General features: G+C 40.0%; 2 protein-coding genes and 1 long non-coding RNA gene across 15 annotated transcripts; 1 reads left to right on the forward strand and 2 right to left on the reverse strand.

Annotated features, from left to right (window-relative positions):
* The first annotated feature begins 62,902 nt into the window (after positions 1–62,902).
* Positions 62,903–188,376, forward strand: CAST (calpastatin). Of its 13 annotated transcripts, XM_082650622.1 has the most exons (33): positions 64,575–64,591; positions 64,874–64,971; positions 79,626–79,688; positions 98,127–98,198; positions 127,123–127,182; positions 141,943–142,008; positions 142,753–142,794; positions 144,196–144,252; positions 144,638–144,751; positions 145,751–145,834; positions 150,137–150,205; positions 151,326–151,424; positions 152,944–153,024; positions 153,675–153,713; positions 154,204–154,296; positions 154,442–154,531; positions 155,481–155,582; positions 158,871–158,954; positions 160,277–160,324; positions 161,489–161,584; positions 163,263–163,358; positions 166,910–167,011; positions 167,486–167,569; positions 169,843–169,893; positions 170,063–170,134; positions 171,253–171,351; positions 173,244–173,351; positions 174,736–174,828; positions 176,508–176,552; positions 176,982–177,074; positions 178,394–178,465; positions 187,318–187,383; positions 188,285–188,376. In XM_082650622.1, exons 2-32 carry the CDS (start codon positions 64,897–64,899, stop codon positions 187,366–187,368), a joined length of 2,400 nt encoding a protein of 799 aa, XP_082506748.1. In that variant the 5' UTR covers positions 64,575–64,591; positions 64,874–64,896; the 3' UTR covers positions 187,369–187,383; positions 188,285–188,376. The 13 variants fall into 13 exon arrangements, with proteins under 13 accessions (XP_082506744.1, XP_082506746.1, XP_082506748.1 ...); XM_082650618.1 differs by lacking the exons at positions 64,575–64,591; positions 64,874–64,971 and adding an exon at positions 62,903–63,003; XM_082650620.1 differs by lacking the exon at positions 64,874–64,971 and having other exon boundaries at positions 64,542–64,591.
* LOC309820115 lies at positions 174,275–180,178 on the reverse strand. The gene is made up of 3 exons (XR_014296485.1): positions 179,969–180,178; positions 176,650–176,756; positions 174,275–174,340 (listed from the first exon to the last, which is right to left on the reverse strand). It is a non-coding gene; the product is annotated as an uncharacterized lncRNA (long non-coding RNA).
* Positions 188,377–188,522: 146 nt separating the features above from the next.
* Positions 188,523–224,085, reverse strand: ERAP1 (endoplasmic reticulum aminopeptidase 1). Its single transcript, XM_082650616.1, has 19 exons — positions 223,937–224,085; positions 217,846–218,386; positions 215,675–215,813; positions 212,207–212,341; positions 211,015–211,135; positions 209,792–209,946; positions 209,321–209,434; positions 207,998–208,129; positions 204,434–204,565; positions 204,215–204,286; positions 202,777–202,931; positions 201,217–201,296; positions 200,465–200,648; positions 198,930–199,086; positions 198,051–198,235; positions 197,192–197,353; positions 196,563–196,703; positions 195,937–196,018; positions 188,523–191,936 (listed from the first exon to the last, which is right to left on the reverse strand). Exons 2-19 carry the CDS (start codon positions 218,370–218,372, stop codon positions 191,781–191,783), a joined length of 2,829 nt encoding a protein of 942 aa, XP_082506742.1. The 5' UTR covers positions 218,373–218,386; positions 223,937–224,085; the 3' UTR covers positions 188,523–191,780.
* Positions 224,086–288,358: the final 64,273 nt, after the last annotated feature.

The raw sequence follows: 288,358 nt of genomic DNA on the forward strand, positions 1-288,358 counted from the left end.
TCATGAGGCACCTACTGTGTTAAGCAGTCACTCTGTTAAGCACTCTCTATATGTTACATTTACCATGTAAACCTCAAATGAACACCCTAAGGTACTTTTATCTCCATATTACAGAACACGCTCAAGATCGCCGAGGTAGGAAAACTGGCTTCAAGCCCAGATTTATTAGAGTTTAAAGCCTATGATCTTTTTACTGTATCAAGCTGCTTCAGCTATTACTGAACATAGAGTGTTATTTGTTTCTATAATTGGTCTGGTTATTTAAGCAATAGAGTTTTGTTTTCAGAAAATAAGACCCTCATTGTCAATTCACCACATCAGCTAGTAAAGCAGCTCTTTGTATAAAAAGCAAAATTAACTTATATTTAACAGCAACCCATTACAGCTGCCAGAGCCATTGTCTCTGTAGCTCAGAAGGTCTATTGCAGGTGCCTAGAGTTTGCAAATCCTATACAACAGCGTAATAATGCATTCTGTCTTTCAAAGGGTAAAGACCTAGGATTGAAAGTGGTTCACTGGGGAGACTGATGAAGACTTCTTGACTAGAGGAAGGATTGTCATGCTGGTAAGTATAAGAAGAAACCATTAGAAATATTATTTCTTGATTGGTTGCTACTCATGTAAGTTGGTAAATATTTTGAGTTTCCTCTTTGTGAGGAGAGAATAGTTGGGGCACAGAACAAGACGGCTGTTTCTTTGATTTGTTAAATGCATCTGTGTCTTGAGCAGAAAGATGGGTAGAAAATGTGTAACTAATAAGAATGTTGAGCATAATGAATCATGATAAATTGTAAATCTACTGACAATTTCAGCTCTGTGCACATGTTCAAAGAGGTTTTATCTTCAAGAAATAGTCAGTGATATTCAAGCTAAGAGGATACTGCTGATTGAGAAACACTGAAGATAAATTCCTGATACTACTAAGGTGAGAGTATTCTTTACTTGTGTTCTAATTGTGTATGGTATTTAAATAAGAAATATTCTGGAAGCTTTGCTTAGCTGTTTCAGAAAAGGTTCAATTCTTATGAAAAGCAGTCTTTCTTACATATAATCTTTCTTGTAATATTATATGTGCAAAGTATGTAGCACAGTGCTTGTCACAGGTGTATGTAGTTCAGCTTTCTTTTCCTTATTGAAACTCTAGCTGTTCAGACTTTTGTTCCATGATCCAGACACCACCTGGGTGTAATTACCTAAACTGTAATCACCTCAGGGGAAACAATAGCTTCTAGAATGCTGTTATTTCTTTCATTAACCAAAACCTATACATGCAACTAAAGTAGATGTTCTAACCCATGTTAAATTTATATTTTCTTCATTAAAATAAGATGGAAGTTCAACAGGTTTTGCCATTTTATACCTGCAGTGGTCTAAGTCTAATTATTTCAGTGCAGATAAGAAAAAAAGGTGCTCTTACCAACTGGATGAAATTACAGTAAAATGACCAGAAAAATGATGTATATTTAGATCCCAAGAGAGTAATCAATTTACACTCTGAAGCATGAAATCTGATTGCCCTTTTCTCTAATGCGAAACACCATGTACAACAATTTATTGACCATAAAATTACTCATCCATTTGGTGCCATGATTTCTCTGTGCGATTTTCAAAGAAAGGATTGGTATGAAATTGATCACCTAGTTGCTTCAGATGGAGAAAGCCCAACCACATTTTTTAGCTCTGCTTAGAAGGAGGACCTCCGTAAAATGGTAATGGGATTCTGCATTTCACTTTCATAATTTATGTCCAAATAAAAGTAGTAATTTTTTAGGCCTCCAGAATCACTAAGTTATCTTCTCCCATATTCTTTTTTCTTCCCTGTATTGTAAAGACAGACGTTTTCCTTCCAGCCTTTCAAGCTTATTATTGCAACTGCCCTTCCTTCCAAAGACCTTTGGATTCTGGAAACAATGAGCTCAGTTATATTACTTTAAAGATAGTAGGTTTCTAAATAATGTCAAATTCATTCCCTATGGATCAATTTATATTCAACTAATGCTCATATTACAAAAATTGATGGACGAAATGTTCAGTAAACTTTTCAAAGAGGTTGAAGTAAGGTGTTTGGGTCATATACGAATAAACATTTTTGTAAAAACTCCCAAATTTTCCATAATTTGAATTTGAATAGAGGTATTTTTCACTTTCAGTCACATAGCATGTCAATGCTTTGTGTTATTCAAAAACTGGTATGTATAAAATAAGAAGTTTAAGTTTCAAAATGTTTTGAAACTTGGGAATTCATTTCCTCTTTCAAAAAAATTATAAAGCCATTGAGTTTATCTTAAGTGCCATTTTCCACTTTATCTGAAAGTCATTTTTACATTTGCCTTTAAATTTATTTCCATTTGAAAATGGAACATATCACCTGAGTCTGCAGTCACTGACAGTTGGAAAGAAACAATAACTGTTTCTAGAGCAAAAAGTTTTAGTCACAGTCTGAGGAGGAAAGGATATTTTGTTTAATGTCAAGGGATTCTTTTAATGACAGAACTTCTCTAAATCAAGGACCATGAGAATATAATAATTTTTAATTTTAATAATTTAATTTTAATAATTATGAGTTTCTTTGAGTATGTTCAACCTAGCACAAAAGCCTTGCTAAATAATCAGCTCTCACCTCTCTTTTACAAGGATCTTTCTTTGATTATACAAAAGCCAAATTTAGTAGTTCTCTGCACTCCAGATAATTTTTCCTTATAATAGGAACTGTCAATTATAATCACTTTACATAGGTTTTAGTGTGTCACCAAGAACGATAGTATGAAGCTTCTAATTAGATGTGTAAATGGAAAAAAGGCAGGTTTAGTCAAATAAGAGTGTTGGACTTTACCTACAATTTGAAAGAGGCTGTTTTATACTGTTTCTAGTGTTCTGGTAACTAATAGTAAAAATCAAGAAATTTTATGAGTCTTATAATTTTTCAAAATTAATTTTTCAAAATGTTATAATGTTTCCAGAGCAAGTTGTATTAATGAGCTATCCAGTTCCTTGTTACACAAAGTATGGTCCATGAACCCCTCTGGTGTTATCTGGGGGTTTGTTAGAAATGCAGAATCTCAGATCTGTTGAATCAGAATATGCATCTTTAATGAGTCTCCCAGGTGTTGCATAAGCATATTAACATTTGAGAAGCAGCAAACTAGTTAACAATGATACTCAGAAGGGCTAAAAACTGTTTATTACAGAGTTTCCCAGTTTATGTGCTGAGGCAGGCTGCTGTGCGGCAAATAGTTTGCAGGTGCACTGAAGTAACAACTCCCTTGGCCCTCAGAGCAGGTGGGTGGGGACTGACGCAGCCAGAACCCCCCAGAGCAGCCCCTACAGTTGCAGGTGACCTTGTCCATTAACCCCAGTGTGTCATACAGATATCATCATTTGCTGTGTGCGCTGCTACATGAAAAAAGTAACAGAATGCTGCTCTGATTAATTAGATTTAATGGGGGAATATTTTATAGGAAGGATTAGAGGTGGAAAGTATAGAGAAGTAGGAAATCAATGCTCTTGGGCACAGACAAATCAAAAGCGAGGAAGCCAGGATGGACTGGAGATTTGCGTCAGTTCTCCACCTCCTTGCATTGTTAAATAAGCAGAACTTATACAACAGCCAAATGATGTTGGAAGCATAGCTCCTGCCTGGCAGATTTTTTTTCATAGTTCTTGCTTTAAGGTAAACCAGCATAGTCAAAAACATGCATAGGGCCTTCCCTGGTGGCACAGTGGTTGAGAGGCCGCCTGCCGATGCAGGGGACATGGGTTCGTGCCCTGGTCTGGGAAGATCCCACATGCCGCGGAGCGGCTGGGCCCGTGAGCTATGGCCGCTGAGCCTGCGCATCCGGAGCCTGTGCTCTGCAGCGGGAGAGGCTACAACAGTGAGAGGCCCGCGTACCGCAAAAAAAAAAAAAAAAAGCATAAAATTGTTCACCAGTAAACCCTTGGCAATGGCAACGGAAGGACCACAAAATAATAATAGAATATAGGCCAAATTAGAAAAACATTTCTCTAAGCCATATTTGTCAAGTGCTTTGAAGAGAGTAGCTTAGAAGTTGATATAAGAACCCAACTCCATAGCGATTGTTATTGCTATGGCATTGTGCTTTAGTGAATTTTTCAGTTAATATTTTAACTCTCATTCCTTAATATGGGTCTGCATTTTTCAATTAATGGATTTATTTTTAAGTTTAATGGGACAAAACTAAAGAACTCCACAGTCTTAGCTTCTCTCTTGGGGCAAAGCAATGGCTTCCAATTGCCTTCTCTTGCTATAGTTTCCCTCTTTCAAACCCATCATCCACATTAACATCAGAGAGAATGTTTGAGAATACAAATCCTTTAATGTCACTTTTCTGCTTACACAGCTCCAATAGTGTGGCATCACTTTCTGGAGAGTTCAAATTCTTTCTTTTAACACTCACGTTCCTTTAGGACTTCTTAAGTCTCAGCTTCCTTTGCTATCCCACGCCCATCAGCATTCCAGCCACATCAAGCAGCTGTAGTTCCCCAAACATGCGGTGCTTTATAACGCCTTGTGTCTTTGCACCTGCTGACTCTCCGACTGTAATGCTGTCCTCCTCCTTTGTTCGCTTGGCTAAGCCTTTCTCATCCTTGAGGCTTCAGCTCCAGTGCCACCTCCCCACCTTGGAAAGTCCTCTTCTCTTCTTCCCTTCTAGTGAGTTGTTCCCATGGAACCCTGTGTATGTCTTGATCATGGAATTTCTCACGGGACTTTTTCATCCAGACCAGCCTTGTGTGTGTACAGCTGTATGGTTACACACAACCCTGCTCTCTGGAGGGCCCTGTACTTTACCTAATGTTCTGGTACGGCCATTTTGAAATTCCTAATAATTTCACCTGTGAATTTGTGTTTCGAAGTGAAGTCTCATGGGACAATGGAACATACCCCTGAGCAGAGGAGAACGATGCAGTATCTGTGTCAGCCATTCCTTAAACTGCCCCATTCACATAAAACATTTGCAATGCTTTACATCTACTACTGAGTAAGCAGTGGTATCTACAAGCCCAAGAGGGCGTGCTTTCTAGAACTCGCTTTGAAGACAGAAAAAAGGCAGTGATGTTCTAAGAAAGAAGAATGAGCAAGGAATCCTATCATCCTTTCCCACGCTTATCAATTCCCTGTGTTAGCCACCCACTTATAATGAAAATGATAGCATGGGAGAAAGGGAAAGGCAGGGCAACCCATAGTTCCTTCACTTTCAGCCCTTCCTTATTCACCAGGAAGCTAAAGTTAGAGAGCACATGCATATCAAGAAGCTTTACATTTTAGTGCTGATGGTACTTTTATGCTGATTTTTGAATAAGAGGTTTCATACTTTCATTTTTCAGTTGACCCTGCAAATCATATAGCTGACCCAATTATAATCTCTGCTTTCCTTGTCTGTGTACCATATTAGATTAGGGGTTTCTTGAAGGCAGGGAAAATGTTTTTCACCTTGGTATCCTTAGTGCTTACATAAAGCTGCCTCTCAAAAAATGAATTTCAAAAGGCAACTGCAGCTAATTTTAATGTTTCCAGAAAGGGGAGACAACATAAGCAGCTCTTTTTCCTGCTTAGAATGTGCACCTAACAAAGTATATTTTGTCTTGAATGTGCCAATATGGAGTAGGGAGAATAAAACCAAATCCCCAATCAGTTGGTGCTGGTTTTGAGCACCTGCTCTGTCTGTGTTAAGTGTGTTAGGGAGAGTCACATATCTAGGAGTCATTTGTGAGGTCTGGCTGCTTATGCCCAGAAACGGATAAATGGTGCAGGTGGCTAATGCTCACAGGAGACATGTACATTGTGGCATCAGAGGGGCTGGGAGATATGCCTCAGATGCCACGCCAAAGTGGATGTTTATATAGATAAATAAAAGTACTATTCCTACATGGGCAACTCAAGGTGAGGTAGAAGGGTCCTAATACATGGACTGAGCTCAGCCGCAAGGCCAGGCTGTGGCCTGGGTCCCTAGATTCCTATCAAACAGGTATCGTCTGGAGAGTTTGTGTGCATGGACCTGCGCCCTAGTCACTAGAGAAACTGGGAATCAGCAGCAGAATTCCAAGCCCCAGGGAAGGACAACTCAAAGGACAAGGCAGGACCCCAGTCTTGGAAGGCCGTGGAGTCAAGGAAGGTTCCCAGAACAAGACCTCAGAACGGACCAGAGCAGGAGACTGACCCACAACCAAGGCCAAGGATGGAATGGGTAACCAACAAACAGGGACCCTGGTGGGTTCAGACACTTCGTTGGGGAGTGACACAGAACCTGTGGGCATCGGTGAGTCCAGCTAAGAAGGTGACCGAGAGGCCAAAGAAATTATTTCAAGGAATGGAGAGGAAGACTGCAGGGAAGATGCACAAAACTTAGATAGGAAACGTATAATTTTGTTGAAGAAATAAGACAAATACGTTGGAAACAAAATAGAATTGAACTCAGCATAACACATTAAAGCCCAATAATGGAGCTCACTTTTTAAGTAGTATGGAAGTCAAAGTAGGTTGGAGAAGTGAGTGAAGGCTTCCTGGAGGAGGTGGCATGAGATTTGAATATTCAAGGAGGAGAGACTCAGTCCAGGCAGGAAGACTATAATGAACCCACAGAAAGCTGCAAATGGAAGTGATCTCCATAAAGGGTCTGTGCCTGGGAGTACGGAATACAGGGGAGCGTAGTATGTAGGCTGTGTGATGCTCCCCCGTATAAGGCCATGTCCTAAGCCTCAGAACCTGTGAATGTTAACTTATATGGCAAAGGGAACAGCAGATGAGATCAAATTATGAGGTGGTGCGATTATCTGTGTGAGCTGAGGGCAATCATAGCGTCCCTTATAAGAGGGACGCAGGCCAAGTCAGCGTCAGAAGAGACAGAAGCAGAGATTGGAGTGATGTGCTTTGAAGATGGAGGAAGCAACTTCAAACCAAGGAATACAGCTGGCCACTAAAAGCTGAAAAGGGCAAGGAAACAGATTTCCCCCTCAGAGCCTCCGGAGGGAACCCACCCGTCCCCGGCGGCACCATGTTGACTTTAGCACAGTCAGACTGAGTTTTTACTTCTGACCTCCAAACTGTAAGAGAATATATTTGTTGTTTTAATCCACTAAGAGTGCAGTAATCTGTTACAGCAGCAACTGGAAGCTCATAGAGGCACTAAGGATCGTGGACTAAGCTGCAGAGCGCTTTGTGATTGCAGCGGCTGTGCCAGTAAAAACCAAAGGCAGCCAAGTGCATGTGATGGAACTTTGCTGAGAACTGCTTCCCTCCTCAGTGCTCTGCACAGATCACAGCGGGGGCTTCAACCTCAGCCCAGTCAGCCCACAGCATGGCAGCTGGAGCCCGCAGGTGCCAACAGGTTTGGGATCGGTCGGGGTGCCAGCAGGTTGGTTCAGGGTAAGCTCTCTCTTCCCGGCTTGCAGACAGCTGCCTTGTCACTGTGGCCTCACGTGGCTTTTCCTCTTTGTGTGCGTGGAGAGAGACGTCTCTGGCATCTCTTCTTTATGGACACCAGTCCTATCAGATCCAGACCCCACCCTTATGATCTCACTGAGCTTTAATCCTCCTTAAAAAGGCTGTCTCCAAATATAGGCACATTGGGGGGTTAGAGCTTCAACAGATGAATTTGGGGGGAGGGGGGCACACAATTCAGTCCACCTCAGATAGTGACAATCAGGGTAGCACCATCTTTTACTTTGAGGGTCTGGGACCTCATATCTGTTATTGTGATGAAGACCATATCAGGAAGCATTATGAAAAATACTTTGAGAACACCTTTTAATATTCATGCATTCTTTCCTAATGCCACATTCTGCCCAAGAATTCACCCATCTGGCCTAAGAAAGAGAAAGAGACCACAATGCATCCTGTCACCTTTTCCTCATCACCTTTGTGAAATGCTAATTACAGCAAGTACAATAGGAGAAATATTATCTTTTTGTAAAAACCATACAGCTGAGGGCCGGCTGTCAGGATATAATTATACAAACAGGAATTGGTCTCAAGCAGGACGTGATGGTTACCATCCCAGCTACATAAAGTGCCGAGGGAGCTCCTCTAATTACCACCGACTGGAGGTTTAGTCTTATATCTCTTTCCAATAACGTCAGCAGCAGCAGTGACAGGCTGCACCTTCCAACATCACACTCCTTCATTAGTTTGCTCTGACTCACCCTCCTCACATCCTACCACCCAATAAACCTTGCATCGAGTGATTTATCTTTCCAAGTACTGGATAGCACTTAAGCCACTGCCTTTTTCTTTCCTTATTTCCTACCCAATAATTATCAAGTGTCTCCTCTGTGCAAGGACATTCATGTGTGCTATTTTATTCAGCCTCACTGTAACCCGACTAAGTAGACATCATCCCTCTATAAATGAGTAAAGTGGGCATCCAGAGGGATGGAAGGGGAAGGGAAGAGGGAGAGAGGGCTGGAGGAAGGAGGAGAGGGGAGAAATCTGTAGGAGGGGTAGCAGCAGCACAGTCAGCTGAGCTTCATCTCTGCCATCCCTCAGAGTCAACATGGTCCTTGACATTCCCCAGAGATGTTAAGCCCAGAGACTGATTTTGTGGGAATGAATTGTAATAGGAACTTATACAACCTGCTTGATGAGAAATGGTTAGACTAGCTGTCCAGACACAGCAACACTGTAGAGCAATTCTATAAATAAGCTCTGGCTTCTATGCCTAATGAGAGCTTACAGTCGGCCTAAAGGAAAATGTACACTGTCTTTGCTGTAGATTTCCTTTGTCCCAAATGCATGAGAAGAGACCTTTTTTTTTTTTTTTTTTTTTTTTTTTGCCTTTCTCCTATACACTTCTCTCCATCCAAGTTGAGAAAGGTCTTTAAATCTGTCCACAGGCCAGCCAGTTCCCTATACCCAGCCTCCACCATGTTCAGGACCAAAAAGGACAGTCATGTCCCATCCATGCCACCACGGGGGGAAACAAGCCCCTCCCCCAGCTGCCCTTTCTCTAGGACTACAGCCTTGATCTTTCGGAAGACAGGCCATGGCCTGGCTCTACTTACTTTCTTTCTCTCTGTGTCCTCTGAGCTGGGCCACGTGGGCTTGGTGCCACAGAACAAGCCAATAAATACTGTCCCGCTTCTATTTTTCTATGAGAAAAAGTGATGGTGATCATTGTTATGGACTGAATGTTTCTGTCCTCCCAAAACTCGTATGTTGAAAACCTACCCTGTGATGGTATCAGGAGGTGATGGTATTCGGAGGTGGGGCTTTGGGAAGGTAATTAGGGTTAGATGAGGTCATGAGGGTGTAGTATCATGAATGGGGTTAGTGTCCCTATATGAGTTATGAGAGAGCTGCTTTCCCTCTCTGTTCTGTGCCACGTGAGGACACAATGATAAGTTGACTGTCTGTAACCCAGAAGAGGGCTCTTAACCAGAGCCTGACCATGCTGGCAGCCTGGTCTTGGACTTCTAGCCTATAGTACTGTGGGAAATAAATGTCTAGTGTTTACAAGCTACCTAATCTATGGTGTTTTTGCTATAGCATCCTGAGAAGACTAAGCAATCACTGATACACAACTTTTGTGAGACTTTTAGAGGTATGGTTGTGTTTATAGAAGATTTTTAAGTCATCAGACAAGTATCCGGTGTAAAAAAAATGATTTGACCAGGGCCTATCTTAATTTAGGGCATTGAAGACAAGGGGAATCTGGTGGTTAGGGTCCCAATCTGTCCTCAGGCTGATTGCGTTTATTCTTGTCTCCAGTGCTCAAAAAAGTGCAAGTGGTATGATTTCCAGTCTCTAAACTCAGGGATTAAAAAATACCTATTTCTATTCATTTATTTTCTATAAATCAAATGAACTATAAATTTAAGCAAACACCTAACCAAACTGTCAGGAAATTCACCTCAGGTAATATTGGGACTGGCTCCCTCTTCAGGTCTGATAAGAATCTGGAAGCTTACCGGGTCTCCAGAAAACATCTCTATTTTCTATCTGCCTTTCTGGGGTCTTCATTCTTCAAACCATCATGGATGCCATGACATCTACATTGCTTAAACCCACAGTGGTCCCTCCAAGTCCTAAAACTTGAAGTCAGGTCACATGGGAGGTCCAGAAATGTTTGCAGAGGCTGGAAATCCCCCCTCCCAAGGTGCCCCATCATCATCTCTGATGTGTTGCCACCACTTGGGCACAGAGGTGGGTGCAGGTATACCCCCTGCCCTCAGACCTCTCTCCCTTTCTCACCAGAGAGAAATCTCTTTTCTTTCCTTTCTCGTTCTCTCCTTTCTCTCAAAGAGCTTATTCAATTCCTGTATTTCCCCTTCCCGTCTACCCCAAACATTCTGCATTATTGCTTCATTGGGCTTAGGTCTAAAAGAAACTCAAAGGTCATTGACTTCAGACTACAAGTTTGAAGTGATTCACGTTATATCGTCTGGATGTAGTGGCTAAACAGCTCTGGGCTTGTGAGTGTGCCTGGAGAGGTTTAATTAGGTTTAATACAACATAGGCATTATTGAAGCCATAGCTTCTCTCCCCAACCCTGTCAAGAAACTAATGATGTGCCTGATGGGCAAGGGTGGAATGCACTGGTCCTATCAACCGATGTGCCTTTCGGTTTTATTCCCTCCCTTTCTGGATACCTGCCATATACACTACCTAATACAGAAAGGTCTCTCACATACATGTTTTACCCCGTGGTCCTCCTACCCTGAGGAGACTGATATGAGCCATGAGTGGAACCTAACCCAAGGCCAGCCAGTCTCTGATATGGCCTCAGGAAAGTGCTCTGACCAGTAAGGGCACCCTGAATGGATGATGGGCGACCAGGCATAGATCCTCTGCCTTACCAAATCTGAGTTCAGAGACAGAGAGAAAATCGTTGAGAATGGGGAGAATGGCAGAAGAAGAGCTGGAAGGCGATGTGACAGGAATGGAGAAAGAACAGTAGATCTGTGGTGCTGGCCTAGTGACAGGACACCTGGGGGCTAGAACTGTGCTCTCACCTAAAAGATCTTCCAGCTCCTCTTTTTCTGAACAGCCAGGCTACACGTGGTTCCTGTTTTCCTTCCTTCTCCGCATATCCCTTCCACACACTCTGACCCTCTGACTAAACCCGAGCTTCTCTCTGGTCCTTGCAACCTAAGAGAGGCTCACTCACATTTATTTAAAGTAAAACTCCCAAGGCTTAAGTATTAGGGCAGTCAAAGCGCAGTAAACAATGAGTCACTGATGAATAACCATCTCAAAGGGCAGCAAATAACAGGTGATTTTTATTCTGAAGTTTGAAGATTAAGAAGCCCTCTCTAGGGCTTCCCTGGTGGCGCAGTGGTTGAGAGTCCTCCTGCCGATGCAGGGGACATGGGTTCTTGCCCCGGTCTGGAAGATCCCACATGCCACGGAGCGGCTGGGCGCGCGAGCCATGGCCGCTGAGCCTGTGCGTCGGGAGCCCGTGCTCCGAAAAAAGAGATTTTAAAAGGCTATAAAAAGGATATTAAAAGTTCTAGAGAAATAGTCGCTGATGAAAACATCTCAAAACCTATTAAACCTCTCCCCCTGCTCCTACTCCTCTGGAGTTTTCCTCTTTCTCTCTCTGTGTTCCTCTGCTTTCCTTATATTTTCTTTCCCTGCTTCCTGTCCCCCTTCTACCGTTTATCTTCCTTTGTGTGACTCCCTTGGTTTCTCTCTGCCTCTTCCCATTCCTTTCCTCTCTGGTCTCTCCCTTCTGTGTGCATGTCTCTCCCCTACCCGCTTTAATACCTCTCATTCCCTTACTCTTCCTTTTACCCTCTTCCCTCTCTGGTTGCCTTTCCCCCCCTCACTTTCCTCACTACCACTCTTTAAAGACTGCAAGTGGAAAGGAAATATATTTATCGGGATTTCTTGTGCTTATTGCATTTTGTGTTCTGTTATCTTTATTTACTTGCAGATGATTTGAGCATTTTATTTTTGATTAATGAAAAGAAATACCGGAACAATCTACTTTTGCATGTGTCCCTCAGACTGTTTTCTCCAGTATTGTGTGGCCTTGGCAGAAAAGAAAGGCTCTCCAAACCCGGGACTTTGCATAGAAGTTTACCAGGGAAATGATAGATTCTCTGATCAGTTTCTATTTGAAAGACTTAAAAAACAACAACAACGACAACAACAGCTCCCTGGTGTTCAAGTTGAAAAGAGAAGAGAAAGAGGCAATCAATTTTACTAAATTAGATTATTAATCCAGAAGGTACAGAACTCTTAGTACAGTGAAAATAGCAACTTTAGCTTTATTATATAGACATGAACTCTCTTGGTGTTACCCTGGAGCTGATATTCATCTTCCTACTAGATTAGTCTTTTAATCTTTCCATGTTGCACATTTCCTTTGTGAATCTGAAAGTTGCAGAGTACATCCTACTCTTCATAGGCTCAGGCCAAAGCCCTAATCATAATTCTTACCATCCTGTCAAATGATGATGATTCCTGGTGACATTAATGTCACCAGAGAAAGTTATCCAGTGTTTGTTAAGCATGATGTTAATTGCTCTTGTTTGTATCCAAGAGCATCGTCACCTGCCACCTAGTGTCTTAATAAAAAACTGCAGTATATGATGCATTCAGCCAAGGTTCTCCCTGAACTCCCCGTTGGACTCCCCAGGGTTTAGCTTCAAACGCTTCTGGATGGCAGGCAGCTCACTCTATGAGAGGCTACTAGACCTGACTTCTCCACTCTGAACAGCAGAAGCCCACCTGTCACAGTCGGGTAGGGTCCCTGTGGGCTATATGTGAGAATATTCAAAGGCGTGTTCTGACTCAGAACTTCATGGGAGAGTCGGGGATGGCTGAGAATGGCTGAAACATACCATGGCATGAAAAGTATTCAAAGTACATACAGTTCATGTAATAGTGTTACTGCAACAATAATTGTATGTAACCATTACAACGATATTTTACTTTAACATTTCACAAATATTTAAGCGTTTACTACAAGCTGGGCACTGGGAACAAGGCAGGGAGTGTCAGACAAGGATCCTGCCCTTGTAAAGCTTATGTTCTATGGAGGAAGATGGGTAACAAACAACCAAGATAAGTCCATATTAGGATATATATATAAGGGAAATAAACAGGGTCACCAATTAAACTTACTGGACAGCTTTGTTTAAGGTGGTCAGGGAAAACCTACCCCAGAAAGTGGCATTTGAATGAGGCTCACATACTGAGAATATGCCAAGTGTAAAAGTGGCTGGGGAAAGTCGTTCCAGGCAGAGGGAACAGCAAGTACAAAGGCCTGGAAGAAGAAAGGGGCCTGGCGTGTCCAAGGGCCAGAGAAAAGGACAACATAGATGAAGTGTGATGAATGAAGTAGAGTGATGTTTGCTCTCTAAACATTGCCAATTCAGGACAGGAAAAGAAGTAAAGTTGCCCTCTGAGATTTAAATTTTGAAATCAGTACATGATGGATTATATATTTATTGGTACACTTTTTGTTTCCAAGAGACAGAAATCTGAATCAAACCAAATTAAGAGAAAACAAAGTGGGTGGGGGAGGGTTTTACTGGTTTATGTAATCAGAAAGGACACAGGTGAAAGGGGGTGCTGGAACCATTGATTCTCTGTCACCAGCTTCTCTTTCTCTACTTCTATTTGCATGTTGGTTTCAGTCTCTCCTACCACTAGGCTAGAACCATGGATGCTGACAGCTCTGAGCTCACATACAGCGTCCTAATCAAGCAACAAACATTGCTTCTTTCCTCCCAACTCAATTTGAAAAACTCAGGGAAGGACTCTGATTACCCTGACTTTCTACTCACTCCTTGAACCAATCCCTGTAGCTAGGGAAGTGAGGAACTATGGCCCAGATAGCCAGTGTCCTGTGCCCGTCCCTGTGGCCAGTTACTACAAATGGAGAGGGAGTCTGTGGTAACACGGGTATAGCCCCTGGGATATCAATATCACTCTAATTTGTCTATCAGAAATGAGAAAAAAGATATGCTACATCATATTAAGGCTGGAATGTCAGTAAGGTATTTCTTTAGGTTAAATAGTAAAAGGAAGACAAAGAGGTATTGAGTGACATTAATACTACCCAAAGAAAGAATGTGTTCTTCTGAGTCTTGTTTAGCCATTAAAATACAGAAGAAAAAAAAAAAAAGTCCTGGAGGTGAAACCTGGCAGTTCTCACCTAAATGATGTCTGGGGGAAGAGAGTCCTGGCCAATGGCCCCTATGGTGTGGTATATTGTTGAATCAGCCACTGTCTCTGAGCTAGTCCCTCTGTGGCCCATCCCCTTTTAATTCAACATGATCACTGAGTTTCTGATATTAATTTGAAGTACATCCTCACTGAAGAACTTAAGAACATTTAACATAGCCAGGAATACTCTTAGTTCTTTTCCCCATGAGATTTTTTCTTCTTTCATGATCCAGGTTCTGTTGATGTGCCTGTGTCCCACACCAGCTCAGTTGGGATTTTGCTTCCTTTTAATATCCTTAACAAGCATATCTAAGTCTCTGCATCAACTGCTGCTGTTAGCTCGCATAGAATTTGGTATCCTTTTTGCTAAAAAGACTTTACTTCTCTCTAAAGCGTTCTACAAAATGCTCTCCGGCTAGCTACTGGTTATGGGAAAATATCTTCTCCTTTGATTTGTATGACACTGCAGTTCAGGGGTGTGTGTGTGTGTGTGTGTGTGTGTGTGTGTGTGTGTGTCCCTCTGGCTACCTGCCTTGTCTTCGGCATGATCAGCAGGGAGTGTCAGACAACCCACTTTTTGGAGAAAGTTCTATATTCCATTGTTTTTGACATAAAAAGTAACGTTTAACCACTGGAAATAGGTCCAATCTTGGACAAAATTATGAATGACAAAGATTGAATGAAAAATATTAAACACCATTCTAGACTGCATAGTGTTTCTTTTATTTTCCCTGTGTATTCACTCACTGACTAATGTTTATTGAGCATTTTTTGGGGGGGGAGTGCATTGGGTCTTTGTTGCTGTGCACGGGCTTTCTCTAGTTGTGGCGAGCGGGGGCTACTCTTTGTTGCGGTGCGCGGGCTTCTCATTTGCAGTGGCTTCTCTTGCTGTGTAGCACAGGCTCTAGGTGTGTGGGCTTCAGCAGTTGTGGTGTTCAGGCTCAGTAGTTGTGGCTCGCGGCTGTAGAGCGCAGGCTCAGTAGTTGTGGTGCACGGGCCTAGTTGCTCCACGACATGTGGGATCTTCCCGTATCGGGACTCGAATCCCTGTCCCCTGCATTGGCAGGCGGATTCTTAACCACTGCACCACCAGGGAAGCCCCAGGGCAGTATCATTTTACAAACTATATATATATATGCATGTATATGTGTTTGTATATGTCTGTAACGATCTGTAATGGAGTCACACAGATACCCATAAAGCAGTGGTTCTCAATCCTGACAGCACATCTGAATCATCTGGGGAGCTTTTAAAAAACCATACCACCCTTGACCCCACCTGAGATTCTGATTTAATGGATCTGGGGCCCCAGCATCAGTATGATCCTAATAGGCAACCAACTGCCCCAAGGAGAGTGGTACAGAGAATTGAGGAAGAGCTCTGGAGTTAGATAAACCTGAATTTGAACCCTATTTCACTATCTATTGGCTTCGTCATTTTTGGTCTATTATTTAACTTCTCTGTGTTTTAGTTTTTCGTCTGTACAATAAGAATAACACCTATTTCGTGGAGTTATCCTTAGGATTAGGGATAAGATGTGCCCAGTGCCCTGTGCAATAAATGTTGATGGAATGGCTGAGAGCCAGGATGAGGGGCTAAGACAGAAGGAAGGGGCTGGAGGAAGAGAGAAGCCAGAGCAGAGAAGAGAGGCAGGAAAGGGCCCTACAGAGCAAACTGAGACCTGCCTCCACCTTTTAAAGATGTGTTTCCTGCTTCTCACATTTTTCTTGAAATCCAGCTAACAGCAAGAGGTTGGCTCAAAAAAAGTGTGAAATTTCACCCTGATGAAGCCCTACAGTGTGGAAAACCTTGATACTCCCAATCACCCTTCTCTTTTGTTTGACTTTGACTTGGGAATGCTTACAGCACCTGTGCACAACTTGAAACCTGGTTCTTGGGGTTTGATGCCAACATCACACCACCCTAGTGGTCCTCAAGATGCCAGCCCCGTAGCATCAGTATCATGTGGAAATTTATTAGAAATGTGAAACTTTGGGGCCCTTCCCCAGACCTACTGAATCAGAGAATGGGGAAGGGGCCCGGCAAACTCTTTTACAAGCTCCCCAGATGATTTCGATGCTAAAATTTGAGACCCACTGTACTGAAGTATTATGACAGGTGCCCTCAGCAATAAAAACAGTTAGCAGTAAGTCAAAGCCACAGCACTTTTCATTTCATCCACTATTGTGTCATGTTAAATAAACTCCTAAGTCTTGTCTTCTTGGCTCAGTAAATTTAATAAATGAGGGGATATCCAAATAATTTAATTTTCCTTCAGAAAGAAATACAAAATCATCTTCTAGACTTCAGTTGCTAAAGCCCTCAGACAACACTTAAAATTACAAATTTCTAGTATATTTACTGTGTATGAATGTGTGTTCTTTCATATATTTAAATATGTATTTAATTATTTATTCACCTTTGCAAAGAGTTCCTTTCACAATCACTTTTCTAGATGTCACAGGTTACTCTGCTGCTCTTCCCAATTAGGTGTGTTCTTCCAGTCAGGTTGGTCTGTCACTGGTGAGCCTGATTTCCAGCCACAATGCCCTTCACAGCACAAGGAGAGACCCCCAGTACAGGATGTAAAAGTTTGGATTCTGGAATCAGCCAGGCATAGGTGTGATTATGTGTATATTATCAGAGACATTAAACTTGTATTTTGGAGTAAATTACTTATCTCTGAGACCCTTATTTCCTTATCAATTGAAATGGGGTCAATAATCCTACCTGTGCCTACCTTATGGGGTTTTTGCAGAACATGTTAAATACTCAGTAAATGCTACCTGTTGGTATTGTGACTTCCAGAAGTCTCTTAATGATGATGTGAAGTACTTGTCGATTTTTGAAGTAAGGAGACACAAGTGAATAATAGGATTTTTGTGGGATTTGTGATAAAGCATTCAAAGCAGTGCTTTTTGAAGCTTAGCATATGTATGAATCACCCAAGGTTCTGTTTAAAATGCAGACATTGGTTGATCCAGTATGTCTGAGGTGGGGTCTGACATCCTGCATTTCCAACAAGCTCCCAGGGGACACCGATGCTACTTGTCCCAGTTTAAAGCACTGGGCTTATGCCCTGGAACGTGTTGAATACTCAGTAAACATTAGCTATTGGTACTGGGACTTCCAGAAGGCTTGTGCTTTTAATAACAATTTGAAATACTTGCAGGGACTTCCCTGGCAGTCCAGTGGTTAAGACTCCGCTCTTCCACTGCAGGGGGCACGGGTTTGATCCCTGGTTGAGGAACTAAGATCCCATATGTCAGGTGGCGTAGCCAAAAAAAAAAAAAATGTATGAAGTACTTGCAGAATTTTGAAGTAGGTAGACATTATGTAAAATCTGTATCTTTCAAAACTAGGAGATTACAAGATCTGGCTGTTCTTAATTGCTTTATTTTGGTAAAAAAAAAAAAAAAAGAAAAGAAAGTGAGGTGAGGAGAATATTTTTCCTCTTTATAATGAGCTGCTTCCCACCCCAATCAGAGGACTTTTCCTCAGGTGCTTCCTCTTCCCCTCTACCTGAAATGCCCTCCCTTCTCTTTTTTCCCACTCAAATCCTAACCTGATCTCAACCTCCAGCTCTTAGGAGAAATCAAGCTCTCAGCACATGAATGTTTTACTGTACAACTTTGCGTGGTGTGATTCCAAAATAATAATATTGGGTTGGCCAAAAAATGCCTTCGGTTTTTAAGTAAAAATCAAAGACACATTTTTCATTTTCTCCAAGAACTTTATTGAACAATGTATTCACCCTTTTGTTCCACTACCTTCTGCCATTTTTCAGGCAACGTCATAATTCCATCTTTCCAAAACTTTTTATCTTTTTGAGCAAAGAACTGTTCAAGGTGCCTTTTACAGTCTTCCAGGGAATTGAAATTTTTTCCGTTAAGAGAATTTTATAAAGACCAAAATAAATGGAAATCCGAAGGTGCAGTGTCTGGTGAATACGGCAAATGAATCAGAACTTCCCAGCCAAGCTGTAACAGTTTTTGCCTGGTCATCAAAGAAACATGCGGTCTTGTGTTATCCTCATGGGAGATTACACGTTTTCTGTTGACTAATTCTGGATGCTTTTCGTAGAGTGTTGCTTTCAGTTGGTCTAATTGGGAGCAGTAATTGTTGGAATTAATGGTTTGGTTTTCCGGAAGGAGCTCATAATAGAGGACTCCCAATCCCACCATGTACACAACATCACCTTCTTTGGATGAAGACCGGCTTTTGGTGTGGTCGGTGGTGGTTCATTTCGCCTGCCCCATTATCTCTTCTGTTCCCCGTTATTGTACAATATCCACTTTTCATCGCCCGTCAAAATTTGTTTTAAAAACAGAACGTTTTCGTTACGTTTAAATAGAGAATCACATGAGAAATTTGATCAAGAAGGTTTTTTCCACCTAATATACGTGGAACCCAAACATCAAAGCGGTGAACATAACCAAACTGGTGCAAATGACTTTCAATGCTTGATTTCAATATTTTGAGTATGTCAGCTGTCTCCCGCGTGGTATAACGTTGATTGCTCTCAATGAATGTCTCGATTTGATCACTATCAACTTCAACTGGTCTGCCCAGCCGTGGAGCATCATCCAGCAAGATATCTCCAGCATGAAACTTTGCCAACAACTTTTGACACATTCAATCAGTAACAGCACCTTCTCTATACACTGCACAGATCGTTTTTTGTGTTTTGGTTGCATTTTTACCTTTCTTGAAATAATAAAGCATATATACTGAACATGTTGCTTTTTTCTTCCATCTTCAATATTAAAATGGCTACAAAAATTTACCAATTTTGATGTCTTTCTTTTTTTTTTTTTTTAATGTTACGCGGGCCTCTCACTGTTGTGGCCTCTCCCGTTGCAGAGCACAGGCTCCGGACACGCAGGCTTAGTGGCCACGGCTCACGGGCCCAGTCGCTTCGCGGCATGTGGGATCCTCCTGGCCTGGGGCATGAACCCGTGTCCCCTGCATCGGCAGGCGGACTCTCAACCACTGCGCCACCAGGGAAGCCCCTGATGTCTTTTTTAGAATGCATGCTGATATGACAGCTGTCATATATAATCTAATAAAATTGTTTCAAATGAAGTTAAAGACAACTAAGTGCTACTAGAGCCATCTTACGGAAAAAACCGAATGAACCTTTTGGCCAACCCAATATCACATTTTAAGTAAAACCACAAGCACCAATATACTTGACAATCAATGCTGCCATTCTTACCATTGAAAGAGACTATGGGTTTATGATGATGCTGACATCGCTTAGAACAGTTTTGGAACTTGTTTTATTTTTTTCGAATTGTCTCTATTAGTATGCGCTAGGCTGTGTTACATGGCAAAAATATTCTAATATCTCATTAACTTAATACTATAAAAGTTTATTTCTCAGTCAAACCATAGCCCAAAGCAGGTCTGGGGCCTTCCCTGGAGACTTTCTGCTCCAAATACTGATTTAGGAGTTAAGGCTCCTTCCATGGTGAGTTTCTGGCGCCTTAGAATGCTTGGCTACAGGCTGAGGGAGAGGAACATGGGACAGTTGCACAGGAGATCTATGATCAGGACCAGAAGGGCTCCCACAGTCCACTGGTCAAAACCCAATCAGGTGGCCCCCAGCTAACTGCACGCAGGATCTCCCAAATCTCTGTGCCCAGATAAAGGAAACGGTATGGGTGAGTGTCTGCCAGGTTCTGCCACATAGCCAGTGTCATTTTACAAGCTGGGCTGGACGATCAGCTGCACTGTGTTAAAGAGCTTTCCAGCCAGTGTCTGAGACACAGGCACATGCAGTGATTAGTTATAGGTGTGTGGAGATACCGTACACTTCAGGTCTCAGGGTGGCTGCACAGAGATTGTGGCAGCAGAGGGAGCTCCCAAGATCTCCACATCTGGTCATAAACAGCCTCATCCATTTTATCTAGGGTGCCATGCAAATAGCATTTCGTAGTTTGGGGGGAAAAAAGGCACTACTATTTGGTCATACCTAGTTATTGACCAAAAGCCATTTTATCTGACTTAGCCACTCTTTTGGCTCTTCTCCAGAATCAAATTTATCTCCCAGATATCTTCCCAATTAGAGAAACTCAAGCTAGAGTGCTATATACCCTGAAAGTAGTTCTAAGAGGAGTTCAAAAAATATTTTAATTACTAGTGAAATCACCAGGATAAATGTCCAAGTCATGAGGGGGCTACTTTGAATGGGATAGCCTTCATTTTTATGTATGAAGTAGTGTGTTTGCTAAAATAGCAGTGTGCAAGTTGACTCCATCCTGCCTGGGATATTTCTCCTCCTCTCCCTCCCCTCCCCCTTTCCCTCCCCCCCCTTCTCCTCTCCCCCGCTTTCTTTCTTTTTTTTTTCTTCTTTATTTCAGGTGTGTTACAGGCCAGCTGTTCTTCCCCTTGTAGCCTCCCGCTAGTAAACAGCTTGCTGCTAGACCCCTGATAGGTGCCCAGAGAAAAGTTATTGGTTGATTAATTTGCTCTGTAGACATGTTCATAAAACAAAGTAGGCTTAAGAGATCTTTTAAGGTGAAAAGTTTTTTAAATTCCCTCCCAGATATAATTATTTAATCTCAGAATCATTTATTTGGAAGGATTTCAATCCTCTTTAATGATCATAGCCATATTTTAATATATGTCATTCATTTTATGTACATTATCTTTCTTTCTAAACTGTTTCAAACATAAAAATTCCAGAAAATATTATTTTAAAAGTATCACTAACCTTAAATTATTAAATGATACAGATCTTATTGAATTATTAAATGTTACAGATCCTATTCCAGTAAGGATACAGTATCCTTACTGGAATGCCATCATCTCTCCCTCACCAGACACAGCTACTATTCTAAATTTGGTGATTATTATTCACATACCTATATTATTTCTTAGTGCATATGTACATATACAGAAATAATTTTAATAATATTTTACAGGTTAGAACATTTTATAAATGGTATTATTTTCTTCCTGTATCTGACAACTGCCAATTTTTTTTTTTTTGTGCCTAACATTATGCTTCTGAGATATGTCGGTTTTTTATTTTTGGCTGTGTTGGGTCTTCATTGCTGCGTGTGGGCTTTCTCTAGTTGTGGTGAGTGGGGGCTACTCTTCGTTGCGGCGTGAGGGCTTCTCATTGCAGTGGCTTCTCTTTTTGCGGAACATAGGCTCTAGGCACACAGGCTTCAGTAGTTGTGGCGTGTGGGCTCAGTAGTTGTGGCGTGTGGGGTCAGTAGTTGTGGCTCACGGGCTATAGAGTGCAGTCTCAGTAGTTGTGGCACACAACTGCTCTGCAGCATGTGGGATCTTCCTGGGCCAGGGATTGAACCAGTGTCCCCTGCATTGGCAGGCAGATTCTTAACCGCTGTGCCACCAGGAAAGTCCCGGTATGTGTTGTTATGTGCATCTCTAATCCATTTGTCTTAACTGCCGTATAGTATTCAATACCACACGAAAATGTATTCATCTATTCTACTGTGTTAGTGTATTTCTAGGTTCTTCCCAATATTTTTGTTTTTACAAGAAAAGCTTTTGTTTTTACAAGAAAAGCTCCTTGTAAATGCCTCCTTGGGTGTGTTTCCAGAACAAACCCATAGGAGTGGGATTGATGGCTTTACAAGGTTTTGCTGTTAACTTTACAAGGTCATGCCAAATTGTCTTCCAGGCGTGCTGGGCTAGTTTTCACCCCATAGTCAAAGAGAATGCTCCTTCACTGGGTATCATCAGACTCAAGCTGGTGGTTGTAAGATAATTTTTTAAATTTGCATTTTGCTGTTAAGTGCCAAGGCTGAGCACTTTGTCATATGTCTAACATATGTAGTATTTTTGTGTGTGTGAAGGGCACATTCATGACTTTTGTCCATTTTTCCATTGGGTTATCTGTCTTTATTTTCTTCATTTATAGGAGTACTTTATGTATTCTGATATGAATCCTTTGTCAATTATCTATTAAAATATCTTCCCCCAATCTGGGCTGGTCTTTTCACTTTGTTCATGGTGTCTTTTCTTGCACAGAATTTTAAAATTTTAACGTAATCAAATGTATCAAAATCTTTATAGTTTTGGCTTACGTGATTTTCTTTAATATTTTCTTCCCTACATTGAGATCATGAATATTCTCCAAGATTCTTAGTTTTGCTTTATACATTTAGATCTTTAATCAATCTGGAAACAATTTAACTTTGTATATGGTATAAAGAGATCAAATTTTGTGTGTATGTATAATTTTTCCATATGAATAACCAATTATTGTAGGACCATTTATCAATTAGCGTATGCATTTTCCATTGATTTGTAATGCCACCACTGTCATATATCAAATTCCCAAATATGTGTAGGCCTCTTTCTGACTCTCTATTCTGTTCCACTGGTCACTATGTCCTTCAATGTGTCACGCCACACTGCCTTAACTATTATAGTTTTATAGTAAGTTTTGATGTCTGGTAGAGTGACTATTCCATCTGGTCTTCTCTTTCAAAGTTGTTTAAGCTATTCCTAGCCCTTTACTTTTATGCAAACTTTAGAATCAGCTTGTCAAGTTCAACAAAAATCCCAGTTGAGGTTGTCATTTGAATTGCTTTAGAAGAGATGAATTGGAAGAGGACTGACAGCTTTACAATATTGAGTCTTTCTATCCTTGAACCTGGTTTCCTCTCTCCCTTTATTTAAGTCTTTTCAAATGTCTTTCAATGAAATTTCATACTTTTTTTTTTTACAATTGAACATCTTTTGTTAGTTTTAATAGTAGGCACCTTATATTTTAAATTATGTTAATTACATTTTCTGTTTAAATCCTCACAGTGCTATGAGTTAGATATTTTCTTTTCTATTTTATAACTAAGAAAAGTAAGGTTCAGAAAGATTAAGCAACTCATCACATGTCATTGGTGGCAAGTGACAGGAATGGGATACAAAATAAGTGCTGTCTGACCCCCTATCCAGTGCTCTTCGCCTCCAGTCCATACTGTCTTGTGATGAGTGTCTTCAATGATAACATTTTTTAATTAAAAACTTTGTTTTCAAAAGCACAAAGTAGCAATAATAAAATCATTTATCTCTCTGGGGAAAACATCAAGAACAGTGCTTCTCAAACTTCAATGTCTACACAGATAACCTTGAAATCCTGTTAAATGTACCTCTCGATCTAGTAGGTCTAGAGTAGAGTCTGAGAGTCTTCTTTTCCAAGGAGCTCCTTTATTTAGGCATCCACAAATATCTTTCAATGAAATGTTATACCTTTCTTCGTAATTACCAATTTTTTGTTAGGTTTAATACTAAGCTCTTTACATCTTTTATTATTACTGCTCGTGTTATCTACATTTTCTGTTTAAATCCTCATAATGCTATGAGTTAGACATTTTATAACTAAGAAAACTAAGCCTGAAAAGATTAAGTAACTCGCCAGTTGTCATAGGTAGTAAATGACCAGTAACACCCAAGGAGCTCACTTTGAGAACCACGGCTCTATAGTTTTCTCTGGAAAGTGACCCTCTAATTAACAATGATTAAAGGTGGTAATTCCACCAGATGGCAGCAGAAGTTCATTATTTTACCAGGACTGACTTTCCACTTCCCTCTTGATTGTTATTGGCAGATGCCTGACTTGTTAGATTGTTTCAAGGAGAGGAATCAGGTTCCCTTCACCCTGTGGTTCTGTGATATCCTACCTACCATAGCGCTTCGCTGTGGACAGTGGAGTTTCAGCAAGAGCACCCAGCTGGGCTAGGGTATCACGACCACAGCTTCTCCCGAAAAGCTTATTTCAAGGGACTTATACATGAGAATGAAAAATGGTTTTCTATCAGTTGCTTTTCCATCATAGGAAGTTCAACTTAAACACTTAACCAAGAATGAGAGGCATGATTTGAAATGTTTGGCAGGATGTGAGAGGAGGAAATGATTCATTCGTTATGGCGGAAGGGAAAACTGTTCAGGCAGATAAACCTGAAGTAGAGTCCAAAGATTCAGGGAAAATCCAAGGACCATTAGCTTCATGACAGAGCCCAGGCCTAGCTTGTACTGAGGGTCCTCAGGCCATTCCTCTTACTCAGTTCTTTTTCTCTTCTTCTTCTGAAAAAAAAAAATTTTTTTTTTTTTAAATCATGGAATGGAATCCTAATGTTCCCACCCTGAGCTTGGTAAGGTGAAAACAGCCTCATTAAGAAGGAGAATGGACTCCTGACTTGTAGCTGCTCACGAGAATAAGCCTGTGCACTGGGGAGGCCCCAGTGTCAGCCTCAGTGTACCCTGAGCAGGCTCAAGTATGTGGTGGTTTAGGTCAGTCCCATCTCCTCATCTCTCCTTGTTCTACAGTTACCACCTCTCCCACCGATGCAGTCAGCACGCATCTTTCAGAGCACACTGCCCCCGTCTTTCAGATTGCTTCATCAGCGGGGCAAATGGGCACTGCAGAGAATGAAGCAAACAGAAAAGGGTAGTTTGAGGCTGTGCTTGGCCGAGATTAGCACTGACTGAGAAAGTAACCTGCTCCACTGCTCCAGAAGCTAGGCAGGCCAGGGAGCCTAAGAGGATCGTGGTTACGAGATTTTCAGTGACCCTATTAGTTAAGGGTTGCTGCTTCAAGGTTTTGCTGGGACAGAGAGCTCAGAGAACAGGTTTCATGCCACTGGGGCCCAGAAAATGGAAGCTCAGAGAGGTCAGGGCCACTGCTCCAGAGTCATATGGCTACAAAGTGTGGAGCTGTGCTATGAACCCAGGACTCCAATGAGTGGGCTCTCAGACACTGGGCTATAACACCCGATAGTTGTTTATTGAATTCATTTATTTATAAGAGAAGCTGTACTTTGTAAAACAAACAAACAAAAATACAAAACACCAGAAATAAGAAACCAATCATCTAGAGATAGGTTAGAGACAAAGAGAATAAGAAAGTCTTAGGCAATCAGCTCTGAACCCCATGGCTTTCCTCTGGGTCTGAGGACCCCGGTTCTGTCACTGTGGGGCGTGGTGCCCCAGGCACTGGAGCTTTCAGCCACATTTCCCTGCTGCTACCGTGACCACATCTTCCTTATGGCTCTCTGCCTTCTTCCTTTGATGTATCAAGGCCATAGCCTGAATCACAGGTTAATACGCTGGGGTCAGTTGCTACAGTGAATCATTTCATAAAACAAAGATGTCTTTTCTAAAAAAATTAAAAGTCATCTAAGTTAATTCTTGCTATTTCACCAGGGCTTCTCAGCTCTCTTTTGGTCACAGATTCTCCTGAGAATGTAGTGAAAAGCTATGGACCTTCTACCCTATAAACACACACACACACACACCAGGGAACACAACTTCAGGGAGGTTCATGTCCCCCCTGAATCCAGAAACCTCAAGCTAGGAACCCCTGTCTTAGATGGTTGTTATTTGAGTTATTTAAATTAAGACACACTCACAAAATGCCATTGACACCCTTTAGTAAGGGATACGCTAAAATAGGAAGGGATAGGATTTGGAAGTTATTCATCTTAAATTTGTACCTTTTACAACTTTAGGTGGACGTGAATAATAGTGCTTTTAAAACTCTGGAAAAAGCATTTTCATAGGAAAAATTTAAAGGTATTTTAATAGTTTGAAGTGGTTGCATCTGGTAAAAAATGAGGGAGAAAGATTTGGAGGACATTTCCCAGTGGGACAAGGACCTGGGTTCTGCCCCACGGAGCGCTAGGGTCTGCTCCCTGCACAGTACAGGGCTCTCACTTGCTGTTAGCTACTGGGTGCGTGGAGCTGGGGACAGGGGGTCCTAGTTTGGACTGGGAAGACAGACCAGAGGAGACTTTAGTTCCATCACACAGTCCTGCTAAGTCTACTCCACAGTCTACCTCTAGAGAGGGGAGCAGATTCCCAGGCTGAAGGTAAAAGTCGAGCATCTTAGGAAGCTAGAGCCAGCTCTTTAAGGAACTCTGTCTGGACTCTGTGCTTCTTGGGGCTTGAAGATGGTATAACAGAGCTTTGCTATCAGACGGCTAGAGTGACCAACCATCTTGGTTTGCTTGGTGCTCTCCTGAAAGAGCACCTGCATCTCAGGAAACCCTTCAGTCTTGGGCACACCAAGATAGTTGGTCACGCAAATTGAGCTCTGGATTAAGTGATGCTTAATCTCTCTGCGCTGCAGTTTTCACGTCTGTAAGGTAAGGCTATCAACCCTGTGTTTCAGAGTTTGCGAAGATTAGATGGGGATAATGTATGTACAGGTTTTCCTCAACTTACAATAGGGTTACGTCTCAGTAACTCCATCGTACGTTGAAAATATCATAAGCACAACAGAAAATGCACTTAATACCCCTTAGCTACTGAACAGCGTAGCTTAGCCTAGCCCACCTCAAACGTGCTCAGAAAGCTTACATTAGCCTACAGTTGGGCAAAATCATTTAACACAAAGTCTATTTTATAATAACGGGTTGGCTATCTCACGTAATTTATCGACTACTATACTGAAGGTGAGAAATGGAATGGCTGTGAGTGTATCAATCGCTTACTCTCATGATCACGTGGCTGACTGGGAGCCATAGCTCTGTTGCTGCTGCCCAGCAACTCCAGAGAGCATCTACCGTGTATCGCTAGCCCAGGCAGAGATCGAAATTCAAAACTTGAAGTATGGTTTCTACTGAATATGCTCATTGCTTCCTCACCACCATAAAGTCGAAAAATCAAAGGTCAGCCACCGTAAATCAGGGACCACCTGTGTAGTACCCCCAGGATTTAGCAGGCAGTCAGCAAGCAGAGGAGCAGTCTTTCAGTGATGCTGTTGTTGTTATTGTTGCTGCTGCCTTTGTTGCCAGGAAGGCCAGGCTTTCTGGGCTGCCTCGGGGCTACTAAAACACCTGCAGTTCCCTCCTCCAAGTCCCCTAGGGCCTCTAGGGCAGGTTTGAAGCCTTCAATCCATGGGAGTCAGGAGGACATGCCCAAGATTAAAATGTGATAGCGGCAAAGCCAACCTTTAACTCCCTTTCCAAATCCTTGTTTCTCTTCCTCCCACACCTTCTTCCTCTTGAAACTCCCCACAGGCACCTCAAACACCCTGCCTCCCCCCTCAAAATCTGCCCTCAGGAAAGGGAGTTGCTAGCAGTCATCTGTAGTTCAAGTGATTTAAAAGATACTCCTAGGGACTTCCCTGGTGGCAGAGTGGTTAAGAATCTGCCTGCTAATGCAGGAGACACGGGTTTGATCCCTGCTCCAGGAAGATCCCACATGATGCAGAGCAACTAAGCCCATGAGCCACAACTACTGAAACCCGCGCACCTAGAGCCCGTGCTCCACAACGAGAAGCCTGTGCACCACAACAAAGAGTAGCCCCCACTCACCGCAACTAGAGAAAGCCTGAGTGCAGTAATGAAGACCCAATGCAGCCCAAAATTAAATAAATTAATAAATTTATTTTTAAGAAAAGTAAAGAAACTCCTAAAAGTGTTGGCATTTTAAATCTGTCTTGTAAAATAAAAGTCTTTGTCTCCCAGTAAAGGAAATTCTCACACCGGAGAGTCTGACGCTTTGATGGCTCCATCAGTTCCGTGAGGTTCAGCTGCCCATAGGAGAAAACATAAGATTATAGCAGTTAAGCAAGATGGAGGTTGATTTCTGCGCCCTCATGAAAGGTCTGGTTTGGCAGTTTTACAGCCGTCATGGACCAAAGCATCTTCAGGCTTTCTCTCCCTCCCTCTCAGAGCTGGCTTCCATCCTAAAAGTCACTTTCTGATCCCAGAGGGCTGCTGGAGCTCCAATCATTACAGGCCATTTAACGCATAAGAAAGAGGAAAGGTAAAAGTGTACAGAGTCTGACTGCTGAGTCAGTCTCATTTGAGCAGCTTTCCCAGAAGTCCAGGCAACACTTATGTTGACGTCTCATTGGTCAGGCTTAATTACATGATTACCACCAGCTGCAAAAGATATTGGGAAATATACTGTTTTCTGGGTAAGCTTCAGCCTTACATAAAATCAGGGGTTCAGATACTAAGGAAGAAAGGGGAAAATGCACCTAGAAAATGTACCAAGTGGGGAGCCCATACTTAGTGACAGTTTTGTTGTTTTCCCTGGCGGCTGGCTGTTAGAATCACGGTAGCTTCAGGTCTCTCTGTCCCCCAGTGCTGGTGACCAGCCCAAATGTAGTCACCCCTCAGTGATCAATAAAAGAAAGAATGAAGGGAATTATACTATTGGGTATACTAATCATTGGGTCAGATTTCCAAAGGATGTTTGGTCTCAGGATTTTAAAAACCTACAGTATAGACTTTTCATTTATCTGGGGGCTTAAGGATTGTTGTGTTCTCCTAGGTTCTATATATAGCTTCCCGATTGTTCCTCATCTCTGTAATGAAATTAACTTCTGAAAGCAGCCAGGAACGCTTAAGAACAGAGACTATTTCTTCTCTAACATTTATTGATCATGACTCACATAGGAAATATAAAATGACCAATGAACCTTCAGCTCATGACTTAGAATTGGTAATATAGTGGTGGCTGATTGCCACAGAAAAAGAAATCTTTTGAGACAATTTCTAGCCTGTCCAAGGAGTAAATCATTTCAGCTTCGTTGCTATGTGCAAACTGGAGCTAACATTGCTAAAGACATCAGCTGGGTACAATGCACATAGTACTTAGCCTGATGCTAAAGAAATTCTTCTGATTCTTTTCCTAAGGACACAGGATTCTCTCTAATATTCAGGTTTAATCTCAGAAGTACAGGCAATAAACCAAATCAACCTTTGAGCTAAAATTAGTGATGAGAAGTAAGTGCTAGAGTTGGCTGCACAAATATGACAGCTATGACCAATGACGGAAGCGTCACTAGATATGTGAATTAAGTGCCTATCTAGGGAAAACACTGAAAACAAAGTCAACCAGGAGTTATCTTCATTTCAAACTGAAAAACAGGAACGGGCAGGCCTTTTTCTCAAGGAAGAAAAAGCAAGATTTGAAATGTACAAGCAGTTGCCATTTGCTGACTCATTCTTTGTGGAACCCTCTAGAAGGAGATGATACATTGCCAGGAGCAACTACAGTACGTAAGCCCTGATGGAGAAAGGGCACTTAGTGCTGTTTTCTGAGTTCAGAGCAGTCATGTCCAATTGTGTCTCTTAGTGAAATGCCTCATTGCATGAGAAATATAAATTGGTTTTCCTCCACGAATAGATTTTATCTCTGGTATTTCATAGGTAGCATCATATCCAATGTGCCTCAGTAATTTTTATAACCTGATTCTCTTAACTGTCCTCTTCTGTGCTTGTGTCTAGGTGACAGGTCACAGGATCTAAAATAGCACTTGTTTTCATCAGTTCCAAAGCAATCAGTAAAGAGAACATTAAAGCTAACTGACACTGCTAAATCCGTAGTATAATACACGGGGTTGAGCATGGAGCCCTTGGGTTAATTCTTCCAAAAGTCAGTACTAGCAATAATAACAGCTAAGTGGAGAACCCACTCTACATACAGCTTTACATTCATAGTCTCATTTAATTCTCTCAGCAGTGCTCTAAGGGAGTATTTATGTCCCCATTTTTCAGAATAGGAAAGAAAGTCTCAAGGTCTTGTTGAGATCAAGTGGCACTGTTATTTAAATCTGGGCCTGTCTGAATCCAAACCCATGCTACCTTTTCCTACATTTGATTGCGTCATGAAGGTTCAAATTCCTTTCTCCTCTGACATTATTTTAGCATACCTTCTTGGAAGAAAAGGAGAGAGATGTTAGGGCTTTTTTTTGGATCACAGTAATTTTATTAATTTTTCGATGAAATTTAAGCCACACTATTTTAGTCAGATCTAAGTTGCTCCCAAAGCTTTCTGTATCTTTTTCTAGATTATTATTGGACCTAGCATTTATCCATGTGCTCTACCAGCACTCTCCACAAATGTTTATAGGTATAATGAGGAAATAACCACTACTATTTCAAGAGGAAGTGTTCTGATACCCACCCTGTGCGTGTATTTTCTAGGCACACCTTTCTGTGGGAAAGGCAACGGAGCACTTCTACCCACTGATGCAGTGTATATCATTGAACAAGTTTAGAACTGTCTGGGAAAATAGTATAGTGAGATTCCAATCTTGTGAATACACACACATGTCTAGTTTGTTTTATAATATATGCATGTAATCTGGCAAGAATTATACCAGAATTATAACAATAGTTACCTCTGAATGGTAGGATTCCAAGTGTTTTTTTCTTTTTGGGTTTTCCAAATTTCCTAAAATAAATGGGTATCGCTAATATAATGTACCCCAAAGTGATATTTTTAATGTTCCCAAAGCATGGAATAAGTGGCTAGAGGCACAGCCGTATAGCATGAAGCCTCATAGTATTACACTGTCTCTTGTTTATGAACATGATCATTAATAATAAAGATCTTTGATATTGACTTTGACACTTTTCATAAGCTGGAAAGAGAAACTGGTCTCAAAAAGAAAAAAAATGGCAAAGCCAAAGGGTTTACCATGGGGTTAATCACTACGAACCAGCATCATTTAGTGAGCAAATATTCTCATCCCTTCATATGGCTTTGTGTTTGTATTCTCTTTGTACAAGGATTGCTTCTAGAGATAGGAAATCATGGTATCATCTTGGTTATCTATTTCCATGTCAATACATAGATTCAGGGAAGAGCTCTTGTGCCTTTGCTATTTAATGTGTGCAATTTTTATGGACACATGGTCCTTCTAAGTTAGTAAGGTTAATTTCCTGTGAGACTGTCTCATTTGTTGTAAATATTTGAAGCAGAAGTGAGATACAATTTTGGTTCTCAGAATTTACATTTATGTCAGCAATTCTGAGCAGCAGTGCAGAGCACTAGTACTCTGAAAAATATCTCATTTTTCATGAAAGTTCTCTCTTAAGATCTCAAAACAAAATTTTTTTAGGATTACTAGTTAGTGCAGAGTGTGACAATGATGGTGTTTCTAGTTTTCTAGTTAAGGTTCTATATTCTCTCTTTGCATCTCTCTCTCATATATACACACACACACACTGTAGAAAGTAGAATATGAATTCTCCCTTAATCTTTACTGAAATAGGATAGACCAAAATTTTGTCCAAAATTCTCTCCTTGTACTGTTTTCCTGGTAAATGCTTGAAACTAGCAACAAAATTGTATAGAACACTGGGAGGCAGAATTCTGATCTTATTTTACCACAATCTCTGTGATCGTGGACAATTTCCCTAATGTCTCTGTGCTTTCAATTTCTCATCAGTAAAATCATCTAAGCTAATAAAAGTAAGGCAACCTAGTTTGAAAGAAGAGTGATAAAGCAGAAAATAGAAAAGTAGGATTGTCTCTATTCCCCACTCCAACACAACTTCTGTTCCCTTTTCCTCCATAAGTGCAGGGTTCACAGAAAGAAAGAAAAAAATGAAAGAGGTCGCCTTGCTGCTGGCCAAGTACGCATATGAACCCCCGAAGAATTTTCAGGTTATCGTTCACTTCGGGTTCAAGCAATGTATTCACAGGCCCCCAAAATCCATACAGTTGGGGGAGATACAAGCTGGTTTATCTAATGGTACATTAAATTTATACCCACCCAATTTATCCCGACACTCAGGGATGTAGGTCTAGATTTTCAGAATAAACAACAACCCTCTCTCTCTTATTTTGTTACTCTCCCTAGTATTTTTTTAAGAAGAAAGGGAATTTGTTAAAGGATACTAGGGAGTTCATAGGCTTTCCAAGAGGGCCAGTCTCTGAAGAGCAGTATCTAATTACATCTGTCTCTCTGGGGTCTGCAAAGCCAGGGAGAAATAACCGACACAAATGGCATTCTGCTGGCTCAGCGAACTGGACCCTGGCTATAATCTGGGAAATCCAGGAAAGACACAGAGTGACCCGGTCTTGGGGAGGTCACTCTAATCTGCAGGTGAGCCAAGAAGAGGCACCTGAACCAATGAAACTTTACCTACTCCTTGGCCCTCCACTAAAACTCCAGGCCCTCTGGGCAAGCTGACTGCATATCGCTCATCTAGGGCTTTCAGGTATTATTAAAATGTCCCCCCATGCTTTCCCGGCTGGTGAGCCGCGAAACCAGCATTCCAGCCCAGGATCTAGGTCTCTGACCCTCCAAGTGTGGTTTGTGGACGAGCTGTGTCAGCATCACCAGAGCTTGTTAACCTCACAATCTCAGCCCATGTTCTTGACAGGTAAGAGGAGAGTCGTACACGCTTCGCCTACTTTAGAGGCTGGTTGTGAAAGTCATTGACGAAAATTTTACTCCTCTGCAGAGAGAGAGAAAATTCAGGGTAGTGTAGCGAATTTTCCAAAAGGTCAATTTTAGGCGGCTTCAAGGACTCTTTATATGAAATGACCTCCTTGCTCCTTTGCTATGGTGATTGTATAGGATAATTTTTTCTCTCTTAAATATCTTATCTGACAAAATACAAGTTGGACACTCTGTTGATACTTTTTTTTCTTTTTATAATTTTACTAGTCGTGAAACCCAAAAATTCTGCAATCCACCATGTGAAAATGCTTGGATAGCTACAAAAGTGTAAAAAAAAAAAAATGAGGTGTTAATATTTTCTTATTTAAGCACAAAATACTTTCTGAGAAAACTCCTGTTTGAAGGGAAGAAGGTTGTGTTCAGTGGCCAGAAATGTAAATGTCCTTACTGTCTCCTGGATTGATTGTGATTGCAGGGTTTTTGGGAAGGAAGAGAAGGGCCAACAAGGTGATTAGTTCCTTGTGCCCCTAGGATACCACCAGAAGGTGTTAGGACCCTCTTCAAGTCCCACGCCTCAGGCACCCTGTTTCCTGGTCATAAAGCGAATGTTGAAGGTGAAAGTTAGCCTTTTGCCATTCTTTCCTTTTCATTTCACTGGGCATGTGCCTCATCCTACAAGGTGAAGAGGAAAGATTTGTTGGTCCATTGATTGCTATTGGTGATTCTATCGTAGGAGCCCAATATCTGTTTTAAGTGAAAATAAATGTTACCTTTTCTTCTACAGACATTGAGAAGAGAAGTAAATCCTTTTAAACATTGTTGATTTTTGAAGCATCCTTTTAAAGTGACCATTTCAGTGCACAAAAACTTTTCTCTGCTTAATTATCCATTTATCATTCACCACACAAAGGCCCCATTTGTAATGATATGCACTAAATAGTTTTGGCAATTTACCTAAACTTGTTTAAAAATGCTCTATAGAAAAGAAAGTTAATGAATAAATTATGTTAGCAGATCAGATACTCCCCCATGGCTAAAATGTTTGAATTTTAAAAGGTGTCACTCAATTACATGCTGCTCAGAAGAGTTGCTTGCCCCCAAAGATGGCAAGAATCAGTTTTAACCCTTCTATAAATACATAGCATTAAAATTGCGCATGTGAACTGAATAAGGTTTCTATTTGCGTGTGATATGTATGCCCTGACAGCACACGAAACATTAACAATGGAAGGAAATATATCAATAGAAATCATCCAATCAACCTGTTTTAAGAATCTGGGAGACTGACTGATGTAGTTGAAAGTATGTTGGTTTAGAGCCAGGCAGGCAGATCTGCCCAGGCTTGGCTCTGCCATTTGTCACCTGTGAGGCCTTAGGACATCATGCATCACTCACACCCCAGCTTCCTTATCTGTGAAGTGAGGATAATAATACTCTGAGATAACCTAAGTCACAGAAACCTGGGATGTTAAGTGGCTTTCCCAAAGTTACCCAGTTTAACCTTCAGAGCCCAGATTAGAAAGCAAGAATGCGATGCTGTTTCCCTGCACTATTAGAACACAAACGATTAAGAAAGACCTTGTCACTGAAGGAAGGGGTCATACGATTACACAAACTGCTTTTTATCTATGCTGGCCCTTCTTGGTTCCTGCGGGGTCTGCACTGCATATCTCATCCGGAAGTACTTAGAATTTAGCATCTGGAACAAATAAGACCTTGATTTCACAGGCATAAGAGGGAGCATCTTGATTCCTGACATTCAGTGACCTATCTGTGAAAGAATTCCTCCTAATTAAACGACACATAATATAGAAAGAGCCTGGCACTGGGACTTCAATGAAGTTCATTTCCTCCCTGCCTTTCTTTTCTCTTTTCTTGAAGATAGTAACATTAAAGGTAGAATTAAAGAGCTTCCACTCGAGCAGCTTGGGCTTGCTTACTTCCTGTTTTTCAAATCCACTGCTCTGCTGCCTTAGAGAAATGCCCTCCCCACCCCTTTCTGCCCAACTGTGACTTACCCAGGCTGAGCCGTGTGTCACAGCCCTTATCCGGTGATGACTTTGGTAGAGATGAACTTCTTTTGCTATCAAGTGCTATAAATTTTGCAAACACAAAATTAAACTACAGCCGAGCCCTAGACCAGCTAAGCCCAGGATATCATGGACGAGGCTCAAGAGTATTGGTTTCAGTCAAGGCAATGCCAGGCCGCTCGGGGCCTGACCTGGAGGAGGCTGGATCTCCTGATCACAGCTCTCTGCCTTTACAGTTAGGCATTCATTCAACTAATTTGTATGGAGCACTGTCCTAGGCACCTGGGACATATCACTGACTAACACAATTATGTTCCCTGACCTCAGAGCTTACTATTGGATTAGAGATAAAAACCCAATAAACAAACAAATAAACATAATTGCCTGTGCAGAATACTAACAGAATGCAGTGATGGAGAACAAAGGTGAGAAGTGGGAATCTACTCATGGTGGGGTCGGGGAAGGCCTCTCTAGAAAAAGACATTTAAGTTGAGCTCAAAAGATAGGAAGTCGTGAGCCACGGAGAGTCAGGGGAAGAGCATTCCAGGCAGAGGGATTATACCCAGACATCCTTCATTTATTGATCAGTTAAGTTACTTCTAAGCTGAAGACCAAAATACAAGAGGAAAGAAAACCATCTTTTAATCATTCAAGAAAATGACATGAAAGTCACCATTTTAAAGTGTATACTCTAGTGGGTTTTAGTATATTCACTATGTCTTACAGCCATCACCACTACCTGATTCTAGAATATTTTCATCACCCCAAAAAGAACTCTAGTACCTATTAGCAGTTAGTCCCAATTCCCCTTTACCCCCTTAGCAGCCACTGATCTACTTTCTTTCTCTATGGATTTGCATATTCTGGGTATTTCATATAATTGGGATCATACAATATGTGGCTTATTGTGTCTGGCTTCTTTCATTTAGCATGATGGTTTCAAGGTTCATGGAATGGATTAGTACTTTATTTCTCTCTGTGGCTAAATAATATACCAGTGTGTAGATATACCAAATTTTGTTTATCCACTCATCAGCTGATAGATATTTGGGGTATTTCTACTTTTTGACTATGGTGAATAATGCTGCTTTGAACATTTACATACAAGTTTTTCTGTGAACACCTGTTTTCTCTCTCAGGTATATTTAGGAGTGGAATTGCTGGGTCATATGGTAATTCTATGATTAACATTTTGAGGAGCCACCAAGCTGTTTTCCACAGAGGCTGCATCATTTTGCATTCCCACCAGCAATGTATGACTATTTCATTTTCTCCACATCCTTGCCAATGATTGCTATTGTCTTTTTTTAAAGTATTATTACAGACATCTTAGTGGTTATAAAGTAATATTTCATTATGACCCAAAGAGGGCTTGCATTTCCCTAATGACTAATAATGTTGACCATTTTTCATGTATATCTTCTTTGGGGAAATGTCTCCTCAAGCCCTTTGCCTGAATTTAAATTGGGCTGTTTATCTTTTTGTTGTTGAGTTGTAAGAGTTCTTTATATATTCTGGATACTAGACCCTTATCAGATGTGTGATTTGCAAATATTTTCTCCCATTCTGTGGGTGGCCTTTTCATTCCTTAACGGTGTACTCTGACACACACAAGCTTTTCATTTTGATAAAGCCCAATTTATTTATTATTTTAAATTGCTTATGTTTTGGGTGTCATTTCTAAAACACCATCGCCTAATACCATGTCTTGCAGATATTCACCTATGTTTCCGCCGAGAGTTTTATAGTTTTAGCTCTTATACTAGGTCTTTGATACATTTTGAGTTAGCTTTCATATATCGTGTGAGAAAGGAATGCACATTCATTCTTTTACATGTGGATATTCGGTTGTTCCAGACCATTCGTAAAAAAGACTATTATTCCCCCCATTGAATGTTCTTGATACTCTTGTCAAAAATCAATTCACCATAAATGTGTGAGTTTATTTCTGGATTCTCAATTCTCTTCCATTTGGTCTGTATTACCATCTGTATGCCAGTACCACATTTTCTTGACCACTTAGACTTGTAGTAAGTTTTGAAACCAGGAAGCGCATGTCCTCCAACTTTGCTCTTCTTTTTCAAGATTGTTTTGGCTATCCTGTGTCCCTTGCAGTTGGAAATTTAATAAGGATTGCATTGAATCTGTAGATTAATTTTAATAGTATTGCCATATTAACAACAGTAAGTCTTCGATCCATTTTTTCAGATCCTCTTTAATTTTTTTAAACAATGTTTTGTAGTTTTCAGTATATACGCCTTGTTCTTTGGTTAAATCTTTTCTTAAGTGTTTTTTTTTTCTTTTGGTACAATTGTAAATGGAATTGTTTTCTTGGTTTTCAGATTAAGCATCTTCTCATGTAAAACTTTCCGTGACCTTTACTCCCCCAAGTGAGAAGAAATAACTCTCCACTCAGTGTTCTCTCTTTACCTGGCATATATCCACATTATAATACCCACCGCAATATACCAAAAGGTCCAAATCTGTGTAATGTGCATTTCCCTTACTTGTGGGCAGAGACCATGTTCTGTTCACCTTTTTTGTCCCAAAGACTTACTTAGGGGCAGTCATACAATAGGAACCCAGTAAATGTTTATGGAAAATATAAAAGAGGAAAGAATTGCCACCACTGAGGCTTTTGAATAAGACTGAGCAGGTCAATTAGGAGTGCTAGGGAGAGGGAGGAATGGGGAATGAGTCTGGAGATGAAGATAGGACAGAGGCTGGAGCTGGTCTTTCACTCTCCACACAAAGGGGAGTAGCGACATGAGGATGATTCTACCAGTGTTTGAAGAAGATTGATAGGTGGTTTGTATTAGGGGAATGTCAGCCTGGAGAGTTCCTGCCAGGAACTTGCTCAAGTATGGTTGTATGGAGGTGAGTTTGGTGTATGTTAATATGTGTAGAAATGGGAAAGAAGGAAGGGATGGGAGAAGTGTTAGGAATTAAGAATTCTTGGGACTTGGTGGCTGGTTAAATCTGAAGAAGAGGAGGAAATCAATGATTATAATGTTTTGATTATGAGAGGCCAAGAAGACGGACAGAAATAGCAAAGTCTTGGTATGAAGCTAGGCCTGTCTCCTTGGTAATTTTAGCAAAAGCCTCAGCTTTACTCAGAAACACAGTCTACACTGGTCATTCTGGGAGATAGCATCTCAGATCTTCCCTTTCTTAAAATCTATTCCTCTCCTTTTAATCACAGCCAGTGTGTATCTCTTCTCTAACTTTCCAACCAATTAGAACAACTCATGACTCAACCTAATTCCCCCAGTTTAAAAAAGGAGAGAAATTATGTTTTTATTCCCTTAGTGTTTCTGAGTTCGGGCTAGCCTGGTAGTATAAGTTCCTTGAGCAAACCAAATATTATACTATGTACACTATGGTCGTGTTCTCTGACTACATAATGAACTTATCATCTGTAAGGGCACAAAGCAATGTTTCGATTTTGGAAGAATGTGCACAATTTTTTTTAGCAGAGTGTGCATGTTCCATTTAGCTTTTTACTGTGCTTTTAAATCAGTTTAACTTTTATAATCGAATCAGAAAGAATAAAAGTGGTTCAAATCTTTGTTCTTTTATTCATTGACCTATGCCCATTATCTAAGTTTCATGAAAGTCAGTTTCTACAATGCACAGTTGTTGTAATGATTATCTGAAACTATGTATATAAAGCCCCTTGCAAATAGATGCTTAATGTATGTTAGTTTCTTCTCCCTTTCCTTCTTTTTCAAAATATGGCATGCTTTCCACACTTAAACTTCAGATAAAGTGAGTCAAGCAGAATGGACTCTTATCTTGAAATAGGGGACCAGAGAGCTGGGATTGGAGAGGATAGAAGCAGCCTCATTTCCTGAACATTAAGGGCATCTCCATTCTGAACCCCATTAGTAAAACACCATCAGTAGTGCTCCCTCTGAAATGAGATGTGTTGTACCCAACATAGTTTACATTTTTGACCAATTTCTGGTATTCTACCAGGACTGTAATTTTTTTTACTCTTTTTGAGCTTTTAAGCTCATTAAACCTCAAGGATGAAAATAAACCTACAAAATTTTGTGTGATTAAAAACAAATATTTTCATTCTGACTGCTCAACAATTTGGGGGATACAGAAAAGCACTGGGCAAGGTTTCTTTACTTAAGGAACTCACAATCTATTTGGAAGTATAGGTATTGTATCACAGTGTAATTCAGCAGTAAACTTTGTGATTCAGACTTCAGGTATCATAGAAATTCTGAGAAGAGGATGATCTTCAAAGGCTTTATGACTAGAATGAGACCTTGAACACTGAGTAGAATATGACACATTAGGTGGGTAGATTGCCTATGAGAAAGAATGCCTCAAGTGCTGGAAGAGCCATGTGAGCAGAGACATTGTACCCGGAAATGGGTCTTGATGTTCAGCAGGGTGAGGAGATTTAAAACATGTTGACCTGGGCTTCCCTGGTGGCGCAGTGGTTGAGAGTCCGCCTGCCGCTGCAGGGGACACGGGTTCGTGCCCTGGTCCGGGAGGATCCCACATGCCGCAGAGCAACTAAGCCCGTGAGCCATGGCCACTGAGCCTGCACGTCCGGAGCCTGTGCTCCGCAATGGGAGAGGCCACAACAGTGAGAGGCCCACTTACCGCAAAAAATAAAAAAAAAACACCTTGACCTAAGGTAGGCTTTTGTGATGGGACGTTACGGGGAAATAATAGTAGGTGGAATCAAATTATATAGCCTTCCCTATTCTCTTTTTTTTTGTTTTTGAGTGGGCGAGATGAGAGTCTAGAAGGAACAAATATTACTAGGCACACATTGAAAGAAAACTTAGATACAGTCACCCTCTGAGTTGATTGGGAACTGTGGACTATTTATAAAATCAAGAGGTTGCATGGGATCTTGAATGCATGGACTCCATCTCTCTGGGCTGAGGCAGGGTAAGGTAAAAGTCGTCCTAGGCTGATTTAGAGCTGTATATTAAAGTTTCTAGATACAGAGAATACGATCTCCTTGGTAACTTTACAGTTCCAAATCAACCTCCACATCAGAAAATCATTTCTTTAGTACACTGAAGTATCTCTTGTTGTGACCTAAGCCCCACGCATCTGTTTCCGTCCGAGTGGATATCAGGAAGAGAGGCTCACCACCCATTCCGCTAGCTATTCCAAGACTGGGTTACTGCCATTCAGTTGCCTCTTTGAAATAGTAAATTACCTTCATCTGTGCTGAGTTAGAAAATTGCTTCTGCTTCAGGTTGAAGATTCTTCAACTCGGCCCATAAGAGATAATCTTGAATGGCATAATTTCCTCTGCTTTTTCCTATCATCATCTCATCCTCCCTCCTGCTTCCTAAGACCCTGGTTTTTCTCAATAACTAATATTTAATCTTGGAAGTGTCAAATTCCGTTTGGTCCAGGTACACAGCCACGTGTAAGAAGCAGGATTTTGAAAGTCAAAAACACTTAAATTCCCAACTTGATCTCTCTATGACTCAAGTTTTCTTATCTGTAAAAGGATAATAATAATAGTACTATCCTCATTTCTTACCTAAAATCTTAAACTTCAAGAAATTGAGATTTTCCATGATTTCATCAAAGCCTATGTTTAAAACTACCACCAAAATTGGGGAGAGTAAGGATCATCTCTTGACCAATGAGGTATACTTTATAGTATTTATTTTAAAAATGTGCAGTATATTTACAAATTTAAGATTCAAAAAAGGTAAAATGATATACAGTAAAAACTCTTCCTCTCACCCTGTCCTCCAGCTAACCTGTTCCTCCTCTAATAGACAATTAATATGAGTGGTTTCCTGTGCATCTTCCATAGATACTCAATACATATTCAAGCACATACATATCTTTTTTCTTTTTTCTCCCCTTTTAGCCAAATAGCTGCATCTTTTTCATATTGCTCTGCACTTTGCTTTTTACACCTTGGAGACCATTCCATAGTAATACAATAAGAGCTTCCTCATTCTTTTTTATGGTTGTATGCACCATAATTTATTTAATGAATACCCTATTGATAGAAATTTAGGTTGTTTCCAAAATGTTATTAAAAGCAGTACTTCAATTAAAAACTCCTAGAACCATTTTGTATATGTGCAAATATGTCTATAATATGCATTTCTAGAAGTTCTATGGGTCAAAAGTTAGATACACTTGAATTTTGATAGATATCGGTAATTATTTGATATCCTGTTTCTCTATGTTCTTACCAATACACCGTTATTGAAATTGGCTACGTTTGCCAGTTCTGAGAGTAGAAAAAATGGTAATGAGGTATAATTTTAATTTTATTTTGTCTTATTATGAGTTAAAATGAGCATCTTTTCATATGTTAAGAGCTGCTTATGTTTTTTAATAAAATTTCAATTAATTTTTTAAACTAATTTTTATTGGAGTATCGTTGCTTTACAATGTTGTGTTAGCTTCTACTGCACAGCAAAATGAATCAGCCATTCATATCCATATATTAATGAGCCTCAAAATATAAAATCCTGTAAAAACAGGATTATATCACAATTTAATGATGTAAATAAATACCCTTTCTCTCTGAGCAGCCTTCCTATGCAGATAACACGGTTTTATAGGAGTAACCAAAGAGTAATCTTTAAAAGAAGCTGAATGGTTGGCCAATTATGTCTTAGGTCAGCACAACAGCAGTTGTACTAATACTAATGTAGTTTTACTACTATGTTTACTATGTGCTGAGTGCAATCCTAAACACTTTACATTTCTTTTCTCAGTTAATTTTCATAGCAACCATATAAGATAAGTTCCATTTCACAAATGAGAAACTAAGGCACGCGGAGGCCAGGTAGCTTACCCAAGTCTACTCAGCTAGAACATTCACACAGCTACTCAGAGATTTTTAACTCATGAGTGTCTCATATAACCAAAAATTTCTGGAATGTGGCTTTCTAGCATTCCATTATTCCATTTTAACTAATCCTAGTCCAGGAGTAAATGAACTCAGCTTCTTGGGACACATCTTGCAAGTAACTTCCCCTGGTGAACTGTTGTAGGATCAGTAACCAAAGGAATTTCAGGACCATAAAGTAACATTAAGCAGATAAAGACTGGCCTGGCTTCATGAACCTTTGAGAGTTAGGGTAAAGATATCTCCCCAAAAGAATAACATCAAAATAAGCCCAATAAAAGAGCTCATTTTTCTCATCTAAATACAGATTATTATTTTTTATTAATAACTAGTTGACATTCTATTTGATAAAACAATCTTACAATATAAATAAATTTTACTGTTTAAGCAAATTATGATAATGTAATATTCTGTCCACCTAAGTAAGTTTAAAAAGTTAAAGGCTAAACTTATATACAGGGTTCATAGTGTGAAGAGAAATGTGAGTGGGCCTTGGAGAAAGATGATTGGACCCCTGGGTCACCACTGTGTTTTGTAAAGCTTTAATGCAGATCTGAGACAGCCTTCTCCTCTGGGTGGACCAGCTGGAAAAGTCACCTTCCCTGAGTAGATGGAGTATCAGGCAGAGCACAGGGTTGGCAAGGGAGAGTTAGGGCCCCTCTCTGGAGTGTTCTTATGCACATACGAGATGCACAGCTGTAAGTGATGGCCTTACCAGGCCCTACACCTCAATTGCTTCTCTTCCTTTGGAAAAAAGCCTTTTACATCCTTCAGAGGATCCCAGAGACTGCCCCAAAGACCTTGGGTATTTTGTGCCGGAGAGTGTCAGGTTGGGGTAATACAAGGCAGCTGAAACTTCCTCCTTTCTTTATCATCTGATCATTGGTCTCAGACCCTCTGTCCTGGGGTAGCCAGAAAGAACACTATAAAAAGCCCAACTTGTACATCCCCCCACAGTGAACCTATTCACGGCCATTATCAACACCAAGGAAACTTTCACTTTCCATGAGTCTCTTAAACTCACAGGTCTCAATATTTTATATCCGCTCCATCTAATTCCAAGGGTTTCTTCCTGAAAAAAGCATACATATGCTGCAGAGGAACATTTCACTACCACGCATTTCTCTATCCCTTCTCAGTTTCCTCTCCTTCTCTCTCCTACAGCCCCCAGGGAGATTATTACCAAAAAGGGCCAGCCTGCCGCTGAGGACTTCTTCCCTTCTCTAGACCCACTGGGCCTGGTATGTGGCTCCTGTATTCTTCTTGAGAACTATTTCATCTTTTGTTTTTCAATTCATGTGTTGGCTCTTGGTCCTGCTCCATGTCCAGCATCAATAAATCATCCACCAACATTATACAACTCTTATTTTTAGACCTATTCATCCTATGCATCTGGGAAAGATGAAATTGCTGTAAACCAATGAAGGTGTACAGAAGGAGAGAGATTTCCCAGGAAGCTCATAAAGCTTGAACTGCAGGGACCCACACCTGTGATCAAGGTGTTTAAGAACTACGATCTATCCCTAGAGTTATGGAGGCCACAGTTAGCTCTTCTATGCTCTGTGGAATAGAAATGTGAAGTCTCAGCCAAACACTCATCTGTGTTTTTAATGACATACAAAATCATGTCCGAGGAAAAAATAAGTTGGCTTTTCTTGGAGTTTCCTCTGTAGTCTTCCTCTTTGAGCTAGTGGATTGTCCTCAGCTGTGGGCAAGCATGTACTATCAGGAGCCAAAATGTTTATAGAGGAATGTGATACTTGGTGCATGACATTGGGTATCTATAACTGGGGATTTCTTTTTGGTCAACAAAGCAGGATAGTTGCCCTTACAGCATTCTCTAGAGAGATTAGTCTTGATGTAATTGCTATTCAGGTCCTATTAATAGAGATGAGGGCGGTTTCACATCTAGACAACTTAACGGACCTAAGTTCTACTGTTACAGGTAGTTAGCTCACCAGACAGAAATGTGTTGGAAGTATTTTAGATCCACTTAAATGTACTAGAATTATTTTCTATGCCCTTGGCTTTTATCAAGTTTCAATTTAAAAATTGGTTACAGAATCATTTCTAAATCTTCTGCATAACCACTGCTGACTACAATGCTCCTTTGATAACTTACATAAACATAGAGAGATATACATATATGGAGAGAGTTCCATGTAGAGAGATACCTGTATTGATGTATATATCCATAGAGACAGAGGAGGAAAGAGGGACAGAACCAAATGTTAATAGTAGTTAATATAAGATAATGAAATATTCTTTAAACGTTGCTCTATTTTCCAAACATTCAACAATAAAACTATATTGTTTTCATAATAAGAGAATAATTTTTTAAAAGAACTAGGTAACTTTGGAAAGCACTGTTTTTCTTTTTTAACATCTTTATTGGAGTATAATTGCTTTACAATGGTGTGTTAGTTTCTGCTTTATAACAAAGTGAATCAGTTATACATATACATATGTTCCCATATCTCTTCCCTCTTGCGTCTCCCTCCCTCCCACCCTCCCTATCCCACCCCTCCAGGTGGTCACAAAGCACCGAGCTGATCTCCCTGTGCTATGCAGCTGCTTCCCACTAGCTATCTATTTTACGTTTGGTAGTGTATATATGTCCATGCCACTCTCTCACTTTGTCACAGCTTACCCTTCCCCCTCCCTGTGTCCTCAAGTCTATTCTCTATGTTTGCATCTTTATTCCTGTCCTGCCCCTAGGTTCTTCATGACCTTTTTTTTCTTTTTCTTAGATTCCATATATATGTGTTAGTCTACGGTATTCTTTCTGACTTACTTCACTCTGTATGACAGACTTTAGGTCCATCCATCTCACTACAAATAACTCAATTTCATTTCTTTTTGTGGCTGAGTAATATTCCATTGTATATATGTGCCACATCTTCTTTATCCATTCAACTGTAGATGGACACTTAGGTTGCTTCCATGTCCTGGCCATGCACATATGGTCACCTTATCTTTGATAAAGGAGGCAAGAATATACAGTGGGGAAAAGACAGCCTCTTCAATAAGTGATGCTGGGAAAACTGGACAGGTACATGTAAAAGTATGAAATTAGAACACTCCCTAACACCACACACAAAAATAAACTCAAAATGGATTAAAGACCTAAATGTAAGGCCAGACACTATCCAACTCTTAGAGGAAAACATAGGCAGAACACTCTATGACATAAATCACAGCAAGATCCTTTTTGACCCACCTCCTAGAGAAATGGAAATAAAAACAAAAATAAACAAATGGGACCTAATGAAACTTAGAAGCTTTTGCACAGCAAAGGAAACCATAAACAAGACCAAAAGACAACCTTCAGAATGGGAGAAAATATTTGCAAATGAAGCAGCTGACAAAGGATTAATCTCCAAAATTTACAAGCAGCTCATGCAGCTCAATAACAAAAAAACAAACAACCCAATCCAAAAATGGGCAGAAGACCTAAATAGACATTTCTCCAAAGAATATATACAGATTGCCAACAAACACATGAAAGAATGCTCAACATCATTAATCATTAGAGAAATGCAAATCAAAACTACAATGAGATATCATCTCACACCAGTCAGAATGGCCATCATCAAAAAATCTAGAAACAATAAATGCTGGAGAGGGTGTGGAGAAAAGGGAACCCTCTTGCACTGTTGGTGGGAATGTAAATTGATACAGCCACTATGGAGAACAGTATGGAGGTTCCTTAAAAAACTGCAAATAGAACTACCATATGACCCAGCAATCCCACTACTGGGCATATACCCTGAGAAAACCATAATTCAAAAAGAGTCATGTACCAAAATGTTCATTGCAGCTCTATTTACAATAGCCAGGACATGGAAGGAACCTAAGTGTCCATCAACTGATGAATGGATAAAGAAGATGTGGCACATACATACAATGGAAAGCACTGTTTTAACTAAAGACAAAGGGGACTTCACATAAATGCTGTACTATAGTAGATAAAGCTGTTCCTTATGGGAATAAAGATCAGGAATTCTGGAAGCACTGTACGTGTAAGCTGGGATTGAACAAATAAGTAAATAGTGGCAGACGATGAGATCCAATTTTCTCACTTTTGGGGCTGAAAGTTACAGATAAGCAAAAGAGAAGGCTAGAATGGACCCTGTAGAATGGATTAGAGTTGGATATATCAGTATGAACTCATGTTAAGCTTAATATACAGTAATAATTAAAGATCTGTATGTAAACATTGGTTAGTATACATACGCATATTTCCTAGCTCTATCCTAGAAGCTATGACACCTCAGTAGCAATGATCACACACACCCCAACCCCCAGAACTTTGTTTCTAATACCATTTTCCAATAAGAAGAATCAGGACTCCTTGAAGAAATGGCTAATTTCTAGTGCTGCAGCAGGTTATACATAAGATGAACCTGAAGCATCTTGTAGTGCCGGACAGTAAGGGAGTGTTCAAAAGCAAAACGAAACAAAGGGAAACATAGGCTGACCTGAAAGAGCTCCCAATGGCCAAATCTAGAACAATTTGAGCAACAAAAGAAATAGTGTAGTGTTAGATATAATCCAAAGTATAAAGTAAATATCTATGAGTTCACACTGATATAAATAAATAATTGAATAAATAAATAAGTAGGAGAGAAGAGACAAATATCCCATACAGGAGAACTCCAGCTACTTTATGTCGATACTCCCTCCTCAAGGAAGTTGAGCATAACTCTCCACCCCTTGAGTGTGGGCTGTGTCTCATCGCTTGCTTCCAAAGAGTATAGAAAAGTGTAAAATGTAACTTTACAGTGGAGGAACCTGACAAACACCGCAACATCCAGGCAATGAAGATCAACGTAATCAATGATAAATCATGTTGATAGTGAGTACTCCTGATATGATGTTATAAGAATGACCCCTCACTTCTATGGAACTTCCTCCCCCAAATTCATAATCCCAGACTAAAAAAAAAACATCATCAGACAAATCCAAAGTGAGGGACATTCTTCAAATACCTAAGCAATATTCCACAAAAGTGTCAAGTTCATCAAAACACAAGGGAAGTCTGAGAAGCTTTTATAGCACAGAGGAGCCTAATGAGATGTAATGACTAAATGTAGTGTGGTGTCCTGGATGGGATTCTGGAACAGAAAAAGGACATCAGGGGAAAACTAAGGAAATTAGAATAAAGTATGGTTTAGTTAATAGTAATGTACCAATGTTGGTTCGTTGGGTGTGACAAATGTACCGTGGTAACATGCAATTGTAGCAATAGGGGAAATTGGATGCAGGCTATATAAGAACTCTCTATACTATCTCTGCAACTTTTCCATGCATCTGAAACTATTCTGAAGTTAAAAATATATATTAAAAATAATTAGAAATAGATTTTCATACAAATATATACTGACTCAGAATTTCTATAGAGAAGTAAAGAACAGAGCCAAGTAAACACCAAGGTGAACGTCAGTTCCATTTGCTGGAGGCCATCATGTTTTGGCAAGACAGCAAAGTGCACGAAACACAAGAGCTTTAGCTTCACACAGCTGTGTTCAAATCCCAGCTCTGCCATTTACTGATTGCATAACCTTGAGCAAGTTACTTAATCACTCTAAGTCTCAGTTTCCTTATCTGTTTCCTGTGGATAATAAAACATAATACCTACTTCCTAGGGTTATTCTGATAATTGAGTGAGGTGACATATAAAAGCACTTAGCTTAGTGCCTTGTGTATGATAATTGTGCAAATAAATGCTGGCTGCAATTATTACATTGCATATATCATCATTATTAATTGAAAAATTTTAAACCATAGAGTATCTTTTGGACAATTGACAAACCAATTTTGGCTGGATCCCAAGTCAGAAGCAATGTCCTGTCCAGTTGATGAATGTTTTAGATCTGTCCCCATTCAGCCAGCATTCTGGACATTCTCTAGACCATAGGATGATCCACAGCTGAGTAGTACTCTAGGAAAGCTCTAATCCAGACTCACGTATCTGACTGAACTGGCAGGCAGAATTCGCCCTGACGTGTTCATGCCTGAAAATGGGTGCTTTTCCATTTCCTCAGGAAATATGAACTTGATGGAGATATTTGTTTCATTTGTGTTTGTGCTGATAGAATGCCCGGTTATTTGAAATAGCTCCAGTATTTGCTAGGCAACAGGGAAACAAGTTTGGGATGATGTGTTCATGGTCATGGATACCCCAAACCCTAAGTCCTGTAGTTCCCATCCTGGGATAGTACCATGTTCATTATGACCCCTCAGGCCTGGAGGCAACACAGGGATCAGTCATGCAATTAAATATTCTGGCTGGCAAGTGGATCTCTGGAAATTAAGTTATATTCTTGAAACCTGGCTGCTTCCCTCTAACTTCCATTTTTCTTCACTCACAAACACCATTTTTATTAAGTTAATTTTCTAGATAGAAATTTTAGCAGCCCAATTCTCTCAACAGCAAACAGCTTGCCTCAGATTCTTAACAAAGCCAGATTAATCCTTTAATGTGTTGTTTCTGTCTGGAATTTACCAAGACAAAGTTGTTCATAGGAATCAACTTTTATGTATGAATTATTATATTCTTGTGATACAGAAGTTTTCAAAGCAATTTTCTTATCCTTTCTATATGTCTTAATCTACCCTTCCCACTCAAAAAATAGTCATCTCATTTCCTCTCTCAGCATGTCTTTTACCCATTAAGAACTGTTGCTTGAAGCATGTGCAGAAAGTATTTAGACCGGGCTGATACACTGAGCAAACCATAATTCTTCACTATAGAGAAAAAGAACACAATTGGTCATCAACGTGACTCACCCAGGCTTCTACCACCACACCCAAACCATACGACACTGCAAATACTTTGGTTAGATTTAACCAAGAAAATAAAGCCATCATGCAGGGCAAGATTTTGTGTACCATTGTATGCCTAATATGACCTCTCTCTGGAGTTTATAATAGTCTTGGTCTTTCTTGTTGCAGATCACTTTACATTACATAGTTAATGGTGATTTTTATTTTTTCCCTACATTTCTGTTGTTTCAGGCTCATATTGTCACATGTGGGCAATGTGCCCTTTTTAAGAGGTTTTTCAATGACCTGCAAGCTCATCAGAGTTCCATATTTCCTTTTGTTGAGAAAAAGTCTTTCTTTGGTTATAATACTCAAAGTCGTTTTGGGCACTTGCATAATCTTTATTTTTTAACCCAATACATAAGAGATCCCCTAATTTCTGGAGCAGAAAGAGTTGAGAGCATGCACCAGGGACCATATGGAGTGTCCTCTCAGCCCAATCCAGTTCCTCCTTCTCTGGGGTGGAATCCCAGAGCCCATTAGGATTGCATTACTCTACCCCATTCCTTCCAACCCACAGTTGATTGGACCAAGGGTAGAGCTGACTTAAACTGACCTAAATGGGTTTGCTTCCCTCATTGGGAGGTAGGGACTGGATAAAGAAATGAAGGAGACAGAGAGGAAAACTTTCTAAGTGGCAAGAACTGTGACATGAAGCACATGTACCTGAGATTTGCTGTGGGAACTGACAACTCAGCAAGCCAGCCTGCAGAGAAAGGACATGGCAGGACCGTCAGGAGAGCAGAGATGAACGACAGTAGCAGAGGAGGCCGGCGTCCTTGCAGCCTACCAGCTATGAGTTCTGGTCCCAAGTGAGGCCTTGTTGCATTCCAGCTCTTTCGTTCTGGCGGACCCTTAAATCCTTGGAACAAATCTGCCCTCCTTTTTGTTTTAGTACAGTTGGCTTTTTCGGTTACTTAGCAACAAGGGTCTTAACAAATTCAGAGCATCACTTGAAAATCCTTCCTCTCACTCCTGCACATCACATTCACCATTCTCTTTCTGAGCTACCATTCAAACCCATTCCTCCCTGTTTGGTTCCTGGAGAAGATAAAGAAAAGTTGTCCTAAACCTTCCCTTTGCCTGGGTTCCTGCTTCCCCCAGTCATACTCACCCTTCTCTGCAGGAAGTCAGCTGTCTCCCACTGGGAGGTCTCCTCACTGGGCCGCGAACCCTGCTCCTTTCCCCTTCTCTGCAGTTTTCCATTTTGTTGCCCTGCCTGGAGAGTCTCACCCCCTGATTACCTAAGCCTTGCACATTCTTCAGGGCCCAGCAGAAGCCCACCTACCGTGAGGCCTGACCAATCACTGCCCCACATTTTTTCCTTTTCTGATCTCCTTGAAGTTTCTGCCACATATTTACTGACACTGAAAAAATTCAGGATCCTGTGTTAGGTGAAGAACGCATTTACAAAATAGCATATACCTTCCAGAGCTTTAAAGATTAAAGCTATGCATCAATAATTTAACTGTGCAATAAGATTTGGGGGTAATTTTATTTCAGTCTTATTTTCCCAGTTCATGTTTTCTTAGTTATTTTTACATTAAACATATAAGGTACAATAAAAATAATAAAAGGAAAAATCTATGTTCCTTGATCTGTCTTTTAAGGACTTCCATAATTTGAGTGGTCTCAAAATTTAGAACAAACCTACATGGTCTTTAATTGTTTTCTTCTCATATATTCAGGTTGGCTTCCACTTCCAAATGTATTGCAATTTTCAGATTATACTTTCTTCTGTTCGCCTCATCCTGATGAGTTATTAATTGATTAACTTATTCTTGATAACATCTGAGTAAAGTTATATAAGAGCTCATACTATGTATAAGTGTGTGCACTCCCTCTGAAGGATGCGGTAGTCAGACTTTCATTACTGGGGTCCCTATGGCTGCCATTTCTGTCACCAGCTTTTTTTGGGGGATACTTCAAGTAGCACATCTTATATTTTGCATTGCATTGTTTTAATACAGACAAGATGATCACGTATCCAAATATATATGTCAAGCTGTGAATTTTAAAATAAACAAATCGTATACAACTCATTCCTTGAGTGGGTTTGGCTGAATGCTATATGTCAGGAGGCTCTATGACATAGGGCGTTTAAGTGGAGGCGTCACAGAGGACTTGCCCAAATATGTTTTCCTCTTTGTGTGTAGCAACGAGCTGATTGTATCTGTAGCTAAATGTATAATTGGGTACTGTGGATTACTCAGTGGACTTTTCTGCTTTTTTTCCCCTTCCCTATGGTTTTAATTGAGTACTAATTAATGCTTCAGCTATAATGATATAAATCAATTATCTTTGCTTAAAAAGTTCCCTGTGGGGCCTTCCCTGGTGGCGCAGTGGTTGAGAGTCCGCCTGCCGATGCAGGGGACACGGGTTCGTGCCCCGGTCCGGGAAGATCCCACATGCCGTGGAGAGGTTGGGCCCATGAGCCATGGCCGCTGGGCCTGCGCGTCCGGAGCCTGTGCCCCGCAATGGGAGAGGCCGCAACAGTGAGAGACCCGCGTACCGCAAAAAAAAAAAAAAAAAAAAAAGTTCCCTGTGACCCATTTGCTTTGATTATCAAAAAAACAAAGGCAAATATCACAGCCAGAGTTGGAAGAGGCCTTAGGGTTGTCTAGACCTTGCATTACCTGAATCATGTCTTCTTAGGACCATCCCCACCAGAGGTCATCTGACCTCTGCCCAGGTGACTACTGCAGGTAGGATTCTGTACTGGTGAAGGGTGTGGGCTTTGGACTCAGTTAAATATAGGTCTGAGTCACAGCTCTGGTGCTTAGCTGTGAGCTTTTAGGCAATTTACTGAATCTCACTGAGACTCAGTATCTTTATCTGTAAAACAAGCCTACTATTCCATACCTTACAGGGCTGTTATTTTTTAAAACGTGTTACAGGGAACTTCTGACCAAATGCACAGATTGAACATGTGTCTTGATCCCTCCTCTCCCCTGAAGCCCCACTAAAAGGAGAGTAAATGAATTTAAAACAAATAGGAAAGTTATAAGCCCACAAGGATAAAGAGAATAGAACAGGAGACAATTACAGACAGGAGAAAACAACACATTCCCGGAAAATGGACAGTGAGAGTGGAGTAGTGGAAACTGATTTAGAGAATGGAGAAAGTGACAACCCGACCACCTATAGAGAAGCTACTGACAGGAGTGAGCCAGGCTGAATGCCAGGTTGAAGTTCAGAATTTGGGGGTGGGACATGGGCTGAATCAATCGAGATGGGTGGGCATCTACAGATTGCGGTTAGCACCTCAGGCCCTTTCTTCCATCCCACACAGCAAGATAACTACCCCTTTCCAACCTCAAATGAGATAGAAGGCTCACAAAGAAAAGGACCAGACCACGGAGAGGATGAGAAAATTAGAGATCAACTCAAGACATGCAATAGAGAGGAGGATATAATCAAATAGTGCCATTTTTAAAAACCCAGAAGAACTGACCAAAAGTAGTTTACACAGACACACACACACACACACACACACGAGAATCAGGTAGATAGGAAGTAGGTAGACAAATAGGTACATGGAAAATATATCTTGGGCTGATGGGTAGAGAAAGTGGAGGAGAGAACTTTGAACATTGCATAAAGTAACTTTTTTTTTTTTTTTTTTTTTTTTTTTTTTTTTTTTTTTGCGGTACGCGGGCCTCTCACCGTTGTGGCCTCTCCCATTGCGGGGCACAGGCTCCGGACGCGCAGGCTCAGCGGCCTTGGCTCACGGGCCCAGCCGCTCTGCGGCATGTGGAGTCTTCCCAGACCGGGGTGCGAACCCGTGTCCCCTTCATCAGCAGGCGGACTCTCAATCACTGCACCACAAGGGAAGCCCTGCATAAAGCAACTTTGCAAAGAAGTTTTTGAGGAGGAGGCATGTTGGAGGAGGATTGTCTGATTATTAACATTGAGTGTCTTTCAACATGCAAAGAAAAAATACTAATATATTTACTTCAAGAAGCAGTATATTAGTCAGGATAGGATAGGCTATAATGCAATAACCAACAAATCTGAAACTTCAGTGGCCAATCAAATAGAAGAGCATTTCTTTCTTAGGCAAAGTTCACTGCAGGTCCATCGGCTCCCCAAGGCAGCTTGCTTTCAAGTTATCCATGCTGTTTTTGACTTATAATGTCATCATTTCAACTTGAGGCCTAGGCAGGGGAATGGAGAATGTATGGAAAGTTCATAACCAGTCTTCTTTTTTTATTGAAGTATAGTAGTTGATTTACAATGCTGTATTGGTTTCTGGTGTACAGCAAAGTGATTCAGTTATACATATATATGTTCTTTTTCATATTCTTTTCCATTATGGTATATTATAGGATGTTGAATATAGTTCCCTGTGCTTTACAGTAGGTCCTTGTGGTTTATCTATTTTATATATAGTAGTGTGTATATGTTAATCCCCAACTCCTAATTTATCCCTCCCCCACCCCCTTTCCCCTTTGGTAACCATAAGTTTGTTTTCTATGTCCGTGAGTCTGTTTTTGTTTCATAAATAAGTTCATTTGTGTCATATTTTAGATTCCACATATAAGGATATCATATGATATTTGTCTTTCTCTTTCTGACTTACTTCACTTAGTATGATAATCTCTAGGTTCATCCATGTTGCTGCAAATGATATTATTTCATTCTTTTTTATGGCTGAGTAATATTCCAATGTATATATGGACCGCATCTTCTTTATCCATTCCTGGGTTGATGGACATTTAGGTTGCTTCCATGTCTCAGCTATTATAAATAGTGCTGCTATGAATATCGGTGTGCACATATATTTTCAAATTACAGTTTTCTTCAGAAAAATGCCCAGGAGTGGAATTGCTGGATCATATGTTAGCTCTAGTTTTAGTTTTTTAAGGAACCTCTATACTGTTCTCCATAGTGGCTGCACCAATTTACATTCCCATCAACAGTGTAGGAGGTACAACCACTCTTTTATGCTTCAAACTGGTTAACCTACATCACTGCACTTCCAGTCAAGTGGCCAGAACTACTCACAAGGCCAATATAATTACAAGGGAGTCTGGGAAATGAGGGGGTTCACATGGATATTTGGTGAGCGTTAAATGTCTCAACCACAGGCTGAAAGTGTGGATACGATGCCTGGCTCTGCCATGTACTGTGTGATTTACTTAACCTCTCTGTAACTCAGTTTCTTTAACTGTAAGATAGAGATAGTAACATCCAACTTATGGTGTTGTTATAAGGATTATATGAGAATATTCAAGTAAAGCATCTAGAGCAGTGTCTGTCACAGAGAAAATTCTCAGTGACTGTTAGCTATTATATCCCCATCATTATTATCTAGCTTGCTGTATCTACCAGGGTTTAGCTAATCTTCGTTACCTCTACTAACTTGAGGTTTAGGTGCAGTGCTAAGGAAACATATTACATATGCATAGCATTTTATAGTTTAAATACCCATAATAAATCTGTGAATCATGCATGATGAACATAATTCCCATTTAGTTAATTAAGAAAGATAAGAAACTGCTCAGTTGGGTCAAGGTCTCATCGCTGGTTCTGGGAAGAAGACTAGAATCCAGTTCTCATGACTCTTTGGATAGACTTGTCCACTGGCCCCAGACTGTCTTATCAAGGCAGAAACCAAGGTGGCAAAGGCTGACTGATCTGGGCCACAGAACAGATCAGTGGAGGAGAAAGAGAAATCTGGTCCCTTGACTTCAAATATTTAAGAGAAGGTGGTCAACAATGGATCCTGGGAGAAGCGACATTCCCAATCCCAGGCACCAGCGGTCTTTCATGGGGGAAGAACTTTAACCATGCCTATTGAAACAAAATGTCTGAATGTGAGAGAGCCGCTAAGGTCAGGAACACACAATGACAGAAACACAATAATGAACTGTCCTTGTCAGAAACCAGGGGTGCAATGGGAGTCAGAGCTCATGGATATGGGGGAAAAGTCTTAAAACAAATCAAGCAGCAAGATACTGAACCTTCTTTTAGCTTAAATCCATTTAGCAATTGTATAAGGTTAAATTGTATGAAGTTGTCATCTCTGTAGGTCAAACATTTTGAATATAGGCAGTTTTAGATGGTTCAACCTCATAATTGCCGTAGAGAGTTTTCTTCCCTTATGATGCCTCTTTCCTACAGCATAGTAATACCCATACAGAGCTACAAACACCTCCTGCAACACAAATATGAATAGTGCACCTACCCTGTGCTGCCACTCTTAGGAAAGATTAGTGCCCTATTAGTCAGACTTGGCTTAGCAGGCCGTCTTTACTGAATGTGATTCCCAGAGTCAGGGCTTCAGAGTCCATCCAACCTGTGATGATTCCTGGCTCTGTGTGACCATGAACAAGTGTCTATATCTATATATATCTATATAGTGTCTCTATATATATAGTCTATATAGATGTATATATCACATCCAACTTGTGACGATTCCTGGCTCTATGTGATCATGAACAAGTGTCCATATATACGTTCATAGTACAGAGGTACTGAATAAATATTCTATAAATTGTAACCGTTAGATTTATGAGCAATTTGTTGAAAGATCCTTTCTTCAAAGATTTTGCCATTTAAAGAAAAACAATATCCCAAAATACTAACTTAAGTGCTGAAACTTCAACCCAAAGAGAGAAATGAACAGGTTTGTGAGGGCAGGAATGTGAAGGTGACACCATAGAGCAGAGGGGTGTCGCTGACTGGCCCTGTTCTGAGAGGCTTGAGAGCGCCAAGACCAGCAAGGCAGTGAGCTTCAGACAAGTTGTGAAAGAGAGTGTTGAAAGAACGGAAGAAGAAAACTTGAGTAAGAAGATCCAGGGCTTCCCTGGTGGCGCAGTGGTTGAGAGTCCGCCTGCCGATGCAGGGACACGGGTTCGTACCCCGGTCCGGGGCGATCCCACATGCCGCGGAGTGGCTGGGCCCGTGGGCCATGGCCACTGAGCCTGCGCGTCCAGAGCCTGTGCTCCACAACGGAAGAGGCCACAACAGTGAGAGGCCTGCGTACCACAAAAAAAAAAAAAAAAAAAAAAAAAAGATCCAAAGCCTCATAGTAAATGTAACTTAAAAGGTGGATTCATCCACACAGAGAGAAGTGACATCGTAGCCCTTCTTCCTAAGAATGTTGTAGAAACAGAACCCCAGTTGAAGAGGTAGTTACTCTTTCTAGACTAAATGCTCAAATCAGAATTCAAATTCACGAGAGGCATTTCCTGGTACAGGAAAAAACTGGAGAAGGTCTGAGTCATTTTGAGCTGGGATCTTTATACTTGTGTCCCGCATTCCCCATCCTGAGTGTATTAGTTAGCTAAGGCTGTCATAACAACAGCTAGGGCTGGCTTAGAACAATAGAAATGTATTCTGTCATAGTTCTGGAGACTGAAGCCCAAAAGCAGTATGTCCGCAGGGCCACGCTCCTTCTGAAGGTGCCGGGGAGGATCTGTCTCAGGTCTCTCTCCAGCTTCTGGTAGTTCCTGGGCTTACGGCAGTATAACTCCAGACTGCACATGGCATCCTCCCTGTGTGTGCACCTATGCCCCAATTTCTCCTTTTTATGACACCCATCATACTGGATTAGGGCCCATATAATGACCTCATTTTAATTTGGTAATCTCTGCAAAACCCAATCTCCAAATAAGGGCAGATTCTGTAGTACGGGGTTAAGACTCCAACATACCATTTTTGGAGGGACACAGAAACACAGAAAAACACAGAAAAAGGAAACTGATCTACTCATAAAAGTGCTATTGGCTTGAATAGTACCAAGTGATACCTCTTGGAAAATAATCCAAGATTCATATAAGTAAAAATCCTATTGCAGCAAAAGAGTATTACAAAGCAATGAAGCTTCTTTGCCAGAAGGCTATTTTTACCACAGAACTATGCTATGTTGATTTGAAAAACAAGTCATGCTTAAAGTATGATCTTCTGTAACCAGTGCCTTTAGACTCTGAACTGGATCTAATTAACAAACACAATATAATGAAACCAAAAGGGTACTTTTGACTCCGCAGGTAAGGAGAACTGGGCTGATAACAGAGTAGTTTTTCCTTCACAGTTCTCTGTACGTCACTAGGCAGCAACAAACCACCCAAGTACCCTTCACCTAATCCCATCATAAACATGACAATTATACCAGCAGAAAAGCCAAGCCACTCATAGAAACAAAAGTAACCCAAGTCTCAAAATTATTCCAGAAGAAGATGGCAAGACAGGGGATGTATGTTCATTATAACTTTTCAATTGCTAGTTCGTAGCAGAGAGGCTGGGCCTCAGTTAAACTTCACCCTCTCAGTCAATTGTAATCACCTTTGTAAGTCTTATAAAATATTTCAAAAAATAAGAATAATTTTCACATTTAAAAATAATTTGAGGGCTTCCCTGGTGGCGCAGTGGTTGAGAGTCCGCCTGCTGATGCAGGGGACACGGGTTCGTGCCCCGGTCCGGGAGGGTCCCACATGCCGCGGAGCGGCTGGGCCCGTGAGCCATGGCCGCTGAGCCTGCGCGTCCGGAGCCTGTGCTCCGCAACGGGAGAGGCCACAACAGTGAGAGGCCCGCGTACGGCCAAAAAAAAAAAAAATTTGAGTGTGAGCTGGACTTAATGACTTGCTTCCAAAGAATAGAGTATAAGAAGGGAGAGATTATACTTTTCAGTGGAGAAACCCAGCAAACACCACCTTACTCAAGTGACTGAGGTTACTATCACTAGTGATAAATCCCATGGATATCAGGTACCCCCAATACAACGTGATGATAAGCCACTTACCACTGTGGTATTCTTCCCCCAAACCCACAGCCCCAGCCTAATCATGAGAAAAACATCTGATAATCTCAAACTGAGGGACATTCTACAAAACATCTGACCAGTACCCCTGAAATCTGTCAAGGTCATGAAAGCCTGTCAAGGAAAGACTAAAGAACTGTCACAGACCACAGAGGAGTCTAAGAAGATGTGACCATAGTGCGGCGGGCAATATCCTGGATTAGAACCTCAAACAGAGAAAGGACATTGATGAGATAACTGGTGAAATCCAAATAAAGTCTGGAGTTCGGCGAATAATAGTATGCCAGTGTTGGTTTCTTAGTTTTGATGAATATATCACGGTAATATAAGATGGTAACTGGGGAAACTGAAACTGGGAACTCTGTACTATCTTTGCAGCTTTTCTGTAAGTCTAAAATTATTCCAAAATAAAATTTTAATAGAAAAATAATTTTATGTTTAACAAGAATTTTCTGAGAATAAACACCCCTAAAATGTTTGAAATAAATTTTTATTCATAATAACCATTTTTAAAGGTTTAAAGATAATCTTCCAGCAGCACATTCATTGCTTAAGTGGCTAACCAACATGCAACCTGAATCTGCCAAGTAGAAAAGTGCTCCTGTTGTGAGTATCTTTCCAAAACCCTTGGAGGAGCAGCAAATGTAAGTGGGTAAACAGAAGTTTAAGTGAAAGACTTGTACTACAGAAGGATCTTTTTTTTTTTTTTTTTTGCGGTACACGGGCCTCTCACTGCTGTGGCCTCTCCCGTTGCGGAGCACAGGCTCCAGACGCCCAGGCTCAGCGGCCATGGCTCACGGGCCCAGCCGCTCCGCAGCATGTGGGATCTTCCCAGACCGGGGCACGAACCCATGGCCCCTGCATCGGCAGGCAGACTCACAACCACTGCACCACCAGGGAAGCCCAACAGAAGGATCTTAAAGTGTTCTTTTGAAATTCATAGATAGCTATCATGTTGAAGACAGATTTATAAGGAAGTATTTTTTAAATAACAGCTTAATTGAAATATCATTCACATACTACACAATTCACCCAATTTAACTATGCAATTCAGTGGTTTTTAATATATTCACAAACATGTAAATCACCAGTCAATTCTAGAATATTTTTTATCACCTCAAAAAGAAACCCCAAGCCCTTTAGCTATCTCCCTCCTGTCCTTACAACCTCCTCGCTCCACCAGCCCTAAACAGCTGCTAATCTACTGTCTGTCTCTACAGATTTGCCTATTCTGAACATTTCATATAAATGGAATCATATAATATATGACCTTTGGTGACTGGCTAGGTGTATTATTTTTATCATCTCCAGATACACTCTGAAGACCAGATAGTTAAAGTACCTTAGAAAAATTTACTTTTATCATTGCAGATATTAAATTACTAATTTAGAAATATAATCTCAATCTCCACCCGCAAGGTGTCATGCAGCCCATCCACATCCCCAGTCCATTATCAATGTTTGTACACAGCAAAGAGTAATCTTAGAGCAGTGGTTAGGAGCACACACTAGAGAGCTAGCCCACCAGATTCAAATGCTAATGCTGTCACTTCGCAGCTCTGCAACCCAGGGCAAATTATTCAACTTCCCTGGGCCTTAGTTTCCTTACCTATAACATGGGGCAAATAACAGTTCCTACCTCACAAGGGTGAAGTGAGCAAATACATGCAAAGTCCTTTAAAAATTCCTAGTACATAGTAAGTACTATACGTGTTTGATTTACTTACAGTCATTATTGACTGTGAGAGCCATTCAATACAAATAGTATCACGAAGTGTTTAGACAGTTCTTCTGACCTCCTGATCTTATGTGATCAGAGACCATTTCAATTATAAGTGTCTTTTTAAATTACCCAGTCTACTCCTTTCATCTTTTAAGAAGGAAGGTTAGCCTGGAAAGACCCAGCAATGTGTTCTTATTCATTCCACAGATATTTATTGAGGACATATTCTGTGCCAGGCAGAGTCTCACGTTCTGTGAATAAGATTGAAATGATCTTTTTGGCCATGGAGTCTAATGGAGGATATAGACAAGCAGTTATGAGGCAGATAAAAGAACATTAATATTCACAATGATTTTATCTCCTTCGGACCCTTTAGGAGGAATTGCGTCATTGCAGAAGGAAACAAGAAGGGGGAATAGAACAAGAGAGCATCTTCTGGTTGATTTTCGGAATGTTTATAGAAGAAGTTTCTCAGCATGGGGGGAGACAGTGGGAGTGAGATAGAGAGAGGATTTTTAAGATGTTTTGCTGAGTGTTCAGATTGTGTGCCCATTCAGGCACTTTCAATTGCAGTAAAGGGATTGCAGTGAAGATTGAATGATTTTAGTTACTTTTGGAACACTGGGCCCCTGTTTCTTTAAATATAAGCCGAATTTAGTATTGAGCCATGAGGATCCTGGGCTTTATATGGGCTTAGACAGTTACAATATAATGCAGTGTTGGGGAAAGTTAAAGCTTTGGGAATGGGAAGGGAGGAGTATTTCAGGAGAAGGAAAATGAGCAAAGGCAGGAACTCTGGGAAGAGCCCGGTGTGTTCTGGCATCTGAAAGCAGGAAGGCATGGCTGGAACACAGTGGCATGAAGGCACAAAGCTGCAGACAAGGCTGCCCAGGACACAACCTGCAGGCCCTGGGAGGCCATGTTAAGGGATCAGAATGCCATCCTGCTGGCATTGAGGAGCCATCAGGAACTGCGAACCAGGAGAGGGATAATCTACACATCTCTAGTTAGTTGTTGACACCGCAGAGCATAGCGTGCTAACTGTGCAAGCTGAGCTCTTTTCGTGAACCCACAGCCACAGGACAGAAGGTTGCAAACCTAAGGGAAATCATCAAGGAAATCAGAAGAAGCTGAAGGCTTAGAGCTTCCTGGCAAGCAGAGAGTGTCACACCTACCTCCTCACCAGCTGCCAGACCTCCAGAGCAATCTCTTTTGTTTTGTTTTAATACCACTAGACAAAATTAGAAAATAAAAAGCTTATTTTATCTTTATACCCATTCTCAGCAATAAAAGTGGTAAAGTTGTTGTTTCTGTATATCTGGATAGTAGTATTGACTCTATGGAGGCTGGCTGCTCTGTGAAACAAAGTATTCTTCACTATTGCCTTCTTGAAGACAAATGCCTTTGTAAAAGGGGGGGAAATTTAATAAAATGGGTAATGTTTTCAAACCTAATGTTCTGTTATACAGCAATATGACAGCATACTTTTGCAATATTGATTCTCTCCTCCATTCTTTTTCCAAAGTTTTATGATGTTACATAGCCTTGGGGAGTGTAGCAGGTGTGATCAGCTACCTGAATCCCCTTTGGGGATAAAAAGGCCCTACTCCAGCTCCTGGAGTGCCACCAGCTGACAACACTCATCAGCCACTTGGGGGTTGCCACAGCTTAAGGGAGATGCTTCCCTTCCTTAAAGCCATGCTGCCTCCCTCTTCAACCATATCCAAAGACTGGTTGATGCAGGCTTATAAGGGCTCAGCTCTCTCTTGCCAACCCTGGACATCTCTGAAGGGCATCACATCTTCGTCGTTCCCTGAAGGACCATGTGAGGCTTCTACTGGATCTGTATCCCAGCTGAACTTCTCCCTTTGCCCATCTTTCCTTTGCTTCGACAGGTATTGATCCCAAGAGCACTCCCTAGTACAGCCCTGGAAAGCAGTTGTGACTCAGCCCTCTGTGTTCCACACAGACAAGAAGCAGAAAATTGTGTCACGTTAAAGAACAAGGCCTGAAGGTATATGCAGGTGTTTCACTATCTGGAGGGACGTGAAGAATGAGAAGTAAAACCTGAGGTCCCACCTATAGGTATGTGTATGACTCAAGTTCTTGTTTGGTAGTGGTGAAAACTAAAAACTACTTCATCTCCTGTTGGTTCTCTTTCTTGTCTTCTTCCCCTGTCCCTCCAACCTTCCATCTCCATTCTTTCCCCCTTCCCCTACCTCATCTGCCATCCATACACAAGCCCAGTGAACTGAGAAGCAAGGTGTCTTAGCCCATTCAGGCAGCTATAACAAAATGCCACAGGCTGGAGGGCTTAGAAACAACAGAAATGTTTTTCTCACAGTTCTGGCGGCCAGAGGTCTGAAATCAGGGTGCCAGCATGGTAGGGTGAGGGCTTCTTCCAAGTGGTAGACGTCTTCTTGCAGCCTCATAAGGTGGAAGGGGCAAGAGAGCTCTCTCAGGGATCTTTTATAAGGACATTAATTTTATTCATGAGGGTTCTGCCCTCATGACCTAATCACTTCCAAAGGTCCCACCTACTAATGCCACCAACTTGGGCATTACCATTCCAATGTAGGAATTCGGGAGAACACAAACATTCAGACCACTGCACACGGCAAGGCTCCTATGGTCTAAACATTGTCTCCTACTGGCCAGCCCACCTTCACCTCTTTACACACAGAACTTCACCACTGAAGCCATTCTTCTGGATAATTCAGGTCAGAAACATGAAGCTCCTACTCAGATACATGCCTGTTAAAAGGGAAAGGAGACTCTGAGAGCCTTTGCCTATTTTGCTAATTAGTCTTTGCCTGTTTACAAGGATTTTTTTTTTTTCTGGTTTACTTAGGAAAACATTACTATGGAGTGGAGCAAACTTGGCTGAGAATCTTGAGATGGCAGATAGGACGGATGAGTTTCAGCAGGATCAGAGGGCACTTGGATGTCAGCCAGAAGGTCCAGGTTTTCTGGGGGTAACTTCCCCTCCAAGAGTGTAGAAAGAAACACCATCCAAAGTGAAGGGCACTGTCCAAACTGTGGGTACCTTGGAAAAATGCCCTGCCTCCTTCTCAATTTTACCCCCTGGCTGGTTTATCAAAAACCTCTCAGCTGTCAGAGCAAATGGACACTCCCTGCATTGTCTGACCCAACCTTTGAGTGACGTTTCATACTGTGGGCCAGCCCTTCCTTTCAGAGGGCCTCCTCCCTGGACCTTAGCGCCCACTTTTCCACTATCTTCCTTCTGCAGCACCTTCTCAGGCTCCCCTGGCTCCTTCTCTGGACACCATCCTGCCTTTATTTTCCTCATTTATACATTTCCCAATGAGAAGTGATGAGTTCCTGCACAACTACAGCAGTAATGGGGACAGGGGGAGAGGAGATACAATGTGGAGATTATTCAGAGGAGGTTTCAACTAACTCAAGTCAAAGATGTGGGGAGGAAGCAGCCCTGGGCTCCCCCCTCTCCCCAGCCTGCCCACCCTTCAGTCAGAATGAGAAGCCCCTCCAGGGATCCAACAGCACTCTTGGAATACATCTGCCGGCCACTGCCCTCATCACATGGTCATTGTGGATTTATTTGTCTGTGTTTCCTACTAGACTGTAAGGTCCTTGAGTGCAGAAGGTCCCTGTTACCTCCACAGAACCTGTCACATAGCAGGCATCCTGTTACTGAGTAAATAAAGAAATAAAATACAGGCATCCCCTCAGGTTTTATTGCACCTCACTTCATTGTGCTTTGCAAAGATTGCATGTTTTACAAATTGAAGGTTTGTGGCAACCTGACATCGATCAAGTCTATAGGTGCTATTTTTCCAACAACATTTGCTTAGGTCATATCTCTGTGTCACATTTTGGTAAATCCTGCAATATCTCAAACTTTTTCATTGTTATTATACTTGTTATGGTGATCTATAATCAGTGATCTTTGATGTTACCATGGTAATTGGTTTTGTTTTCGTATTTTTAAACTAAGGTATGTACATTACTTTTTTAGACTTGCTATTGCACACTTAATAGATTACAGTACAGTGTAAACGTAACTCTTGTATTCACTGGGAAACAAAATATTCATGTGACTCAGTTTATTGTGATATTTGCTTCACTGCAGTGGTCTGGAACCAAACCTGCAATATCTCAGAGGTATGCCTCTACTTAGAATATGTGCAAATAAAAATGTAGCAAAAGGTGTCATACATATTTAAAACGAGCTTCCCCAAGATGCTCAAATGCTGGTCATGGTATCAAAGTTCCAAATTCCTCACTGACTGCCAGAGAAAGTGAAAACATCATCCTCTTCTTCAACTTCTTTGAAATTCTTCTTTACTTACAATCATTAATGTGTTGTTTAGCCTGTAATTGTTCTGCTTATATGAGTTCTGACTCTTGAGCAAAGCCTGAAGGCTGAAGTCATTCATTCTCTTACAGATTTTGGTATCAACTGTATCAGAAGCATAGTGTGGCTGCTTAATAAATAAGTTAATACATGGATTGATTACTCCGGACCTTGGACCAGAGGCTCCAGCCAGGTGGGTGGGCTCCATTTTATTTCCTGATCTGTCCCCACCCTTTCTTCTTCTGACCACATCCCACCAGCCAGCCAGCCCTTTCAAGCCTCCCTTCCCTTCCTATGATCCCCCAAACCCACAGAACCCCAAATTCCCAAAGCACATTTGTACTTATTCACACACTGTATGTCTTTCAGTGCCACCCAAATGATCATGTGTTACAAATGCCATATGACTTCAGCTAAACTCTAAGTTCCTGGAGGGCAGGAAATATGTATTTTAACTTTTATATCGCTCTCTCTATAGTTCCTTTCACTGTGCTTTACATGGAAGCCTTTCAAAATATAAAACCAACTGGTTTAAGTTCAATTTTAAATACTCTGTTAGAAAATACCTCAACTTTAATGGGAACCGTTCTTCCAGAGTCAGAATAATGTACTCGGGGGATCCTGAATCTAGGCCCTCTAGGATCCTGAGTTAGATGCTTCCAGGTCCTGGGCCTGGAGGTGGGTCTATTATCTCACCCCGTTAGTTCTGTGTTTGCTTAAATTACTGTAGGTGTTTGGTCACAATCATAAAAGCATTTTTCATGCTTATGACATATTTTCCTTAATTATAAATGTAGTTGAGGCCACCAATCAATTTTTCTTGAATGGACAATCATAGGCCCCATATCCAAGTTGATTCATTTCTACGTATAAATTCCTGTCCTACCGCCTGTTTGTTGGAAATATCAGATACATAGATCGTAAGTGGAACCCTTTAAGAGGAATTGCGTTTAAATCATTCCTCCCTGCTGCCCCCATCAAGAATGAGGCTAGCCAGTCCCTTGAATAAACGGAAGTTAGAATCCCTAAAAATGAGAAGGGGGAAGAAAACAAGAATTAGATTCTGCCAAATGCCATGCACCATTGACCAATCTTTCCTTACAACCTGCCCCCTCTCTCTCCAACGGTCTAAAACACAACATGGAAGGCAGCAGTGACCCTGAGTCCCAAACTGTCAATGTCATTGCAGGGTAACAAGTTTTCTTCTGTCAGATCTGATCACAAACGGGCAGCAACTACAGGCAGACCATCGCTGCAGAGGAGCGTTTTCTAGCCAGGCTTGTTATATTTCACTTCAGGCTTGTTACATGTCACGGCCCCAAACCAGGAAGTGCTGTTTAAAATGAGCCAAAGACAAAAGCAATCCAGCCTCCAAAACAAAATTCGGCAGTCTCCAGAAAGCCTATAGGGGCTTAAACTTGGGACTGTTCTTCGGACACACACACACACACACACGCACGCACGCACGCACGCACGCACACACACACACACACACGCACACGCACACACACACACCACACACACACACACACACCCCAATTTGGTTGTTAATCCGCTTCCTAATCCAGACGGTCCAGGCTTGGGCCCGATTTCAGTTGGTAAATTCTTCTCCTAGCTAAACCAGGGCAGATTGCAGAAAAGGTGTCTAATTCTTGAAATTCTTAGGGTGGAGTATTGAGGCGTAGACGGGCCACGCCCGGGTCCCGCTCGCCCGTTGCAACTGCAAGCCAAGTCTGGGCAAGTCGAAGGAGGAACCCCGCGACCTCCAGCCTCTCCTCTCTGTGAGCCACGGGGGACCCAGCAGTGCTAGGGTGGAGGTGGGGGCATCACTGGGAGAAGATTCGGGGCCGAGGGTGTTAAGTTGCAGGCCGGGAGCCCCGGACCGCTACAGCCCGGGCACAGCCAGCGGCGGGCAGGAAGGGGAGGGCCCAGCGGGGTGAGACAGAGCCCCGGCGCGGGTTCGGGGCTGGGTCGGAAAAGCTGCCTCACGGGGCGCGCCCGCCAGCCCTTCCACTCCCTCCCTCCCTCGCTCCCAACGCTCCCCGCCCGGGCCTCCCTTCCAGTCTGCGCTCCCCACGGCCTCGCCATGTCCCAACCGGGCCAGAAGCCCGCCGCCTCCCCCCGGCCCCGGCGCGCTGCGGCGGCCCGCCACACTCAGGAGGTGAGTGGCACTTGTGCCGGAGCCGCAGGGCTGAGCGCGGGGAGGACCCCGGCCCCGGAGCCGTGGGCCGCCTCCTTGCGGAAGCCTGCCTGGCCTGCTGCCCCGTGCGCCCCCTCCCGAGCCTGAGAAGGACTCAGAACTCAGAACCTGCCTCTGGGCAGGTGACGGGAGGTGGCTGGGTACTGCCGGGCCTGGGCCAAGTGTATTGGGCGTGGAGCAAGCCAGATTGGAGTTCGCCTGCGTTGGGAAAAGTTGATTGATGAGACCGGGGTGAAAGGCGGTTGAGGATAAAAGGGTAATACATTTCATTCGGGACCCCGAACTGGGTGGGGTAGTTCAACTAAAAGTCGGGTCTTCCGCGTAAAGTCCGGGCTGCAGGGCGTGGCTGCCTGGAAAAATAACACTTCTGCCCTAACCAGCCTTGCGCCAAATTGGGCGGGGCGGGGTCAACCCGGCAGGGCAGGGCCGATGTAGGCCCCGCCCAGGTGCCTCCCCAGCTGACAGCTGTGGGGCTTGAAAAGCTCAGCGCCAGCCAGGTCCGGGGCTGGTGGAGTGCGATCCTGCCCCTGCTGCGCTGCACCCCGTGTCCTCGCCGGGTTCTCCGCTGCGCGACTCAGAGCAAATCGGTTGTCGCCATGGCATTCGCAAGCTGGTGGTACATGACGGTAAACTGGAGCGATCGTGCCTGGGCAGGACCGGAAACGGAGTGGGCTTTGCTTTTCTGGGCGTGCAGGAGAGGTTATTGTGCAGGGTTTGGCGGGGAAGGGGTGGGGACCAGGTGCGACGTCCTCTCAGACCTTCAGTTTAGGCTCCGGGAGAGGCTGAGACCTACCCTGTGGTGGTATGTGCGAGCGAGCCCCGACGTGCAAGTCGGTGTGAGCAGACGCACCAGACTCAGCTCACGCTCATGAGTTGAATGGAGCAGGAATTGTTGCTGGAGGAATTCCGCCCTTGGACGCGGATTCCTGGATGAACTCAGACTCAGATCGAAAGAGCGCAGATCGAAAGAGCTCAGATCTAGTATTTGTTTTTAAGTCATAAGTAAATCTCAAAACTTTTAGAGGCATGTTGTTGGACGTGCATTCTCCAGCGCAAAGAAGAGGCAGCTGGGATTGGGTTCAAGGAGAAAATCCAAAACTCCAAGGAGCAGAAGCAACCGAGATCAAGACCCTTGTTGAGAATGAGAAAGAGGGAGAGAGAGACAGCGAGAGAGAGAGAGAGAGCCCACTGCTCTGTAGTTTATTACTTGGATGAGGGACAGAGATGTTCCGTTTGTTTAGTGCATTGAATGCTTGTCCAACCAACTAGGTGTGATATCCAGTCAAGCTGGTACTTGTAATGTTTTGAACCTCCAGGAAGCATGATTTAACATTACGATGCTTTCCAAAAAAAAATACACAAATTTTGTTGACAGAAAGAATAAAAATATTTATATCCCATTGATTTATGGTGAGAACTTAAAAAAATAGTTAAAGTACACCTCTCTCGGCATGTGGTATTGGGAAAAGCAAGGGTGTTGTAATAAGACAGTATTTAGAGAGAAACATCGTGTTGGAATCAGACAGTATTTAGAGAGAAACGTTGTGTTGGAATCAGTAAAATGTCCCTTTTCAGCCAATGGCCATTCACTGAGCACCTACCAAGTGGCAGACCCAGTAGTAGCCTCGAAGTGGAAAACAAGACAGAGTTCTTGTTCTCAAAGGGCAATGAGTCAACCTTTTTGAACCTGTTTCCACATCTATAAAATGTGGGTGATAATAGGTACCACATAAGGGTTGGTGAAGACTATTTACATTCATGAATCAAAGTACCATACCCATATACCTTTTTTTTGAATTTTATTTATTTTTTTATACAGCAGGTTCTTATTAGTCATCAATTTTATACACATCAGTGTATACATGTCAATCCCAATCACCCAATTCATCACACCACCATTGCCACTCCCCCGTGGCTTTCCCCGCTTGGTGTCCATACGTTTGTTCTCTACAGCTGTGTCTCAACTTCCACCCTGCAAACCGGTTCATCTGTACCATTTTTCTAGGTTCCACATACATGCGTTAATATACGATATTTGTTTTTCTCTATCTGACTTACTTCACTCTGTATGACAGTCTCTAGATCCATCCACATCTCAACAAATGACCCAATTTCGTTCCTTTTTATGGCAGAGTAATATTCCATTGTATATATGTACCACATCTTCTTTATCCATTCATCTGTCAATGGGCATTTAGGTTGCTTCCATGACCTGGCTATTGTAAATAGTGCTGCAATGAACATTGGGGTGCATGCGTCTTTTTGAATTATGGTTTTCTCTGGGTATATGCCCAGTAGTGGGATTGCTGGATCATATGATAATTCTATTTTTAGTTTTTTAAGGAACCTCCATACTGTTCTCCATAGTGGCTGTATCAATTTACATTCCCACCAACAGTGCCCCATATACCTTTAATGATTGGAAATTCCAGTTTCCCTTGAGATGTTTCTTCATGAATGCTTCCTACTACATTTTCTGGGTTTTTTAAATGTAGCATCTTATTGGTGTGCTAAAAGCAAAAGTTTGCTTTGAGTCATTATTGTTCTAAGGTTCTTATCAAAATGCATCACATGAATTATCTGCAAATATGGATGGCAGTTAATATGGATGGTTTAGAGTTAACATCAGTCTTCTTCCAAATTCATGATTCTCTAAAGGAAATTATGCTGGAATATCTGGATGAAAATAGTTTAAATCTATGTTTTTAACCCTGTTATGTTTAGGCATAGTCTGACATTTTTTGCTAAAACCTCTCTTATAATCCAATGTTGGAACTATTCTAATTTTTTTTTTTCTGCTAGTAGGAACCTCCTAGAATCAGCAACCTGCCTGTGATCAAGCTTTGACTTTTCCCAAACCAGTGCTGTACAATATAAATATAGTGTGAGCCACATATGTAATTTTAAATTTTCTAGTAGTCACATTAGCTGACAGGTGAAATTCATGCTAATAGCATATTTTATTTAACCCACTATATCCCAAATGTTATTATTTCACATGCAATCAATGTGCAAATCATTGGGATATGTACAGTTTCTTTTTCATGTTGATTCTTCAAAATCCAGTGTGTATTTTATACTTAGAGTGCATCTCAGTTCACACTTGACACGTTTCAAGTGCTCAATAGGCGTTGAGTGGCTAATGGCTACAGTATTAGGACAGTATAGCTCTAGACATCGGTTTCTAACCATTTTCGTTTGATGGCTGTGAGGGGATGACCACAGCCCATTTTGAGAATTAAATGAAAGTTTGTGCACCATTTTCCCACAACAAAATATACATATACACACACAAAAGCCCATCCATAATCCCCTAGAGATATATGGAGCCAATTTATAACATATATATATATATAATTTATAGTATTATACACTATTATATATAATATTTATACAATTTATTAATACAAAAGTTTTATACAAAAACACACTATATATAATATATGTATGTATGTATTATATATATTACATATGTCATGCTTTTGGTAAATCCTGTTATTAAAATATTTTTACTGGGATCCTTTACTGAAAAAGATTATGAATGCAATGACCTAACTTTAAAAATTTAGGCAGAATAAGATAAAATAATTGAAAGATGTATCTATGATGTGTTTTGTTTAAGGGACTGCCACCTATAAAGCCAGTCAATGAAACATTACAATGTACATTTCCCCATTGAATACCATCAATATTATTGATCTTATCTTTTGAAGAAATATGTGGTTTTAGTAAAAAAAAAAAAAACTTACAAAGCTAGATTTCAAGAACATCTGATGAGCTTGGTAATGATGAAGCATGAAAGAGGGTAAATTTGGTTGGCTGACACCTGTTATCACATTCCTGGGTCAAAAGTTGACTCTAGTAGTCCATGTTAATTAAAGGTGTTTCTTAGCCTAATTAGACCTGTCGGTCCAGTGGCAGCGTGATCAAGGAGCTCAAGTCATTTGGGAGGCCCCATCATTGTGGCCAGCCTGGGAAGATTGTCACAAGCCTTCCCTGCAGGACAGACCACTTGACTGCAGTGACTTTTAGGAGTAAGGAATGCAAATTACATATTCTGCAAAAAGGGCACAGGCTTTAGGGTACTGGGAGAATGGAGGTCACACAACTGTCCTCTTTTGTTTTTTGGGTTTTTTTTTTTTGCAGTACGCGGGCCTCTCACTGTTGTGGCCTCTCCCGATGCGGAGCACAGGCTCCGGACACGCAGGCTCAGCGGCCATGGCTCACGGGCCCAGCCGCTCCGCGGCATGCGGGATCCTCCCGGACCGGGGCATGAAAACGTGTCCCCTGCATCGGCAGGCGGACTCTCAACCACTGCACCACCAGGGAAGCCCCAACTGTCCTCTTTTGTTTCACAGTTTCTGAATTGGTTTGCTTCCCATTGCAAATAAGACTTAAATTAAGAGTATACCTTGACATTATTCTTTAATCAATTTTGATACTTCCCAGAAAGTTAATTATATTCTACAGGTACTTTTTAAAGAATGATGTAGCTTGCTGGTGGTGGAAACAGTGGGTGGCTAGTTGATATTCCAAGGTGAACTGGTGGGAAATTAGTTCTGAGTAGGCTGTCTCACTGGCATACTAGATTTCTCTAAGCAACACATCTTTATTCTATTTTTTCCTTGATGTTTTTAAAAATTTTTATTGTGGTAAAATACACATAACTTAAAATTTACCATCTTAACCATTTGTGAGTGTAAAGTTCTGTGGAATTAAATACATTCATAATTCTTGTACAACCATCACTACCATCTAGCTCCAGAACTATTTTAATCTTGCAAAACTGAAACTCTATACCCATTAAACAATAAATTTTCATTCAATTTACATATTTACATTTGAATACATAGGACTGTATTCAAGTATCTGTGTTCCTTATCATTTTTTTATTGTATTGTAAGAACACTTAACATGAGATCTACCTCTTAACCACTTTTTAAGTTTATGGTACATTGTTGTTGACTATAGGTACAATATTGTACAGCAGATGCCCTCAAGATTCATCCATGTTAAAGCATATGTCAAAATTTTCATCCTTTTAAAATGGCTGAAATATATATATATTTGCTTATCCATTCATCTTTCAAGGCACACTCAGGTTGCTTCCTGGTATAGCTATTTTTTGAGGAACCACCTTACTGTTTTCCACAGTAGTTGTACCATTTTACCTTCCTATCCTCAGTACACAAGGGTTCCAATTTCTTCATATACTTGCCAACACTTGTCCCACTGCCTTCTGACCTCCAACATCTCTGGTGAGAAATCTGTTTACAACCTTGCTGAGTATCCCTTATATGTGATAAATCATTTTTTATTGCTACTTTCAAGATTCTCTCTTTGTCTTCCAATAGTTTGATTGTAACTTGTCTCCATGTGAACTTTGAGTTCATCCTACTTGGAGTTTGTTGAGTTTCTTGGTTTATGTTTTTCATCAAATTTGGAAAGTTTTAGGTCATTATTTCTTAAAAAAAATCTTTTTCTCTCTCTTCATTTCTTTGGAACTCTCTCAATGTGTAGGTTAGTCTACTTGATGGTATCCCTCAGGTCCTGTAGGCTCTATATACTTTTCTTTAATCATTTTCCTTTCTGTTCCTCAGACTCAATAATTTCAATTGTCCTATCTTTAAGTTCACTGATTCTTTCTTCAGCCTGCTCAAATCTGCCTTTGAATCCCTCTAGTGAATTTTTCATTTCAGTTATTGTACTTCTCTGCTCTAGAATTTTTTTTTTTTTTTGGTTTCTTTTTAGGTTATTTATCTTTTTATTGATATCTCTATTTTGTTTTTACATTGTTTTCTTGACTTTCTCCACACTTCCTTTAATTCTTTGAGCATCTTTAAGACAGTTGTTTTAAAGTTTTTATCTAGTACATCTGCCATCTGCTCTTTCTCAAGGACAGTTTCTGTTTTTTGTTTGTTTGTTTTTCCCATTGAATGGGCAATAATTCTCTGTTTCTTTGCATGCCTTGTGATATTTTAGGTTTAAAACTGGACATTTGAATCTAATAATATGAAAGCTTTGGGAATCAAATTCTCCTCCTTCCCCGGGGTTTGCTGTTTTGTTTTGCTTTGTTTTGTTTTTGATTGTCATAGGCTGTTTTTTTGTGCTGTTTTTTTCAGCCACAAGTGTACACTTAAGAGCTTCTCAGGTCTTTTCTGATCCTGCACTTTCCCTGGGCATGAGCAATCGGTGATCAGAATACAGATCCCCAGTATTTGGAGGACAGAGTCCTTTTTGCCTTTCTGGTTCCAAGCTGCATGCTCTAATGCACAACTGCTTGCTGTGAGTTGGGAACGGGAAATGGGCAGCTGCTGCTGAGCTGAGCCGAAATTGATGGAAATTAACCAAAACTTACCATTTAAATCTTCCCCTGGAAGTTGCAAGTCTTTGATAGACTCCAGAATTTCAAAATAGTTATATCAGACACATTCTGCCAGGGAGATTTTTGTCTTGATGGGAAGATGGATTCCTGGTGCCTCCTACTGCACCATCATCCCAGAATCCTCTCTTTAAATTGTTTTAAGGATTGAAATCCTATTAATGTGATTCTAAAGCTCTGTTCTTCAAGTTATCTCATAAAAACTTACCCAGAAAGCTTTGCAGCTACCATAAAGGGAAAAAAATCAAGTGTCTTTCAGTTAAGAAAAATGTACAATAACTCCATCCAATGAGTACCTTTTATGTAAGTGCCTCCTCAGATGGGAGAGTCATTTAACCCAAGAAGAAAAAGGGTCTATGGTTAGAGTTTTCGTAAAATTTATGGAATTCATTCTGACTGTGGGGAACTTATAGAACACAGAAATGATTTGGTAAAGGCCAACGATGTTCACAGTTGCTTATCGTCCACCTACTATGTGTCAGGTTTCATACTGTGTGCCGTGGACACAAAAATAGTGCTGATAGTACATTTCTGGTTTTTTCTTGCATTTTTCATAGATAAAAATCACAAGCACATCCTAATGACTACTATAAAAGCAGCAAAGTAACTATTGAAATTCTCATGGCATCATCTTTGACTTACAGGAAGTTCAGAAAGCCTTACTGAATGTGGACCCCCTAAGCTAAACATGGCAGAAAGGCAGTCAACGCTTCTTCTGAAAACTGGACAAAAAGAGGGTGTGCCCTTACCCTGCCACCTGGGCATATCCACCAGAATGTTGAAATATTAGAGAAAAGTGTATGGAGTTCAGGTGAAATATGGGGATTTCAGAATTATAGTTATGCAGTTAATCCTTAATATGTGTCTTCTTTTATGAGAAGCCCAAAGAAGGTTATCCTATATTTCTATGGTTTGATAACAAATGTTTCTAGAGAAGAAGAAAGATATCATGTATCACACCTTTCATTTACTTACTTTTAAAAAATAATTATTCTCCCCACAACACCTAGCCCACAGTGGCTACTCACTGATTATTTTTTTAGTAAATGAACTCTTCCTCTGACACTAGCCTTCTCCATTAGTTTGGGGTTTTCAGTATTAAAAACAAGTAAAATGGCTAGGATATTCCCTTTGTGTGACTCCAGGGAGGTACATACTCTTGAGATAAGACTCAAAAATTTTTTAAACTTTTTATCACAGAAGAGAGAATAATATAATGTACTCCTCATGTACCCATCACCTTCTATAATTATTAACATTGTAACATTGTGCCTATCTTGCTTTATCTATCCAACTCCCAGACCCACCAACACACACATATGCACACACACATGCACCACACCCTGACGAAGTATTTTATAGTATAGGAATTGCACATTAAACGTTATCCCTGTGACCAGCTTGGTATATGTTGTTTGAAAAATGAATTATCTATTCCCTGTGTACTTTGTTTCCTTATTTGTAATATGGAAATATGAGACTAATATAATACAGTGTCCTGAGACAGGCAAAGTACTAAACATAAAGTTATCAGATGAATCTGGTTCCTCTGTACTTATGAAAAGTAAAACACTAACTTCTCTGCTGTATTATTTACAGCCTTAGAAAATGAAACCTTAAACCTTTGCTTACTTCTCATATTCATTTTATTGTCTCATAATTAACCACAATCAGATTGATGCCAGAGAAGAAGAAGGGAGTGGAATAACTTTTATTGTATTCTTGAAATGAAGGAGGCAATGGGCCAGGCTCCTCATTAATATCAGCTTGTTTCATAAGTAAGCCAGCCCCTGGGGTAGACACCATTACCTCCATTTTACAAGAAGAAAACGGAAAGTTTATATTATTTGCTGAAGGTCACATAGCCTTTCAGACCCACATTCCTTCTGTCTTATTAGAGTTTGTCAGGGAATGGAATGCAGGGAGTTGGTTACCCAGGTAACAGAGAGGCTGGGAAGCCAGCTGGGGTGGATGAGGCAAAACAGAGATTAGAAATCTCAGGAAGCTGCTACCATTCCAAGACTGGAAAGAAAGAGGGAGAAGCAGGATCACCCTGCAGAAGCTGAAAGCACTACTGGCCCATCCTGCAGGAGACCCTACTGGAGGGAGCCAGTACACATCCCTGCTACACCAACTGACCAGGGTCAGGGCAAGGAATCCACCTCAGGGCAAACAGGTCCACATCTACACCAGGGAGACTGTCTTAAAGCAAAATCAGCTTTACAACTTGGGCCTCTGTTTGTTTGCTGAACAGTCTTGTTTCAGAAAGCAGAATACATACAAAAATAGATTTTAAGGGATTTTGCAGGAAATATCAATTTGCACATTGTCTCTTAATTTTTTAAGCTATTTTTTTCAACTTTTAAAATCTTTTATCTTGTTTACTAACCTGAAAAGAACGAATGTACTTCTCAGGGAACTTTTAGAGGTTTGTGGAAATGCAGTCATTCAATTATGAATTATTTGTCACATCCCCACCACAGGACTAGAAAAAAAAAATAATATAGTTTACCATCTGGGGACTTCCCTGGTGGCGCAGTGGTTAAGACTCCACGCTCCCAATGCAGGGGGCAACTAAGAGTTCGCATGCCACAACGAAGGAGCCTGACTACCGCAACTAAGGAGCCAGCGAGCTGCAACTAAGGAGCCCACCTGCCACAACTAAGACCCAGCTCAACCAAATAAATAAATAATAAAATAAATAAATATTTTTTAAAAATTTACCATCTGGTTGAAAAGGCAAAATATATGTTTATGAAGTAATCAGTAAGCAGGAGCGTATACAATAAAGTGCTAACTTGTTTGCTTTACTAAGAAGCTAGAGACTAATATGCAATATGAAGGTGTGGTGTGCCATTAATAGGGCTAGTCAGGAAATGTTGGGTTGAACACAGGAGAGTGGGTTCCTGCATTGAGCAATCGGTTTACCCAGGAGGCCCCGAGCTGCGCTGGCCTGCCTGACCTGGGGAAGCTCCCATGGGTGCCGACTCAGTGGGGTGATTGGAGGAGCAGAAACCTCCACTTCCTGTTGTGGTGCCCACAGATCTCCTCTCCAAACAGTGGTTTCCAATCCTAGCTGCATATTAGAATCAACTGGGGAAGTTTAGGAAAATATATCTGTGCCCACGCTCCCCCTGAACAAACTAAATCTAAATCCCCGGACTCTGGTTTGAGTGTTTCCAAAAGTGCTCTGGGCGCTTGTGACCTGCACTGAAAGATTAGACCCGTAGCTAAATGAAGGCTTTCTGATCCTTAGGAAGCAACCCACCCACACCCTTCCCTTGACAAGCCTTTATCTCTGTGTGCAGCGGTGGAGCAGTGAGGGAGCTGAGCTGTGTGCACTAGAGTCCAGAGGGCACCAAGATTTCATTGCTTCGTGATTTTGCCACAGCTATCACTGGACATGCAAATATTGACCTCTATTGGCATTCTCCAAGTTGCAGAAGGAAAATCTTCAAGCTGTTTTCAAATAACCTTTCCTGTTTTCTTAAACAGCTTTATTCAGACATAATTCATAAAATATCCATTAAAACATACAATTCAGTATTTTTTAGTATATTCACAGGGTGGTCCAAACATCACCTCAATTTAATTTTACAATGTTTTTGTCACCCCCTAAAAGAAACTCAGTACCTTTTTTGAAAAAAATTAAGCAGAGGCATTTCAGAAGCACACTAGCTTTTGGTGCTCTTTCATAGCTGAGCTTGGATTTGCAGAAGCTCGTTTTTTGTCTGTCTTCTTTCTTATTTAATATGTGTAGAAGTTTGATTTTTATCTTATCCTGTGATGTATACCCTTGTCTGTGCATGTATCAGGGTGTATCTAGGTAACGATGGGGAGGGTGCCCCAAATGCTCCAGAGTGGAAGACTGGCGCTGGCACAAATCCTTAGCTGGGTGAGAGCAAAGCTCCAAGCTTTACTGCTCCTTGCTCCTGTTGATTTCCTGACAGGTTTATGCGTTTGCTATGGCAGAAAATTTTATGCATATTAATGCTATCTTCTAGAACGAGGACAAAGGACAGCTGTACTTACCAAATATGTAGTGATGCCAGGAGGTGGAAACAGTTTGGAAAATTATTCCTTTTTAGGCAAGATAGCAAAACTTTTATCTGATATCTTCCCTTCCTCTGAACTCCTGTCACTCCATTCCTTCATCTATCTTCATCTTGGCTCCAGTGTTTCCTGTCTTCTGGGGCCTTATCCTCCCAATGAAATGTTTCCTGCCTTAGGGCTGGTATCTTGCACTTCCTGTCTTTGCCTCCTCTCCAGCTTCTAATACAGAATGAAACTTATAAGCCTTGTGTGTCTGATTAATTTTATAAAAACAAACCAGTTTTAGAATAGGAAGGTTTTGTTGATTTGGGGCGTTGTTTTCTCTTTTATAGCATTGGATTGAGACTTTCTTGATGGGCATCAAAAGTTTTTAGCTAGCTTTTGGGGCTTCCCTGGTGGCGCAGAGGTTGAGAGTCCGCCTGCTGATGCAGGGGACGCGGGTTCGTGCTCCGGTCCGGGAAGATCCCACATGTTGCGGAGCGGCTGGGCCCGTGAGCCGTGGCCGCTGAGCCTGCGCGTCCGGAGCCTGTGCTCCGCAACGTGAGAGGCCACAACAGGGAGAGGCCCGCATACCGCAAAAAAAAAAAAAAAAAAAAAAGTTTTTAGCTAGCTTTTAACTAGCCTGGTCTCTGGCCCACAGACTTATAATCCTGATACATAATGTGACTGAGGAGGATCTTACCTTTCAGATCCTTATTTCTTTACCCATAAAACGAGCTGCCAGTGTGTCCCTAGAATTTCTGTGGCAGTAAAGGAGACCACATAGGGGAAATGCCCAGCACTGGGCTTAGCACAAAGGAGATGCTTAGAACATGTTAGTTTCTTTCCCCTCTTACAGAAAAGTCCTTCCCAAATTTTTCAGGTTTGGGGTTCAGTTCCCAACCTATCACTCCTTCCCTTCTCCATGTTTCTCTCACCTCTTCCCAACCCACCAGCTATGTGTAGTAGTAGTAGACGAAGTTTTCTGTCTTCACTCTTTGAAAGACTTGCTGCAGGTTCCTATGCTGGATCAAATTTGACATATATCATTCCCAAACATTTCATTTCACCAGCAGAATGGAAAGTATGTGGAAAGTACTCAGTTATTCCATGAATTTAAAAATCAGTCACCTTGAATTTCAGTGAAAAGCTATAACTGATTTTATATCATTAATAGACTCCTGAATATTGAGTAAGCCCCAAGAAATGGTCAGGGCAATGATTCATTTATAAAGTCGCTATTTACTGGATATTGAATGGTATTAGGTGATTCTTATTAATTCTGTTAGAGTTTTGTTGGAGTGATGATGTATTGTAGCTTTATGTAGGAAAAAGTCCTCAAATTAAGGAGATGCTTGATGAAATGTTTAGGGGTAAAGTTTCAGGATATCTGCAATTTACTTTCAAATGCAGGTACATATACAAATATAGATAGATCTTTGTCCGTAATATAAGCAGATATGGCAATATACGGCAACAATAGTTAATAGCTGTTGAATCTAAGTGATGGGACTATTGACATTCATTGTATTATTCTTTCAACTTTTCTGTATCTTAGAAATTTTTTATAATAAAAAAGCCAGATTAAAAAAACTGGGAAAATATGATCCATACAGTTCCTAAAAAATGTTGCCCTTTCATTGTGTGATTTTTATGTCATTATATCATTATGCTTACTCTATTGAGAGCAAATATATCTTTTGAAATTACAAAATACCAATTCTTATAATATATAATTTTTATGTTGTCATTATATCTCAACATTTTAAAAAGCATTTGCTATATATATATATCACTCTCAAACTATTATTTGGAAACTGCATAATTGTGAGGGATTTGAGCATTTCAGTGGAAGCAAATAACTGATGATGTTGGTTAACCTGGAGGACTGCAATTTTGAAACACCACCGGGAAACAACTTTATAAATGTTTTTAAGTAAAACATCTATCTACCTGTATTTTAGAGAGAAAAGGCTGTCTGCATGTTTACTTTAAGGTAATAAATCATAATATATGTTTGCCAACGAGCAGGAAGCGGAGTGGGACCTTGCGGAGAGCATGGAGCCTTGCTCTAGACGAGAGCCAGTTGCCTCTTTAAGTTTTCTCATTTGTAAAATGGAATAATCATATTTCCTACAAGTAAATGAGGCACTCAAAACAGTATGCTCAGTGGATATTGTTGTTATTAGGTATTACCTATATCTAATCTGAAAAAGGTATAGAATTGGTGATAAGAAATGAATGTGATATCAGTTCTAAATTTACCAGCTCTGGAAGGAGACAGATTGGGTAAATCTGCGTCATTGTAGACCCATCCCTCTCAAATTCTCCCTCCAAATGTTGAATAATTCTTCTGCCTACTCCAGCCTTTAAGAATCTTTTGCTTACCAATTATTCTAAAACTTATCAATTACCATCTAGCTCTGATATATATATATGTGGGCTTTTAAATGCCTCCTGTTTTTTCAAGATCCATTAATTACTCAATACCGATTGCTCTCAACTGTGCACAAACTCTTGACTAGGACATCTGGGTTAAACGAGCCCTGCAGAGAGCTTCATTCACCAAGCTGATGTAGTCTGCCTGCTTTTCTGTGGGGTCTACCCACTAATCCATGAGAGGCTTTTGTCTGGGGAAGAATTTTCCATTCATGAAAGTGATTTCTTTCTAGTTTTTTATGCAAAGAACTACTGAAAGATTTCACCCACATGTCTAATATTGCTTGGCCTTTTTCTTTTTTTTTACAAAAATATCTGTTGATATGATCAAAGGGAATATTATCTTATTTCATTTATCATAGTATAGTGACAAACAATAGATTTGAAGTCAGAAAACATGCTCTGCAAACTTCTCATTTACTAGGTGTATGTCCTCACTGAAAGCACATCACATGACTTTTATTCTTAGTTTTCTTAATCTATGAAATCACACGAGCCTCTTTTTTTGTATCAGATAAAAGTGTATATGAAAGAGCCTTGTAAATAATAAAGAATGATAAAAATTATTACTATTATTGCCATTCTTTTTAATTCGAATAACTTAAAGTGTCCTACATATTCAGGTTGTGATTCAGCTCTAGAGAACATAATGGGATTTTATGTTTTGATTTAACTAAAGGTGATTGGGGTCGAACCCAATGGTGAGCTTTTTATTTTCTTATATTTAGATTTCTTTTCCCACTTTCTTGCACATCCCACATGTGCAAGAAATGAAATAATTCTTTTTTATTTTTTTATTTTTTTTGCGGTGCGCGAGCCTCTCACTGCTGTGGCCTCTGCCGCTGCGGAGCACAGGCTCTGGACGCACAGGCTCAGCGGCCATGGCTCACGGGCCCAGACGCTCCGCGGCACGTGGGATCCTCCCGGAACGGGGCACGAACCCGCGTCCCCACCATCGGCAGGCGGACTCCCAACCACTGCTACACCAGGGAAGCCCTGAAGTAATTCTCTGTACCCCCTTTTCAGGAACATACGATTTTTTTTTATTTCTCAAAAAAATTCAATAATCTTCATGGCTTCTTTTATCTTATCAAAACAAATGAACATGTGAGCTATTTGAAGCTTTCACGTACCACGTAAAAATATTTCCTTTAATCACCAGTGTTCTAGTGAGAAAAATAATTCTGTTTCAGAACATAATGAAATTCTAAAGCCATAGTTAATGAAAGTTGCAGGTATGGTCTTTCCAGTGCAGGATTTATCTTTCTGTGTTGGTAAATACTCAGACAGAAAGAACTCCAGAGAATTTCCAAGAGCCATTGAAAGTGATGGTTGATAAGGGGTGGCCCTCCCTTGAGTTCAAGCCTCAGTTCACTGAGGCTTAAGTAATGGCGTAGGCTCAGCATGGTCCTCAGACATCTCATCTCCATGAGGAGCCAGGTGTCTCTTATGCTGGCAATTTGGGCTTTAAAATTCCATGAGACATTTTGTAGGAGACGAGATGCCACCTTAGCATCACCATCAGATCTGTCTGGTTAATTACAGACTGATTTTCTGCATCCCAAATGAATGTCTGTAGCTTCCCTTAATTTTTGAAGGCCACCTACGTTGGTATCGAATTATCAACAATTCTCAGGAGGAAGATGAAAGGGGTCCTTGTTTTTACAGTCTATATATTTAGCCCTTTGGGATTAAAGTCACTATTATATTATCTTGTATCACCTCCCTCTATTAAACATTATCTTTTTAAATACTTTTATAGCATGCCGATGGAAAAACCAGTGGATCGCCTTCAAAGTCAGGAGAAAAGAAAGGATCAGATGAGGTAATTTCCACAATACTGGGTTTTCATTTTCTCTTGTTTTTAAATTGTGAATTCTGTCTTGAAGTAAATAATGAGGTAGCAAATATCTCCTACTGGAATATTGGTAAATTTAATTTTAACTACGATTTGATTTAACACTATAAGTGGAAATCATTAAAAATAAATTAAAAAAATAAAGTTCCTTGGAGAGGAACATCTAGAAGTTGTTTCCGTTCAGGAATAGAACTCAGTTATTTAGGGTGTTTTCCCTGTAGGAATTGGTGAATCTTAACTGTTTTTTGTTTGTTTTGGTGAACGAAACATGTAGGAGGGGAAACCAAATGCTATAGTTGAAAAGGAAATCTTTTTTTGTTGTTTTGTTTTTTTGTTTTTTTTTTTTTTGCGGTGCACGGGCCCCTCACTGCTGTGGCCTCCCCCGCTGCGGAGCACAGGCTCCGGACGCGCAGGCCCAGCGGCCATGGGCTACGGGCCCTGCCGCTCCGCGGCACGCGGGATCCTCCCGGACCGGGGCACGAACCCGTGTGCCCTGCATCGGCAGGCGGACTCTCAACCACTGCGCCACCAGGGAAGCCCCAGGAAATCTTTTTTTATGAGAGTCACTGTGAAAGGAGGGCAGTGATAACCTAGATCAAACCAGTTATTCAGGTTCATAAACAAAAGGGAGAGAAAAGGACTATTTTTACTTGGATCCATTCTGTGGAAATACTAGTAAAACCAAACCTCCTCACTTTGAGATGTGTTTTCTTTGAGCCTGTGAATTTCTTCTTTCACTGAATGATGCCTCATTATGTGCACTGTTAACATGGCCTGCTCTCCATGGAAGAGTCATGTGAAAGTTCTATCCTCCAAAAGGGTACTGGGCTTGCCTTCCTTTTGCTGCTTTTCACATTTTAATTCTCAATGGAACATTCATCTTCATTCAGTAGAAATTGTTATCATTTCCAGTTTGTAAAAGAGCCAGGTCCTGAAAGGTAGCTGGAAATTTAGAAAGCAAAAAGTGATCATTTTATTTTTCTCTATATTATTAACGTGTTTCCAGAAACCTAGAATCTAGCTCCTCTTTCTGCTTATTTGCTGCAGTTTTGAAATATTCAATATATTCAGTATGAAGGCCATTATGACTAGAACTTGCTATGAATTCTGCACTAAGGTTTTGTCCACAGCTGTCTATTATTGTTTCCATTACCAACACCCATGAAAATATATTTTAGATTATTTCTTACCACGCAAATTTGCAGTAAGGTTTTGTACCCATGGAAGGCAAGATTTCTTTACAAAGTAAAAATAAACTTTTATTAAGATTTTATCCTGCTTCTTGGTTATATTATTTAAAAATTTTTTCCATGGGAAGAATACCACATTTTTCCCCTTTTACTAGCATGAAAATCTATATAATATCACTCAGTTCCCCATCAACCCTACTCTTTAAATATATTCCCAGATATCTATCAAACTATCAAATAGTTTCCTGTTTGAAAACTATAGTGTCTCTTTTTTCTCCAGACTAGGAAATAATGTTTTTAGATGTTATTCTCTATTAATATTTATCAAGTTTAAACTATTTGCACAAAAAAGGAAATCTTCTTTTCCAGTACAATCAAGTGGATAGTGACCTAGTTCTTATAGGATTATTCTCAACAATTATGTTATTATGTGGAAGCTTAAATATTATGCCTTGAATGTACAGGCATTGTTGGTTTAGGCAACAACTGCTTGCCCAGTGATAGGTCTTTTATATATCCAGACTATAAAGTGCCTTATTTTCATATTTATAAAGGGCCTGGGAAAACTGATAAGTAGTCCTGTTATCAATGCAGCCAGGGGAGAATTTGAAACTTCTGTGTCAGTATGATGACTGTACTTTCAGTTTTTCGAAACTGAAAGGCTGAACTTCCACCTTGAGAGAAGAAAGAAAGAATTTTTCTTTTCTTTATCAGCAATTCAGGCAAGTCTGACATTGTTTCATAACACTTCTGAGAAATTCAGATTTACAACTCTTGCACTTGTGCCAGAGCCTGGTCATGTTGGTCTGTTCTGCTCCGTCCCAGCTGGCAGAAGAGAGGAGATAGAGGCTTTGCCCTGCTATCAGGGCATAAATCACTGCAGAGATTCAGATAGTCTGAGACTGAAGATTGTTTATTATCTCACCAAATTCTGCCCAGATCTATTTGATAGGGTGGACAGATGTGTGGGTATGATAACTTGGTAGTCGAGTTATATTTCCGATATGGTCTGTCTCTAAAGGATCTCTGATTCTTTATGTCATGTGCAGTTAAGTCATTGATGACATACTATGGCCCTGGAGACAATTCAAGGAAACCATCCTACATTAGACGTTATTTTAGCCTTTATGTTCATGATTATAAAACCATGTGCAATCTGGACTTGTAATCTGCCTATCCTACCACCCACAGTTGGCTGCCATCCTCTTAAGATTACCAGAGAAAGGTTTCCCAAAACTGATTCTTTCTCCCAAATATTTTCTCATCTACTGCTCTGTTGAACAAGAAGTAAGATTAAGAAGCTTAGTTTGGGTTTTTGGTAATCCATTTTCAAACTAGCATGTGCCTCCAAAGGGTGAATAATTTGTTGTCCCCAAGCATATGCAAACATACTGGTTAGGCTTCCAAGGACAAACTCAGGCCTTTGAAACAAAGTCAGTTTGAAAATGTACTTTCTATGCTCAAGGGTACTTCTCAGTGTTTTTTCCTTCTCCCTTTATTGTTCTGCTGCATTTCATTTGGAGATGCAAGAAAAAAGGTATAGAGGAGGGCTTCAGGAAGATTTAACCCAGAGTAAAAATGATTAGGGTTAGGCAAGAACCATTATTATATTGTCATATGTAAAAATATCTGGGGATGAATGCAGCTGTGTGAATTTCAGAGCTCTTTTTCTCCTGCTACCATAAATAGCTCTTACTTGTCTTGAGTATGACCCCTATAGAACCACTAAGTGATCCTAGGAGGTCTGCAGCAATTTCAGTAGACTCTTGCAACTAAAATATCATTTGTCATATTGCATTTGCAATATAAATGCTTGAGGATGGAGTTGAGTGTCTATGAGAATTTTTTTTTTTTTTTTTTGCGGTACACGGGCCTCTCACTGTTGTGGCCTCTCCCGTTGCGGAGCACAGGCTCCGGACTCACAGGCTCAGCGGCCATGGCTCACGGGCCTAGCCTAGCTGCTCCGCGGCATGTGGGATCTTCCCGGACCGGGGCACGAACCCGTGTCCCCTGCATCGGCAGGCAGACTCTCAACCACTGCGCCACCAGGGAAGCCCAGCAAATGTTATTTTAAGGGGTGATAGGTTATTACAATCTCTTGTCTGTTTTAACTGTGGGGAGTTGATTGTGGCTGGACAAGTTCATGTCCCAGTGCCAAGAAGGAGGCAAAGCTGAACAGGTGCCCCAAGGGCAGTCCCACCTGGCTTACCTAGAGATCCAGAATCCCCTGGGTGTCTGATCTGGAAGGCTAAACTCACTAAAGGAAGTTCCAAAATCCTTTTCAACTGTAGTTTCCCCATTGTTTAGTTCTAAATTTTGATTTATTTCTTCATTGACTAGAATATTTTTAAGATAATTTTTTTCTGCGAAGGAACACAGATGGTGATTTTCTGTGTCTGTGTGGATCCTAAGCATGTTTTTCTGCTGGCTTCACACAAGAAATTGGTATAAAATTGTACATTTTTGGGTAACAGTTCTGTTCCCTTGAAGTTCAGTACCTGTTGCTCCATGGTCTTCTGACTTTTTGTGCTATAGAGAAGATGTCTGGGGAAGCCTTATATTTATTTTTAGAAAGCTTGTTTTTCCTGCTTCGGTGCATGTGCGGTTTCTTTTTCTTTTATTCTTACAATTTAGAATTTAGTATTTTCTTATGTGGAGCCTACCAAATGGGTCTACAAGAGCAATCCATGAATTTAAGTTCAAAACCTACAGTTAAAATACCAGACATTATGTAGACATTCAAATAGCCTATTTATCCTAAGACATGTATTCAGGTTGAATTCTGAGAAAAATGCGGGTAGTTTATAAAATTCAGGAGAAAAATGCTTTGCCATTCTGAGACCACAGTGAGAGCATCTTCTTTCTCACGTGCTGTGGAAGCTTTGAAGAGCCACACTCCTAATCCAGTTAGCCTGCCACCCAGTCCATGGTTCCCATGGAGGCAGCACATTGTAGTGGCTGCGTGCAGACTCTATAGAGTCCCACTGCATGGACTTGCTCCCAGCTCTGCCACTTCCTAGCTGTGTGTTCTTGGGCCAATTACTTTGCTTCACTAAGGGTACCTTCCTCATGTGTAACATGGAGATAACAATAGCCTCTGCATAAGTTAATGTGAAGATCAATGAGACCAAGCATATGAAGTGTCCAGGACAGTGCCTGGGACACACGAAGTGCCATATAGATGCGAGCTGCTATTATTGTTATTATTATTACTACTATTATTATTGTTGTGGCCTTATTATTAGTACTATTACTAGGCAATGAAGAGAACTTTGTTTAGCAATAAAAGTGAGCCCCTTATTGATTTCTAACCAGGACTCAAATTCTTTTGTTGACTACATATTGCCAAGCCTTTCCCATTAAAAAAGGAAGGAAGTTTGGTAGTTCATTAAGCTTAGTAGTCCTTTTGTTTCAAAACAACTCTGTGTAACACCCAGAAACATATGCCAATTGCTAGAAAGTACAGTCCCTCTTTAACAAAGAATATGAAAATAATGTGCTTTTAGATTAAGAATCTGTGATATATAAAATGTTATATAAGTAGTAGGGAGTAGCTAATAAAAATAGTTAAGCATTTTGCCTCTATAAAAGAACATATAAATATATGAACATTATATCATGCAGCAATAAAATACCCTTCGTTCTTGCACTTTGGAGTAATGAGCCTAATTGCCCAAGATCGTAGGTCCCACCAAAATTGTCTCTGAAGAGTGTACCTTATAGCATAGGAAATTGGAATCAAAGTTAACAAAATATCAAAGGAATTGAATAGGAGTTAAATTTATTGACTTTAGAATAGGTCATAAGTCCTGGAAACCTGATGGACAAGTCAATTAAATATGAGTCCTGAAATATCCTGTTTTAAAGTTTTTATTTTTTCAGTCTTACCTCTAGACTTTATTAGCTTCTCAAAGATACAGGAATGACTGATTCAAGAGGGATGAAAGGGATGATAACCTGAAATTGTGCCCATAGCAAGATACCTGTGTCATCTAAGGACTGAATATGTATGATTTCTGTCATAAAGTCAATAATATTTTATCATATACCAAATGTACATAATAGCTTGTTGGCCTTCCAAAAACAGTTCATTCGTGAAGTCAAAATCTCTCAGCAAGTTGCCGTCATAAAGTCTTTTATGTTTCAATCAGCATTATTACAGAATGCTTGGTGAATGTGTAGAGCACTGATTTAGTGTCATAAAAAATTATTAAAAACTCTCTATCCCTCACCTTCTAGGACATTATGTGAGATGATGCGGTGATTCTCAAGTTTTAACATGCCTAAGAATCACCTGGAGATAGGATGAAAATTTCAGACTCCTGGACCCCATCTCCAGACATTCTGATTTATCAGATCCAAGATGGGATCAGGGAATCAGTATTTTTACCAGTCACCCCAGGTGACTCATATCTTCTGATGGTGGTCTTCTGAGCACATTTTGAGTAACACACATAATTCTTATGGCGTGCATAACACAGTTCCTGGTACACATGAACTTTTCTCCCTTTTTTCCTCTTCTCATTTCCTTTTTCCTTTATTTTTAAAATGCCCCCCACCAACCCCATCCCTTAGCCAACTCTGCTTTACCGTGTCCTGGGGACAGGGTGGCTCTGAAGCACATCAAGGGTGCTGCAGTTTCAAGGGATCATTGAACCACATGGGAGGCTTTGGTTGCAGGGAGCTGGTACTAACCCTATTTCTTCCCACTTCTCCTAGGACCTTGTTCCTTCAACTATTCCCTCATTCGTTTTACTCTTTATTTAATGACTCCTCTTTAGACTACTTATCGGTTTAGTCTTCCTCATCGTAAACCATTTAAAAATATTTCTTTTGAAACTGCTCAAGCTCCCATTCCGTCTTCCTTTCTAACCCTCACTGCCAAAATTCTTGGTTGAAATTATCGAAGAAAAGAGTGTAGAGAGAGAAGAGAGAAACTAAAAGCAAACGTTGATAAATGCCAGCATGGAGGATGTAGGAAGGAGAAACCAGTGAACAAGTGAAAGAAGAAGCAGCTAAAGGGGTGGGGGAACCTGGATGTTGCAGTGCCATCTGTGGGGAGGCTGGAAGAAGGGTCTAGGCTGATAATAGTTCTAGAATTGTGAGGGCTGAGGAAAGTTTCTTGTTTGGAGACTGGGGTATTGTAGGTTCCCTTGGGAGCTGTTCCTGTTATGATTAAGTGGATTGAGTAAGTGGGTGCTGAGTAAGTGGAGATTCTGCATAGATGACTGTTCTCTTCCAATGTACATGCATTTATATAGCAAACATCAGATAAAGCAAAAAAAAAAAAAAGTTGAAATCAGTGTTCATTTACGCAAAAAGAGATAAGTGTGACCAAGATGGCATCACACGGTACAGATTTCTTGGATTGTTTGCCAGATGTTCACAGGTAAATTGATTCATTTATCACAATATCAAATAAGAAAGACATTATTTGGAAAGCACTCTGGAGTGAATTCTAAACATATGTGTATCTTAATCATTAAGAATGTAGACTTCCTGGTTAGTTTTTCACAGTAAGGTTGGCACCCCTGTTCTCTTTCTTTTGCAGATCAAGCCTCTTACTCCTAAGTGGTCTAATTTGAGCTCAAGATGCAGAATATTTGGACTTTAGTACATTGCAGAAATATATCACTCTGAAATCTGCAAATACAGTCTCAAAGAAAACACTTTACTTACAGGAAACTGAGAGCTAAAGTGATCTCATATTCACATTCCAATTTTGGTTTCACTTAGTGCTTGGGATAAAAATTACTTCTCTGAATACAATTTTGTTACTTTTTTCTCAGCTTACTTTCTTAAAACACTGAGTAGACTCAGTAAAGTCTGAAACCATACATCTATTTCACTGAAAAGTGAAAGCCGAGTAGAAAGCTGAATGGCTAAATTTTTAAATAATGCATTTAAAAAATAATGAGGGGGTGCTTCCCTGGTGGCGCAGTGGTTGAGAGTCTGCCTGCCGATGCAGGGAACACGGGTTCGTGCTCCGGTCTGGGAGGATCCCACACGCCGCGGAGCGGCTGGGCCTGTGAGCCATGGCCGCTGAGCCTGCGCGTCCGGAGCCTGTGCTCCGCAACGGGAGAGGCCACAACAGTGAGAGGCCCGCGCACTGAAAAAAAACAAAAAAAAACAAAAATGAGGGTTCTTACTACCAGCTATGCGATGAGACGTTGCTGAATTGCTTGTTATATAGATCTGGTAATAGCTGTCTTACTTTAAACATACACTTCAGGGGACACCCAGTGGTTAAAAGGAGGAAATTTCTTGTACAGTGTTCAGTTGGAATAAAATATTTCTTGCCTCAGCAGTGATAATACCTTGCCGACTTTGTTTTTCTGAATGAGCATATGTTAGGAGTGTGTGTGTGTGTGTGTGTGTTTTAAGAAGAAAGGGCTTTGATTTTGACTTTTATATAAAGTTCTTCAAATATTTGAAAACTTAAAAATTATAAGATTAGAAATGTTAAAAATATGATTAAACTTTTCCTTTAATGAAGACATAAATGGTATTTAGAAATGAGAAATAAGTGACTGAGAGTCATGAATAAGAAAAAAAATTTAATCTTTTTGACCAAGAAATTCCAATTCTAGGAATTTGTTTCAAGTACATAATCAGAGGTGTACTCGATAGCTATGTACAAAGATATTCTCCATAGCTTTATTTATAATAATAACAAACTAGGGGAGAAACAAGTGTACAGCCATAATGAATTGGTGAAATTACAGCACAAACATAGTGACTAAGGCATCTTTAACACCATGCTTTGCAGAACATGTAGCAGTGGAGGAACGTGTTTATGTTATAGGTAAAGAAAACTGATGAAAGACCAGCAATTCCATGTATTTAACAGATTGTGCATATTTATGTATTTGCATAAAAATAGAGAAATAACTGAAAGTAGTTGTCTTGATTGGTAAGATTTGGAGTAATTTACGTTTTCTTCTTACTACTTTTCTCTTTATTCTAAATGTATTTTCTTTTAATCAGAGGAAAAAGAATAATAAACAGCATAGATAGTAAAAGAATAATGGAAGAGAGTGTTTTAACAATGATCAAAACTAAATCTATGCATCTGTCTGCTTAGACCTTAAAGGGAGAAGTGTTTTACATGTGCATCTTTTTCCTTTGGAACCTTCCAGAGTAAGGCGGCTGCCGCCACCGTGTGTGTGTGGGGGCGCGTGTGCATGTGTTTGACTAGAAGTGCATCTCTTAGATATGGACAGAGAATTAGGATTTAAGCACTAAGGCAGCTTAGAGGGCAAGGATTTTTTTTTTTTTTTTTTTTTTTTTTGACTGCGTTGGGTCTTTGTTGCTGTGCACGGGCTTTCTATAGTTGCAGCGAGCAGGGGCTACTCTTCCTTGTGGTGCTTGGGCTTCTGATTGCGGTGGCTTCTCTTGTTGCAGAGCATGGGCTCTAGGCGCGCGGGCTTCAGTAGTTGTGGCATGCGGGCTCAGTAGTTATGGCTCGCGGGCTCTAGAGCACAGGCTCAGTAGTTGTGGCGCACGGGCTTAGTTGTTCCGCAACATGTGGTATCTTCCCGGACCAGGGCTGGAACCCATGTCCCCTGCATTGGCAGGTGGATTCTTAACCACTGCGCCACCAGGGAAGTCCCAAGGATTATTAATTATTTTTAGCTTATGGTCCCTTCAAAATCCGATGAAAACTGATCTTTTTCTCTGAAAAGGACATACATATGTGAATACAAGAATGCAAAAAAAAAAAATGTGACATACAACTTAAAGAGGTTTAGAGATACACACCATCCCCACCCCTGAGGTGGGGGCAGTCTTGTCGAGTAGATATATTCAGGAGGCATCATCTAATATTTTCCCAGTTGGCTTGTTGTTGATGGCTGAAATTCCACCGTTAGCAACTTCCTTAAACTTTGAGTTAAGCATTGCCTTCCCTTGGGTCCTCTTTTAAATTGTGGATGTTCCTAGGAGGGATAATATGTTAATTATTAACACTTTGGTGAGAAGTAGTTTAATAAGAGGGAAAATGAATTATGTAAGAACTACTTTTATAGATTTGTTAAAGGTAGTAGAGAACTATCGATCATTTGATATTGATAGCTAACACATATGTAGGCATTACACACACACACATACACGCGCGCGCGCACACACACACACACACACACACACACACACCTTACAAGCACCCCATTCTCCTGATGAGAAAATTGAGGCACAACTTGATTAAATGACCTGTCCAGGGTCACACAGTTATATAATAGTGGAGCCAGGATGGAACATATTTTCCAGAGTCCATACTTTCAACTAGTATCCAAAACTGTTCATAAAATTATCTATTTTCAGAATTCTACTTAAAGCTAACGCCATAGACTTTCTTACCACTGTTGTCAATTTTTGTAACTCACTTCTCTAACTTTTCACTGCCTTCTTTCTTCCTTGTATTATACCCTCTTTTTACTCAGGAAGATCATAAAACAAGGTTAAATCATTCCCATTCCTTTGGATCTAAAATGTAAGTGTAGGTACAGCTGCTCCCTCCTTACGGATAGTAAATGAGGCAGGGAAGGAAGCTAAGTCACAGCAGAGGTAGAGCCAGGAGAAAGATAGCGTTCTCCTGACTCCCAGTCAATGCAGCCATCTCGAGAGTAGAAAGACATGAGATAGACCACTTCAAGGACTTCCAGTTGGAGATAATGAATGGCACTGAGTAATCAGGAAAAAAAATTCAGTGCTGGCCACCATAACGTGTGTTATTAAGGGCTTTGTGGAGGCGACGTTTCATTCACTGAGTAAATTTCTATGTTAGGTTGTGAGTTAATAATAAGACATCATTATGACCTATTTATCAGTGTTTCCCAGGGGACTAACATATCCTATTTACCAAATTGCATTGGGGGTAGCACCCATTTATACTTCCTTCTGTAGTCATAGCGACTTGTACTTGTTTGTAGACTACTTAGAACCATGGTGTAAACGAACATTTGCGAATAAGAGTCACAGCCTTGTGATTGCTAGTGTTGGGGTACCTGACCTCCCTTTGAAAGATGTCTTTTCCTAGATACTATTTTCCAATAAAGCATGTGTTTTCATGTGGAAACACAATATTTCTTTTCATTCTAGGGGGTGACTATTAACTAATGGAACTGATTTGTCAACAAATGTGTCAAAACATATATTTTAATGAGAATTCTTATCCTGAAAAATACTACATTTCATCAAGCCTAGGACACCACTGATCTAAAAATGCACTGATTAGAAAATGCTAAGAAAGAAAAAAACTGTCAGCTAAAAATAATGTTGAAGCTTCTGAAGACCATTCAACAAACAGGATTTTAAAAATGGCTTGAGCAATTATTTGAATGTGTTAGCTACCAAGTTGAACCCTTGAGGATTTCGATGTTCATTTAATGCAAACATTCTTGTGTATTTGTGTGCTCACAAATTCTGTCAAATATAACATCTAATCTGTTACGTAACGGATTATCTCAAACTGGAGAATCCCTAGCCTGCTTTCTCTTGAGGGCTATTACTTTGGTGGAAATGTGGACCAGCTCCCTTTCTCACACTTCGGGGTGGAGAAGAGAATCGCTGGATTGGAACCTTCAGGAACTCTTTGACACCTTCATGGCAGGGAAGGGCACTGTGTCTTAGCTGGGGCAGAAGAACTCTCACCCACAGGTTGACTTCATTATCACTGGAATCTTTGGGGGATGGGAATCTAAAACCCAACTTGACCCTTTCTTCATACCCAGCTCCTCACTCTTAAAAGGTATTTGTTGAGCTTCTTGGATTGGTGAGTTTATAGTTTTGATCAAATTTGGAAATGTTTTGACCATTATTTCTTCAAATATTTTGTTTTGTCTCCTCATCTCTCTCTTCTTTGGAGGCTGCGGTTGTATATGTATGGGCTGCTTGGAGTTGCCCCACAGCTCACTGATGCTCTGTTCCCTGTCCTCTAGCCCTTCACTCTCTGTTTCATTTTGGATAGTTTCCATTGCCAGATCTCCAAATTCACTAATCTTTTCTTCTGCAATGTCTCATCAGTTCTTAATCCCAATGTATTTTTTATCTCAGACATTTTTATCTTTAGAAGTTTGATTTGGGTGGTTTTTAAAAAAATATTTGCGGGTGGTTTTTAAAAAAATATTTGCTATGTCTCTCCTGAACATACTTTTAAAAAACTTTTTCTTTTGAAATAATTATAGATTACCAGAAAGTTGCAAAGATAGTGTGGCTGGTGCCGTGTATCCTTCACCCAGCTTCCCCATTGGTTACATCTCCTGCAACTATAGTACAATAGCAAAACTAGGAAACTGCCATTGGTACACGTATATATAGTTCTATGCCATTTTGTTACATGTGTAGATTCACGTAGTCAGCCCTGCAATCAAGATACTACGCTTTTTTGGGCTTCCCTCGTGACGCAGTGGTTGAGAGTCCGCCTGCCGATGCAGGGGACGCAGGTTCATGCCCCGGTCCGGGAAGATCCCACATGCCGCGGAGCAGCTGGGCCCGTGAGCCATGGCCGCTGAGCCTGCGCGTCCGGAGCCTGTGCTCCGCAATGGGAGAGGCCCCAACAGTGAGAGGCTCGCGTACTGCAAAAAAAAAAAAAAAAAGATACTATGCTTTTTGAACATTATATTTTCCTGTGTTTGGAAAACAAAGTTGTATTTTTCTGCTTCTATGCATGCCTTGTAATTTTTGATTAGATGATAAACAGATATGAATTTTATATTGCATTGAGTGTTTTTTATTATTGTTGCTTTAAGTTTTCCTGAGCTTTGTTCTGGGACACAGTTAAGTTACCTGGAAACACTTTGATCCTTTGGGGTTTGCTTTTAACCTTTGTTTGGCTAGAACAGAGCAACCTTTAGAGGAGGCCTACATTTTCTTGTTTTTTTTTTCTTCTTCTTATTCAATTGAACCTGTGCCCCCTGCAGTGGAAGCGTGGAGTCTTAACCACTGGACCACCAGGGAAATTCCAGTCCTACTTTTTCTTCTGCATTCTCTACCCAGTGATTCTGACTGCTGGAAACATGTCCTATTCCTGGTCCCTGGGAGCCCCTGTGATTATGCCTCTGCTCCTTATGGGTGGTCTTTCCCCAGACTCAGGCTCTCCTCACAGGCAGGCACATGCAGATTTCTGGAGCTCACTTTTGTAGCTCTCCTCTCTGGCGCCCTCTCTTTGAGCCCCTCGAGTGCCCTTGACCCTCAAACTCCCAGCTCCATCTCCTCAACCCAGAGAGACAGACAGCCGTTGCATGATCCGGCAGCTGGAAACTCTGCAGGCAGTAAGCTGTGGCGATCACAGGGCGCCCCTGGTTTGTTGCCCTCGCAGGGAATACTGTCCTTGCTGCCTGGTGTCCAGCCTCTGAAAACCACTGTTGCATATAATTGTCGAGGGTTTTCTTGAGTTATTTAAGGCAGAAACACTCCTTACTTTTTAATCCAAATTTTCTTACATAAGAACATCATTAATGTAAAAAGGAAACAAAGCTGTATTTGAAAGGAGGCTGTGGCCCAGCTTACAGACTGAAGTACCTTCCTTGACTATGAAGTTGAGTTAAATTTTTCTCATTTATAAGCCGAGTCACCGACTTCCTTCTTTGTTCATTTACTAATGAGTTTTAGTGTTCTCCAGATATTTTACTAATATATGTGCCACCCAGGCTGTTGAAATCACCTGTTCCATATCCTGTCCTGACACCCTGTAGTACCTCAGCAGGGTCCTTGCCACTCTCAGGAAACATATTGAGGTCATGTCTATTCCTGCAGATCTTGTTGACCCTAAATCACACCCCCCCACACACACGCCCACACTCACACACCGTGTGACAGTGACGACACCTATGGGACCTATCAGAGCAAGGTCCAGAGGGGCCGTCATCTTTGACAGCTGATGCACGAATATCAGGACCTGCTGATCTGGCTCTGGTCGGCCTAACTCATTAGGTAGGCCTTTCAGCATCAACCCTGGAAGTGGTCCCGGGTTTCCCTTAGCTAGCATTTATTGAGTCATCATAGTATCTCTGACTGTGGGCTTAGATGCATTGCATTTATACTTTCATGTAATCTCCAGACCTCACACAAGGCCAGGAACAGGACATGTTCTCACCAGTCGGAATCACTGGGTAGAGTACTCAGAAGGGTATCATTGCTGTATTGAAAACAAATTACTTCTATCTGAAGGCTGCTCTTGTCCAACCTAGCAGCGCTTAAAAGCAAACCTCAAAAGGATCAAACTGTTTCCAAGTAACTGCATCCATTAATAGAATCATGGCTAGTCCTAAAGAAAAATCACTTTCTATCCAATGAAGAAACAATTCTTTTTCTATTATATAAATAACAAAAGCTCATAGAAAGTTCTCAACAGCCACTAAGACCCCTCATGAGTTGAAATTAGATGCACTGGGGTTGCCCTGGAGAGATGAGTCTGTCCCATTGCTACCTGTTCAAGGCCTTGGGCCTCTCTCTTCAGAGCGGGGTTTTCCAACATGTGGGCCACAGAATTCAGGCCATACCTCATCTCATTTAATCCTCTCAGTCTCTCTCTGGGGTACAAGTAGGGTTATTCTCATTTTTCAGGTGAGAAAATTCGTGTTTAGAAATGCTCATAAACTTGCCTGAGGTCTCACAGCTGGCATTGGGTACAGCCAGGATTCCTGCCACATGTGTCAAAAAGTAGGACCATTGTTCTAGAGAATTCGGCACTTTTCTTTACAGATTCACTAGGTCTCAGGATGACATGAAGCCTCACTTGAGGGGCCTTTCCTGAGATTTTAGGAGATAATGACACAGCTTTGCCTGGCTCTTGGAATTTCACTGTTACTTGAAAACAGTTTTTAAGACTTGAGTTCTGATTCATTCAATAAAACCTTTTATTATGAACCACAGCAAACATACAAGAAAGGCACGCCATTAATTCTATTCATGTCTTCCTACAGCAGCATATAGGATGGATCTAATCTGTGCGTTCTTTATCGATCTTGTCTGTGCAAGCAGAGGTGCCTGTTTTACCAGTCTTGTGGCTGGCAGAGTCTGAACCTCTTTTGAGATGGGGGAGGCTGCTTCCAGTAGAAGGTGTGGATTCATAGTCCATGGGAACAGGACCTGTGTATACTCAGGAGTCTGCACCCAAGCAGGAGAAATCACACAAGTTCTCTGTAAATGGACGGGACTTGATGTCCTGGGGTTAGAGTCCAGGAGAGGTAAATCTGGTGTGGACGATTACACTTCTGCCCCTGTCAATCATCAGGACTGAGGCCCTGTGACAGGCTGTCCTGCAAGGAACGAATGACTCAGCCAGGCCTGCGACCTGATATAGAGGAATGAGGGCAAGCTGTTGCTGACCATTTCCTTTCTATAAAACTTAAGTTAAACAAAGAAGCGCTCATAAATAATAGAGGGAATGTGATTGAATGGCAAGGGAAAATCTGCTCAGTAACCTTTAGTCTATGGGTTTATGGAAATGAAGAAAAATAGTTTAACTCAAAATTTGAATTATCCTAGGATTGGTGTTCTCATTTAACATCTTAATCTTTTAGAGACCACAGCATACCTGTGTGTTAGGACAAATGCAGAATCATGTATGAGTGAGCTTGTTTTGAGTTTTCACTTACTTTGAGTAAATGAATTCTGTTCTATCTGAGGGTAGATCCAGCCCTATCACAGTTGTGAATATGCAGACCTAGCTGGGTGAGAAATGTGTCCAGGCCACAGTGGGATTTCTAAGGACCGATGCTGATGGTGAGGGTGAGCGGGAGTGAGGGTGAGGAAGACACTGCAAAACTAAGTACAAGGTGATGTGAAGCCAAAGGACTTTGAGAACTTTTCACATGGAGGCAAAGGAGGACTCACAAGGACTAGATGGTACTCAGAGAAGGTCAGGAAGCAAGCCAAGGCCTGGAAGAAACTGATGATCCCAAACACACCCGACTGCGGGGCCATAATGAACCCACCTCACTTCAGACCAAATATCTTGATCCAGCATCCTGTATCATCTCATACCATGTATGCCTGTGCCCATCTTGCTTCAGCTGCAGGAACATATTTCTGTTCCTCCAACTTGCCAAACCCATCCCATCCTACCTCAGGGCCTTTGCATGTGCTACTCTATCCACCTAGAATGCCTCCCTTCCCCCATGCGATATTAACATGATTGGTTTATTTATAGTCAGGTCTCAGTCAAATGTCTTTCTTTGTCTGTCCTGTCTGAAGGAACCCTCAGCCAGCCACTCTCTGTTACATGACCCTGTTTTATTGACTTTATAGCACTCATCACTCTCTGAAATCATCTTGGCTTTTGTTGACTTATTTAGAGTCTGAGTCCTCCTACTGGAATGTAAGCACTACGAGAGTAAGACCTTTTTTTGTTTGTTTGTTTAATTGGTCATTATATCCCCACTGCCTAGAACAGGACCAGGCTCCTGGCCAGGGTTCAATAAATGTCTGTCCAATAAGCAGAGGGATGCATGAAGTCAAACACAATTGAAGAGAGAACCACGTCATATATCAGCCAAAACAATCTGTATGGTTACTAATCTGAGAATAAGGGGTCTGTGCTCTGGTATGTATGTGCATTTCTAAGCTTTTGTGTTGTGTTTTAAGTGCCTGACATTATTAAGCCCTTTATAAATATTAGATAATAGAGGATCATTTTTACAAATTCTACTCTTGTTTCAGCTAAACTAAATTGGTCCTTTGTAGACTAAGTAATTCAGGCAGCTCAGAGGGCAAGGCAAACTTCAATAGGTCATACCCACAGGGAATCTGAGATATCCTCAGTTGAGTTTAAAAATATTGAATTTATTAATAAATTATTTTTCAGAGTAAATCTTAAGTTTATATACAGTTAAAATTAAAATCAGCATGTGTGCTGAGTTTATATAAACAATCAGCATGTGTATTAAGTTAAAATAGTTATTTTTAACTTAATAGTATCATAACTCAGCCGAAGAGCAAGTTTTTTTAATTCTCACGGGCAAATCTTAGCTAATGTGTTGTAGTGGAATTCTTCTACAGATAAATCAGAGTCTGGTATGTGCATTTTGATTGTGAGAATTGAAGCTGTAGTTAGTGCAGGATTTAAATGGGACCTTCCTTGATTATAGCTGAGACCACAGGCTAATAGCTAGAGTGTGGGACAGCTATGGAACAGTGTACACTGACCTGACCTTTCTGGGCTTCAGTCTCCTCACTGGAAAATGAGGAGGTTGAATTGGAGAATGAGATTAAAATGAATAACCCCAATGCTGTATTCTTGTCTTCATTTCTTATATCCAACCCCTTACACGGAATCCATGTATACATTATGGTTATCAGAAGCTATTTGTTAAGACACCTTGTATTTTGAAAAGAGACTTGTGATATGGATAAAACTTAGGCCATCCCCTCCTTTTACCATCTCCCATATCACACTCAAATTACTAACTTTTTAGCAGCCTCCTTTATTTCTATCCCATTTATCTAGGATTTTTTCTTCCTTTGGTTGATGGTAGTGCATGAATGCTTAGGATAGACTATTTGGTCTACAGGTAATACCTGGCTTCTGCAAAGGCCTCTCAAGGCCCTCAGATACCCATCTTATTAAAATGTGTCCACCCTGTTGTTTCGGGGATCTTCCTGAAGTGCTCTGAGAATGGTCAACCCGTGGACACATAAAGATTGTACTCTGAGGACAGCAAGCTAAGTTCTGTCTTTTCTTCCTGCTAAGGTAGTATTTGCCCTGAAGGAAGAGAAGGCTTCAGCTCAAGCTTCCGTGGCAGGCATTTTTCACAAAGTTAAGCAACATAAATTTTGCTAAATATCTTCTAAATGTTAAAGAATTCAACCAAATTGTTCTCAATTATATATTTTTCAAAAATTTTCAGAAATTGTATGTATGTGGACATACAATTCTTCACTGTGTTATATATCACCTAATTAGCATGATCATCCCTCCTGTATTCAATTCTTACAGTACATTCTTCACATTTTATAGATGTTGGATCATACTGTCACCATTTTACATTATAAAACTTTATACGCTTGCTTCTTTGAAATATAGATATTCATAAGTAAAAGATAGAAGATATCAAGTCCTTGTTGAGAAAGCAACTGTGTATTTTACCTTCCCCCCCCCTCGTTTATTGTCCTTTCAACAGTTAAGTAGTTATAGTTATATAAGAAATTACAAAAAAAGCACAATGAAGCACTCTTAACCCCACTATCAGAAGATAACCCCGTATGAACTTGAGACCATATCATTCATGTTATTTTATAATATGACATTTCTTTATGTGAAATATTAATAATATACTTGCATTTAATGGAATCTTCTTCTAAACCTGATCATTAAATAACCATATGATATTTCATCCTGTAACTGTTCATAACATAACCCCTTATGTGGGAGGCAGTGTAGGTAGGTAAGAGAATAGGGACTGAAACAGACATGCTACTTTTGACTAGCTGTGACCATGACCAAGTTGTGTACTCATCCCATTCCTCCATCTCCTTACCCATAAAATTGGCATAACAGCTTTATTTTGGGTAATTTGAAGATTAAATAAGTTGTAACACATGGTACTTAAACAGAGCACTGACAATAGTGCTGTACTATACTCTATTATTAGAGCATTATTATTCTATTATTACCTATAATTTTATTATTCTAGTAGAATAATTAAACACATGGTAAGACACATGGTAAGAACTCAATAAACATTCATTATTACCTATATTGTTTTTAGCTTTTTGATGTTAGAATACTATGATGAATATATTTGAAGAAAAAAGGCTTTTGCTCTTGTCATATTATTTCCCTAAGATAAGTTTTTAGATGTATTGCCATCTTTGATACTTGCTGCTAAGTCACCCTCTGTGGAGGCTGTACTAACATCTGCTCTCCGTAGCACTCAGGGTAAGAGAGAAAGCACGTACTTTCTCACGGTGAGCGATGATGTTCTGGGAGTGCACTGTGGTGGAAAATGACAACTCCCATGTGAGGATTTCTGTAGTGCTCCAAACCACTGAATATTGAACAACTGGGGACTATTCAATGTACAATACTCTTTGTTTTTAATATTTATATAGTCTTCTGGCGAAGACATGAAAAAATAAAAACATGTTCTTTTTTTGCGTACTTAGTATATTAGTCTGAATTTTGCCTGAAAAGATATTTGTATTGATAGGAAAATGTACACTTGACTACATTGTGAAGATGTCTTCTCCTATAGAAACTAATATTTCCTATTTTCAGAAAAAAGCGACAAAGCTTAGAAGCAGTCAACCCTCCAGAACTCAGGCTGGTGGAACAGCTCCCGTCACCAAGGTCAGTCATTTCCTGAGCAAGAAAAGACCCCTACTCTACAGGTGTACCATTAGTGGGTGGGACTTGTAGGGAAGGTAAACAGTGTCCATATATCACTGAAAGTTTTTGAAAAAAGTACCAATTCTGTGCTGGTGGGGGTAATGTGAGGCAGGAGGTATGTAATTTCTTACTAATGATTTGAATGATTTAAAACTTCGCAAAGCCATTTATGTTATTATTCTTACTGGCATATAATAATGTGTCCAAAAATATGCATTATTACCACAAATATCTATAAATAATATTTGACTTTTGCACACACCAGATTTTCTTCATGAGTATTAACCACACCAGGCTCTTTGCTAAGTGTGCTGTATAATTATCTTAGGTAATCCCGTCACAACCTTATAATTATTATTCCTTTATACCTGAGGAAACCTGGGCTCAGAGAGGTTAAGTAACCTCGACAAGATCACAAAGCCAGTAAGATGGAGGTAGGGTTCAAAGCCAGGTTTCCAGTTCACACAAGGTCCTGGACCTTATAAACTCTGATTGAGCCTTCTTTGGTAATATGACACTACAAAGCTTCGCAACTTATAAAAAATCACTGAAATTTCATCTTACAAGATAAGATGTAACTACCATTTTAGCTAGTAGTTTTCAATATATAAAATAGTTTTGTTCCTCCCATTTCAGCTTGTGATCTTCCAGTGTGTCCAAGATTATCAAAAACCTTAACCTATGTCAGGATTGCCTATACAACTATTGTAAATAAGCATTTTTCCTTTAAAACTGGTAGCTCTCCTATGGAGGGCTGTGGACTTTCTCATGGATGTTACTTGCTTGGTGAAGAGTTCGTATTTTAGTGCCTTCTGGAGTCTCAGCTGCTCTCCTAGCCCCTAAAATGTACCCAAAGTAAAACTCAACTGAGAAATGAGAAGAGGCTGGGCAAATGTATCTCTGCTGTGGTTGCCCTTGGTAGTCCTCATCTTCTATTGTTTGGAGGTCTCCAACTAAAAAAGATTTTCTGGATACTTCCTATCTTTTGCAGTATTAGGACCTGTATTTAACTTATGCTTAATAATTTAAAATGAGAAGTCTCATTAGCAAAACCCCAACCTCATGAGGTTTAGTGAATCATTTGTAAATGGTTTCTAGAATTATCATTACCTAAACTCCTAGAGGGTCGGTACCTTGTGGAAAATCGTGCTTAGTTTTTGTTTTTGTTTTTCCCTTGAATTTCGTGGTAAGAAGCAGTCCCTTTCCCATCATTTTTCCACACAGGCCTATCATCCAATCATTTCAAGGTGGAATGCTTACAAAGAATTTGGCCATCCTCCCCAAACCCTGCTAGGTCTTAGGAAGCTGTGGGAGGGAGTGTAACTGGGAGGTGGACACATTTGGCCACATAGTTATTGTTTTAGTTTACTAGCAAACTTGTAATTCTTTCCTTGGCTTCTGACACTGCCTTCTCCTATCTCTCCTTGGCTTCTGACACTGCCTTCTCCTATCTCCATTCTTCTCTTGATTATTCTTTTTCACTGTGGTTTCCTGACTCAATTTCCTTCACCAGTTTCCTGAATATTAGTTTTTCCAGGATTTAATTCTTCATTCCTTCCTTTCTATATCTTTAACTCTTATAGAGTATTAGAAGAAAAAAATACATATGCTTTCTTGTTTTTCTTATTTTGTCTTTTGATGCCAGATTGAAAGGGCTTGGTATCATCATCACCTAAAAATGATCATTCCCATGCATCATTCAGAAAAGCTGGGGGTAATAGCATTTGTGATCCCTTGAAGCATTTTATTACACAATTAATTATCATAACACACACAGGCAAATAATATTCTCCCAACACATGACATGACAAAATAGTAAATACAATTGGCAGTGAGAATTAGGCCTGGTTTTCTTGATTCTGGACACATTCAACTCGAAAGTTAAAGTGACAATTTCACAATTATTAAGAAAATCATAGTCTGTATTAAGGATTCAGTATTTAATGATAGAATGGTTAGTTACCATGTATTGCAGAACTGTTTTATGAGACTTCTTACAAAATCAGTAATTATGTGCACAAATAATACCACTTCTGCCATGCAGTCCTGGGCTTGGAGGATCCAGAGCACTTAAATGGCATAGATATCTCTATTGAATAACTCAAAATAATTATTATAAGATGTTTAGTGATTAAAATTAAATTTTTGATAAATTAATAATGAGGCTATAGTAATTAGACTCTTGACCCAGGTTCTTTGGTGGGGCTAATGGAGGACTCTCGGAGGGCTCACGCAAAGGAGTACTTCCCAGGACTTCTGTTGCCAGTGTCCTTGTCCTCACGGTGAGAGATAGCCACCCCTGCCTCTGCAGGAGACCCTCCAACGCCAGCAGGAACCAGAACTTGATGAAGAAATGCAGATTCCAGAATCTTGGACAGAACATTTACAAGCCGTGTGGATGAAAGGCTCTTGGTGCTGCAGCCAGGAGTCAGTGCTGTGCCTCTGAGGTGGGAGAGCCAACTTCAGGACACTGGTCCACAAGAGACCTCCCAGTTCCACGTAATATGAAATGGCGAAAATCTCCCAGAGATCTCCATCTCAACACCCACACCCAGCTTCACTCAACGACCAGCAAGCTACAGTGCTGGACACCCTATGCCAAACAACTAGCAAGACAGGAACACACCCCACCCATTAGCAGAGAGGCTGCCTAAAATCATAATAAGTCCACAGACACCCCAAAACACACCACCAGACGTGGACCTGCCCACCAGAAAGACAAGATCCAGCCTCATCCACCAGAACACAGGCACTGGTCCCCTCCACCAGGAAGCCCACACAACCCACTGAACCAACCTTAGCCACTGGGGACAGACACCAAAAACAACGGGAACTACGAACCTGCAGCCTGCCAAAAGGAGACCCCAAACACAGTAAGATAAGCAAAATGAGAAGACAGAAAAACACAGCACATGAAGGAGGAAGGTAAAAACCCACCAGACCTAACAAATAAAGAGGAAATAGGCAGTCTGCCTGAAAAAGAATTCAGAATAATGATAGTAAAGATGATCCAAAATCTTGGAAATAGAATAGAGAAAATGCAAGAAACATTTAACAAGGACCTAGGAGAACTAAAGAGGAAACAAGCAACAATGAACAACACAATAAATGAAATTTAAAATACTCTAGAAGGGATCAATAGCAGAATAACTGAGACAGAAGAACGGATAAATGACCTAGAAGATAAAGTAGTGGAAATAACTACTGCAGAACAGAATAAAGAAAAAAGAATGAAAAGAACTGAGGACAGTCTCAGAGACCTCTAGGAAAACATTACATGCACCAACATTCGAATTATAGGGGTTCCAGAAGAAGAAGAGAAAAAGAAAGGGACTGAGAAAATATTTGAAGAAATTATAGTTGAAAACTTCCCTAATATGGGAAAGGAAATAGTTAATCAAGTCCAGGAAGCACAGAGAGTCCCATACAGGATAAATCCAAGGAGAAACATGCCAAGACACATATTAATCAAACTGTCAAAAATTAAATACAAAGAAAACATATTAAAAGCAGCAAGGGAAAAACAACAAATAACACACAAGGGAATCCTCATGAGGTTAACAGCTGATCTTTCAGCAGAAACTCTGCAAGCCAGAAGGGGCTGGCAGGACATATCTAAAGTGATGAAATGGAAAAACCTACAAACAACATTACTATACCCAGCAAGGATCTCATTCAGATTTGATAGAGAAATTAAACCTTTTATAGACAAGCAAAAGCTGAGAGAGTTCAGCACCACCAAACCAACTTTACAACAAATGCTTAAGGATCTTCTCTAGGCAAGAAACACAAGAGAAGGAAAAGACCTACGATAACAAACCCAAAAAATTAAGGAAATGGGAATAGGAACATACATATCGATAATTACCTTAAATGTAAATGGATTAAATGCTCCAACCAAAAGACACAGACTGGCTGAAAGGATACAAAAACAAGACCCATATATATGCTGTCTACAGGAGACCCACTTCAGACCTAGAGACACATACAGACTGAAAGTGAGGGGTTGGAAAAAGTTATTCCATGCAAATGGAAACCAAAAGAAAACTGGAGTAACAATTCTCATCAGACAAAATAGACTTTAAAATAAAGACTATTAGAAGAGACATAGAAGGACACTACATAATGATCAAGGGATCGATCCAATAAGAAGAGAGAACAATTGTAAATATTTATGCACCCAACATAGGAGCACCTCAATACATAAGGCAAATACTAACAGCCATAAAAGGGGAAATTGACAGTAACACATTCATAGTAGGGGACTTTAACACCCCACTTTCACCAATGCACAGATCATCCAAAATGAAAAAGGGGAACACAAGCTTTAAATGATACATTAAACAAGATGGACTTAATTGATATTTATAGGACATTCCATCCAAAAACAACAGAATACACATTTTTCTCAAGTGCTCATGGAACATTCTCCGGGATAGATCATATCTTGGGTCACAAATCAAGCCTTGGTAAATTTAAGAAAATTGAAATTGTATCAAGTATCTTTTCCGACCACAACGCTATGAGACTCGATATCAATCACAGGAGAAGATCTGTAAAAAATACAAACACATGGAGGCTAAACAATACACTACTTAATAACCAAGTGATCACTGAAGAAATCAAAGAGGAAATCAAAAAATACCTAGAAACAAATGACAATGGAGACTTGACGACCCAAAACCTATGGGATGCAGCAAAAGCAGTTCTAAGAGGGAAGTTTATAGCAATAAAATCCTACCTTAAGAAACAGGAAACATCTTGAATAAACAACCTAATCTTGCACCTGAAGCAATTAGAGAAAGAAGAACAAAAAAACCCCAAATTTAGCAGAAGGAAAGAAATCATAAAGGTCAGATCAGAAATAAATGAAAAAGAAATGAAGGAAACGATAGCAAAGCTCAGTGAAACTAAAAGCTGGTTCTTTGAGAAGATAAACAAAATTGATAAACCATTAGCCAGACTCATCAAGAGAAAAAGGGAGAAGACTCAAATCAATAAAATTAGAAATGAAAAAGGAGAAGTAACAACTGACACTGCAGAAATACAAAAGATCATGAGAGATTACTACAAGCAACTCTATGCCAATAAAATGGACAACCTGGAAGAAATGGACAAATTCTTAGAAAGGCACAACCTGCCAAGACTGAATCAGGAAGAAATAGAAAATATGAACAGACCAATCACAAGCACTGTAATTGAAGCAGTGATTAAAAATCTTCCAACAAACAAAAGCCCAGGACCAGATGGCTTCACAGGTGAATTCCATCAAACATTTAGAGAAGAGCTAACACCTATCCTTCTCAAACTCTTCCAAAATATAGCAGAGGGAGGAACACTCCCAAATTCATTCTATGAGGCCACCATCACCCTGATACCAAAACCAGACAAGGATGTCACAAAGAAAGAAAACTACAGGCCAATATCACTGATGAACATAGATGCAAAAATCCTCAACAAAATACTAGCAAACAGAATCCAACAGCACATTAAAAGGATCATACACCATGATCAAGTGGGATTTATTCCAGGAATGCAAGATTTCTTCAATATACGCAAATCAATCGATGTGATAAACCATATTAACAAATTGAAGGAGAAAAACCATATGATCATCTCAATAGATGCAGAGAAAGCTTTTGACAAAATTCAGCACCCATTTATGATAAAAACCCTGCAGAAAGTAGGCATAGAGGGAACTTTCCTCAACATAATAAAGGCCATATATGACAAACCCACAGCCAACATCGTCCTCAATGGTGAAAAACTGAAAGAATTTCCACTAAGATCAGGAATAAGACAAGGTTGCCCACTCTCACCACTATTATTCAACATAGTTTTGCAAGTTTTAGCCACAGCAATCAGAGAAGAAAAGGAAATAAAAGGAATCCAAATCGGAAAAGAAGAAGTAAAGCTGTCACTGTTTGCAGATTACGATACTATACATAGAGAATCCTAAAGATGCTACCAGAAAACTACTAGAGCTAATCAATGAATTTGGTAAAGTAGCAGGATACAAAATTAATGCACAGAAATCTCTGGCATTCCTATACACTAATGATGAAAAATCTGAAAGTGAAATCAAGAAAACACTCCCATTTACCATTGCAACAAAATGTATAAAATATGTAAGAATAAACCTACCTAAGGAGACAAAAGACCTGTATGCAGAAAATTATAAGACACTGTTGAAAGAAATTGAAGATGATACTAATAGATGGCGAGATATACCATGTTCTTGGATTGGAAGAATCAACATTGTGAAAATGACTCTACTACCCAAAGCAATCTACAGATTCAATGCAATCCCTATCAAACTACCACTGGCATTTGTCACAGAACTAGAACAAAAAATTCCACAATTTGTATGGAAACACAAAAGACCCCGAATAGCCAAAGCAATCCTGAGAAAGAAAAGCGGAGCTGGAGGAATCAGGCTCCCTGACTTCAGACTATACTACAAAGCTACAGTAATCAAGACAGTATGGTACTGGCACAAAAACAGAAAGATAGATCAATGGGACAGGATAGAAAGCCCAGAGATATACCCATGCACATATGGTCACCTTATCTTTGATAAAGGAGGCAGGAATATACAGTGGAGAAAGGACAGCCTCTTCAATAAGTGGTGCTGGGAAAACTGGACAGGTACATGTAAAAGTATGAGATTAGATCACTCCCTAACACCATACACAAAAATAAGCTCAAAATGGATTAAACACCTAAATGTAAGGCCAGACACTATCCAACTCTTAGAGGAAAACATAGGCAGAACACTCTATGACATAAATCACAGCAAGATCCTTTTTGACCCACCTCCTAGAGAAATGGAAATAAAAACAAAAATAAACAAATGGGACCTAATGAAACTTCAAAGCTTTTGCACAGCAAAGGAAACCCTAACCAAGACCAAAAGACAACCCTCAGAATGGGAGAAAATATTTGCAAATGAAGCAACTGACAAAGGATTAATCTCCAAAATTTACAAGCAGCTCATGCAGCTCAGTAACAGAAAAACAAACAACCCAATCCAAAAATGGGCAGAAGACCTAAATAGACATTTCTCCAAAGAAGATATACACACTGCCGACAAACACATGAAAGAATGCTCAGCATCATTAATCATTAGAGAAATGCAAATCAAAACTACATTGAGATATCATCTCACACCGGTCAGAACTGCCATCATCAGAAAATCTAGAAACAATATATGCTGGAGAGGGTGTGGAGAAAAGGGAACACTTTTGCACTGCTGGTGGGAATGTGAATTGGTACATCCACTATGGAGAACAGTATGGAGGTTCCTTAAAAAACTGCAAATAGAACTACCATATGACCCAGCAATCCCACTACTGGGCATATATCCTGAGAAAACCATAATTCAAAAAGAGTCATGTAACAAAATGTTCATTGCAGCTCTATTTACAATAGCCAGAAGATGGAAACAACCTAAGTGTCCATCATCGGATGAATGGATACAGAAGAAGTGGCACATATATACAATGGAATATTACTCAGCCATAAAAAGAAACGAATTTGAGCTATTTGTAATGAGGTGGATGGACCTAGAGTCTGTCATACAGAGTGAAGTAAGTCAGAAAGAGAATGACAAATACCGTATGCTAACACATATATATGGAATTTAAGAAAAAAAAATGTCATGAAGAACCTAGGGGTAAGACAGGAATAAGGACACAGACCTACTAGAGAATAGGCTTGAGGATTTGGGGAGGGGGAAGGATAAGCTGTGACAAAGTGAGAGAGTGGCATGGACATATATACACTACCAAACGTAAAATAGATAGCTAGTGGGAAGCAGCTGCATAGCACAGGGAGATCAGCTCGGTGCTTTGTGACCATCTAGAGGGGTGGGATAGGGAGGGTGGGAGGGAGGGAGACGCAAGTGGGAAGAGATATGGGAACATATGTATATGTATAACTGATTCACTTTGTTATACAGCAGAAACTAACACAACGTTGTCAAGCAATTATACTCCAATAAAGATGTTAAAAAAAAAGAATTATGAGGACAGGGTCTTCTCAGGGAATTATAATAAAATATTAGAGTTGGAAGGGCTCTTACTTCGCCACCTTTATTTAGCAGAAGTAAAGGAACACTGATAATAGACAAGGTGGTTGTGAGGAACACCTAGCATGAGAAGTCAGGGCGACCCCACGTGCTTTGACTGCCGGGAGCAGGCGGGTGCGCCGCTGCGCGCTGTGCCGCTGAGCTCTCCGCCTTCGGAATGCCGTCACCTCTGGCTTGGAGGCTGAAGGACTGGCTGCTGAGTTGTCACTAGCTATCGGCCTGAGGCCTCGGGTCCTCAGCCCCCCGCCACCGCAGCCTCCTCCACTCATACCCCAAGCTCACTGTCCAGAGCCTTCACTGTGATTGCTTTATGGCTTTGGGAAAAGTTGGCTTCCCATATTTCCTTTAAATTTTGGAACTCTTCTGTCTAACCCCATCACTTACATTTATTAGTTGGCATTCTTCTATAAGGGAGAGCATTTCCTTCTCCCCTATATACTTATTCATTCATTTATTTATTTATAGCAATATGAATTCATGAATTCTTATTCTGTGGCTTAAAATCCCTTCTTAGTTATTTTGAAATGTTTAGTCATAATGTACCACGTCCAGTAATTCAGTAGAATTCTAGTTCTGTTCAACTGCTCTTTAAAAAAAAAAATCCGTTATACAATGTGAATTGTTAAGTTACTTTATAGCTTCAAAAGTAATATTTGGGGGCGTGTGTTTGCAAAGAGCCCACTTTGGGCCTTTGGCGACATCCTAGGAGTGGTAGACCTCTGCCATCGGCCGGTGGCCTGCATCACAGGCTGCGCTGTTTAGTCTGCCAGCCTCCGGGATGCCAGCCCCGCGATGAGTCGGCGGCGGCGGGCACCTCCCTCCTGGAACCGCGCTGGGGGCGGGCGAAGGGGGCGGGGAGCGGCCAGCGTCGCGTCCTGGGGCCGCCCCGCCGCCTCCCTCTCTGCGGGCTGGGCTTGAGGCTCCAAACGGAAACAGAGAGGGCCGAGCCCAACCGGGAATGCAAACATCCCCCAAACCCCGCTGAAGTCTCTGGGCCCGGAAGCCGGACGCGGAGTGAGTACTGATTTCGTCTGCTTCCCAGGCGGGCAGCCCGCGCTGCCTTCGCGCCGGCCCTGCGCGTCCCAGGCTCGGACCCTGCCACGGCTCCCAGACTTGGACGTGCGCTCTTACCCGTCTATTGCCCTTGAGAATCCATTTCCTTCCAAACGGATTCTAAGTTCACTTGTGTTACTAGTCAACCCCTCCTCCCTGTCGGCGCCACTGTTGCTGGCTTCTGGGCTGGGAATGTGTCTGGTGATCGTACACGGTAGGGTTGCAAAACCAGGAGTTTGTGTGATCCGGAGAAAATGCTGAAAGAAGGAAAGCAGGAGCTCTGTCGATTTGGTTTGGCACTTTTATCTCTAGGGTTAGACCCAATCTTCTCCCCGAGCCCTGCCCCCTCCACTGTGATGACCTCCGTTTTAGAGAATGCCGCCTCACTGTGTATAACCTCTCCGTTTACCTGATACATGCTGGGTGTGGTGTGGCAAATGTGACATGTTTTGGTTCTATTTCCTTGAACACAGCCTGAGACTGTGGTCGGATGACATCACTGAGGGGTACTTTGTACCTGTATTTCAAGAATGGAAATGTTTTCATGGAGATTTGACGATCTTTTATGTATTGTTAGGGTCCTAGCATTCCTCAGTTATAAACGGGTAAGAGGCAAGTTCTTTATACCCATTTTACAGCTGAGAAAACGAGTCAGAGTTTAAGAAGCTTCCTTAAAGGGCTGGACCTTAGGGCCTCTGACGAGCCCTCTAGGAACCCACCTATACCTACATCAGAGGAAGGGAAGTGCTTAATCAGCAGCTCTGGAAAGTTCCTGATATATGAGATGTTTCTAGAGAGAAAACCTCTGCATTGCAGCGAAGCTCAATAAGGAGTGGCATCTAGTTCAAAAGGGTAAAGTTTATTTTCTAATGAGTAATTTAAAGAGTGCCTCTTCCTGACATTTTGTTTGTGGGCACTGAATTTAACTTTTGCACACTGATTTTTCAGTATCTAAAGGATATTTGTCGCTGGGAATGCTGCCTGGCTTCTAGGAGACAGTATAAGATTAAAACAAAGTAGTGACATTTAGCAAAATCATGCCGAACTAGCAAAGGCCGTATCTGCTGACTGATGGAGAAGGGCTAGGTGGCCAATAGCAATGACGATGGAGTGGGAATCCTGGTGCATGCAGCAAGGACCCTTGGTGACTATTACAAAAAAGTGAGCTTCACAGACTGCATGACAGTGTTTATGAAGCAGTGCATTCAAGTGTAAATGTTGGTTATGGTTCAGTTCACATGCTTTGAGAGAGGATTCCCACTGCAGAGAGGAGTTGATTATAGTACAGTATTAGTGGTAGGTTCAGTTTCTTGATGGTTCCATGAATTGGCTGAGTATAATTCTTCTCTCACAATGAAAATTTAAAAGGTATCATGTGAAATAGCAGTTTGAAAGAATGAAACAAACAAAATTAAGAAAACATGAGGAATTAATTTGAACTAACTTTTTAAAATCAGTCAAATATTTGTGTTCCTATTCATTGTTTATAATAACAATTATATCTTTAATGCATCACCAATTCTTAGGTAGGACTATTTACTTTTCCCAAAATATGAACCATCTAATTGTTTAGTCCTGTTTAAATAAAAAGCCCACAGCCTATGTTCTCCTGTATACATAGATGTCTTTGTATCTTTTCTTTCATTATACCTCAGAGTGCCCTCATTTTGAAGACTATAGGAATCTGGAATATGTGTTTTAGCATCAATGTGTCTGGCCTCATAAAGAGGAACATATTTTATCCTATAATTTTTGATACATTGAATTAATAATCTGCATACTGGGAAAGTACAATGGGTCTTCAAAAACAATTGTGTTTTATTTTTTTCTCTGTGAATAGCTTTTAACTTAAAAATGTCAGCTACCCAGTGTTTCTCAACAGAGTTCTAATGGCATTTGGGTTGATGATTCTTAGTTGGGCAGGGCTGTCTTGTTCCCACTGAATGCCAGAGCATGACAAAAACACTGTCTCTCACACGTCTTAAAATACCCTTTAGTTGGGTGCTACTTCCCCTTAAGAACAATTGGTACACTATTTTTATGGTAAGCCATATAAATAATTACTCAGTCCCATTATTTCCAATTTTTAAGGCACTTTACAGTATCCCTTAAGACATGTTGACTTCTGAGCAACATGACTTCCGTATATTGACTTCCGTTGACTTCTGTATATTTGGACGTTGGAGATTTGGGTGGAGTCTATGTGTAATCCTATTGCTAGTAAAGTGTCACTCTTACCCTTGTGCCCTTCTGTCCACATTAGGCAATAATAATAAATTATTAGCAAGTGACTTTAATAGGTTTCAGAAAAAAGAACAGATCAGTACAATCTGTATTAGATCTGAGTATTAATAGTTATAGCTACATTTACTGATGATTACTGGGTTCTAGGCATATGTTGAACACTTTACATGATGTGATGATGATGCAGTGATGAAGTAGATACCCTTATTATGCCCATTTTTCAGATTAAGAGCCTGATCTCTTAACCATTGCACTGTATTGTTTCTCAGGACATGTTGAACAACTCTCCATAAAATACTTTCCAAAAAATGAGTTTTAGTGGGTGAAGTTAACACACACTAAAGTCTCGTTTGGTTACATAGTCTCATTTGGCTACCTTTGGTTACCTCTGATTACCTTTGTTCTTAGAATACCAGCTTTTCACTATACTGGGAGCCCTTTGAAGACAGAATCCACATCTTTGGACCCCCATCGCATCTACCATGGTGCCTTCCACATAGTAATTTCTCAATAAATATTTATTGAATTGAAAAAGAATATTGGTTTTATCTTAATATGAACAGAGCCTTAAGATACCACTGCACTAGTTTAGAAATTTTTCCTAGGTAGGCAGAAAAAGTAAAATAATATTCATTTTTGTTCTCTAGAATTTATAAGTAGAGTTTTTAGAACTTAACATCTGTTTGTCCTTTAGCTAAAGATTAAGGAGTAGATAATCAAATTATCAGTAATGAACTCTTTTCTTATTAACTTCTACAATGGCCAGACATGGTGCTAGGAATACAGAAGTGAAGTATGGTCCATATAACAAATATAAAGACACAGTGTAAAAAGTGCTAAAAATCATTGCTATCAAGGTGCTATGAAAGCACAGTGGAAGGTTGAGGGAAGGGGGCTGAGGTTAAGCTTGGCCCTGTTTTTCTGGGAATAAACATTAGGAATGTTAACATTATAAACATTAGGAATATGAGTCCCTTAAAGCAGACCTGCAACCAGTCAGTTGGATGCAGGACTCTTCAGAGGTCTGAACACATCCAACTTCCCAAGCGTTGGCTCTCCTCCTTCAGTATTTTCTTAATCCCAGCTTTCCAGACTTGCCCTTAACTACGAGTACCATGGTCTCCCCCAGTACCATGGTCTCCCCCTGTATACTTTTCTGTGTGCTGTTATGTAGGACAGAGAGTTCTGATTCATTCTAGGGCTCTCTTATGAGATGTTCTTGACAACTGTCCCTTGTAGACAGACTGGATTTCCATCCGCTGTCAACTATACCTGAGGTTTCCATTTGTCCTGCACTCTACACAGTTGAACTGGAGACCCCACAGCTGACTGAGTCTGTGTTGTCCGTCTTCCAAGCCAGCTTTGAGGGTGACAAGTTTCCGCTGCTCATCTTCCTGTTTCTTTCTTCACCACCCAACCTAAGGTGCAGGGGAGGACAGACAAGCGCGTCAACAGAATAACCTGCCCCTGGATTCCAGACACTTAGCTCTAAGGACACATTGTCTCAATTTAGTTTCTTATTTCGCATTTGGCATCTGCCTCGCCGTGGGTACATATCCTTAGCGAGACAAGGAGAACCTCAGATGCCTATCTACTCACCTATTATCTTTTTTACTGACTCCTTCCCCAGGAATAATTGGCATACATTAGTTACAAAGGTACTGCTTGGCCCGTTTTGTTGGTAGTGTTTATTTCTTTTCCCACAGATCCCTTTGCAACACTTAAAAAAAAAAAACAACTAACACTAGTTGTTTTAGTTTTATTTGGGAGGATTTCTTATACGTTGGAAAGAGGATTTGGGTCTGCTTTTACTGATTAACCAAGTTAACTTTGGTAAACAGTTTTTTGTTTTTTTTACATATTGCCAACACGCTTATAATTATCCTCAGTTTTCCAGGCCCCATGGTACATACTGATCCTAATGGCTAAGATATGGGTGAGTGGTGATGACGCTGTGGCTTGTCGTCATCAGAGTCCTGGAATAGAAGGTGTTTCCCAGTGAGTCCTGCCGAGGGACTACTGAGGAATGAGGAAGCTGACTGTAATCAAAGCAAGGCTTCCTTAATCGCACAGAGCTGTGCTTTAACAGTTGGGGGTCTCTTTAGAAAAGAGAAGTTTCTTGGTTCTCAAATAGAAAATGCAGGCCAGTAGGATAATTCCAGACTAATCCATGGCCCTGGGGCTCTCCCGATCCTTGTCCTGGGGATGTACTGCACCCCCTTGGAATGCTCTAATTCAGTGTTTCATGATATGTAGTCTGGAGAGCATCTGCGTCAAATTCACCTGGGATACTTATTTAAAAATGGAGATTTCCCAAGCCCCATCTCAGACTTACCCAATCAGGATCACTGAGGAATCTATGCCTTAATAAGCTCTCGAGGTAAATCCTTACACCTGTTAAAATTTGATGAGCACTGCTCTAAGAAGTGAGTTGAGCTAGCCAGAGCCTATCTGTGGGCAGTCGTCTTCCGACCTTAGCAATGCAGTGAAATCTTGGTGAGAGCTGTAGCTGTTCACAGGGGCTGAGACTTTTGAATCATACTGAGGGGCCCCCATGAACTGGCGTGATTGATGTTTATGGCCCTCTTTTGGAGCCCAAGAAAGGGCCTGGACCACTCCCATTTCACTCAAAGTTGCTATAAGAGATTGAGCCCGTTTAGTGTGCAGGCATACTCTTTGGACTCTATAATGGATTAAGGTCCCCTGCACAAGTGACCTCAGTATAAAGACCTAGATGAGACCTTGACGCCTCCAGAGATGCCCAGAATAGAGGTGTTGCGGGAGAACACTGTTCCTACAGAGAAACCAGGGGCTTAGTCTCCTGCATATTGTTTCTTTATTAGCTGTACTAAGGGTGGCCAGACAAAGGAGCAAAGAATAAAATTATTTGTATGTTTTTCAGTTGTATAAGCCTTTTCTGTTTCCTCCTTATCATGAAAATAGGAAATTGTGTTTATATCCAACAGGGCAAATAAGATCCTCATCTAATGCCATTACCATGGCTTATCATCATCAGAGTCCTAGAATATAAATATCCTCATGCTTTTAGACACGCATCTTTTCATAATATTTTATTTACAAAGATGTATCAGGTTCAGAGGCCTTGGTCTACAGCAGGGAATTGAAACTTGTTGCCAGAATTTTCATCTTCCAGAGTTCTCCACTTCTCTTTCATATTCACCATCTCTTGATTTATCTCTTTATTTAATTAATGTTTTAATGTTAAATTTTATACAGTATTGCTTTGTGTCTGGAACAGAAGGGGGCTCTTGAATCAGAATTCAGATTAATTTTATTAAGCCTGCACAATGTATTTAAAATGTTTGAAAGCCTTTAGATGAGGAACACATGTTCTATTTTGTCATGAGGCCTCCTACTCCCTCTTCATACTGGCCTGATACACTCATTCACATCCCCCAACGTATATTTTCATTTGAGTTTTAGACTCCTGATTTACAGAGATAGGCAAATATTATTTTTCTGAAAACTCAATAAATATTTTGAAAATCGCACTTTTTTTTTTTCTTAAATCCTTGCAACTGAGCTATATACTAGATGTGTGGATGTGTATAGCATTAAGAGTTTCTCTAGTGGTCCAGAATATCTGCCTATAAAATGACAGCACTGTTGGGCTTGGTGATGTCTACAGCGTTCTATATTTTTCTGTTGTAAGAAAAGTGTGCACTACAGGCATAATCGCAAGTATCAGGTGTCCTCAGGGTTTAGGGTCATGAGACTGGAGAAGACAGATATTCTTGGGGTATTGCAGGACTCTATTTTTAGGGAACATATAGGCTCTTTAGTAACCTGGGCTGGCAGTATCAGCACTAAAAATCTTTATTTCAAAACCAGCTGGAGGGCTTCCCTGGTGGAGCAGTGGTTGGGAGTCCGCCTGCCGATGCAGGGGACATGGGTTCTTGCCCCGGTCCGGGAAGATCCCGCATGCCGCGGAGCGGCTGGGCCCGTGAGCCATGGCCGCTGAGCCTGCGCGTCCGGAGCCTGTGCTCCGCAGCGGGAGAGGCCACAGCAGTGAAAGGCCCGCGTACCGCAAAAAAAACCACAAAAAGACAAACAAAAAAAACAGCTGGAAAGTACTTTTGAAAAGTAACATTGTGAATCTATCCTATTATCTAATGCATTCTAGTACCTTCCTTTTGACCAAATGAAAGCAGGAAGAGGCTGTTTGTCATCAGAAGGAAAGTGCCAGTGGATAACAATAGACCGTAGAAAAGAGTGGTCATTTCACCCACCCCCTATAAAGCCATCTTGTTTAAAACAACCTAAAGCAGTCATTCTCCATGTAAAGGAGTTTGAGAATCACTTGGGGGGGGGAGGGCTTACAGCTTTTTAAGCTGTAATCCTTGCTCCCTCTTCCTCCTGCCCTTTCCCTTTTGTAAGTTTCTAAGTGTCCATTGCTGCCCTCCCCTGATCCCCACACACTGGCTATGAGTGATTCTGGTCCTGGGCCCAAAACCACTGAGCTAAGGTGTTAATGCTCGGCCAGTCACATTGTGCAATAGCTTGGCATAACATTCGTTGCCTGGAATCATTATATACAATTTTAGTATAAAATAATTAAATATCTATGAATATTTAATTAAATATTAATTAAATGTGTATGAATATCCTGCATATTTTGCATATAGTTTCACTGATTAGAATTAGTGATCATTTTTTCCGCCAGCAATATTATAAAATTACATCATCTTCCATGTGATGGAATCTAATCTTGAGTTTTAAATCAATTAATTAGTTAATTATTAATTGTTTGGAATTTTAGCCACAAAGGATCCACGTTGCTAAGAAACAATGTACCCCCTTGCTGAATATCTAGAGATTAACAAGGAAAGGCTAACTTCTTTTGGTTGTTGAGTTTGAGCCCTCCCTTGGTTTTGAGAATCTTTTTAATTATTGTGGTAATGGGTGCTGAATTATTCTCAATGTTCTTGTGATAGACCAGGATTCCTAGCCTAGCAAAAGAGAATTGTTTCCTTCTCCAGTCCTCTGACAATCATATTCTTGCACCTCTTCACATGTTTCCAAAGACTGAATGTGATGAACACTGATCTACATATTTGCAATTAAAATCTTGGCAAAATACCCCGATTGATTTCCAGTTGAACCAGTGATAAACCATATACCATATCTTTTCCGCTTGTGTATAACTTCTCCACCTTCTCCTACTGATCAATGAACTGAAGATTTGGTTACTATTCAAAATGGAAAGACAACCAATAGGAAACAAAAGACGTTCTAGCTAGTTCTGATAATCTGAAAATAATTCTGGAAAGCTGTAGGAGAGGGGTTAGGTCCAGCAGTATGTATGTAGTTTGGAGAAGCTCTCCAGGATCTAGATAAATGAAAATAAGTGGAAAGAAGAAAAAGAAACCAACCATTCATTAATTTGTTAAACAACTACTATGCTAAGTGATTTACATAGGATTTCATGTAATCCTCTTAAGAGTTGCATATTTTGCAAATGGGTAAGTGGGTATTAGGACAATTTTTAAAATGAGAAGACTAAGGCCCAGAGAAATTAAATAACTTACCCTGGGTCACACAGATAGCAAGATTCTATTCGATTCTATTGCTCTTTTCAGTAGACCAGTCTTATAAAATCCTAGACTCAGTAGTTTATATCCAGGCAGTTTAAATAACCAAGAGAGGAATTTGTATCTAAATTCAAAAAGCACTATAAATTAATATTGTGCCCTCTATTATTATGCTCAATATCTTAATGCTGTTGAAATTCTCTCTGATGAATGAAATTTCCTGCTTCTGTGAAAGAGAGCATTGTACACTGATTGGAATTAGCAAATAAGAGTTTTGTTGACAGAGTTTCTTTAGATGTCTTAATAAGCAGTAGAGAAGGGATGAATTAGACACCTTTGAATACGGTGAAATTTTTAAAAAGCAGGATTAAATTACATAGCAAAAAACTCCCTTATCGTGTAGGAATACAGTTGCTTAGACGGAAGGATAAGCTGCACTGTTCATATTTTTACATCAAGTTCAAATGAAGCCTATTTTAAAATCAGTTCTCCTATTGAATTTTTATTTTAGGTGAAAGTGGGATGAAATGTGGTAGAAGATATTATGATTATTTCCACTTTACAGATGAGGAAACAGGCGCAGAGCAGTTAGGGAATTTGCTCAAGGTCATATAGCTGGTAGCAGAGCTGGAATTCAAACTCAAGTGGTCTGGCTCCACAGCCATTCTCCTAACTACGTAACATCACCTCTTTAACATTTGCAAAGATTAAGCTTGCTGTTAGTGTACATTTGTGAATTTGTTTTTCCTATGTGTTTTCCAGAACGACGTTTTATTGCACCCCACATTTTCATTTTGGTTATTCGGAAAGCATCTTGGAGAAGGGAACTTTGTAATAATTCCTGTCATTTAAGCCTTCTTATTAAGAGCATGCTTCACTGAGAAGCCAGCTGCAAGAACAGTCACGTGACAGGCTCATCTCTCAGCCGCCACACAATGGCTGTATGCCAGTATTTCCTCGTACGTGCCCTCTCAGTTGCGTTGAGACACTTTGAGTCTGTCATCCCTGTAGAGACGGAGGCTGGCAGTTGGTCTTATAACACAACGACCCATAAAACTTCTCATTTCTCTCACACTCTGTTAGGTCTGTGCCTAAGGAATGAATTTGAAAGCACTGTGGAAACCAAGCTGAAAGGCTCTGAGGCAACTGTTCAGCAGAGCTCAGAAGTTTTTATTCTTATACAATAATCATATCATCAGTAACCATGTATGCTTTAGATGAGCTCATAACCTTTTAGGATAAACAAACCATGCATTTCAATCCAAAAAAAATTCTTAATGTAAAATAGTGTTGCCCTTTGTCTTTAAGATAAACAACATGCGTGTGTAACTTCTCAAAGCAGTCAGTGGTCACCACAGAAGTGCTCCACCATTCTGAGACTGAGGAGAACTTTTGAGGTTGTTGATATTTGTAAAATAATACAGATCACTTTTGTTTCCTGACTTACCATGTGCCAGGCCTTATAAACACACCCTCATTAAATCCTCACTACCATCTTATGAGGTAGGTGTCAACTTTATACCCATTTAACAAATAAAAAACACAGGTTTGGAAAGGTTAAGCAGCTTGCTTGAAGTTGCACAGCTGGAATGAGACCCCAGGTCCATGGGACTCCAGAGGCTAAACTCCCATGTTTCCCATTTGAACATCTATCATTGGGTACATTATTTAATAAGCTTTACATATTTATAGCATATCATATTAGAGTTGCAGAACAACAGAGTTCGCAAGCCTGACAGTTTACAGATGAGGAAACTGTGTTCTAGAGAGGTTAAGGCTTAAGTTCAAAGAGCTTGTCATGGGCTGTCTTCCTCATTGTTCATTATATCGCTTCTAATCTGCTGAAACTGCGTGACTCACAGGCTTAAGAAGATCCTAGATGCACAAACCTTTACTAGGGGAGGGGCCACAAGAGGAAAGTAGGCTGTCTTTTCTGGGTCTAACTTCTCTGCTTTGTCTTGGGCAGCCAAATTCAGACATAGCTGGAATTATTTCATGCATCAAGAAAAGCAACCAGAATCCCTAGAGGCATGGACGCAAGTTAAAAAATAAATAAAAGCTGCGTTTCTACTCTTTGATGACTAATCCAGGCTGCGTGCCTTGCTCTCTTCCTTGCTTACAAAATAATCATCCCGGGGCAGAGAGGGGGAAAGGGGGAAAAGTGGAGTTCACAAAGCAATGAAAATGAAACAGTTGTTTTATAGTACTGGAAGTTCAGCTTCATGCGTTTTGTGGATTTTTTCTAAGCACTTGGGGTGGTCCTGTGTTAGACCTCATAATCAGGCACTCACAAGGTGTGGCCAAATGTTCTAAGGTCTCTCTGGCTCTTGGATTGCCATCACAGATCAACTGTGGTTACTGTCCCAGTTGCCAGGCAACATATGGATGTTTATTTTGAGGTCTGCCCACAGGGTTGCATCAGAAACCAAAGCTGCCGTGTGCTCTCCACTTCCCAGAGCAAGTAGAGCTCAGGCATTCTATTTTTATCGTAATATATTATTAAGATAATATATCTTAATATATTTTAATTATATTTAATTAAGATAATTAAATGTATTTTAAAATATATTTTAATATATTTAACTCTTTAATGTAATATATTTAAATATATTTATTTTTATATTATTTTAAGATAGTTCATGAATGTATAGCATACTCAGTTGAGATAGAATCATACTCTGTTCCCCCAGGCAGTGTTCAGTTTGCCTCATTTTGCCATGTTCTACTTCATCCAACCGGTTGTACTCTGGTCTGATTATCTCTGGTACTTTCCCACCTCGAAGTCTTGCTCAATCTGTTCTGCTCACCTGGAATGACTACCCCATCTCGGGCTCCAACTCCATGTTTTGTAAAACTAAAGTCTTTTATTTTACTTTTTGAAAGTAAGGGAGTCAACTTGTTACAGCAAAAAGTTCGTGGGCATTATCGTCAATGTCTGTGTTCAGATCCACGCTCTACAACTTCTTAACTGTGAGATCTTAGATAAGTTACCTAACTTCTCTGAGCCTCAGTTTTCTCATTTATAAAATGCAGATAATAATGATTAGGTCCTAGGATTTTATAAAGATATATTGAAATCAGATGCCCAAAGCCCCTGCCACAGTTCCTGGCATATGGAAGATTCTATTAGTCCTCACCTACCTCCCCATCACACTGCAATTAATACTAAGTAAATTGTTCCCATCTCTGTGAAGTTTTTCCTAGCCATCTTCAAACCCACACCTCAGAAATAGTCTCCCTCTTCTGATCTCTTATAACTTCATATTGTACTTAAGATCCTATCGCAATTGACCTGCTCTTATATTACATACATGCTGAGATGTAAGTTGGTGCCCTGATTAGATCTGCTGGCACAAAGCCATGTTCTCCCGGAAAGAGATGGCTCAACTTCATTCATAGATGACCCATTTCATCAGTATCACGTTTTCTGTTACGATTAAATACTATACTTTGTTAGGTGACTGAGTTGCAGTTCTCTTTAGAAGCACCATTATTATGTTAAATAATTAAAGGCATTGCAAGACAAGACGGTATGTCATGGTGTGACTGCGTGGCAAACAATAGAAAGAGCTAAACATCTGAATATTCATCTCCTAAGGTGAATAATCCATCACCGTGAACCTGTTCTCACTGGGTCCATGAATGGTGTTTGTAAAGAACGCCAGTGCTTTTTTTAGAAAGACCCTCATTAGCCGTCTATTGTTTGTTCCAGGTGTCTTACAGGAAGCAGCTCAGGGATTTTTTTGTGTATATGCGTTTTTTTAAAGTTATACAAGTACTGGGTAATGACAATAAAGATGTAAAAGACTAGATATTTATGTTTTCCTAACCAGTTTTCTGACCTGTGCTTTGGACAAAATTTCTGATGATTGAATAAAACTCGTATAATGTTGCTTTTGAGCCATCAGATAATACTCATGTTTATTCATGTACAAATGTATACATTTATTTATTTAACACATACTTATTAAGCAACTACTGTGTGCGATGCTTGGGTGCCTGCAGCAGCTGAGACAGGCATGGTCCCTGCCCTCATGGAGTTCAGGTTTGGGTCTGTCTGACAGATCCTGTGAAGAAAGAACTTTAAAAAAACCCCATGATTTCTTTTCTTTCATTTTTGGGATATGTTATTAAGGTAAGAATCTCATTATGGTTCAGAAGCAAATTATACATTTCTCTCTTGTGCATCTAGCAGAGTTAACTTTAAAAGTTAAAAATCAGTTAAGTTGATTTTGATTTGTCAGAACTTCTTAAATTAAAAAAAATTTTTTAATATTTGTTTTGTGCTTTGCCCAGATTGCCCTAATATTTGGTATGTAATTGACTCTCGCAATAGCCCTGTGGGGTGCATGGTATTTCCACATGGGAAGCCAGTTGCTCTTCAGGTTTAATCGACTTACCTGTGGACTCATCACCACTAAGAAGCTTTCAGGCTGAACCTTTCTTCTGAGTTATTAATTATATTCTTGATTCTAGCTTTTTTTTAAAAAAGAACCAAGGTATTAAAACTATACTTCATTCTTTGTTTAAATGAAACTTTAGTTGACATTTAGAAAATGGAAACAAATATTGGAATCAACAGTGATTTTTGAGCTCCTCTCTGCTATTAAACACTGTGGTAGGCACTGTGGAGAATAGAAATGACCCCTGCCTCTTGATCAATTTACAGCTTCATTGATAAGACATGACATACACTTAGAAAAGACTCGGTAACCCTGAACAGCATATATGATTACGTGTTCAAGTGAGAAGTACAAACATATGAGAGTTGAGAAGGTAATATGAGCTAAAGCAGATACAGGTGTTGTATCTTGAGCTAAATCTTCAAGGGGAGGGTAGGAGCTGTCTGAGCAGGGAAAGGCTTCCTCAGCGGTGGGGATGACAAGAAAGGCTTCCTCAGCGGTGGATGGGAGCCTGATGGTGATGATAACACCGACCAGCATTTGTCCAGCACTTACCACTTGCCAAGTGCTGTTGTAATGGGTTCATGTACATCAACTTATCCTTAAAACAACCCTATAAGGTAAGAATTGTTACTATTCTCATTTTATAGATGAGGACACTGAGGCACAGAGAGGTTAAGTAACTTGCTCGAGGTTGCACATGAATTCAATGCTAGCTGGAATTCCACCAGTCTTGAGTCCAGAGCCGCCTCTCACTCTCTTTTTTTTTTTTTTTTTTTTTTTTTGCGGTACGCGGGCCTCTCACTGCTGCGGCCTCTCCCGTTGCGGAGCGCAGGCTCAGCGGCCATGGCTCACGTACCCAGCTGCTCCGCAGCATGTGGGATCTTCCCGGACCGGGGCACGAACCTGCGTCCCCTGCATCGGCAAGCAGACTCTCAACCACTGCGCCACCAGGGAAGCCCTCTCACTCTCTTAACCAGTGAGTTATGCTGCCCGATGAGGTTCTCCTGAGACAGGAAGGACAGCATCCTGGGAGGTGGGGAGACATGGTGTGGGGCATAGCAAGAGACGTAGTGGAATGAGGAGATTAGGTCAAATATGGAAAGTCAAAGGTTCAGGCAGAAGACATTGGACCTTATCTAGGACAGTGAGAAACCACTGAGAGTTTAGTATTTCATCAGAGTGGGAACATAGTATGCATTGATTTCAGGTAAATTAGGCAGCGATAGAAAGGAGTGGGAGCTAGAAGTGGGGGTGGGGATAGGGGTGGGAGAGAACAAGGCATGGAAACTATTAGAAAGGCCTTGATGTAATCCAGGTGTGAGAGATACCTGATTAGACCAGGGAAAGAAATTAAAAGGATGGAATGGTAATGAGGACTTGGAGGTAGACTCCAAGCAATTCAGCGGCAGATGAGTTTCCCTGAATTACGTCATTTGGCCCTTACAGCAACTCCAGAGGCAGGTGGTGTTACTCCCATTTTGCAAATGAGGTTGAAGGCTTCTGGGAGGATAATTAATGTGAATGAGTAAGTGCTGGAGTCGGCATTTGAGCCTGCATCTGACTTTCTTGGCTTCCTCCCTTTAAGGTAAAATAATGTTGTCTGGTAATAAAGTAGGGCTGCTGATAAAGTATGGAGAACTGTTCACATAGTAAATGATATTTAAAATCATGGGCGGAGGGTAGGGGGAGAAGAGGGACTTCCCTGGTGAAGCAGTGGTTGAGAGTCCGCCTGCCGATACAGGGGACACGGGTTCGTGCCCCGGTTCGGGAAGATCCCACATGCCGCGGAGCAACTAAGCCCACGTGCCACAACTACTGAAGACGGCGCGCCTAGAGCCCCTGCTCCACAACAAGAGAAGCCACTGCAATGAGAAGCCTGCACACCGCAACAAAGAGTAGCCCCCACGCACAGCAATGAAGACCCAACGCAGCCAAAAGTAAATAAATAAATAATGTATTAAAAAAATAATAAAGCATGGGGAGAAATCAACTCTCCGAGGATGCAGTAATATAAGAGAGAAGGCAGAGGGTTTGTGACTAAATATTAAAGAGAAGAATGGACCAAGTGGAAAAGGCTTCCAGAAGGAAACAGGTCAGAGGGCTGGGGATTGGACCTGGAGCTCCCTGCGTCACAGCAGCCCTGGGGAAGAGGATGGTCAGTGATTCAAAGTGAAACTGCGGATGGATTATCAGGTGGAAAAGGGCAGCACGTACGTGGGCTGGCATTCTCAGTAACCCTCCGCAAACAAAGACAGCTGGGGTGTGTGAAGGGTGACTGGTGCTGCCGGTGGGAGGCTGTGGGAACGCTGGCAGTGAGGGGTGGGGAGAGGAAGCAAGGTATGGGGTGAGCGGCAGCCGCTGACTCATCTGCTGGGTGTGCTCTGGTTGCACTTTCTGAACTGAGCTGGGGCAAGGAGGGAGATCAAAGTGAGGCTGAGTGACGGGAGGGGAGGATTCCCATGAACCAGCTGACAGTGCCTGGAAAGAAGCTGTTTTTTGGGAGCCCAAGCAAGTGAAAAGACTCTAGGACATGGGAGACAGAGAGGTAAGGAGCCGAGGGAATGAGTTTTTCATCAGCCAGATTTAATGGCAGCAGAATGGATGAGTAAGCCCTCTAGGACCCCGCCCCTTCTGAAGAAGCCCTTGGGTCCAGCCAGGACCTGTGGGCGAGCTCACAACCCTCTCCGCTCACATCCAGCATCACAGGATCGTTGGGTTGGTCCTAGGTCTTGCTTCTCTTCTCGTGCAGCCTCACTAGGCATCCTGCAGAATCAAGGGAAAGCCTTGGATAGAAACCTGCCGTGAGTAAGAGTGGGGGTGAGCAGATTAGTGTACCCAACAGACAGCTCTTTTAAAGGGACCCCATGTGGTGGAGGAGAGACTTCATGCTGCAGTTAGGTCATTACTTGCCTGTATATGGTACTGTAAGTGAGCGGGGATTGGCGAAGGCGGATGGATGCCCACTTAGGATTGCAGTGGTTCGGAAGTTACAGTGCCAGGGCTGGCGCTAGTGAGATACACCTGAAAGGAAGGGCATGTAGGATTCGGATATTTGGGGAAGAGAAGCATCCCAACCAGTGGCACTTATGTGAAAAAAAACATAAAGGGGGAGGTGAGAGAGCTGTGCTCTGAGAAAGGGATGGGCTGGCTGCCTGGAGCAGATGTTCTGCGCTGGGAGATGCGGTGGGATTGGAGACTAGGGTCTTTAAAGGCAAGAGAAAGGATTTCTGTGTGATACAGGGGGTAACAGGAGTCATCATCGCAGGCTCTACTATAGAGGGAGGCATGCGCGTGGGAGTGACACGTGCGAAGACTAGCGTAGCCAGAACAGGTGAGAGAGCTAAAAGGCTGTAGTATGGGAGACCTTTGCAAAATATATGTGAAAAAGGAAAGCAGTTTCCATTTTTCAGGGGTCTTAAAAGCATACCATCTCCCCCTCATATTTCTAATCATTTCCTGCAGTGAACTCCAAAATTCTTATTGTAGCAAGTAAACAAATTTAAAGAGGTTTTGTTGAATAAAGCCAGAACGTTAACATGCCATACTGGATAAGTACAGGATTAAATATTAATTTTTTCTAGGCTGCAATTACTTTCTTTGATCGATATTGCTTTGTTTTAATGAGATTTGACAACACAGTAAGATTGCTTCAGGTGGGCCTACAACTGACTTAGAACCAAAACATTTCTTCGGTCACCTAGGATTTTCTTCATACCTGTTAGAGCACTTAAGTTGTAACTAAACCTGTTTGATGTCTGTTTATTGAGCTGGACTGTGAACTCTTTCAAGGCTGTGACAGTGACATTCATTGTGTATCCTCAGCCCCAGGCTCATTGCTTTTTAAACAGCAATTGTTGAGTGGCTGGGTGGAAAATAATTATATTAAAGTACTTTTTCTCTGTTCTTTGTTACTCTGATTTGTGCCCTAATTAAGGATTATAAATGATTCATAATACTCTGGATGTCAAGAGATTTGCATGGGTCATTTAGGAGGGAGAGTATTGTTATGGCCGCACTTTAGTCTTATATACAGTCCTAATTCCATAGAGAGATTTTGGTATTTGAGCACTGATGTTGCTTTAAAACCGGCTATGCCTTGATATTAGGACCGGCTGAGTGGTCGGTCCTGCAGCAGAGAGTCACTGGTTTAAAAGTCAGGGGGCCTGGCTCAGCCCTGGCACAGACATCTCGGAGGGTCCTCCCCGCCTTCTGCCTGGGTGATGCCCCCGTATCCTTCAATCTCCACATTAACTGTCACTTCTTCAGCATCACCTGTCCTGACTGTCCCCTGAATTAGATCTGGTTGCCTAGTCTGTGGGACATGGTACCCTGTGATTTTCCTTTATAGCACTTATCACAAGTAGTTAATAAAGTGGTTATTCTTTTTTTAAATTTATTTCATTGAAGTATAGTTGATTTACAAGGTTGTGTTAATTTCTGCTGTACAGTGAAGTGATTCAGTTATACATATGTATACACATTCTTTTTCATATTCTTTTCCATTATGGTTTATCACAGGATATTCAGTATAGTTACCTGGGCTACACAGTAGGACCTTGTTGTTTATCCATCCTATATATAATAGTTTGCATCTGCTAATCTCCATCCCTCTCCCCCTTGGCAACCACAAATCTGTTCTCTATGTCTGTGAGTCTGTTTCCGTTTTGTAGATAATTTCATTTGTGTCATATTTTAGATTCCACATGTAAGTGATATCATATGGTATTTGTCTTTCTCTTTCTGAGTTACTTCACTTAGTATGGTAATCTCTAGGTCCATCCATGTTGCCGTAAATGGCATTATTTCATTCTTTTTTTATGGCTGAGAATATTGCATTGTGTTTGTGTGTGTGTATACATATATATATACATATACACCACATCTTCTTTATCCTTTGTTGATGGACATTTAGGTTTTTGTCATGTCTGGCTATTGTAAATGGTGCTGCTGTGAACATAGGGGTGCATGTGTCTTTTTGAATTATAGTTTTGTCCAGCTATATGCCCAGGAGTGGGATTGAAGTGGTTAGTCTATTAATGTCATCTCTGACCAGACTGTAACTTTCACAAGGTCAGAGACAGGTCTGTCGGTTTCCCATCAGCGAACACAGTACTTGACACAAACTATGTTCTGGATAAATACTTCCGGAGCCAATGAACTGTGGTAAATTTTGATGGGTCACTTAATCTTTATGAGATACCATTTTCCTCATCTGTTTAAAACCTACACATTCAAAGTTTTTCTCTAAGGTTCTTCAAAGATTTATGGGTTAACTCTTCAAAATTCTTAAATTATAAGTTATTCACACCTATGATTAGAAAGTCAAACCATGTAGAAGATTTAAATTGAAAGTGTATATATTCCCCCAGTAAAGGTAAGAAATAGTAAACTTTCCTTGTCTTTACAAATAAGATTGAACACACTACACTTAGCCAGAGTTGAACCAGCCCATAACAGGGTGGGATTATTTGCCTCCTTTCCAGCCCCCATGAAGTAGTTTTCCTATTTTAGTTTCAAAATGTTTAGTGCCTTAGTGACGGGATAAAACTTTCACGGAGGAATCTATGCTGAGAACAGGTGTGGCCAAGGCCTTCAGCTAAATTCCCATTACAGCCTGCTCCATGCTTACTTATAGGCATTCCATGGAGATCTGACTGTCCTTGGTGAGCCTTTGAAAGTCTTCTTTCTAGGATTTAAGGATCCCTTCCAGCTATTGCTTAATAAAGCAGTAAGGCAGATTGGAAAACCCAAGGCTATGTAATTTCAGGAATGTTTTAATAAACTTGGATGTTTAGAAAATGAATGTTCACCCGAAGATTTGCAGCTTAAAAAGAACCTTTGTGTGGAGTGTTTGTCTTGGGTGGTTTTAGATGGCTGAGGGAAATCACTGAAGGAGTGGGATGTAGCTAAGTGGAACTTCTTGAGTTTGAACGGACCTTTGTACAACCAATTCTACTTGTGGAAAGACAGAATTGTATAGATATGGGAATGTTAATCCCCACAAACTAAAAAAAAAATTCTCCAGGAAAAATGCATATTCACATATTTGTCCATTAATTTGATGAGGGAAATCTACTTTGGTACCTCTTCCAGTTCTTTATCCCAAAGAGAATGTGAGAGAGACAGCACATGCCTGCCACAGTGACAAGGTGTGTGTGTGTGTGTGTGTGTGTGTGTTTTAGGGTGGGGGGCTGCTTAAGGGTGCTCAGGAATAGTTAAGTTCATATGACTATGTTTGAAAAGTCAGTATACTAAAGCTTTGGGCTTTTATCTGTAAAATGTGGCAATTTAACTCTAAGCGCCAACATGCTCCACATTAAATGAGGTCGGTGGGGAAAGTGATCGTGTTCGTGGGCCATGGGTTATAGTGGGTTCACGCAGTCACCTTGAGTGTGGTGTGTCGAGGTAGGGGAGCTGGGGCACCAGCAGGGATGGGTCCATCCTGCCCGGGGACTGAGCTTCTGAAGTGGCTCAGGGCCAGGCATCAGGGGATGGGGCTCTGGGTGCTGCTGGCAGGGAGCAGCTGTTTACTGACAGCCAGTTACTTAAGAAGACAACTGGTGCCAGATGGAATCTCTGGGCTCTAAAACCTAATGGAACTCAAATGTTAAGGAGGTTTAAATGAGCCTGAGTTGGAATTCACAAAGAATGTAATTGTGAGTTTAATATTAACCAGTGTAAGTTACTAGAGTACCCATGCAAGTGTCCACATCCACATCCCCCTGCTTGGGTGATTAGATTGCAGGGGCTGACTCCACATCCCTAGGAAAGGTGTTTCTTGAATACTTCAGTTACCATTCATCACCTTTGCCCTCCAGGGAGGAGCCTAGATGAGACAGATAATATAGCAATATCCCCTCTGCAACACGATCTCCCACCTTCTCTTCCTTACATGACGATTCTAATCTACCTGAGCCTATTTCCCAGAGCTATGCCTACTTGTCTATCTTACAATAGCCTAGGAATAATGCACTAGCAATTTAATGAACACCTATAATGTGCCAGGCATTTTACCCACATTATCGCAAATAATTACAACCCTGCAAAATAGACATTATAGGCCCCATTTTATATACTTGGAAAACTAAGACCCAAAGTCACAGAGCTAGTAATAGGCAAAGCTGGCATTTGAACAAAATTCTGTAAGTTTCAAAGTCCATGTTCTTTCTGAAAATAATACAAACAATAATTAGAATAATATTTACTGAGTACTTAAATACCAGGCAGTAATAAACTTAGAAGGTAGTTGTTACCTACGGAACAAACATTGAGAAAGGGGAAACCAAAGATCAGAAAATTTAAGTAGCTTGCCCAAGGATTATTTAGTAAGTAGCACACTCCAAATGTGAACCCATTTGATCTGGTTACAAAGGCTTTTTACCCACTGGGCAACACCACATACTGAACTTTTATGGGAGTGGTACTCTAGGTGAGGTAAAACCAAGGTAAAGAGTTAAGAGTAAGTTTGGTTAAAAGGACCTGAAGGACAAAGAAGGTTGTAGGTTAACTATAATTAAGCTTCTTATTTCTTTCCTTTCTAGGTGACAACTTCCTCTGCTTCAACCAGGAAGTCTTCCATTATGAATCCCACAGAAACCAAGGTATGGAGAATCTTCAAGGGTCAACTTGGGTGAATGCCTTTCAGTTGATTATATGGTAAAGCAAAATGAATGTGGGCTGTTGACAGATGGGTTATGTGTCCTAGGAAACTTAGGCTATGGAAGTAAACGTTTTCTTCCTAATTAATGAGAGTCTTTGGAAACTCAACTTTCCTTTCAGTATTTGCCTCAAACACCATCTATACACTTATACGTCATTTTAGAATATCTAGAAAAGAGTAGTCAGCAAGAGTTTTTTGGGTTCTAGACTTGAGTTTTTTAAATTGTAAGATAATTTCTCTAAATACATTTCTCTGGATCTAGAAAAGAATATAAATTCTTAATTTCTTGCTAAAATGGTTTTATTATCCTGGCCACTTAAAACTAAATCTAAGAATGAGAAAGGTTACACTAAGTGAACATAGAAAGAAGTGATACAGATACTGGTTATTTCAGATGCTTTCTGAAGTTTCTTTCTGAAATTTGAGTCATGTGGGGTACCATCTTATTGATAAACCTTTGTCAAGTTCTTGGGATTTATTCTGATTATAATTTCTTGGAATTTCAGAAGAAAAAATACAAGCATGTCCTCCAGTGTGATTGCCACGTGGAGTAAGCCTAGTTCTGAAGAGCTGGCTGAGCTGCCTTAAACCCTCTCCCCTAATTACCATGACTCAAACCGTGTTTCTTGGGAGTGTTTTGGGATGGAAGATTAAAGAGAGAGCATTCTCAAGATGCTCTCAACTAATTCTTATGAGCTAATATTCTTTAGTGCCTTTAAGAGTTACCCCAGCTCCATTATTATCAAATTTCGCTTGTTGAAAATTACCCACATACTTTTGCTTTCTATTTTCCTTGTAACTTTACTATCCCAAGTAGGATCCTATGCCATAACTTAGTACTGGCACCATAACTTAGTGCTACTGAGGGATCCTATGGCCTCATCTTGAACTTTTCTTTAAAGGACATTGCAAATACCTTGAAACACACTGTCCCACTCTAAGCTCTTATAAATGTCATTTAGCACTCATTTTAATTTTTAAATTTATTTTTAATTTAAAGTTATGTTTTTACTTAGTAATTTACATTTACATTAATTTCTTAATTATTTTCAAAATATATGTTAACTGATCCGTAATTAATCTATTAGCTGTCACTACTTATTTATACCAAGCTTAATCTTAAAAAATAAAAAAAATCTGACCTTAATCTTAAAATAATCTTAAGACTGTAGTAGAAATATTTACCCCCCCAAAAAAAAAATTCTCATTGAACCTAGAGTCCATGAAAGTTAAAGTAAGGAGAGAAAGGAAAGCCAGAAATATAGGATTTCTGTTTTATTATTTTGGTTTCATTTGACACAATGCCTGTTTATAATCCACCCCTGCTGACTCTCAGCTTGAGGACCAATGATTATTTCAAGTGTGCCCTGTTATCCAGAGTAAGTGTCAGCAAACACTTCAGCCATTGCTAAGCATGAATCATGAGAATTCCTGGCACTTCTACGGAACTGGATGAAGAGGAGAGAGAGAGAGGAAAGTAGGAGAGAGAAGGAGGGAGAGACAAAAATAAGATGCACATGATGAAGTGTCACCAGTGGCTGACTCAGGACCACTTTTTGCCTCAATTCTCTTTCCTTGGTGGATTTCAATCACACTATTCTCATTAATCATCTTATCTTCATGTGCTGCTTTTTAAATTTTTTTTTAATTTTAATTTTAAGAAATGTTTATTTTATATTGGAGTGTAGTTGATTTACAACGTTGTATTAGTTTCAGGTGTACAGCAAAGTCATTCAGTTTTACATATACATGTATCTACTCTTTTTCAAATTCTTTTCCCGTTTAGGTTATTACAGAATATTGAGTAGAGTTCCCTGTGCTATACAGTAGATCCTTGTTGGCTATCTATTTTAAACATACTAGTGTGTATATGTCAATCCCAAACTCCCAATTTATCTCTCACCCCAACCTTTCCCCTTTAATAAGCATAAGTTTGTTATCGAAGGCTGTGAGTCTGTTTCTGTTTTGTAAATAAGTTCATTTGTATCATTTTTTTTAGATTCTGCATGTAAGTGATATCATGTGATATTGTCTTTCTCTTTCTGACTTACTTCACTTAGTATGATACTCTCCAGGTCCATCCACATTGCTGCAAATGGCATTATTTCATTCTTTTTAATGGCTGAGTAATATTCCATTGTATATATGTACCCCATCTTCTTTATCCATTCATCTGTCCACAGATATTTAGGTTACTTCCATGTCTTGGCTATTGTAAACAGTGCTGCAATAAACACTGGGGTGCATGTATCTCTTTGAACCATTGTTTTCTCCGGATATATATGCTTAGGAGTGGGATAGCTAGATCATCTGGTAGCTCTATTTTTAGTTTCTTTTTTATTTTATTTTATTTTATTTTATTTTATTTTATTTTATTTATTTATTTATTTTTGTGGTACACGGGCCTCTCACTGTTGTGGCCTCTCCCGTTGCGGAGCACAGGCTCCGGACACGCAGGCTCAGCGGCCATGGCTCACGGGCCCAGCCGCTCTGCGGCATGTGGGATCTTCCCGAACCAGGGCACGAACCCGTGTCCCCTGCATCGGCAGGCGGACTCTCAACCACTGCGCCACCAGTGAAGCCCCTATTTTTAGTTTCTTAAGGAACCTCCATACTGTTCTCCATAGTGGTTGTACCAATTCACATTCCCACCAACAGTGTAGGAGGGTTCTCGTTTCTCCGTACCCTCTCCAGCATTTATTGTTGGTAGACTTTTTGATGATGGCCATTCTGACTGGTGTGAAGTGATATCTCATTGTAGTTTTCATTTGCATTTCTCTAATAATTAGCAAGGTTGGGCATCTTTTGATGTCCCTCTTGGCCCATCTGTATGTCTTCTTTGGAGCAATGTCTGTTTAGGTCTTCTGCCCATTTTTTGATTGGGTTGTTTGGTTTTTTTGATATTGAGTTGCATGAGCTGTCTGTAAATTTTGGAGATTAATCCCTTGTCGGTCACATCATTTGCAAACATTTTCTTGCATTCTGTAGGTTGCCTTTTCATTTTGTTTATGGTTTTCTTAGCTGTACAAAGGCTTTTAACTTTAATTAGGTCCCATTTGTTTATTTTTGTTTTTACTTCCATTACTCTAGGAGACAGGTCCAAAAAGGTATTGCTGTGATTTATGTCAAAGTGTGTTCTGCCTATGTTTTCCTCTGAGAGTTTTATAGTATCTGGTCTTACATTTGGGTCTTTAATCCATTCTGAGTTTATTTTTGTGTATGGTGTTAGAGAATTTTCTAATTTCATTCTCTTACATTTAGCTGTCTAGTTTTCCCAGCACCATTTATTGAAGAGACTGTCTTTTCTCCATGATACAGTCTTGCCTCATTTGTTGTAGATTAATTGACTATAGGTGCGTGGGTTTATTTCTGGGCTTTCTATACTGTTCCATTGATCTATATTTCTGATTTTGTGCTGGTACCATACTGTTTTGATGACTGTAGCTTTGCAGTATAGTCTGAAGTCAGGGAGTCTGATTCCTCCAGTTCTGTTTTTCTTTCTCAAAATTGCTTTGGATATTCGGGGTCTTTTGTGTTTTCATACAAATTTTAAAAATTTTTGTTCTAGTTCTGTGAAAAATGCCATTGGTAATTTGATAAGTTGCATTGAGTCTGTAGATTGCCTTGGGTAGTATAGTCATTTTGAAAATATTGCTTCTTCCAATCCAAGAACACGGTATATTTGTTTGTGTCATCTTTGATTTCTTTCTTCAGCGTCCTATAGTTTCTGGAGTACAGGTCTTTTACATCCTTAGGTAGGTTTATTCCTAGGTATTTTATTCTTTTGATGTAATGGTAAATGGGATTCTTTGCTTAATTTCTTTTTCTGACCTTTTGTTGTTAGTGTGTAGAAATGCAACAGATTTCTCTGTATTAATTTTGTATAATGCACTTTACCAGATTCATTGATTAGCTCTAGTAGTTTTCTGGTAGCATCTTTAGGATTTCCCAGGTATAGTATCATGTCATCTGCAAACAGTGACATTTTTACTTCTCCTTTTCCAGTTTGGATTCTATTTCTTTTTCTTATTGCCATGGCTAGGACTTCCAAAACTATGTTGAATAAAAGCAGTGAGACTGGACATCCTTATCTTGTTCCTGATCTTAGAGGAAATGCTTTCGGCTCTTCACTGTTGAGTATGTTGTTAGCTGTAGGTTTGCCATATATGGGCTTTATTATGTTGTGGTATGTTCCCTCTGTGCCCACTCTCTGGAGAGTTTTTATCATAAATGGGTGTTGAATTTTGTCAAAAGCTTTTTCTGCATCTATTGAGATGATCATATGGTTTTTATTCTTCAATTTGTTGACGTAGTGTATCACACTGATTGACTTGCAGATATTGAAAAATTCTTGCATCCCTGGGATAAACCTCAATTGATTGTGGTAGATGATCCTTTTAATGTATTGTTGGATTCAGTTTGCTAGTATTTTGTTGAGGATTTTTGTGTTCATCAGTGATACTGGCCTATAATTTTCTTTTTTGGTGGTTCTTTGTCTGGTTTTGGTATCAAGTTGATGGTGGCCTCATAGAATGAGTTTGGGAGTGTTCCTTCCTCTGCGATTTTTTGGAATAGTTTCAGAAGGTAGGTGTTAACTCTTCACTAAGTGATAGAACTTGCCTGTGAAGCCATCTGGTCCTGGACTTTTATTTGTTGGGAGTTTTTTAGTCACAGTTTCAATTTCAGTACTTGTGATTGGTCTGTTAATATTTTCTATTTCTTCCTGGTTCAGTCTTGGGAGATTGTACCTCTCTAAGAATTTGTCCATTTCTTCTAGGTTTTCCATTTTATTGGCATATAGTTGCTTGTAGTAGTCTCTTATGATCCTTTGTATTTCTGTGGTGTCCATTGTAACTTCTTTCTCATTTCTAGTTTTACTGATTTGAGCCCTCTCCCTTTTTTTCTTGCTGAGTCTGGCTAAAGGTTTATCCATTTTGTTTATCTTTTCAAAGTACCAGCTTTCAGTTTCATTGATCTTTTCTATGGTTTTCTTTGTCTCTATTCCCTTTATTTCTGCTCTGATCTTTATAATTTGTTTCCTTCTACTGACTTTGGGTTTTGTTTGTTCTTCTTTCTCTAGTTGCTTTAGGTGTAAGGTTAGATTATTTATTTGAGATGTTTCTTCTTTCCTGAGGTAAGATTGTATCACTATAAACTTCCCTCTTAGAACTGCTTTTACTGCATCCCACAGGTTTTGAATCATCATGCTTTCACTTTCATTTGTCTGTAGATATTTTTTCATTTCCTCTTTTATTTCTTCAGTGATCCATTAGTTGTTTAGTAGCATACTGTTTATTGTTTAGCCTTCACATCTTTTTGTTTTTTACAGTTTCTTTCTTGTAGTTGATTTATAATCTCATAGAGTTGTGGTTGGAAAAGATGCTTGATATGATTTCACTTTTCTTAAATTTACTGAGACTGGCTTTGTGGCGTAGGATATTATCAATCCTGGAGAATGTTCTGTGGGCACTTGAGAAGAAAGTGTATTCTGTTGCTTTTGATTGAATACTCTGTAAATATAAATGAAGTCCATCTGGTCTAATGTGTCATTTAAGACCTTTGTTTCCATATTGATTTTCTGTCTGGATGATCTGTCCATTGATGAAAGTGGGGTGTTAAAGTCCCCCATTATTATTGTGTTACTGTCAATTTCTCCTTTTATGGCTGTTAGCATTTGCCTTATATATTGGGGTGCTCCCACGTTGGGTGCATATTATATTTACAGTTGTTATATTATCTTGAGGATTGATCCCTTGATCATTACATAGTGTCCTTCTTTGTCTCTTGTAACAGTCTTTATTTTAAAGTCTATTTTGTCTGATATGAGTATTGCCACTCCAGCCTTCTTTCAATTTCCATTCCCTCACTTTTGGTCTGTATATGTCCCTAGATCTGAAGTGGGTCTCTTGTAGACAGCATATATAAGGGTCTTGTTTTCTATGTCTTTTGGTTGGAGAATTTAATCCATTTACATTTAAGGTAACTATATGTATATTCTTATTGTCATTTTATTGTTTTGAATTTGTTTTTGTGGGTCTTTTTTCTCCCCTTCCTCTAGTTCATTATTAAACAGTTCTTGTGTCTTCTCGATCTGTGCCTCCATTCTTTTTCTGAGATCTTGGATCATCTTTACTGTCATTACTCTGAATTCTGTTTCAGGTAGATTGCCTATCTCCACCTCCCTTAGTTGTTCTTCTGGGGTTTTACCTTGTTCCTTTGTCTAGGACATATTTCTCTGCCATCTCATTTTGTCTGACTTTCTGTGATTGCAGTATCTGTTTTGTAGGCTGCAGGGTTGTAGTTCTTCTTGCTTCTGCTGTCTGCACCCTGGTGGATGAGGCTGTCTAAGGAGCTCGTGCAGGCTTCCTAGTGGGAGAGCCTGGTTCTTGCCCACTGATGGGTGGAACTGGGTCTTGTCCCTCTGGTGGTGGGCAGGGCTGTGTCAGGGGGTGTGTTTAGCTGTGGGCTTAGGAAGACTTTAAGTAGCCTGTCTGCTGGTGGGTGAGGCTGTGTTCCTGCTTTGTTGGTTGTTTGATCTGAGGCATCCCAGCACTGGAGCCTACAGGCTGTTGGGTAGGGCCAGGTCTTGGTGAGAAAATGGCAGCCTCCGGGAGGGCTCACACCAATGAGTACTCCCCAGAGCTACCGCCACCAATGTCTTTGTCCCCAGAGTGAGCCACAGCCACCCCCTGCTTCCACAGGAGACCATCCAATACCAGCAGGTAAGTCTGGCCCAGACTCCTGTGAGGTCACTGCTTCTTTCCCTGGGTCCTGGTACACACAGGACCTTGTGTGTGCCTTCCAAGATTGGAGTTACTGTTTCCCCAGTCCTGTGGAATTCCTGTGATCAAACCCCACTGGCCTTCAAAGCCAGACACACTAGGGGCTCCTCCTCCCAAAACCAGACCCCCAGGCTGCAGAGCCTGACATGGGGCTCAGAATTTTCACCCTTATGGGAGAACCTCTGCAATATACTTATTTTCCAGTCTGTGGGTCACCCACCCAGCAGGTATGGGATTTGATTTTATTATGATTGCGCCCCTCCCACCATCTCATTGTGGCTGCTTCTTTGTCTTTGGATGTAGGATATCTTTTTTGGTAGGTTCCAGTGTTTGTTTCTTTGTTTGTTTTTGTTGATGGTTGTTCAGCAGTTAGTTGTGATTTTAGTGTTTTCATGAGGAGAGGAAAGCTCACGTCCTTCTACTCTGCCATCTTGTCTCCACCTCCCTTCATGTACCTCTTTTTTTCTTTTTAACATCTTTATTGGAGTATAATTGCACTAACACAATGGTGTGTTAGTTTCTGCTTTATAAAAAAGTGAATCAGTTATACACATACATATGTCCCCATATCTCTTTCCTCTTGCATATCCCTCCCTCCCACCCTCCCTATCCCACCCCACTAGGTGGTCACAAAGCACCAAGCTGATCTCCCTGTGCTATGCGGTTGCTTCCCACTAGCTAGCTATTTTACATTTGGTAGTGTATATATGTCCATGCTACTCTCACACTTTGTCCCAGCTTACCCTTCCCCCTCCCCATATCCTCAAGTCCATCCTCTAGTAGGTCTGTGTCTTTATTCCCATCTTGCCCCTAGGTTCTTCATGACCAATTTTTTTTTTTTAGATTCCATATATAATGTGTTAGCATATGGTATTTGTTTTTCTCTTTCTCTGACTTACTTCACTGTATGACAGACTCTAGGTCCATCCACCTCACTACAAATAACTCAATTTCGTTTCTTTTTATGGCTGAGTAATATTCCATTCTTTATATGTGCCACATCTTCTTTATCCATTCATCTGCCGATGGACACTTAGGTTACTTCCATGTCCTGGCTATTGTGAATAGTGCTGCAACAAACATTTTGGTACATGACTCTTTTTGAATTATGGTTTTCTCAGGGTATATGCCCAGTAGTGAGATTGCTGGGTCGTATGGTAGTTCTGTTTGTAGTTTTTTAAGGAACCTCCATACTGTTCTCCATAGTGGCTGTATCAATTTATGTTCCCACAAACAGTGCAAGAGGGCACCCTTTTCTCCACACCCTCTCCAGCATTTATTGTTTGTAGATTTTTTGATGATGGCCATTCTGACCAGTGTGAGATGATATCTCATTGTAGTTTTGATTTGCATTTCCCTAATGATTAATGACATTGAGCATTCTTTCATGTGTTTGTTGGCAATCTGTATATCTTCTTTGGAGAAATGTCTATTTAGGTCTTCTGCCCATTTTTGGATTGGATTGTTTTTTTTTTGATATTGAGCTGCCTGAGCTGCTTGTAAATTTTGGAGATTAATCCTTTGTCAGTTGCTTCATTTGCAAATATTTTCCCCCATTCTGAGGGTTGTCTTTTCATCTTGTTTGTGGTTTCTGTTGCTGTGCAAAAGCTTTTAAGTTTCATTAGGTCCCATTTGTTTATTTTTGTTTTTATTTTCATTTCTCTAGGAGATGGGTCAAAAGGGATCTTGCTGTGATTTATGTCATAGTCTATTTTTTTTTAAAGGGGTGGTACAAGGGGTGTGCGTGATGCAACTGTTCTTTGTTTTTTCTTTTATTTATTTTATTTATTTACTTATGGCTGCGTTGGTTCTTCATTGCTGCGCCTGGGCTTTCTCTAGTTGCAGCGAGCAGGGGCTGCTCTTCATTGCGGTGCGTGGGCTTCTCATTGTGGTCGGAAAAGATACTTGATACGATTTCAATTTTCTTAAATTTACCAAGGTTTGATCTGTGACCCAAGATATGATCTATCTTGGAGACTGTTCCATGAGCATTTGAGAAGAATGTGTATTCTGTTGTTTTTGGATGGAATGTCCTATAAATACCAATTTAGTCCATCTTGTTTAATGTATCATTTAAAGCTTGCGTTCCCCTATTTATTTTCATTTTGGATGATCTGTCCATTGATGAAAGTGGGGTGTTAAAGTCCCCTTCTATGGTTGTGTTACTGGCGATTTCCCCTTTTATGGCTGTTAGTATTTGCCTTATGTATTGAGGTGCTCCTATGTTGGGTGCATAAATATTTACAGTTGTTCTATCTTCTTCTTGGATCGATCCCTTGATCATTATGTAGTGTCCTTCTTTGTCTCTTCTAATAGTCTTTATTTTAAAGTCTATTTTGTCTGATATGAGAATTGCTACTCCAGCTTTCTTTTGGTTTCCATTTGCATGGAATATCTTTTTCCATCCTCTCACTTTCAGTCTGTATGTGTCCGTAGGTCTGAAATGGGTCTCTTGTAGACAGCATATATATGGGTCTTGTTTTTGTATCCATTCAGCCAGTCTGTGTCTTTTGGTTGTAGCATTTAATCCATTTACATTTAAGGTAATTATCGATATGTATGTTCCTATTCCCATTTTCTTAATTCTTTTGGGTTTGTTATTGTAGGTCTTTTCCTTCTCTTGTGTTTCTTGCCTAGAGAAGATCCTTTAGCATTTGTTGTAAAGCTGGTTTGGTGGTGCTGAACTCTCTCAGCTTTTGCTTGTCTGTAAAGGGTTTAATTTCTCTATCAAATCTGAATGAGATCCTTGCTGGGTAGAGTAATCTTGCTTATAGGTTTTTCTCCTTCATCACTTTAAATATGTCCTGCCAGTCCCTTCTGGCTTGCAGAGTTTGTGCTGAAAGATCAGCTGTTAACCTCATGGGGATTCCCTTGTGTGTTATTTGTTGTTTTTCCCTTGCTGCTTTTAATATGTTTTCTTTGTATTTAATTTTTGACAGTTTGATTAATATGCGTCTTGGTGTGTTTCTCCTTGGGTTTATCCTGTATGGGACTCTCTGTGCTTCCTGGACTTGATTAACTATTTCCTTTCCCATATTAGGGAAGTTTTCAACTATAATCTCTTCATATATTTTCTCAGTCCCTTTCTTTTTCTCTTCTTCTGGGACCCCTATAATTTGAATGTTGGTGCATTTAATGTTGTCCCAGAAGTCTCTGAGACTGTCTTCAATTCTTCTCATTCTTTTGTCTTTCTTCTGCTCTGCAGTAGTTATTTCCACTATTTTATCTTCCAGGTCACTTATCCGTTCTTCTGCCTCAGTTATTCTGCTCTTGATCCCATCTAGAGAATTTTTAATTTCATTTATTGTGTTGTTCATCACTGTTTGTTTGCTCTTTAGTTCTTCTAGGTCCTTGTTAAACATTTCTTGTATTTCCTCCATTCTATTTCCAAGATTTTGGATCATCTTTACTATCATTATTGTGAATTGTTTTTCATGTAGACTGCCTATTTCCTCTTCATTTGTTAGGTCTGGTGGGTTTTTGCCTTGCTCCTTCATCTGCTGTGAGTTTCTCTGTCTTATCATTTTGCTTAACTTAGTGTGTGTGGGGTCTCCTTTTCACAGGCCGCAGGTTCATAGTTCCCGTTGTTTTTGGTGTCTGTCCCCAGTGGCTAAGGTTGGTTCAGTGGGCTGTGTAGGCTTCCTGGTGGAGGGGACTAGTGCCTGTGTTCTGGTGGATGAGGCTGGATCTTGTTTTTCTGGTGGGCAGGTCCACGTCTGATGGTGTGTTTTGGGGTGTTTGTGGCCTTATTATGATTTTAGGCAGCCTTTCTGCTAATGGATGTGGTTGTGTTGCTGTCTTGCTGGTTGTTTGGTGTAGGGTGTCCAGCACTATAGCTTGCTGGTCGTTGAGTGGAACTCGGTGTTGACGTTGAGATGGAGATCTCTGGGAGATATTTGTTGTTTCATATTATGTGGAGCTGGGAGGTCTCTTGTGGACCAGTGTCCTGAAGTTGGCTCTCCCACCTCAGAGGCACAGCCCTGACGCCTGGCTGGAGCACCAAGAGCCTGTCATCCACACAGTTCAGAATAAAAGGGAGAAAAAAGAGAAAGAGAGAAAGAAGAAGATAAAATAAAATAAAGTAAAGTAAAATAAATAGTTATTAAAATAAAAAATAAAAATTTTTTAAATAATTATTTTCTAAGTAATTAAAAAAAGAAAAGAAAGAAGAGAGCAACCAAACCAAAAAACAAATCTACCAATGATAACAGGTGCTAAAAACTATACTAAAAAACAAAACAAAACAAAAAATGGACAGTCAGAACCCTAGGACAAATGGTAAAAACAAAGCTATACTGACAAAATAACACACAGAAGCATACACATACGCACTCACAAAATGAGAAAAAGGGGAAAAAATGTATAGATCGTTGCTCCCAAAGTCCACCTCCTCAATTTGGGATGATTTGTTGTGTATTCGGTATTCCACAGATGCAGGGTACATCAAGTTGATTGTGGAGATTTAATCCACTGCTCCTGAGGCTGCTGGGAGAGATTTCCCGTTTTCTTCTTTGTTCCCACAGCTCCTGGGGTTCAGCTTTGGATTTGGTCCCGCCTCTGCATGTAGGTCGCCAGCGGGCGTCTGTTCTTCGCTCAGGACAGGGTTAAAGGAGCAGCTGATTTGGCGGTTCTGGCTCACTCAGGCCGGGGGGAGGGAGGGGTACAGAGTGCGGGGTGAGCCTGCGGCGGCAGAGGCCGGCATGACATTGCACCAGCCTGAGGCGTGCCGTGTGTTCTCTGCGCCTTGTGTTCTCCATGCCGTGTGTTCTCCGGGGGAAGTTGTCCCTGGATCACGGGACCCTGGCAGTGGCGGGCTGCACAGGCTTCCGGGAGGAGAGGTGTGGATAGTGACCTGTGCTCGCACACAGGCTTCTTGGTGGCGGCAGCAGCAGCCTTAGCGTCCCATGCCCGTCTCTGGGTCTGCGCTGAAAGCCACGGCTCGCGCCTGTCTCTGGAGCTCCTTTAACTGGTGCTCTTAATCCCCTCTCCTCGCGCACCAGGAAACAAAGAGGCAAGAAAAAGTCTCTTGCGTCTTTGGCAGCTCCAGACCTTTTCCCAGACTCCCTCCCGGCTAGCTGTGGCACACTAGCCCCCTTCAGGCTGTGTTCATGCTGCCAGCCCCAGTCCTCTCCCTGCGATCCAACCTCCGAAGCCTGAGCCTCAGCTCCCAGCCCCCACCCGTGCCGGCAGTGAGCAGACAAGCCTCTCAGTCTGGTGAGTGCTGGTCGGCACCGATCCTCCGTGCGGAAATCTCTGCTTTGCCCTCCGCACCCCTGTTGCTATGCTCTCCTCCGTGGCTCCGCATCTTCCCCCCTCTGCCACCCGCAGTCTCCGCCCGCGAAGGGGCTTCCTAGTGTGTGAAACCTTTCCTCCTTCACTGCTCCCTCCCACTGGTGCGGGTTCCGTCCCTATTCTTTTGTCTCTGTTTTTTATTTTTTCTTTTGTCCTACCCAGGCACATGGGGAGTTTATTGCCTTTTGGGAGGTCTGAGGTCTGCCAGCGTTCAGTGGGTGTTCGGTAGGAGTTGTTCCACATGTAGATGTATTTCTGATGTATTTGTGGGGAGGAAGGTCATCTCCACGTCTTACTCTTCCGCCATCATGAAGCTCCTCTCCCCTTCATGTACTTCTCATGTTTGTTTCATAACATTTATATCAGCCTCCTCTTGGAGATTTCTGTAAACTTTATGAGCATATTTCTCTAAATATTTTGAGCTTTTAGAGAAAAGATGTTAATTCAAATAAAGCCTATATCAAATCCTTGTCATGTTCTACAGCTTTGAAATGAAAGTCAGTCTAGCTCTGGAGGTAATATGTCTAGATCTATGTTCTCTCTCTCTTGTCCCTCACACTAGGATTGGTAGTCACACTGCTGTGTGTAGGATGAAAGGTCAGATCATTGTTAATCAGGTTGAGATCTCTGAGAGGCTTTGTAGAGTGGACACTGGAGCCAGACGGCTTGGCTGCTATTCCTAGTTCTATGCTGCCTGTGATGCTGGAAAATTCCTCTTGGCTTTCATTTCCTTTTTTAATTTAATTTTTATTTTATATTAGATTATAGTTGATTTACAATGTTGTGTTAGTAGTTTCAGGCATACAGCAAAGAGATTCAGTTATATATATACAGATATCCATTCCTTTTCAGATTCTTTTCTCATATAGGTGATTATAGACTATTCAGTAGAATTCCCTGTGCTATACAGTAGGTCCTTGTTGATTATCTGTTTTATATATAGTAGTATGTATACGTTAATGCCAAACTCCTAATTTATCCCTCCCCACAGCTTTCCCCTTTGGTAACCATAAGTTTGTTTTAGAAGTCTGTGAGTCCTTATCTGTACAATTTGGAGGAGGATGATAATAGTACCTTTCTCACCAGACTGTGTAAGGAAACAGAGATAAGGCTATTGAACAGTGCCTGTCCCACAGCAGGTGCCCAGTAGAAGGTGGCTGGCACTGGAGAGACAATGCAGTGCAGTGCAGTGATTGAGAACACATAACCCCAGCTCCACCATGGGTGTCCTTGGGAAGTTATTTAACTTCCATGTGCCTCAATTTTCATCCATGAAATGGGAATGATGATGATGATGGTGATAATAATGATACTCATTATACCCGTCTCAAAGGATTATTATGAGGACTAAGAGGGTTGGACTAAGAGAGTTTCAAACAGTCCCTTGTACTGAGAGGCTATAATAAGCATTAGTTATTATTGTCATCAGTATTATGTTCATCAGCCTCACCACCACCAAAAATAAATTTAGGAGATGTGTCAGTGATTACTGATTAAAATGTATATTTCATTAGAAGCTGCTTGCGCCTGTGAGTATACATTCTTAATTGTATTGTAGAGTTCTTCCATGCAAAATATTGCCAAAATGCCAAATTACAAATTAGAAGCTATTAATAGACTCAAACCTTTAAAATACCAGCTGGCTTATTTTCCTTGTTAATCATTTAATAAATTTCATTTGCATAAACTCATAAAAAAAGCAGAGTAGCATGTACAGAAACTCATTAACAAGGATCCAGTTTGAAAGGATCCAAAATTTTAAATTTTAAAAACATTTCTTTGTTCCTGAACTTTGTTTCCTTTCCAAAACAATAAGTGTGTTGGCATAACAAGGGTCTATTATGTGAGGAACACATGTGCCTTCATTACTGAAGCACAAGACATGATAAATTAAGAGGGTATTTGGCATCAGTCTCTTCAAATGATAGAATAAAAAATAGGAGTTTGTGGGCTTCCCTGGTGGCGCGGTGGTTGAGAGTCTGCCTGCCGATGCAGGGGACGCGGGTTCGCGCCCCGGTCCGGGAGGACCCCACATGCCGCGGAGCGGCTGTGCCCGTGAGCCATGGCCGCTGAGCCTGCGTGTCCGGAGCCTGTGCTCCGCACCGGGAGAGGCCGCGGCAGTGAGAGGCCCGCGTACCAAAAAAAAAAAAAAAAAAAAAAAAAAAAAGTAGGCGTTTGTGCTGATATCACTGAGCAGATAAAAGGGGAAGAAATGGCAGAAGCATCAGGCCTAATTTTTAATCTCTTACTTTGAAAGGTTCATAAAATATTTAATCAGATTTTATTCTTGTTTTCATATCTTCCCTGTACGGAGAATGCATGTGTATACTTAAGTAATTGTCTTTTTTGACACAGGTTAACTTTTGGGTGGGTAGAATTGTAAAATACTCCACTAAAGATCCTAAATAACAACCAGCTCTTCAGAAGCATTCCTAGAACTTTAGATTCGATTGCTAGATTTTTATCATGCTACAAAAATCCATGCGCTATTTACAAAATTGTTGTAATATTGTGCTGACAGAATTTCAGAAAACTTTTGACAAACCTTTAGCCCTGTTTATTCATGTTACTTATTTGACTGCCAAATAAAATAAAATCACACTTGGGGCTGTTCTCTTATATATTAGGCCATTCCAGTCAGCAAACAGTTGGAAGGACTGCATTCTCCTAATAAGAAAAGACACAAAAAACAGGTGATGTGGTTCATTGTACTAGGGAACATTTCTGTTTACTAATGGTCACTTCAGCTGCTTAATACGTGCTAATAATTTCAGTTCACAATCTTCTGCAACACTTTGACCCATCAGGGGCTTCTGGTAGGTTTAGTTACCCATGGCTCACATTCTGGCACTAAAAATCAATTTCACTGCTTCCTGTGTTCTTGATACTGTCAGCCTCCCATTGTTTTACATCATCAGCTGAAACCTATGCTGAGGATTTCACTCATAAAGAGATAAACGATGTTAGTGGCTTTGAAGGATGAGGGTTTTTATTTTAGTTTGCTTATGTATTAGCTACCATGTTCATAGTAATAAATCTTTACATAATTTTAATACACACAGAAGTAAGATGCAAATTGCCATCTGAGTAGTAAGAGCAGACTGTTAATTAGTGTGCTTAAGTGTTTATCTAAAGAGTTACAATTCCGGGAATTCCCTGGCGGTCCAGTGGTTAGGACTCCATGCTTCCACTGCAAGGGGCACGGATTTGATCCCTGATTGGAGAACTAAGATCCCACAAGCCAGGTGGTGTGGACAAATAAATAAATAAAGAGTTACAGTTCCAAGAAAAGTATAATTTTAACTCATGAAGTTTATATTTATAAATACATAAAAATTATCTTTTTTAGCTTCCTTAGTTGAAGAAAATATATGATAAACTTTGTAAACTATGTTCATTTTTCCTTCCTTTCTTTTTCTTTCTTTTTCTGAATTTAGGCTGTAAAAACAGAACCTGAGAAGAAGTCACAATCAACTAAGGTAAATGATTTAAGTCAACTAGTGAGTTATTTGGAGTCTTTGCAACAATAATGAATAACTCATTTCCTCTATTGGTGCTACTAAATGGTAAAAAAAAATTTTGTCAGCTAATTAAATTAATTTTAGATTACCCTTTTGAACATGATTATATAGAGTGTATATAAAATAATTATAACATTAAATCCATATATTGCTAAAATGAATAGTATTTTATAAGTCTACTTCAGAAGGCATTTTATTCAAATCTAGATTTTTGTTATAGCTGAAGTAATTTTAAAAAAAAGCAACAGGAACAAAGGACAAGGGACAAAGGGTAATGAGTATTTGATTACTGATTAATGATGAGACATCAAGAATAAAGGTGTCTATTGAACCCAACACCTAGATAACTTAAAGATGAGAGTCTCTCCTTAGACTAGGCCCTGGGTTTATCTTGATGGTCTTATTTCCATTGGTGGAACTAGTTATCAGTTACTCAGGAGACAGCTCTGACTTTCCCTTGGGAACGGCTTCCCTTGCTTTCCTGACTCATGGCTGTCTAGACTGAAAGCCAATTCCAGTCCATATGGAGATGACCCCAGGGTGTCTGCAGGCAGGGCAAATGTTTCTCTTCAATAAGGTGCTATACTTTATTTCTTTCAAGTACACTTGAGCAGTTGCCTCAGACCACAAGTTTTCCTGTAGGGAAGCACAAAGATGATTTGGGCTGAAGTACTTTAAGTGCAGGCAAGGGTGGGGAGTGCGGTGGGCAGAGTCATCTGGGTGAAAGATGAAACTTATATGATTTTGTGTAAGGCCTCTTGGCCCCTGAGGATGGTAATTATATAGTCCCCTATAGAAGAATAATTCAGCAGCCGGTGGAAGTTGTCTTCTATTCCATATTTAAATGTTTTTGGTTACTCAGTTGGGCTTCTAGTGATACCTGTCTTCTCTACTTGTAGCACAGAAAAAAACATATAAATCATTTAACTAAAAAAATACAGTGTTCATCTCCTATGAAAGGAGATTTTTTTTGAAAATCAATTTTAATTTCTAAAGTAGAATTCCCTATCAACAAACTCAGTGGTCAAAGTGATCATTTGACGTCTCTGTGGATGGACTTGCCGTTATCAAATGATCTACATGAGTTGTGAAAAACAGCCAATAATTTAGAGATACATAGCTATTTGAAAAATCATTCTAGATGAAATACTACATTTTTCATTATTTTTCTGATAATTATCATTATCAGACTGTTGGTAGGATTATTATCAACCAGACAGCAACATCTACTTCTCTAACTGGGCCTTTCCTAAGAGAGGCAGAATGGTCTAATTGGGATTTTTGGTTTTGAGCTTATTTGGAAATATAAAAACAATGTACTCTGATGTAATTGAGATTTTATCGTTTGAAATTTGACAGCCATCTGTGGTTCATGAGAAAAAAACCCAAGAAGTAAAGCCAAAGGAACACACAGAGGTAAATGATCATCATTAGGACTTGATATCATAAGGGGAAACCTTTTTTTCTTTGTTTTTTGGTGAAGGATAAAATTCTGAACTGTTCAAGTCCTACTGAGCATGGCTGGTGTTTGTTTTCCCACTAAAATGGTACCACCATGTGGCATTAGCAGGATTTGCAATTTGCTCAGGTGATTCTTGCTGAATTTGGGAGGAAGGATTTGCATTGTTTCAAATTTTGTACTCAAAGTGAAATTTTGTCACATATCATTCTAATTTAAATTCGCACAATAAAAAACTGCATAAAACACAGTTGTTATGAATACTTTCTATTCCATAGAGAAAAGTAGCAATATTTATCATATCGTTAACATTGTGGGACGTGTGTGTGTATGTGATTTCAGCCAAAAAGCCTACCCAAGCACTCATCAGGTACGGGAAGCAAGCATACTTATAATGAAAAAGCAGTTTCCAGACCAAGTGAGCAGCCAACATCAGAGAAATCAACAATACCAGAGGTAAATAAAGCAGACCGATAGGAAAACACTAATGTCAACTAGGGAATTGACAGGTCCTCTATCTACATTGATGTGTGTAGGTGAAGCTACAGAGCTACGCCAAATATATCTTGTATTGTAAAGATTTGGTGCTCTTATTTTGCTGGTGTTGCAAATAAGCTTGTGGAAACTTGGGACTAAGTAAGGCCCGAGAAGGGCATCAGATAGGTCTGGGGGATGTTCCATCGTGCCCTCTCCACCGTGTTGTGACTTTGAGGCAGCCGAGTCTGGTGTCTCACAGATGGGAAGCTTGGGATTGAGGCTGCCTCCTGGACCCCTCTCCTCGTGGGCTGTGGGAACTCAGATGCACTGCGAGATCTGCTCTTTACCTGGAAGTCTTAGAGTTTTTAGGGTCTTGTTGTAGGAGAGATCAACTTACAGAGCCAAAAGTCAGACATATATTCTGTATTTCCAGAATACAACTATTCAACTGCTAGAAGAATAAACATCTATGAGAACTTTTTCATTGAGAGCTCTTGGAAGATAGGAAATAGGCCTGCTTAACAATATACCTTCTATCAGAGACTGCAAATTTGTGGCCCACCAGTTGCAGCCACTTGTGTATTTTATTTGGCTTACAGTAATCAAAATGATCTTTAATTAGCTGCCAACAAATAAAGTCAGAATACTTCACATAAAATGCAAATTTCTAGCTTCTCTTGAAAAATTGGAATATCTGGCAACAGTAGGCTCACATGGCAACAATTGACTAGAGGCTTTACAACCTTGTATGTGCCCACGTGGCCCACTTCGCCTATGTGTGTTAACCTGCATGGGCTCTGTAAGCTCTTGAGTCCAGCTGTATGTGCCCAGCATTGCATCATATGCAGTAGAAGCTAGTGACCATTTCCCTACAAGATGTCTGCTAGGGGAAACTGGCTCCTTAGTGACATTTGAAATGTATGATCTTGAAAATAGTCATTCAGAGATACTTAGTTCTGTCAATCTTTTATCCTTTAGACTAAGTCACAGGTCACAATTTCCAGTGGTGGAAAGAGTGCTGTTACTGGCATAGCTGCAGCATCTGGCAAACCAGTTGATGAGGTGAGCACACATAAAAGATGTAACGTGAACAGGGGCCTCAATGCTTATCAGGTCTCTTTTATGAGAAACATATGCTCAGCGAAGACCCACTCTACCTGGCTGGCTCTGTTTAACCATTCAGTGTTCCAGTGCTGTCACAGTCAAATAACCTGTCATTTGCTAAAACTGAACACTTCATACGTGAAATTTTATGAAGAAGAGCATGCATCTGAAGGACAGAGAGAAAGCAAGACACCAAAAAGACACTATTTATTGAATGAATGATTTTAAAATTCATGCATTCAATAAATAGTTACTATTCAGTGGAATATTACTCAGCCATAAAAAGAAACGAGATTGAGTTATTTGTAGTGAGGTGGATGTACCTAGAGTCTGCCATACAGAGTGAAGTAAGTCAGAAAGAGAAAAACAAATACCATATGCTAACACATATATATGGAATCTAAAAAAAAAAAAACAATGGTACTGAGAAACCTAGTGGCAGGGCAGGAATAAAGACGTAGACATAGAGAAGGGACTTGAGGACATGGGGAGGGGGAAGCTGGGATGAAGTGAGAGTAGCAGCGACATACATACACTACCAAATATAAAACAGTTAGCTAGTGGGAAGCAGCCGCTTAGCACAGGGAGATCAGCTCGGTGCTTTGCGATGACCTAGAGGGTGGGATCGGGGTATGGGATAGGGAAGGTGGGAGGGAGGCTCAAGAGGGAGGGGATATGGTGATATATGTATGCCTATGGCTGATTCACTTTGTTGTACAACAGAAACTAACACAGTATTGTGAAGCAGTTATACTCCAATAAAGGTCTATAAAAAATTTTTTTTAGACCCCATAAATAAATAAATAGTTACTGAGTGCCTGCCACGTATAAGACCTCATCAATACCAAGGAAATTAAAATGTGAATTGACTCAGATCCTGCCTTCAAGATTTATGGCTTTGAAATAAAGCACATAAAATGGCCATGAGCATTTGAATAAGCATTACTCTCAGATCTTAATATGAACACTGCCATCTTGAAATGAGTAAATTACGTGCAGTCATGACACCTACACGGATTGATATTGGGAGGTTTTCAAAGGAGCGTCACAAGCCCTCTCAGGAGAGAGTATATGTACCCCACTGGCAAATCATGGGCACCTTCCTTAGATCCTTTGGAGAGACTAGCTTGGGAACGTAAGACAAGAAGTAGTCTACCTTTTCTACCCATAGGAATACAGAGTTAGCCATCAGAGTTAGGAATCAGTTTGGAAGCCATATTGTCCTAGAAATGCTAGGACGTATTTCTCTTAAAGCCACAAGTAACTAGCTGAAGCAAAAGTAAGATGGAAATGAAAGCAGAAAAAAAGTAATACGTGTTTATCTATTTTCCCGCTTCTCAAAATGGGCACAGTTATCCCCCTGCAGGCTAAGTAAAGTAAGGAACGTCATAGGATAAAAGTATGGCCCATCTCCCTGAAACATCAGTTTTTCTTAGATTTCGAAAAAGAAAAGGCACATTATTTTTCTCCAAACTAATGCAGAAAGCATGTGGCATGATGGCAAAATTTACATGAACTTTTCAATGAAAATACTCAAAATAAAAAATGTTTGATTTTTTTCCAGCAGACCCCTTGTATATACCTTGAGATCCCTACCCCCATCCTGGGGATACACTTCACTCTCTTGTGTTGAGGAGGGATAACTAGATGCCATGGTTTGGAAAATGGATAAATTTAAGACAGAGGCTTAGATCTCTTAGAATAGGTTTAAAATGTAATTTGAACCTATTCTGAGAGATTTGTAAATGTGATTTTGTAACCTATCTGTAAATGTGTTTTTCAAATTTTGATAATTTGAAAATTTATGCCACACATCATCTAGCCAGGGTTATCCGTAAAATCTAAGCAATAAGATTAGGCGAGGTTTATACGGAATTCTGCTGTGCATTGATTGACTTGTGCTACGACTTGTGGCAAATCATTTCACTTTTCTTTGCCTCTGATTTGTCTCCCAGAAAACGAGATTGGTCACATCTGCTTTTTCTTTTTTAGTCCATACCATGTGTAAAGCACTGTGGACTGTGGTCTGACACTGCAGGACACTGAGCTGCAGGCTGACCCCTCTAGGGGTGGGATAAAACTATGTACCCAGGACTGCATTCAAGGCAGATTAAGACAAGTCGCCACAGGGAGCTGTTTAAGGAGAGAGGGGGTCTGTCTGATTCGGGGGAATCCTTGGGGACTCTGAGTAGATCCAGTTTAAGTTTGGCATGAAAGGATAGCTAGGATTGCAGGCTTGCAAACATAACAAGGGAGAAAAAAATAAGATGTGATCTGGGTACAAAGTGCATTACGGTGTGGGTGAAGCACAGGAGAGGTGAGTGGGACTGTAAGATCAGAAAGACAGGTCGAGGCGCTGCTGTGGAGAATGTAGAGGTGTGTTAATCCATGTGGTAGTGATACAACGGGCAGCAGGTAAGCATTGAAGATTAGAGAACAGATGGAGAGATGCGATTAAAACCAAGTGATTAAAACCGAAGAATTAAGCGACCGCAGTGGCTGGGATGAGACGGAATAAGAGATCTTAAGGTGGGAGGCTGGTCAGGGGCTGTTTCAGTCGTCCTGGGGAGTCCAAAGTTAACCTAAATTAGAACTGGGATAGAATAAGTGAGCGGGGAGCGATGCAGGAGGCGTTGCAGAGGTGAAACTTTCAGGTTTTAGGAAATGAGTGGCTGCAGTGTACAAAGGTGAAATAAAGTCTCAGATAACCTGGGGCTTCAGCGTCTCAGTGAACCAGGTTGCTAACCCTAAGGTGAGGCAAGGGAGGCACCCACGGCCAGGTTCGTGCCAGTGCAGGGGCAGCACCTGCAGGAGTGAGCGCCTCTTAAGTGAGCCCGGTCCTGATTGTCACTGACAGGTGGACAGAAGTCAGAAGGGGAACTGCTGGAGACAGAAAAGTGATACCTGCTTTTAGACAGGTTGAATTGAAATGTCTGAGGTGCCCCGAGAGAGAGGCGATTAGCACATTGTTTTGGAGTCCAGGTGAATGGAAAGGGAGAAGCAGGGAGAGAGGGGAGAGTGAAACTGAATGAACATCTGCATGAGGTTGTGGTTCAGTCAAGGAGCTGGATTCAATTGCCAGGACTCAGGCTCACCCTGATGCTCCCCGTGATCTCTTTAATATAACAAGTACAGCAATCACTTATTTAGTACTTATTTATATATCTAGTACTTATGAGTACTTAACGTGTGCACAACTACCGGCTTTCATACTTTAATAGATGAATTAGTTTAATCCTCACAACCCCTTGCAGTAGGTGCAGTCACTGTCCTGGTCTCATACATGAGGGTACAGAGGTTCAGGAGGAGATGTGACCTGCCTGAAGCCTCCTGCGGCCAGTGCGTGTGGGCTGGTGTGCAAACCAGCCTGTGCTCTCCACCTCCAAGCTCTGCTGCCCAGATTTCAGAGACCTTCACAGAAGACAATTCCCTGTTGTCTTAAACCCAGTGACTTCACCATTTCGTTCCTGCCTGTCCCTGAAAGCATTTGGCCCCTGACCCTAGAGAATGATTGCCTAGGACCACCAGTACAGGCAGAAACGTGTGTGGCAGGGGGCAAAACAGGAGAGAGGCCAGAGGTGGCAGAGAAAAGAGGGCACAAATGCCAGCACAGAACGAGGATGGTGCTGTGAGAGATGAGAGTCGGGAGAGGGGTGCTCACCAGAGTAACTCCGAGAAGATTATGTCTGGGTAAAGCCATGGAAACTGCAGATTGGAAAGTTATTGACAATCATTGATGGAGCAACTGAAGCCGTGGTGGGAAGGACATTGATTTTAGGGAGATGAAAGAAAGAATGAGCGATGAGATACCAAAGCAAGGCAGGGCGGAGGTCTTGATGTGTAGGGGCACAGACCGAGAGAACAACATCTAGACATAATGGCTGTTTGTAATAAGAAGGAATTCATGGGTGTTGCAGAGATTAGCTGTGGGCCCTGGGAGAGGCAACCAAGAGCAGTGAAGAAAGAGAAGGGCAGTCCTGGATTCAGATCTCAGTGCTGTGCTTTACTGTGTGACCTGGGAAGTTACTCAACCTCTCTGAGCCTTGCTTGTCACATCTCTGAGTGAGATTAATATTATCAATATTAATATTATTTATGCTTTTCTGAAAAAGGATATAACACATAAAGTGTCTGGCACAGAGCAGATGTTTAGTATATGATCCATGTTATGTTATAATGTATTCATTTTAAAGTCTGTAATATTACTGAATTTTATAAAGATATATGAGGAGTTTTTCTTTCTTTCTAAACCCCCACCAGAATAAAGAAAATAAATCATTAATGTCAGCCGTACCAGTTGAATCCAAACCAAGTGAACCTTCTGGAAAGGTATGAAGATAGCAGTGCCTTTTTACGTATTTATTCATAGTCTCCGTGTCTCTCGTGATCTGATTTCTTGAGGGTAAACAATATGAGGTGAGGGTAACTTAAAGGACCTTTTTAATGAATTATTGTTTGAAGCTAATATGACTGGGTTGAAAGTGGGATTTTCTCCCGTATGTTTGTAACATTTTACATTCTAACCCTGTGTTCTGGAAAGTCCAGTTATGCCTCATGGAGTTTACATTCCAGTTTCCCTCCTGCAAATGCACCTTCTCTAAGCAGAGGTATCACTAAAGAATGCCAGGCACTTCTTCATTCTGAAATTCCCAATTGAATCAGTCTAAAGCTAACAGGCCTCACATTCTATTACACAATCAGGTGAGTTCCCAAAGTTGTAGTGGAAATATGGTAGTTACAAAAAAAAATGTAAACAATCATTTCTAAGCTGAGTTAAATAGTAAAGGGTCTTTCTTCAAATTGTTTTCCCTTTCAAATGTAGCTTATTCTTCACAATGAATCATTCTTAACCTCAAAAACAGGATGGAAGCACTCTTTCATTCATTATACTGAGTTAAGCCCATATTGACAGAATAAACTGTCACTTCTTGTAAATTTAACGTCTCTCTCAGGGAATTTCTATTTGTAAGCATCTTCAGACAAGCAAGTAAACAAAAAGCCACAAATGAATAAAAGAACACAGGGCAATCCATTTTTGAAATATATTTTATTTGGTAGAGGTGGAAACGATTGATAAGCAAAAATACTAAGCATTTCCTCTCTTGCAGATAGCAACATGATTATAATTCTCTGTAGTTTGTTTCCTTTTTTCTTTAAACTATCAGTACAGTGGTCTGGCAGCTGTAATGAACCATACACTTGTCCATGTAGTTCATGCCTTTAGACTTATTGAAATTGTGGTTCTTAACCTGAATGTGGCTTTCTATCTTGCCAACCTAGAATCTGTACTCTGGGACTTTAAATACTAAGTTCTATTACAGACGAGATTTTAACCATTTAAGAACTTTTGGTGTTTTTCTACACAGAATTTTTTTTTCGGTAGTTAAAAAATCAAAATGAAATATGTGTAACAAATGACATTTACATACCTGCTCTTTTTGTTTTCCAGTTAGGCATGGATGCGGCTTTGGACGACTTAATAGACACTTTAGGAGAACCTGAAGAAACCAAAGAAGATGATACAACATATACTGGACCTGAAGTTTTGGTAAGTGATCTTGATGTCGATAAAGATTCATACTTAATGAGTAGGAGAGCTAGTAGGTCATGGTCATGATGCACAAAAGAATATATAGTGTTCTGTCACTTGGAGAGAAACAGTATGCTGTCAGTATCAGTAATAGCAACTGAAAATTAGTGTTGTGGATGGAAACTGTTCTAAGGTGGCTATGCGATTCCGTTGATCAGCAAATACTCATTGATTGTCTCTGCTGAGACTGCAGCTGGCATATAGTCTGTTGGATCACAGAGACTTATTTTCTTTCTTCGAGGCTTAAGTCCAGTGGCCTTCGACTTATTTTAGTTTCTAGATATTTCCCATCCTATCACTTGAACTTATCTTGATTTCTAGATATTTTCTGTCCTCAGTTCATCTCTATTCCTGATTCATGAAAAGCAAGAAAGTTATGTTCCTTGGCATTAATAAAAGACATTCCATAGACTGTAAGAAAATATTGCAACAGTCATAACAAAGGATTTATTTCTAGAATTTATGAAGATTTTTTAAAACTGAGAAAAAGACAACCCAATAGAAAATTAGGAGAAAATTTGGCCAATAGACACATGAAAGTCTCCCTAGTAATTAGGAAAATGGTACTAAAACACAGAGAGATAGCACTTCATACTCATCTGATTGGCAGAAGTGTAAAAGTCTGACAACTGGCCCAGAGCCTGTGGATGTCACCTGAAGATGTGCACACCCTCTAACCAGCAATCCCACGTCTAGAGAGACTTGCTGAAGGGAGCCTTGCCCAGGTGTATAAGGAGTTCTAAGAACAGGTGAAACATTTGGAAATGATTTTGTTCAACAGGAGACAAGATGATATAGTGGAACACTTTATAGTGGTTAAAATGGCTTATTCATGTATCAATATGGATAACATTACAAAAATATAACTTTGAATAAAAATAGTACATTACCAAATGATAAGAATTTGATACCATTTATATAACACTTGAAAATAGGCAAAGTAATGGTGTATATTGATTATGGGTATCTACATGTGGAATAATTGTTTTAAAATATACTCAACTTTACATTGATGGATGTGATAAAGTTCAGGATGATGGCTATCTCTGGAAAACAAGGAAGAGGAATTGGATTGGAGAGTGCTAAAAAAGAAACATCACTCTGATTTTTTTCTTATTACGTACGAAATAACTAGATCTGTTGAGTTATATAGAAATTCAGTTATCAACTGCTCTTTTGTAGGTATAGAAATATTAGATAATGAAAAATATTTTTAAATAAAATGCATTTTATATATGAATGAAATTTAATATAGTGGTTTGAATATTTTATAGCATTACTAATGGGTTAAGCCAAGCAAATATGGGCAAGTATTTGTGGAAACTTAGAATTTCAGAGTTGTGTAAAATATTGGCTTCTAAATGATTTATATTTACTCTCGATAGTTCCATAAATTAATAATGCAATAGTACTTTGGTTTAAGAATATGTGTATAACATTCTCAGCTACTATCCTTATGTGTACGGTTTTCTTCTAGGATCTGATGAGTTCTACTTACACAGAGGAATTGGGTAAAAGAGAAGTCACACTTCCTCCAAAATATAGGGAACTTTTAAATGTAAGTTAAACAATCATTTACTTATACTTTATTGTTTCTTTTTTGGAATTATAATTTTTATCACATTAATATATCCAGTTTTTTTTAACTTAGATAATATAATGGGCGTGCAAAATTGTCATTACTCTGAAGCTCACTGTATTACTTTGGTAGGGCTGCCATATCAGAGTATCACAGACTGTATGGCTTAAACAGCAGAAACTTACTGTCTCACAATTCTGGGGGCTAGAAGACTGGAATCAAGATGTGGGCAGGGTTGGCTCCTTCTGAAGGCTGTGAGAGGAAGATCTGTCTCAGGCCTCTCTCCTTGGTCTATAGATACCTCCATGTGGAGTAATTCCACATCTTCTATGTGTACATATCTGCATGTTGTCTTTTCTCTACGTGGATCTCTGGGTCATTTCCCCCTTTTATAGGAACACTGGTCCTATTGAATTAGGGCCCCTTTTAATGTTCTCATTTAACCTTAATCACCTCTTTAAAGGCCCTGTCTTCAAATACAGTCATTCTGAGGTTCTAGGGGATAGGACTTCAGCATATGAATTTTGAGAGGACACACTCAGCCTATAGCATTCACTGAGCTATGCATTTTGCCAGTTGTAAGGATTAATTCTGCCTTCTCAGCATCATCAAATTAATATTTGTTTCAGAAAAAAGAAGGGATCACAGGGCCTCCTCCAGACTCTTCGGTGAGTTCACATAACTGTCTTCTAAGATCAGATTTAACACTTTTTATATCTTTGGTTGGGGGGATAGAGTTATCAATTCTATATTTTGGGATTATGACTATATTAATCTCTAACTCAGATGAAGTTTCCATCTGTTCCGAGAACGGGGGTGGGCCTGGGGGTTGTTTCAATGCGTGTTTATTTCCTAAGTAGATTTTTGAGGGAAAGAAGAATGGGGACAAGAAAGTTTTAGGATAAATTAAATGTTAATAAAAATAGGATGAGGATATCCTAACATGTAATATGTTGAGAAGAGAGAAACAGGAAAATAATATTTATTGAGCATCCAGTTTCCTCCCAAACATAGGCTTTCCTCTGAGTTATTTCGTTGATCATCTCATTTGGTAGTCAAGGAATTGCAAAAGTCCATTCTTCGTTTGCTGGGTTTATAATCTGATCTGTCACTTGAATGATTCCCGCGTGTGACTCGTCGTGCTGCCTGTTTCTTTAGAAACCCCTGGGGCCCGATGATGCCATAGATGCCTTGTCATCAGACTTCACCTGCAGTTCTCCTACGACTGATGGGAAGAAAACCAAGAAAGAGGTATTGTTTTTAATGTAATGAGGGAAACTTGTTAGAAACCATCTCATACTTTAAGACAACAACAACTTTTTAGTTCTGGTTATTACGATTTGGTTAATACGTTTCCTTCTTCTGTAAGTCAAATCTTTTGTATTTTGTTTTTCAGAAGTCTACAGGAGAGGTTTTAAAAGCTCAGTCAGCTGAAGTAATCAAAAGCGCTGCTCCACCCAAGGAGAAAAAAAGAAAGGTGGAAGAGGTATAAAAAAATTACTTCTTTAAAATTAAGCACGGTCCGCCTGACAGCAGTTGCTCTCCTGAGGCTCATCTAGCTGACTGGGGAGAACCCCAATAGTGCATCCCACCTACTGAGCATCTTTTCTCCCTCGGGCCTCTGTAGAATAGTGAAACCAGTCAGGGTTATATTGGTCATCTCCAGGCAGGCCTGCTCTGTTTCTACAAATGCTTAGGGGTGATTTCAGCACGCTTGCCTTGGTTGTGGAATAAGATTATCTCACCAACACACTACACAGAAGAGCAGGATCCCAGAGGAACTGCACTCTTGGGACATGAAATCTTCAACTTGATTTTCTAAAGGAGTTTGAGTCCTGTGACTCACTAGGGGGATGTTGTTATAGCTGCTTCTCTCCACCTTAACCACAGTTGACTATAACTTAATTCTTGTGAATCCTGAAAGGTGGCACTGCAGCTCTGGGCTGGATGAGAAAACATGCCCCATCTGCAGGTGGTCCAGCCGCTTCAGGGCCCCCTGCTTCCTGGGCTTAGCTGCGTTGATTCTGCTGAAGGACAGGGTTGTCAGAAGTCATTTTTAGAGACATTTTTAGAAAAAGAAAAGCAGGATACTGAAAGTTTACTTCTTGCAGCTTTTATTTTGATATGAGTATTTTATAATATAATTATTATTACAGTTACACTTCTAGCTTGCTAAGTAAGAGGTGAAGTGTACCTCTGAGAGCACTGTTACTGTAGAAACGAGTCCTAAGCCCCAGTTTTCACTCACTGGTAAGTTCTTCTTTCTTTCTCTCTTTTACTAGGTTTTAAATAAAATTGCCTTCCTAGAGTCCTTCCCCAATCCACAACTTATTCTTAGAGATTTAAAATTTTGAATTTCACAAAGAAATGGGTGGATTGTTCAGGTTGAGGAGATGTTTTCTTTTTAATGTACAGAATTTTTTTTTCCCTCACAGGACACAATGAGTGATCAGGCACTCGAGGCTCTGTCAGCTTCGCTGGGCAGCCGGAAGCCAGAACCTGAGCTCGACCTCAGCTCCATTAAGGAAGTCAATGAGGTACTGACCTTGGAGTTCACATACAAAACCTGTTAGTCTTCAGGTTACAAGGTTACAAAGCTAATGCATTACACATGTTTAGAATTCTTGTACCATTTTTATCTTCTTAGAGATTTTAAATGAACTGTTCTTTGTCCTGCCTTACTTTCAGGGTCTGGCTAATTTAGATATTTATTGCTGGGGAGTTAGCAACCAGAAAGGATATTTCAGTGTTTGTCTTGTTAACCATCTAGAATTTTAATACTTAAAATGAACACTAATCTCCTTTGCCAATTCTCAAATGACACCTGACTAAACAAGATAACAACGAAGGCAGTGGCCTGGTGAGTTTTGTCCACTCTCATGGAAATTGGACATTTGTATTTTCAAAAGGTTCCAGGTGCTTCTCTTTATAAGGAGAGAAGGAGATGGTTGCAGATGGGGTGGGAGATCCTTTTTATAACTATGGGGGAAAATGTTGAAAACTTGTCCCAAATTAGAATAAAATCAAGCAACAATTACTTTATAACTGGATTTGCTGCGTGTTTAGAGTGTGATGCTGGGGAGAGTTTACCCCACCACACGCCAAGACCTTAACAAGCCTTACGAGCCCAGGCAAGCTTGTATTTGGTGGAAGAGAGTGTTCATATTAAATTTCAATTTTTAAAGAATTGTTGAACTGAGTCCTCCGGGGGAAAAGAGGAGGGAAGGCATAGAGCCGCCCTGCGGGCATCCTTGGCCAGGCAGTGTGGTGGTGGGGACCCTCAGGGGCGCCAGCCTGTCAGCTCAGGGTGGGAGCTGGCACTTGTCGCTGTCACAATGCTGCTGCCTCCGCTGTCACTTCCTGTTCTGAGTCACCGGGGAAGGTGAGTCTCGCTGACTCCCAGCAACGCCCCCTGAGTCTGGGACTGCCCTGGTCTGAAATGGGCCAGTTTCTATCTTCGACTTTCTCTGAGGTCTTGCCGGGCGCAGTGTGGTACGACAAGGCTTTGTGAAGGCGAACACAAGGGAGCAGGGGAAGCAGTCCTTGTCCTCCAGAACCAAGTAATGTATTGGGAGAAAGGGAAACTTTGATGACAACATAGTGCGAGGTGCACAATGTCTCAAGGAAAGGGTGGTCCTGGCAGGACCCTGGCGGTCCACCACCGAGGGCTGCATGGCAGCCAGCGAATGGCACATCTGCCTCAGGCTGTTTACAGATGGTTAAGGTGATTTAAGAAGATGATAATTTGGGGGCAGAAAGTATAAACATAATCCCAGGATGAAAAGACTCTTAGAGTGACTAAAATCGGATAGGTAGATGTGAAAAAGTTATGTAAAAATAACTTTTAAACAGTTTGGGTTTAGGGGGATGCATATAAATGTATTAAATTTCCTCTGGAAAGTTAGCAAACTCCTAAAATTTGAACAAAAAGGACTATTCTACTCTTAACACTAGTTTTCCTTTTTAATTGTGTACAAAGTATAAAGATTCTCCAATCCTCTGGATTCTTAAGTTGAATTTTTAGTACCTGATGGTGAATTCACTACTTCCTGGGTAGTCTGCTGTGATAAGGCTCATAAAAGTCGATATGCTATAGGAGTCCACGGCCCCTCCAGCACGTTCCGCACCAGATGATGCTTCAGAGAAGAGGTCCATGCCTACTTGTCATTCTCATAATGTATCATAATGCATTGATTCTGTAGTGATACCTCATTATTAATCTCCCCTATTTCTAGTGTAGTTACCTAGTCTGGAACTATTTCAATTCAGGGGATGTTTGTTTTCACCTCCTACTGGATACAAACCACAATGCAGTCATTTAAAGAATATAAAGATCAAAGAATAGAAAGGATCTAGCTGTGCAGGTGACTCGCTGTTCACAAGCCTAAGTGGAGAGGACAGTCCTGTACAGGTGACGCTTTCATGAGTACTGTTTTATAGCCAATGACCTCACAAATCCCTGACCTGGGGAGTACCACTATATAACAGGACTTACTTCATATCCTGCAGTAGAATGTAACGGGAAATATTTTTTTAAAAATCCTTTCATCCCAGTTATTATTCTATAGAACAATACAACTATAATTCCAAAGCCTAGAAAAGTACCTGGCTTATTAAAAGTGCTCATCAAATATTTTAAAATTAATCAACTAACTAAGCATTCAATGGAGAACCACAATCTTAGGCTGAGATGTAGATGGGAGCAACAGGCTGAGCTAGAATCAGATAAATACCCACTCCACCGCCCCCCCAAGCACACACAATTTTGTGCCCAGGAGCTCCTTGATTTGTGATTTAAATCCATACCTTGATACAGGTACAAATTATTACATATCATGGAACTTTGCATTACCCACCAGGAGTTTAAAATCAAATGTTACATCTTAGCAGCCACTGATCTGCCATGGAACTGCACTTTTATTTGTAATGCATTTGGTTGTGCATGGTTTAGTAATCCAGTGACGTCTTGGTGTTACTGAAGGGAGTTCTTTTAAAAGCAGTAAAACCAGGGCCTCCCTGGTGGCGCAGTGGTTAAGAATCCTCCTGCCAATGCAGGGGACACGGGTTCGAGCCCTGGTCCGGGAAGATCCCACATGCCGCGGAGCAACTAAGCCCATGTGCCGCAACTACTGAGTGTGTACTCTAGAGCCCGTGCTCCGCAACAAGAGAAGCCACTGCAATGAGAAGCCCACGCACCACAAAGAAGAGTAGACCCCGCTCGCCACAACTAGAGAAAGCCCGCACGCAGCAATGAAGACCCAGTGCAGCCAAAAATAAATAAATTAAATAAGTTTTTTTTTTTAAAAAAAGGGAAAACTAATTATCCTTGGATCAGCCAAGATTTGTGATGGGATGCCTCTCCCCTTTCTGAACCGTGTTTAACATTCATGAGAACTCGTTGTTTTCTCCCCCTTAGATAACTGCCTCTTTCAGTACGACAGGTGGAGGCTGTAAAATGATTGCAGCCAGCTTGTGCACTGTGCTTACCTTCTTCAAAGGATATCTTATTTAATTTTCTCCGCTGATCCTTCCTTACAAGTCAGCAAGCTAGGTAAGGATTCTTAGTAGCCCCATTTTACAGCTCAAGAAACTGAGCCGAAGAAAGCCTGGGTGGCTTCCCAAGGTCATAGAGACAGGGCAGGGACACCTCCCTGGGATTCCTGGCTGTGTTGTTTTTTTGTCCGTCACCCTACACTGCCTTCCTCCTAACTGCTCACTGGGCACTTTAATCTGATTTGGTCTCCTCCACGACACCCATGGATAAAGTGATGTCTTATTTCACATGTATTATCGCAATGCTTATTTTTTTTCTCCACCTTCCTCAGGCAAAAGCCAAAGAAGAGAAACTAAAGAAGTGTGGTGAAGATGAGAAAACAGTCCCACCAGAGTATAGATTAAAACCAGCCACGGTACGTTGTTTGCCACGGTGCATGACAGCAGCTCACTCCTCCTGCCTTCGCATCGCATTTTGTCCTGTCTGTCCCCATGATGCTTAAGGACGTGTCTGATATTAACTCTGAAGACCCCGAACGCTTTATTCTCTGTCTTCTACAGTTGGACCCTTTAAAAGAGTGTTTCCTAAGTAATGACCGTGTGGTCATTAAAATTCCCTCAAATTCAAGTGTTTCAACTATTAACCATGCTTGACATAGGTCCTTAACCTTAAAGCAGAGGAATAATTTGGGAGTAATATTTTCTCTAACTGCTATATGGATAAAAGCACATAGATCTTCTAAGTGGTAGATAAACATACAATGATTTACCAGTATCCTCAGTGAAGATGGTTTTGTTATTGTTGGTTTCAGTTTGACGTGAGGATGGTGGACTTATTCCTGTACTTATATTTGTAATCTATCTTTGAAATAATACACATAAACATATGGTTGAAAATAGCTACAATGCTTATATATGGAAAGTTTCTCATTTTTTAGAAACATTCTAAATTGTGAATTCTGAAAAACCAGTTTTACAGGAATGATATCTTACCTCTTCACCCTGGGTTAGAGAATTGAAGCTTTTTTCAGTCTTTCATTGATGTAGCTGCATCTTTCTAGCCAAAGAACTTTTTTAAAAATTCTACTTCCTTATCCAAAAGATGGAAATTATTTTTCAGTAATTTTTAAATTTTATTTTATTTATTTATTTATTTATTTTTGGCTGCACTGGGTCTTCATTGCCACGCGCGGGTTTTCTCTAGGTGTGGCGAGCAGGGGCTACTCTTTGTTGCGGTGCGCGGGCTTCCCATTGTGGTGGCTTCTCTTGTTGTGGAGCACGGGCTCTAGGCATGCAGGCTTCAGTAGTTGTGGCACGCAGGCTCAGTATTGTGGCTCGTGGGCTCTAGAGCACAAGCTCAGTAGTTGTGGCACACGGGCTTAGTTGCTCTGCGGCATGTGGGATCTTCCCGGACCAGGGCTTGAATTCCCCATGTCCCCTGCATTTTGGCAGGTGGGTTCTTAACCACTGTGCCACCAGGGAAGTCCCTTCAGTAACTTTTAAAGAAAAGTAATTGCATTATATTTTATAGCATTTGGTTTCTTGATTTTTACAGCTCAACTCCTTATTCTGATACTTTCTAAATAAATTAATTTGAAACACAAACTCACTCAGATATATGGCAAAAAAAAAAAACAATCTCTCCTCTCATATCCTGGAATTTCTAAAACAAACTTAATGGGACAAGAAAGCAAAATTTTCTATTCATTTTAAATGTATTTTTAATTTCATTTTACAGGATAAAGATGGAAAACCACTCTTGCCAGATGTTGAAGAAAAACCCAAGGTTAGGAAATAAGTGTTTTTTGGTACTTAGAAAACAATAGAACTGTAAGGTATAAACAGATAATTTTGACAGACCAGATCTCACTGTAGAGACTTGCATGACAGCCTACTATTAAGGAAAGAGGAACTTTTGACAGCAACACCTGGCTTAGATCTCTGACTCTTTTTCACATATTTTAATGATTATTTATCTCATGAATTATTACTAAAATATTACAAATTTACAGGTGATGTTTGTTGAACATTAGGAGCCGATATCAAGAGGGCCCTTAAATTAGGTTGTTAGCACTTGGTTTGATCCTAATTACAGCATCAGGTGCTCTAATGATTCTATGCTGCCTTTACTTAATTTGGTGTTAATCAGCATAGTTACCTATCATGATGATATTAAGCAACTACATTTATTAGTCACTTACTATGTGCCTGACACTACACTAAATGGTGTTGTGTGTTATCATTTTGAGTCCTCACTGAATGAGGAAGGCACTATTATTATTCCCATTTTACAGGTGAGGAAATTGAGACACAGAAGGATTCTGTAAATAGCCCAAAGTCAAACAGCTAGGGAATAGCGAGGCTAGGACTCGAAACTCTGTCTATCCAACCCTGGGGCCCAGCTTCTGAATTACATGCCATTCTGTCATAGATCAGAGCATGTGGAGATTTTGACTAATTACAGTAAACGAATAATACCACTTCACCTGAAGGAACTAGGGATAGCAGAAGTTTCCTGCCAAAACCGCATGTAGTCATAGGGAAGGAGTATATGATCTATGTTTCCTCTGACTTATTCATAAGGAAAGTCGCTGGAAGTAGGAAAAACCATCACATAAGGAAAAACGATAAAGATCTTCATTGGAACAAACAGGCAATCTTATTTGAGCAAAATTACTCTGAAATTGAAGTATCAGGAAAACTTTTAACTAAATAAACCATTAACATGTTTATGGTACTGAGGTGTTTAGTATTCCTTATTTGTTGCATGACACTTACCTTACATTGATAAATGAAACATATACCCTGTATAAATTAACTTTTGGTTTTAGATCCTACAATATGACATAATATGTGTTTACCAGAAAACCTTTTTCTCTATGAAAGCTTTTTTCTTTTCTCAAAGTAAAAATAATTTTCTTCATATTATATAATATTTCTTATGTTACAGCCCCTGAGTGAATCAGAACTCATTGATGAACTTTCAGAAGATCTTGACCAATCTAAGTGTAAAGAAAAACAATCTAAGCCAACTGAAAAAACAGAAGTACGTTTCTAAAAATAAAGATCGCTAGTTTTTGTTGTTTTTTAATGTTTGTCTATAATCTTAAAAATGTGAGACCAAAACTTTTAACAGGAAGTGGCTGATAAAAAGGCCCATTTTGCCATCTTTTTTCATATGCAGTTTTCATCTTGCCTGTTTCTGGATGTGCTTTATTTTCCCAGGCTGACCCTCATATTCTTGCAGTTTAAGTCCTTTAGTTAATTATTCCTTCAGGAAGGCATTCACACCCATGCTTTTCTTTCCATTCCTGCTTCTGTAACTGACCTAGTTAAAGTTGTCATCACTCGTCACCTCAAGATGGCAATGGCCTGTGTCTTTGGTCTCCTTCCAGCCCATCCCATATGTCCACCGGCATTATTCTTTCTCAAGCATGTTTGTAGCCACAACATTCCCCTGCTCCAACCCTCAGGAGTTCCCATTCCCTACAAAAAAGTTCCTGCTCATGTATTTGGGCCCCAGCTTCCTTTCATGCCAAGATGTGTCCCCCTATCACTAAGCTCAGATTGTAAGTACTTGTGTGTCTTCCAAGGCTTTTCTCATATGGTTCCTTCTGCATAGAATAACCTCTCCAAATTCTAGATCAACTAAAATCGTAGTCATCCCTTTAAGGCTCAGCTAAAATATGGCCTTTGTCTCCTGCATTTCCCTCCCCAAACCTTACCACCCTTCCAACTCTTGTTAAGCAGAATACAACACACCAGGGAGGTCTGTCATGCTTTCTTTATATATCCCTGTTGAGGCATGTTGCAAACAAGATTTTAGCTGCACTGGTCTTTACTTCTAACATTTATACATATTTTTAAATAGTAAATTCCTTGAAAGAAGAGCTCATGCCCTATTAATGATCATCTGCTGAGCACCTTGCATACAGGATAGGCTTCCATAAATGTCTGGATTAAAAGCAATCTGTTTGAAATTTTACTCTTGTAACAAAATAGCACAGTGATTCTCAAACTTCAGTACACATCAGGATGACGTGGAGTGTTTGTTAAGGCACACATTACTGGGTCCCAACCCCAGAATTCCCGATTTAGTATGTTGAGGGGGGGATCAAGAATTTGGATTTCTAACAAGTTCCCTGGTAGTGCTGAGGCTGCTGGTCCAGGGACCTCACTTTTAGAACCCCTGGGATAGTCTTACTACCTTGCATTTGTACGTAGCTATTTACAATTTACAGGGTGCTCTTAGATATGTAAAAATGAGGTATTTAAATAAAATATTGTATTGCATTTATAATTGGTATATTATTATTGTTACATATTATATGATGGCAAATAATATAAATAATAATAGTTGATAAAATTCACTGAGCTTACTGTGTTCCCAGGTACTATGCAAAGCACTTAGCCTGTTTTATCTCATTCAAGGCCCCTATCAACCCTTGAGATGTAGGTACTATAATTGTCCTCATTTTGCAGATGTGCAAACTGTGTCTCAGAGAGGTTTAGTAACCTACCTAAGGGAAGAGGTGAAACCAAGGTGAAGTAATGGTAGCTGAAGAGTTTCAGCATGCCTTGACTTATTTACTGCTCAAAATCCTTGGGCATTGAAGAAAGTCATGCTCACAGCATATGGTGTAGCAGACTGTATTGTTGGTCTATCATTGTTCAGTCTTAATAAATTTCTAAAAATTCGTCATTGTACCTGCTTCTTTCTGCAGGAGTCTCAGACTGCTACCCCTACTCCTGTGGAAGCGGCCGTGCCTCGGACCTCCTTGTGTTGTGTGCAGTCGGCCCCGCCCCCGTCAGCCTCGGCGGTGAGTGGTCCTCTGGGCACTGAGAAATGTCTTGAGAAAGTAATGTTCTTCCTCCTCTGCCCTTTCTGCTGTGTATTACCGTCATATTACTGTATTCTAACAAAATAAAAATAAAATCTTAGATAGCTATATTATCCTCTGTTTAGGCTTCTGGGAGGAGCTAGAAACTCAGGCTAGATTTAAATTTTTAATTCAACTGCTGCAAACTGTTTTGTTTTGTTTTGACCTTCTGAAATTGTTTCTAGCTCCTCGGCTACTGTGGTTAATCATGCTTCTTCACATTCCTGTGTCTTTCAAGCTGATTTGGTGTCCCACAAATAGCCCGATATTACTTTTTATTGACTCTCCTGGTGGAATCATCTGTACCTTTGTCATCATGACTCCTCTCGCAACTGAAGGGAGACAGGTGGACTCACTTCCTTTCCCCTTCCTTCTTTTCTTGCCTCTCTCACTTTCTAATTTTTCTATAAAGTATGATATTTAACTAGTTGAATCTGTTTTCTTTGGAATTCAGTGAGTTTTGTTTCCATTAGCAGACAGAATCTGACTCAGAGAATAACAGCTGATGGAACTATGTTTCGTTAGTACAGACTTAATGAATCTACACTCTGAGTAACTAAACTTGTTCTAGATGCTTTGCAATATCTTCTCATTAAATTTTCACAAGGACACTGTGAAGGCTGTTCTGATCATGTCTCTCTTATAAACGAGGGAAATGAACTTCGAGTTGACCTTGAGCAATTCACTTGACCTTTCAGAACCTCAGCTGAGATGTAAGATATGGCCCCTGCTCTCAGCCCCCTTCAGGTCTAGTTTGGATATGGGCCAGGTTCAGGCTTACAGTTTAGTTTGATCATTCTCATATGGGAAAAGGGCAGCAGGAACATGGGTGAAGGAACTGCTTTCCAGGAGGAACTCAAAAAGGTTTGCAGGTGGAGGACAGGATCCTGCTGAGAAGTGGGAACAGCACGGTTCTCCTGGGGAGACCAGCAAACCCAGGACAGCCCAGCACAGAGGTGTGGAGCCCTTCAGGTATTGGGGTATGTGCATTTAGTTGTTTGAGAGAAGAGGGCCTTGAAGAATATGTAGGACAGGTCCTGGGTACCCTGAGTGGCTGCTTCCTGCCAGGGAAATCCTGGGTGCCAGTCCCCTCACAGTCCAGGGTCTCCCTCCTGCCTTAGGACGTGACCTCCTTTTTATTTGGCGGGAGAGTCTCAGGGTACCCTCCAAAAACTTTTACATTGTGGTATTCAGGCACAGGCCACAGTGGTAAAGAACAGGAGAGGAAGAGAGAATCTGGGAAGAGACTGGTGGAGGAAGTAGGCACAGAGGCAGTGATTGGAATCAAAAAGACAGTAGCCAATATTCCAGGGCAGAACTCTTGTGACCTAAACATGTGTCATCTACCTGTTGTGTCAACTGTGACTGCCAGGGCCTTAGAGCCGAGTTAGTTCCTTTCCAGCTTTATCCTGACTATAGAGAGTTGAGCATTGGATTTTTAATGGAGAGGAAAAAATTAAAAAAAGAGCATTTGTTTTTCTATTCTCTGACTGCCTTTCCTGGGCCTCTACTCCACCAACTCTGGTTACCACAGTTGCCGAGTTTATCATCACTGAGGTCAGTTGGCATTTCTGGGACTGTGACACCCATGGGAGCCAGAAAGAATAGCCACAGAGTGTGATAAAGGTCAGAGAACTCAAGAGAGGCTGGAGGATCAGTGAGCAAAAGGAAACAGAAAGCCCAGGGGAAGGAGATGAATGTCTGCCCTCTGCAGTTCTTGTTGTAGAAAAAGAAAGTTTATTGAGCAAATCCAAAGACCTGAGCTCTAGTTCTGAACCTGACAACAAAAATAGAAGCTTTGGGGCTTCCCTGGTGGCGCAGTGGTTGAGAGTCCGCCTGCCGATGCAGGGGACACGTCTTCATGCCCTGGTCCGGGAAGATCCCACATGCCGCGGAGCGGCTGGGCCCGTGAGCCATGGCCGCTGAGCCTGCGTATCCGGAGCCTGTGCTCCACAACGGGAGAGGCCACAACAGTGAGAGGCCCGCGTACCGCAAAAAAAAATAGAAGCTTTTGTCATTGGTCCTGTTTCCAAATTCTTTAGCTCTTAAGACTGCTGCTTCTCCTAGCTTTTCTAACTCGGTTTCACTTATTTCCTGAGCCAAAGGGCACAGGCTTGGGAAGCAGTAGTTTCCAAAGATTCTGCAGCAGAGAGTAGAAAACAGAAGTGTGAGCAGGTGACTTGGATCAGGTAGCAATCAGATTGCTTGGCTAAGACTTGGGGACCGCTGCAGCTCTTAGTTACAATCCCAAGCAGGTTGGAAACATCAGGGATGTTTGTTGCCCCCCAGAATAAAATCTATGCAGTGTCCAACCACTAGATGGTGATAAATCACTTTCCACTCGACGGCCCTTTTTTCACTGGTGATCTTTACTTTTGTGGTGCAGCTTAGCAACACTTTTCTTACTTAGGACGATGGCTAATCTATATAAAACAGAAAGACGCTTTTCCTCTAAAAGTCCAATATGTACTCCATGTGAAGTCATATTCTTTTACAATAAGAATCATCTTTGAGACTGTTTAATTCAGGAGCTTTCACACTTTTGACCAAGACCAGAGTTGGAAATTCATGGATTCTGCAACCCGGGACCCGCACAGTAGAACAATAGTTTAGTAAATGATACTTATCCTTGGTATGCATGACGCATTCTATTTTATATTCTTCATTTAAAAAAAGTCCTGACCATGAACTACTAAATTGATTTTAAGAGCTCATCATGTATGGATCATGACCTGTGCTTTGGAAAAAGCTGGATCTAGTCCTCTCTTTAGCCCAAACATAATTTATCCTTTATTTTCCCTTTATGCCGTTTATGTTCTGTGTTCATCCAGTTTCATTTTAAATACCCCTGTGGCCAGAGCTCACTATATCACAGGGAGCACATTTCATTTTCAACAACTGGACCCCAGGTAGACTGTTCTCATTGGGCCACTCGGGTTAATAAGTCACAGGCCGTCACCTGAACTGGCGTGAATCCACTCTGACCAGTAGAAGCCCCATAGAGAACGCAAGCTTCTGTGCCTCAGTAGAGGCTCAGCCGAAGCCGTTGCCTCCGGGGCCCAGCTGTTTCACTGGGAAGAGTGTCCTCTCGAGGGCTTTTCTGAAAGCTTTCCTGTGCCATCTCTAAAACAGTCACATAAAGATCACTTCTTTCTTCTTTCCTGGCTTTCAGCTTCTGTGTGGTGTTACCCATTCTCTTAACTTCCTAATTTCTCAACCAAAACGTGGGTTAGATCTTAAAAGTTTCTCACTGTCAGTACATAAATTGCACACACTTGATGTTTAACCTAAGAAACTTGCTCTAACTTTTAACACTTCAGGATTTTTAAACATAGATTCTAATTCAGTTGATTTTTTAGATGATTAAAAGATGACATGTGCTTCTTATCTAGGCCTGAAATAAGGCTATGCCCATCTGAATTGTTTGTTGTAGTCTCTTTTAAAAGGAATGCTTAACCACCTACTTAGTATACCCCCTGATGTGCTTTTAGAAGGGCATGGGGCCACGTGATGCTGTAGAAGCCTTGGCTGGAAGCCTGGGGATAAAGGAAGCTGGTCCAGAAGTTGGAAAGCCTGTGGAGGATAAAGTCAAGGTAATGGCAGCTCAGATACTTCTAGGAAGGAGCTATCGTTGATCGCCCTGACTCCCCAGATAACTCAGTCATTTTTTAAAATTTCCTACAACACATGACCAGCTGTCTTTCTCTGTTATTGTGCATGTCCTGTTTAATAAGCAAACCCTGAGTGAGCATCAGTGTTTAGGTGCAGCAGTGGATGGCTGGCGTGCACATATCAGAGTTCTGAGTCTCACCTTGTCCACCTGCAATTCTGTTGCTGAGGAGTCAGGAGAGAAGTGGCACTGCCTCTACCGCTCCTCACGACTGCCTCTTAGCCCAGCAGGCTAAAAGTGGTGCTGTCTGAGCCTGCTAAACCAGGATACAGTGTCAAAGATGGAGTTGCTGTAGGAACCTAACAATGGATTTGTTGACCTCAAATTTAGTCACTCAGGCCTCCACTTTATGAGAAAAAGATGTATTAACAATGAAAATGGTTTCATTTTTATTCAGGAGAAAGCCAAAGAAGAAGATCGTGAAAAACTTGGTGAAAAAGAAGAAACAATTCCTCCTGATTATAGATTAGAAGAGGTCAAGGTAAACAGGCTGGGATCTTTTTCTAATTTATTTTAATTTATATTGAATTTCATATACATGAAAAAGGGACATGCGAACAGACCTGGGATATAAAGATCACGTTTCTTAGTATTTCTACACCAAATAGTATCAGTTCACTAATATCCTGTTTGCACACCAGCTAGGAAACTAAAATATTCCTAAGTGGGCTTTTACTCCTCCCTTAGGTGAAAGAAATATAATGTCTTAACTACCTAATTTTTGCCTAATAGGTGGCTTGTTAGAATACCAGAAGCAGAGAAAACTTAGGAAACCTTCATACAGATAGGAAAACCAAAATGAGCAACAATCACTTCCTGAGGAAAGATTTACAAACCTTAAATATAAGTTGACAGATAAGAGAGCCTACTTGACACTGAATATAGTGAGTGATAAACTGACCCATTTCTTTTCTTTTGAACGTAGCTTGTACAGACCAAGTGTCAAGGGGGAGGCCGCTACTTAAGAGATATGCCACTTCATGGATAATGCAGGAAAATCTGATTGATGCTCCTCGTATGCAGCAGGTGTACTAGTCCATTTATTTGGCAAAGGCAGGAACTATACTGAGCTTTCCCTGATTGAAAGTTTATTATTCTGGAGACCTTTAGTCTGCTTCCTTTCTGCATTTCACAATTCAGTTGAAACCATGGACTTCCTATTCATTTCGGCTTGTTTGTTTGCAAGGTTCTTAGACTATGTGACCCTTAAGCAGCTGTCACATTTGAAAAAAAGGCTGGTCAAGTGCCTGTAACTCTCTTCAGAGTAGGAGGCTGGTTACTTTCTCTCTCCTTCTGCTGAATTTTAGTAGCAGTTTTTAAGAATGCAGCTGATTAGCTTTCCTGACCGCTCTATTCTGCGGTAGTTTCATCCTTCTCTGAACTTGTTGATCCCACCCATTACTACTTACCTGTAGCTTTATAGCATTTCCAGGTGCTGGCTTGATCTCTTGTTTAAATCCTATGTTGTTCTTCTTCAGCTCTGCTCCCATCAGGCCTCTTCAATAGATTCAGCTCCCTGAGGGTAGACCACAGGTTCCCCCTTCCAGACACGGGATGATCTCAGTTTGAGTGTGGAGCAGACGTGCCCTCGCCCCTGCTCCTGTGTGTCACTTGGGAAATGTGCTGCCTTTGCAGCTAAAGGATGGTGGAGAGCAAGCCTCAGGCTGTTTCCCTCCTCACTGAACAGTGGTCAGAAGGTATATGTGAACGTGCAGAGGAGGTGGAAATGGGGGTAAAGGAGTTTGTCAAAAGGGAAGCTGCTGATACTCTCAACCATTGCATCTCCTTGAATTTTAACAAAACAAAAAACACCTTGACCAGTTCATCAGGAGAAGTACACGGTTGACCCTGGAGCAACACAGGTTTGAATTGTGTGGGTCCACTTATATTCGGATTTTCTTCAGTAGTAACACTACAGCACTATACCTTCTGCAGTTGGTTGAATTCATGGATGCAGAACCACAGACACAGAGGGCCGAGTATAAATTATACACAGATTTTTGACTGCTTGGGAGGTCCATGCCCCTAACCCCCGTGTCTTCCAAGGGGTTAACTGTGTGTTTAAAGAGAGAATCTTGCACTTCTTTTTGCGTGTGTAGATACATGGGATTTACCATTTATTTATAAATCTTCTTTTACTAAAGAGCCCCAAATGCTTTAGCGATTTTGTCCTGTTCCTCAGAAGTGGCACTCAGAGTCATTGGAAGGTTGGCATCATCTGAGCCCAGGGTGAGCTCCCTGAGGGCAGGGATTTGTCTGTCCTACTTTCTGTGGTATTCCCGGTGCTTAGTAGAGGGCTTGGCGCAGAGGTAATTCAGGATGTGCTGCCTCTACAGTTAACCAGCTTTTTCAAGGCAACTTGTGCAAAGCCCACTCCCCAGGCAGGTGAGGGTCTCATCCCCATGCTCCCTCAGTGTCCTGTGCACACTGTCACAGCCCCACGTGCCACGCACTACATTAACTGTTCACGTGCTCCCCCTACAGTAGTGTGGGCTTCTGAGGTTGGCAAGCCACGCTCTATCCGTTTGCAGCCCCCGTGCCTAGGGAATGCCCGATGTGTGCCAGCTGTTTGTTGACATGAGCTAATCAGAGGATATTTCCTGGTGAGAGAATCTATTTCCTGAAATGATGAATCAAATTTGTAATGTACAATATCATCAGGTATAACCTGTTGACCTCGTATAATGTTTACAAGGTGCGTACGTAGGATACACGTGAAATGACCCAATGCCATGTTTCTGTCCCCCTGCATAGGATAAAGATGGAAAACCACTACTGCCAAAGGAGCCCAAGGAACCACTCCCAGTAAGCAAGCCAGTTTTCTCTGAGTGTATCTCTCTCCTTTGGCCCCGATGGTTAATGCGGGGAGGGCATAGCTTTCTGTGGAATGAGTTGATCAGCATATAAACAGTGACAACATTTTGAAGAGACTGATGAGGTGGTGTTTGTTGATACATTTCCTGGTTCTTTGCAGCCCTTGAGTGAAGACTTCCTCCTTGATGCTTTGTCCAAGGACTTCGCCGTTCCCCCAAGCACTTCACCTCTTGTAAGTCTTCTGAGATTCCTGGTTTTATTTCCGTACTTTTAGGGTAGCAGAAATAAATGGAAACTTGTGACTTAGAACCTGATGTGGGAGCTGAGGAAACAATCACAAAATTAATGGCCCTCAACACACTGTAGCCATAAAAAATGTGTTCCATTTGAAATATTGGTCCAGCACAGTGGATGTTTTCGACCATGTAACTAATTGAACCAATGAGCATGTACTCTATCACGTATACCTATGAAAAGAGAATTTAAAATTGAGTTGTCCAATACATTTGAAAAATAAATGCATAAAAATATGAAAAAATACTGAAAAGCATTTTTCAGTATTTTTAGGGAAGATTAACCCAACTAAACACCAGGATTTATTAACAGTAATGACAAAAAATACAGTTCTGATTCAGAAAGCGAAGCCACAGGCCAATGGGAAAGAAATCCAGAAATGAACATAAATGACAGATTCAGTGTTTCTTTAAAATGAGAAAAGAAATCATTATTTCAGAAAGATTCTAGAATAATATACCATTTAACATTAAGAAAAAAATGATACAGCTGAAGCTTCTTCATCCCATATACCAAGTATTAAAGCAACAGTAGCACATAATTTTATACCTAATACATGATCAGAATTAAAATGTGATAAATCTCTAATTTAGGCAAGCAAGGCCATGGGAAACAGGCATGGCCATTCGTTGCTTGTGGCACTGTGAATTTCTAGCAACTTTGAGAGGGCACTTGGCAGAATATAGCTAGCACCATAAAAAAAGCCACTTCTAGAAATTATTCAGAGCAATTAATTACAGAGAAGAAAGCTGAAAACTCCAAACAACCTAAACGTGCAACAAGAAATGTATAAACTACAGTACTCTAAATCAGTAGCTTGTTGAACGTTTAGGATTAATAAATGGGAATAGGAAATTGTATAAAATAATGTATGGAATAGGACGTAGAATAAAAATGGCTCTTAAGATGCTGTGTTGCTGTGCTTCCATTTGGATCAAGAGAAAAACAATCAAAAAGCTATACTGAGAGTTGTATTTAAGAGATGGTATGTGGGCATAATTTGCATACACCATATGACTGGTCAAAATCTTTTTTTTGTTTGTTTTCTTACAAAAGCAATTGGAAGATGCTAAACTTTCAGCTGTCATCTCTGAAGTGGTTTCCCAAACCCCAGCTCCAACCAACCACTCTGCAGGTCCACCCCCAGACACTCCGGTAAGCAACAGAGTTTATGAGTACTTTCTTCAGCAGCAACAACAAGGAGAAAGAAAATAGGACTCCTCTTCAGAGTAAATGAAAATCAACAAAATTGTTAGGAAGAACAGGCACCTTCCGTTTCAGAAGAGGTAAGACTGGTGAGACAGGGAGATGACAGAGAATATCTAAAATGATTAAATTTATAAAACAATGTATATGAAAGTATTTTACACACAGTGAAGGAGCTTAATATTGTTGCTTTATTAGAATTGAAGTACAATAATGTGCACTGTGTATATGTTCAGATTAGATTTTTAAAAATTATTTAGCTTTCCTGATAATTGATGTTCTCCTCCTTTATATTTTTCCTGATCCATGCTATAAATACTACTCATTATTTAACCTCAAGTTTACTTTAAGGAATTGCTCAGTGTTTGAGCTTCTCTCTGCCCCTAAAATTCACAAACTCCTCATGGAATAGCATTGTCTTCCTCCCATTCACACCAGTAAAAACTTGTCATTTTCATGCTAGTAATAGAAGAACCTTAGTATCAATACTGTTTTAATTATTTACATGTTCTGAGGTAAGACTGTGGGACCAGAGCTTTTCCAGACTTCCTTGATTGATTTTCTTTGCAGTACCAAATTATACATTATCCAGGAGACCACGGCACATCAAAAGATAAAGAAATCGCCCTAAACCAGATCCCCATGGTTGAGACCCATCCTTGGTTGAGAAGAAGTGCCCCATCTGCTAGTTGGAGATGAAGTAGCTTTAGTGAAGTCAGCTATGCTTCCTTTCCTTTTGATGAAGCATCAAAGCTTACTTAGTGCTGTACTCTGAGATTCTGAGTGAATTTGCATCCTGTTGGGTTAATGTGGGATCATCTGAGAACATCCAGAGGCACAAATGACAAAGCCCAGACCCAGCTGTGGGTAGCACCACCATTAGCTGCTATAATCCTGGGCTCTAATGAAGCACTTAAAACCAGTAAAATGCCCTCTCTCCATGTGTCTGTGTGTGTGTCTGTGTATGTACACACAGCCACAATGACAGAAGTCCCTGTGCAACAGAAAGGAAGGCTGCCATTTACACTTCAATTCTTTTTTTTTTTTTTTTTTTTTTTGCGGTACGCGGGCCTCTCACTGCTGCGGCCTCTCCCGTTGCGGAGCACAGGCTCCAGATGCGCAGGCTCAGCGGCCATGGCTCACGGGCCCAGCCGCTCTGCGGCATGTGGGATCTTCCCAGACCAGGGCACGAACCCATGTCCCCTGCATCAGCAGGCGGGCTCTCAACTGCTGCGCCACTAGGGAAGCCCTACACTTCAATTCTTAATACTCAGATTCTAGGGGCCCCTGTGATTGAGGCTGTTAATAAACGTCCACAATCAAAAGCCTTTTTGCGTTTCACAGGTATGTTTTAGAATGACACCTTTACCATCACTTTTCCCATCAGAGTTTCTAGTGTTAGTTAATATTTTGTTTGAAGATATCATTAAAACTAGGTATAAATCTTTCTTTACAGGAATACAGTTGGGAATCAAAGAGTAAACTAAGCTATCATAATTCATGTGACTTTTCTTTGCTGGGAACATACTGTTACATATATAAGACATAGTTTCTAGAAGAATCAGTCCAGGAACCCCATCTTTTTAGGGAGGGACCTATTTTCTCAGAAGAGAAAGACATCCAGGGGTGGGGCGGGGTAGACGGGTGCAGACAAGTGCTGAGAGTGAAAGACAAGAAGGAGCACCAAGCAAGGATCGCCGATCCAGCGCCTCTGCCCACCTGCCCATCTCCCTGGTGACAACCCCATAAGCTTATAGAAGTCTTAGTGGCAGTGTCAGGGCTTCACTCCAACAGGCGACCTCATTTGGCTAACCAGTGACTGATTCAGATTTACTTTTTAGCGGAGTGACGACAAAGAACTTGACGATGCCCTGGATCAACTTTCTGACAGTCTTGGGCAAAGACAGCCTGATCCAGATGAGAACAAACCCCTAGAGGATAAAGTCAAGGTAAAAGAAAAACAAATCATTAATAAGTGAAAATTGAAAGTTATTATAGCACAGAATACCCTACCCTCCACACAAAGGGGAAAACCCGCTCTGACTTTGCCTGGAGTCAGTGAACAGTTGGATAAGTTCAGCCTCTGACTTTGCCTGGAGTCAGTGAACGGTTGGATAACTTCAGCCTCTGACTTTGCCTGGAGTCAGTGAACGGTTGGATAACTTCAGCCTAATTTTTTCCTACTCCATGGTCTATGTCATGTCTCTTTCCTCTCTGAGGTCTGTGCTATGGCACAGATTCAGGCAAACGTCCTGTTCATGAGGCTAGACTTTGTGATGATGGAAAAGCCAGCCCTGCTTTGTTAATTTTATTCTCTTCCCACATTTTTTCTTGGTTGTATCTGGCAGTAAGTTTATCATACATATCTGATGCACACATGTGCATTTTTTAGGTTCACAAGTTGTGTAAATGTAGTGGCAGAGTCTTCCCTAGCAGTCATCCCTGCTATCGAAACTAACTGCATTGGACCAGGAGTTCAGCACCACAGAGGTGTCCACAAGGTGCAGACTCTTAATGCTATATATCTTGTACAACATGTAGAAGTGTACTTATTTATACTTAATATTCAGTACTTAACAGTCCATTTAGCTTGGAACCAGAAAGGTAACGTCCCACACAAATCTATGTCTCAAAGACAGGGCATTTCAAAGAATCCTTAGGTCTCGATTCTACCATTGTCATAGGAATATCGAGGTGAACTTAACCTGTATTTGAAAAATGAAATTATAATGATGCAGAAAAATAAAATCTGTACCCCACCCCTGGGATGGGGAGCTGTTCCTGAATCCAGGACCGAGAGACCAGCCACGTCCCACTGAGGCACGGATGCTGGGAGGTGGGTACTGCTTACTCAACAGCAGGTATTTGCTCACCTGCAACACAAACAAACAGCACGTCCCTTCAGATTTGCTCCTGTCCTGGTCCTTCAGGGCTCCTTCTAAAGAGGCAAAGTTGTAAATAGTACCTCTTAAGTGCCAAAGTACAGCAACTTGATTTTTTTATTTAAAAAGTGAAACAGTGAAAGATATTTCATAACCGTGGGTTTTTATCTCCTTCCATGGTTTCTGAAGATAATTATTTAATCATTTACTTCCATTTAAGATACAGGTAGAAAATTAATAGGTGTGGATTGACAAACAGAAGCACTGGGTTTACTTGTTTCCATCAACTGAAAGTCTGTTGACATTGTTGTTCTCTCGCTTACAAATTTAAAAGAGACCCTATTTTTTTTGCCTCAGAAAAGTCCAGTAAATGCTGAATGCTGCATTTTAGAATGTACTCTCTAAGTGAAGGCGGAACTGAATCGTAATTATATACGTTCAATGTTTACAGGAAAAAGTGAAAGCTGAACACAGAGACAAGCTGGGAGAAAGGGATGACACCCTCCCACCTAAATATCAACATCTCTTGGATGATGACAAGGAGGTAAATGAGGGCAATGTCTAGGTTAGATGGATATATGCTCCAAAGCATTTGAGATCCACACCTCACTTGAAATGAATAGGAGGTACACTGTAACAATAGCATAAAAATGTAACATGACTGATGTTTTTAATCTGTCCCCACTGAGCAGGCTGTCTAGAATTCTGTTTAATATTTATTTGAGCCAGTACTGTTGGATGTTTACTGCGCTGGGCACTGTGGCATAGAGAGTTGAATAATGTTCATTCACTCACTGATGCTTAACAGTGATTCTGTGGCATGTACATATATGAATTCTCCTTGCAAGAAAAGGCTATAAAAAGAATGATATTTGTAATCTTGACTGAAGCAGAGTTTCTCTGTTGAAGGAGAACAGAAAAAGAGCTAGTATTGGAATAATTCATAGGGCAAATACGACCCCTCCAAGACCTGCTGTCTCTCTTTCTTCTCCTACAACACCACCTGTGCTGTTGAGAGTGAAGACAGACAAAGCCATATTCCCAGTCACAAGTCCTATTTCTCTATCTAAATGCACTCCGTCAAGAAGTCTCTGTCTTTGTCTCTAACATGGAAGCCAGTTTCGCTTAGGTCAACCTGATCTGTACCCTACCCCTTCCTATTTGGCTCTTAGTTGCAAGTCCATTAGATGTTAAATAACCCTTTCCAGGTCTGTTCACCCAATAAAAAACAAGGAAGTGTAAATTACATCTTTCTCATTCTGTACTGATGCATGTGAGGGGTTTGATGGCTGTGGTTTATAGAATATCATCAGCTGCAGTGTCTTCTGTTACAGGAATCTGTTCTCGCTTGTGTCGAATAGTCACAATAGCAGCTGTGCATCCTGCTAGAATCCTCCCTGCTTTGATAGTCGCGTGTGACTCTGCTGTATTCTTTAGGAAATGTATTATTTAGTAGCCTTGCCTTTGCAGATGGGAAAAATCCCTGATGAGTTGTCCTTGTAATCTTCACTGAAAAAAATCTATCTATCTATAGACCATTCCTTCCCAAGTGTAATAAGCTATAGTAGATAAGCATATAGTCAATTAGTAAATAAGACATAAAAACACAAGTTACTTTTTGTAACATTTTAACTAGAATTATACAATGACAAAGTTGCTAAAATAGTGTTTCTTTCACTTCTAGGAAAAGACTCACCCTTGCATTTTCTCCAAGGCTATTGAAATAGTTATAGGGTAGGCGTTAAGCAAAGCTGGTGAAGAAATGATAGGGACACAGGTTTATCAGTTATGCAAGTCTATACAGTCGCCCCTTGGTGTCCATGGAGCATTAGTTCCAGGACCCCCAGATACCAATGTCTGAGGATGCTCAAATCCCTTATATAAAATGGCATAGTATTTCCCTGTAACCCTACACACATTCTCCTCTATACCTTAAATCATCTCTAGATTACTCAGAATACCTAATACAATGTAAGTGCCATGTAAGTAGTTGCCAGCATGTGGCAGATTCAAATTTTGCTTTTTGGAACTTTCTAGAATTTTATTTCCCTAAATATTTTCGATCTGCCGTTTGGTTGAATCTGCCAATGCAGAATCCACAGATGCAGGGGGCTGACTGAACTCCATTTCAAGTCACTGGATAAGAGATTATATAAATACCGACTACACCTAAGTAAACCTTTACAAAAATTTGTTTAACCAAGAGTCTGCTTTGTTTCTAAGGGCAAATCAGCGACGCCACCCACAAAGAAACCCGAGGCATCAGAGGTAAATACCGTATCCACATATTTCCGTAAAAAAGATTTTTTTAAACTCTAGCTGCGACTTTTACATTTTAGAAATCTGAAATTCACTGAATGCCTACCTTGTGCTTGGTGGGATGCCAAGGCACGTGTGTAAGAGTGTATTATTTCTGTCTTCCCAAGTCCATTCAAGCTAGGCAGTTCCATTTTCCAGGTTAGACAATCAAAGCTCAGAGAATACAAAGAAACTTGTGTAAAACAGTAGAAGAAAATAGAGCTGGCAAGATTTTCCTGTTTTAAAATATCTCTTTTGTAATACACTAGTCTGTTAGGAAAAGAATGTCAGCAAGGTTTTCTATTAAACAAACATATTTTCAGGGATGTGGGGAAATGTCCTACGTAGCATCTTTGCCTTGTGCTTCTTCCCTGATGGTTATTTCTGTTAAAATCTCAGAAAGCTGCAGATGCCCAAGACCCCATTGATGCCCTCTCAGGGGACTTTGACAGCTGTCCCTCAACTACAGAAACCTCAGAGAACACAGCAAAGGTACTGTGCTCTTTCCTATTGACTTGCTTTGAATGTCTATATATACACAAACACACACATATGTATATAATACATATATATTTTTATATTGTAAAATAAACTGGTTAATGCCATCGAGAACTTGAAAAGAAAAAAATTCTATAATTCTGCTACTCCACAAACACTATTATTTGGTATATTTCTTACCTTTTTCCATATGTATATTTTACATAGTTGTACTTATTGTCCACATATAATACATTGCTTAACATTATTTCTTAAATGTTTTCCATGTTGCTTTATAATCTCCATAGCTACCATTTTTGATCGCCACACTATATTGTTGTACAACAGTAATGCTTCATCTGTGTTCATTTAAAATGAGAGCAGTCCCTCACTATATACCACGCCCCTTGCCCTCTGGGGCTTCCTCCCCTTTTCTGCCCGGAGCAGCTGGCTGACTCTCCTACTCACCTGTCAGGGCCCAGTTCAAACATCAGCTTCTCCTGGAAGACTTCCCTGTCTGCTTCTCCCTTCGCAGATCAGGGATGTTGCCTACGTGCCCTCTCTGCACTGTGGGTTACCTGTCACATGTGCATCACACCACTGAGCTGCATGCAGCAGTGATGTGTCTGGTACCTCTGTGCTCAGCATTAGCAAAATGCCTGGTACACAGCAGGTGCTTAAAACAAACATGATCAAAAGCGAATGAAAAAATGTGTAATCCATCAACTAGAGGGAAAAGTGACATGAGTGCCCTTCATTGTTATTTCAGAAAAATTAAAATTGCACATCTCTTTGCTATTGTTTTGGCTGTTATTAAACATATCTCCCAATCAATCACTGAATTGTCAGTCTTGCCCATCTTGGGTGATTTAATTTCTAGACCACATCAGCATCCTATCTATCTCTCACTCCTGGAACTTCATAAATAATGCCTTTCTGGTGAATGGACTTTCTTTTTGTATAGGACTTGCCCTAGGCTCTCCCTGGTTGTTACATTCTCTTCCATAACACTGAAAACAAAGTGTCCTGTTGGCACAGAAAAACCAATCCTGATAGAAACAAGCTGTTTTGGTGAGCAAAATACAGTCTGGGTGAACGAGCATCATCAGTGTGACTCATCTTTTCCTCATTTTTATTCTTTTTACCCGCCACCTTGAACACCTCTGTGTACTTTCAGTGTTGTTCGAAAAATCATGACTAAAATACTCAATTTAATTAAATTGGAGATTCCAGGCTACTAAAAAGAATAATCTGGATTGATTTGATAGCAGCAGCAGTTAATTGCTAGATGGAGTGTTGATAGCAAGAGCCTCATTACATTTCCTTTGCTTTAGGACAAAGACAAGAAGACTGCTTCCAGCTCCAAAGCACCCAAGAACGGGGGTGAAGCAAAGGATTCTGCAAAGGTAAACTGAAGAGTAAATAGACTACAAATTAACTTGGCAATGACATCGAGTGGTGTATCCCTAGTCAGTTAGTTTCTGATTGGGACCTATTCAGAATAAAATAATTTTTAAATACTATCTGTCCCCTAGCATGTCTTGGTAAAGAAATTGAAGTTTTAGAGACATTTAAAGTAACTGATACTTTAGAAATCCGAGTGAACATTCTTAACACAATTGAAGTTTCCTGCATTCCTAGCCCTTGTCACACAAAGTCCCACTGTCAGCTGTGCTAGTCTGGAATGAGTGCAGGCCCTCTCCCCTTCATCAGACCCCACAAACCTCATGCTCTCTCGTAGCTGCTTTCCTTCACTGTGTGCAGATAGCCTTGCCTTCTACTTCAAAGAGAAAATCGAGGCTGCCTTGCAGAAAATAACCAAGATCCCCTTCCTACCTGCCTCCCAACAAACCCTCTCCCCTCTTGCCCTGCAGCCCCTTCTTTCTCTCAGGGGGTCAATAACTCTCTCCGGTATCTTTGTCTCAATTCTTTTCCCTTGTAATACAAACACATTCAAATTCTTTCATAACTTCAAAAGCCCTATTTCCCTCCATCCCTTCACCTCCTCGAAAGATTTGTCCCTATGACCCTGCTTCCTCTTCCTGAGCTCTGCCCGAGAACAGCAATGACACGCTGGTTGCTTTATCGCTGGTACCTTATCTATCCTTAGTTTACGTGATCTCTCAGGTATGCTCTTAGGCCTCAGAGTTGATGCTGTAATGGACTGTGACTTCGCGGAATGTTGGGATGGGTGAATCTATTTTATGCCTTCAGCTCTCCAAAACCCAGACTGCCACTTCCTACTCCACATTTCCACTTGGATAAACACTGACAGTACAGATCCATATACTATATTTCATCAAATCTAAATCACCATCAGTTATATATCATTAAGAAAAAATGTCAACAACTTGATTATGATGTTATTCATCATAACAACCAGCAAATTAAGACATGTTAAAATATGTGTGTGTGTGTGGCAAGGGAGGTGACACCACCAGGGAATGTGGTTTATATGAATCTTGGAACATGGAAGTAGTATATGAAATTGAGAAGATCTTACAGTTTCTGTGATTCAATCTACTCACATTAAATACTAGTAGTCTTTCCTCCCAGGTGATAGCTAATTTTTCACATTGCTCTAGAAAGCAAAACTAAGACTAATGAGTAGAAGTTATAGGGTCTGGTTTCTTAGAGTTGGGCATTAATTCAGCACAACACTTGGAAGTTTCCTATTAAAATTACTGAAACTGTGGCCAGGGAAGGAATGGAAATTGGATTAGAAAACTTCTAGGTCCCCTCCAATTCTAAAAACATAGGATTCAAGTGGTTATGACTATGATCCCAAGTATAATGAGAAATAAAAGGTACAGGTTTAAAAACAGTAGTCCAGCTGAATCAAAACTCTTAAAAAACAAGATAGTGAGTTCCAGTTCAAGATGGTGATGTAAAGAAGATCCTCAACTCACCTTGTCCCATGGAAACACCAGATCTACAGCTGCATATGTGACAATTTCCTCTAGGAAAAAAACCCCAAATTATCCGTGTGACTCCTATTTATCTGGCAAATGAGAGAAGGCTGGCATCAAAGAGGGTAGGAGAGGCTAGGACACAGTCTCAACATAAACTCCACCCCAACACAGCAACCGACCATCAGGAGCGAACTCAAAACTCAGAGCTTCTCCCTGCAGATCAAAAAATTTGAAGCCCACATCAGCACCCAACCTTAAAGACCACCTGAGAAATGAGCCCCCAAAACATCTAGCTTTGAAAGCCCATGGAGCTTGTGTCCAGAAGACCCACAAGGCTACAACAAACTGAGAAACAGTTCTTAAAGGACTTGTGAGCTCTGACTCATCTGCCCACCCCAAAGCAATCAATCAGAGATACAGTTCTTGGCCGGCTACCATCCCCAGAGTACTGCACAGACGACAGACTAAAACATATACCCCCAGTCTTTCTGTGTAAGAGGCCTACTTGCTTGTCCTGGAGCTTTGGCCTGAGGGGCAGGCTTCCGGTTTGGCACACATCTAGACACCTACGGATGTGCTCTTAGGAAATGTAAGCCATCTTTGTGCTGTTTCTCCACCTTGCTCCAGGTCACCAGCATCTCCCAGAAAGGGGGCTTATACACTCATCTAGAGGCCCAATTTTTGTAACTGCCACCCAGGGGACACTTGCTGATCACCTGGCTCTGGTAGCCAGCAGGACTTATGCTTGTGGTCCATCCTACAAGACTATATATATTTGTATATTTTAAAACCTGCTACCTGTGGGACTGGCTTCCATTCAGCCTGAATCTAGGTGCTGAGATTCTCCCCTTTGGGACACTGACAGATCTTAGCACACCCTCAGCTACTGTGAACCACTGAAAATAAAATAGGCAGCTTGAACACTTACAATGTTTTGAGAGACGATCAAGAGTTAGGGCAGGGTTTAACAGTAAGGTTCATCTCCTACATGAGGCCACTCCTTTAAGACTGAGAGAGGTGGTTGTTTTATCTAATGCACAGAAACCAACACAGAGAGTCAAGGAAAATGAAGAAACAGAGGCGTATGTTCCAAACGATTAAAACCTCATGATAAAAATCTTCATGAAGTGATTTACCTGATGAGTTAAAAATAAGTCATAAATTTGCTCACCAAACTTGGGGGAGGAATGGATGAACACAGTGAGAACTTCAACAAAGAGAGGAAAAATACAAGAAAGTAACAAATAGAAGCCACAGAGCTGAAATATACAGTAACTGAACTGAAAAACACACTAGAGGGGTTTAACAGCAGACTAGAAGAAGCAGAAGAAAGGATCACTGAACTCAAAGACAAAGCAATGGGATTCACCCAATCAAAGCAGCAAAAAGAAAAAAAATGAAAAAAAAAAAAAAAGTAAAGATAGCTGAAAGGACTTATGGGACAACATCACACAAACCAACACAGATGACCATCTGCATTCCAGGAGTCCCAGAAGGAGAAGTGAGAGAGAAAGGGACAAAGAACTTATTTGAAGAAATATGGCTAAAACTTTCCCTAACATGAGTAAGGCAACAGACAACCATATCCAGGAAGCCCAGAGCCTTCCAAATAAGAACCCAAAGACACCCATATCAAAGACACATTACAATTAAAATATCAAAAGTTAAAGACAAGGAGAGAAACTTAAGTGAACCAAGAAAAAAATAACTTTTTACATACAAGGGAACTCCCTCAAGACTCTCAGCAGATTTTCAGCAGAAACTTTGCAAGCCATAAAGGAGTGTCATGATATATTCAAAGTGCTGAAAGAAAAAACTTCCAAGAATACTCTTCTTGGAAAAGTCATTCAGAATTGAAGGAAAGAACAAGTTTTTCCAGTAAGCAAAAGCTAAAGGAGTTCATCACCACTAAAAAAGACTTCTTTAAGCTGGAAAGGGTGCTAATTAGTAACAGGAAAACATATCAAAGTATAAATCTCACTGGTAAAGGTTAACATACAGTAAAATTCAGAATAGTCTAGTGTTGGAAAGCTGGTGGATTAATCACTTATAAAGCTAGTATGAAGGTTAAAAGACAAAAGTAGTAAAAATAACTATAATTATAATAATTAATTAAGGGATACACAGGATTAAAAGATGTAAAATGGACATCAAAAACATAAAATAGGGGGTGGGGGAGTAAAAATGTAGAGCATTCAAACATAACTTGTTATTGACTTAAAATATAAATGTTAAGTTGTTATATGTAAGCCTTATGGTAGCCACAAAGTAAAAACCTATAGTAGATACACAAGAGAGAAAGAGAAAGAAACCTAAGCATACTACTATAGAAAATGATCAAATCACAAAAGAGAGCAAGAGAAGAAGGAACAAAGGAACTACAGAACAGCCAGAAAATAATTAACAAAATGGCAATAAGTACATACTTATTAATAAATATTTTAAAAGTAAATGGGCTAAATTCCTCAATCAAAAGACAGAGTGGCAGAAGGGATAAAAAAGCAAGACCATCTATATGCTGCCTACAAGGAACTCACTTCAAATTTAAGGACAGACTGAAGAGATGGAAAAAATATTCCATGCATATGGAAACCAAAACAAAGCTGGGGTAGCTATACTTACACCAGACAAAATAGTCTTTAAAACAAAAACTGTAATAAGAGACAAGAACAACATTAAATAATGATAAAGGGGTTGATGCACAAGAGGATTTAACATTTGTAAATAGTTATGTACCCAACATAGGAATGTCTAAATATATAAAGCAAATATTAACAGATCTAAGGGGATAAATGGTAGGGGACTTTAATACCCCATTTTCATCAACTGACAGATCATCCAGACAGAAAATCAATAAGGAAACACTGGCCTTAAATGACATGTTATAGCAGTTGTACTTAATAGCTATATACAGAACATTTGATCCAGAGCCACAGAATACACATTTCCTCAAATGTACATGGAACATTCTCCAGGATATATCATATGTTAGGCCACAAAACAACTCTTAATAAATTTAAGAAGACTGACATCATATCAGGCATCCTTTTTACTACAGTGGTATGAAACTAGAAATCAATTATAAGAAGAAACTGGAAAATTCACAAACATGTGGATTTCATAAACAATATGCTACTCAACAACCAATGAATGGGTTAAAGAAGAAATCAAAAAAGAAATTAAAAAATACCTTGAGGGCTTCCCTGGTGGCACAGTGGTTGAGAGTCCGCCTGCCGATGCAGGGAACATGGGTTCATGCCCCAGTCCGGGAAGATCCCACATGCTGCAGAGCGGCTAGGCCCGTGAGCCATGCCTGTTGAACCTGCGCATCCAGAGCCTGTGCTCCGCAACGGGAGAGGCCACAACAGTGAGAGGCCCGTGTACTGGGGAAAAAAAAAACCTTGAGACAAATGAAAATGAAAACACAATATACCAAAATTGATGGGATCCAGAAGAAGTAGTTCTAGGAGGGAAGTTTATAGTGATAAATGCCTACCTCAAGAAATCAGAAAAATCTCAAACAACCTAACTTTATACCTCAAGGAACTAGAAGAAGAATAACAAATGAAGCCCAAAATCAGTAAAGGAAAGGAAATAACAAAAATCAGAACAGAACTAGATGAAAGAGATTAAAAAGACAATAGAAAAGGTAAATAAAACTAAGAGCTGTTTTTTTGACAAGATAAAGTTCAGAAAACCTTTAGCTAGGCTGACCAGAAAAAAAAAAAAGAGGACTCAGATAAAATCAAATGAAAAAGGAGACATTACAGCTGATACCACAGAAATACAAAGGATCATAAAAGACTGCTATGAACAATTATACACCAAATATTGGACACCTTGAAGAAAGAAACATACACCTACCAAGACTGAATCATGAAGAAATAGAACACATGAAAAGACCATTACTAGTAAGGAGATTGAATTGGTAATCATAAACCTCCCAACAAACAAAAGTCTGGGATCAGAGAGCTTCACTGGTGAATTCTACCATACATTTAAAGAAGACTTAAAACCAATCCCTCTCAAACTCTTCCAAAAATAGAAAAGGAGGGAATACTTCCAAACTCATTTTACAAGGCCACCATTATCCTGCTACCAAAACTAAGCCAGGGAACCAGAAGAGAAAATTACAGGCAAATATCCCTGATGAAAATATATGTATAAAATCCCCAACAAAATATTAGCAAACTGAATTCGACAGTACATTAGAAGAATCATACACCATGATCAAGTAGAACTCATTCCAGGGCTGCAAGGTGGTTCAACATCCGCAAATCAGTCAGTGTGATGATATGCCACATTAACAAAATGAAGGATAAAAATCATGATTATCTCAATAGATGCAGAAAAAGATCTGAAAACCCACATCCATTTATGGTAAAAACTCTCCACAAAGTGGATATAGAGGGAACATACCTCATCATAATAAGGGCCATACATAACAAACCCACAGCTATCATCACTCTCAACGGTAAAAAGATGAAAACTTTTTCTCTAAGATCAGGAGAAAGACAAGGATACCCACTCTTGCCACTTATTAAACATAGTATTGGAAGTCCTAGCCACAGCAATTAGGCAAGAAAAAGAAATTAAAAGCATTCAAACTGGAAAGGAAGAACTAAAACTGTCCCTATTTGCAAAACTGACATATTATATAAAGAAAACCCAAAAGACTCCACCAAAAACTGATAGAATAAACAAATTCAGTAAAAGTGTAAGATACTCTTTCTAGACACTAATAACAAACTATAAGAAGGAGAAATAAACACATATATGCCATTTATAATGGCATGAAAAACCCTCAGAATAAATTTAACTGAGGTGAAAGACCTATCCAATGGGAATTATAAGACAGTAATAAAAGAAAGTGAAGAAGACATAAATAAATAGAAAGTTATTCCATGCTCATAGATTGAAAAAAATATTGTTAAAATGTCCGTACTACCCAAAGCAGTCTACAGATTCAGTACAATCTCTATCTGTACTCCAGTGACATTTTTCATAGAAATAGAAAAAATAATCCTAAAATTTGTATGGAACCACCAAAGACCCCAAACAGCCAAAGCAATCTCAAAAAAGAAAAAGGTAGAGGCATCATGCTCCCTAATTTCAAACTATATTACAAAGATATAGTAATCAAAATAGTATGGTATTGGCATAAAAACAGACACATAGACCAATGGAACAGAATAGAGAACCCAGAGAATTCCCTGGCGGTCCAGTGGTTAGGACTCTGCGCTTTCACTGCTGAGGGCATGAGTTCAATCCCTGGTCAGGGAACTAAGATCCTGCAAGCTGCACGGCACAACCAAAAACAAAAAATTGAGAGACAGCCCAGAAATATGGTCAATAATTAATGATAAAGGAGCCAAGAATATACAGTGGGGAAAGGACAGTCTCTTTAATAAATAGTGTTGGGAACTGGACCTCTATCTCAAACCATACACAGAAATTAACTCAAAATGGGTTAAAGACTTGAATATAAGATCTGAAACCATAAAACTCCTAGAAGAAAACATAGGCAGTAAGCTCTTTGACATCAGTCTTAATAGAGATTTTTATGGACTTGACACCAAAAGCAAAGGCAACAAAAGCACAAAAGTAAAAACAAACAAGTATAACTACATCAAACGAAAAAGCTCTGCACAGCAAAGGAAAACATCAACAAAATGAAAGGCAACCTACTGAATGGGAGAAAATATTTGCAAATCATATATCTGATAAGAGATTGATACCCAAAATATATAAAGAACTAATACAACTCAACAGCAAAAAAAAATCCAAATGAAAAACTGGGCAGAGGATCTAAATAGGCAGTTTTCCAAAGAAGACATACAGATAGCCAAGAAGCATATGAAAAGGTGCTCAACATCACTAATCATCAGGGAAAGTGCACTATTGGTAGGAATGTAAATTGTTATAGTCACTATAGAAAACAGTATGGGATTCCTCAAAAAATTAAAACTAGAACTACCATATAATCCAGGAATTCCACTTCTGGGTATTTATCAAAAGAAAATGAAAACTAACTTGGGAACTTCCCTGGTGGTCCAGTGGTTAAGACATTGCCTTCCAGTGCAGCGGGGGCAGAGGTTCAATCCCCAGTTGGGGAGCTAAGATCCCACATGCCTCGCGGCCAACAAACCAAAACATAAAATAGAAGCAATATTGTAACAAATTCAATAAAGACTTTAAAAATGGTCCACATCAAAAAAATCTTTGAAAAAAAAATAACTTGAAAAGGTATCTGCATTCCCATGTTCATGGCAGAATTATTTACAATAGCTAAGTTATGGAAACAACCTAAGTGTCCATTGATGGATGGATAAAAAAATATGGTATATATACCCAATGGAATATTACTCAGCCATAAAAAAGAATGAAATCTTACCTTTTCAACAACATCAATGGACCTCGATTGCATTATGCAAGTGAAAAAAGTCAGAGAAAGATGAAAGCTCTATGATCTCACTTATATGTAGAATCTAAAAACAAAAACATGAGCTCATAGATTGGTGGCTGCCAGAGAGGTGAGGGATGGGGGAGTAGGTGAAATTGGTGAAGGTAGTCAAAAGGTACAAACTTAAAATATTTAAGTCATGGGACTGTTATGTAAAGCATGGTAATGACAGTCAATAAATACTGTATTGCATATTTGAAAGTTGCTAAGAGAGTAGATCTTTAAAGTTCTCATCACAAAAATTTTGTAACTATGTATGGTGATGGATTTTAACTAGATTTATTGTGTTATTCCACAGTATTTATAAATATGGAATGCTTACGTTATACACCTGAAACTAATATGTCAATTATACCTCAAAAAAAGTGAAATCCATGAAAGATACAAGAAAACAGATTGATAATTAGTTGCTCATGCCATTATATCTGATTAAATATTTATTATTTAATACAAAGTACATACTCAAAAAATAGAAAGCACAGTAACCCTATATGCTGAGTGGATTAGCTGCCGGGTAAGCCCCCAAGTATAAGAGAAGGATGGATCACTGTGGAACGAATGGATACCATCCATGAACACCTATGTATTTTTTTTCTTCAATTATGCTGGCCTTCAAAAACAAAAATCCCCACAAAGTCTAGAGTAAAAAATTTAGAATCATTTAAGATTATTTTTAGTTTATAAACTTTAAGGGGAAGAATTCAGTGTATGGGCTAAATGAGATACTTTAAAAGGACCATCTTATTTTCCCCTGCTGACTGCCATTTTTGCCCTTTTAATTCTGAAAAGCCTATTTCCTCATAAGCCTCTTCTGGTTGATCAGTTTTTGGCACTTAATCCAGAAAATAAAGAGCTCACTGATGGTTTTTGCTTGTCCTTCTAGGCAAAGGAGGAAACTTCCAAGCGAAAAGATGATGGAAAAAGTACAAGTTAAAGTTCACACTATTTGGTAAGTTTGGTGCTTGTTGTAAATGAAGACGATTGTACCTTCTACCAGCCTATGTGTTATAGGTGAGAGAAACGAAGTCCCCTTCTTGAGTATTTCATGTTCTCTTTATGCTATTGGCATGAAATACACATTGCAAAATCTATAGAGTAATTCCCTGTAAAGTAATAAATGGTGCTATCGGAATGTTTAAAAACATTAATCTTATAATTAAGAGCTCTTTAAGATATTAGGCCAGGCTCTTAAAGAAAATGACTATCTAAGTCTACTTGACTGAAACCCAAATGCTCATGACTGCAGGTTACTGGGGCAGAGCAGAACTGGCATGTTACATCTTATAGTGAAATGGCCTTATGATATAGATATTACCCAAAATACAAACACATTGTGGAGTGAGGAGAAGTACCCCCCTAGGGTCTGATGGTAATTAGAGTTTTGAGAATAGGGCAAAGGAAAAGATTGACAACTTTTGTTCATCTTAGTTTGAGAAAGTAAAGCTCTGTGTTTGATTCTACTGTATGGTAACTGAAGAGCTGGTATGGACGAGGGAGTCTGTGAGATCTATCTTGAGAGCTGGGCCCTTATTAACTTCAGAGAGAACAGGTCTTATTCTAAACCATAAAAGCTTACAACCACTTGCTGCCAAAAACCTAAAAGAAATGAAAATGTAGGTTAAATTGGGTTAGGCTCTCTCACCATGAATCCACTTTTATTTCCTACAAAGAGGGAGGTATACTGATTAGAACTGCTCCAAAGATTTTCCCCAAAATTATAAAAATAAATTTCTTTTAATTTTTGACTCTCATATCAACTTTAGTAAATTCCCCCTTAAATTTATTATGCCTGTAATAAGAAAATTACATATCAAATGCTTCACTGGATTTTCTTCTTTGAATTTTTCAAGGTATCCGCATATAAAATCTTCAGCTGGTCGATGGTGACTTCTGAAGAACAAAAGCCTTTGACAGCAGAAAAATTTTCTGAGTGGCTTCTAGACAGCAGTATTTGTTGAGTCTCTTGACATCCTAAACATTGTTTGTTACTCTTCTCCTGAAAAGAAACTGAATTTGTCTGGTTCACCTGTGTTATTCTACTGAGTACTGATAAACTTCGGATTTTTAAAAATTGTCTTCAGTTGGGAGAGAAAGGAGCTTTATATTTCTAAGAGATATATTTGATAGCTTCTTAAAGCAACACACACAAAAGGAAAAACCTTTGCAAACTTTTGCACCTTCTACCCTGTGCCTGTAAATCTCATTAGTATTTTCAATTTGCACTTAATTTTTTTGTTGTTAGCATTTGGAAAACAATGCTTTACATATTCTTCAGTTTTCTGATTTCTCGTTACCCCTTTCCTCTTGGGCTTTTGAACTGTATTTGATGTTTCTTTGGGTTCATGTTTATAAGGCAAACATAAAATATCGTACATTGGGCACATGTCTCCTCTTGAGCTGCTAACAATAGATAACCTGGACAGACGAAGAAGCACTGCGCCCCTTTTCAGGCTGAACTCTTCTTTGCCAGAGGTTAGGACGTCAGCACAGGCCTACTGAGACTTGACTCGAGTCAGAAGAGCAAAACGCAGACTCTGCGTCTTGCACAGCAAGTTCCAAGAATAACAAAATCTAATTCTTAGAATACTCATATGGCTTGAACTCTGCTGGTTTACTGCATTAAGCTGGGCTTTCCAGCCTCTCTCTGTAAAACCTGAGCAGCAGTTGTTTGCTTAGAGCCATTGCCACATTAGTCTTGCACTGTACAGCATGTAGCTTAATGGAAGTTGGGTTTACCAAAAACACAAACTTCTGCTTAAAAATAAAGAAAAAGATCTTTTAAAAAATTTAAAAATCTGCTTTTCCTCCACAGCAATTTAAGAACTAGTGTCTGATATCCCACAACTTGGAATGGTTTCTCATACCTCTCTGAACGGTTTATGAATACAGCACCAGTGTCATTGATGAAATTAAATATTTATCAGATCCCATCTTTATTTCCTGATAGTGAATGCAGGAAAAAATATCAGGTACACATCATAAAACTGATTTGGAATTCCTTGTTTTCAGAGAGCACAGCCTTCCTCAGCATCTGTTTAAACTATTTATTAGGATTTAGCAACTTCACTAAAAATAAGTAATATCACCAATACCATCTAATGGGGTGGGAGGCAAGCAACAATAACAATACTGCTTATAATGGGCATCTAGTTTTGTTAATACGACCTAAAAGTTGTCTTCAAAAATCATGCATATACCTCTGAGATTTCAAACTGCATCCACTTCAAATGCTATGTCTCCATCCCATCAGAGATGCAGGCATTATTAGTCTAAATCTGGGAAATATAAGCCAGGATTATGGTGACTAAACAGACCTTTTCAAGGCACTAACAAGAAAATAAACTTTTCCTGAGGGATTTCAACTATGTGTCTATAGGTAGTACAAAGTGGTTTTGTTTAAAAAAAAAAAAAGTGAAACCTTTGACATTGACAGATGTGTTTGCAAGGATATGGCTGCAGTATTACTCATTTACATGCATACATATAAGTATTTTAAAATTACATACCAAAATCCAGACATTTAGGAAATACCTGTTAAAGTAAACATATAGTTAAGGTACTCAGAATATGCCTTTTTGTTTATTAGAAACGTGTTCAACACTTGGGTGTTTGCTAGTAATTAATGATGAGTTGAGTAAGCTACAGGATCTAAATCAGTCCTTTTTACCCATCTAATTTGGAGTAAATAACTGCAAATATTTGCTTAGAGGTAAATAACAATTTTTTATTACCAAAAAGGGTTTTGCACATTGTGTGGCAATATTGTATCTCTTTAGAAAATGGACTTCTCTAAAAGCAAATGAAAATAGGTTCCTCAGGTGACCAAAACTGAAAACCACTATTTTCCATGTTTCATTAATCGAGATATAAGATGCAATTAAAGAAAAATATTTTACATTAAAATCTTGGCTTTGTATGTTTTTTTAGAAGAAAAACACCTGGGGATGGAAATTACCAGTGATTTCTGGTTTTAGTTCTCAAGCCATTAAGCCATGCAATATGTATAAAAATGGAATTGCAAAACACATTTATGTCCAGAAAAGATCCTCTATTCCACACTGTATTAGAAAAACACATTGACATTTTTCATATCATATTCCTTTATCATAAATTTTGCAATATATTAAAAAAGAAAACTCATAAAATACTTCAATTCCAATACAACACACTGTCTTCACTTACTTAGGCTAATATAAGCAAGTATTTTCCATTTCTTATCAATACCTTATCATTTACTAGAGACTGCAATGCCTTACTGGCAATAAGTGCCAATAACAACTTATTTAGAGTTCATAAACTGGGCCAAATAAGGAACAAGGAGAGGAAGCATCACCTACCTAAGGATCAAAAGCTCTGAGGTTCAACTTCAAATGAAAGGTTTCTCTTCTAGACCTGAACGCACTTGGCTTTTTCAGAAGAGACACTATTATTCAGGGTCCTGAGGAAATAGATGGCACACTCAAATTAGGATTATCTGAGGAGGGTTCTACAAAAGGTTTCTGTGGAGTTTTTTGTTTGTTCTTTAAACAAAAATGTGAGCAGGATGTATGGAAACCACAAGTCCAGCCAGGACTAATTAAGCCAGGCTCCCACTTCACCCTTCACCCTGAAGGGATGTGAGGAGGAAGCACTTAGTAGAACGCACAGATGGAGAAGGCTTGTGGGAAAGAGGGCCACCTCCTTAGAGCTGAGACCTTCGGTGGAGGCCAGCCTGAGGCAACCTGCAAGGGAACCTGGGGAATAAACACCATCATCACCTACTCTCTCCCCAACCCCAGCTCTTATCTGCGCTCCTGGGAGGTCAACCAAAAGCCAGAGGCCAGGGAAGTCTCATGATGTGGCCCTCCAACAAGCCAGCCCCTGGGCACGCAGCAAGGGAGAGAAAGGTGGAAAGCGGAGCCGGGCCCTCCTGGCTCAATCACTGCCCCAGGGGTTCATGGTTCAGTAGTCACTACTGTTCAGAGTCTTCCCAGGAGACTGACACAACAGTTTATGAATGACAAGCACATGGGGAGCAGGGTGTGGGGACCAGGGGTTTGGAGACCACAGGGCTTAAGTATAAAATATAAAATAGAAGAATAAGGTACTTCACTTCTCCATAGTAGGGAACCCACCACTTGGGTTTACATTTGGGGGTAACACCTATAATGGAACACGTGGGGGCAATAACCCCCTGATGAAAAAGTTAACAGCCAGTCTTCATAAGAAGGGACGAATGAATAAGGAGTTGAAGGAGCAGGAAATATCTTCACTGGGTGCCAAGACAACCATCTCTATTTTTAAAATATTCACATTCAATAAAATTTCGGAGATTACACATCACAGGAACCAACAAGGAACGGATTGTTACAGCAGTTCAAGCTTTTCATTTTGTAGCCACACTCTGATTTTATCAAAATTCTTATCCATCCAACGTATGTTTTCCTCAATGGTTTCAATTGTTTGCTGGACACAACGGAGCTGAGACCCATTTTCCTTCAAAGAGCTGAAGAATTCTTTTACCTTGTGAGGAAAAATTGGTTTTTTAAAATTTTGTTTTATTAAGTTACACAAAGTTCAGGCTAGTTAAAAGAAAACTGAAGCCAAATTTCCAGCATTTTTCAAAATTCTACATAGAGAACAGGGCCAGGTGTCTGGATACGATTATGTACATAAACTTAAGCTCTATGAAATGAGCTCATGCCTCACGATGTCAAGTTTTGTGTTTTTTCTCTGCAGCTTTTTTATTTATTCACAGTTGCCAGATTCTAAAAGACTTCACTGTTTACCATTTCATAATTAAGTTTTAATCGCATGTATCTAATGTGTATTCTGTTATAGACACACAGATGCAAACTTAACTTTTTTAAACATAGCTGAAAAAGCAGAATGTGCAGAGTATCTTCTCTGCCAAGCAAAACAGTTTCAGCCACATACGTGCAGTCTTCCTCCATGGGCCTGGCCTTGTCTGTTATGATAGAAACACTGGGGAATGGGGTTCTTAGCAAGTTATGGTGGTAATACCCCAAACCTTGCCAATTTTTTTTATCCTAATCCACAACTGATGTATTGTTCCTTCAAGATAAAATCCACCCAAAGTTCCCCGTGGTTTTAAAGAGATAAGAATCGCTTGACTATCTCCTCAAAAATATCTTTGCTATTGTTTCACCGATGGGTACTTTATCCCCTTTAAGCTCACAAGAGGAATAGGTTGGCTTTGCAACAGCATTGACCATTGTGCTACTCTGTCTCACCTTCAAGTGTTCTTAAACTTTTCCCATACACTTCACGTTAATCCATCAATTTTTTGATTTCGTAGACAGGAAGAAAGTCTAAGCCAAGATACATTATTTATTCAGCATGGATGCCAGACAGTTAATTCCTTAAAAATCCATGTCATAACATCGTAAGTTTGGGAAAAGGAGGGGGGTAAGAATAGGCTTTTTGAAAGATCAAATTCCAATTTTAAATGATTCGGGGTTGTTTTAAAATTAAATCTCAGTAGAACTTTTCTGTGAGCTGAAGGCATGCCCTCCTACTATAGCAACTTAGAAAACACTTAACCCGCTTCACTGTCCCGCCTTAAACTGTAGCACAATCTACTGTTTTGTCTCTCAGAACTCAAGATTAATTAATAGGCAGTTTAAGAAGTAACTCTGGCAATATCCTGTGATAAACCATAATGGAAAACAATAAAAAGAATATGTGTATAGCTGAGTCACTTTGCCTATAGAGCAGAAATTAACACAACATTGTAAATCAACTATACTTCAAAAAAGAAATCACTCTGGGCACTCTTCAGTCAAACCACATCAATATTTTTACTAATTGGTCCAATTAATTAATTAATCCTGAAGAAGCCTACCATGATAGTACTGAAAAACAAGCCTGCAAGAGCTCTAACAAAGCCAGCTGTTAACCCCTGCCTGCCCTTCTACTTCTCCTGACCCCAATTTATCACTCCTATCTTCATCTGCCTTGGGAAATTCAGCATCTCAACTGAGTACGTATTTGATTCAAACCTGCCTCCTTGAGAATATTTTCTGTGCATATGGGTAGAAAACCAGATTTATGCTACTAGTTGGTGAGTAAATGATTAACTTCTCTGGGACTAGGATTCCTCCTTTGTGACACTGCAGAGCGTTGGTGAGGATGTCGTCGTGTAATGTGGGTGAAGTGCAGAACCTAAAGCCCAGCAGGTACCAGGGACTCCCCCTCACCCATTTCTTCATGAATCTCTACTCTGGTACTTATTCATTTCTCCGGCTTGATTACTGTGCGAGACACTGAGGATGAGGCAATGAATCAGGCAAGCACCCTACCCTCATGAAGCTTACAGTCTGCCTGGGGAGACAAGCAATGAACTCTGCTGACTCTATACTGCTGAGGAGAAAATAAACCGGGGCTATGATAGCAACTGGGGAGGGGGTGGCCTGCTTTCGACAGAGTGGTCTGGGAAGGTGACATCTGAGCTGGGGCCTCGAAAGGATAAAATGAACCCTTCCGGTCTAGAGTTGGGGAAAGAGCAAGCCAGGCAGAAGAAGAAAGCGCAGAGGCCTCGCGCAGGAGAAACACCTGGTGGCCCAGGAGCAGGCTGAGGGGCTGGAGTGGGCGAGACAGTGAACACAGGAGCATGTGAGAAAGGGCCGGAGAGGCGGGCAGGAGCCAGGTAAGGACTTTCTCATCCACATGGGAAGGAGAGGTTTGCGACTTCAAGAGTGACAGGCAGGGTTTCAAGACAGGGTCAGTCGTGGGTTGTTTTTCCGTTTTAAAGGTGGGAGATGGTGTGGTATTGGCAAAGTGGCAGGAGGGAGGCCAGTTAGGAAGGAGGCTGTCACCATAGGCCACACAAGAGGTGAGAAAGGCTCGGCCGGGGTAAGAGCAGAGAAGTGCACAGATGGGGTGTAGATGCCGGAAGCAGAGCCAACAGGACTTGGGATGAACTCGATGTGAGGGGAAGGAAGGGCTCAGGATGACTCCTGCATTGTAAATGTCAGTAGGACACTCTGCATTCGGACAACATCTCGGGCTCTTTCATTTACATGTCCTGCCACAGGGTTTCTGCACCCGAGGTTTCCTCTGCACACAGCACTCTCCGCCTAGATATCAGCATTTCCTTCAACATCTCCTCAAAGGTCCGCGAGTCATCCCACAGGACACAGCACCATTCCCTTACCCAGTCACTCGCTCTCCTTCCCTTGCCTTTTTCATCTTCAGAGCATGTAACTACCTGACATGAGTTGATCTGTCTGTAATTGTCTGGTTCCCCCAGTAAAATGTAAGCTCTATGAGGGCAGGGGCTTTGTCTATCCTGTTCGTCATTGTAGCCCTGGAACCTAAAACCACACCTGTTGTAGAGTAAGAATGTAATATGTCTTGAATGAATTCATGAGAAAATTAATGAAAGAACAAGATAATGAATGAAATGTTTTGTTGCTACAGACCTGGTCTATCTGGTCCCAGCCCATAGATGGCTCTGCTGTCATCACACAGAATATCTCTGCTGTAGACTTCGCTAGAATTCAGGCTTGAATTATTATGTGCAAGTTAATCTTACAAACCTGGGTGAGGCTACTGAAAAATTGGAGAAAAGGGTTGTGACATTTCTTTCCCATTTTCAAAGCACTCTCCATCGAGCTAGATCATGGTGTAACCAGACTACACAATGGAACCACCCCTAAAAAAGTTAACATTAGGCTCTCAGCTTTTATCTAACTGCACCATTTTTAAAACCATGTAAAATCTGCTCTACAGCTTTACTATAGAGAATATTATTATAGAAAAGCCACCGCAACAAAATGACCCATACAGCAAACTCCTCAGAAGTTTAAGACTGAGAGAAAAGTCTGCTTTTGTGGAAAACTTGTATGTTCCATGGTTCTCTCTTACCTGACAATAACGCATACTGTTTTCTCATCTTTCTTTGGCCGCTAGGAAGCTATGATAAACTTAGGGTACAACTGCAATAAATTATCCTCAGCATAAATCCCTCATACAATTTCCTTTCTGAACATTATGCAGCTTTTTGTTCTTTATTTTAGCATTATGTTATATATGGACCTTAAAAGTTGCCTAGAATTCTTTCTGAAAGTAGATGGTTCATAAGTAAGTAATAGGAAATCATGAGCTCAAATAGTGGAGAGCCTAGCTTCCAGACCTGCCTCTTTCAAAATAACTAGAGGATCACTTCAGTCACTTAAACCTCCGATAATCACTTGTAACATCCTAAACAGGGATTAAATGTCTAAAGTAATTTTTAAGCCCTAAAATTTTTAATGGCAGAGCTAAGACTTCTAAATGTGTTTGGGAAGAGGCACAGTTTTCAATGGTTTATTTGTAACTGATTTTTGCTCATGTCAAAAACACCACACTAAACAAAACACCCATCCAAAAAGAACGTTTACCAAGTGACCAAATCCACTTCTAACTCATCAGGCCCTTAAAGTATTTTGCCTACCTCATATTTATTAGATAATTGTCACTGAAGTTCAAAAAGAAAGCTTTTTATTTATTTATTTTTTACCTCTTCAAGCCGTGCTCTTGTCGAGAACTGATTTGTTGTTCCCGTTACCATGTAGGCTATGGAACTTGAGCCAAGTTCAAACCTAGAAATAGAAATTGTCAAAATGTATTGTGAAGTATTTGTTCATTCGACATGTGTTTTTAAGTGCCTCATATATGTGATAGCAATTAACTAAAAACTGGTTAGGTGTGAAAAAGATAAGACGTGATCCTTTGCTCCAATGGGCTAAGATCTAGTTGTAAAAAATCAACACACCAGCCGCTGAATAAAAGATTAAGTACCCAAAAGAAAATGACAGAAGCAGTAGGTGCTACAAGAGTTTGGGCAGATACAACAAGTGGAAGTACTAAACAGAAGACTTGCCTGAACTGTGCAGGTGGCTTCTGGTAGGTCACGGGGTGCGGGAAGAGATTATTCCAGATGGAATGAAACACTTGACCATCCAGATCCATTAGTTAGCACTGAATTAGAGTTTCATATTTTCTAAGGGTATTTAAAGTACCTCTACTTCCTTTCTTCAGTCAAAAGAATCCCTTTAGATAATCACTGTTATTTTACAAACGTAGCTAAAACAGCCAGGTTTAGGAATTTTTGCCAGTCACAACACAATTTTGGGCACTACTTACTTTTGTACAAGTTTATTCCAATTTTCCCTCAGAAACTGCCAGGCCAGTGGATATCCCACTGGGTTTCTGCCGATAGTTCTAAGAATATCTGGAAACTCTTGAGTTTTTATTGTATCTCCCTTAAAACTTTGATCTAGTAGCCTAGAATGATTAAGACAAGAAGTGTTAGCAACGAAGAGGCCCTGAAAAAGTTCCAAACAACTTTAATAAAATAATTTGGGAAAGAAAAAAGCTGATCTGCCAATAATAAAGACACAAAAGATAAATAGGTTACCAGAGAAACTCCCTATAGCTACATAATAATAAAAACTAACATTTGTACAGTGTTTACAACACCGATTCTCATATATTCTCTCATTTGCTCACAAATGTAGCTGAGATAGGTATATCCGGTGTAAATTTCTAAATGTGTTATTTTAAAGATATACGCAAATACATACTCCTTTAAATATTTTTCCTGACACCCGCTGCTCTCTAATTATTTACCGTACACATTAGATGTGTGCCCTCTTGCATAAATGTTCCCAGCAGGAAATGCAGTTCCTGGCCAAGAGGACAAAAACAGATGCCAGAAGGATCTGATCTAATTTAATTCCTCTTGGCTACCTGAACATGAATGAATTACTTACCACTGAAGCTTTTCTTTATTGTGGGTAATACAGAGAGCAAATTCAATTTGGTGTTTCTCAGTACTGGACAATGACGATTGATATTTACTATAAAGAAAATCCCATCCTTCTGGGTTCTGGGCCCCTACAGCAAACACTGCCAAGGTCACATCGCTGGGCAGCCTGTGGAAAAGAACACACCCAGGGAGAGGCTGAGATGACGGAAGTGCGTTTGCATGCACGAGAGAGGCAGATTATGAAACAATAAACTGGACCCACAATCAGAGAAGCATGCCTGGAAATATAAACAAAAATAACTTCTTTCCCTCAGTAACACTTTAGGAAAGAAGCAAGAGAAAGTAACTGAAAGTAGGTTTTAAGTAGCCTTCTCAAAAATACATTGTGAAATGCCACTTCTATAAATACCTACATTTCTAACATACTTTAAGGATGCTGAGTGACTCAATAGGTGGTCACTTTTCAAGTCAAAAGAAGGAAATTCAAACTAGACTTAAAATGCAGTCCATGAACAAAAGTCAGGAATCCAATAGGACCACCTGTTTGTAAGCACTTTTATGAATAGAAGCATGTATATTGTTGGCTTAGTATTTCCTGGATAGGACTTAAGCCCCAAGTCTAAAAGGACCGAATCCCTGCCGCCCGCCTCCCCATTAACCAAACCCCCGGCCTCCTGTCAGGAACTTAAAACAGAAAGTTGAGCAATGCATAGATAAGTCTAAAAAACAAAAAATTATTTTCCCAAAAAGGACAGCAGGGGAGACTTGTTATACTTGTTTTTTCTCCCAACATTTAGCAATGATGGTGGAAAAATAAAAGATACCCCTTATCTGAACAAACCGGTTGTTCGATAAAAACAGACCTCAAATTCCCATTGGCTTCCTGCCACTGTCTGAAATAGCCTTCTGCCTTCTGCACACAGGGCTGGTACTTGCGCACACAGGCCAGGAGAAGCAGCTGACTCCGCAGCATTCGCTCTGAGATGGAACCCTCATCCGTCCAAGTCTGCTTATCAATGAGGTCCCTCAGCAGCCCGATGAGAAAGGCCTGTGGGAAAGCCACACATGTCACCAGTCCCGTCCCAAGTCATCTCATGGTTTATATAATCCAATACACCCTCAGGTGATGGGGATTATTTTTTAAAGCTTAGTCCAATTCATATTTCCAAAGCCATGCAGTTGTTTATATTTAATTATAAAAGGGGTCAAAAGCAAGAAATGATGAACGATTTCAGTATTTGTGTAACAATCTTTTATAAATATATCCTTATCTACTTAAAATCAAGATGAACTGCCACTTTCAAAGCAAACTAACAGAGACAGTTGATATGACTAAATTTTGAGAGCAAATTATACAAGACGTCATTACATTTTGCCAAAAGGAGCAATTTTGTGCCTCTTGCTTAAGTACCTGAGTCCCAGAAAATCTTAATAGCAACTACCACAGTACAGAAGTAAAGTGACATAAACAATTAGCCTAATGAGGGAATGGCAAATCTGTGAAACTTAAGAACAGAATCTAACAGTGCCATGCCTATTTTTAGTGCCAAAATAAAACCAAAGTCTTCATTGGTCAACCCAAATACTGAGGTCATTGTGATTTTCTTTAAAATATATCAAGATATATATAAGATACATATATTATATATATATAATATACACCATGATAAGAACTCTTTTCCACACCTACACCAAAGCAAACCAGTTGTCTAAAAACTATTCAACTTATTTCAGGCTTTTACCTTGAATTGAGTTTCCACTTCATTCATATCTCTTTTCTCCATTAACTTATACATAGGTATCAGTTCATTCAAACCTTGGAACACTGGCATGATTTCAGTTTCACGTTTCAAGTACAAGGTTAAATCCAAGGCTTTTTCAATGGATAGCTTTCCAATGCTGGTCAAGAGACACCAGGGTTAGCAGTTTAAAAGAAGATCCAGGAAATCAACTATTTGTTTCAAAAGTTATTTGAACAACCTTCCAGCAAAACATTCAATCGGATATAAACGCTCCCTTATAAATAATTACCTTTATACTAACATCTTTCCTGTCACATACATCACAACATGTGGCATGTTTACACTGTGAAGGAACTTTCTCAAATAATAGAGCTAGGGTTAACTAGCTCTATGAGTTGTGGTTAAGATGCGATGGGAACAGGTCAGCATCTATCCCTCTGTGAAACGTCGGACTGTGCTGAACTTGCAGAGTAAAATGGAAAATTTGATCAAAGATCCTTCAGGAAGCCTCACCTGAGACTGCCACTCAGTCACAAGTATGAGTCCCTGGAGTCAACACATCCTCGTCTCCATTTCAAAAAGAAACTGAATATAGATATCAATTCTTCATTACAGAGGGTTGGTGTTAAACATCTTAGTGGTAGGGTGCACGCTCATGTAAATAAACACAAAATCCCCTATGATGTCATCAGTAATGCGCTATGGAAGGGAATATTTAGGCAGGGCAGAAATGGCTAGATAATCAACCCCTATCTTTATTCCCCACTGCTTTCTGTCACCTCAAGAGGCCCAGGAAAGGAAGTCCACAACATTTAGAGCAGAGACACGTGGGGCTGAGAATTACAGTATTCCCTCCCACTTGGGTGATTCCCCTTAGACTTCAGTTCTACCTAAATATTGAAGAAGGTTGAGTTTTAGGCTTGGGGAACATTTCCTGAAAAGCCAATGTTATGGGGCAAAAAAAAAGAGTGAACACTATCCTCACCCACTCAAAGGTCATCTGGTTGGGCCACATTTTATGAGCCACAAAGATGCTATGCAGTTCAGCTATCCAGTTTGGGTGGGGTGGGAGTGGGGCGTGTGGAGATCTCTCCTTTAGTCTGAGAGATGTAATGCCCACAACTTGGGCCTGGGCCACTTGGTCTTCTAAGAAGCCTTCAGGATTGTCAGAGACCCAGCGGGAAGAAACCTGATCTGTTACAGCAGGGCCAGAAAAAGCCGCAGGACTAGGCTTTAGGGACCAGGCAAGAGGTTTCTCCAGGATGTTGGTCTCCTGGTTTTCTACACTTTTGTCTCAGTCTGATCCGAGTCATTAATGATAAAGATTAAAATACAGATTCCTTACTTTTGCCTTACTCAGCGGACGCAGATAAGAGGTTAATCCTAAGACTAAAAGCAACCTTGAACTGTTAGAAGAACTTAGGAGAAAACACCCTTCAACTTATTAGCAATCACTTTCATCTTTAGAAATCAAGGATTTGAATGACAACAGCAGCTTTCAGAAACAAACCAAGACTGTGAAGAGCTTGTATTACCTGACAAGCTGAAAAGCATTGTTAATGAGACTGGCCCGATCACTACTGCTGATGGCCGTGTGTGTTCCTTTTAAAAGGCCAGTCAAAGAATCCCATCCATCATCCTCATAATGCACTATGTAATAGCCATTCATTCCAACATTAAATTTGATCCATTCCACCTCTTCTGGGAGGATGAGCACATCTAGAGCAAATAAAATAAATCATAGCTCCATTTTCTCTCTTGCCTGGAGAAAGCTTTTCTGATCAGAGACTGGACAAGGAAATTAAAGGCGAGTTTAATACTGAACAATTTTAATACTGAAATGAGTTTCATATTGAACACATTCCTTTTAGAAACCAGAAAACAGCATCCCAATAGACAAAAGCCAATACTAGTTTTAGACACTAATTTTGTGAGATTTATAGACCTATGAGAAGAATGCCATGTTTCAGGCCATATGTATGATATAACCCAGCAATGTTAAAGTAAGGGGAAATTTTCCCAAGTATCTCTTCTCCTCAGCATTACATACCTCAACTGTTTTAATCCCTATCTGGCAAGATACTGTCCTTCCTTTTTGGCAACCAGACAGTATTTTCAAACCTATATTCTTCACTAGAAATTGGGTCACAGATCTGCTTAAGATAAAGGCTGACCTGATCCTTTTTGTTTTAACCAAGATAAATAGCAAAGAAAACTTATTATCTAAGTCCTACACATTTCCATAGTTCCTTCTTGAAGAAAGCTAGTTAGTTCCACAACAAATTACCTGTTCTTGTCTTCAGCAAAAATCGCTGGACTGAGTCTGAGTTGCTGGTAATGAATGTCAATGGGACGTGCCACAGGTACCTACAAGAAAGGAGGATGGATTTGTTCATTTGCTGATTCACTGCAACAAGCAGTTCTTAAATCTCCTACCACGCTCCGGGCACTGGCTCATTTAAAGAAGGATGGTACCCAAAACTGCTACTGTAAAGAGCTCAAAACATCCCCAGCCCATTTTCCAGCTTTGTAGGAGTGGCCAGCTGGGGCACTATTCATTCTTCTTGGACTCCTTGAATAGAGCTAGGAATTTGGGCTCGCGTGAGCCCTGACAGCCTGCGCAGTGATTGCCTCAAGGGATCTCAGGGTGCCTAACTTTAAAAATGTGACCACTAGTAATGGCAGAAATTGATAGCATGTGCCTTCTAAATCATATACTCAGAAGAACACAGCATCGCTTCTGTGGAATTCCTGCCAAGGATGCATAAGCTGAACCTGATCGTGAAGAAACAGCAGAAGACCCAAATTAAAGGACATCCTCTAAAATAGCTAGCCTGTACTCTTCAAAAATATCAAGGTCAAGAAAGACAGACTGAGGAACTGTTTCAGAAAAAAAGAACTAAAGAGATGTGAACAGTAATACAATGTGATCCTATGTAAAATCCTGAACCAGGTTTCTTTCTTTCGCTATAAAGATATTATTAGGACCACTGAGGAAAGTTGAATAAGGTTGATACATTTGATAATAGTATTTATCAAGTTCACTTCATAATTTTGATAAAGGTACCGTGGTTACATAAATGAATTCTCTTGTTTTTTAGGAAATACGACACTCATGTATTTCAGGGTAAAGAGGAAATCATGTCTCCAACTTACCCTCAAACATTTAAAAAATATATATATGCCATATATATATAGAAAGAAATAAAGATCATATTTTTTGGAACTGTTTGATATTTTAGGTTATATGGAGAGAGAGAAAACAAATGTGGTAAAGAGTTAACACATATCTGCGCAAAGAATATATGGAATTCTTTGCTCTCTCCTTATATTTTCTCCATAGGTCTGAAATTATTTCAAAATAAAAAGTTTTGTAAATAGTGTCCATCCAGGGTCAGTCCAGTTGCAGTGTCTCATTTCCAGTGATGTCCTCTGTAGTGTTAAGCTGACAGACAGGTTCTGGGATCTAACTCAAGACTTCCAAAGAAGAGAATGGAGTCTCTTGTATTTCCCAGAAATCACCTAAATGTTTATGTCCTTAGCTCCAACCCAAATGCCAGGCACTATTGTAACTAAGTGGCAAATGCTTCTACTGGAGTTGATTTCAAGCCAGTAACTGGAAATTACCATCATATCTAACTACAAACCATGAGAATGTTAAAATAATTATACATCATCTTCATCCTTTTGAATAGATGGTGGTGGATAAGTCAAATTCCTAGGATATATAGATTTGATTAAAATATTTTAGCAACAAAGTTAAGGGCACTACTTCAAAAATAAGGGTTCACCCTACAAGACAGATGTTACCTAGGCAACAAAATGAGTTTCTCTCTGTGAACGTTACCCAGTTTCTGGGGCGTCGTCCGGGCCTTTCACATAGTGCTCTTGCTTCATGTGTACATTCCTCCCTCTCACGGTGATGGTTATCAGGGGAAAGCCCTTCTGAAGCATCCAGGTGTTCATCATGGTTTTCACATCAAGGCCTTCCTGTCGCCAGTGCTGGTTTATAAGAAAAAGGCAGACGCGTGACCCACTTGGACCCAACTCTAGGAAAAGAAAGAACCCAAGCTTGTGCTCACAGCGCTGCAACCAGTGAAGCTCTTCTGCGTCCCTTCCCCTGCTCCCTTCCCCCGCTGTCTCCAGCCACTGTATGCCCATTAAAGCACTGACTGTTTACTTTTCATTCTCTTTCTGTACACATAGATGTCTTGAGAACAGGTACCACACCTGGTTCTCCTGGGCAGACCTTAGCTTGGCACCAGGCACAAAGCAGGAGTGTGAATGAATGCAGGGGGAGAAGGGACAGAAAGTGGCCACGCGTTCAACACCTGCATAACGATGCTGGCTCTCAGACAAGCAAGGTGGGGAAAACATGTCCCATCAAGAGCCTGTACTTCCCAAGCGATAACACCGACATGGCTCACACTTAACAGATGGCCGTGAACTCAAACAAGGATCTATTCTTTGATACTAAAAGTTTTCAAAAAATATTTAAGAGCTAATAAAAGGATAAAACGTACTACAGGACACATCTAGTAACTACTGAATAAAGCTGTCTCTAAAAGCAAAAAAGCCAAGAAAAGAAAAACCTGGTGGATAAAATCCTGTTGGATCTCCAGACTCACCCTCAGCTACCTATGAAAATACTCCACAAGGCCAGATAAACAGAGACTCAGACTGTTTTGTGATTCAGGTGTTATGAATTCTTTATAGTTTAGCAGTTAAAGACATGAGTTAGATCTAAATTCAAATCCCCACTCTACAATTTACTAATCATATGCCTTTGGATTTCCTATTCCCATCTGTAAAAATAGGGATAACAGTACTCGCTCATAGGCGTGTTGTGAAGAGTAAAGCAGATGATACACGTAAGTGCCTCAAACGTGCCTGAAACATAGTAAGCGCTCAAGAATGCTCCCTGCCATCATATGTTTTTTCACAAATGAAGAGCTATGGAAACGATCGACATGGCCTGATGGATACAGTCCTGACCTACCACAGAAACATGTCATAAATCCACTGCTTTACAGAGAGTGAAGCTGAAGAAATTAGTATCAGTGAGATGTGGTACCAAAGAAGGTTGGACAACTCCCTTGCGTAGATAGATATAAGAAAAATTGTGGAAGTCTGTCAGTCTGGTATAGTTTAAACGCAGCCTTATCTATAGAGAGACTGATATCATCAAGGACCTCGGAAAGTTCAGCACAGAGCTATCTATCCTTCAAACAAAACGGAGTCAAAGAATGTGCTTCGGGGGAACGTGTACAGATGTAAAAACTTACTGAAGATGAAGATGAATGTTCACCTCTAGAACAAAATCCATCCATTTGTTGAGTGCCATCTGTAGGGCAAATCTAAAAACCAAAAATAAACACATCACTCAGTTCTGTAAAAAACACTCATGATTCTTTTCAGAGGGATTAATGTGGTACAGAGCAAAAACAAAACAAGATAATAGGCCTGTCAGTCCCAAACACAGAGATACACAAAAACATACTCACACTTGCCATACTATTCCAAAGGTCCTCGTTTTTGGTGTTTTTATAGCTATACTTCTGCAGATACTTTACAATACCGCTTTTAAATGCATCGGCACCAAGGTAATCTCTCAGCATATTCAGAACACAAGCTCCCTGAAAAGACAACGTAAATAACTGTTAGCTGTAGTCTGCCTCCATCTAATCTACCCTCACACTATTTTGGAGTCATTCTTTAAAATGCAGATACAGTAAACTTTTTAGTGTCTAGCAATTCAGGGAACAATTAGAGAAAGTGGGTTAAACCTGGACCTGTTGAGGCAGGGGATCAACATGACTGTTTATGCTTTTAGTCCACTGGAACCGTTTTCTATCACTAACCAAGCCTCCCCAACATCTGCGACCTTCCATTATTCACAGGTGAGTGGACAACGTACAGACTAAAACTGAACTTGAACCACCACGTGGCTCTCCTACTGCCGCTCTGGGGTGGGAGTGGGAAGGGGTAGAAGCAAAGGTGAGTAACCGGTGAGGAATCTTGGGGCCCAGGCAGGCTTGAGCAAAGAGAACTGGCAGGGCAAGAGTAACAATGAGAAAGGGAGCAAGAGAATTCCTAAATGCTCTGCATTCCCCTGATAAGAGCTCTTCTCCCCTCCACTCCCATTCTTGTAGATCATGGGTCACAAACTCAAATGCCTCCAGTGGTCAGACAGGTGACAAACGAGGGAAGTAGTCCAAGGATAAAAAAATGTTCTTTTACGTTCTTTGTTTCCCCCTGAACTTTGCATACAACTAACCACCAAGGACTCTTCCTTCCTTCCTCCATCCCTGTCTCTCAACAACCACCCTCTTTCAAGTCTTCTTTTCCTAAGAAATCATGATTCCCTCTTCCGAGAAAGCCCTTTCTACATTCTTTACTTCCTGAAAAGCCCCATTTCATCATTTTTTCTTAATTAATTTTTTATTGGAGTATGGTTGCTTTACAATGTTGTGTTAGCCTCCACTGCACAGCCCAATTCATCTTTAAGACATAACTCAAAATCTTCTTCTCCGGGAAAATTTCTTAGGTCCCCCCTAGGCAGAGGTAGTCTCTCTCTGGTTCTAGGGGATCATAGAGTCACTAGATAGGCAAAGCCCAGGTCCCTGAATGTCTACATGGTGTGCATATTCCTGCCAACAGGACTGGTGTTTTTTTTGAGGTATAATTGACATATAACATTAGTTTCAGGTGTACAACATGAATCAATACTTGTATATAGTGCAAAATGATCACCACAATACACCTTGTTAACATCCATCATTACACAGTTACAATTTTTTTTCTTGTGAGGAGGACTTTTAAGATCTACTTTTAGCAACTTCTGAATACACAATACAATATTATTAACTATAGTTGCCATGCTGTACATTATATCCCTATAATGTATTTTATAATCTGGAAGTTTGTACCTTTTGACCTCCTTCATCCATTTCACCTACCGCCGCCCCTCGCCCCTGGCAACCACCAATCTATGAGCTCATTTTCTGTGTGTTTGTTTTTACACTTAACATATAAGTGAGATCATACAGGATTTGTCTTTCTGACTTATTTCACTTAGCATAATGCCCTCAAGATCCATCCATGTTGTCACAAGTGCCAAGATTTCCTTTTTTATGGCTGAATATTGCACTGTGGAATGGTCACTTACGGAAACAATTATCTTGGCTGTTGTAAATAACACTGCCTGGAACGTGGGAGTGCACATAACTCTTTAAGCTAGTGTTTTTTGTTTTCTTTGAATAAATACCCAAAAGTAGAATTGCTGGATATGATAGCTTTATTTTTTAATATTTTGTTTTCCACAGTGGCTGGACCAATTTACATTGCCACCACAGTGCACGAGGGTTCCCTTTTCTCCACATCCTTGCCAACACTTGCTATTTGTCTTTATGAGATGAGCCATTCTGACCAGCGTGAGGTGATGTCTCATTGTGTTTTTTGTTTTGTTTGTTTTTTTTTTTTGCGGTACGCGGGCCTCTCACCGTTGTGGCCTCTCCCGCTGCGGAGCAGAGGCTCCGGACACACAGGCTCAGCGGCCATGGCTCACGGGCCCAGCCGCTCCACAGCATGTGGGATCTTCCCGGACCGGGTCACAAACCCGTGTCCCCTGCATCGGCAGGCGGACTCTCAACCACTGCACCGCCAGGGAAGCCCTCTCATTGTGTTTTGATTTGCATTTCCCCAATGATTAGTGATGTTGAGCACCTTATCATGTACCTATTGGCCATCTGTTTGTCTTTGGAAAAGTTTCTATTCAGTTCCTCTGCTCCTTTTAAAATCAGATTGTTTTCTTTAGTCATTGAGTTGTATGAGTTCTTTATATATTTTGGATATTACCCTTGTCAGACATATGGTTTGCAAGTATTTTCTCCCATCCAGTAGGCTGCCTTTTCATTTTGTTGTTTTTTTGTGCAGACAGCTTTTAATTTGATGCAGTCCCACTTGGTTTTTGCTTTTGTTGCTTATGCTCTTATACTTTTGGTGTCATATACCATAAAAATCACTGCTAAGACCCATGTCAAGAAGCTTTTTCTCTCAGTTTTTATGAGTATTATGGTTTACAGTCTTAACATTTAAGTCTTTAATCCATTTCAAGTTAGTTTTCGTGAATGGTGTAAGATAGTGGTACAGTTTCATTATTTTACATGTGGTGTTGGGAGAACTAAATGATCATTTTTTTAAGAGACTCTCCATTCCCCATTGTATATTCTCAGGTCCTTTGTCATAAATTAACCATATATGCATGGGTTGATTTCTGGGCTCTATTCTGTTCCATTGATCTATGTGTGTGTTTATATGTCTGTTTTATGTCTGCTTTTATCTCCTCTGCACTATTGGTGGAAACATGCAAACAAGATATACTTTTCCATTTGCTACACATAAAACAGCCAAGCATAATGATAAATGACACATTCTCTGCCAAGCATAATGATAAATGACACATTCTCTGCCTTGGTGAGGATAACAGAAACGGTTGGGAATGGAAGGGAAAGTGGAAAAGCAGAACTCTGATCTCATAAAGGAGCCATGACTTAGCTCCAGTCTATGCTGCTAAGGGAAATATAGGCCTGGTATGACCAGAATCCTTTTTCCCTCCAATCGAAGCCAAAAATCTGGATTTTTATTTAAAATCTCCCAATTATTATATGTTGGCAACAATTTCCAATTCTTTTATTAGACACATTGTGCAGGACAACTGTTTCTGAAGGCACCAAAAGCTATACAAGGGCAGAGGCTTTTGCCTGGTACACAGTTGATGCTCGATCAAGACCTATTTATTGAAGGATAAATAAAAAGCTTCTGTAGGCCATGAATATTCAACTTAAGAGAGTAAACAAACTGACCACAATATAATCTTTAGGATTTTAAGCTAAACTTCAAGTTAGGCCTAAAAGAGTTAACTCTGGGCAGCATGGGTGAGAAGAGAAGGAATTCAATCTGGGCTAGTCCTTATGAAGGGAAAGTCACCCCAAAACACTATCTATAACCTCTCCACCCCACATTTTTAAGTGTAGGGTCCAAACTGTACCCTTATAATCCATTTTTACCTTTTCATAAGAAACTTCATCAAATAGCTCCCGAATCTGAGCAGGATTCTCCACAGGTGTGGACACAGGGTGTGAGGAGTTTAATGCATCTACCTCCATAGCATTAAAACACTTATCAAAGAAATAATCTTCCTATTGAGACACAAAAAAAGACAACATCACCAATGATTTACATTTACTTGAAAAAAATACGAAATGAGGATGGTCTGACCTGGGATAATAGGTTCACACTCTCAATTTCTAATCTAACCTTTTCCATATTTATAGAATTTACAAAATTAAATAGAATTACTATCTTCTAAAGAACAGCCAAGAAACAGTGATCTTAGATCAACACTGAAATTTTTGTTTAAATACTTATCACCTTAGAATAAAGAAAATTTCCTATTAAAAAGAAAAACATTATGCCTACAGTCCAACAGTGCCAAAATCAGAAACTAAAATGTATAGTGATTTAAGTATCTCCAATCATCATCTATACTATTTTAAAGCAAAGAAATTTAGCTTTAAAACCATGTAGTGAAAGAAAAAGTAATGAAAAACAAATCCCAACTATAACCTGATTAGGGCATATTATCCAATAGAATAATATCCATACGTAATCATTTTTATTATTAAAGACTATGTGGAAACAGGAAAATATTTATGATCCACTCTAGTGTAATAATTATATGTACATTATAATTATAACTACATAAAAGTTATGTGTATTGGAAGATGAAAATGGGATATGAATATGTCCAAATGAAAATTATAATATGATAAAGGATTGCTTTTACATAAAGTTTCTTTTTAATTTTACTGCATTTGATTTTCACAAGTTAAACACATGATTTTTAAAGTCAACACGTAGAGGTTCCAAAGCATTAAGTCTGTGACCCATGAGTCTAGGTTCTTATACAATCAAATGTACAATGATCTTAAACATAACTCATTTCATCTGGCAACCAGGACCCTATTGAAATAGCAATCTGTACCTAATACTTCTTCAGTGAGCAACCCGAAGGTTGGGGAAGTGATATGGAACAGACAGGTTGTCACTATTTCTATTTCTTTGATATTAAGGGAGGACAAAATTTAATACTAACTTCATAACAATCATAGATTTGGAAATAAGCAATTGAGTTTGGAAATAAACCTTTGCAATGTATCTTTAAAGTTCACTAGCATTTTGGAAACCTGATTCATATTTAAACTCCCAGGGAAGTTATCAATCTTTCTATGAATTCCATGATCTAACATCAGTAAGTATTTTCCAGCAACATTAAACAACACAACAGATCGATCTAAAATGTAAAAAAAAAGTAAGTAAATACAACTTACAACTTTCAGTTCTGGATGAGTCACACTGACAGACACGAACTCCATAAACTTGGCAAATCCCTCATTTAGCCAAAGATCATTCCACCATTCCATAGTGACGAGGTTCCCAAACCACTGAAAGGAAAACATTACTCAGGTTATTCACAGATTTCTATGGAAACTAGATTATCTACATGGCCATAAACGTCAGACATTCAGAAGGAAATATATTTTATATGTGTAAGGTCAGTATATGAATGTTAACATATTTATAAAGCTAATATTTTTTTCAAAGTAAAAAGAAAAACTTCGCAATGTGTATTATAAAACATGGTACCTAATGCTTTAAAGAAATCATTTCTTCTTCTGGGAAAAAAGACATAGTAAAAATGAATTGGTAGAATTCATACAACAGTATGAATAGCCTATGTCCCAGAAAAGCAATATAGATATAGTTAACATTTTTTTGAAAGTGTGATTGAGCTTATATACCTGGTGGGCGAGTTCATGGGACACAGTCATCGTGATGCCAAGCTTACTTGATGCAGAAGACTTTTCAGCATCAAACAGTAGAGAAGATTCCCTGTATGTTGTCAGTCCCCAGTTTTCCATAGCACCAGACTGAAAGTCAGGAATAGCAGCAAGATCTTGGGAAGGAAACAAAAACATCTTACCAATCTCAAGCTACATGTTGCCCAAACACACTAACTTTCAGAGTGGATGGGCGTAGGGATCAAAGAAAAACTACGTGGCTCACGCAGAATCATGGATTATTCTAGACTGAAGAACCTTTCACAATAAAGAAAAAGGACTCAGTGACTCATACAGAGTTACTTTGCTGCTGCAAGACAAAGTCAGGCTTGGGTTTCAGACCTCCTGACTCCATTTCTAATTCTCTGACAAGGTGCTTGAGGACTAGACAATTTTAACAATTGTCTCAATAATCCACTCGACCTTGGATGCCCAAGACTCCCATACACCTAAAAACTCAAAACACACAGTAGTTTTAAGGGCTCATGTAAGAAAGAAAATGCAGATTTTCTCATGCTCTATCAATGAATTCATTCGAAAAATTCATTGAGTACTCTATGTTCCTACCAAATGTGTGCCAATCATGAAAAAAATACAGCCTCTGTCCTTTGCTATCTGCCCAATAATATAGTTGTGCTTGTCTTTAAAGTCAGAAGGCAAGGACTTCCCTGGTGGTGCAGTGGTTAAGAATCCACCTGCCAATGCAGGGGACACGGGTTCAAGCCCTGGTCTGGGAAGATCCCACGTGCCGTGGAGCAACTAAGCCCATGCACCACAACTACTGAGCCTGCGCTCTAGAGCCCGCGAGCCACAACTACTGAAGCCCGCGAGCCACAACTACTGAAGCCCGCACACCTAGAGCCCGTTCTCCGCAATGAGAAGCCACCGCAATGAGAAGCCTGCGCACCATAATGAGTAGCCCCCGCTCACTGCAACTAGAGAAAGCCTGCACATTGCAACGAAGACCCAACACAGCCAAAAATAAATAAATAAATTTATTTTAAAAAAATTAATTTAAAGTCAGAAGGCAAAATTATCTCCATGACAAGTGCCTCAGGAACCTGCCAGGTTTTAACGACTTGAGGGCCTGCCGAGCTGAGGGGGGAGATGCCAATTAGGAGGATATAATCTACTGCTGGGGTCAGTAAATGCCACACTTTGTAATACCTGTGCCAAATCTATACCTTGTTTGGATAAGGGATATGGAATGCTGAAATAATCCTCATAAAATTCTAGAAGAGTCACCGCGGCATCCAGTGCATAACCTGCCTGATTTATCTTGTCTGGGACAGCATACACGGAAACCTGAAGAGAAAGGTACACGGAAGTTATCCAAATGCCACAGTGGCTTCTCTAGAAGACTGACATTAACAGCTTCATATTGTGGGATATGGTTGCCAATATTAAGAAAGACAATTGGAAGTTCTATTTCTTATATTAATGCTGACTGTTCCTGATCAAACCCCCCTTCTGAAAACTACAACAAACGCTGGATAACAAATACAAACATGTCTTTTTAAATGTTTACATGAGATAGTGAAAAAGTAAAGCCGACTTAGTTGCCAAAAATGAGAAGTCAGCAGAGCACTGCAGCCAGCTTTTGCCCTGAGGACACTGGCCTAGTACAGATGGACTTGAGTTTGGGTTTTCATGGCATTAAAGAACTCAGGGGATAGGAGACAAAGTCCCAAGCCTGCCCAAGGTGGGAAACCTGATAGGAAATGTACCCCTATTTAAAAAAATGAGGTAACTTCAAATAAAGTATCCCGTCCCTCCTCTCCAAAAATCTTATTTGCATTCAGAACCACAGCGTACAGTTGAGCAGGTTGTTCACTACACAATAGTACCCACCCGAGTGGCAAGTGCTCTTTGAAACAAGATCTTTTTCTCTAGTACTCCAGTATTCCCTGGCCCAAATGCTCTCCCCAGAGCCATTTAATACTCCAAGCAGACTGCTCTATCTTACTTCCTTCCCATGGTTAGACACTCCCGCTCAGGTAGTCCGTGACATTCACTTCCAAACTGCATGAAGTTATACACAGGAGCAACCTTAGAAACCATTGCAGGATCTAGTCCAACTTACACATTTTAAAAAAGTATAAGCTAACTTCCAAGGGGAGCAGGGCAAAAGGGAGCAGAAAGTCAGTTAGTGGTGGAGCCAGGACCATGACCCAGGCCAGGCCAGGCCTCACCGCATGTTTTTGCTATTAGAACCCCACTGTAAATATGAGTATCTGAGACAACGGGATGACCAACCAACTGGTTTGCCCAAGACTGAGGGGATTCCTAGGATGCAGGACTTCCAGTTTTAAAACCAAGACAGTCCCAGGCAGGCCAGGACAAGCTGGTCACCCTATGTGACAATCGCAGGTTCACCTTGATGCCATTTTTGGTCATCTTGCTGACAGACTTAAAATCTGAAACAATGAAGGCCACCAGGTAGGTGCTCATCTTCACGGTCACATCAAAATGGTCTTCTACGAGTCCTTCAGCAATAGTCACAGATTTAACCTAAAATCAGAATAACTGAAATCATCAAATACAATTACCCAAGACATTGAAAACATTTTATAAAGAGAAATTTCCTAACTCTCAGACATACTGAAAGTATATGACATGACATTTGTATAATTATTTAGAAATATCTCTTTCCGGGGCTTCCCTGGTGGCGCAGTGGTTGAGAGTCCGCCTGCCGATGCACGGGACGCGGGTTCGTGCCCCGGTCCGGGAAGACCCCACATGCCGCAGAGCGGCTGGGCCCATGAGCCATGGCCGCTTAGCCTGCGCGTCCGGAGCCTGTGCTCCACCACGGGAGAGGCCACAACAGTGAGAGGCCCGTGTATCGCAAAAAATATATATATATATCTCTTTCCGATATCTGATTATAATTTAGACATTAAGGCCAAACCATTCTACTCCATTTCTTTCTTTATCGAGATATAATTCACACACCATAAAGTTCACCATTTTAAAGTATACAATTCAGTGGTTTTTATTATATTCAGTTATACAACCATCACCACTTAATTTCTTTTAAATAATCCAGATGATCACAAACTCACTCATATTTGGCACATGAGGATTGATAACATGGGTGAGACAAAGCAAAACTGAGATTGCTGGCTTCGCCAAGATGTAGCTCACTTAAATACAAGGTATGAGAATGATCTGGAAATGCAGAGTCTAATAGGGGTCACCGAGGACCACCTAAAAAGAGCTTCTGCTTTCCTAAACAGTTGAAAGTAACCCATGCCTGGGCCTGACCCTGCAAAGCCTCCTCCAAACTCTGATTTGCTTCACTGGAATCAGTTTTTCAATGCAATCAGGGAGCAGCCTGGCAGAGTAGGGTTGGGGTGATAAAGGTACAGTCTAAGATGTCGGCTTCCAGAGAAGAAAGTCTAATGCCTCAGCCAACAGAAAGCACTGGGCAGGACCCTGGAGAGAAGACCATCCAGAACGAATCTGAGAAGTTCCATGTTAACACATGCATTGTTCCTGTAATCTTATTTCTACCTCTATTTCTCTGCCCCCTTATCCTTCTTCTTCTTCTTTTTTTAAAATTTATTTATTTATTTATTTATGGCTGCATTGGGTCTTTGTCGCTGTGCACGGACTTTCTCTAGTTGCGCCGAGCAGGGGCTACTCTTCGTTGCGGTGTGCGGGCTTCTCATTGCGGTGGCTTCTCTTGTTGCACGGCACAGACTCTAGGTGTGCAGGCTTCAGTAGCTGTGGCATGCGGGCTTCAGCAGTTGTGGCTCACGGGCTCTAGAGCACAGGCTCAGTAGTTGTGGTGCACAGGCTTAGTTGCTCCGCAGCATGTGGGATCTTCCCAGACCAGGGCTTGAACCCGTGTCCCCTGCACTGGTAGGCGGATTCTTAACCACTGCACCACCATGGAAGTCCCACCTCATCCTTCTTTTTAGTACCCATAGCCACAAGCTATGGTGCCTGCTGGTCACCCTTTGGTCATTCAAACCCTAACTCTGATAGCCAACCTAGGTTTACTCTTGAAGGACCCGAAATTACCTTTCTTTATAAAATGCCTTCAACCTACCCCTAACAGTAATTTCTATTCTTGACATTGTTTTAATTATTAGCACAATGTCGAGAATAGAAATTTAGATGTGATTAACTCCTGCCCCAAACACTTCAGTGTTCCAAAGGTGTATCTGCTTTTCTAGCCTCCAAAAAGATCCTTTGAGACCCCACTGTTCTTCCCCTCAACCCCAAGTCTGCATCTAGAGTGCAGGCCACCCTGTTAAATTTCTGCCAAGGGAAGAGCTTTCTTGTTCAAGAGCAAGATTACATTAGATTTTCTGATCCTCAACAAGTGGGTCCCGGACGTCCATGGATTTAGACTCCAGCATCTTTGGGGAGCCTTGGGGCTCTTGCCTTCCCCCTGCAAGCCTACAAAATCTCCACCAATCTTGTTTAGTGGGTCAGTCTGTCCCTCATTTCCAAACCACCCCTGTTCCTTTTTTCTCCTTAAGCTGTAATTCTCTAATTAGAGAACTCACTCCCATCCCAGGGAGCAATACCATAATATTTGGGGAGGGAACTATAATTTGAAAAAGGATTTTCTCTATCTCAAATTTATATTAGGAAAATGGCATAACTGTTTCTTATCTTGCTATATACAAATGCGGTGGGGAGAGAGACAAAAGTTCTTGGCTGGTAAGGATTCACAAAAGTCTGCTTTTTATACAGCCTTCTAGGAGGGAATGGCAGACTCCCTTTTAAGGGATCCTTAAGGGACTCAGTGAGCAATATAGAGTTCTAAAGGTTGAGAAATACTGTACTAGATGTTGGCTTGTGGCTCTGTGAGTCCCTTCCTGTGAAGCTAATGCCTCCCGAGTCAGCACAGGGATGAGGCGTGATACCCTTCTGGACTCTGGGCAAAGCCTATTCCACCCTGAGTCTCACCCACAGTGAGCTTCTCTGATCAAAGGGTGTGTGTGCTTCTGGAGTTGGTACGCATCGGGTGTAGAATGACAGCTCAGCTTATGTTTTCCCAGTGCTACCAGAACCATAGGATAACGGCACTTACTAAGTAATGTTATTCATTTGGCGAGGTCATCTTCTCCTCACTACTTTTAAAAATCAGAGGGGTTTTGGACTAGCAGATGCAAACTATTACATATAGAAGAGATAAACAGCAAGGTCCTATTGTATAGCACAGGAAACTATATTCAATATCCTATAATAAACCATAATGGAAAAGAAAAAATAATAAAAATAAAGAAATAAGAATCAGAGGGAAAACTGTCCACATCTGCTTTGAAACTGGGAACTGAGCTAGCTATCATTACTTACCTTTACTACCATAATAATCTTAAAATATTACTGTTTTTTTCTTTTTCCATCTGACCAACTTTGTGCCATAGTTACAAATTGCATAGCTAATATTATTAGTAATATAGTATATAGAAATTATAGAGAATGACTATATCATAGAAACATGGCCTTATTCAACAAAGCATTCCCTTTAAAATCCTTTTAAAAGAGCATATGAGAAAATAAAAGTGAAAGTGCTTTGTGAAGGGCACTCTCAGTTAACCTGACCTGAATTGTCCATAAAGTTTCCCTCCCATCAACACCGCACCTGCAATGTCACTCTTACCTAAATTTTGCATGTTTTTAGGGACAATTTTTTTCTTTGACTATAAATAAATTGTTACTTGAACCAAAAGCATAGGTTGGAAATGAAATAGAAAAGTTAGCTATCTGTAGGCAATAAAACAAACAGAACAGGCAACCTGAATGTTAACTGTCAGTGAGGTAATACAAATCACAGTGAATCAATGGACTTGTCTTGTGAGTAGACACACAGGAGTTTAGACTCACCAGTGGCATGTTGGAGATGGCGAGGTGTCTTGGTTCCCTTCTGATCTTGATTGAAAAACTCGCTTTGAAAGCAGGTTCATCAAAGCAGGGAAAGGCCATTCTGGCCGCAGTCGGTTCAAAATGTGTTGATGCAAGTATCCTAAAATTACGACAAGGGAAATAAAAATATACCATGAAGCACCAGGGACTATCAGTTAGGTGTGTGATCATTTTTTAATTCCTAAAGTTATCATAATCTTGATGAATCTCACTATTAAAAATTTTTTATATGACCAAAGCTATCATAAACTAAAAGACAAGCAAAAGAAAACAGGGAAAATTGATTGAAAGGTATTTGACAAAAGGTTAATAACCTGAACAGATAATGAGCTCTTAAAAAATATGTAAGAATTATACCCAGCAACCAAGTAGAATAGCAGGCAGAGGTCATAAATCAGCAACTCACAAAAGAAGAACCTACAAATAGTCAGGAAACACATCCGAAGCTGCACAGCTTCCTTAATGATCGATGTAATAAATTAAAGGGAAAAATCCATTGGCGTTTTGGCTTTAAGAGGATTGCCAATACACAGTATTAGTGAGGAATATGGCAAGGGATATCAAAAGTTTATGGACCCTTTGACCTAGCAATTTTACTTCTAGGCATTTATTCTGAAGAAATGATGTACGAAGATGCTTGTCAAATTATTGCTGATGGCCAAAAAGTTGGAAACAACCTAATTTCCATCCATCAGGGATTAGTTAAATAAACCAACACACAAACATATATTTTAATAAAGTCGTTAAAATGACGTATAGGGATAGTCATCCGTGTAAAATACATCTCCTCAACATATTAAAAAACTCCCTCGTGAAACAGAAAATATAGCATGGCTCCATTTACATAAAATAATGTGTACGCATATCCAGAAAAGAGTCTAAAGGCTATTCCCCTGGAATAGAAGCAGTAGTTATCTCTAGAGGCTATAATGAGGGTACATTTTACTTTTGAAAAAAATCTTTTTGGTAGTATCTGACTTTTTTTACCTCAAAAAAATAATATGAAATCTGAAAGTAAGTTAGTATAATCTACTAACAAATGAAATTTGATTTTAAAATTTAGTATAAAATCTCCCAAAATATCTTATTAAAAACAGAACTAGGGCTTCCCTGGTGGCGCAGTGGTTGGGAGTCCGCCTGCCGATGCAGGGGACGCGGGTTTGTGCCCCGGTCCGGGAGGATCCCACGTGCCGCGGAGAGGCTGGGCCCGTGGGCCATGGCCGCCGGGCCTGCGCGTCCGGAGCCTGTGCTCCGCAGCGGGAGAGGCCACAGCAGTGCGAGGCCCGCGTACCGCAAAACAAAACAAAACAAAAAACAAACAAACAAACAAAAACACAACTAAAGCAAGGCAGGAGAGGATCCCTAAAAAAGTTTTAACTGAGACAAAAATCTTAATATTTCCTCTAATTGTTTGTATGGGTTGAATTGTGTCCCCTAAAAAGATACATTGAAGTCTTATTACCTAATATCTGTGTAACTTTATATAGAAATAGGGTCTTTACAGATGTAATCAAGTTCAGATGAGGCCATCAGGTTGGGCCCTAATCCAACAGAATCGGTGTCCTTATAAGAAGAGGGAAATTTGGAGAATGGCCATGTGACAGGCAGGCAGAGACTGGACTGATGTAGCTGCAAAGCCAAGGAATGTCAAAGACTGACGGCACCACAAGCTAGCAAGAGGCAAAGAGGGGCTCAGAGACTTAGAGCATAGGCCTCCTGACACCCTGATTTTGGACTTCCAGCCTCCAGAACTGTGAGAGAAAAAACTTCTATCGTTTTATGCCACCCAGTTTACGTGCTTTGTTAAAGCAACCCTTGGAAACTAGTACATAGGCCAAGAGAATTTAAAATATTTATTATATGCCAGAAATCTAATTAAATAAACAAATAGGTATTCCCTCTGATAGAGCTGGAGGAAAGAAAACTGGTTAAAACAGATGAAAAAGGAGATCCCCCAAAACAGGGAAAAAACTATAAGCCATTTTTAAATCTACAAAGAGATGCAAAACAAAACCAAAGAAAGAATTCAACAATCAAGGGAATTTTAAAAGACAATCCACCTGAAGTAATAAATTTCGTGTGGGTAGCACTTGAACCTTTAAAAAAAAAGAGAGAGAGAGACGAAAAAATACCTCACTTCCCCTTCCTTGGTTCTGTAGGTGCTTTTATAAAATCCATAGAAACTCTCAGAAAGATTGCCAGCATAGTCAATGACAATGGTGTAGGGGAGCCCAACCACCAGGGGCTCAGGAGCCAGGAGTGCGATTTGCTCCCGAGGCGGGTATTCCAGGACTCTCAGCGGCTCTTCAGACTGCCTCTCACCAGCTCCCTTCCTCAGGGCGGCCTTAGATATTTGCAGGTGGTGACTATGCAGGATGATGGTACTGGTGGGCTTGCTGGCTGTGATTTCTATTTCCGTGGTTCCCCCGAAAGTCAGCGTGGTGAGGTTGGCGTGAATCATGAGATCGTAATGAAGTGGGATGATGTGCTCAGGAAGTCGCATTTTATTCCAAGGAAATGGTGCCCTGTTACTAGCCTTTGGAGGTGTTGTTTCACTGCTCTGACACCAGGATGGAGTTGCCACAGTTAAGAGCATCAACAGTGATGAAAGCAGAAGGGACACAGTCACAAGGGGCCGTTTGACGGACAGAGGTATCATCTTGCTTGAACTGCCTAGTGGCACAAATGTGTAAAAGAAAAAAAAAAGAGTCACTAAAATATTATCAAGACAGCATAATCTCAGAATGTATCCATCCAGAATGAACAGATACAGATACAAACTTTCAAAAGTACTAGGTCTTTTCCTGAAAGTAAAATTACCTTCCCTGTGTTAATAATTCATAAGAAGAAAGAAGTTTATGGTCAGCAACAATCATTAACACCTACTGTAAGGCATCATCTGGCATTCAAAGTTTAAATTAACTCTGACCAGTCAGGGTTCTCTGTTGAAAGAACAAGCTCTGGCTGAGGATCCCGAGTAGCTCACTAAATGGGTCACAGGGTTGCCAGGTCACTTGGGAAACCAGGCTCATAAAACAGGCAAAAATGGGCGGCCAGAACCACATCAGAGAAACACCTGATCAGGTGACCACCCGCGACCCACACTGGACCTTAGAAGGAGCCACCCTACTGCCTAGAGATTAGATTCGGACACCCCTGCGGCCACCAGCAGAGTGAGGTCTCCACTGCCCCTGCAACGTTCTGTTGTTTCAGCAGAAGCGAGGTGTCCACACTACCAGGCTGGGAGGTGGAGAGAGCAAGAATCTGGGCTTACAGCTTCCTCAACGGGAGACAGGCCTTGCTTCCCACTAAGCTTACAACGCAGAGAGTTCTTAAAACACAGGAAGTATAGGAAGGAAACATACATGCTCAGTACTAAGTGTGGGGGGAAAGGCAAGTATTTGTAACAGTAAGCCTTCATAACACTGGCATCTTTGTCAAACTGTCCTGCCAAAACCTGATTTAGTATCTATTTAGCCAGGGAAGACTTTAGAGTGACTTTTCATGATAGTGTGTGACAATCCCCTGGTTTCTCTCTTACACTCTATCCAACAAATAAGTGTTGCATGCCTGCTACCTACAAGGCTGTGTGCTGAGTACCGTGTGGGATATAAGAAGATACAAGACACAAATCCCATAATCAAGGACTTCAAAATCTGGAAGGGCAGAAAACATATATACACAAAGAGTAAAACACAACAAAGTGTGGAGTGCTTTAAAAATAATAATAGGGACTTCCCTGGCAGTCCAGTGGTTAAGACTCCACGTTTCCACTGCAGGGAGCATGGGTTTGATCCTTGGTCAGGGAACTAAGATCCCACATGCCGCGTAGTGTGGCCAAAAAAAAAAAAAAAAAAGGAAGAAGAAGAAAAGAGTGCTGAGGGAGAATGGAATGGTATTTCCAAAGGGAGAGAGTGACTTTGGCTGCAGAGTGAAGCTGAGATGCCTTTATGCAAGAGCAGCATTGGGAGTGGTCTGGAAGGAGAGGTCGGATTTGGAAGTGAAGGGAGGGCATCAGAGGCACTGCAGGTGGAGCAAGCCATAGCAGTAGCTACAGCACAAAAGGTGAAAGGATAGGGCTGTTCGGGCAATCCATGTGGACAGAAGCAAACCCCAGGAGAACTTGCTGGAGAATAATTATTCACAAGGCAAGGAGGGGGGTGACTCTAAGGTTACACTCAAAGCACACCAGGAGGCATGATGCAGACCATATTTTGCACTTCATTAAGGCCACGGGACATAAAAGAAATGCGAATTTTAAGGGAATTGGCAATCCATGCCCAGAGAACCAAGCATACATTTTTCTCTCTCTTAGACAAAGCTGCCTCTCTAATAGCAGTTGGCCAGGAGCGGCTTCTGTCAGGTGAGCTCAGGTTATTGAAATGATGGTGGTACACTGGATTCTTCCTCTATGTTAGTGGTTCTCAACTTTGGCTGCATATTAATGTCATCTAGGAAGCTCTTAAAATAATGACTGGGGCTTCCCTGGTGGCGCAGTGGTTGAGAGTCCGCCTGCCAATGCGGGGGACACGGGTTCGTGCCCCGGTCCGGGAGGATCCCACATGCCGCGAAACAGCTGGGCCCGTGAGCTGTGGCCGCTGAGCCTGCGCGTCCGGAGCCTGTGCTCCACAACGGGAGAGGCCACAACAGTGAGAGGCCCACGTACTGCAAAAAAAACCAAAACAAAACAAAACAAAAAATAATAATAATGACTGATGCCTGGATCCCTAGGTCAGGGCATCATAATTTTTTTTAAACTTCCCCGAAATTCTATTGAAGAGCCAGATTGAGGAACCTCCTAGATAATCCTTGCCAAGCCATGGTCTTATCCCTTGATCTCTATGTGGGGAACACGACTTCAGGGGAATGACTGATGTGCTATCCCCACCCTTCACTCTCCATTCTGCTCCCTTCCGAAGCACACAGCTACAAGTACTGACCTCTCGCTTCCCCACGGAGTAGATCTGCAGGCTAAATAAACAGAAAGGATGCAAGCACCGTAGAGACAGTCAGCAATGGAGACACCATAATCCCAGCTCAAAAGGCACCACCCAAATGAGACAGAAAAGAAATGTGAACAGGAAGAACAGGGGTTTCTGTTTTTGTGTTTCTTCGGTTTTGTTGTTGTTGTTGTCTAGGAACCAACTAAAGGATGCTTCCAGCCATGGAGGATTGGAGTGATTTGGAAGAGAAGAATAAAGTTTAAACACCAAAATAGTAAAGAGTTCCTGCCCCTACCTCCTCAGGCAGAATCCCAGAGCAGAATGATGGATCTCCCTTGACGTTGAGGGGCCAGAGGTAAAAAGAACTTGCATGATGCTTCCATTTGGAACTTCTGATGACAGTAGCTTAGTGGGTGTGGCCTGCGCCCCAAGATGGCAGAGAGCACAGGGAAGGTGGCAGGTTCAGGCATGCAAGGGCTCTGGGAGTCCTCAAGGGTTCTCCAACAGCCCAAGAAGAGATCTAAAAATTCCAACTGGTTCTGAGCTGACAGCAAGGCCCACGGGCTGCTGAAGGGGTTGGCGGTGGCACCTCATAGCAAAGGCCTTGCAGTGTTGGGTCCAAGATAGGAGGAAACCAAAGAGATAATGGCTGTGTCTCAGAGAGGATGCAGGGCCAGGAAACCAAAGTGGAACACGTGATATAGACAGCATAAATGTTGGAATTCATACATACATATGTAATTATCGCTATATCCACAATATATATATTAGGTTTACAGTCAGAAAAGAAAATCTGGCTTTGAGTTCTTGCTCTGACACCTACTATGACCTTGGGCAGGTTGTTGAACCCTGGTTCCATTTTCTTCGTGTGTAAAACGAGATAACACCTCTCTCACAGGATTGTTGTGAAAATTAAGTTAAAATATGTTCAATTACTCATTCCACAGATATGTATTGAGGGTGTATTATGTGCGAGGGTTTTGCGGGGCAGTGCAAGACAGCACAGGTCCCTGACCTCAAAGAGCATATACTGGGGGTGGGGTGACTTTTAACAAGTTTACACAAATACAAACATAGATAGTTACCAACCATGATTTAGCTATGAAGAAAAAAGCAACACACATACTGAAAGAGAGTAACAGGGTGGACTGATGTACACTGGGGGCTCTCTGAGATGTTTAGCTGAGATTTAAAGGACAAATTCACGTCAGCTGAGGAAAGAGGGAGAGTTTTGCCAACAGAGGGAACGGCACACATACTTGCAAGCTCAGGGGCAGCGGAGAGTGCTAGTTATTTATAAAGTCAGTGAAGCTGAAGCCCGGCATGTGGCAGGAAGATGCGCCTGGAGAGGTGGGCAGGGGCCAGACCACCACACACCGTCTAGGCATCTTAAGGATTTGGATCCTATCCTAAGGGCAATGAGAAACCACAGGGATTTGAGCTAGGAGATCTAGCTAGGATCCAGTTCACACCTAAAGAAAATCACCCTTGTTGCTGTGTGGAGAGTGGAAGACTGGAAAGAAGTAAGAGTGAAGGCCAAGAGACCACTTAGAAAGTAGTGTAGACAAAATAAGAGAGTGGTTCATACTCAGATGGTGTCAACAGAAAGAATTGGGGGGGGCGGGGTGGAGACAGAGAGATGGATGGATTCAACATCTATATTTAGGATGGATTAGAAGTAGGGAGTGAGGGAAAGGACAGGATGTATCAGGATGGCTGCCAGGTTTCTACAGTGAACTTCTGGGTAGTCACAGGTGCCTTTTATTGAAATGGAGAAGGCCAGAGGTGGAAGAGGTTGAAAAGGGAGAAGAGGGAATGAAGGGTTCATTTTTTAGTATGTTTAATTTGTGCTGTCTATGAGATATCCAGGGGGATTTATCAAGAAGGCAGTTAAATATACACAGATTGAGGGCACAGAGATAAGGGTTTTAAAGGAATTTCCTGTACTTGACTGTACGCCTTTAAAGTTTTCAAAAGTATCTTCCTTTGGCATCTGATCTTACCAAAGCTTCTTTCACAATGTTGTGGATAAAAGTGCAGCAGTAACAGAGTACCTAACTTTACTTCACAGCCAGAAAGAGTTCAAGATGCTTTAGGAACCTTACTGCCTTTGGTGATTCTGACTTTTCCCACTTACACAGGAAGTCAGGGGCAACTGGTCCTGGGCTATCTCATACTTCCCTTCATTGGGACACTATGGAATGTGAAATCCATCACCAAGAGGTCATGGACCTTCTTCCAAAATGGTCTGAACGATGAAATTAACAAGCATTGATAACAGCTTGTCACTGCTGGTAAATAATAAAAATGTTTAATCAGTTCAATTTTCTAACATATTAGAATTTATCTATTTAGGCCCACCTGAAAATGTGCTACATATCAGTACAATTCCAACTCTGTGGAAAAAGAGACAACCCTGGCCAATTTTTTTAAGTTTTGGGTTTTTTTTTTTTAAGTTGTCGACCACATCCCGAATTGAGAGCAAATACTCTGGGGATTCAGTAGAAAACAGAGCATTTCTTTCTGAACCTGGCCTCACAAAGACCCTCCATGAAAAAGGTAAGGAAGTGTCTGCACGTCTCCTTCCTCATGAAATTAACTTGCAGGCCCACCAGGCGTGTAAGACACCCAGAGGGGGAATTTTCATTTGCTCAAACAGTCGTGTTTTAACTCGATAAACCCAGGCTGAGCCAAAGAGAAGGGAGGACAGACAACTACTAGCAACAAGTACAGGAGACGAAGGGAGAGAACTGATCTTGAGGACACTTAACTCTTGTTCCCAGAACACCCCCGCGCCTGCGAGTAACCAAAGCCACGTACGTTTCTCTATTATCTGCAAGGCGCCCTCCTCGGCCTAACCCCACAATCCACCCACCAGTTCACTTGGCCCTACTCGGCAGTCCGGTGGACGGGGCGGGCAGGAACCCAGCCTCCAGGAGGAGCGCAGAAGGAGGCTCCCAACTGCCGGCCGGGAAGTGGCACAGCCCGGGGAGCGCATGGAGCGGACGCACCAGCCCTGCGCCCTTGTCCATCTCCCAGTGGAAAAGAGGGACAAGGACGCGAGCAGGACTGGGCCCGCGCCAACCCCGCCGCCCTCCCCACGGACATGATCCCCAGCCCCACGACTCCTCCCAGCCCCACTTCGCAGCCCCCTGGTTCTCTTCCTCCCCGCGCCCTGGACCCCAGGCCTCCCCAGCATAGGGGGGATGCCTGGGCCCCGTCCTTCCCCAACCACGCAGCCCCCTCCCCGCGGGGCGCACTGGGGACGGTAGCGCTGTACCTGGGGCTCGGGGACCACACCGCTGCTGCCTGCCTTGGCCGCCCCGGGACCGAAAGTGAAAGTGGAGCCGGAGCGGCACGCAGAAGCGCGGGGTCGAGCCTCGGCAGGCGCAGGGGCGCCCCAGGCCGAGGCGGTAGCTGGGGAAGGGAAAGCCCGGAAGTGGGGACGAGCAGACATCGCTGTTCCCAAAACAGGAGTTCACAAAACAGTGCGGCAGCAAGGGAAGCCGCAGGGTTGCACTGCTGGGGGCCCAGGCGGGGCGGAGCACCCCTTTAGGAATGCAGAACATTTCCCCTGCGTGTGTCTCTGGAGTTTTGGTTTGGTTTGGTTTTTCATTGATTAGCCTTTGGTGCAGCGGAGGTTTGGGGCTTAAGAATTGGGCCGGGGCTCTTAGAGGGCTCTTCGGTGGACCGGAGCTCCCCTCTATCCCAGCCTGAGCCAGCTCAAAGCCCCTTGGACGCAAGGGGTGTCCATCATCTCACCTCCGCAAATGGGCTGAGAGCCCTCGGGCCCGCCTCAGAATGAAACAGGAACCCAGAGCAGTTCTTGGTTTCTGCAAAATGCTGAACTGTTCGGGCTTTCACCGGTAGAGGGGTTCGGCTGGAGACACCGAAGAGGAAGAAAGGGAAACAGAGGCCCGGAACTGCCCCACCAATACCAAGGGGCCCTTGGACCCCAAGGGTTTGCTGCTCCCCACATTAAAAACTCTCCCTCCCTGCTTTTTCAAATCAAATGACCTTTGCTCCCCTTAAAACATTCAGACTGGATGAAATGTCTCAGAAAGCCCATCTTTAAACAGTTCAGGGTAAATGAGGTAACAAGCCAAGAAAACTCAAATATTCACACTCACGAAAGGCTGCCCCGGCCCCTCTGGGATTTTTCCTCACTATACTCGGGCTTTCTCCTCTCACTTCTTTCTCTGCTGCCTTGCCTTTGAGAACCTGGGTTTCCAAGTCGCTAGAACAGTATTTCTCAGCTTTTTCCCCCTCAGTCTTATGCCTCCTTTTGAAAAACATAATATTTTGTTCTGCATATTCTCTCCAGTCAAGGATATTTTGTAACATACAATTAACACCCTGTCCCCAAGCCCAACCAGAGTGGAACCAAGGGAAGATTTTTCACTAAAATTCAACAAGAAACCAACTTTGGGATCAGGTAGTTTCTGCGTTTGAAATCTCTGCATGTTTGCAGGGGTGTCAGTGGACAGCTATAGCCTCCAAGGCCTCTGGGTGTCAGTGAGAGCTTCCTGTCCAGTAAACTCATGCATTTGTTTTCATATTTATATTTTGGGATATGATGCTTTCCCTTCAGTTTCTAATAAGTTTAGTTTCTTTTAAAAATATTTCTTGATGGTCAGGATGCAAGTGAAGGCACCAAACAGGCTGGAGGCTGCTATAAGTGACAAGTGAGAAGGCAGGAAGAGGGGAATGCCTTTACAGATACCTGGGAAGACAGACGGGAGCCAGACTCGCCCAGACTTTAGACTCATTTACAATGGCCAAGAGTCCCTCTTCAGAGTCCAAGGGCACTACAAATAAAGCAATTAAAGACAGGATTTGGCAGTATTCCCTTGTAGTTTCAAAGCTCTAGCAGGGATCTGTGGGATGCAGGCCTTGGAGTGAGGACTTTAAACTTGAAGGAGTCCCACTTGTAGAGTCTGTGATATCAAAACTTAGCAGCTACCAAGCTTAGAAATGGTACTAGAGGGAAGCAGACAGAAAGAAAGGGCATCCTGGTTTATGGATTACTTACCAACTGTTAGATACTGTGCTAGATGCTAGTCATGTGCGTTTGTGTGTATATGTATGTATAATTTAATCTTTCAGCAGTCATGTAATGTAGGTATTATGCTTCATAAATGAGAAAAGTAAGAGAGGCTGTTTACTTGCTCGAAGAGAAAATAAGAAGTGAAACCTAAATGTGAGCCCTGGGGGGGTCAGTTTGACTCCAAAGTGCATGTTTTTTCCACTGACTCACACAGCTTCCTCAGCTAGCTGTTATTTACTTCCTCTCCCTCCTCACCTAGCCCCCAACTTCACTTGGCACTTCTAGCTTTGCTCTCTTCCAGGCAGCCTCTAGGAATTTCCCACACTGAAAAACCTTCCTGGAGCCTCCACATTTCCTCCTAGTGAACATTCGCTTACGCTGCTGTAACTAAGACATCAGTAGTTTAAGGACACAAAGCTTTATTTCTCACTCATGGTACACAGCCATTGTCTGTAGGCAGGGTCCTCTGCCCTGCACAGCCCATCGGGGCTCAGTGTGACAGAGGACCGTCATCTTGTAGGTGCCTCCATCTGAAGCTTTTGGCCTTCTTCATACCATGGCAAGGAAGAGGAAGCCCAGAGAATCATGGGCTTTTCCCACCTCAGCGCCGAATAATACGCATCCCTTCCACTCACATTTCATTGCCCAGAACTAGCTACAGGGTCTTCTGCAAATGCAGGGAGAGGTTGGTAAACACTAATACTGTCCTCCACACAGTGTAAGAGGGTCAGTTGGGCCTATGCATTTCAAAAGCTTCTCAGTGTCCTTAGTCTCAGATGGAAGGTGGGAGGAGGAGGGAGTCGACCTCAGGCTTTCGCCATTGTGATGGGTACAACCTTGGCTTATTACTAATCAATTTCTTTTTTTTCAGATTGGATTTCAGATTTTGATCAAGTGGTGTTCAGTTTTGCTTTAAGTAATTGCATCAGTTCTGTCTTCATTAGCTTTTGTCAATTGATGTCAGCATTTGGCTCATTTCTTCTCTTTTGCCGCCAAAGTTGCTGCCATTTTAACTATATCACCACTCTTCTTCTTGATGTAAAATCTTACCCGGAATCATGATGTAGAAAACAGACAAACCAGGGCTGTTCTGACAAACCCACCCATTTAGTCCCTGCCAGCTGTCTCTCAACCCCATTCCCACACCTCCCCCACCCACACACTGTGGGTCCCTGAGGCACCTCCACAGGCGCCTATGGCCCCAGAACTTAATTTTTTTAAACACCACCTTAAAAAAGAAAAAAAAAAAAAAAAAGAATAGCAATGTCCTTCATTCTTGATAAAGAGGATGATACTTTTTTTTTCCTACATGCCAAACTGCAAGCCAGGCCTACTCAACAAAATCTATACCATTTTATTGAACATCAGAAACAAGGAAGAAGGTATAGATGCCAAGTTAAAAGAAACACTGCTTCAAAGCAGGCCACTGACCCCATAAGAACAAATAAACCTCTGAAACATTGTGGTTTGAAAGCATTTACATATACTCTATCTCATTGGACCCTCAGAGTGCACTTGTGTAGGTGGCTTCTAGTTCCATTTTTCTATAAGGATTTGAGATGGTGAGTGACCTACAAGGCAGGGCCCACCACGTGGGGACAGCTTGCTCTAAAGTGAAGCCAATTCAAAGTAAAGTAGAATTGACAGAGAGAAACAGACAGAGAAAATAACCCCATTGAGGCTGTCAGCCCCAGCTGTCCTGAGCAAGCCCTACCCTTGGACCTTCCAGTCAAGAGAAGCAACGAATTCCTTTCTTGATTCAGCCAGTTTGTCAAGCTTCAGAAAGAGTCCTGAGTCGCCGCTATGACAGAGCACTAGAGAGGGAGTGATGGATGCCAGCTTCTGTAGGAACAATGAGAGTGACCAAAACTGCTGTCAGACTGCCTAGGACTGCTAGGTCCTGAAGAACTTTCTGGGTGACTTGAGGACTGATGACTTGTTTCCCATTTCCCCCCTCCTCAGACATCTATTTGACCTACTCCTGCCACAGAGGGAAACCTGAGCATGCCCCCGGTTCTCACAGCCTGATGGAACCCAAGGACCACACCCCTCTTCTGTCCCTCCTCAGTAAGCAGGAGGTCCCCCTCACTACTCTTCAGCCCACGTTCTATATTCCGATGGCTTTTCCCTTTGCTCATTTCAACTAGGAGGTAAATCACCATAATGCATGTTTTTAAAATTTGCATTTCTTTCATTACTATGAGATTGAACACTACACTGAACATATGTTAATTAGATGTTTTTACTTTTTATTTCCTCTTCCGAGAATTACATGTTTTTGTTTGTTGCCAATTTATCTACTGGAAAATCATTACTTAGTTATATAAAAATTATCTATGACACACAAGAGAAATCCATGAATTCCATTAAAATGTAAAATATCACAATCAGTAAGGCTCTGTTGTTTCAAAGCAATCCCACAAATACATCTAAATGAATCATGCCAATTTCTTTAAAATCCAGACCTATGCCTGCTGTTAAGTTATTTGAGATGTTGGAGCTTACCAGATATTGTTAATCTGACATTAAAGCAAATCTTGGTTCAGGAAACCTGGTATTTAGGTTTGATGTTGTTTATAGCTCCCTCTGCCACAGCAACTGCACATTCCATCCAAAAGCAGAATACACATTCTTCTCAAGTGCACATGGAACATTTTCCAGGATTGATCACATGCTGGGCCACAAAGTGAGCCTCAGTAAATTTAAGAAAACTGAAATCACATCAAGCGTCTTTTCCAACCACACTGTGAGATTAGAAATCAATTACAAGAAAAAAAACTGTAAAAAACACAAACACGTGGAAGCTAAACAATATGTTACTAAACAACCAATGGATCAGTGAAGAAATCCAAGAGCAAATCAAAAAGTACCTAGAGACAAATGGAAATGAAAGCACAAGGATCCAAAACCTAAGGGAAGCAGCAAAAGCAGTTCTAAGAGGGAAGTTTATAGCAATACAATCTTACCTCAGGAAACAAGAAAAATATCAAATAAACAACCTAACCTTACACCTAAAGCACCTGGAGAAAGAAGAACAAACAAAACCCAAAGTTAGTAGAAGGAAAGAAATCATAAAGGTCAGAGCAGAAATAAATGAAATAGAGACAAAGAAAACCATAGAAAAGATCAATGAAACTAAAAACTGATTCTTTGAAAAGATAAACAAAATTGATAAACCTTTAGCCAGACACATCAAGAAAAAACAAAAGAGGAGAGGGCTCAAGCAATAAAATTAGAAATGAAAAAGGAGAATTTACAGTGGACACCACAGAAATACGAAGGATCATAAGAGACTTCTACAAGCAACTATATGCTAAAATGGAAAACCTAGAAGAAATGGACAAATTCTGAGAAAGGTACAATATCCCAAGTCTGAACCAGGAAGAACTAGAAAATATGAACATACTGATCACAAGTACTGAAATTGAAACTGTGATTTAAAAACTCCCAACAAACAAAAGTCCAGGACCAGGGCTTTCCTGGTAGTGCAGTGGTTGAGAATCTGCCTGCCAATGCAGGGGACACGGGTTCGAGCCCTGGTCTGGGAAGATCCCACATGCCGCAGAGCAACTAGGCCCATGAGCCACAACTACTGAGCCTGCGCGTCTGGAGATTGTGCTCCGCAACAAGAGAGGCCACGACAGTGAGAGGCCCATGCTCGCCGCAACTAAAGAAAGCCCACACACAGAAACAAAGACCCAACACAGCCAAAAATAAATAAATAAATAAAATTAAAAAAAAAAAAAGGAAAGCAAGGATGTTTTTCAATAGTCACTGCAATGTTGAAAGGACAATGGAGCCAACTTAAAGTTAGTCCTGGTTAACTTACCTCAATTTGAACTTTCAAAAAAAAAAAGATAATTATGGCTAATTGAAATGAGTTGCATCTGTGAAAATCCATGAGTCTGTAATGGTGCTCAAAAAAAAAAAGAAAAATCTACATATATTGTATAAAAGGAAATTGTAACCTAAATATGGCAAATAAAATAGAATATGCTTAATTTAAAAAAAAAAAAAAGTCCAGGACCAGATGGCTTCACAGGCGAGTTCTAACAAATATTTAGAGAAGAGTTAACACCTATCCTTCTGAAACTATTCCAAAAAATCACAGAGGAAGGAGCACTCCCAAACTCATTCTATGAGGCCACCATCACCCTAATACCAAAACCAGACAAAGATACCACCAAAAAAAGAGAAAATTATAAGCCAATATTACTGATGAACATAGATGCAAAATTCCTCAACAAAATGCTAGCAAATCGAATCCAACAATACATGGAAAGGATCATACACCATGATCAAGTGGGATTTATCCCAGGGATGCAAGGATTTTGCAATCTCCGCAAATCAATCAGTGTGGTAAACCACATCAACAGACTGAAGAATAAAAACTATATGATCCTCTCAATAGATGCAGAAAAAGCTTTTGACAAAATTCAACACCAATTTATGATTAAAAAAAACTCTCCAGAAAGTGGGCATAGAAGGAACCTAACTCAGCATAATAAAGGCCATATATGATAAACCCACAGTTAACATCATATTCAACAGTGAAAAGCCAAAAGCATTTCCTCTAAGATCAGGAACAAGACAAGAATGTTCACTCTCACCACTTCTATTTGACATAGTTTTGGAAGTCCTAGCCATGGCAATCAGAGAAGAAAAAGAAATAAAGGGAATCCAAATTGGAAAAGAAGAAGTAAAACTATCACTGCTTGCAGATGACATGACACTATACATAGAAAATCCTGAAGACATTACTAGAAAACTACTAGAGCTCATCAATGAATTTGGTAAAGTTGCAGGATACAAAATTAATACACAGAAATCTGTTGCATTTCTATACATTAACAATGAAAGATCATAAAGAGAAATTAAGGAAACACTCCCATTTACCACTGCATCAAAAAAGAATAAAGTACCTAGGAATAAACCTACCTAAGGAGGCAAAAGGCCTGTATGCAGAAAAGTATAAGATGCTGATGAAAGAAATCAAAGATGACACAAACAGATGGAAAGGTATACCATGTTCTTGGATTGGAAGAATCAATATTGTCAAATGATCATACTACCCAAGGCAATCTATAAATTCAATGCAATCCCTATCAAATTACCAATGGCATTTTTCACAGAACTAGAATAAAAAAATCTTAAAATTTGTATGGAGACACAAAAAAACCCTGAATATCCAAAGCAATTTTGAGAAAGAAAAATAGAGCTGGAGGAATCAGGCTCCCTGACTTCAGATTCTACTAGAAAGCTACAGTCATCAAAAACAGCACAAAAACAGAAATATAGATCAGTGGAAAAGGATAAAAAGCCTAGAGATAAACCCATGCACCTGATCATTAATCTATGACAAAGACAGCAAGACTATGCAATGGAGAAAAGACAGTCTCTTCAATAAGTGGTGCTGGGAAAACTGCACAGCTACATGCAAAAAAAAAAAGAAAAAGAAAAAGAAATTAGAACATTCTTTAACACCATACATGAAAATAAACTCAAAATGGATCAAAGACCTAAATGTAAGGCTGGTTACTATAAAACTCTAGAGGAAAATATAGGCAGAACACTCTTTGACATAAATCACAGCAATATCTTTTTTTTTTTTTTTTTTTGTGGTACGCAGGCCTCTCACTGTTGTGGCCTCTCCCGTTGCAGAGCACAGGCTCCGGACGTGCAGGCTCCGCAGCCATGGCTCACGGGCCTAGCTGCTCCGTGGCATGTGGGATCTTCCCGGACCGGGACATGAACCCGTGTCCCCTGCATCGGCAGGCGGACTCTCAACCACTGCGCCACCAGGGAAGCCCAGCAATATCTTTTTGAATTCCTCTCCTAGAGTAATGGAAATAAAAGCAAAAATAAACAAATTGGGCCTAATTAAACTCAAAAGCTTTTGCACAGCAAAGAGAACCATAAACAAAACGAAAACACAAACCACAGAATGGGAGAAAGTATTTGCAAATGATGCAACTGACAAGGGGTCAATCTTTAAAACTTACAAACAGCTCGTATGGCTCAATATCAAAAAACCCCCAAAAAAACCAGTAAAAAAAATGGGCAGAAGACCTAAATAGACATTTCTCCAAAAAAGACACAGATGGCCAATAGGCACGTGAAAAGATGCTCAATATCACTAATTATTAGAGAAGTGTCAATCAAAACTACCATGAGGTATCACTTCACACCAGTCAGATTGGCCATCATCAAAAAGTCTACAAACAATAAATGCTGGAGAGGGTGTGGAGAAAAGGGAACTGTTCTTCTACACTGTTGGTGGGAATGTAAATTGGTACAGCCACTATTGAGAACACTATGGAGGTTCCTTAAGAAACTAAAAATAGAGCTACCATATGATTTAGCTATCCCACTCCTGAGCATATATCCAGAGATAACAATGGTTCAAAAGGATACATGTACCCCAGTGTTTATTGCAGCACTGTTTACAATAGCCAAGACATGGAAGCAACCTAGATGTCCATTGACAGAGGAATGGATAAAGAAGATGTGGTACATACATACAATGGAATATTACTGAGCCATTAAAAAGAATGAAATGATGCCATTTGCGGCAACATGGATGGACCTGGAGATTATCATACTAAGTAAAGTAAGTCAGACAGAAAAGGACAAATATCATATGTTATCTCATATGTGGAATCTAAAAAAAAATGATACAAATGAACTTATTTACAAAACAGAAACAAACTCACAGACGTAGAAAACAAATTTATGGTTACCAGGGGGAAAGAGGGGAAAGGGATAGATTGGGAGATTGAGATTGCCATGTATACACTGCTATGTTTAAAATAGATAACCAACAAGGACCTACTTTACAGCACAGGGAATTCTGCTCAATATTCTGTAATAAACTAAATGGAAAAAAAATTTGAGAAAGAATAAATATATATGTCGGGGCTTCCCTGGTGGCGCAGCGGTTGAGAATCTGCCTGCCAATGCAGCGGACACGGGTTCGAGCCCTGGTCTGGGAGGATCCCACATGCTGCAGAGCAGCTAGGCCCGTGAGCCACAACTACTGAGCCTGCGCGTCTGGAGCCTGTGCTCTGCAACGAGAGGCCGCGATAGTCAGAAGCCCGCACACCACAATGAAGAGTGGGCCCCGCTTGCCACAACGAGAGAAAGCCCTTGCACAGAAACGAAGACCCAACACAGCAAAAATAAATAAATAAATTACTAAAAAAAATATATATATATATATGTATAACTGAATCATTTTGCTGTACATCTGAAAGTAACACAACATTGGTAATCAGCTATACTCCAATATAAAAGAAAAATTAAAATAATAATAAACTACATTGTTATTAACCTCGAAAATAAATAAATAAATAAACAAAAACGTTGCTAATGCTAAAAAAAAAAAAAAAAAAAAAAAAAGAGTTATCCAGGAGTGGGCATGTTCTTTGCATATGCCAAAATGAATAATAAAAATAGGTTTAAAAACATAGGTACATTTGTCAACTGTATTTTCTAAAGAACCATAGCATCATGCTAGCAAACAGTTCTCATGCTCTCTCACATACAGGGGGGAACGGAAGAATCTATCTACTGCATTAATGTTACTGTACATTGAAGGTATTTCTGTTATTATAATCATAGGATGTGCTAGCCTATGTCCTTGATGCAAGAAGGATATGTAGATCAAGAAAGTGATTGATGAGGGAACAATTGGTCAGAAACTAAGGAAGGACCTTGACTCTAGAGACTAGAAAGATTTGATTCTTCATTGGGCTGAAAATGTGAATATCTCCCAAATAAGAAATGAGAAATTAATAGCTGGCTGAAATTTTTCACTTATGGAAAATGAGTCATCTTCTGACTCCCAAAAGAACTGATTCCAAACTCAGGAGAAAGATGACATCTGAGATTATGACCAATAAAGAGTCCAGAGCTCAATAAATTGATTTAAACAATAAATGGATTTGATAAAGAAGATGACTAAATGTAGAAAGAGCTTTTACAGGCTAGGGAATATATTATAGGCCCAGTAAAAGCCCAAAGTCAAAGAGAGTTTTGTGAGAGAGACAAAGGAAGACAGGTCCATAGGGCTGGAGCCGGGGCAAGCCCTGAGAAGGCCAGGGCAACTTCAGAGAAGCACTGCAGATCCGAGTCATCTGAGCCCAATACCAGAGATTCCAGAGAGACCCAAAGGATGAACCAGCTCCAGCAGAAGGGCCAACCAAATCTACCTCAGGGCAGAAGTCTGAGGATCTTTGCCTCATGTCCATTGCCCAACTCCCAACCCAGAAAGACTACAAGGAGTGGAAGGGTCAGGAATGAGTAGGTGGATCAGCCAAAGATGTCAAAACAAAACTCCAATTAAATTATTGAGAATTCTGGGCTCTTCTGTTTTTGTAGCATTGTTTTGCTACAGAGAAAGCCCTCTCTGGCTTCCCAGTCCTGGTGGTAGATTGCTAAACTCTTATAGAATCTGTATTAGCCTAGCAGTCCAACAATTCCCCATCTAAAGGATGAAAACTGCAAAATCATAATATAGTAAAATTTTATATTACTCACTTAACCTTTGTAGTGCACTAGTAAATAAAATACCCAAACTACTGAAGTTTCTTCCTTCCTTTCTTTTCTTTTTCCTTCTTCCTATCTTTCTTTCAGCAGTTATTAACTGATGCAGTGAGTAAAGAGAAGCAAAGGAATGCACCAGAATAATTTAGGAAACTTGTCTTACAAAGAAAGATTCCTTACCTCCACCATGAGAAATTCTAATTCTATAGATCTTTTTTAAACTTTTTAAAAAAATTATTTATTTATTCATTTATTTTTGGCTGCATTGGGTCTTCGTTGTTGCATGCAGGCTTTCTCTAGTTGTGGTAAGTGGGGGCTACTCTTCCTTGCAGCATGCAGGCTTCTCATTGCGGTGGCTTCTCTTGCTGTGGAGCATGGGCTCTAGGCACGTGGGCTTCAGTAGTTGTGGCACGTGGGCTCAGTAGTTGTGGCACGTGGGCTCAGTAGTTGTGGCTCACAGGCTCTAGAGCGCAGGCTCAGTAGTTGTGGCACACGGTCTTAGTTGCTCCGTGGCATGTGGAATCTTCCAAGACCAGGGCTCAAACCCATGTCCCCTGCATTGGCAGGCAGATACTTAACCACTGCACCATGAAGGAAGTCCTGATTCTATAGATCTTGACTGATATATACCATAGAATTCAAAGGCAAGTATAAGCTTTCTTAGAGAAAAAAATTTTTTTTTGTTTGGTTCTACAATGCTGTACTGAGGGCAAAGGGGATTCTCCATACCTTAGCCAGAAAAGTAGGAGGATTAGTGAACTCCTGAGGGCCAGCCCTCAAAAGTAGGCAGCAACAGATGTTTGACTTCTGGAACCTAAAAGGAACTACTAAAAACGATGCAGATAGAGGAGGAAAGAGAGGTGGACAGAGTCTGGAGTCAGCTATGGTCGTTGACAACTGTCTAGATTATTTCATCAGACTCTTCTTCTAAACCAATTAAGAACAGGAAAATTGCAAGTTTGGAGATCAAAGTATAGGTACTTAGTGCAGGGAACGGAACAGAGAGGCCATTCTATTTGTGGGTTTTGATCTCTGAATCCTCAGTTTTCAAAAGAAGCTGTATGGTGAGGAATTAATAAATGTTAATTGTTTTTAGAGTACAAACTCTAGGGAGAAAGATGGTCCACAGATAGGAGGACTATATCAACAAGGACACTTTTGAAATATAAAGTGAATGTTTACCTAATGGTGAGGAGGGGCATGGAGGGACAGATGACCAGCATAAACCAGATCTCCTCATTCGCAAAGCCAGAGGGCAAGGGAGCCCCATTGCCACTTGTCAAGCCCAGGGCATAGGGTGGCGTGAGAAGGGTGGTGAGTGACCTGGAGGGGCAATTGGAAGTTCTCCAGCACAGGCTTATTGAATAATAACATGTGTTCCTAGGAATCTAACCACACATCAGTTAGGAATGGTGATCACCTTCCAATTGACCTGTTCATCGAAAGCAACAATGATGCCAACCTCACTTCACGTTTTGTATCCATGTAATTACAAAGATGGAAAAGAAAAATAAAATTACCGAAAACACCAGTGACATTTTTAAATCTAAAAATGTATCAGTCAGGATTCAGTCACAGAGAACAAAATCCATTCAAGCTATTTAACCAGAAAAGCATTTATTGCAGGCTATTACATAATCATTGGGATGGCTTAAAAAACCCATACTAGAGGGAGCTTCCAGGAACAAATCCCAAAGCCACCATGTAGAACTTGGCCACCAATGAAGCTGCTTCTCTTGCCATGACCTAGAAGTCATCTGCTAAACTGGGCAGTGGCTACCACAGCTGCTGGCTCCAGAACCATGTCAGGGATGCTACAATCTGTCCCAGCCAAATGAATAACTCAAGCTTTGCCTCTCTCCCCACTTATCTCAGTTCCAAATTCAAGTCTCCCACCAGCACTTCTGCTTGGTGGAGCCTAATGCACCTCCAGAACCTAGGAACACTGGATAACGTACTGAGTGAACCAGATACAATATCTACCACAAATGTTAAACTGTGCTGAGGCTGAACAAATGAAAAAGAAATAAAACAGGTATGAGGAAACCTCAGGTAATTTTTAATGTTCCTCTGGACAAAAATAATTGGGAAGTCAATGGTAGATTTAGATTATGAGAGGCTTGGGGCACTTGAGAGTGGGATGAATACTTTTGTGACATAAGCATACTGTCAAGCATCAGGTTATGATGTGGTATCTTTGAAATGTCTCTAGGGACTCTTTTTTTCTTCCCCTCCCTCTGGGAAATCCATAGGCACATGGCTCAATCTCAGTCTGGGATGAACAGAGCATCCACATTCTCTGTGGTACAGTGATTGGTCCAAGGACTGGCACGTGACAGAAGCCAGGGCAATCAGAGGCCTTGCCCAGGATTATTCTGGCTGAAGCTGACAGGGAAGCCTCTTTTTTTCTTTTTCTTTGTGGTTTCAGTACTGTAAGAATTAGTGTTAATGGTCAAGTTCCCACTGTGGGGCAATGCCTAAGGAAATGAAACTAACACCAAAGAGGAAAAAAGAAATGAGAGGCACAACTTAAGAGATTCCTTTGTTATACACATTTTCTGATTTCACCCTTTTGGCTTGGAGTGGCCCCCTTTCTGCAGTTATTTCCTCAGTTCTGTGAGCCATCCAGCATCCTTCCAATAATTCTTCCCTTTCGGATTGAGATTGTTTGACTGAGTTGGGTATCAGTTGCATGCAATTTTAAGAGTCATAACAAATCACAGTCTCAATTTTATAACGTACTATTTCAATAGTCACTTGAAGGAAAGTAGTGTCCTTTGGGTCCAAGGGGAAAAATGAGATTTTTTTTTTTTTGGCTTTGCTTCCCATACATTGTTTGAGGTTGACCTAAATTCCACTGAAGCCTAAACCTGAACTACATTTTTAATCAACCAACTTGATTTAAGTAATTTTGATAATGTCACTCAGTTTTAGGTAAGCAGCCTCAACTTCATGTCTTTTTTTTTAATTTTATTGAAGTATAGTTGATTTACACTGTTGTGTTGATTTCTGCTGTACAGCAAAGTGATTCAGTTATTCTTTTTCATATCCTTTTCCATTATGGCTTATCACAGGCTATTAAAAATAGTTCCCTGTGCTATACAGTAGGACATTGTTGTTTATCCATTCTATATATAATAGTTTGCATCTATTAATCCCAAACTCCCAATCCATCCCTCCTCCATCCCCCCAACAACTTCATGTTTTAAAAGACTCATTTACACCTGCTGCCGCACAATCACCTATCTTCACTCTGCAAACAATTGTCAGCTGTGTACTCTGGAAAGCCCCAGAGATTTCACTGGCAATGGGGAAGAGCCAAAGAAAATCTACTGTGAGACCAGAAAGGGAGGAGAACCTATAGCTCCATTGGGAAAGCTTGGAAAGCAAATCACCTAAGTAAGCCAGTACACAGATTTTAAAGAAATGTCTGTGAAAGTGATGATAACCACAATGAATAGCAAAAGGATGAACATGAAGATGTAAAAGAGGACATCAAAAATCATAAAATGTGGGGGAGGAGAGTAAGAAAATGTATATATTTTTTCATTTCCTAGAATGTGTTTGAGCCTATATGACTACCAGTCTAAGGCAAGTAGGTATAGGATGGGGTTAACATACTTGAAAAACAGGATAGCCACAAATCAAGAACATACAATAGATTCAGAAAAACCAAAAAGAAGAGATCATAAATGTAATACAAAAGAAAACCATCAAACCACAAAAGGAAAAATGAAAAAAAAAAGGGACAAAGAAGAAATGTAAAATCAATGGGAAAACAAGGCACAAAATGGCAATAAATACATATCTATCAATAATTACCTTAAATGTCAACAGACTAAATGCTCCAATGAAAAGACACAGAGTGGAAGACTGAATAAAAAAACCCCAAGAGCCTACAATATGCTGCCTACAAGAGACCCACTTTAGGGCAAAGACACATATAGATTGAAAGTGAGGGGATAGAAAAAGATATTTCATGCAAATGGAAAGGCCAAGAAAGCAGGGGTTGCAATACTCATATCAGACAAAATAGACTTTAAAACAAAGGCTATAAAGAAAGATAAAAGAAGGACACTATATAGTAATAAAAGGATCAGTACAGGAAGAGGATTTTACACTCACCAACATATATGCACCTAATATAGGAGCACCCAAATACATAAAACAAATACAAAGCAAGAAATTGACAGGAATACAATAATAATAGGAGACTTTAACATTCCATTCACATCAATGGATAGATCTTCTAGACAGAAAATCAATAAGGCAACAGAGATCCTAAATGATACAATAGAACAGTTAGACTCAATTGATATTTTCAGTACATTACATCCAATAAAAAACAACAACCAGAAGATACATTCTTTTCACATGGAACATTCTTGCACATGGAACATTCTTTAGGACTGACCATATGCTAGGGCACAAAACAAGCCTCAACAAATTTAAGAGTATAGAAATTATCTCAAGCATCTTTTCTGACCACAACGGCATGAAACTAGAAATCAACCACAGAAAAAGAAATGAGAAAAAAATGATTACATGGAGACTAAACAACATGCTATGAAAAAAACAATGGGTAAATGATGAAATCGAAGAGGAAATTAAAACATACCTTGAGACAAATGACAATGAAAACAAAACCATACAAAATCTATGGGATGCAGCAAAAGCAGTTCTTAGAGGGATGTTCATAGTGATACAGGCCTTCATCAAAAAACAAAAAAATCTCAAATAAACAACCTAGCCTACCACTTAAAAGAATTAGAAAATGAAGAACAAACAAAACCTAGAGTCAGCAGAAGGAAGGAAATAATAAAGGTCAGAGAGGGAATAAATAAAATAGAAATTTTTAAAAAATAGAAAAAAATCAATAAAACCAAAAGCCGGTTCTTTGAAAGGGTAAACAAGACTGACAGACCTCTGGCCAGGCTCACCAAGGAGAAAAGAGAGAGACCCCAAATAAATAAAATAAGAAATGAAAAAGGAGACATAAAAACTGATACTGCAGAAATACAAAAAACCATAAGGGAATACTATGAACAATTATATGCCAACAAATTCATTCAACAACCTAGAAGAAATGGACAAGTTTCTAGAAACATACAGACACCAAAATTGAATCAAGAAGAAATGGATAATTTGAACAGACTCATCACTAGAGGTAAAATAGAATCTGTAATTTAAAAACTCCCTAAAAACAAAAGTCCAGGACCAGATAGCTTTACAGGTGAATTTTACCAGATATACAAAGAAGAACTTATACCAATCCTTCTCAAACCCTTCCAAAAATTTGAAGAGGAAACAACATTCCCAAAGACATTCTATGAAGCCACCATCATCCTAATACCAAAACCAGACAAAGACACCACCAAAAAGAGAAAATTATAGGCCAATATCTTTGATGAATATAGATGCAAAAATTCTCAATAAAATATTAGCAAACTGAATCCAACAACACATAAGAAAGATCATACACCACTACCAAGTTGGATTCATCCCAAGTTCATGAGGACGGTTCAACATATGCAAATCAATCAATGTGATACAACACATCAACAAAAGAAAAGATAAAAACCACATGATCATCTCAAAGATGCAGAAGGATTTGACAAAATTCAACATCCATTTATGATAAAATTCTCACCAAAGTGGGTATAGTGGGAACATACCTCAACATAATAAAAGCCATTTATGACAAAGCCACAGCCAATATTATACTTAATGGTGCAAAGCTGAAAGCCTTCCCACTAAAATCTGGACAAGGATGCCCACTCTCACCTCTTCTATTCAAAACAGTATTGGAAGTCCTAGCCATAGCAATCAGACAAGAAAAAGAAATAAAAGGTATCCAAATTGGAATGGGAGAGGTAAAATTGTCATTCTATGCAGATGGCAAGATACTATATATAGAAAACTCTCAAGACTCCACACAAAAACTACTGGAACTGATAAACAAATTCAGCAAGGTAGCAGGATACGAGGTTAACATACAGAAATCGGTTGCATTTCTTTACAATAACAATGAAATATCAGAAAGGGAATGTAAGAAAACAATATCTTTTAAAATTACACCACCAAAAATAAAATACTTAGGAATAAACCTGACCAAGGAGGTGAAAGACTTATATGCTGAGAACTATAAAATATTAATAAAGGAAATTAAAGATGATTCAAAGAAATGGAAAGCTATCCCATGCTCTTGGATTGGAAAAATTAATAGTTAAAATGGCCATACTACCCAAAGCAATCTACAGATTTTATGCTATTGCTATCAAATTACCCAAGACATTTTTCACAGAACTAGAACAAATAATTCTAAAATTTATGTGGAACCATAAAAGACGCAGAATTGTCAAAGCAATCCTGAGCAGAAAGAACAAAGCAGGAGGCATAAACCTCCCAGACTTCAGACAATACTACAAAGCTACAGTCATAAACACAGTGTGGTGTTGGCATATAAAACAGACATATGGATCAATGGAACAGAATAGACAGCCCAGAAATAAACCCACATACCTATGGTAAATTAATCTTTGACAAAGGAGGCAAGAATATGCAACAGGAAAAAGACAGTCCCTTCAGCAAGTGGTGTTGGGAAAGTTGGACAACCACATGTAAATCAATGAAGTTAGAATACAACATCTCACCATACACAAAAATAAACTCAAAATGGCTTAAAGACATAAACATAAGACATAACACCATAAAACTCCTAGAAGAGATCATAGGCAGAACATTTTCTGACATAAATCGTACCAATGTTTTCTTATGTCAGTCTCCCAAGGCAATAGAAATAAAAACAAAAATAAACAAATGGGACCTAATCAAACTTACAAACTTTTGCACAGCAAAAGAAACCATAAACAAAATGAAAAAACAACCTACAGAATGGGAGAAAATATTTGCAAATGATGCAAATGACAAGGGCTTTATTTCCAAAATATACAAACAGCTCATATAACTCAACAACAAATAAACAAACAATGCAATCGAAAAATGAGAAGACTAAAATAGACATTTCTCCAAAGAAGAAATGCAAATGGCCAATAGGTACATGAAAAGATGCTCAATATCACTAATTATTAGAGAAATGCAAATCAAAACTAAAATGAGATACCACCCCACAGTGGTCAGAATGGCCATCCTTAAAAACTCTACAAATAACAAATGCTGGAAAAGATGGGGAGCAAAGGGAACCCTCCTACACTGTTTGTGGGAATGTAAGTTGGTACAGCCACTATGGAAAACAGTATGGAGGCTCTTCAGAAAACTAAAAATAAAATTACCATATGATTCAGGGACTTCCCTGGTGGTCCAGTGGCTAGGACTCTGTGCTCCCAATGCTGGGGTCCTGGGTTTGATCCCTGGTCAGGGAACTGGATCCCACATGCCGCAACAAAGGGTTCACATGCCACAACTAAAGATTCCACATGCTGCAACTAAAAAAAGATCCCGCATGCTGCAATGAAGATCCCACACTGGCAGCGAAGATCCTGTGTGCCACAGCTAAGACCCGGCGCAGTCAAATAAATAAATATTTTTAAAAAAAGAATTACCATATGATCCAGCAATCCCACTCCTGGGCATATATCCAGACAAAACTCTAATCCAAAATAGGTACATGCACCCTTATGTTCATAGCAGCACTACTCACAATAGCCAAGACATGGAAACAACCTAAATGTCCACTGACAGATGAATCAATAAGGAAGATGTGGACATGTATACAATGGAATACTAATCAGCCATAAAGAAGAACAAAATAATGCCATTTGCAGCAATATAGATGCAACTATAGATTATCATACTAAGTGAAGTAAGTCAGAAAGAGAAAAACAATTACCATATGATATCATTTATTTGTGGAATCTAAAATATGACACAAATGAAACTATCTACAAAACAGAAACAGACTCACAGACATAGAGAACAGACTTGTGGTTGCCAAGGGGGAGGGGGTTGGGGGAGGAATGGAGTGGGAGGTTGGGGTTAGCAGATATAAGCTATTATATATGCAATGAATAAACAACAAGGTCCTATAGTATTATAGGATACCATATTCAGTATCCTATGATAAACCATAATGGAAAAGAACATTTTTTCTAATAAGAACCTACTGCATAGCACAGGGAACTCTACTCAATATTCTGTAATGACCTATATGGGAATAGAATCTAAATAAGACTGGGTATATGTATATGTATAACTGATTCACTTTGCCGTACAGCAGAAACTAACATAACATTGTAAATCAACTATACTCCAATTAAAATTAACTTAAAAAAAGAATATTGTTTTAAAAAGAAGATATATATATGTAGAATTGAATCACTTTGCTGTACAGCAGAAATTAACACAACCTTGTAAATCAATTATACTTCAATAAACACACACACAAGTGTTTTCTATTTCCTTAGTCTTTGCTCAGTCTCTTCAGCTAGCTTGTAAATTCCATGAGGCTAGAACTTATGTCTCTTTTTTTTCTAAGCACTGTTTTCACTGCATTCCACAAATTTTCATAGGCTGTATTTTCATTTCATTTAGGTCAAAATACTTTTAAGTTTCTCTTGAGACGTCTTCTTTGACTTATATGTTATTTGGAAGTGGGTTATTTGGTCTTCAAATATTTGGGGATTTTCAGCTATCTTTCTGTTTTTAATTTCTAGTTTAATCCCATTGTGTTCTGAAGCCTACTTTGTATGACATTTATTCTTCTAAATTTGGTAAGGTATGTTTTATGGCCCAGACTGTGGTCTATCTTGTCAAATATTCCATGTGAGCTGGAGAAGAATGTGTATTCTGCTGCCGTTGGATGAGTTATTCTATAAATGTCAATTAGATACAATTGATTAATGGTTATGTCTCTTTTTCGCCATTGAATTCCTGGGATCTAACAGAGAGCTTGGCCTATAGAATGTGCTTCATAAATGTTTATTGAATAAGAGAGAAAGCAAGAGGAAGGGAAGAATGAATAGAGAGATTTCAATGTTATTCCCCTGCTTAAAAGCTTTCAATAGTTCACTATTATCTACACAATATAGTTTAACTATTGTTCATCCTACCTGGTGGTAATATGTCACAATCTATTTACTGTATTTCTTCTGTTATAACACCCACAGTTATTTTATCTACCACTCTAGTAGGATGCAAAAACCCACTGCCAAGAAAATTGTGAGATGCCATTAATTTCAAAGGCATTTTAAATATGAAAAAATGTGAGTCACAGAGTTGATGAAATATTGTATAGTTAGCTCCAAGTCTGTCTTACCTGCTGGATGGAGCCATAGCTTATTGATCTTCATATTCCCAGCACCAAACACAGCATATGACATAGAATAGATGCTCAATAACATTAGTTTAGTTATTTGATATGTCATGTATTCCCTACCACCAGCCACCTGGCTTTCCTTCATTCCCAGCCCTCATACCTCCTGCGCTGTAATGCTCTTGGTGTTCATGGCGGGCTGGAGATTTGAATTTCTTTTGAAATGCTCCACAAAATCCTGACCCCTTTTCACCTTTCTCATGACCTTGCTGCAGGCTGTCAACTACATTACAGCTAAATATCTGCCAAAGTCATGTTTGTGCTCTTGAAGCTCCTGGGAGAAACTGACATCCTACCCTACTTGCCCCACTCCCTCAATGCGGCTGCATTGAGCCTAATGATGTTAAGAATCCACTAGGTGCTGTGGCAAACCAGTAAGAAAGAGAGTTTAAGCAGGGAGATCTTTAGGAAACTTCAAATAAATTGCTAATTGCTCCTGTCTATTCACTGGCCTGGCTTTTCCCTAAGTGTTGTTTATTTTTTAATATCTATTTAGGAAAAGCAAAAAGAAGTAAATAAAACTCAAGGATCTTTACGCCAGTCAAATAAATCCTATTCCTTTTAATCCCTTTTGTATAGGACCTCTTTAAAAGAAGGATCCCAAATGGGAATTGTGGTGGAGTAAGTGTAGCCACTCAGTTCAGCCAGCAGGGTGTTTCTAATCATGTGAATTGGCTATGCAGTCTCCTTTTGGCCAGCACATCATTTCCTAACAATTTTACTGCAGTAGTTTCACATATTCCTATTACCCACTGGACCCTTGAAAGTATCTGAAATTTTTGACCCCTGCCTTGAATGTGTGGTTTTTCTTCTCCAGGAGGACCTCTGGCTCACCACATCCCCTTAATTTTCTCACCCTGATTTTAAGATTAATTGGCCATTAGAGATAGGTCAATTTCTCTAACTGTAGAGAAAACTATACCCTGAAGTTGAAACAAATTGGTTATAGAAATGTTTATTAAATATACTTATTGGTACAGGGTGTAGCTATAAAAATAATCCCTGCCTCTATTCCCACAAGGCTCAAACAGCCATGGTATTTATGAGGCAGTTTGAAGAGGGGAGGGGATAGAATAAAAAAACTAGTGTCACAATGTTAACATTTAAAATTGCATCAAGCATTTTGGGATGTGAGACCTCCCTCTAACCCAGCTCTAATTCACACCTTCCAAAATAGATCTTTCCTGTGTTTTTGCTTGGATTTTAATAAAGCAGAGGCAGGGATAGATAGTACTGGATGAAACTGCAGACTTGGAGTAGTTCTAGTGAGTCCCTTAATTCATGGCCGCAAGGGATAAGTGTTCTTTCATATCTTTTTAAAAGTCAATTGGCGATAGAAGACAAGTGACTAAAGAAGTTAAAAATAAAACTGAAATGCTTCCCTCTGTTTAAGGAATAAAAATATAAAAACGTTTTCTGGAATTGGCTACTTTTCATCTTTTAATAGTAGTTTTCATTTCACTTTTCCCCTCCACCTCATGTTTTCCCCTGCCTTCTCTCCCCTGCATGTTACTCACCCCCTGAAAAAAACTGAGCTTCTCAAATGCTTATCTGAAGAACACTGAGACCCCTGTATTGGTTGAAACCCCATGAGGGTAATAGAAGAGTAGTGGGTTCTGAAACAGTAACCATTATTTTTTTTTTCCTGGACCAATTTAAAGTCAACTTTATTAGGTTTCATAATTATTTTCCAAGTAAGACTTTTTCATTCACAGACTAACCTATTTAAAGCTACTGTGATAAATTAAGCCTATTAGAAATGAACCATGCTCAACTTGTAAATTATTTTAAATTTTAGCCTGAAATTCTCCTAGCATTTATATAAAAGTAAAAATTTTCTATTAAACACACAAAGAACAGAACCATTGAAAATAGACACGATGTCTCCTGCCTTTTGTGATGTCTAATCCCAGGTAATTTTTTATTTTCTATCTATAACAGGGTCAAGTCTTTAATTTATGGATATTTTTTATTATTGAGATATAATTGACATATGAATTTGTGTAAGTTAAGGTGTATAACATGTTGGTGTGATCAATTTATATATTAAAAAAAATGATTACCACCACAATATCGGCTAACACTTCCATCTCATCACATAATTACTATTTTGTTTTTGTAATGAAAACATTTAAGATTAGTACTCTCTTAGCAACTTTCAAGTATATAATACAGTACTGTTAACTATAATCACAATTCTGTGTCTCGCCATGATTACAGACACTGAATTGCAATTCTCCGAGAATACAGAATAAACCCATCTTTGCTGGAGAAATATTTGGCAGTCTATTTGTTTCAAGTCAACATTAGTGGTATTGGGCATCTTTTCATGTACGTGTTGGCCATCTGCATGTCTTTTTTGGAAAAATGTCAGTGCAGTTCTTCTGTTCATTTTTATAATCAGATTGTCTTGTCGTCCTTATTGAGTTGTGTGAGTATTTTATATCTTTTGGATATTAACCCCTTATCAGGTATATGGTTTGCAAATTTTTTTCCATTCTATAGGTTGCCTCTTCATTTTGTTAATTGTTTCTTTTGATTTGCAGAAGCTTTTTACTTGATGTAGTCCCAATTACTGATTTTTGCTTTTGTTGCTTGTGCTTTGGTGTCACATTAAAAAAAAATCATTGCCAAGACCCATGTCAAGGAGCTTTTTTCCTATGTTTTCTTCTAGGAGTTTCTGGTTTCTTGAACAGTAGACTTTCTTCTGCTGTTTCTGGTCTTACCTTTAAATCTTTAATCCACTTTGAGTTAATTTTTGTGAATGATGTAAGATAGTAGTCCAATTTCACTTTTCTGCATGTGATGACCCAGTTTTTCCAACACCATTTACTGAACAGACTATTCTTTCACCATTGAGTACTCTTGATTCTCTTGTAAAATATTAGTTGGTCATATATGTGGGGATTTATTTCTGGGCTCTTGATTCTGTTCCATTGGTCTATGTGTCTATTTTTATGCCAGTACCATACTGTTTTGATTACTATAGCTTGGTAATATAGTTTGAAATCAGGAAGTGTGATACCTCCAGCTTTGTTCTTCTTTTTTCTGGATTGCCTTGGCTATTTCAGGTCTTTTGAGGTTTCATACAAATTTGAGGATTGTTTTTTTCTACTTCTGTGAAAAATGTCATGGGAATTTTGATAGGGATTTATTGAATTTATAGGTGGCTCTGGGTAGTCTGGACATTTTAACAATATTAACTCTTCCAATCCATGAACATAAAATATATTTCTATTTGTTTATTTTTCAATTACTTTCATCAAAGTCTTATAGTTTTCAGTTTACACATCTTTCACTTCCTTGGTTAAATTTACTCCTAAGTATTTTATTCTTTTTGATGTTATTGTGAAGGGGATTGCTTTCTTTCTTTATTTTTCATGTATTTATTTGCTAGTGTATAGAACACAATGACTGCTGTATGTTGATTTTATATCCTGCAACTTTACTAAGCTCATTGATTAGTTCTAACAGTTTTTTGGTGGAGTCTTTAATCTTTTCTATATATAAGGTCATTTCATCTGTAAAAACAATTTTAGTTCTTCCTTTCCAATTTGGATGTCTTTTATTTCTTTATCTTGCCTGATTTCTCTAGCTCAGATTTCCAGTACCATGTTGAATAAGACTGGTGAGAGTGGGCACCCTTGCCTTATTCCTGAGCTTAGAGGAACAGCTTTCAACTTTTCACTATTGAGCCATTGAGTATGACATGGGTTTGTTATATGTGGCTTTAATTATACTGAAGTATTGTATGTTCCTTCCATACCAAACTTGCTGAGGGTTTTTGTCATAAAATGATGCTGTATTTTGTCAAACACTTTTTTTTTTTTGCATCTATTGAGATGATCTAATTTATATGTCTTTTATGGATCATTACATTTTAATTATAACTACAATATAAATATTGATACATTTAAAAAGTTTATAAGAAACTAATTCAAATGGATTACTAAGAATATAAAAGGGTCTAGATTCAGTATAAATGTATATTAGTGATAATAATAATACAAACATTTATTGGATACTTATCATGTGTTAGTCTTTTCAATATTAAATTCTCAATTATAAATATTACTTATTTAAATATGTATTAGGAGGGACTTCCCTGGTGGCACAGTGGTTAAGAATCCACCTACCAATGCAGGGGACACGGGTTCAAGCCCTGGTCCAGGAAGATCCTGCATGTCACAGAGCAACTGAGCCCGTGCACCACAACTACTGAGCCTGCGCTCTAGAGCCCACAAGCCGCAATTATTGAAGCCTGAGCACCTAGAGCCCATGCTCCCCAACAAAGAGAAGCCACTGCAATGAAAAGCCCACACACCACAACGAAGAGTAGCCGCACTCACCACAAGTAGAAAAAGCCCACACACAGCCATGAAAACCCAATGCAGCCAAAAATAAATAAATAAATTTATAAAAAAATAAATATGTATTAGGAGAAAATGAGAGTTGATGACCTTAGTAATTCATTTAAAAAATGTTTATTCATTACAGGCAGATTCTCCAATTAAGCAGTAACTGGGTACCACATACCCAATACAGTGGTGCACTTACAATTTTTGAAGGGTCATTTGGATCGTAATTACAGAATCATCAGGGTAAAGAGAGGGCAAGAGACTTTCAAAGCCATCCTTCTGTGTGAGAGGAGAGTCATACTGACATCATCCTGTATGAATGGGAATCTGTCCTAGTTTTGAATATGTTACATTTCAGCACCTCTAGACACCTGGGAGCGAAAGGCCAATAACCTTCAAAATAATCTAGATTTTAAGAAATTACTCACTCATTGGCAATCAAAATTAACTTAGTATTCTTCTTCATGACATTTTAATTCTACTTTTTCATGGCTTTAAACAAACTCTGCAGTTCCCTGGGATCTCATCCCAAATAACTTATACACGTGAACAGATATTATTGCCCTAATATGAAATTCCTTGTTTTTTTTTTTTTTACATTAAATAAAATACAAAGGATTTTCAAAATTCAGTATGAGTTTCTTTAAAACATTGCATCCTACAGCATTAGTACTACTGGCATGCTGACATGTTTTGAATTTTACTAAATCCAAGAATTCCCTTAATGGGACAGGAATTGAAAACATCATTTTCTCCATAGCAACAAATGAACTAGTAATTTTTCTGATATACATTAAGAGTTCCTGATTGAATTTTTCCCATCACTGTGATCTTTTGATACATTCTAATCCAGCAACACTAACCATTTTAGATTCTGTGGACACAGCCATCTTTGTCTATTAAAAAAATTTCCTGGCTGGCATAATAATCAGCTCAATATTAAATTAAACACTAGGAAGCAGGGTTAAGAAGTTGCAACATGTGGTTTAGTTTCCTTGAGGGCAAACTGCCTTCTAAATTGATGATGATTCACTCTTTTTATTTTTCACGATTTTTATATGTATTTTTTGAATAAGTAATATATGCCCAGAGCACAGAAGGAAAAGAGTACAAGATGGTACACATGGGAAAGTAAATCCCTTTCATCAGTGGAAATGCTGTTTACCATTAGTGAGTATATAAAACACATCTGGACAGCAAATTGGCATTATAGTTAATGCCAATAAAATTCAGTAAGGTTGAAAGTGTGGAATATCTGTTAATGACAGACTAGGTAAAGTAGATCAATTCTCCCAATGATAACTAAAAAAGCTTGACAGCTTCTAAAAGGAATCTTATCAAATGCATCAAAGAGCTAACAAGATGATGAAGAAGGACATTTGGGATGACTTTGAAAGAAATTTTGAAAAAGTTGGAGTCTGGGGACATCCAGAGGTGGGGACCCTGGGAAATCCTATCTCACTGTAGGATGAGACCCTAGGAGGCTGCATCCCAGGAATAAGGATAAACTTGGAAGGAAAGTAGCCATAGCACAAGACTGCAGACCAGCTCCAGGTCCTCAAGGAGGCCCTGAAATTGGATGTCGATTCTGGCACTGGACAGAAGGAAATTAAAATCCTCTCTGGAGGAACATAATATCATCCTAGGCCCTAAATGTTCTCTAGAAAAGAAGATGTGCAGACCCTATGATTCCTCCACCCCCATCCAGGTATGTAACTTCAGAAAACTGTAGCAATATGTACCAGGGGACATGCACAGGAAATTCACTGCAGTGTGGTGATGACTAAAAACTGGAAACAATCCAAGTGTTCATGAACAAGATGAGATATTCATATAATTGAACAATATAGAGCAGTAAAAATAAACTATTGCTGCATGCATCAATATGGATAAATCTCATGAATATAATATTCAGCAAAAAAAACATGTAGCAGGAGATTATATATGGTGTGATACTAATCATATAAAATTCTAAAGCAAGCAAAATTAACAACATGTTGTTTAGGAATATATAATGTAGTCAAACTTAAAAGCAAGGGAACAAACATAAAATTCAGGGTAGTGCTTATCACTGGTGCAGGAAGTTTCAGCCATATTAGTCATGTTCTCTCCAGAGACAACCTTCTTGATCCTTCAAATATATCTTAGGCACACAGATTTACTCTGGAAGGGCAAAGAGTATGTCCCTTTTGTTGATTATAAGGCCAGTCTACAGTTTGTGCAATGGCTACTTCCTTCAAGATTTATCAATACTCTTGGGCTGCCGTCCCCTAGGGGCCCATCCCAAAGTGGGAACTTACAGCATCTCTCAAACTACATCAGTCAGATATAGCCTAGTGAGCCCCTTTCTCTCCCAACAGTCCTTGGAATAGCATTTGTCTTGTCAGGGAAATGCTGTTATTGCTTCCTCCAGAATCCAGGCTTAGCAGGGGTAGAAGACATAAAGAAGCAGAGAGGCAGCTAGCCTATGCCCACCTCCTTTCCCATACAGACTTGTCTCCTGGAGTGGGATCAAGCTGGGGCTGAGGAGAGCTTAAGCTGCCAATGAGGTTCTGTTTTTTTGTTTTTGTTTCTGTTTTTTAAATTAAACTGTTCTTATTGACTACTGCAGTGAGAGTATTTGGAGATAAAAGTAATTAGAACCTTTTATTATCTGTGAATAATCAGAGGAAACTATGGAGCCTGCCCATGATTTTACCCAAGAGATGGGAAAGTGCCAGCTCCATGGAGTGAGCCTGACTGTGCAGGAATGTTGGGGAGAGCTCGCTTCAGCAAGTCCCACCTAACATACCGATTTCACAATAATAATTGGGTATAAAAATGGATTCACTAGGTTAACCCAAGCTCTCTATTCCCTCTGGAAAATATGCTGACTGATATCACAGCAAACTTAGCTCCTCGTGTACCTGAGAACCCTGATTAGGGGAATGCTGGCCAGAATTCAGTTGTGTTTGTTCCAAACCTGTTTATGTTATGTGTTCTTAATGTGGTTACTTAAGTTAATAAAATGTTATGAAACCAGTGGGTGGAAAAAGAAAGTTGTTGCATCTATGAATACCAAGTTGAATCTTTTGGAAGGTTTTAATAAAGTTGAGCAGAGTTGGATGCGCATACAACAATTGCAAAAGACTGAGAAAAAATGTAAAAATATAGAAGGATTCTGTGCTCAGATTATTTCACAAATATCTCTACAGTCTTCCTCTTAAATGAGAAAAGTATAAAATTAAAGAATCTGTGGAAATTATTTGCAGCTCCTTTCCAGCTGTGTCATTTTATAATTTTTACACATAAAAATATTTATATCATATTTGTAAAAATGGACAGCATTTGTTAAATGCATTTAGTCTCTGAAAATGTACTATAAATAGCAGATAACTTTGTACATTCAAAGGGAGAATATGCTAAAAATATTTTACATTTCAGGTTTCTTTATATAAATACTCTTGCATACTGCTTGAATTAGATTCATTATTCCTTTAGTCTGATAAGCTTTTGTTTGGACCAATAAATATTTAGACAGAAGTTAAGATTAGTGATTGCATTATTCAATCTGCCAAAGGTAACATTTTTTAGGACTGCTTTTGTCCAACTGAAATCTCTTTATGTCCCATCATATTTCTCCAGTGAATGGGATCCTAAGCATCAGAAGTATAAGATTTCAGTGTTGTATGCTTTGATGACATAAATATTCCTCAATAAGTTATTTTGGAAATGTAGCTTTGTTTACTGAGATCAAAAGGGTTCTGTGTATGGGGCTATTTTTTGTCATTGATGGTGATAGTGGTAAGATAAAAATATATGCTTTGAAGAATCTATGTGTTCTCCACTATAAAGTCAATTCAAAATGTTGGTTCATTCAGGGCCTACTATATGCAGGCCACTACTTTAGGGATTGAGAAGACATCAAAATAAGTGGAATTTGGTCACATAACTCCTGGTTTCACCTTGCATAAGAAAATGGCATGCAAATTCTTTGACAGGATTTTCTCTTTCCCAGGTAAGTCCTCTATGTGTCTTCTGTTTTTTCCTGTCCATACATTTTTGTCTTTGTATATGTAAATAAAACAGGACATTTCCAACATAATGCAGTAGTCATGATTCATTGCTGATTGTAGCAAAATTCTTATGGTTTGGAGTGAAGTTAATAACAGGGCAGCCCCAAGTAACTCGAAATAAAAAACTGAGACTTAAAATTGTAGATATAGCTTCACAGAATGAATAAAGAGTTGCTTTATCTCTTAACTTCAAATGCATTTCAAATATCCTGCATTTGTACTCTCCTCCTCTCATGATTACTGGTTTTAATATCATATTTGTATGTGTATGATTTTCTACCTTTACTGTATGTTTGCCTTTGCTGGTGAGCTCTCCCACTGTGTAATTTTCTTTTTTATAGTCGTGGCCTTTTCTCTTCTGCCTAGAGAAGTTTAGCATTTGCTGTAAGGCTGGTGTGGTGGTGCTTAATTCATTTAGCTTTTGCTTGTCTGTAAAATTTTTGATTTCTCTGTGAAATCTGAACAAGAGCCTTGATGGGTAAAGTATTCTTGGTTGTAAGTTTTTTCCTTTCATCAGTTTAAGTATATCATGCCACTCCCTTCTGGCCTGCAGAGTTTCTACTGAAAAATCAGCTGATAACCTTGGGGATTCCCCTCTATGTTATTTCTTGCTTTTCTCTCATTGCTTTTAATATTTTCTCTTTGTCTTTAATTTTTAACAATGTGATTACTATGTGTCTTGGCATATTCCTCCTTGGAATTAAGAGATCAGCAACTTAAAACAATCATATACTTATATAGACTGCTAACTCAAAACCTCATGGTAACCACAAACCAAAAATCTATAATAGATATACATACAAAAAAGAAAAAGAAATCCAAACACAACATTAAAAATAGTTATCAAATCACAAGAGAAGAGAAAAAAAGAGGAAAGGAAGAAAAAAGACCTACAAATCCAAAACAATTGACAAAATGGCAATAAGAACACACATATTGATGATTACTTTAAATGTAAACAGATTAAATGCTACAAACAAAGGCAAATGTTAACAGATATAAAAGGAAAAATTGACGGTAACACAGTAATAGTGGAGAATTTTAATACCCCACTTACATCAATGGACAGATCATTCAGACAGAAAATCAGTAAGGAAACACAGGCCTTAAATGACACATTAGACTAGATGGACTTAACTGATACATATAGAATGTTCCATCCCAAAGCAGCAGAATAGACATTTTTTTCCAGTGCACATAGAACATTCCCCAGAATAGATCACATGCTGGGCCACAAAGCAAGCCTCAGTAAATTTAAGAAACTAGAAATCATATCAAGCATCTTTTCTGACCACAACACTATGAGATTAGAAATCAACTACAAGAAAAAAAAAACTGTAAAAAATACGAACACATGCAAGCTAAACAATATGTTACTAAAGAACCAATGGATCACAGAAGAAATCAAAGAGAAAATCAAAACATACCTAGAGACAAATGAAAATGAAAACATGATGATCAAAACCTGTGGGACTCAGCAAAAGCTGTTCTAAGAGAGAAGTTTGTAGCGATACAAGCTTGCCTCAGGAAACAAGAAAAATCTCAAATAAACCACCTAACCTTATACCTAAAGCATCTAGAGAAAGAAGAATAAACAAAACCCAAAGTTAGTAGAAGGAAAGAAATCATAAAGATAAGAACAGAAATAAATGAAACAGAGATGAAGAAAACAACAGAAAATCAATGAAACCAAAAGCTGGTTCTTTAAAAAGATAAAATTGATAAATCTTTAGCCAGAATCATCAAGAAAAAAAGGGGGAGGACTCAAATCAATAAAATTAGAAATGAAAAAGGAGAAGTTACAATACACACCATACAAAGGACCATAAGAGACTACTACAGGCAACTATATGATAAAATGGACAATCTAGAAGAAATGGACAAATTCTTAAAATGGTACAAGCTCCCAAGACTGAACCAGGAAGAAATAGAAAAATGAACAGACAAATTACAGATACTGAAATTGAATCTGTGAATTAAAAACTCCCAACAAACAAAAGTCCAGGATCAGATGGCTTCACAGGTGAATTCTACCAAATATTTAGAGAAAAGTTAACACCTATCCTTCTGAAATTATTCCAAAAAATTGCAAAGGAAGAAACACTTTCAAATTCATTCTATGAGGCCACCCTCATCCTGATACCAAAACCAGACAAAGATACCACAAAAAAAGAAAATTATAGGCCAATATCACTGATGAATATAGATGCAAAAAATCCTCAACAAAATACTAGCAAACCAAATCCAACAATAAATTAAAAGGATCATACACCATGATCAACTGGGATTTATCTCAGGGATGCAAGGATTTTTCAATATCTGCAAATCAATGTGATACACCACATTAACAAATTGAAGAATAATAATCATATGATCATCTCAATAGATGCAGAAAAAGCATTGGATAAAATTCAACATCCATTTATAATAATAAAAAAAACTTTCCAGAAAGTGGACATAGAGAGAATCTACCTCCACATAATAAAGGCATACATGACAAATCCACAGCTAACATCATGCTCAACAGTGAACAGCTGAAAGCATTTCCTCTAAGATCAAGAACAAGACAAGGATGCTCACTCTTACCACTTTTATTCTCAACATAGTTTTGGAAGTCCTAGCCACAGCAATCAGAGAAGAAAAAGAAATAAAGGAATCTAAATTGGAAAGAAGAAATGAAACTCACTGTTTGCAGATGACATGATACTATACATAGAAAATCCTGAAGACACTACCAGAAAACTACTAGAGCTCATCAATGAATTCAGTAAAGTTGCAGGATACAAAATTAATACACAGAAATCTCTTGCATTTCTATACACTAACAACAAAAGATTGGAAAGAGAAATTAAGAAAACAGTCCCATTTACCATCACATCAAAAAGAATAAAATACCTACGAATAAACCTACCTAAAGAGGTAAAGGAACTGTACTCTGAAAACTGTAAGATGCTGATGAAAGAAATCAAAGATCATACAAACAAATGGAAAGATATACCATGTTCTTGGATTGGAAGGAACAATATTGTCAAAATGACTATACTACCCAAGTCAATCTACAGATTCAGTGCAATTCCTATCAAATTACCAATGGTATTTTTCATAGAACTAGAACAAAAAATTTTTAAATTCATATGGAAACACAAAAGCCCCTGAATAGCCAAAGTAATCTTGAGAAAGAAAAACAGAGCTGGAGGAATCAGGCTCCCTGACTTCAGACTATACTACAAAGCCACAGTCATCACAACAGTATGGTACTGGCACAAAAGCAGAAATATAATTCAATGGAACAGGATAGAAATCCAGAAATAAACCAGCACACTTATGGTTAATTAATCTATGACAAAGGAGGCAAGACTATACAATGGAGAAAAGACAGTCTCTTCAATAAGTGGTGCTGGGAAAACTGGACAGCTACATGTAAAAGAATAAACTTAGAACATTCTCTCACACCATACACAAAAATAAACTCAAAATGGATTAAAGACCTAAATGTAAGATTGGATACTATAAATCTCCTAGAGGAAAACATAAGCAGGACACTCTTTGACATAAATTGCAGCAATATCTTTTTGGATTCACCTCCTAGAGTAATTGAAATAAAACCAAAAATAAACAAATGGGACCTAATTAAACTTAAAATCTTTTGCACAACAAAGGAAACCATAAGCAAAATAAAAAGACAACCTACAAAATGCGAGAAAATATTTGCAAACGATGCAACCAACAAGGGATTAACCTCCAAAATATACAAGGAGCTCATACAGCTCAATATGAAAAACAAATAACCCAATCCAAAAATGGGCAGAAGACCTAAATAGACATTTCTCCAAAGAAGACATATGGATGGCCAAAAGGCACATGAAAACATACTCAGCATTGCTAATTATTAGAGAAATGGAAATCAAAACTACAATGAGGTATCACCTCACACAGGTCACAATGGCCATCATTAAAAGGTCTACAAACAATAAAATCTGGAGAGGGTGTGAAGAAAAGAGAACCCTCCTGTACTGTTGGTGGGAATGTAGATTGGTACAGCACTATGGAGAATAGTATGGAGGATCCTTTAAAAACTAAAAATGCTATCTTATGATCCAGCAATCCCACTCCTGGGCATGTATCTGGAGAAAACCATAATTTGAAAAGATACATGCACTCCAATGTTCACTGCAGGACTTTACAATAGCCAAGACATGAAAGCAACCTAAATGTCCATCGACAGATGAATGGATAAAGAAGATGTGGATATGTATACAATGGAATATTGCTCAGCCATAAAAAACAATGAAATAATGCCATTTGCAGCAACACGTATGCAACTAGAGATTATCATACTAAGTGAAGTAAGTCAGACAGAAAAAGACAAATATCATATGATATCACTTATGTGTGGAATCTAGAAAAAAATGATACAAATGAACTTATTTACAAAACAGAAATAGACTCACAGACTTAGAAAACAATCTTACAGTTACCAAAGGGTAAAGGTGGAGGCAGGGGAGGAATAAATTAGAAATCTGGGAGTAACATAGACACACTACTATATGTACAACAGATAAACAACAAGGTTCTACTGTATAGCACAGGGAACTCTACTCAATCTTTTGTAATAACCTATATGGGAAAAGAATCTGAAAAAGAATATATACACACATACATATATATATATAATATACATATACACACACACACACACACATATCTGAATCACTTTGCTGTACACCTGAAACTAACACAATTTTGTAAATCAACTATACTTTAATTAAAAATTAATAAATTATTTTTTAAAAGTTGTCTTAAATTGTTAGTACCATTGGATTTTTGGCTCCTTAGTAACTCAACTACATCCACAATCACAGAGGGATTTCATTAAAGAAAACTGTTCTGATTAGCTCATTCTAAGTCTCCTTTGATTAATTAATTCTATTTTTGCCAAGGTAAGTGTGTACTTTGACAAACACGCTTAACTCATGGGTTTGCAGTCAACAGACTGGGTTCCTACTCCAGTGCTGCCACTTCTATCTGTGAGAGTCCATTGAGCTTTCTAGCCTGGGTTTTCTCCTCTGTAGAATGGAAATAATAACCCCAGTCACAAAGAGTGCTGTGGGTAGTGGGCATATCATTAATGTTGACCCTTCTTTTATTTCAACACAGTTATCAGACCATGTCCAATTTCAGGAATTTTAAACTAGTTGCTAAACTGTGGTATGGAAAGAGGAGTCCAGGGTTGATGAATATAAACTTCCATTGAGACAGAACTTTCACATTTTGCCTGGTACACGGCAAAATGAACTACTTGAAGAAGAATAAAGAAAGATTAGGGATATAATCAAAATAAAATCAATCAAAATTAGTAACTGCAATTTGCTTATATTCTTCTGTAAAGAACATTGAGGGGGGAGGAGGAAGATGGCAGAAGAGTAAGACGCAGAGATCACCTTCCTCCCCACAGATACATCAGAAATACATCTACACGTGGAATTGCTCCTATAGAACACCCACTGAACGCTGGCAGAAGACCTCAGACTTCCCAAAAGGCAAGAAACTCCCCCACGTACCTGGGTAGGGCAAAAGAAAAAAGAATAAACAGAGACAAAAGGATAGGGACGGGACCTGCACCAGTGGGAGGGAACTGTGAAGGAGGAAAGGTTTCCACATACTAGGAAGCCCCTTAACGGGCGGAGACTGCAGGTGGCGGGGGCGGGGGGGGAAGCTTCGCAGCGGTGGGGGGAAGCTTTGGAGCTGCGGAGGAGAGCGCAGCAACAGGGGTGCGGAGGGCAAAGCAGAGAGATTCCCGCACAGAGGATCAGTGCGGACCGGCACTCACCAGACCGAGAGGCTTGTCTGCTCACCGCCGGCACGGGCGGGGCCTGGTAGCTGAGGCTTGGGCTTCGGAGGTCGGATCCCAGGGAGAGGACTGGGGTTGGCTACGTGAACACAGCCTGAAGGGGGTTAGTGTGCCACAGCTAGCCAGGAGGGAGTCCGGGAAAAAGTCTGGACCTGCCAAAGAGGCAAGAGACTTTTTCTTCCCTCTGTTTCCTGGTGCGCGAGGAGAGGGGATTAAGAGCGCTGCTTAAAGGAGCTCCAGAGATGGGCGCGAGCCGTGGTTAACAGCGCGGACCACAGAGACGGGCATGAGATGCCAAGGCTGCTGCTGCTGCCACCAAGAAGCCTGTGTGCGAGCACAGGTAACTATCCACACGTCCCCTGTCGGGAGCCTGTGCAGCCCACCACTGCCAGGGTCCCGTGATCCAGGGACAACTTCCCCAGGAGAACACACGGTACGCCTCAGGCTGGTGCAACGTCACACTGGCCTCTACCGCCACAGGCTCGCCCCGCATCCGTACCCCTCCCTCACCCCGGCCTGAGTGAGCCAGAGCTTCAGAATCAGCTGCTCCTCTAACCCCGTCCTGTCTGAGCGAAGAACAGACGCCCTTAGGCGACGTACACATAGAAGCAGGGCCAAATCCAAAGTTGAACCCCGGGAACTGTGAGAACAAAGAAGAGAAAGGGAAATTTCTCCCAGCAGCCTCAGGAGCAGCGGATTAAATCTCCACAATTAACCTGATGTACCCTGCATCTGTGGAATACCCGAATAGACAACGAATCATCCCAAATTGAGGAGGTGGATTTTGAGAACAAGATATATTATTTGTTCCCCTTTTCCTCGTTTTGTGAGTGTGTATGTGTATGCTTCTGTGTGAGATTTTGTCTGTATAGCTTTGCTTTCACCATTTGTCCTAGGGTTCTGTTCGTCCATTTTTTTTTTTTTTTTTTTACTTAAAAAATTTTTTTTTCTTAATAATAATTTTTTATTTTAATAACTTTATTTTTTTAAATCTTACTTTATTTTGTTTTGTTTTATTTTATCCTCTTTCTTTTTTTCTAATTTTTCTCCCTTTTTTTCTGAGCCATGTGGATGAAAGGCTCTTGGTGCTCCAGCCAGGAGTCAGGGCTATGCCTCTGAGGTGGGAGAGCCAACTTCAACTCCACAAGACACCTCCCAGCTCCACGTAATATCAAACGGCAAAAATCTCCCAGAGATCTCCATCTCAACACCAAGACCCAGCTTCACTCAATGACCAGCAAGCTACAGTGCTGGACACCTTATGCCAAACAACTAGCAAGGCAGAAACACAGCCCCACCCATTAGCAGAGAGGCTGCCTAAAATCATAATAAGTCCACAGACACCCCAAAACACACCACCAGACGTGGACCTGCCGACCAGAAAGATAAGATCCAGCCTCATCCACCAGAACACAGGCACTAGTCCCCTCCACCATGTAAGCCTACACAACCCATGGAACCAAACTTAGCCACTGGGGACAGACACCAAAAAAAATGGGAACTACGAACCTGCAGCCTGCAAAAAGGAGACGCCAAACACATGTAAGATAAGCAAAATGAGAATACAGAAAAACTCACAGCAGATGAAGGAGCAAGGTAAAAAACCACCAGACCTAAGAAATGAAGAGGAAATAGAAAAAAGAATTCAGAATAATGATAGTAAAGATGATCCAAAATCTTGGAAATAGAAGACAGAAAATGCAAGAAACATTTAACAAGGACCTAGAAGAACTAAAGAGGAAATAAGCAATGATGAACAACACAATAAATGAAATTAAAAATACTCTAGAAGGGATCAATAGCAGAATAACTGAGGCAGAAGAACAGATAAGTGACCTGGAAGATAAAATAGTGGAAATAACTACTGCAGAGCAGAATAAAGAAAAAAGAATGAAAAGAACTGAGGACAGTCTCAGAGACCTCTGGGAAAACATTAAACACACTGACATTCAAATTATAGGGGTCCCAGAAGAAGAAGAGAAAAAGAAAGGGACTGAGAAAATATTTGAAGAGATTATAGTTGAAAACTTCCCTAATATGGGAAAGGAAATAGTTAATCAACTCCAGGAAGCACAGAGAGTCCCACACAGGATAAATCCAAGGAGAAACACGCCAAGACACATATTAATCAAACTGTCAAAAATTAAATACAAAGAAAACATATTAAAAGCAGCAAGGGAAAAACAACAAATAACACACAAGGGAATCCCCATAAGGTTAACAGCTGATCTTTCAGCAGAAACTCTGCAAGCCAGAAGGGACTTGCAAGATATATTTAAAGTGATGAAGGAGAAAAACCTACAACCAAGATTACTCTACCTAGCAAGGATCTCATTCAGATTTGATGGAAAAAATAAAATATTTACAGACAAGCAAAAGCTAAGAGAATTCAGCACCACCAAACCAACTTTACAACAAATGCTAAAGGAACTTCTCTAGGCAAGAAACACAAGAGAAGGAAAAGACCTACAATAACAAACCCAAAATAGTTAAGAAAATGGAAATAGGAACATACATATCAATAATTACCTTAAAGGTAAATGGATTAAATGCTCCCACCAAAAGACATAGACTGGCTGAATGGATACAAAAACAAGACCCATATGTATGCTGTCTACAAGAGACCCACTTCAGACCTAGGGACACATACAGACTGAAAGTGTCTGTATGGAAAAAGTTATTCCATGCAAATGGAAATCAAAGGAAAGCTGGAGTAGTCATTCTCATATCACACAAAATAGACTTTAAAATAAAGACTATTACAAGAGACAAAGAAGGACACTACATAATGATCAAGGGATCGATCCAAGAAGAAGATATAACAATTGTAAATATTTATGCACCCAACATAGGAGCACCTCAATACATAAGGCAAATACTAACAGCCATTAAAGGAGAAACTGACAGTAAAACATTCATAGAAGGGGACTTTAACACCCCGCTTTCACCAATGGACAGATCATCCAAAATGAAAATAAATAAGGAAACACAAGCTTTAAATGATACATTAAACAAGATGGACTTAATTGATATTTATAGGACATTCTGTCCAAAAAAACAGAATACACATTTTTCTCAAGTGCTCATGGAACATTCTCCAGGATAGATCATATCTTGGGTCACAAATCAAGCCTTGGTAAATTTAAGAAAACTGAAATTGTATCAAGTATCTTTTCCGACCACAACGCTATGAGACTAGATATCAATTACAGGAAAAGATCTGTAAAAAATATAAACACATGGAGGCTAAACAATACACTACTTAATAACGAAGTGATCACTGAAGAAATCAAAGAGGAAAGCAAAAAATACCTAGAAACAAACGACAATGGAGACACGATGACCCAAAACCTATGGTATGCAGCAAAAGCAGTTCTAAGATGGAAGTTTATCGCAATACAATCCTACCTTAAGAAACAGGAAACATCTCGAATAAACAACCTAACCTTGCACCTAAAGCAATTAGAGGAAGAAAAACAAAAAAACCCCAAAGTTAGCAGAAGGAAAGAAATCCTAAAAATCAGATCAGAAATAAATGAAAAAGAAATGAAGGAAATGATAGCAAAGATCAATAAAACTAAAAGCTGGTTCTTTGAGAAGATAAACAAAAGTGATAAACCATTAGCCAGACTCATGAAGAAAAAAAGGAAAAAGACTCAAATCAATAGAAATAGAAATGAAAAAGGAGAAGTAACAACTGACACTGCAGAAATACAAAAGATCAAGAGAGATTACTACAAGCAACTCTATGCCAATAAAATGGACAAATTCTTAGAAATGCACAACCTGCCAAGACTGAATCAGGAAGAAATAGAAAATATGAACAGACCAATCACAAGCACTGAAATTGAAACTGTGATTAAAAATCTTCCAACAAACAAAAGCCCAGGACCAGATGACTTCACAGGCAAATTCTATCAAACATTTAGAGAAGAGCTAACACCTATCCTTCTCAAACTCTTCCAAAATATAGCAGAGGGAGGAACATCCCCAAACTCATTCTACGAGGCCAACATCACCCTGATACCAAAACCAGACAAAGATGTCACAAAGAGAGAAAACTATAGGCCAATATCACTGATGGACATAGATGCAAAAATCCTCAACAAAATACTAGCAAACAGAATCCAACAGCACATTAAACGGATCATACACCATGATCAAGTGGGGTTTATCCCAGGAATGCAAGGATTCTTCAGTATATGCAAATCAATCAACGTGATACACCATATTAACAAATTGAAGGAGAAAAACCATATGATCATCTCAATAGATGCACAGAAAGCTTTTGACAAAATTCAACACCCATTTATGATAAAAACCCTGCAGAAAGTAGGCATAGAGGGAACTTTCCTCAACACAGTAAAGGCCATATATGACAAACCCACAGCCAACATCATCCTCAATGGTGAAAAACTGAAACCATTTCCACTAAGATCAGGAACAAGACAAGGTTGCCCACTCTCACCCCTCTTATTCAACATAGTTTTGGAAGTTTTAGCCACAGCAATCAGAGAAGAAAAGGAAATAAAAGGAATCCAAATCAGAAAAGAAGAAGTAAAGCTGTCACTGTTTACAGAGGACATGATACTATACATAAAGAATCCTAAAGATGCTTCCAGAAAACTACTAGAGCTAATCAATGAATTTGGTAAAGTAGCAGGACAAAAAATTAATGCACAGAAATCTCTAGCATTCTTATACACTAATGATGAAAAATCTGAAGGAGAAATTAAGGAAACATTTCCATTTACCATTGCAAGAAGAAGAATAAATACTTAGACATAAACCTACCTAAGGAGACAAAACACCTGTATGCAGAAAATTATAAGACACTGACGAAAGAAATTAAAGATGATACAAATAGATGGAGAGATATACCATGTTCTTGGATTGGAAGAATCAACATTGTGAAAATGACTCTACTACCCAAAGCAATCTACAGATCCAATGCAATCCCTATCACACTACCACTGGCATTTTTCACAGAACTAGAACAAAAAATTTCACAATTTGTATGGAAACACAAAAGACCCCGAATAGCTAAAGCAATCTTGAGAAAGAAAAAGGGAGCTGGAGGAATCAGGCTCCCTGACTTCAGACTATACTACAAAGCTACAGTAATCAAGACAGTATGGTACTGGCACAAAAACAGAAAGATAAATCAATGGAACAGGATAGAAAGCCCAGAGATAAACCCACGCACATATGGTCATGAATGGACTTGAGGATATGGGGAGGGGGAAGGGTAAACTGGGACAAAGTGAGACAGTGGCATGGACATATATACACTACCAAATGTAAAATAGATAGGTAGTGGGAAGCAGCCACGTAGCACAGGGAGATTAGCTCGGTGCTTTCTGACCACCTAAAGGGGTGGGATAGGGAGGGTGGGAGGGAGGGAGACGGAAGAGGGAAGAGATATGGGAACATATGTATATGTATAACTGATTCACTTTGTTATAAAGCAGAAACTAACACACCATTGTAAAGGAATTATACTCCAATTAAGATGTAAAAACATCACAAAACATTGAGAATAGACCTGGAGATGTGATCACTGGAAGTGCTTAATGCTGTGTGAAGGATTAATTTTTTCTTTTTCACTGTTATTACTCAAGCATTGCTGCATTGTGTTTAACCCACACTGTATAAGTCATCTAATGAAGGCCCTTTTCTATCTAATATTTTGCTTTGAGATACAAGGCTGATAATGCCAAGAAACATGAGATAATAATTACCTAGTAATATGCAGTTTTTCAAATCAACTGAATCAAAGTTTGATTTAGGGACTTTTTATTTATTTATTTGTTTGTTTGTTTATTTATTTACTTTGACGTATAGTTGATTTACAATGTTGTGTTAGTTTCACATGTACAGGAAAATGATTCAGTTTTTGGATTCTTTTCCATTATTGGTTATTACAAGGTATTGAATATAGTTCCCTGTGCTACACAGTAGGTCCTTGCTGTTTATCTATTTTATATATAGTAGTGTGTATCTGTTTATCCCAAACTCCTAATTTATTCCTCCCAAACTTTTAAATTTACATGTTAAAGAAGCACCCCACATGATTCTTAAGCATACAACCAGTTTGGAACCACTGGAATAGGGGCTTTTATTAATTGCTGTATATTGAACACTTCCAGATCTTAAGGAATACTGTGAAGCTGTTAGGAGTGTCCAGGTGGTTAAGAAGTTTGCTTTGATATCAGTGAAAAAGGTAACACTATGGATTGTCTGTGGCTTAAGGTAAAATTATGACATTGCCTGTTGAGAAAGGCAAAACCCTTCTGTTGACTATCCCAGAAGGCTCAAAGGTAACTGGAGTTGCCAAGTAGGTTATTACAAAAGCTGCTTTGCAACTGCTTTGGTGCTTGTTGAGTGATTCTTGCCACATTATGGGGTCCTCAGGGACCTGTCAAATTCCCTGAGGGCACTGAGGACAGGACTTTTCCCCCATTAAATGGTATGAATCACTACAGGGATCTTGAAAAACACAAATGAAAGTCAGATAGAAGCTCAAATACTAATCCTATGGTCAGAATTTCCTACCATATATCTTTTAACAATAAAAAGATTTTCCATTTTATTAGTATGAAATCATGTAAAAAAAGAAACCAGGTGCTTTAAAAAATTTTATTGCTAATTATTTTCTTATTTGGTATCTCTATGTATATGATTTTAAGTCGAAGTTTATAGTGTGCTCTTTTCCTGTATAACCATGTTTTAAACTGCACTATGACAGTTGTAAAAACATTAAATCCTCCCAAAGCAGCAGTAGCGGTAAGGAAGACCCATCACCATTAGTTACCACAAACCTCATCAGCTAGGTCAGGGCCTTCAAAAGGATTAATCAGGCCTCTGAGAATACAAGGACTACACAAGGGATACCCAGGCAGACAGGTGGCTCTCAGGGGATCAGTGCCCAGAACCCCAACTTCTTACATATCTCAACAGTATCTGAGAACTTCCCGAGATTTAGAGTTCATACAAGATCTCCTTTCCACCTTTGCTTTACTTTACAAAGACAGGCCAAACTCTCGCCATGGCTAATCTTACTATGATGTAATTCCTAGGTTGAGAAAACCTCCATGATGCAAATAAAGAAAAATGTGAAATATTTTTGTTGATATTGAGAAAATGAATGCCTCTAATGACTGGGTAACAAATCCTTTTTCATTTCTAAATGACTTCAAGATCTTTGCTTTCAACAAAATTAAAGGAATAACTAACTAATAGATAATTTTAAATACTTCTTAATGATAGATCGCTGTGTGATTTTTGGCATGTAAGTGGCAAGGAGTTCAAAGAATTGAGTGACATTACCAGAACAAAACTCATTACATTCTCAACTAACTTACATGAGCAAAGTTTCTCAGCACTTAAATGAAAAATAATCTAAAGTAGGAATAAAACTGAATCCTGACTCATTCTAGCAATAGTCATACACAGATGATGCATTGTTTGAAAAGTAAGACTCTTTCATCTCCTTAATAAATGCATAATGTTAAATAATTTAATCGTCAAATTTTGTTTTGTCAGTTGTCCAAAAATTGTCAATATTTATGTTGTTTTGATCAACTGTGTACCAATAATGATTGTAATGATAATGAAAACTAGAGATTTAAAACATACTTAAATTTTAAGATTACTGGAAATTAAATTTTCATTTACATTTCCATTTATATACATATTTTTGTTTCAGAAGATCATGATTGGGTAAATACTGTCAATCACAAAATATATTAGGTTAAAATTCTGGAGAATAAGTGAAGTGGGGAGGAAGGAGAAATTTTGAACTATTAAAAAAGAAGATGTTCATCTTTTTACTATAGATATGATAAGTATCAAATCCTTGTGATATTCATATTCCACTGGACAAATTTTAAAATGTAATATTAGGGTTGTAGATGCCAATATTTACAACATACCAGAAATTACATCACTTTCAACTACTGAAAGTATCTAAGTATTTTAAATATTTAAAATTTAGATATAAATTTAAATGTTTTAAATGTTGGGAGGGTACATAGTTTTTCGAAATTATTAGGCAAAGCAGCAAAACACTTAAGACCACTGGTAGACTAATAGTGAGCTGTGAATGTTAATAATATAGCAGTTCTTGCCTTGCAATCTGAATTGTTTATTCAAATTATTGAATTCTTTTTATTCTTTTATTGTGGCATAAAGTTGCCCAGTTTTATAGTTTTACTTCCTTACTGCTATCCAGATATTTCTTCCCAAAGTCCATCCAGGACAACAGCTTCAAGTCATGTAAGAAGCCATAAAAACTACTCAAGTTCAATGAGCAGGACTTTGCCTGTATTGCCTCCACCTTAACATTCATTCATTCAGGGCCTAGGATGGGACCTGAGGATCTGACAAGCTCCCTGCCCTCAAGTAGCTCTCAGTCAAATGAGCCATGTGAACCAATATTTTTCATACATTGGATAAACATCAGAACGAAGAAAAGAATGAAAGACTTTGGGAACACTAGTACAATAAGGAGCTGCCTTGAAGAGTTGGAAAGGTTTCTAAGAGAAAGTGACAGAACTAAGTTTGAGCCCAAAATAGCAACATGGAAGAATTGAGTAAACCACTTGCCACAATACACACACACACACACACACACACACACACACACACACCCCTATCTGCAATGCAATTGTTATAGTGACTAGCTAGAGTTAGTGCTCAATTCACAGGTTAAGGATATAACCTCCCATGGGACTTCCCTCACTTCAGACATCAGTCACAAGCTTGGGGATTCCCTGCCACCCATACTTCTGACCAACTGTCTACAAATTCAAGGGTTCCCATAACCCCTCAGTTTTTATAATTTCTAGAGTGACTCACAGAACTCAGGAAAGCACTATACTTAAGATTACAGTTTTATTGCAAAGGATGCATGGGAACAGCCAAATGAAGAGACACAGGGGCAAGGTCTGAGAGGTTCCCAATGCAAAGCTTCTGTGTCCTCAGGATATTTCACCATTGGGCATACTGATATGTATCACCAACCAGAAAACTTACCCGAGCTTTGGGCATCCAGAGCTTTTTTTAGAGTCTTATTACCTAGGCATGATAGATGTGGTCACTGGCTGATTGAAGTCAATCTCCAGCCCCATGCCTCTCCCCAAAGATTAGGCTAATATCATGTGGCTCCAAGTCCCAAATCTCTAGTCACATGGTTGGTCTTTCTGGTGTGATCAGCCCCTATCCTGAGTCATCACATTAGCATAAATGGGGGTGTGGTCCAAGGGGTCCACCATGAATAATGAGGACAGTCCTATTAATCATGGAAGCCCAAGGATTTAGAGGTTATCTCCCAAGAATCAGGGACAAAGACCAGCCAAATCCTTTATTATACAACATTATTCTTAAAACCCTTTCATTGTTTTTCATTACCTTTGGGATGTATATCAACATGGTCTATGTGGCCCTGCATTATCATTTTCCAGCCTTCTTCACCAGTCTTATTTTCGCCCTTACTCCTGCCCAACAGATTCACTGGAAGGAAAGAATTCAGTTCTTCATATACATTACCCCCTTTCAGCCAAACAGCCCTTTCCACAGGCCATTTTACCTTCTAGAAACAATCTCCATTCTCAACTTTCCTTAATAAGTCCCACAAATATTCAGATCTTAGCTCAAACATCACTTCCAGAAGGCTCCCCTGACCTTACCTGACTTCCCAGAATAGGTCTCAGGTCTCAGATCTTTCTGCTCATGGTTTCATAAAATCTGTCATTTTCTTTCATAACATGGTTTACATTTGTAATTAAATGCTTAATTGTGTAACGATTTGTTTATTTCTTGCTTCTTCTCTAAAATGGAAACTCAGCAGGATCAGATGCTACTTTTACCAGGGTCTAATGCAGCATCTTGCATATAATATTTGCTCTATACATAATCGCTGGATGAAAGAAAGAGTGGAATCAATAATTGAGTAAATGCTGCTTTTAGGCATTCCTAAAACCCCTATCTTTCCAATAGTGAAAACTCCCTGATCTGTACTATCTGCCTCAAAACTTTAAAAATCCATATATAGGGACTATGTGATTTATTAACCCCAGCAGTGTGCCTGACACCTCATTGTCAAGTTCCTAGACCCATCGCTTTTCAGTTTATCAGCCCCAAATTATACTCTTTCTCACTCCTCAGGGAGTGAGGTTGTTCCTGACCCTGGAGGGCATGTCAATTGCTTTATTTTCACTCTTTCCCCCTGTTCCGCAATGAATCAGGAACCATTTCAGAATCTGTGACATCAAGTAAAATTTAAGTCTGCCATATGTTGTGGTGTAAAAGTCTATAGATAACAGTTCTGATTTAGCAGCAAGTGACAATCATGTAAAGATTTTACTTCCCTAAGGCCCTTAATGATGTCAGCTCATAACCTCAGTTGTTCTCAATCCTGGCTGCAATTGGAATTATATGAGATGTTTTCTTCTTCTTTTTTTTAATTGAGATATAATTGACATGTAATATTGTATTAGTTTTAGGTGCAGAAGATAGTGCTTTGATACATGTATGTATTGTGAAATGATTTAGTTAACATCCATCACCATGTATAGTTACAAATTTATTTTTCTTGCTATGAGAACACAAGATCTACTTTTAGCGACTTTCAAACATACAAAACAATACTGTTAACTATAATCACCAGCTTAGGTGTTTTAAAACATACTGACACTCAGTTAAAGCGGAATTGGTCTGATGGGGCCCAGGAATTGGTCTATTTTTAAAGGTCTCAGGTGATTACAATGTGCAGTCAGTTGTGACCCACTGGAGTGGCTGTAGCATTCATCACAGTCATGGATAGGTACATAAATTCTCTCCCAGTAAGGGCACATGTCCTATTTCCTAACTTCTTAATTGCTTAAGCCTGTTTAAGAAGCGAATATATTATCTGCAAAGTGATAGCAACTGTGCAGAAAGCCCTTGGGTGGCTGCCCAGTTCATAAAGATCCCCTTTCCTGAGGGCATCATTGATATACAGTTTGCTATGTCTGTATATCATAAACCTGTTCTCCTGGCCATACATAATTAACACAGAAATGGACACATCAACTGCATCATTCCAATACAGCTCTTTGGAATTTGAAGTTTGGAACAAAGTTAGAGCTGAGTGGTAATATGCTGGTAATGCTTTTTGTAGCATCTGCCAATTTCCTTGGTGTAAATACATCATGGCCAATTTCAAAGTACTAATGTAATATCATTTGGTTTGCAAAACTCCAGCAAATTTAACAACTGGTTTTCCCAAGCCACTATGAACCAACTCCAACACAGCCATGGAGATGAGTCACTTTAATGTCAGCCCCTTGGGTAAGATTCAAGTACACTTCCTGCCCTGTTTCCTGCATTTCCCAGGGCTAAGTGATGCGATTCTTTCTTAAATTCTCTGAGACACCTCTCCCTCCCATTCATTTTTCTTTCATTAAATTTTTTTTTTGTTTAAGCTAGTCACAACCAGTTTTTCCATGTGTGCAATAAAAAGAACCTAAAATAATATGGTCGTCTATTAATGTACTATTAACATGTATGAATCTAAATCTAAATCTATCAGATACTCAAATCCCTGAGAGATGTGGGAAAAAATTTTAGAGGGCGGGCCTGGTAGAAGAGTTCCAGTGGGGGAACACCAAGCAACCAGAGGGCAGCTCAAGGGCACTGTGTGCTTGTTGGGAGACAGAGGGGGTCACAGGTGGAGTGGAGGGCAAGGGAGTGTGAAAAACACAAACCTTATTTTCAGAATTCTGCCCAGCATGGCTGCTGCCCCTCTCTACCTCCTTTGGAGAGAATTGCTCAAACATTTTAAAAGGCCTATTGATCCAAACACTGTGGAAGCTAGGTTTGTTTATTTCCAAGTACTCATCTTCAATCTTGTAAGGAAGCTCAGATACTGCAGCTTTGAGGAGCAGGGAAGAGAGCCAGAGGTGTCAGAGAGAGCAAATGGGGCAAAGACAATTGTATCTGAGCTTCTTCCCAGATACGCTGGGGTGCTAAGGCTTCTACTGCTCAAAGTTTACAAACTTGTCTACAGAATGGCATGTATGTTTCATAGGACAAACTATGGATGTTATTGGGGAAAAACTAAGCTCGTGCTGATTGTATATAACACAGAATTAAATGGGGGATAGAATATTTGATAAAAATAATACAAAATTTTAAATCTTTGAATTTTTTTTTCCTTAAAGATCCCGTATAAAAAATGTTCTTAGCAGTACTAGGCTAGCAAACAATCAGGGCATGATTTAATCCCTGGAAGAATCAGTTCTAGATACATATTAGGTGATAAAATAGGAAGGTAATACAATAACCACACAGACGCTTGTATCAGTGTTCTAAGTCGTAAAAAACAGAACCCAAGGGAGATCCCCAAAAACTTCAGAGGCCCTGAAAGCTGCCGATAATTATATATGGTTTCCTGGTCCAGTGGCTGTTAAATGTTGGTGTTTGTCAGAGCCAGCTGGGAAACTTGGCACATACAAGGGCACAGGGTCTATCCTACTTCAGCAGCCTGGCCCTTTGTATTGCTTTACTGCTTTATTTGGGGGGTGATATACACCAAAGATTGAGGACCACTACCCTGGTCTATTTACCCTTCCACTCTCCTTGACCAGTGATTCTCAAAGTTTTCTGTACATAAGAATGACCTAGGGAGCTTTGTACAAATCCTGATGCTTAAGCCAGACCCCATACCAATTGAATCAGAATCTCTGCAAGGGGAAGCCAGGCATCAGAACTTTTTAATAACTCTTAGGGTTATTGCACTCTGCCACCAAGTTTGAGAACTGGTCTACTTAAACTTTAACATGCATGTGAATTTCATAGGAATCTTGTTAATACGCAGATTCTGATTCAGTAGGTCTGGATGGGGTATGAAGTTCTACATTTCTAATAAGCTCCCAGGAGATGCTGCTGCTGCTGGTCCAGGATCACACATTGAGTAGTAATGTTGTGAATGACAATTTAATCTTTTTATTCTCTTTCCCAGACCCGCAGCATCTCTTCCCCTATCCAGCCAACCAGAAAATGAATCAAAATTTAGAACTCAGAAATCGAGAAGTAATGGTAAAAGAATTAGTTGATTTTGAGAGTGCTGCTGATGATGTAAAGAAATTTAAAACTGGAACAAATGGTGAACTTGAGGCCCTATTTAGATGCTATCATCAGCTGGTCATTGAAATGGCATACTAAGTGTCCAAGAAAATAGCATTTAAAAGTTAAGTCCAAATGAGAAAAATCCTTTTAAAAAATATGCAGATAACCTGAAAGCTAATATTTGTAAATGAGAAGAGTTGAGAGAAATGAATGGATGCTAAAATACTGCTTATGAGAAAGTTTTCCTAATGAAACTTCTTTTTTTTTTTTTTTTTTTTTTTTTGCGGTACGTGGGCCTCTCACTGTTGTGGCCTCTCCCGTTGCGGAGCACAGGCTCCAGACGCGCAGGCTCAGCGGCCATGGCTCACGGGCCCAGCCACTCCGCGGCACGTGGGACCTTCCCGGACCGGGGCACGAACCCTTGTCCCCTGCATCGGCAGGCGGACTCTAAACCACTGCGCCACCAGGGAAACCCTGAAACCTTCTTCTTATAATAAAAACTTCAGATCTGGGGAGAAGTGCCCTATAAACTCTTCAAGCTTCATTTTGTGATTACTATATTTTTGTAAACTTGAAATAGAAGTTCTCTCAATCTACTTAAATAAAACTTTGGCTGCTTGAATAAGAAGCTAAACAAGAATGATTTCCATTAAATCTTGATGATTTTTTAAATAACTCATCGAAGTTTCTGCTAAATGTACACATCAACATTGTGTATTTAGTTTAGCTGCCTAATAACACCGGTAAGACTGATACATGTGTAAATGAATTCTGGTGAAGTTGGACCAAGTGTAATTGCTTCAGTATACCTCTTAAGGCCTTTGTGTTGCTCTTTGTGTTATTAACTTTGAACTGTCATTTTACTCTAAATACCATATTTAAATGTGTCCTAATAATTTTTTTTATTACTTTGTGTAGACTTCCCAGAGTGTGTTCCATAGAATGTCAGGACAGCAAGATCTACCATTCTGTTCAAATAACGCTGGGAAATGTTGCATGTGTTTCTTTCTGAGATTTAAACTGCGTATTAGCATTGTTAATAAAGGCTCTGTTATTAAAGCCTCTTGCAAAAAATACAAAATTAAACTTCTCAACCTTTCCTAGGCCACTGCTTTCCCAACCTATTAGTCCACAGAAACCTGCCCATAGTCCCCACCCCACCACGCCTCCCCTGCTGCCACCATCTCTGCCCCAACTACATATCAGCATTCCACGCCATGCATTTTGTAAAATGCTGCCCTAGGGTCATAGACCTAATAATAGAGGTTGAGGGAGTCAGAAAACATCTTGGTGTGCTCAGTTTCTCTCACTTTTCTTTCTACTCCCTCAAAAATATCTATTTGAATATATAAATAGCATCCATGAACATTATTTCTGATAAGAAAAGATTTCAGGTAATTAAAAACCTGGGATAATCAAATTATGGTCTATATTTAATGGATGCTTTATAATAATTAAACGAACTTTTCTTCTAATTGAAGTCATGATTTTAGAGCTGATAATCTGAAAACAATTTTCTAAGCAATAACTCTGTCTCTGTTGAAGCATGAGTTTGAGAAGGGGGTGAACTTGGACTACACATGTCTGACATCCGGGTCGCCTACTGATGAAGAATGAGCAGAGACACCAGAACTTACAAATTAATTAGATTAGTGATTAGAGACTAATCACTGAGAAAATAAAAGTCTAGAGCCCTCTGCAAACTTGGGAGACAGATCAGTGCTTAGCATGGTCTACCACTGTAGTTAAGACTGGAATGCTTGATCAATAGATAACATCAAACACTTTTCTTTTTTTTTAGAGCTCAAAAGTCATTGTTTTTATTTATTTATTTAGAATTTTATTTATTTATTTATACAGCAGGTTCTTATTAGTTATCCATTTTATACATATTACTGTATATATGTCAATCCCAATCTCCCAGTTCATCCCACCACCACCCCCAACCCCCGCTTTTCCCCCTTGGTGTCCATATGTTTGTTCTCTACATCTGTCTCTATTTCTGCCCTGTACACCAGTTCATCTGTACCATTTTTCTAGGTTCCACATATATGCATTAATATACGATACTTGTTTTTCTCTTTCTGATTTGCTTCACTCTGTATGACAGTCTCTAGATCCATCCACGTCTCTACAAACGACCCAATTTTGTTCCTTTTCATGGCTGGGTAATTTTTTAAAAATTTTTTATTTTTTTAACATCTTTATTGGAGTATAATTGCTTTGCAATGGTGTGTTAGTTTCTGCTGTATAACAAAGTGAATCAGTTATACATATACATATGTCCCCATATCTCCTCCCTCTTGATGCTGTTTTTCCTCGTTTGGTTTTGTTTTGTTTTCCCAGCCTGGGTCCTATAGGTTTGTGTTCAAACAACCTACAAGCATGACACAGCAGACCTACACACAGATGCTGATTTTTCCTTATGTATGCAACCAGAACGGTGAGTACAATCTCTGTTTTCTGGCAATCTGCCTCATGAGCCCTGGAACTAGAACAATTAGGACATGCCTTCCCAGTGTTGAAGCAGCAGATGCACAGTCACAAGGAACCAAAGAACACAGCTCTGTACCTTACACTGGGGCCAGTAATGCATGATTAGTCTTGCTGAAAAGGGCAATGAAATATTAACCTTTTCTCAGGAAAGTTGAGGCACATAGGAGAAAGAACAAGAGCCAAAGGAAATAAAAAGAAGAAAAAAACCAGGAAGAGTAAAGGAGACCAGTGGCAAGGACAGCACAGGTAAATGGCAAGCAGCAAGTCCTCTGACAGCTGAGAAGAGAGCAAGTGATAAATAAACTTAGACCAGTTCTGTTACATGGAAAGGGGATAAATAGCCTCCTGGTCCTCAAAACTGTAGCAATAGAAACATTTACTTATTTACTCATTCATCCTTTCATTCATTCATCCAACAAACACCAAGTTCTCTCTGTGGGAGAAGCCTAAATTGGATTCACTTCCAAACTCCCACTTTTTCTATTGCAATGGACCAAGGTTATTAGATTCCCTGATCTGCTGTAACAAGGAGACTGTCACTGCATTTTTCTGGCCATATATACTCAGGAGCATGAAATCTGGCAGTGATAACATAAATGAGTAATATTATTTTTATGAGAAGGGAATGCCAGCAAGGATGAATTCTGTTAGAGGAATGGGCCTGTCTCCAACCTCCCCCATCTGTGTGTAACGTAAAGCCCTCTCCCCACTTCTAGATAGTAAATAAACCCTGAACAAGAGATAGAGAGTCCTGGAATTCACTAATAAAACCCTGCATTGACTCCTGAATTTCTAAAATTAAGTCTCTATCATTGGGTGTATTTGGGACCCAAGATCCAAAAACAAATACAATTTTTGCATGTCTAGGTCTGTAGCTTAAGAAAGATATGTTCTTAAGTTCGTTTTGAGAGAAATATTGAAAAAATTCCATTCCCAGAATTTTCTAGTTAAAATTTTATGACAAGATGTAGTACTTCTATTTAATTCCAAAAATGGTATTATGTTTCCCTAAATATAATTTAGTGCTTTCCTACTTTTGAAAAAAGAACTTATTTTAGATGCAAAGTCTCATATTCAAGTCTGACAATTAAAATAGACTTTTCAAAAAACCATATTACAATCCCATAGTTTTTAATTTAGTTTCACAATGTTCAGATGGTAATGTGAAAAAAATGGTAAGTCAACTACTTTTCAAGTGAAGTACCTTGATGAAATATATCCATTTTCTCCTGACAGGGAATTATTATTGCCTTAAATTTAATCTTAGTTCTGCACATGCTACAGGGATTTTCATGACTAAATTGTTTTAAATTATCTTATGATTCATCTACCTTGAAAAATGAATGCACTTTACCCACAATAAGGCAAAATATATGTTGTAGGCTGTAGATGACTTTAAATTTGATTTTCTAGAGATATTTTATTAAGACATTTCTCTTAGGCGGCCAAAAATCAAGTCCCTTGATTTACTTTAGGGGCAGGGTTGGGGGATTAGACCGAGCTATGTGTACTTGTTCATTCATTCAACAAATACAGAGTAAAGAAGATAAAGGATCAAGGCCAGAGGCTCTACTAAAACCAAGGAGAGAAAACCAATCTTCAGGTCTAGAAGTCGACCAAAGAAGGAAGGGCAAACCAGTGCTCTCTAAGGACAGGATTGGGGTCACTGTTTCCAGGGCAGATGTTGTTTGCTCTCTGTCCTAGTTTGAAAAAACATATGAACAGAAGGTAGGGGAGAACAGAAACTAGACTATAGTAGAAAGAAACCAGAAGTCTTCAGGTAAATCTGATTAGATGAGGCCAAAACAGAAAGGCTAAACTCGCCTTCACCTCACACATATTAAGAACACGTACACTATAGAGTTCAAAAAATTATTCCAAAGGTCAGTATCAATGCCTTGTATACTTATCTTTAGTTTAAAATGTGTAAAGATAGACAAATGCCAAGAACTAGAAGCTATAAGATCACCTGTTAGGTAAGAGGGGCAGCTATGATCAGCTTAATTGGGCCCAATGGACCCATTTTCCCCCAGAAAGGTTTTGGATAATATGAGTTGTATTTATTCACATTGTAAACTAGAAAACAAACTTAGAAAGGCCAAGTGCCTTTTCTATACAGGTCAGTGGCAGACATAAATTTGGAACTCATGCTGAAATGGGGCTTTGGAAAGATTGTTTTCTTCACACGTTATTTTAAAATTTGTTTTTGTGAGCAGAGTGCCTAAGGTGGTACAAGACAGTGTTACAAGTCAAGTCTGAATATCAATCAACTTCAAAGTACTGAAAAGTTCTTAGAAAAGATGACCTTAGAAAGGTAAGCAGACTTTTATTAATGGTAGCAATTGCATTTGTGCCTAAAGGAGAGGAAGCATTTACTTATAAAGGATGGTAAAAGATGGGTTTTTGAAGGATACCACCTCACTGGAAGAAATACTTGGTCATGGACATTTCTGACTCCTTCCTGAGTTATATAATCCTGCTCTAACCACTGTCCCTCCCCCAGGCTGTATACACACATACAAGACCCATATATATGTTGCCTAAAAGAGACTTTAGATCTAAAGACACACACAGACTGAAAGTGAGGGGTTGGAAAAAGGTATTCCATGCAAATGGACATCAAAAGAAAGCCAGAATAACAATACTTCTATCAGACAAAATAGACTTTAAAACAAAGATCCTAACAAGAATCAAAGAAGGACCTTGCATAATGATCAAGGGATCAATCCAAGTAGAAGATATAACAATTGTAAATAAATAAATATAGATAGACAGATATCCAACATAGGAGCACCTAAATACATAAAGCAAACACTAACAGACATAAAGGGAGAGATTGACAGTAACACAATAATAGTAGGGGACTTCAACACCCCACTTACATCAATAGACAGAAATCCCAGACAGAAAATCAATAATGAAGCACTGGCCTTAAATCACACATTAGACTAAACAGAATTAATAGATATATATAGAACATTACATTCAGAGCAGCAGAATATACAATCTTTTCAAGTGCACATGGAACATTCTCCAGGATAGATCACATGCTAGGATACAAAGCAATTCTCAGTAAATTTGAAATCATATCACATATCTTTTCTGACTACAGTGCTATGAGACTAGAAATCAACTATAAAAAAAAAAACTTCAAAAAACGCAAACACATGGAAGCTAAGCAATATGCTATTAAACAACAAATGGATCACTAAATAAATCAAAGGAGAAATTAAAAAATACCTGGAGATAAATGAATATGAAACACAAGAATCAAATATGTATATGATGCAGCAAAAGCAGTTCTAAGAGGGAAGTTTATAGTGATACAAGCCAGCCGCAGGAGACAAGGAAAACCTCAAATAAACAACCTAACTTCAACCTAAAAGAGCTAGAAAAAGAAGAGCAAACAAAACCCAAAGTGAGTGGAAAGAAAAAAAGAAAGATCAGAGCAGAAATAAATGAAATGGAGACAAAAACAAACCCAAAAAACAATAGAAAAGATCAATGAAACTAAGAGCTGGTTGTTTGGAAAAATAAACAAAACTGATAAACTTTTAGCCAGACTCATCAAGAAAAAAGGAGAGGGCCCAAAGCAATAAAATCAGAAACAAAAAAGAAGTTACAACCAACACCAAAGAAACACAAAGGATCATATAAGGCTAGTACAAACAACCATACAGCAATAAAATGGACAACCTAGAAGAAATGGACAAATACCTAGAAATGTACACTCTCTTGAGACTGAACCAGGAAGAAATAGAAAATATGAACAGAACAATTACTAGTAATGAAATTGAATCAGTAATAAATCTCCCAACAAACAAACATCCAGGGCCAGATGGCTTCACAGGTAAATTCTACCAAACATTTACAGAAGAGTTAACACCTATCCTTCTCAAACTGTTTCAAAGGTTTTCAGAGGAAGGAACTCTTCTGAACTCATTCTACAAGGCCAATATTACCCTGATATCAAAACCAAAGATATCACACAAAAAAAGGAAATTATAGGCCAATATCACTGATGAACATAGATGTAAAAATTCTCCAACAAAATATTAACCAAACAAATGCAATAATACATTAAAAGGATCATACGCCACGATCAAGTGGGATTTATCCCAGGGATGCAAGGATGGTCCAATATTCACAAACCAATCAATGTAATACACATCATTAACAAAATGAAGAATAAAAACCATATGATTATCTCAATAGATGCAGATGAAACTTTTTACAAAATTCATCATCCATTTATGATAAAAACTCTCCACAAAGTGGGTATAAAGGGAACATGCCTCAACATAGTAAAGGCTGTATATGATAAGCCCACAGCTAACATCATACTCAATGGTGAAAAACTGGAAGCATTCCTTCTGAGATCAGGGACAAGACAAAAATGCACACTCATGCCACTTTTATTCAACATAGTAAGGTAAGTCCTGGCCACAGTAATCAGACAAGAAAAAGAAATAGAAGGAATCCAAATCAGAAAGGAAGAAGTAAACCTGACTTCGTTTACAGATGATACAATACATAGAAAATCCTAAAGACACCACCAGAAAACTACTAGATCTTGTCAATGAATTTGGTAAAGTTGCAGGATACAATATTAATATAAAGAAATGTATTGCATTTCTATATACTAACAATGACCTATCAGAAAGAGAAATTAAGAAAAACAATACATTTACCATCACATCAAAGAGAATAAAATACCTAGGAATAAACCTACCTAAGGAGGTAAAGGACTTGTTCTTAGAAAAATATAAGACACTGATGAAAGAAATTAAGGACACAAACAGATGGAAAGCTATACTGTGTGCATGGATTGGAAGAATTTAAGTTGCTAAAATGACCATATTACCCAAGGCAATCTATTTCAATGCAATCTTTACCAAAATACCAATGATATTTTTCATAGAAATGGAACAAATCTAAAATTTGTATGGAAACACAAAAGATCCAGAATAGCTAAAGCAAACTTGAGAAGAAGAACAGAGCTGGAGGTATCATGTTCCCTGACTTCACACCATACTACAAAGCTACAGTAATCAAAACAGTATGGTACTAACACAAAAACAGATCATAGATCAATGGAACAGAAGAGAGAGCCCAGAAATAACCAATGCACTTATGGTCAATTAATCTACAACAAAGGAGGTAAGAATACGCAATGGCGAAAAGACATTCTCTTCAATATGTGGTGCTGGAAAAACTAGACAGCTACATGTAAAAGAATGAAGCTAGAACATTTTCTCATACCATTAAAAAAAGTAAACTCAAAATGGATTAAATACCTAAATGTAAGACTGTAAACCATAAAACTGCTAGACGAAAACATAGGCAGAATACACTTTGACATAAATCGTAGCAATATTTTTTTGAGTCTGTTTCCTAAGGCAAAGGAAACAAAAGCAAAAATAAATAAATAGGACCTAATTAAACTTAAAAGCTTTTGCACAGCAAAGGAAACCATAGACAGAATGAAAAGACTACATACAGAATGGGAGAAAGTATTTGCAAATAATATGACCAATAAAGGGATAATATCCAAAATATATAAACAGCTCATAAAATTCAATATCAAAAAAAAAACCCAATTGAAAAATGGGCAGAAGACCTGAGTAGACATTTTTCCAAAGAAGGCATACAGATAGATAACAGGCACATGAAAAGATGCTCAACATCACAAGTTATTAGAGAAATGCAAATCAAAACCACAATGAGATATCACCTCACATGTATCAGAATGGCTATCATCAAAAAGACCACAATAACAGATGTTGGTGAGGATGTGGAGAAAAGGGAACCCTTGTACACTGTTGGTGGGAATATAAATTTCTACATCCACTATGGAAAATGGTATGGATGTTCCTCAAAAAATTAAAAATAGAAATACAATATGATGCACCAATTTTATTCCTGGGTATGTATCTGAAGAAAAAGAAAACACTAATTGGAAAAGATAAATGTACCCCAATGTTCATAGCAGCATTATTTATAATAACCAAGATATGGAAGCAACATAGCATTCATCAACAAATGAATGGATAAAGAAGATATGGTGTATATATAAAATGGAATACTACTCAGCCATAAAAGAATGAAAATTTTGCCATTTGCAACAATGTGCGATGGACCTGGAGCTTATTATGCTTAGTGAAATAAGTCAGACAGAAAAAGGCAAATACTGTATATTATCACTTATAGGTGGAATCTATAAAATGAAACAAATGAATGAACATAACAAAACACAAACAAGCTCACAGATATAGAGAACAATCAGTTACTGGTGGGGAGAGGGGAGGGTCAGGATAGGGGTAGGATATTAAGAGGCACAAACTACCATGTATAAAATAATTAAGCTACGAGGATATATTGTACAGTGCATAGAATATAACCAATATTTTATAATAACTTTATATGGAGTTTATCAACATTTTGAATCACTATGTTGTATACCCAAACTAATATAATCAAATATAACTCAATTTAAAAAATGCAACTTTGAAATCAGCACCCTAACAAAACCAGTTAGAATCCTAATAAGAAATTATGCTAGTATGGTTAAATTTCCATGGGCATTTGACATAGAATCTCAATCATTCAAATTGTATGGCCTTTTACACTAAAATCATGCTTCCTTCTACTTTTGAAATGAATGTCCTTGAAGACAGTTCCATAGAAATCAGTTTATCCAAAACTTAAAATACAATCCAAGAACAGCCTAATTTATCATTAATTTCTCTTTTAACATGGAGTAAATATCTTTTGGCTTCTCCCTCTCTACCTGCAACTGCCCAGAGAGCTTAACGTAGAAAATGCAGCAATTCTTGAAGCCTATAACAAGCTACATTTTATACAAAGGAAAGGTATTTCTGCAGAATTTTTAGTTTTTATCTTAAGTTTTAATATACTGAAAAGCTTTTTCTCTAATTGTGAGAAAGCTTGGCTTTAAAACATTAACATGCTGAGGAAAATTATGTATGAACCCACTCAACTTCCACAACATACTGACCCCATTCTCCAATTTACAAATACATATGTTAAGTTAATCAAACAACGAAGCCAACAGAATGAGGTGGCTCTAACATGTTAGCAGACTACTAAGCAAACCAAAACCTAAGCCTGTAAATGTCTCAAGGTTAAGAAATGAAAACCTAAGGAAACCAATCACAAACAGCCAACTAGTCTTCCCCAAATAAAGCAACTGCTTAAACTATAGCCAATCAAATAATTTCCTTGCTTTGCTTCCACTTCTCTGTTAAAGTCTTTCCCCTAGGGGCTTCCCTGGTGGTGCAGTGGCTGGGAATCCACCTGCCAGTGCAGGGGACACGGGTCCTAGCCCTGGTCCAGGAAGATCCCACATGCCAGGGAGCAACTAGGCCCATGCACCACAACTACTGAGCCTGCGCTCTGGAGCACATGAGCCACAACAGCTGAGCCCACGTGCCACAGCTACTGAAGCCCACATACCTAGAGCCCATGCTCCACAGCAGGAGAGGCCACTGCAACCAGAAGCCCACGCACCACAACAGAGTAGCCCTTGCTCGCCACAACTAGAGAAAGCCCGCACACAGCAATGAAGACCCAACACAGCCAAAAATAGATAAATTAATTAATTTTAAAAAAAAAAGTCTTTCCCCCAGCTCCTGTTGGTAGAGCACGCTGGACACTTCTGGTTTGATGAGGCCTGATTCAAATTGTTGCTTAAACTCTCAACAGTTTTAATATGTTTCAGTTTATTTTATAACACAATTCATTTGAGTGAATTAGCATTAAAGAAACACATGGGATAGGAGAACAGATTACATGTTTGCATTGTCATTATTATAATAACAACATAATGAAAGTACTCACCACTAAGTCTTGTTGCCTGTGATGAGGGAAGTTGAAGAAATATCCCATGCACTTGAGCTGCAAAAATGTAAACAGTAATTCTGTCAAAACTATTTTCACAGGATACATTGAATCTCTTACTCTTGAAAAACTGTGTAACAGGAAGGCTTTGGAGGAAAAGTCAACCCAAGTGGGTGGGCAGAGGTGTGACCAGATCAAAGCTGCCCCTGGGGGTTCCCTAGTGAATTGCATAGCAACCTCTGATTTTAAGATAAAGACTATGGCTCTTCTCTGTGACTCACAGCAACCAGACATTTTGCTCAAAAAATAAATAAATAAATAAATGGTGATGCAGTTTTTAAGCTTTGGCTCACCACCAGAGGAGATGGCAGCAGAATTTTGGCCACTTTGGGGTTATTTCTACCTCTTTCACTTAAGGGCTTGAGCTACACTTAGATCTGCTTTCACAGTCAAGTGAGTTTGAGTTCCAAGACATCTCCTTCTTGGTCTTGTAGGTAAGAGGGAATAGAAAGATATAGAGGAAGGGAATCTTCAGTTCTCTGGTAATTAGTGCAAATACACACACACACATGTACACACATATGTGTTTGTGGGGATGTGTCTTCCTTCTCAAGTATAAACCCATCGCATCACAGGTGGATTATCTCTCTGCCTTTCTGCCCCTGCACATCTCCTCTCAGCATCATGGAAGCCCACAGCTGGACTCAGAAAATAATAGAGCTAAGTAGTTTACCACGGTACCAACCTTTGATGCGTGTCAAAACTAGCACTGATATTTAACAGATATGCATAGCGCAATTGTTCCAGTAGTTAAAATGTTGAAATACTTCCATACGGTTTTCCTGAGCCCACGTCTCTAGACCACCATTCTGGTCTCCCTAGTTTCTCCCCTGGGACTTCCAGAAGTCCCCCATCCCAGCTTACCCACCTCTGGACTTCTTCACCAACCAGAAACAGAAGGTTTAATGTCTGGCCCAGCAGGGCATCCAGGCCTTGCTCTGCACAAAGGCAGCCACCATTCTGATTGGTCTATGGTATGTGTATAGTACTGAGTATTAAATATCTTTAATGTCACCCCGAGGCAAAACATCACTGCAAATGTCACATGATGGGGGAAATTACATATGCTGAAACTTTTGTCAAGAAGACAACTGTATGGAGTTAGGAGGAACAGTGTTAAAATTCCTGAGGTGAAAAATAGGATGAGACCTCAAGCAACGTGCATGACTCATCTAAGAAAGAGTGGGTCTTGTTAAGTATAGTGCTGGGAATCACCGTGGGCCACAGGTGAATTGCTGGGACAATTGGGGAAAAACTATTTTCCCTTCCTCAAATGCAGTCGTCAACCCTCCCTACAAATACATTTTGGACAAATATTTAAAGACTATTAATTTGGAAAGAGACAAATTATTAGCCTCTCTGGGGTAGGAACATATTTCAGGCTAATACAGTTTGAGCGATTTGACATCAACTTCTACCTTACTCTCAGCACGCTCGAAGCCTCCCTCACATCTCGGCACCCATCCTGTGCTCAGGAACAGTGAAAGAGCTAGTTCACAGCTCGCTGGAACTACTCATACCAGCGTGGCTGCTGCTTCTGCTCTGTTGCCCTCATTCCGTTAATTAGCCTTTGGCTGCAGATCCATAGCTGGCTCCTCCAGCAGCCCTTGGTCCATCCCCCTTTCCCTGTCTCCGGCACTGTTCTCGGTGGGGCACTGTCTTCACTGGTCTCTCCCATGTAACACCTTGTGAAATGGGTACCACCAGTTTTCTGATGTAAATACCCTTCTTTGACTCATTTCACTCTTCTGTTGGGTTTTCCATCTGTTACCTCTTCTGGACCTTGTGGACACTGACCAGCCACTTCTTCTACCTCCCCTCTCCACACCCTGATTTCCATCTGGTCCTTCTGCCTCCTGATGCCCTCAGCTGGCTCCTTCCCTCAGAGCCTCATTCTTATACACCTTTCTCGTCCAAGGCTCTACCACAATTGCTCCACTGAACCATTTACTGTTCCTCCGAGTGTGACCTATCCTTTCTTCTGCCTCCAAACCTCTGCATGTGTTGCTCTCTTTGCTTACAGCGCAATAACCACTCTGCCTGGCTCACACCTTCTCATCTTTCAGGACTTAGTGTCATGTCACTTCCTCAAAGAAGCCTTCCTGGATTGCCCAGGGCTGGGTTAAGTTAGGCTCCTATGTGCTCTCAAAGCATCTTGTCTTACTCCTCCCACAGACTTATGACACTAGGTTATTGCTGCCTTTTTGTTTCTTTCTCCCAGTAGAAGTGAGCACTTTGGGGGAAGAAATTGCATCTTGTGCTCACTTTATCCTCAACATCTAGCATAATGCCTGACATAGAAAACCCTCAATAAATTTTTTCTGTAATGAACTACAACAATAAATTGTAACACAAATAGTTAATATTTCTCATGTAACCCTGTGAAGCAGCTATCTTATCATCATTCCCACTATACAGATGAGGAAACTGAGCACAGAAAAATTAAGTGACTTTCCCAAAGTTACATAGCCAAGAAATACAGACGTGAGTTCCAGATCCAGGTAGGCTGTCTCCAGAGACTATATAAATTACTACTCTATACTCTATGCCTCTTGCTTTTGAGCTGTTAGGGATAGAACCACAGCGATAATACAGTATCATTTCCCATTAGTTCAAAATAACCTTAAAAGCCACGTATTTGGTGAGAAAACATATTTATTCAGCCTATCTTAATCCTGACTGAATATAATGTATTTTATATCCAGGCCTAGACAACAGGTCCCTAGGGACTAGGGCAAAGCGTAAAGAAGAAAAAAGGTGGGGTCAGAGGGAAAATACCTAAAAATCAGGTCCAAAGGATAAAGCCAAGATCAGGTCCCCAGTATGTGTTTAAAACGGGTCAGAGGGCAAAGGTGAGGTGGGAAGCTGTGAAAGCAAGAACAAGGAAAAGCCGGTTGGAAGGGCAAAGAGTCTGAACTGTAAATTCTACATGTTTTTGCTGTTAAGCCACAATGGGAGACCAATTTGGTTACAGCAAACATTGAGCCACGAGTACATTCATAAACTTCCTCTTCATGTAATTGCACCTGATGACCTTGAAACAGTAAACTGATGACTGGTGACAGCCATTCAACTTGGGGTTTATGCCAGCGAATACCGAGTATCTCTCAGGTATCTCTGAGCCTTAAATCTGGCTGACAGCATTTATCTTCAATAACAGAGTTAACTAGATTTACAGTACATGAAATTGCTCCCCTGGGCCAGCATTTCATTTGTTAGATGTGCTGTCTTAATAGAGCCCAGAGAAGCCCCTAACTTAGATTAATCATGGTATGTAAATAAATTGTCAACATAGCTAATATTTCATGCCCAGAATGGAAGACCAACAAGGAAATAAAAGTGAGAAAAGAAAGAATAACAAAGTGGAATACCAGCAAGTTGCTTTCATTTTAAAACTCCCCTGTGTCCTTGGTTCATAGGCACACACAAATCAAATGGCGGCAGCCACCAAATAATTCTAAGAAGTCTGGCTCTGAAAACTGCTCCTTCAAAACATAAAATTGGGGGAGACCTTCAATATGGCAGAAGAGTATTGGCAGAAGAGGTCATCGAGATGACCTTCCTTCCCACAAATACATCAGAAATATATCTACACGTGGACCAACTCCTACAGAACACCTACTGCATGCTGGCAGAAGACCTCAGACCTCCCAAAAGGCAAGAAACTCCCCACATACCTGGGTAGGGCAAAAGAAAAAAGAAAAAACAGACAAAAGAATAGGAACGGGACCTGTACCAGTGGGAGGGAGCTGTGAAGGAGGAAAGGTTTCCACACACTGGAAGCCCCTTCACGGGCAGAGACTGGGGGTGGCGAAGGGGGAAGCTTCAGAGCCACGGAGGAGAGTGTAGCAAAAGGGGCGCGGAGGGCAAAGCGGGGAGATTCCCGCACAGAGGATGGGTGCAGACCAGCAAGCACCAGCACGAGAGAAATTGTCTGCTCACCTGCCGGGATGGGCTGGGCTGGGAGCTGAGGCTCGGGCTTCGGAGGTCAGATCCCAGGGAGAGGACTGGGGTTGACTGTGTGAACACAGCCTGAAGGGGCTAGTGTGCCACAGCTATCCGGGAGGGAGTCCGGGGGAAAGTCTGGACCTGCGTAAGAGGCAAGAGGCCATTGTTTTGCGGTGCGTGAGGGGATTCAGAGCACCTCCTAAATGAGCTCCAGAGATAGGCGTGAGCTGCGGCTATCAGCGTGGACACTAGACACAGGCATGAGATGCTAAGGCTGCTACTGCAGCAACCAAGAAGCCTGTGTGCAAGCACAGATCACTATCCACACTGCCCCTCCCGGGAGCCTGTGCAGACCACCAATGCCAGGGTCCCGTGATCCAGGGATAACTTCCCCAGGAGAATGCACGGTGCACCTCAGGCTGGTGCAACGTCATGCTGGCCTCTGCCGCCGCAGGCTCACCTCGCATCTGTACCCCTCCCCTGCTGGCCTGAGTGAGACAGAGCCCCAGAATCAGCTGCTCCTTTAACCTCGTCCTGTCTGAGCAAAGAACAGATGCCCTCAGGCGACCTACGTGCAGAGGCGGGGCCAAATACAAGGCTGAACCCCAGGAGCTGTGCGAACAAAGAAGAGAAAGGGAAATTTCTCCCAGCAGCCTCAGGAGCAGTGGATTAAATCTCCAAAATCAACTTGATACACCCTGCATCTGGGGAATACTGAATACACAATGAATCATCCCAAATTGAGATGGTGGACTTTGGGAGCAATGATATATATATATTTTTTCCTTTTTCTCTTTTTCCGTCTGGGTGACAGTGTCTTGGTGCTCCAGCTGGGTGTCAGGCCTCTGCCTCTGAGGTGGGAGAGCCAAGTCCAGAACATTGGTCCACCAGAGACCTTCCAGCTCCACGTAATATCAAATGGCGAAAATCTCCCAGAGATCTCCATCTCAAAACCAAGACCCAGCTCCACTAAATGACCAGCAAGCTACAGTGCTGGACACACTTTGCCAAACAGCTAGCAGGACAGGAATACAACCCCACTTACTAGCAGAAAGGCTGCCTAAAATCATAATAAGGACACAGATGCTCCAAAACTCACCACCGGACACGGTCCTGCCCACCAGAAAGACAGATCCAGCCTCATCCACCAGAACACAGGCACTAGTCCCCTCCACCAGGAAGCCAACACAACCCAAGAAACCAAACTTAGCCACTGGGGGCAGACACCCAAAACAATGTGAACTACAAACCTGCAGTCTGCAAAAAGGCGACCCCAATCACACTAAGTTAAGCAAAATGAGAAGAAAAAGAAACACATAGCAGACGAAGGAGCTAGACAAAACCCCACCAGACCAAACAAGTGAAGAGGAGACAGGCAGTCAACCTGAAAAAGAATTCAGAGTAATGATAGTAAAGATGATCCAAAATCTTGGAAATAGAATGGAGAAAATACAAAAAAAAAAAAAACATTTAACAAGGATCTAGAAGAACTAAAGAGCAAACAAACAATGATGAACAACACAATAAATGAATATAAAATTCTCTAGAAGGAATCAATAGCACAATAACTGAGGCAGAAGAAAAGATAAGCAACCTGGAAGATAAAATAGTGGAAATAACTACTGCAGACCAGAAGAAAGAAAAAAGAATGAAAAGAATTGAGGACAGTCTCAGAGACCCCTGGGACAACATTGAATACACCAACATTTGAATTATAGGGGTCCCAGAAGAAGAGAAGAAAAAGAAAGGGTCTGAGAAAATATTTGAAGAGATTATAGTTGAAAACTTCCCTAATATGGGAAAGGAAATAGTTAATCAAGTCTAGGAAGTGCAGAGACTACCACATAGGATAAATCCAAGGAGAAATATGCCAAGACACATATTAAACTACCAAAAATTAAATATAAAAAAAATATTAAAAGCAGCAAGGAAAAAACAACAACAAATATACAAGGGTATCCCCATAAGGTTAACAGCTGATCTTTCAGCAGAAACTCTGCAAGCCAGAAGGGTCTGGCAGGACATATTTAAAGTGGTGAAGGAGAAAAACCTACAACCAAGATTACTCTATCCAGCAAGGATCTCATTCAGACTTGATGGAGAAATTAAAACCTTTACAGACAAGCAAAAGCTGAGAGAGTGCAGCACCACCAAACCCCCTTTACAACAAATGCTAAAGGATCCTCTCTAGGCAAGAAACACAAGAGAAGGAAAAGACCTACAATAACAAACCCAAAACAATTAAGAAAATGGTAATAGGAACATACATATCAATAATTACCTTAAATGTAAATGGATTAAATGCTCCAACCAAAAGACACAGACTCGCTGAATGGATACAAAGACAAGACCCGTATATATGCTGTCTACAAGAATATTACTCAGCCATAAAAGAAACGAAATTGAGCTATGTGTAATGAGGTGGATGGACCTAGAGTCTGTCATACAGAGTGAAGTAAGTCAGAAAGAGAAAGACAAATACCGTACGCTAACACATATATATGGAATTTAAGGGGAAAAAAATGTCATGAAGAACCTAGGGGTAAGACGGGAATAAAGACACAGACCTATGAGAGAATGGACTTGAGGATATTGGGAGGGGGAAGAGTAAGCTGTGACAAGGCGAGAGAGTGGCATGGACATATATACACTACCAAACGTAAAATAGATAGCTAGTGGGAAGCAGCCACATAGCACAGGGAGATCAGCTCGGTGCTTTGTGACCACCTAGAGGGGTGGGATAGGGAGGGTGGGAGGGAGGGAGATGCAAGAGGGAAGAGATATGGGAACATGTGTATATGTATAACTGATTCACTTTGTTATAAAGCAGAAAATAACACATCATTGTAAAGCAATTATACTCCAATAGAGATGTAAAACAAAACAAAACAAATACAAGAGACCCACTTCAGACCTAGGGACACATACAGACTGAAAGTGAGGGGATGGAAAAAGATATTCCATGCAAATGGAAATCAAAATAAAGCTGAACTAGCAATTCTCATATCAGATAAAATAGACTTTAAAATAAAGACTATTACA

This window comes from Grampus griseus, assembly GCF_964374135.1.
Source record: "Grampus griseus genome assembly, chromosome: 3".
Classification (NCBI taxonomy): Eukaryota; Metazoa; Chordata; class Mammalia; order Artiodactyla; family Delphinidae; genus Grampus; species Grampus griseus.

What these genes read in the sequence shown, in the direction of transcription:
- CAST (XM_082650622.1), top strand. Translation starts at nt 64,897, where the DNA reads ATGTCCCAACCGGGCCAGAAGCCCGCCGCCTCCCCCCGGCCCCGGCGC. An exon ending in GGAAGAAAACCAAGAAAGAG is followed by an intron (nt 154,297 to 154,441) that starts GTATTGTTTTTA and finishes TTTGTTTTTCAG; the next exon opens with AAGTCTACAGGAGAGGTTTT. An exon ending in AGCCCAAGGAACCACTCCCA is followed by an intron (nt 169,894 to 170,062) that starts GTAAGCAAGCCA and finishes GGTTCTTTGCAG; the next exon opens with CCCTTGAGTGAAGACTTCCT.
- ERAP1 (XM_082650616.1), bottom strand. Translation starts at nt 218,372, where the DNA reads ATGATACCTCTGTCCGTCAAACGGCCCCTTGTGACTGTGTCCCTTCTG. An exon ending in CCATCTCCAACATGCCACTG is followed by an intron (nt 212,342 to 215,674) that starts GTGAGTCTAAAC and finishes TTCTGATTTTAG; the next exon opens with GTTAAATCTGTGACTATTGC. An exon ending in TGGAATAAACTTGTACAAAA is followed by an intron (nt 196,019 to 196,562) that starts GTAAGTAGTGCC and finishes TTCTATTTCTAG; the next exon opens with GTTTGAACTTGGCTCAAGTT.